This window comes from Rhinolophus ferrumequinum, chromosome X (genome assembly GCF_004115265.2).
Source record: "Rhinolophus ferrumequinum isolate MPI-CBG mRhiFer1 chromosome X, mRhiFer1_v1.p, whole genome shotgun sequence".
NCBI classification, from domain to species: domain Eukaryota; kingdom Metazoa; phylum Chordata; class Mammalia; order Chiroptera; family Rhinolophidae; genus Rhinolophus; species Rhinolophus ferrumequinum.
In genome coordinates, this window is record NC_046284.1 from 65,362,445 (window position 1) to 65,650,802 (window position 288,358).

The window sequence follows — 288,358 nt, forward strand, 5'->3', positions numbered from 1 at the left end:
AATAATTATACCCCATGACCTTTGAGATTAGTTTCTGAATGCAAGGATAGTTTCTGAACATACCAAAATCAATCAATGTAATACATAACATTAACAGAATAAAGGGGGGAAATGTGATCATTTCAATAGATCCAGGAAAATAATTTGGCAAAATTCAACACTGTCTCCTGATTAAAAAATAATAATAATAACACTGAACTAGGAATAGTAGGAAACTATGTCAATATAAAAAAAGGCCATATTAAAAGCCCACATCCAACATCATGCTCAAAAGTAACAAAAACTGAAAGTTTTCCACTAAGATCAGATACAAGACAAGAATGGTCACTCTTACCACTTCTAACCAACATAATATGAGAAGTCCTTACCAGAGAAATTAGGCAAAAAAAAAAAAAAAAATCCATATTAAAAGTAAGAAGTAAAGTTATCTCTGTTCACAGATGACGTAATTTTATATGTATAAAACCTGAAAGATGCCACTGTTATAATAAACAAATTCAGCAGAGTTACAGAATACCAGATCAACATGCCGAAATCAGTTGCATTATTATACCCCAAAAGTGAACATCTGAAAAGGAATTTAAGAAAACAATTCTACCCACAATAACATCAAAAGAATAAAATACTTTGGAATAAACTTAACCTAGGGGGTGACAGACTATTACACTGAAAACTACAAAACATTGCTGAAAGAAATTAAAGAAGATACCAATAAGTGGAAAGACATCTTGGGTTCATGGATTGGAAGACTTAATATTGTTAAGATGTTAATACTACCCATAGCTATCTACATATTTAATGCAATCCCTATCAAAATCCCAATGATGTTTCTGCAAAAAATATCCACTATAAATTTCAATTGGGACCTCAAGGGACCATGAATATTCAAAACAATCTTGTAAAAACAAAAAAATAGAGGTTTCACACTTCCTGATTTCAAAGCTTACTGCAAAGCTACACTAATCCAAACAGTGTGGCACTGGCATAAAGATAGATATGTAGACCAATGAAATAGAATAGGGAGCCCAGAAATAAATAAAGTCTCTCACTTACGGTGAATAATTTTTAACTTAGTTGCCAAAACCATTCAAAGGGGGAAAAAACGGTCTTTTCAATAAATTGTACTGGGAAAACTGGATATCTGTCCACACACAGAAGGATGAAGATGGACCCTTGCCTTATACCACATACACAAGTTAACTCATAATGGATTAAACACCTAAACATAAGAGCTAAATCTGTAAAACTCTTAGAAGAAAACATAAGGAAAAACCTTCATGACATTGGGCTGGGGAATGATTTCTTTTATATGATACCAAAAGCACAGTCAACAACAACAACAACAACAACAACACACTCACACACACACAAAAGATAATTTGGACTACATCAAAATTATTTAAAAAAACAAAAACAAAAACCATTCTGGTCACCAAAGAACACACTCAACAGAGTGAAAAGGCAATCTAATGAGTGGGAGAAAATATTTTCGTTTTTTCTTCCCCTTTCTTCCGCCTTGCCACCCCCTCCCCCCACCAACTCCGGTTCAAGCTGTTGTTGCTTCTGGCAGCTCATGGCAGCACCCTGCAGCAGCACACAGCAGCCCAGCTCCAGGGAGGGCCATTGTTCACAATCTTAGCTGTAAAGGGTGCAGCTCACTGGCCCATGTGGGAATCAACCGGCAACCTGGGCTTAAGAGCATGGTGCTCCAATCACCTGAGCCACCAGGAAGGACAGAGAAAATATTTTAAAATAATTGGTTTGATAAGGGGTTAAAAATTGAAAGTCTTGTGCACTGTTGGTAGGAATGCAAAATGGTGGAGCTGGGATGAAAAACAGTTTGACACTTCCTCAAAAAATTAAAAGTAAAATTGCCATATGATCCAGCAATCCCCCTTCTGGGAATATAGCCAAGTGATTTGAAGCCAGAGACTCACAAATATTTGTACACTCATGTTTATAACAACACTATTCATGATAGCCAAAAGGTAGAATCAATCCAAGCATCTACTGACAAATGAATGAATAAACAAAATGTAGTAAATACATACAATGGAATATTATTTGGTCTTAAAAATAAAGAAAATTCTGACACATGCTACAATGTGGTTGAATGTTGAAGACATTATGCTAAGTGAAACAAGTGAGGCATAAAAGGAGAACTACTGTGATTCTACTTATATGAGGTACCTAGAGTAGTCACATGAGGAATTATTTAATGGGTATAGAATTTCAGTTTTGCAAGATGAAAGGGTTCTGGACAAGGATAGTGGTGATGCTTGCTCAAAAAATGTGAATGCACTTAATGCCATTGATTTGTACACTTAAAAATCATTAAGATGGGAAATTTTGTTATGTTTAGTTTTAAAAGGGGTGGGGGGAGAAAAAGAAGAAATAAGAATCAGGAAATGTTGAAACGAAAAAACATGAAATATTTAATTTCAAAAGGCAGAAAAAGAACACCTCTGCAAAACCAAGGAAAGCAGAAGGAAAGAAACAATATAGATATAAACAGAAATTAATAAAAAACAGCTTTAATATTTCCTCAAAGGCCACTGATGTTGGTTGTTTATCTTGAACTCCTTTCTTTGAGCTACTAAATTCCCTGACATTTATAATGGTTTTATTATTATTAATTATTATTATTATTATTATTAGTGTTGTGCTCATTAATATTAATGTATGTCAAATTTATCAGTATTGTCAGTACATGTTTGTTCTATGTGCACATTGGTAAATATTGCTGTGTGGTCTTCCTGGCATTATTTGACCTGCAAAAGTGAGTAGGAAAAAAATGAAATAAGTCAGACAGAGAAAGATAAGTACCATATGATCTCACTTATTTGCGGATTCTAAAGAAAAGAATAAGTGAATGAACTAATCAGAAACAGTTTTGGAGACAAAGAGGAAAAACTGAGGGTTGCTAGATGGGCGGGAGGGGTGGGGGGGTGGGGGGGAGGGTGAGGGGATTGGAGGGCAGTTGGTGACCACAGGATGGCCACGGGTTTGAAAATTAATCTGAGGAACGTAATTTGGTGGTTACCAGAGGGTAAGGGGGTTGGGGGGTGGGGAATGAGGGTGAGGGGGATCAAATGTATGGTGATGGAAGGGGAGCTGACTCTGGGTGGTGAACACACAACGGGATTTACAGATGATGTAATACAGAATTGCACACCTGAAATCTATGTAATTTTACTAACAATTGTCACCCCAATAAATTTAAAAAAAAAAAAATGAATGTATTCATAGTAAGGCAAATGATAAACCAGATTATTTGTAATCCTGTATTCAGGAGTGCATATAAGGGGGTTGCTCAGCTCCCATTTCACCAGGAGCTTGGAAGTTTGGCATGATTTCCAACTTAGACCTGTGGGATGCACTTGAAGTCAGTTGACTCACCCGACTACCTAAACAGTCATGATTTCATCAGGTTTGGCTCTAAATTATGCCACTGAGTTAGTGTTTATCCTTGCATGTGGTCTTCTATCTCCCCCCACTACAAAAGTTATAGACACATGAAGCAAATAGATTATATCCACCTCTACTAAGCTCTTACCTGAACGGTCTTCATAAAAAAAAAAAAAAAAAAAAAAAAAAAAAAAAGATTTTACTTTCTTTTTTCTTTCTTTTCTCTTTTTTTTTTGATTTTACTTTCTTTCTTTTTTCTTTCTTTTCTCTTTTTTTTTTTTTTTGAATTTTTATAAGAGTTTATTTGAGCCAAACTGATGACATGCTGGGTAGCAAGATCTCAAATACTCCCCAAGCTTTTACTTTTCAGTGAGACCTTCTCGCTTCAATATATCCAGGAATGAAGCACCTTTTTTTCTTTTTATAATACTTGTATGAGTATATTTGTGTTAATTAGGGAGTTGAGAAAATAATGACTTAAGGGTTTTTATGCCGTTCACAGCCTGTAGTGCATCTTGAGAGCTCCATTAAAAGATTTTTCAATTGAAATAGAGAACTTCACTTCATCCTTCAAAGACTTCCTGAGTATTCCTGTATTTCTGGACATTTGAGCTCCTTAATGAAGTCCATTTGGGCACTTTATGGCTAGCCTTTCTCTAAATAGAAGGCGTTTCCTCTCCCTGGCATCCATATCTATTCTATATGCAGGAGAGAATAAGTGGATTCCAAAGCTTTATTTCCATCAACTCCCATTCCTTTCACTAAACTTAGTCTGCTCATCACATTTTGTTTTGAGACCAAAAAAAAGAAACCCTTATTTTTTGTTCCTGTTGCTGTTTTTGTTTTTAAGTGAGAAGACTTTGTTCTTTTAAATAATGAAACACATGAATGATAAAGCCCAGGAAAGTATTCTGATAAGACACAGAATCTTTTTCTTTTCCTGTGGATTACTTAAAAGGTAAAGAAAACTTTTTACAATTTCTTATTAAGAGCAGACCAATAATTTAATAAAACTTTGTTATGTTAACAAGAAAGAAAACTAAAGTTTTATATCAGCACACTACTGAGCTCATTAAAAAACAAAACAAAACAAAAAACTTATAAATAAATCCATTCAATCTTAGCCAGCTTTGACATACAACATAAAATTTCTTTCCCAGAAAACACTCTACACTTTTTTATATCAATTCAAGTTTTGTTGTCTTTCTCACTCTCAACCCGTTATTTTACTTAAAAAAAAAAAAAAAATTACTCTCCTTTTTCTCTTGAAGAAACATATTTTTTATCCTTCATACCTTTTATACTTTTATAAAAACACATCCTACTTTCCTTGCATACTTTGCATACAGAATTATTTCCCTTCACTCTTACAATTTCTAGTAATTTCATAAATATATTGATTATACTTTTCAACCCTTAGTAATCTTAATTTTCCAGAGGAAAAAAGAAAGAAGACAATCGTAAACTCTCTGTCATATGCAAGCACTCTGTAGTAGATTAACAAATTTATCATTTCACAATTTCTAGTACAATTTCTCGATATGGCAAAAACAACATGTTTTATTAGCGGACCCAAATATCTTTCATCTCTGTAAAAATAAGAAGCAAAAACTATATAAATGTAAACTTAATTTAAGTAATGAATATTTCAGCTTTTTATTTTGTTTACAAGTAATCTAGATATTCAACAAATATCTGTCATTTAACTCAGTTTTGTATAACTTTAAGGTTATAAGTTATCAAAAAGATTTTGGAAAGTACTTCTCAATAGATATATAAAACGTAATTATTGTTAAACTAAATTTGTCATAATGACTCATTTGATTAAAATCAAATCTGTAAATTTTATAATCTTAAACATTTAGTAGATATAAGATTAGCTTATTTGACTACTAGGCCAAAGTAGAAGAAAAATGTATGTATTATATTTAATGGTGACATACCTCTTTTATTAAAACAACAATATTAAACTAGTCTTACAAAGACTAGTTTTATCCAAATCATGGGATTTGAAAAGCATCTGGGTCAATTCCTATATTTCTGAGAATTTTAGGAAAATTTAATTTGTGTATTTATTTATTTTCTAAAGCAATTTAGAAGAGTACTTTGAAGGGATTTAATAAATTAATGTGTCAATATCATCAGAGCTAGGAAAATATCACACATATATATACAAATATATACCTTATACACGTGTATAAACATAAAAGACATGCAAACAGAGATCAAATAGATTTGTTCTATGATTTTAGCCATGAATCAGGTATAAACACAGAGAGAGAAGATAGTTCTGGGTGATAAAAGATTCATATTTCAAAGTGGGGAGAGAAAGGGTGCAAACTTTCTAAAGTAAGTGTTATAAAAGAGTTTAGGTTATATTTCCCTATTAGGTTTTGGCTAGGACAAACAGTAAATTCTCCTGGCAGCACTGAGCTTTGTCAAGCCGGCATTTTAAGGGGCCATTTAACACAAACATTATTTGTGTTGAGAGTCTGCAGTTCTTATAGGTCTAGGTTGAGACCTAATTAAAAAGAGGCCTGAGGAACTTGACTGAGGAAGCTGAGGCCTAGGGATTAGCAAACATTTGGTCCTGTCCAAAATGTCCCTCCACCCCACCCAGAGATATTTGGTTCAAGCCAAAAAAAAAATCTTGATATTTGGTCCAGTTCAAAGTGTCCATGGAGACATTTGATTCATGCCAACTCACCTACCTAACCCCGTGTGCCATGACCAGCTAGACTACCAAGATGAGAAGGGTAATCATTGGCAATACAGCTACAACACAACTATTGGACCAACAAAACAAAATAGTATTTTTGTATATTAATCCTGTATACCAAAATTACAAATAAACTTTATGGGTTATCTGAACCCTGGGATAGTTCCTAAGCATGGGCGTTTTGGACAGAATCAAATTTCAAGGACCTTTTGGTGTGGACCAAATGTCTCCATGGGCATTTTGAACAGGACAAAATGTCCTGCAAGGAGGCCTAGGGTAATTGCTATTTAAATTTTTCTTTTTGTTAAGTGTAGAATAGTCCCTTTCCCAATGTCCTGACTTTTCAAACTATCTGCAACATCTTGAGATGAATACGGGAGGCTTTGAGATTGGTAAACAGATGGGTAACTTTTGGGTTACTTCTAGAACCACATAACCACATTTCTGTTTTTATAAAGACTTAATTTGTAAAGCAAGGGTAGCTCTTTTATTTATTCATTCATTCATTCATTCATTCATTCATTTATTTATTTATATCAAACTATTGGGTGGCAGTCTCAATAGTAACATTAAAAGGCTGACTCACTCATCCAACTACATATTTTTTAAATCTTTATTAAAGTTTCTCTTAGCAAGAAAATAAATTATTTCCTGTGACCTTTGGCAAGTAATGTCAATGCTTTGTCATGATAGTGATGCAAAGCAACAATCATGAAATGCAAAGTCCAGTCATTAATCATGCCCAAGGTTAAAGTGAGAGTATTTGCGCTGTTCCCAAAAAGAGCCCTTTGATAGCCGGGAACATTGTCCCAATAATACAATGCCTTCACAAATTTTCTTAACTAAATTGTCAATTCTGAGCCTGAGCTACTGGGAGTTTTAAGGAAGGATTGAGTAGTACGACAAACTTGGATACTGGCAATAAATTTGAAGTGGAAGGAAAACCAATAGTGATAACATATAGATTCCGAACTCCATGTTTTATTTGAATATTGCAAGTTAACATCTGAAGTAAGCCTTTCCTTTCAGGCAGATGGAAAACATTGCCTCATATCAAACACTTCAAAAGGTCAAAATATCAAAACTGAAATTTGAATAAGTCAGTGTTTTCTTTTATTCATACAGAATTGGGGAAAACTCAACCACCTCTGTCACTTTTTTATCCAGAATCACCTTATTCTGAGGATCTTGCTAATGACCCTCCCGTATTTGACTACGTAGATGGACTTGCTTATGACTGGGAATAGTTGCTGACATCTTGAAAATCTGGTCGCTTCTGAATCATGTGGGCCTTAAGGTAAAATTGAAAAATGTGTTCAAATTGCTCAAAGATGATACCACTGGTCACGTTAACGTGACACTTATTGCCTAAACCCAATGAGTATAATTGTTGATATTTTTTATCTCATTGAGTGGGGTCTTTTTACAAAAAAGAACATGACTTATTGCCTTTCTAGGTGAAGATGATCAGTGGTAATTCAAGAATTGCTATATAGGAAACGGTTATGGAAGAGGGCTAGTGGATTCAGGTTGAAACTTTGTTTCATAACAAACAAATGATATTAATTTTGATTGTATTCTCATGCAGGGATAGAGGTAAAAGAAAATGTGGGAAGGTCCCTAAGCCTTTGATTATTCTCTTCCCGAGTTGCTGCTGGCTCCAACAAACAGACAAAAATGCTAAAATGCTGTACAGAAAATCAGCACCCAACCAGAGTACAAGGACTGTAGAAACTGCAATTCCTGGCTACAGCTCTAGACCACACAACACACCAAGTACTGGCAGCAAATCTCTTAACCCTTTTCTTCCTAGAAATACTTAGAACCAGAAAAGTTTTGCAAGCCCATTGACAGGTTTCATATAGTGTAATGACAAATTTTCCAATATGGGTCAAAAACTTGATGAGTTATTAATTTCATGAAGAACCTTCGAACATCACATTTCATCACATTTATATTGGCCAGTGTAGCAATTTCATCCAACTACATTTTATTAAATTTGCTTCTTTATATCAGAGAGATCCCCAACTAAGATGGAAATCAAAAGATTCCTTCATTTTGGGGATGCTGTGTTTAGAGCTGTGTGCCTTTAGAATTTTTTTATAAATTGTTTAACAAAGACTTTTTAGAATGTGTTTCTTTCCTTTGGGTATATAGTCCCACTTTACTCGAATTAACCTTCAAAGGGAAGGCTTCTACAATAGCTCCTTCAGGCCCTGAACAGTCTCCAACTGGGCCATTTTATGATCATTTGCAAGAGGGCTGGAAAGAGGGTCTGGACATTTGTTACCTTGGGGATGAGGATTTTCTCCAGGGGCCTGCCTGTCTTGTGTGACTATGCTATAATCATGGTTTGGAAGATTTATGGTGGGTATGGCTTTTAATTTTTGTTCTAAATCTTATTTCTGCTCTTTAATTTTATTGAGGGAGAGTTTAGGCTAGCCACAATGTTTTTTTTTTTTTGTTGTCCTTTCAATTTCATATTTCCATAGGTACAAGTAGAGTATTTGTTTAGGGTGAGAGCTCTCTAAAATTCTTTTAAAAATAAACGCTTTTCCAATTCAAGAGATATATCATCTGGCCATTGATGATTTAGGATCTCCAAAGGTGTACCTCTTAGCAAATATGACTCAAATCAATATGCCTTTTAATCACTTAACAATGGATGCAAAATGCATCCCCAAAAAGTGTACAGAAGATGTAGCCTTCATAATTGAAAATCACTCTCAAAGACAGCCAAAGAGATGAAACCAAAGACCCTTGTTGCCATAGGTGGTAAGAATGGTATTTGTGAAAACTCATGTCTCTGGTCTCCCATAAAAGTGAGATGCCTCCAATCATGAACCACCAATCTGTGACACTAGGCAGACGATACTGAGGTGGGACTTTTCAGCAAGAAGGGTCTGTCACTGGGATTAGCCACACTGTGCATCCACCACTCAGGAACTCTTTCTCCAGTTCTCAGGGCTGTAGATATTCTGCTCTTTAATCCAACACTGATACCATTTTGTTTTCTGGGGCCCACTGCTAACATTGGGAGGGTGAAGGGAGGAGAGCTCTGGAAGGGTGGGGGTAGGCCGCCAGGCTCTGTGGGTTTGTTTTTTGCCTGGTAGTGAGGGCTTTTGACCACCATTGTTGCACTTCTGTATTCGGTCTTTGCCCCGAGGTCTTGCCCTGATGACTGGGTTCAGCCGTATTATAGGTTGATCCCTCAGGCAGGACTGTGGGCCATGGAAATTGCACCTGCTGTCTCAATCTTCCCGTCTTCCTGGGACCACAGTGAGCTTTGGGCTTGCATCCTGCATCCTGCCGTCCTCGTCTCTGCACTTCCCTCTTCCCTTCTCCCCTGTTCATCACGATTTGCCAACCTTCAGATGTTTTGATGTGCTCAGATCACTCAGACACATTTGCATACTGTGTAAAGAATCCTTTGTTGAATTACAGTTGTTCAATTTGTAGTAACTTCTAGGGGAGATGTCAAGGAGCACCCCTCATGCTGCCATGTTTCTAGTATCACTTCCCATAAGTCCTTTTGCAATATGTTAATGTGATACTTGAAAGTCAATATGTAAAATTAGATGGAGTAGAAGTGATAGAAATGTGCAGTGAGACATCACAGAGTTCAGTTGCACCAATTTTCTTCAAGGTTCTCCGCTCCTCCCTGTAATAATGAAATCTTTGCAGAAGCCCCTGATAAAAAGTCCTTTGAATAAAGGCTCCTGGGCTAGGAATGCAGATATGAGTTAGAGCAGGGCTGGACAGAGGGGCTTAATCCTTGATGGCATTTCCCTTTAGAGATTGCAATATATTGGTTGTGTATCATGTCTGGTGTGAGGAGGGCGGCTCCTCTGTGAGCCCTGCCAGGTAAAGCCTCTATAATTGCCTATGGTCGGGCCTGAAAAATCACACACAGGTTTTTAACCAGGGGCTGGATTGCTTAGGCATGGCCGTGTTCTCTCTGAAGGCTGCAGGGAAAGGTTCTTGCCTTTCTAGCTTCTGGTGTTTGCTGACATTCCTTGGCATGCCTGGGCCTGTAGATGCATCACTCTAATCTTTGCCTCTATATTCACATTTTGTTCTTACTTCTGTGCCTCTGTGTACAAATTTTCCTTTTCTCATCAGGACACCAGTCACTGGATTAGAGCCCACTCTAATTATGTATGGCCTCATAATAACTTGATTATATCTGCAAAGACCCTATTTTCAGATAAGGTCACATTCATAGTTTCTGGATGGACATGAATTTTTTTGAGGGGGTTGGGACACTATTCAACTCAGCATGTTTTGTGACCCCAGGCTGAAATTACTGATGATTTATTTTCTTGGTCTGGGGGCTAAGGGCAGTTGCAGAGGTTTTAATTTACCTTTCGCCACTAACATAGTGTTTTAATTACCTCCTATTCACCCTATTGCCCTACGGTTATGGGGATGGTCAAACACACCCTCAACACTGGACTGATGAGATCAATAGCAGTTTATTAGTCACATATATTCACAGTCTGGGAGAGGAGGACACCACATGTTATGCAGGATTGCACTTGGGAACAGAGTGAATAGGCAGAGACTATGGAAGATAGGCCTTGTTGAGTCAAGAGAGTGAGGTGCCTCCTTGTTCCCAGGAGAAAATGTGTTAGCTTGTTGCAATAATTCCATGGCTTAGCAGGGAACTGAAGCCCATTGCTTGGGAGTTAGCAGAAACTGTACCTGGTTCATCGATAAGAAGGATTGTTTGACTATGGGACATTATCTAAAGGAGCAGATTGGGGAGGGGAACTTGTGTTTAGTCTATTCCAGGCCCTCCTGGTTTCCCCCCAGATATCAAGGCACACATGGGATTGCGATTTTATTTTAGGCTTTGCACCAAAACTAGCTCTTACTTCACAGGCCAAGAAGCCAATGGGGATGTTCTGCCAATTAGCAAATAGATTGATTCCAATTATATATTTGTGGATCAAGGAAATGGCCATGTGGTATATCCATGGACAATGAGTTCATTGTGACTCAGACTTAGGCCAGGACTCTATTTATTACCTGGCCTCTGTATGCCTTCACTAACCGTAGGACCATGTTGATACTTTAGGTCCTGAGGTATTAATACCAATTCAGACTCTAGGTCCAACTTTCCTTGAAATATCTGGGTATTATCCTTTCCTCGGTGTTTGTATGTTTGAAAACACTTGGGGATAGAATTGGGGGATCAGTAATACATACAATAGTTTCTGGGTCCTTCCTCCTGGGATCTCAGCCTTACCTTTAGTCAAGGAGTTCTGGGTTAGACAACCAACTCATATATGGAAAATGGAGAAGCGATTGTGACTTTTTATCAGGGAGTGGGGAGGCCTTCAGCTTCCTAATCATTCAACTTTGCTTACGTTTTGTTGTATAATTGAGTGATAAACTTGCCCACCTATCTTGCCCCTAGGGACACTGTGTTCTATCGCCATAGTTTTCAGTGAATGAGACCTCATGTCTGCCAGTCTCAACTTGCTGCTCGTTATCATAATTGCATACATCTTGCTTCTGACAGTGAACTGTCGCCACTTGGCCTCTATTATTTCAGGATCCTGTCATTTCATTGTTATCCAGCAGTCTAGATCTGTAACAATAGTCACCTGTGGCCTATAGAGCTGGAGTCCCAAACGTTTTCAGTAAAGGACCAGACGGTAAATATTTTAGTCCTCCAGAGCTACATGGTCTCTGTGGCAACTGCTCAACACTGCCTTTGTAGTGCAGAAGCAGCCATAGGAAATATATTAACATATGGAAATGACTATGTTCAAATAACATTTTATTTACAAAAAACACATGTAAGACCCTGGGCTGAATTTGGCCCATGACCCATTTGCTGGCCCCTGCTATATATACAAATTGAGTTTATGAACAATTCTGGTGTTTCACTTGTGAGTTCATTTTGTTATGTTCTTGGTACACAGAGTATAATTCAAGCCCTCCCACAGAGCATAGTCAGTCCCCAGTCGAATGCCTCAGTTGAGTTCTCAATTGACAGTCAGCTTCAATATGGCACCCATGTGAGTAGGCCATCTTGAAGTAAATCCTCTAGTCCCAGTCAAGCCACAACAGCTGATACCATATGAACAGAGAGAACAGACCAGCTATCCCTCACACTATACAAACTATTATGTTAATTAACAAAATAAATGATTGTTGTTTTAAGCTAATTTGGAGTGAGTTTTTTGCTCAACAACTGATAAGCAGAACTGAACGTGGAAGTGAGATATTACCATAAATTCTAAATCATGTGTCATTAGTTTTGAGGCCAGAAGGTAGGAGGGAATAAGAGAGACCTTGAGGAGTGTGGGGACAGAGTCCCAGAGAGCAGTTTCCAGGCTCTTGGCCTCACGTGGGAAGATGCTGGCTCCGGTAGTAGATGGCTGTCAGCTGTAACTAGTTGGCCGTCAGCTGTAACCGGTTAGCCATTGGCCACTGATATAACTGCTGTGCCTAAGTTAGCAAGGGGTTGGTTGGTTGGCTGGCTGGCAGGCAGGCAGGCAGGCAGAGAAGCGGAGAGCAGATTGCAGATAGTGAGGCTCCTGCTTCCTGTGTCTCCAACCCAGCTGCCAGCGAGACTATAGTGGTATGACTCCCCTATCTATGGCTCCACGGGTGTTCCTTTTTGGCCTCACCATATCCTGCGTTCTTATGTGGGGAGTGGGACCAGAGACCCTTGTCGCGCGGGGTGTCAGGATATGGGGGTGTCACGCAGGATATGGTGAGGCCAAAAAGGAACACCCGTGGAGCCATAGATAGGGGAGTCATACCACTATAGTCTCGCTGGCAGCTGGGTTGGAGACACAGGAAGCAGGAGCCACACTGTCCGCAACCCGCCATCCACTTCTCTCTGCCAACCGACCTCACTTGCTAACTGCAATCCACTCTTGCTAGCTCAGCCACCATCTTCTTACTAGCCCCCATTTACTGCCAGTGTAGCCACGGCAGTTATATTCGTGGCCAATGGCTCACTGGTTACAGCTGACGGCCATCTAGCCACAATTGATGGCCATCCAATCACAGTTGATGGCCATTTACTACCTGAGCCAGCACCTTTCCACGTGAGGTCGAGAGCCTGGAAACTGCACTCCTGGCTCTGTCCCCACACCCTGCATGACAAGGAGACTCAGTGAAAGCGGGAAAAGCTTCAAGGAGACTGTTGATGACAGCTTAACGTATATGATAAAATTATTATTTGATCCTAATAAAAAGACAGCCCCTATTATTTAGTGGCAGAAATTTTGGCAGCAGTGTTTCCTGTATTTAAATGGAAATCTAAACTATATCTAATAAATTTAGTGAGTTTGGCTGCAATAAAAACAATTCCAGCCAAAATGGGAGAAATGTTAACTTGTTTCTCTTTGCTGCTTATGATAAGATATCGATAGAGACAAATAAGCTAAAACAAAACAAACAAAAAGCAACAATTCAGTTTTAAAGTAAAGTTTAGAGAGAACATAAATGATCCAGGGTTTAAAAATAAATGGTTTTTCATTCCTATTTACTTTAGAAATAAAAAAATCTCTCAAATCAAGAAGTGACATCAGGACAAAGATCAAATATAGAGTGTAGCTATAAGATACTTTGTTATGACCGAAAAAAGACTTATGGTTACAATGTACTGAATTGAGGCAAGGTGGCAGATGTTTTGTACCAGTTCTTAGGTGTCCAAATCCCCAGGATGAATACATAACTTGAGGTGAATTGGCTTCACCCACTGACAGCAATGCCTACAGCGGGGATCAGCTGTGAGCAATCAGCATACAGCACACCGGCACAGACTGGGGTTGATGGTGGTTAAATGCCTCATTGCTGAGTGAGGGATGTACATGGTACACAATAGTAGCGTCTGCAATACTGGGCTATTAGGACAGGTCATCAGGACGTGATTAGCCTAAATAGGTTCTAAACTCCTCAAGAGAAGAAGTGATGAGGACTGCCGTGTTCCAGAACACTGGATTTGCACTCCTAATTAAATACAAAAAACTCTTACCCCTATTTGAGGACAGTGTCCTGAAATGGAACTTACCCTAAGTAGGAATAGTTGAGATTCCCTGTTGATTGGTTTACATCTGACAAGGTGTAACGCTGTCAAGTGTGACAGTGAGTGAGTGATATGAAGTGCTGTGTTCCTGGATTCAGAAGCTTTGGGCTTACTTTAAACTTGTGTTGTAGCAGAGAAATTAACCAACCAGGAGGGCAAGGAACAACTTCTTTGGGATAATATATTCAGATAATTTAAAATGTTTATACTTCAGTATTCTGGGCACTGCATCTTAGATTGGTTTACCTTTTCTGAATACAATTAATATCTTAAAATAACATTTGTCTAAAACAAAAGTCTAGGGAACCAAAAAAACACCAGGGATAATATTATTACTGTTATTGTTATTATAAAAATTATATAGGGGCAGCAAGTTTGCTCAGTGCGTGCTCATAACATCAAGGTCGACGGTTTAATTCCCACCTGGGCCAGTGAGCTGCGCCCTCCACAACTAGATTGAAAAACAAAAAACAAAAAACAATGACTTGACTTGAAGCTGAGCTGCACCCCCCCACAAATACATTGAAAAACAATGACTTGACATGGAGCTAATAGGTCCTGGAAGAACACACTGTTCCCCAATATTCCCCCTCCAAAAAAAAATTTAAATAAAATTGTATATGGTACTCTTCTGAACACTATACACATGTAAACTTATTTAACCATGGAAACAGCCCTCTATAATGGGTAAATACTAGAAAGACAGAATAATTGGTATCTTAGAATAGTTCAAATAGCTATGTAAAACAGTGTGAACCAAACAATCTTAGAATCTGCAAATTAATATGCCAGGATGTGAGGACAGAGCCCCAGAGAGCAGTTTCCAGGCTCTCGGCCTCACGTGGAAAGGTGCTGGCTCGGGTAGTAGATGGCCGTCAGCTGTGACTAGTTGGCCATCAGCTGTAGCTGGTTAGCCAATTGGCCACTGATATAACTGCCGCGGCTGCGCTGGTTGGAGAGTTGAGTGGAGTCGGTTGGTTGGCAGGCAGAAAAGGGGACAGCAGTTTGCACGTCATGTGAATCCAGCCTCCAGTGAGACTATAGTGGTATGGCTCCCCTACCTATGGCTCCATGGGTGTTCCTTTTTGGCCTAGCCACATCCTGCGTTCTTATGTGAGGAGCGGGAGATGAGACCCCGCAGGCCGCCCCGCACGACACAGAATAAAACAAAGTATATAGTAATTCATAACAATCAGAAGAAAAAGATGAAATGTAAAGCATGCTGCAAGTTTTATACTCTTGAGGGCACTTGTTTTCACAAACAGCAGATAAAGCACTCTGTGATCTCTGGTAGCATGAAGATGGGCAGAAATATGATGACTGGCAAAAAATATAGATAGATGAAGAGATTCCTTTTAACATTTATATGGCTATACCAGAAAAGCTTTTAAAAATCCCTAGCCATCTTTCTTTCTGATCATTCACATCTAAAAGAATTATAATTAGAAAACTAACATCACAGAAAGCCAAGACAGACATTTTTTCCCACTCCCTACTTCAGTTAGTTTCCATTATTCATTCTTCCTTTGATCTGTCCAAATATTGGAGACTCTTTTAAATGTTTCTATAAATTATAACAAACTATTTTTTAGCCTCAAAGAAATTTTCTATACCTAAGAAGAATAATATGGAGAAGCACCACACAGAATGCTCAACTACTACAATAAACAGTGAAGATAATTGGTCAAAAGATATGTTTTCAGTAAATCCACAAAGGGAAAAATAAGAAATACTGCTTTCATTCCATCATTGATTCATTTTGCTTTTTTCAATACAAATATTTTTTATATGAATAGAGTGAGCACATATAACACACACATATCACTCTTCTCTAAAAGATTTTTAAGCATTTGACAGCAATTATATGAGAGAAATAACATGAAAACTGTAAGCTTTTATGAATCTAATTAGACATATCACAGTATTGTAAAGTGAGATTCACTTGTAAATAGCAATGTAAAATAATGAATCCACACAAATACAAACATATTTTAAAATTATTTCATATGTGTGCCAACTTTATAGACCTAAGTTTTAATGTTTAGTGTGAAAATTAAAACATGTTCTTAATAAATCTGACATAGACACTAATTTCCAAGAAGCTAGATGTCAACTGAAAAGATAATTTTGAAATGAGAACAAGTGTGAAATCTCAGAGAGCTTGATTATATTCAATAAGGGCTATTGAATGATAAAACAAGGGCTTGTCAGGAAAGAATGATTTATTTTAAAATGGCATTAAATTAAAAATGAATATATGTGATATATATCCACTTTGAAATAAATATTAGTTGAAAATAAATATTAGAATGTATTTTAATTTAGATTAAGAATAAAAATAGTACTCAAATGCTTGACTATTGAAGAATAATTACCTGTTGTTTACTGTCACAAAATCATATGTTTTGAAGGTAGGATTTCCAGAATGGTGGAGTAAGGAGCTTTGAAAATCCACTCCTCCATAAAGCAGTGAGAACACTGGCAAACTCTGTCAAAATCAACTTTTACAAGACTCTGGAAATTATCCAAAAGTTTGCAACAATTTGAGAAGAATTTATTCAAGAAACAATGCTGAAACTTGTAAGGAACAACAAGTTTTATTGTATTGTAACTTGTCCTAGTCTCATGCCATTTTCCCAAGTTCTACAGCCCCTTGGAAAACCTATCGCCTTGCTACTGCAGTAGTTGTGAAAAGAGCACACTAGCAGCCAGCCAGTGGAGGAGCCATAATGGGTTTGGAGCTCATCAGAAAGCCTCATCCTCAAAGAATTGTCACTATTTGGTCTGTTTGGAAGTTCCCTGAAAAAGTTCCATTTAAACTAATTTAGAGCTCACTCAGTGGGAAAAGCCCTATTTCAGGGGCACTGGTCATAAAAAAAATCAGTAGCACTTGTTTAACAATGCAGCTGCTTAAGATGGTGATGCCATTTGAGGCAAACAAGAGTCTAGACAAAAAAAATGAGGAGGAATCATATATATGATTTTGAAAATCTGTGACATATTCATGGGCAAGCCTATGCACATGCCCAATAAATATCTGAGAAGATCCTAATTGCAGATAATCCTGCAATCCTCTTAATTGCAGATAATCTTGAGGCTTGATGCAACTGGGGAATTAACGATGTAGTGTTGTAAACTACCTAAGCTTTGAAAGCATAAACTACCTGAGCATTGAAAGCATTCACCAACACATATACAGAACCCCTTGACAAAAGGTGGGAGATATATCAGTCCATGGCGTTTCAGCAAATCTCTGCCCAGTCATTAGCAGAACATTAAGTTAACTGAATAGACTTTAGTGGTCATACATGATAGGTATCACAGGCTTTACAGAAATTGTCTAGGAAAGACATTCTACAAGTAGAAACTGTCCTTTAGGAAGTCTATATTCTAGACTTACTAGACAAGACTTAAAATCTGCTGTTATAAATATGTTCAAAATACTGCAGAGAATCATGTCCAAAGAATTAAAAGAATAAGCACACTAAAATGTGCACAACATTATTAGTCTTAGGGAAATGCAAATCAAAACCACAATGAGATATCACTTCACAATCAGTAGGAAGCCTATAATAAAATGACAGATAATAAGAAGTGTTGGTGAGGATATGCAGAAATAGGAACCCTCATACATCACTGGTGTGATTGTAAAATGTTGCAGCCACTTTAGAAAACAGTTTGCCAATTTCTGAAAATGTTAAACATTGAATTTTAATATGACCAAGTAATTCAACTTCTAGTCATGTATTCAAAAGAAATAAAAGCTTAGTCCACACAAAAAAATTGCACATAAATATTCGTAACAGTATTATTCCAACAGTCTAAAGTAGAAACAACCTGAATATCCATCAACTGATGAATGGATAAGCAAAATGTGGTATATCTATATAGTAAAATATTATTCAGCCATAAAAAGGAATGTAGTACTAATACATGCTGCAACATGAATGAATCTTGAAAACATTATGCTAAGTGAACTAAGTCAATTACAAAAGCCATACATTGTATGTTTCTATTTATATTAAATGTCCAGAATAGGCCAATCAAATTAGTGGTGACAGTTGCCCACATTTGTGAATATACTAAAAGCTAAAAGTGACTTGTCCACGTTACAAGGGTGAATTTTATAAGTGAATTATATTTTTAAAAAGCGGATAATAATAACAACAACAATAATAACAATAAGACTTATTTCAGAGGATTTGCAATGATGGATTCATCTACTTTTGGATCTCTTTTATTTAGATCATCTAGTGCATTTGTGTGGTTAAGTGCAAAGGAAGTGAAGAAGAGTTAGTAAAAAAATTGGTGAGGAAAAAAGCCAAGTGAATTGAAAATGTAAATTTTAGCAATTAATTAGGGAGAAATGTTAAAATTATTTCACATTTTAATGCATGTAAGCCATACAAAATGTAATGATTTCTCCATAGACATTCATGGCAGCCCAGCTCCAGAGAGAGCCGTTGTTCACAATCTTAGCTGTGGAGGGAGCATTTCACTGGCCCTTGTGGGAATCGAACCAGCAATCTCGGCATTAGAAGCGTGGCGCTCCAACCACCTGAGCTAGTGGGCGGGCTCTTCTTATTTTTTTAAAGTCAAAGAACATTGTGGTATGGTGGGAAAGAACAGCTTTTCATATCAGACAGTCCTGGGTTCAAATCTTAGCTCTGCCACTCATAAGCTATGTCAGTTTGGAAAACCTGATTAATCTTTCTGAGATTTAGTTTCTTCATCTGTAAAAAATAGAGACTAATACATCATAATCATGTAATAGTAACCAAGATTTATTAAGTATCCACTATGTTTCTGGTTCTGCGTTGGGTTCTTTACATTTAGGTATATGCAGTGTGACATTCAAAATATTTACCAGTAGGAGACTGGCAAAAATTGATTAAGATTGAGGCTGGCTATGGTGCTGTTGCAAGGTCCTAGACACGTCTGCCTTGGCAGACATCAGTTTATTTGATGCTGAATTGTGGAGAGGTAGAGGGTAGAGGTGCAAGGGTACATTTGTGAAATGATCAGGGGGCCAGAAGCAGCTATTCACCAGCTGTTACTCTTTTTGGAGTGTGTGTAAACCAATTGAATATTAGCCCTGCAGGTACTGTATCATTTAATCCTCACAAAAAAAAAAAACATCAAAAACCACAGGAGGGAATTATTATAGGAATTGTATATACAAGGAAACTAAAATTCAGAGAGATAATTTGTTACATGGCCAGTAAATGTAAAAGCCAGGATTTGAAATCAACATAAGATATACACAAAGCACTTAGCATAATGCTTGGCATTTAATAATAATTCAATAACTGTAACTAACAATGTTGTAATTAGCTATTCAATGTCTTTATGTACTTGGAATCTTGTTTTTACTGCATAACCAAATAGGCCTTTAAAACTTATTAAAATTTGAAATTGACCTCCTTATAATGGTTGATGACTTGGTCTACGCTATTTGAGGTCAAGGACTATGCCTAATTTATTTATCAATTTAAAAACATAGGGTGGGCATTGCATTTCAGAGAATAAAACTTGAATAACAAGTGACAATTAAAGAATAATAAAATAATCAAATGCAGTTGCTGAGGATGCTACTTTGAAGGCTGTGAAAGTTCTTGAAAAAACATTAAAAAATTAAAAAATTCTGTCAGTAGCTTTCAAGCGTTGTCAAAAAGCACCCAAAACTAATTAAAATGAACAAGAACACAAAGAATTAGTTACATGTGCTTAAAAGTAATTATTTTCTTTACCATGATCATTGAAGCTTACCTTCTCCTTACATTTATTTTTTTAAAAAAGAAACATTTATTTTTGAAAGTAAAATTCAGTCTATTTTTTTTATTTTTTTATTTTTGTAAAGATTTTTATGAAAAAATATGGCTCACATACAATATTATATTAGTTTCAGGGGTACACCATTGGTATCAACATTTATATACCTAAAGAAGTGATCACCATGGTAAGTCCAGCAACCATCTGACACCGTACTATCACAATATTATTGACTATATTCCCTATGCTGTCCATTACATCCCCATGACTTAGTTGTTTTATAGCTGGAATTTGGACCTCTTATTTCCCTTCACCATTCCCCCATTTTTAATTTTCCAGTTACAGTTGAAATTCAATATTATTTTATATTAATTTCAAGTACAGCATAGTGGTTAAACATTTGTATAATTTATGCTAGTTTAATTTTACCCCAAACTAGTCCAGTAACCACCATGGTTAGTACTATATCATTGACTATATCCCCTATGCTTTACTTTACATCCTCATGATTATTTTGTAGCTACCAATTGTACCTATTAATCCCTTCCCCTTTTTTTCCCACCCCATCCCCCCTTCCATCTGGCAGTCATCAAAATATTTTCTATATCTGTGAATTTGTTTCTGGTTTGTTTTGTTCTTTACATTCCACATATAAGAAAAATCACATTTTATCTGTCTTTCTGTCTGACACTCCACTTAGCGCAGTACCTTCTAAGTCCTTTCTATGCTGACGCAGATGGCAAGAACACATTCCCATCCATGGCCCAGCAATATTCCATTGTATATATGTACCACCTCCTCTTTATCCCTTCATCCATCAATGCCAGGCTGCCTCCACTACTTCACCATTGTAGACAATGCTTCAATGAGCATATGGATGCACACATTCCCCTCAAAGTATTGTTTGAGTTTCTTCGGACAAATATCCAGGAGTGGGATTACTGGGCCCTTCTTTGTCTCTTGTTATAGCCTTGTTTTAAAATCTATTTTGTCTGGTTTAAGTATTGCTCCCCCATCTTTTGTTGTTGTTGTTGTTGTTGTTGTTGTTTGTTTCTATTTTCATGAAGTAATTTTTCCATTCCTTTACTTTCCTTCTGAGTGTGTCTTACAATCTGAAGTTAGTCTCTTATAAGCAGCGTAGGTACGAATTTTGTTTTTTTATCCATTCAGCCCTATATGTTTTGATAGGAGCATTTAATACATTTACATTGAAAATAATTGTTGATAGGTATGTAGCTATTGTCATTTTAATATTCATAATTTTGGGGTTTTTTTCTCCATGTTAAAGAAGTCTCTCTAAGATTCCTTTTAATACTGGCTTAGTGGTGATGAACTCCTTTAGCATTTTCTTATCTGGAATCTCTTTAACTGTTCTTTGATTTTAAATAATAGCTTTGTTGGGTAGTGCACTCTTGTTTGTTGGTCCTTGCTTTTCATCACGTTGAGTATTTTGTGCCAATTCCTTCCGGCCTGCAAAGTTTCTGTTGAGAAATCAGCTGACAATCTTGTAGTGGCTCCCTTATAAATTACTAGTTGTCTTTCTCTTACTTCTTTTAGGATTCTCTTTTTCTTTAAACTTTGTTGTTTTAATTATAATGTCTCTTGGTGTGAGCCTGTTTGGGTTTATCTTGTTTGGGACTCTCTGTTCTTCTTGGACACGTATGTCTATTTCCTTCACCAGGTTAGGAAAGTTTTCAGTCATCATTTCTTCAAATAGGTTCTCAATAACTTGCTTTTTCTTCTTTTGGTACACCTATGAATGTGAATGTTGTTACACTTGATGTTGTCCCAGAGGTCTCTTAAACTATCTTGAACTTTTTGGATTATTTTTTTCTTTTTGCTTTTGCAATTGGGTGTTTTCTGCTACATTGTTTTGTAAGTTGTTGATTTGATCCTCTGCTTCATCTAGTCTGCTGATGATTCCTTCTAGTGCATTGTTCATTTCAGTTATTGCATTCTTCACTTCTGATTGGTTCTTTTTTATAGTTTCTATGCCCTTTTTTATGCTTGCTCTCTCTCTCTCTCTGTTGAAATTCTCACTAAGCTCCTTGAGCATCCTTATAACCATTGTTTTGAACTCTGTCTCTGGTAGGTTGCTTGCCTCCGTATCATTTAGTTCTTTTACTGGAGTTTTCTCCTGTGTTTTTCATTTCAGACATATTTCTTTGTTTCCTCATTTTGGCTGACTCTTTGTGTTTGTTTCTATGCATTACATAGATATTTTATGTCTTCTAGTCTTGGTCTAATGTGGTAGGTACCTTATGGGGCTCTGGCACAGTCTCCCTGGTTACCTGCTCTGTGTGCTCCAGGTGTGTTCCTTGTGTGGGTTGTATGTGCCCTCCTGTTACAGTGGAGCCTTGATTGCTATTGGCATGCCAGTGGGTGGCATTGACCCTCAAGCTGATGGGCTGCGGAGTTTGGCCATGTCCACAGCTTACAGGCTGCTGAATTAGGGTCATATCCCACTCACTTGAATTCACCCAAGCAGACTCTGGTGCCTATTGAGACCACCCTTTGGGTGTGCCACCTGTGGGGCTAATTATCTGGTGCTCTGCTGTGGTTTGAAGCCAATCTCCAAGTTTGTGGGTTTCTGGGCCTCTTACAAGGGGCTCCAGTACTGGCCCAGATCACTGCTGCCTGTGACTGGCCAGGGACTATCTGGTAGAAGATACAAAGTGATTCATGGTTGTTTGCTCCCTTTTCTAAAGTTGAAGGGATGTGGGAGGGGCCACACTGCAACCTGAGGATGGCTGTCATCAGTACTGGCCTGGAGGAGCTCTGCAAAAAGCCAGCATACCTCCAGGCCTGCTGCCACCTGCTGGCCTCCTTAAGGTTCAGCCACTGATAGAGCCTCTTGTGGTATGCAAGTTGGGTGAGCCAGCGTTTTAAAGTACTACTAGAGTGGGAAGCGTTGTGGTCACCAGGTTAATGTAGACTATGGTTTGGTGCCAGTGTTGAGCCTGGAGCAACTCAGCAAAAGTTTCAGAGCACTCCAAGGCCAGTTGCTACTCACTTGGGGCTCTTGGACTCTAATAGTTTTCCAAGAAAAAAGTGCAATGCAGGACAGGCTCACTGCTTGCAGAGAAAGTGCCTCCAGGGTTGGGGAAGTTGGGTGGAGCGAGGTCTCAGTGAGTCAGCAGGGTGGAGCTGCAGAGCTCACAAACTAATCAGATTCAGTTTTTGCTGTGGAGGGGGTAGGCTCAACATAGGGAAGATAGTGCCTGCCTGCTGGCTACATAGGATAAGGACCCCACACAGGGAAAACTTTGTCCTCCAGGCCTCTCTGAAGCCATACACCTCAGTCTGCCCCCTGTATACCTCCGACACTCCCTGAGTCACTGTCACTCTGCTGGAGCCCAAGGTGAGTGCCTGCAAGTGAGTGAGTCTGTGTGCGACTTACTCAAGAGGACATCTGGGCTTCCACAGTTTTCTGTCCCACGTGGATGGTCAGAATCCCCACTGTTTTTCACAGCCAGATGTTGTGGGGGCTCCTCTTCCCGGCATCAGTACTCTGGGTTGTAGAGGCCAGTGTGGGCTTGGGGTCTCTTGCTCTTCAGGGGGGGATCTCTGTGGCCAAAATATCCCTCTCGGTTCTCAAGTGTCACACAGAGGTTTGGGGCCAGCCCATTTCACATCTCCACCCCTCCTACAAGTCTTAATGTGGTTTCTTTTTTATATCCTTAGTTATAAAACTTTTGTTCAGCTAATCTTCAGATGGTTTTCCAGGATGATTTTTCTAGAATTTAGTTGTAATTTTGATGTGTTCAGGGAAGGAAGCAGGCACAGTGTTTATCTACTCGGCCATCTTAGATCTCTCAAATTCAGGCTGTTTAAACGTTACCAAATCAAATGCAAATATATGTTTACAAATATATCACTTCTATTTGCTGTATTCTTACTCGTGAATACTCAGCTAACTTCTGGAGAAAGAATACTCTGTGAGGCAGTATGTTATGTCTCCTTTACGAAAAAATTAATTAAAAAACAACAAAACACTTTTTATAGAAATCTAAGAAAAAAAGTTAGATTCTTCTCTGGGTAAAAAAATTTTGTATTTTAACAGATGAAACTTGGTTGTAGAAAGAAAAATAAATTAATAAAAATATTATATATCTTCTATATAAAAACAAATCAATAAATACATTGTACGTATTTAATATATATTTATATGTAAGTATATATATTATATACATAATAAGACTTTGACAGTCAATACAATGATAGTGCTGATAGTGACTCTAAAGACTATTGAAACAATTGATAATGATTCCTTCATATTTAAATATATTCTTATGAATCTACTTTTTACTATTTTGTTTTTTCTTGTATGATGCCATTAAAATGCTTCTTATTTTATTTATTTTTTAAACAATTTGTTTATTTTTCAATTACAGTTGACATACAATATTATTATATGTTAGTTTCAAGTGTATAACATAGTGATTAGACATTTATATAACTTAAAAAGTCACCACCCTGATAAGTCTGTTACCCATCTGACACCATACATAGTTAATACAATATTATTGACTATATTCCTTAAGCTATACTTTACATCTCCATAACTATTTTGTAACTACCAATTTGTTCTTCTTAATCCCTTCCCCTTTTTTACCCATTCCCCAAAACCCCCTCTCATCTGGCAACCACAATATTCTCTGTGTCTATGAGTTTGTTTCTGTTTTGTTTGTTCATTTCCTTTATTCTTTATATTCCACATACAAGTGAAATCATATGGCATTTTCCTTTTTATGTCTAACTTGCTCCACTCAGCACAATACACTCTAGGTCCATCCATGTTTTGTATATGGCTAAATTTCATTCATTTTTGTTTGTTTGTCTGAGTAATAGTCCATTTTTTGTATATATAGCACCTCTTCTTTATCCATTTATCCATTGATGGAATCCCAGGTTGCCTCCATATCTTGGCCATTGTAAATAATGCTGCAATGAACATATGGATGCACATATCCCTTTGAAGTAGTATTTTGGGTTTCTTTGGATATATACCCATAACTAGGATTACTGGGTCCTGCATTGTCTCTTCTTATAGTCTTTGTTTTAAAGTCTATTTTGTCTGATATAAGTATTGCTACCCCAGGGTTTAATTTTTTTTTTTCATTTTCATTTTCATGAAATATCTTTTTTCATCCCATTATTTTTAATCTGTGTGTGTCTTTCAAACTGAAATGAGTCTTTTGTAGACAGTATATGTCAGGGTCTTTTTTCTTATCAATTCAGCCACCCTATGTCTTTTGATTGGAGCATTTAATCCATTTATATTTAAAGTAATTGTTAATAGATATGTAGTTATTGCCATTTTATTGTTCATATTTATGGTCTTTCTTTTTTTCTTTCTTATCCTTCTTTGAAAAGTCCCTTTAACATTTATTTTAATACTGTTTCAAGGTGATGAAGTTTTTTTAGCTTTTTCTTTTCTGGGAAGCTCTTTATCTGTCCTTTGTTTCTAAATGGTAGTTTTGCTGGGTTGAGTACTCTTGGTTATAGGTCCTTTCTTTTCATTACTTATCACTTTGAATATTTCATGCCAATCCCTTCTGGCCTGCAAAGTTTCTGTTGAGAAATCATCTGAGTCTTATGGGAGCTCTGTTGTACGTAACTAACCACTTTGCTTTTGCTGCTTTTAAGATTCTCTCTTTCTCTTTACCTTTGACATTTTAACTATGATTTGTCTTGGTGTGGGTCTCTTTGGGTTCATCTTTTTTGAGAGTTTCTGTGCTTCCTTGGCTTTTATGTCTATTTTCTTCACCAGGTTAGGGACATTTATTCTTTTTCTGGAACTCTCTTCTGTTTTTTTTTCATTTGGGACGTTTCTTTGTATCCCCATTTTGCCTGCTTTGCTGTGTTTGTTCCTATGTATCAGGTAGAGTTCCTGCATTTACCAGTCTTTGTAGAGTGGCCTTATGTAGTAGGTGTCCTGTTGGGCCCAGTAGCACATCACCTTGGTCTCCAGAGCTGGGTGCTGCAGGTGTGTCCTTTGTGTGGGTGGTGTGTGTTCTCTTGTTGTAGTTGAGCCTTGGTTGATGCGTGCATGTCAATGGTAGGGATTGACCCTCAAACTGATTATTTGTGAGGACTGGCTATTAGTACAGTGGTGGAACTGTTGTGCAGTGGGTGAACCTATGGAGCAGGATTTTCTTTAGCAGGGCTCTGGTGCCTGCCCATTCTGCCCTTTGGGTCTGTCATCTGAAGATGTGGTTGGGTGATGCTCTGGCTTGGTTCAAAGCTGTCCACCACGTATGCCAACCGTGGGGTCTCCTGGCAGGGGATCCACTGCAGGCCAAGTTCAGTCACAGCCTGTGCCCTGACCTAGGCCACCTGGCATAAGCCACTAAGTAATCCACAGATGGCCGCCACCCACCATGGACTTGGGAGTGACTCGATAGGCCAAGCTGCTAACCAAGGCTGGCAGTTGCTAATACTGGACTTAGGGCTGCTTAGCCAGAGGTTTTGGGACACACTGAAGTCAAATGCTGATTATTTGGGTTTTGTGAACCTTTGAGAGATTTTAAGAAAGTCTGTAGTATGAGCCAAGATAGACCATTTGTATGGAAAAGCCACTGGAAGCAGCTTCGGTGTGCATAAATGTTGGGTTGAGTGGAGTCTTAGGGAATCACTAGAGTAGGGTGAACAGTGTTAGCCAGGTTGATGGAGACTCAGAAACAGCAGCCACCTGCATCTGCATGCTGGGAGGAGAGAAGTCTCAACAAAGGAACAATGGCTTCTCCCAGCACTTCTGTCTGGGAGAAAGCTGCCCCTTCAGCCTTCACCCTGCAGCCAGACAATTTAGTTCCTTTTTTTTATGTCCCAAGTGCCCTTTGAGCTGCTGCCCCAGTGTTGGAGGTCAGAGCCAGTGAGTCCGTCAACAGAAAGTCCATGTGCAGGCCCTTTAACAGGAATGCCTGGGACTCCAGCAGCCCTCTGTCTCAGCCACTATCTCTGCTTGTTTTCACAGCCAGAAGTTATGGGGATCAGCCTGTTCCATGTCTCCACCTCTTCTACCAATCTCGATGTGGCTTCTTCTGTATATCCTGTTATAGGAATTCTGTTCAGCTAGACTTCATGTGCTTCTCAATGATGGTTGTTCTGTAGTTTAGTTGTAATTTTCATGTGGTCATCAGAGGAGGCAAGCACAGTATTTAGCTACTCTGCCATTTTCACTGGAAAATTAAGATGCTTTTAAAAGTTGCCTTCCTGGAGATGGGGGACCTGATGTTTGCCAAAGGTCATTACTCTTTTTCATGTTTTTTTTTTTTTTTTTTTTTTTTTTTTTTTTAATTGGAAAAGTGATTTTTAACTTGGATTGTGTGGATTTGTATTATTTAATTTTCATGGCTTCCTTGAAGACCCCTGGTCTAACTGTTTTGAAGATGAAATCAATAAACCTTGTTTTTCTGTCTTTATTAACATTAACATAGGTTAGTCTTACATGCTATTTTCTAAACCTTAAAATGAATTCTAGGCACCTCTGTATGTTGGCTCAATCAAAATGAGAAAATGGAACATTAAAAATAAAACTCTGTTTATACTTATAGTTATATTTTTAAAAAGCATATTCTTTTAATTTCTAAACAGGAAAACCATATTATTTAGGAATATATAGATAGGTGGTAAAACAATAAAGAAGAACCTCCCAAAAAATAATCCAAAAAACAAGAGTAATATGTATTGAAAGATGGGATTTTGATTGGTGACAGGCACAGAAGGGCTTGTGAGGTGCTAGCATTATTGTATTTCTTCATCTGGGTGGTAGCTACATAGGTGTACATTTTGAAATTAATCATAAAACTGTATGTAACATTTAATAGGTAATAAATTAATAAAATTTTCTGTATGAGCTCTGTTTCACAATTCTTAAATGGAAACGATTCTACTATCACTCAGTCATCTAGATAAATATTGTGACTCCAGTCAGTTTAGGGAAGTGTACATGTAACATAATCATTATCCTTATTTTAAAACTCGACTTTTTGGGGCTTGGGGAATGTGGGAAAGGGAGGAAAATTTTCCCCCTGCATTAAATTTAAATATTTTTTTATTGTACAAAATGTTAAGCGTATACCTAAGGAGAGAGAGTGGTTTAATAGGACCCTATTATTAACTAGTTTCAAAATTTTTCAGTCATGATTAATCTTCTTTCATTCATACATCCCCCCCTTATTTTACTCCTTCCCATATTATTTTGAAGAAAATACCAAATATTGTACATATTTAAGTATGTACCTTTAAAAGGTGAGGACTCTTTTTATGTAACATAACCAAGTATTATTTTTGCACCTTAAAAATAAAATTAACAATTCCTTTATATTGTCAAATATACAGTCAACATAACATTTCCAATTTCTTCATAAGTATATATATATATATATATATATATATTTTTTTTTTTTTTTTTTTTTTTTTTTTTTTACTTTTTATTACTTTGGTTTAATCTGATTCCAAAAAAATTTCCATGCACTGGAGTTGGTTGATACGTATTTTAAACTTTAAGTTTTTCTCTTTGCAGTTTCTTTATAGAGACTGAGTTATTGGCCAAAGATACATTTTTAAAAAATAGTTTTATTGAAGTATAGAATAACCAACTTTAGGCATGGAATTCAAAGAATTTTGACAATCATGGAGTCATAATCACCACCACAATAATGATATACAGAATAATTTCATCACTCCTAAAATTTCCCTTGTGCTCTTTCACCATCAATCCCCACCTCCTAAATGCTGGCCCTTGGCATCCACTGATGTGCTTTTCATCATTATAGTTCTGTCCTTTCTAGAATTTCATACAAGTGAATTTTTATAGTATGTAGCCCTTTGTGTCTAGCTACATCAACTTGGCATAATGCTTTTGAGATTCATCCATGTTATTGAATGTCTCAATACTCATTATTTTTCATTGTTGAGAAGTATTCCATTATATATATATATATATATATATATATGCACACACACACACACATATATAGCTCATTTTTAACAGTAAAAGTTAGCTAATCAAAACTAGTATTTTTGCCAATATATATGTTTTTTCTTTTCCATATTTATAGACCATGGTAACCACCAATCTAAAGGAAATAAATGTCATCACCTGCTTCATAGAATTGTATTGTGATTTCTCATATTCAGGAAGAAGAGTCTGCAATTCTTTTCAATATGGCTTTTTAATTACAGCTATAACTAGGGTGCACAGAAGTAATGTTTCAAAGACACACTGAAGCACAACTTCAGAATGTTCTTTATGGTTGTGGAAATACGAGGTCGGACAATTAAGTTCGTGAACTCATCCTAGATAAAGTGCTGCATATCTCATTGCTGAATATCACTATGGTCACCTTCGAAGTACTCCCCTTGGGAAGCTATGTACCAATGCCAGCACCTAGTCCACCCTTCAAAGCAATTTTGGAACTCTTTTTCTGGAATGGCCATCAGAGCTGTTGCCATATTACCCTTGATGTCCTAATGTCATCAAAGTATCTTCCTTTCAATATTTCCTTTATCTTCGGGTAAAGAAAGAAGTCATTAAGGGCCAGATCAGATGAGTAGGGAGGGCGTTCCAGTGCAGTTATTTGTTTGCTGGCTAAAAGTTCCCTTACAGACTGCGGTGTGAGCTGGTGCATTGTGATGCAAGAGCCATGAATTGTTGGCAAAAAGTTCAGGTCTTCTAACTTTTTCACACAGCCCTTTTAGCACTTCCAAATGGTCAACTTGGTTAACAGTTTGTACAATTGGTACAAATTCATAATGAATAATCCCTCTGATATCAGAAAAGATTAAGCAACATTGTTGAAATAAGTTCACGAACCTAATTGGCAGACTTCATATAGGAATAAAAGTACTGTGATCAATTGGATAGTTCTTCCTAAGCAAAAGATTGCAGCAAGTAAATTGTGGAAAGAGATTCACAAACAGGGCCAGGTTCTGCTCAAAGTGGCTTAACTTGCAGACAAGATGTCATTCTATATTATAAGTATGCACAAATACAATCTTCTGTGCATAAAAAGCTGACTTTTCACTTACTGATGTCTTTTTATAAAATGTAGATTCAAAGGTTGTGATAGAACCAATCCACTAAAAGATTCTTAGAATATTAAAGTGAAAAAAATCATATACAGAAGATCAATGATTTGTCTTATAGGTTATCCATGTTTAGAATACTGATTGAAACAGACATTTTGTTCTATATTCACTATAAAATCAAATAGTACATATCTAACAGATGTTTATATTTTATATATAATTTTTTTGTTTCTTCAATATGTATAATTCATTTTTGTGTATTATTTTCAAATTAAACCTCTTACTTTCATGTTGTAGAAATGTTCCTGATTTAAGCTAATTTATGCATCATTAAAGGAGGAGCCAATTGTAATAAATCAAATATAATATGAACCCATCTTAAATTCATATAAATCTCAGAGAAATTATTCTACCGGTGATCAAAGAAAGATTAATAAAAAAACAAAAACAAAATAGTTCACCTACTTTCTGTTTACTTTCTTTAGATTTCTAAATACAAAATTTATAAGCTTTAAAAGAAGAGCTCAACTTTTGAATGCAAAAGAACAACAGTGGTTTAAAAGTAAGCATGAGGAAGGATAGGATGCAACCCTGGTGAATGATGAGGTGGACTGATAATGATGTTTTCTTACTCTTTCTTGAGCTGGTGTTGAAGGTCTTTAATTTCTTAGAGAAAGAAAGACAAAAAGAAAAAGTATGTTTTTTCACCAGTACTGACAAAAACAAGTAACCCTAATTAGACCTTTACTTCTCTGGATGAATATAAGAATGATTTGTTAAGGAAGGGAAATAATAGTGAGAAACTGTGAAGCCACAGTAGGTGGCCTCATTTTATTGTAGGAGGCAGTTTAAAAGACAGATTCAGACTTTGTATTATTACCCTTCATACTTTCAGTGGGTCAGGAATTTGTGAGCAGTTTGGGGACTCTCATGAGGTTGCAGGCTGTTGGCTGGGGTTGCAGTCATCTGACGGCTGAATTAGGCAAGAGCATCTGTTTCCAAGGTGGCTCACTTCCATAGCAGAAAAGTTGGTGCCAGCTGTTGGCAGGAGGCCTTAGTTCCTCTCCACATAAGTGGTTTCAGTGTCCTGAAGACCTGGTGGCTCGTTTCTCCCAGAGCAAACAATTCAAGATCAAGTTTTATCTTTTTACTTGTGGAAACTGAAAAAAAGCAAAGAAGCAAAAACAAACAAACAAAAAACTTCACTTTGATTTACAGTTGTGACTACATAGCATTTAAAATCTATTTGGAATGAAGTTTTCTGTTTTTCATATTTCCTGAAGGAAGGTTTTCATTTGTAGCCATACATTTAAAGCTGGAAGGGCATAGTCTCTCTCTATTTAAACTTCCCAATATTTAATGAGCACTAAGATTATCATACATTAGATCCTGCTTATGAATTCCTAAGCTACTCATTTAGGGAAGTGATTTCTTTATGTCAATAGCCAACAGTGGTAATACAGATATAATGTATAGCTGATATTTCCTGATTATAACATTTTGCTTTGCTCTTCTGTTGTCTGTCTAGTCTTCTAAGCTTGCATATTCTTTCAAAGCTATTACTCTCTCAATAGTTAAATTCTTTCTTTCAGCAGGAAATGTCTTTTATTTCATAGAGAACATAGATGTAATGAAAAATAGTGGAAATTCACTCAAAATATTGGCCTCCCACCAATAAGGATGGCTTTATCCAAATCTATTCTTACATTTTCCCATATTTCTGCAAATTAAATACCCTTTGTCTAGACTAAGGCTAATCTTTTCATTTTCTCAGAATCTGATCTTCTCCCTCAATCTCATGGACATGGCTCCATCAAGTATCCATTTTCTCTTCATATTTAAAATTTCTCCCTCTCTACTGAAGTATTCAGCATCTTCCCTCTGTGGGGTTAGGAAAAACAATCAAACAAACAAAAAGGAAAAAAAAATGACTTGTACTGACCTGTCATCATTCTATGTATTACTTTGGGCATCTCCCCATTAATACGCAAGTTTTAAGATAAAAATAGACTACTTTCACAGTTTCTATATCCCCTCCCTACTGTCAATTCAACGTATTGCAATCTGTGTTCTACATCCATCAGTCTAGTTTGTTATTTTGACCAATATTTACTGAGGACACTCTATGTGCCAGGGAATGTTCTCTGTTCTGGGGATAATCAGAAAATAAAACAGGCAATGATCCTGACCTTGTAGAGTTTGCATTCTAGTTGGGGCTTGGGGGTGGGGGGAGACAAATAAGTATAAATGAATAAGTATATAAGTAAATAAATCATATAGCACATTAGAGGGTGATAAGTATTATGGAAATAAAAGTTGAGCAGGAGAAGGGAGTTTGAGAGGGACAATGTGAGGGGCAGTTTGCAGTATGAAACCGGGTGATCAGGATGGGCCACATTGAGAAGATGAGACTTAAGCAAAGATTGACTATCAGAGAATGAGGCAAATACATCACTGGGAAAAGTAACTCTAGGCATACAGAAGAACTAGAATATATCTCTAAGGGAAGCGTGTGCCTGATATGCAATGAGGCCACTGTGGTAGCCGGAGCAAAGAGAACGAAGGGTGACTAATCTAAAAGAATGTAAAGATAATGGGTTACATTGTTATAGAGCCTTACAGTTTTTAATAAGCATTTATTTTTTGCTCTGAATAAAATGAAGGGACATTGGAGGGTTTTGAGCAGAGGAGGAACATGATTTGACTTATGGTTTTTAGAAGATACACTCTGGCTTTTTTGTTGAGACTACAGTGTTCACCCCTTATCCATAGGGTATACCTTCCAAGACCTCTAGCAAACTCCTGAAACCAGAGATAGTACCAACCCCTATATATACTATGTTTTTTTTTTCCCTGTACATACAATAATCCACCCTTATCCACAGTTTGATTTCCATGGTTTCTATTACCCGCTACTGCAGTCTGAAAATATTAAATTAAAAATTAAAGAAATAAATAATTTATAAGTTTTAATTGTGCCTCTTTTGGAGTAGTGTGAAAAAATCTCATGCCGTCCTGCTCCATCCTGTCCAGGATGTGAATCATCCCTTTGTCCAGTATATCCACACCGTACACCCTCCCTACCCATTACTCAGTAGTTGTCGCAGTTACCAGATGGACTCTCAGGGTATTGCAGTTCTTGTGTTCAAGTAACCTTTATTTTACATAATAGTAGCCCCAAAGCTCAAGGGTAGAAATGCTGGCAATTTGGATATGCCAAAGAGAAGCTGTAAAGTGCTTCCTTTAAGTGAAAAGGTGAAAGTTCTGGGGTGTCAAATTACTTTATTTGAAGGACTGGTACAAACAAAAGGATGTAACTAGGTGATTTGGTACAACTTATAGAAAGTTAAAGGTAACCCCAACATGCATGTATTGCTTTGGTGACCAGGAAAATCACCCCCATGGCTATTGGTAGCCAGCCAAAGGCTTAACTCTCATTGTCTCACAGGGTGTACTTGTCAAAGAGATACACTGCCATGACAGATTTGGGGGCCCCCACCTTGCACAAGTGGGTAACACGTCACCCGATTCTTTGATGGATTTCACTTGCTCATTCGGTAATGAGTCTTAATGACGTCACACAAATGTGTGTCATTTTTGTCAGTGGCCAGTTTGTGCAATTCCAGTAGTGCAGTAGTGACTGATTCACACTTTTTTCCAAGTGTAATGCACACTCCACTGCATTCAGCACATTCTCACAGTTGTCACTGTCAGGTTTCTTGATATCCTGAAGGAAGAGTCCACCACCTCGCTCGTTTTGCAGCTTCATCAGTTTCTCAGCATGCTCCCGCTCCTCATGAGATTGGTGAAGAAAATATTTGGTAAAGTTCTTCAAAGCCACATCATTTTGGTCAAAGAAGTAAGACATGGACAGGTGGATGGATTTGATGGTTGATGGCGGCATCCGAGTCCTGGTGGCAGTTCTGGCGCACCTGCGAAGAGGACGCGGTCATAGTAGTGGGTGGCTAGAGAGGTGGTGGTGGCTGCGTGGCACTAGAGAGGTGGCAGGGACCTTGGGGTGGTCCGACGGTGCTGTGAAGAGGTGGCAGAGGGCTGGATCTGAGCGGCCTGCCGGGATAGGAGATGAGCACCAGGTTTCGGCCGAGCCCCATTGAAGCAAGAAACCCTGGCAACTCTGGGCAGACTGAAAAGGTGAAAGTCCTTGACTTAATAAGGAAATAAAAATGTATGCTGAGATTACTAAGATCTACGGTAAGGATGAATCTTGTGTCCATGAAATTTTGTAGAAGGAAAAACAAATCTGTGCTAGCTTTGTTATCGCACCTCAAACTGCAGACATTGTGGTCACAGTACTTGATAAGTGCTTATTAGTTAAGATGGAAATGGCATTAAATTTGGGGGTGGAAGACATGAACAGATAATATTTTCCGATTGATGGCAACATGTTGTGCCAGGAAGCTTTGAGCCTGTATGAGAAAGGATCCCTTGAAATGAGTAAAACCAAGCCATTTACTGCAAGTTAGAGATGGTTACACAGATTCAGGAATGCTTTTGAACTAAAAAATACAAAAATTACTGGAGAGAGAGAGAGAAACTATATTCACGTAACTTTTATTACATGATATTGTTATAATTGTCCTATTTTATTATCACTGTTGTTAATCTCTTACTGTGCCTAATTAATAAATTAAACTATATCGTAGGTATGTAGGTACAGGATGAAACATAGTGTATGTAGGGTTTAGTACTACCTGTGGTTTCAGGCATCCACTGGGAGTCTTGGAACATATCTCCTGCAGACAAGAGGGTACTACTCTATATGCCTATGATAAAAGTGTAATTTATAAATCAGGCAGATAAGAGATTAACAACAATAATTGACAACAAAATAGAATGATTATAACAATATATTATAATAAAAGTTTTGTGAATGTGGTCTCTCATTTCAAAGGATCCCTTGCTGAAATTTCCGTATAGGCTCAATGCTTTTTGGCACAACATGCTGCTGTCAGTCAGAACAGATTTTCTGTTCATGTCTTCCACCCACAAATTTAATGCCTTTTCCATCTTAACTAAGCACTTATCAAGCACTGTTGCTGTAACTTTCGCAGTTGGAGCTCAATAGTAAAACTCGCACAGATTTCTTTTTCCTTCTTCAAAATTTCATGGATAGATAATTCGTCTTTACCATAAATCTTAGCAACTTCATCATACAATTTTTCAAAATTTCCTTATTAAGTACAGAATTGTTTTATCATTTCACTTAAAGGAAGCACTTTACAGTTTCTCTTTGGCATATCTGAATTGCCAGTATCACTGTTTTGGCACTTTGGGGTCATTACTAAATGAAATACGGGTCCTGAGCACAAGCACTTCGATACTTCAACAGTTGATCTGATAACCAAGATGGCTATTTAAGTGACTAATGGGTGGTGATATGTACAGATAGCATGGATATAGTGGACAAAGGGATGATTCACATCCTGGATGGTTTGGGACAGTGAGAGATTTTATCACGCTACTCAGAAAGGTTCATAATTTAAAACTTATGAATTGTTTATTTCTGGAATTTTACATTTAATATTATCAGACTGTGGTTGACCACAGGTAACTGAAAGCATGGAGAGCAAAACCACCGATAAGGGAGGACTACTGAAATTCTTTCGGAGAAAGGGAATTCTATTAGGAGACTATTGCAGTAATCCAGGTAAGAGATGAGGTGGTGATAAGTGGTTAGACTGTGGATATATTTTAAAAGTAGAGTCAAAAAGATCTACTGAGAAATTGGATGTGGGGTCGGAGGGGAAAAAATGAGTCAAAGATGATCCCAATTTTTTTAAACTTGAATAAGCTGAAGGATGGAACTAACATCAATTAAATGTTAAAAGCTTCCTGTGAAACAGGTTTTGGTGAATATCAGAAATTCAGTTTTAGATATGTTGAGTATATAAGTCAGGCTTCTCTGCAGAAACAGAACCAACTGAAAATTGACCCCTAGAATTTGAAATGAGAAGATCATTGGTGATCTTGACTAAAGCAGTTTTGATAGAGTGCTAAGGGCAAGTGCCTGATAGGATTGGAGTTAAGGCAGACTGGGAGAAGAGGAATAAAGACAGCAAATACTTTTTCTATTTTGATCATTTTTGCTAGGCAACTTTCTCTTCTTTTTTTTCTTTTCAAAGAACTGGCTTCTGGTTTTGTTGTCATTAAAATTCATCATTATCTTTTTCAAATGTTTCATATCTTTCTGTCTTCTTCCTTTGGTTCCAGGATGTTGTTTTCTAACTCAGTTAAGTGCTTACATTTCCATTAAAAATTAGATACACTTGAAGCTATAATTTACTTGTAAGTACCATTATGCTATATCTCACAAGTTTGATAGAGAGCTCTTTCACTGGCATCCATTTCTAGGTACTTAGTAATTTTCTGCATGATTTTTGACTTAATGCACACTATTTTGGAACATAGTTTTAGTCCACACCCCAATAATATGATATATGTGAGTATGTGTTTGTCTGTTCATCTCAGAACTTTCAAATTTGTATTGTGGCCAGACTATGTAATCTATGTTGTATTGAATCTTAAATTTGCTCTAATTTTTAAGTGACACTAGCTAATTATTGATTTCTGTCAACCAACAAAATGTACAAACATAAGTTGTAATAAATAATAAAAAGCATATTTGAGTAAAAGGATTGTAATCTGAGTGACACAGATTCAGGTAGCAACCCAAACTGTGCTCTGGGGAGAACAAAGAAAGGCGGGGTTTATAAAGGCATAAAGTACAAAATATAATTCTTTCACGCAAGTGAAGGATTGTTGGCTAGGTTAACAGGGATCCATTAGTTCCAGTATACAAACAAGGAAGGCAAAAACTACCAGGAGGAGTAAAGTCCATATGTATCCATGTAGCAGTTGTTGTTCCAGGATGGTTTTCACTCAGGCTTGAGCTGAGTTTAGCAACAGGTTTAGCCAACTTAATAACAGCTCTGAGAAATGAGGCATAAGATGTGCATAGGTTCACCTTCCCTATGAGCCTCCAGACTCTATTTTAAGTGACTCTGTTAGCAATGCTTATTGCATTTTATTTTTTTACATTGTCAATTTTTAATTAACTTCAGAACATCTAAGTTCTTCTAGGATCTATTTTTGTTGATTAAAAGTCTGCTTTCAGTATTAATTGTCCTTTTGCAGCTAGACTGTCTCTTTGTGCAGAAGCTGTGATTTTTTTTTAATCTCTTAATCATTGAGGTTGCAGTTTTATTATGATTCTAGGTATGAACTTTATTTATTTGTTCATTCCTTATTTTTATTCTTTTGGCCCCGTACTCAGAGTGCTTTTTAAATTTGAGGATTCATTAAGTTTCTACCATTATAAAAATTCTCAATTATTACCTCCTCATCTGGTGCTGCTTCAATGTCCCCTTTATTGTCTTCTTTTGGAATTACTGGTAGATGTATGCTAGAACCTCCTAACCACTCTTTATCAATTGCTCTTTTTTTTTTTTGTTTCACATTTGTGAACAACAGTCTTGTTAAACCTCGAAAAGATAAATTCCTATTTGCTAATTGTATTTATGATCTTTTAATCTACAGCTATTTCCTCTTTTAAGTATATATGTGTTCATATACACACGTGTTTAATGACATGACATTTTAAGATTTTTTACTTTTTTAAAGTAAACTTTAGATGTGTCCATTTATTTACATAAAATCATAAACATATGGAAATTGGACAATGATTTAGACAGCATCCAGTACATTCTTATCATTTCATAGATGAGAGGTGAAGAAAAGTTTGCCAAGGCTACAGTATCAGTGGCAGAACAATGGCCAGAGGACCCAAGGATTATTTTTTTCCTCTCTGCTGAATTAGTTCAGAACATTTAACACATATATACAGTAAGACTGAAGCCATAGAAAAGATAATGAACACATAAGAAAGATCATTTGCACAAAACCAAAAAAGTCAGTTGCTTTAAATCTTTGGGGTTACAGGTAATTTTTCTGGGGAAAATATCCTTTAAATTAATTATATTATCCAAAAAAGTGTAAAGTATATGTTGGTAACTTTAATGTCTCTATCTAGCAAACATTGTTTCTTGTTATTTTATTATATATGTAGAGAGACAGATTCAATATACCTATACATATGATTTCATAAAATATATTTGACTTTTACAAATGAGCTCTATGTTCAGTATGTTAGAATCTTCCTTTAATAAAATTGTCTTTTCAGATTTTATTTATGTGTGTATAATTGCTTTTCACCAAGTCACTATTGACACCTATTTATTGAGTACTTCCTGTGTCTTATATATCTTATATATAGTGCTTTGAAAATTGAGAGCTACAAAGAAAATAATAGTGACAATGATATGAAATAGAATACTCTTCCCTCAAATGTAAAATGTACTAAATAAGTAAAGGCAATTATTTTATGACTAGTGAGAAATTTTTACATGTAGTAAAATTTAGTAGTACACAAGAAAATAATTAAATCTCTGTTTTAGATACACAAGCATAAGTTTGACACTGATGTTACAAATTCAAATTAACTACCATCAAGTTTTATGACATTATTTCTCATTTTTATTCTAACAGATTATGATTAAAATCAGAAAGTAGTAAAATTTGGTCTTTGTAGACTTTTGTTTTCCCCATCCAAGCTTATTTTATGTATTTTATTACACACGCTAAAAAATTTCCACAAAGGTTTTTCTAAAATTAAAGACATGCTAGTAGCCAATCACTATAAAAACGGAGCAGGGTATACAAACACATAAGGGCATGTTTATAATAGTGAGTCAAATATTTTTAAAACCATAAAACTACCTTAACTATGTCCTTCCAAATAGGGGTGATCTTAGAAGTTAGGGCCTAAAAATTCAAATGTTCTTGTTGATCTTACTGCCAGCTACTGAAATTCTAAATAAACAGTAACAAAAGAGCAAGACCATGAAAATATTAGTTATGTGTATATTTTAATTACATCTATGTCATGGTCTCATGAAAGGAAGACTGCAGAATCTTCTCCATAGATCTCTGGGGAAGCTCTGAGGGCGCCTGCAGAAGTACTTAGTAAGCGAGAAGCTAGTTATCACATTGAGCAACACATACAGGGGGACTTTACAAAGCAACTAACAACTGTTCAGCAAAACCCAATCCAGAATTAATCTTGTAAAGCTTACATACATTGTTTTATATAGCATCAACTTATCTGACACTGAGACAGCTTAACAAAAAGACTGCATTTAGCGTGAGTGAAAGAATGATACTGTTTGCCTATATGGGGACAGAGTCCCAGAGAGCAGTTTCCAGGCTCTCGACCTCTCGTAGAAAGATGCTGCCTCGGTTATTAGATGGCCATCAGCTGTAATCAGATGGCCATCCATTGTGGCTGGGTGGCCGTCAGCTGTTACCGGTTAGCCATTAGCCACTAATATAACTGCCGTGGCTATACTAGGGGCTTGGTTGGCTGGCGGAGAATCGGATGGCAGATTGCAGCTAGCAAGTGGAATTAGTAAGCGCGGATGGCAGATTGTGGATCATGTGGGTCCTACTTCCTGTGTCTCGCCCAGCTGCTAGCGAGACTGGGGTGCAGGAAGATCCCTCATTGGGGTACTGGTGGATGTTTGCTTTAATATCTTGACCAGCCGCCAGTGAGAATATAGTGATGTGACTCCGCTATCTATGGCTCCGTTGTTGTTTCTTTTTGGCCTCGCCATATCCTGCGTTCTGGTGCGGGGAGCGGAACCAGAGACCCAGCATGACACATGGCGCAGCGAGCAGGGTACGGTGCCAGCCAAAGCTCTCCGAAGGATGGTGGAGCGGTTAGTGCATATGAACACTCAGTCTCAGGAAGCCCGTCAGGAGCGGTGCTGCGAGTAGGAAATGTGATCTGCCTGGGAGAAACATGACCCCTCGGTGAATTGGTGGTCCTCTCGAGCCTCTGGATGGCACGCCACCCTATTGGCCATTGAAAGCATCACGTGCTTTTTGGTGGTCTCGGATACTTTGCACCACAAGCAAGATTCCGACCAGGTAAGCATGATGTCTGACTCTGGGCGGGAGGATGTGTGGCCCCACACAGTGTGTGGTGCCTTGTGGTCGCTGTTCTCATGAACTGGACCCCTGTGGAGGGGTGGAAAGATGTGGATAGTTCTCCAGCCAGCATGGGCCGCAGAGAGTGGGGGTCGTTGCGGCTGTAGTGGGCTGGGGGTTGCTTGCTGGGGCGGCCCAGATGCAGGATTTGTAGTCCCAGGAGGAAACGCTTGCTGAGTCCTCGGTGGAGGATATGGGTGAGGTCAAGGTTGTCCCTCACCCCCAGGTAGGGGAGAACTTGGAACCCTCGCCCTGCAGAGAGGGCACACATTGTGAGGCCAATGCACAGCCCTGGCGAATGACTGTGGACTATGGGGAATGGCCTTACATCCCTGATTTGATGGACCGCTTGACTGTTTGCTTGGGAACGTACCACCATGTAGTGGAACTGGTGGATGTTTACTTCCTGTGTCTTGCCCCGCCACCAGCGAGACTGGTGCAGGAAGACCCCTTGTTGGGGTGCAGGCGGATGTTTGCTTTTGTGTCTCGACCAGCCACCATCGAGAATATAGTGATATGACTTCTCTATCTGTGGCTCTGTTGTTGTTTCTTTTTGGCCTCACCATATCCTGCGTTCTGGTGTAGAGAGCAGGACCAGAGACCCAGCATGGCAGCCTAGGTTAGGCAGTTATTTCTTTTATTATGAATAGCAAGGTTTTTAATTTGTAAAATATATTAGTGATGCAGAGTGACTCATTTAGAGGTCTTTATAGTTAAGGCCCCTTTGTATTTGTGAAAGTGTTCTAGAAACATTGTATTTCATCTCCTTAAAACTTTTCTAATGCATTGTCAATACCTCCAAATTTATAGTTCTGTTTTGTTTGTTTTTTTACATTAATGGACTTTATCACTGAAAAACAATTTCTCTGAAAGTGATTAATCATTTTCTACAGATGTTTGCCACTAAATGAAAGTTTAAGATTATACAAAGATGGTCAATCTTCTTTTATATTTCCCACCTGTGGGCACATGGCACTGAAAATACAGTTCCCATAATACACCTTCCTCAAGATGATGTTAGATAAATATTTTGACTCCACAACTCTGATAAGTAAGGATCTTTGAATAAACAAAACTGTGCACTGTACAATCTTGTGCCTGCATACCTTAAGTAGTTTTTCTCTTTGAAATACTCGATCATGTTTCTGGAGATAGTTGAATTTGATTGGACTAGAACTGTCCTTTCACCACACTCTATTTTTTCACAGGTAGAGTCACCAAAGTTTAGCAAATAAACCTTATTCTCAAGCTGCCTTTCATTATGGTTTTTTTCCTGTCTGTTTTTTCCTTATTGGTTTACATGGTGGGAAATTCCTGGCATCTCCAGAGGAAGAGGTACCTATATACAGATGAATTTGGACATTTTCCTTCAGTTTAAACTATTTTCATTCTGATTTCTGGAAGATTGGTCTGTTTTAATTAGCTTTGCTATTTAAGTAAAATCAAGCTGTACATTCAAAAATCTAAGGAAGAGTTTTTGAGATATTATTTCTGCATTCATTTTACATTAATTTAATTCACGACCATGATCACCCATGTATTCTTCACTAATATACATTTTTCTTTTACCAACACTTACCAGCTTGACATCTTTAACATCTGTGCATGTTGTCATGACAATTCCAGCAAGATATTTTCTATGTGCATGAGGAAAAAGAAAACGTCAATCAAATCATTGAATTCATCTAGAACCAAATGTGCAACAGCTTCCATTAAAAGTCATAGTTTCTTCATTTTCTATATCCACGGCAAACTTTTAAGGGTTTCTGGATTGGAAGAACTTGTTTCCATTGCTGAATTCCTTTTTATTATACTTTTAAAATTTTGACACAAATAACAAGGAAAAATCTCCTGTGCTGAAGTACAGAATCTAAATGATAGCACTTCTTCAGTGTTTTTCTTCAGTAACACCTTATGCTCTCAGTTCTAAGGTTGAAAGCCTTCACTCTCATGGGTTTGTTGTAAGATTAAATTAGTTAATCTATGTAAAGGACTTAATGCAGTTTGTGGCCTGGTGTAAATGCTCAAATATTACCTCTTAGTGATATGATGTAAATGATGACACCAGTAACAAAATAGTGATGAGAATGATGATAATACTGGCTTTAGCTATATCAGCGAGAACCAAATTTCTGGAGCTTTAAATTTCCCAGACCTACTCTCAAGTTGTAGCCATGGAGCAGAGACACTCCAGGATGCTCCTTCAGTGGCAGCTTCTGCTCCATTAATGCTTTGTGCGCCCTCAGCTGGTTGCTGTGCTGCACTATGGGGTACAGCTGTGTCCTCATGCAGGCCCGAAACCTCCTCACAGCGGATGCCTAATGACTGCCTCAGTTTCCTGAATGGTTCTTTTTCATGGCTATCTGTTCTTATTTTATATTTGCCCTTTTGTTTCCGGTGAATATCAGGATTGTTTATGTCTCATGAAATAAGCCACATAAAATCGAATACATTTGAAAACAGAAGTGTATCTCTGCTTACAAATATAGAGGAAAAATAAGTTGAAACTTTCATATATAGAGAATGAATTTTGTCATCAGTGAATTAAGACAGCAGGTTTATTTGATTCAAGATGCAAAGTGCTAAATATGAATGATGATAACATTGCTTCTGTACTTGTTTGTACAGTGGTACCTCAGTTTTCGAAATAATCCATTCCGGAAGACTACTCGAGTTCTGAAATGTTTGAAAACCGAGGCGCGGTTTCCCCATAGAAAGTAATGCAAAATGGATTAATCCGTTCCAGACCTTCAAAGTCAACCCCCAAAAATTGCAAATTTAGCATGAATTTTACTATCTAATGATACCATAGATCCATAAAATTTACAACGTTCGTAAATCAAAATATTCGTCAACGGAGTCATTCAAAAACCAAGGTACCACTGTGTTTCTCTATAAATTGCACAATGGAGAGTCAATGAAGAAAATGTGCACAATCTGTATGGGGTCAGACAGATTGGAGTCTGGTCCTGGCTTTTGCACCTTTTGGACAAGTGCTTCTTTAATTCATAGTTGCTCATCTGTAAAATGTAGAGGATAATATCTACCTCCAGAAGTTGAATAAGAGGATTAGAGACAATGTAAAATACCGTATTCCTTTTTAAATATTATGATTTTTGTTCCCATTTTTATTACTTTGGATGTATCTTAAGCATATTATTTTTAAACTTTCTCGATTTTATTATTGTGTTTTTTTGGGGGGGTCAATCATGTTCCTGTAGTTCATTTTGTTGTATATCTCATCCGGTATTATATTTCTTCATGTATTCTAGAATACTGGTGCTCAGGCTCACTTTGAGTGGGATAGTTTTCCATTTGTTTTGTTCTCTCTCTCTGTCTCTCTGTCTCCCTGTCTCCCTCTCTCTCCACTCACTCTCTGAACAGATTTATGGTTACATTCACTTTCACTTGTCCTCAGGGAAGCCAGTCTAGAATCAGATCTGATAATGGTGTCTTCAGGCTCCTCCAGTTCAGTGATATTGGGGTTTTCATAGAACTGGCTGCTGAGTCATTGAGGGACTTGACTCAATCCTGGCTATGATGATGTATATCTATCTTCCTGTCCCTTACGCACCTAGTTCAAAATAAATTGCAGTCCCAAGAAATTGTCAGTATCCTATATCTTTCAACCTTAATTCATGAGTTGGGGAGGTGCAACAAGTCATTAGTTTTAGGCAATGAACACAGATAAAATCATATGCTTTCTGTGGAACATTTTTAGTTCTCATTACCCAATAAAAATGTACTCCTAGCCTCCTCTTACTTTCTTCATATCCTAATCACAGAGGTCTCATGGCTTCAAGATGCTGCACATCAGTTTATATTTCTGTTTGGCCTCTTATCCATAAAGATATTCATTTATGAGGACTGCTATAGCTTTTAAATTTTTATCTATTAATACTTTATTTATCAGTGCTCTATTTTTAGAGCACTGCAGTGCTCAGAATAACATAAAACATGTTAAGATTTTCTACTATGATTTTTTAGATAGTCTCTATACTATGTAACTGTGGATAGTCCATCATTTTTAGAAAAATATCTTTTTTTCTCAATGACAATTCTAGCCATTACTTAAGCTACTGACTCTAAGAATCTGATTTCATTTCTTTGCATTGAATTCTGCTCAATGAAAGTATGAACAGCTCACCTTTTTTTTATACCTTTTTTTCTCTTAGTGGTAATCCTTACAATTCTATATATATACACATATATACATATATATGTATATATATACATATATATATTATATATGTATATATGTATATATATACATATATATATATTATATATATATATATATGTATATATATGAACTCTTTCACTAATAGATACCATGGACTACTATTTCTCAGCAGTTTATATAGACAACAATCGGTAACACCATGAGGATGAAAGTATGTTTCATTCATTTCCGGTTACCCAGCACTTAGCACAGGGCCCAGCAGATAGAAGGGATTTAATAAATTGCTGTCATTCCCAGCAGGCAGTTTCCTTCCAAATCCACTGTAGATCCCTATTGGGTCAAGTCTAATCCAGAGACAATGGCTTGCACACTTTGTAGCCTAAATTATTAGCATCCAGCAAGGGAACCAAAGCAGAATTGTTCTCACCTGGTCTTTATATGAAGAAGTAAAAAGAAGGATAGCAGTGTTCATGATTCTTCCTTCTTTATATTCCCCAATTCTAGGTCAGGTGGTCACATGCTCAAAATGCCCAAAGAGGTAAGGGGTCAGACTCAGTTTCGGAGGAAATAATATAGAGTAGTGAAGACTATGGAAAACTGGAGAGCATACACTAACCTTAAATGGTACAGTATTCCTCAAGTCCTGTTGATTGTTAGTAATTAAATAATGCAGGTTCATGGTTTCCAGATATTCTGATTTTTGCAGCTATTCAAGATTTTTATGTATAATATCCCACTTTTGAAATGTTGGCAGCTAATTTACATTTAAAATAGTGATCAGGCCAACATTGTATGGGTCAAACCAAATGATTCTGCTGACAGTCATTTTTATAAATAAATATAAATATTCTTGGCAACATTCTGAAATAGAAAAATAAAATCAAGAAATTACTATTTGATGGCATTTTAGATGGAGTTTGCACCTAAAAGGCAAGGTTTTAGATATATTATGAAATGATGCGATAGAATAACAAAGGCAAAAAAAAAAATCTAAATGCTGCATCTTCAAGATTAAGAATTAATGCTTCCCTGTACTCTTATATTGTATTCTAACTTTAGATGTAGCTACAATTAATCCATCCACAACAGTCTAACCATGGGCATGTCACTTATGTATTTGAAATCTGGTATATTTTCCTTAAAAAAATGAGATTATTTGACCTACCTACTCCACAGGGTTGTGGTGAAACAAGATTAGGAAACTAAAATTTGTCTTAAAGGATTTATGCTATATAAATATGGTAATTTATAGGTTGATACCAATTCAAAAGAAAGCTATTCAATTTAAGATGTATTCCAACTCTGGATACATAATAAGATAAAGCTGGTTCTACCAATTACTGTGAGGTCTAATGCAAGATGTCTTAATTAAACTGATTTTTAACTCTCTTTATCTACAGAAATGGTGTAATATGCCTATTGCACAAAGTAATTGTGAAAATTAAAAGCCGTAACCAGAATGTGTGGGGAAAAAAGAGTTTGTAAACCAAAAGACTAAGCAAGGAAGTCTAATTTTCTATATTGGTCAGCTCAAGGGACATGATTGTCAGGTATTTGAAGATTTAGATGAAATCCTGGTCGTATTTCCAAGATGTGAGCCCTTACCTCTGGTTGAAATGTTTCACTCACTCATGCAAAGATCTTATTCATGAAAAATTTATTGCAACTAGAGAATATCAGAAAGTCAGCTACCATTCAACAAAAGCCAGGCACACGATTCAATAAGACAGTATAAATGAGCACCACCAGGATAAACAGACATGCGCGCACACACACACACACACACACACACACACACACACACACACACCAGATAATGTAATCAGTAGACAGATTTTAAAACAACTGTTCTTATCCTGTTTAAATAGGTAATATGTACAGGGAATAGTAAATGATTAAGAAATGGGGAATAAAAGATACATGAAAGGAAACAGAACTTTAAGAAATCAAAAATTAAATTTGATATCGTTGCTATATTTGACTAAAAATTAAACACAGCAGAAAAGAAAACTAGTGACATGAATAGTAGCTATGAAGCAATTTTATAGAATGCAGTATGAATAGAGAAAAACAGAAAATCCAGAAAAAGGGCACAAACTATGTCAGATATAGTAATAAGGTTAATGGCATGTTTTAACAGAATTCTAGAATAGATGAGAAAAAAGAATAAGGCAGAAATAATAAATGAACTGTTAATTGCTGAGAATTAAAACAAAATTTTTAGAAATTATAAAGAAAACAAGCTATACACTCAAGATGCTTAGAGAGTGCCAAGAATACAAAAAAAAAAAAAAAATAAGCCCACACATAACAAATCTTAGTGAAAATGAAAAAAAAAAGAAACCCACAAAGGCAAAGAGAAAATCTTAAAGCATCCAGAAGAAAAGAAAGATTACTTTGAAAACAACAGCCCCTACACCAACAACTAGTTTTCTTTTTTTATTGTTTTAAGATTTTTATTAAAATACAGCTAACATACAATATTATATTAGTTTCAGGTGTACACCATAGTTATTCAACATTTATATACCTAAAGAAGTGATCACCATGATAAGTCCAACAACCATCTGACACCATACCATGCTATCACAATATTAACTATATTCCCTATGCTGTACATTACATCCCCATGACTTACTTGTTTTATACCTGGAAATTTGGACCTTTTACCCCCTTCACCTTTTCCCTCCTTTTTAAATATTTCAATTACAGTTGACATTCAATATTATTTTATATTAATTTCAGGTGGTTAGACATTTATATAACTTAAGAAGTGATCCCCTTTACTAATCTAGGACCCACTTGGCACTATATATAGTTATTACCATATTATTGACTGTATTCCCTATGCTGTACTTTCTATCCCCATGACTATTTTGTAACTACCAATTTGTATTTCTTAATCCCTTCACCTTTTTCACCCTACCCCAACCCCCTCCCATCTATTATACTGATAGCATAAGGAATATAGTCAATACCATGTTTCCCCGAAAATAAGACCTACCCTGAAAATAAACCCCAGTTAAGATCGTCAGCCAGATGGATGCATTTAGTACGTTATGACTATGTTCCAGAAGATGACATGATTGTATTTGAATAATGTAATTGTTGTACATGAAAAAATAAGACACTCCCTGAAAATACGCCCTAATGCATCTTTTGGAACAAAAATTAATATAAGACCCAGCCTTATTTTGGGGGAAACACGATAATATTGTAATAACTATGTATGGTGTCAGATGGGTACCAACAACTAGCTTTCAAATGCATCAATAATTATCATATGGTATATACCCAGTGCTTTGGAAGAAGTTAAATGACAACATAAGATTCTAAATAAACCTAATAAAAATAGCTTTCACAATGAGAGTAAACTAAAGATATTTTCAGACAAATGGCAGCTGAATTTTCCATTAGCAGAATGTCAATGTGGAAATTTTAATGACATATTTTAGGCAGAAGGAAAGTAGTCTCAAATGGAATGACTAAAATGCAAGAAATAAATGAGTAAATAAAGAGGTTAATATGCAGACAAATGTAAATGCATATTGATTGTATAAATAGCAACAATTATATATATTAGGGTTAACTGTAAAACAACAAAATTGTTTAAACCCCCACACTAAAATTTAATTTAGGAAAATTATAATACATTCTAAGGTCTTGTAATATCCTAGAACATGGTAAAGTATATTTTTATTAACGTTAAAGCTTGATAAATTAATTATTGCAGTAAGCAGAGTAATGGCATCCCGAAGAATGTTCATGTCCTAATCCTCAGAACCTGTGAATTTGTTATCTTACTTAGTAACATTCTGCACACAAGAAACAGTCTGATAGAACTATTCAGTTTCAAACACATCTGTGCTACCTTTCATGCAAAAGAAAGGATGACTCAGAAGGGAAAGTCACGAGCCCAGAGAGTGAAGCTATGAACCACAGAGGATTATTCCCAGACCTTGAAACCAAATGGAATTTGCCAGGCTAGGTTTTGAAATTGCTTGGGACCAGTGACTATTTTGCGTAGGTGGGGTCTGGGTGGGGTCTTAGGGAGTGAGGGCCGGGAGTGGGCTGGAGTGGAGGGAGGGATGTGGATTTTTCTCTTTGAGTTTTTATTTCTTTCTTCTTTTTTTCTTTCTTCTTCTTCTTTTTCTTTCTTTTTTTTCTTTCTCCTTTCTTTCTCTCTCTTTCTTCTCTCTTTCTTTCTCTCTTTCTTTCTCTCTTTCTTTCTCTCTTTCTTTCTCTCTTTCTCTCTCTCTTTCTCTCTCTCTCTCTCTCTCTCTCTCTCTCTCTCTCTCTTTCTTTCTTTCTTTCTTTTTTGAACAGGAATATCTATAACTGTTATCCTATGACTGTCCCACAACTGTATTTTGGGAGCAGATAACTAGTTTCTGTAGTTTTTCAGTCCATATAGATTCTCCATCTGGGAATTGTATCCCAGAATGGATCATACCCAGAGTCTCACCCACACCTGATTCAAATTATTTTAATGATAAGATTTTGGGATTTTTGAGCTGATGAGAGTTTGGATTTTGGGTTGATGCCATTGGGGGCTTTCGGAGACATTAGGATGGAATGAATATATTTTGCATGTGGGCAGACATAAACCTGTGAGCCAGAAGGCAGACTGTGGTAAGCTGAATAATGCCCCTCTCCCCCACAAACACATCAAGATTTGAATCCCCAGAACCTGTAAATGTTGCCTTACATGGCAAAATGGCCTTTCCAGTTGTAATTAAGGTAAAGAAACTTGAGAGAGAAGGATTATGCTGGATTATCCAAGTGAGCCCAATTTAATCACATGAGTCTTTAAGGTGGAACACCTTTCCCAGGTGTGATTAGAGAGAGAGGTCTGATGATTGAAGAAGGGTCACAGGAATGCAACATGAAAGGAACTCTAACTGTCCTTGCTAGATATGAAGATGGAAGAAGGGAACCATGAGTGAAGGGCCTCTATAAACTATGAAAGACAAGAAACTAGATTCTCCCCTGGGACCCCCTCCCCCAAAGGGAATGCAGCCCTGATGATAGCTTGGCTTTAGCCCAGTGAGACCCATGGTGGATTTATGATCTACCAGACTACCAGATAATAGGTTTGTGTTGCTTTAAGCCCCTAAATTAATTTGTTGCAGAAGCAATAGAAAATTAACACAATTATGCAGATTGTAATTTTGGAGGTAACCCATAAAATAATCCATGTATAACTTCAAAATTAGAAGAAGGAAAACAGGATTGGTAGAACAAGTTTAGCTGACAAAAAATAAAAACAAAATGGTGAGTAAAAGAAATAGAATGTACGAGTGTCGTGCGGGGTGTCAGGCGGGGTCTCCTGGTCCCACTCCCCACACAAGAACGCAGGATATGGCTAGGCCAAAAAGGAACACCCACAGAGCCATAAGTAGGGGAGTCACACCACTATACTCTCGCTGGTGGCTGGGTTGGAGACACAGGAACCAGGAGCAACACAATTCTCAACCCTCACTGTGCCGCTTGCAGACTCAGCCACCATCTTCTTGCTAGCTCCCCCCTTTTTCTGCTAGCCTAGCCAAGGCAGTTATATTAGTGCCCAATGGCTCACTGGTTACAGCTGACGGCCAACTAGCCACAGCTGATGGCCATTTGATCACAGTCGATGGCCATTTACTACCTGAGCCAGCACCTTTCCACGTGAGGCCGAGAGCCTGGAAACTGCTTTTTGGGGCTCTGTCCCCACAATGAGACAAATACAAAGAAAAAAATATTTGTATCTCTTACTTATACCATTAATTACATAAAATGAAAATGGATCATATCATCAAATTAAATGATAAAGATTGTTAGGCATGATTAAAACAATCACAGCAAAATGGTACAGAAAAATTGAATGATAAATGATTTAAATAAATATCCCATGAAAATACTAGTGACAAAGAAAGCTGGAGTAGCTATATTAATATTAAACAAAATATTATTTAGAACAAAAGTCATTAGGATTAAAGAGGATCTCTTTATAATGTTGAAATGTTCAATTCTCTAGGAACATATTAATTCTAAGCTTGAATTCACTTAATATAGTCTCAAAATAAAGATAAAAATGACAAAATTAATAAATTAAAAAAACAGAGTAGGAGATTTTAACACACTTTTCTCAACAATTGATAAAAAATGTAGTAAAGACACAGAAGATATAAATAAGAATTTAAAAAACTTTACCTAAATAACATACATCTAAGACTGACTTCAACAATAGCAGATTGCCTATTTTTTCAAGGGCACACAAATAGGTGAAGAAAATATAGATCTACCCATAAACAGACATTTGATTTATGGCTAATTTAGCACCCTAAATGAGTAGGGGACAGAACAATTTTGTCAATGAATTGTGCTGAACAATTTGGTTAAACATATGGAAGAAAATACAATTGTACCTCAATATTACACCAGGCACAAATATTGATTGCAATTTAAATAAAAAGCAATAGTGAAAAGCAAACTGTAAATCTTTGTAAGAGACAACAGGAGAATATTATAATGTATTAAGGGTAGGGAAGATGTTCTAAACAAAACATGTAAAGCATGAGCCATAAAGGAAAATATTGTTGAATCTGAATGCAGTAAAATGAAGAACCTCTGTTTATGAAAAGACATCAAAAAAAAGTTAAAAGAAAAACCACAGAGTTAATATATTTGAAAAAGTTAAAATTAAAAAGGAATAGTATCAAAAATATATAAATAACTTTTACAAATGTACCAGGGGTTGAGGGGTGGGAGAGAGAGAGAACCTAATAGGAAAATGGATTTTAAAAACTTGAGATAATTCATTAAAAATATTAAAATGAATAAAATTAAAACATGAAATTATTCTTAAAACCATTAGTACTCAGGGAAATACAACTTAAAAATGAGATGGCTCTGCACACCAATAAGATTAGCTAGCTAGCTAAATTTAAAAATATTAATAAAAACAAAAATAACTAAAAGTAACACTGTCATGTATTGTTGAGAAGGTAGAAAAACATGACTCCTTATAGACTACTGTAAGAATGTACATTTCTATGACCACTTAAGTTAAATTGAAGATATGTATATTCTGTTACCAATCCATATCATTCCAAGCTACATGGTTCAGTAAACTCATGCACACTTACATGAGGCTACATGTGCAAAAATGTTCATAGAAATATTATTTGTAATTATCAGAAACTGTAAGTAAAATAAATGTTATCGAGAGTAGCATTCTAAATTTCGATATCTTGAGCCTAAGGAATATTATACGGTGGTGAAAGTGGATGTACTACAGCTATGCACAGCAGCATCAAGAAATTTTACAAGCATAATATCAAGTGAAAAATCAAGACATGAAAGAATGCATGCAATTTTATTCCATTTATTTAAAGTTCAGTAACAGAAAAATCCAAAATTCTATTATATAGAAATGTAAATGTAATTGGAAAAAAAACTATGAAAAGAAATGATAAAAATCAGTACTATAAAAGCCAGGATTCTGGGAAAAAGCTGGATTTCCTCTGGGAAATGAAAGGTGTTTGCAGATGTTTATATTTTTGTTGTTGTTGTTAAATTCTTGATACACCTAAATTTTGTACACCTTTCCTCTAAGTATATGTTTTTCCAAAATTTATTTTTTCCCCATTTTCATGAATGAGGGACCAATGAACTGGGTCAAATGTTACTGACAGTACAGTGAGGACCCGGAACTGACAACGAGATTTGGTGATGTGGAAGTAACTCAATATATGTCTGTCTAATTTGAATTACTCCAACTAGTAATGACATTAAATATCATTTGAGAAAAGAGACCATACTTTTAATTTCTTTTATAATATTTTTGGTACCCACTCTGGAATAAGAGACCTATTCCAAATTCCAATCTCTGCTTCTTACCTTCTGAGTAATGTTGAATAAATTATTTAACCTTTCTGAGTCTCAGTTTATTTGCTTGTAAGATGGAAGCATAATATTTGTCTAACTGTGTTGTGAGAATTAAACTGATATAATCCAAATGATTAATAACTTCTGACATATAGAAGGCACTCAGCGAACATTTAATGATCTACAATAAGATCAGTAAATAGGTGAGCAATAAATATATGTTGATTTTTTACTTTTACTTGGTGGAAACTAAAAATTAAACTTAAAATTAATCTTGAAATTAAATTTTCACATGTGCTCTCCAGACTGAGATTAAGTACAGTTGCAGAACCAGTCATTTTTAATCAGATACTTCAATATCCAACTAATTATTTTATAAAATATCCATAAGATAACGGTAATTCCGTAATTGCCAGCTAGCAGACACAACTGGCCTAATCACATTTACAAGGACCAACCCTTTGCAGTTTTTCACTTGCAGTTTTTCATGGAGCTCCCACCCCATGCCATTCTTACTCCCTCAACCTTCCTATTAAATGTCCAGTCCCGTTAGATAAAATCTGAATGGAGCTCAGCCCTTTGTCCGCTGTCAGTAGTTACTGAATAAAACCTGTTTTCACTGCTTTAACTACTGTCCGGTTTTGTTTGACAACAATCACCATGGGAATTTTCAAATATATATTATCTGAGGAAAAAGTCTCAATCGCAGCGAATAACCCTAAATGTTTCATTTAGTAATAATACCTGTGAAAGGAAAGAAAACATCCATTATAAGTACTTGTCACTTATAATATGGATGCGGAGGAGATGCAGCAAGTACAGAGATGTGGTACCCTGCAGCAGAGGGGAAGTGAGGAAAGCCAAGAGGAAAAGTAACTCTTATGAGGTTATCTTGGACAAGGCAAAATGGACAAAGGAGTAAGTTCATGCTTTTGCTTGAAGCATGAATAAAATACAAATGCAACTCCAAACAGAAGTGTTTTTCCAGAAGTAGAATGTAACAAAAACAAAACCCAAAGTTGAGTAGGACAATTCAACAAAAATAATTATATGGAGGGGCTTCAATGTTTGTATCATTAAAATCTGTAACTACAAGTAAAAAAGAAAAAGTTTGAAGGTAGAGATGAACAAAATGTATAACCATACAGCTATAGGATAGGTAAAACCTTACGCTTTCCTCAAAATAACAGAGAAAGGGACCTCTTTTGATATTTAATATGCTGTGATTTTTTTAAATTTTAAAATTAGGGTAATAAACTTCTGCAATTCATTATCACAAAAGGAGAACAAGGAGGGGGAACTATAGCTAGATTAAAAAAAAGTTTAGATAAATTAAGAGATGACAGAGTCATGATAACTTTCTCTTAAAAATGTTTTTTTTAACTTTATTGAGGAATAATTGACAAATACAGTTGTATATGTTTAAAGTGTGCAATGTGATGATTTGACATACATGTAAATTATGGAATAATTACCAGGATAAAGATAACACATCCATCACCTCCCATAGTTAACTCGTGTGTGTGTGTGTATGTATGTGTGCGTGTGTGTGTGTGTGTGTTGAGAATGCTTAAGGTCTACTCAGCATTTTTCAAGTACACAACACCATACTATTAGCTATAATCACCATACTGTATGTTAGATCTTAAGAACTTCTTACAACTGAAAATATGTATCCTTTCACCTGTATCACCCTATTTCCCCCTCTCCCCATGATAACATTCTATAGGACATTTTTGAGGTTGACAACCTGATTTATTCTGCAGTACTAGAGAATGGCTATTGAACTTGAAAGATGATGTTTGATTAGCATGTCTGCTTACACACACACACACACACACACACACAAACACAAACACACACAATTGTCTTTAATTACTGTATTAGTCTGCTTGTGTGGCTGTTGCAACAAAGTGCCACAGACTAGGTAGTTTACACAACAGAAATATATTTCTCAGTTCTGGAGGCTAGAAGTGTAAAACCAGGTGTCTGCAGGGTTGGTTTCTTCTGAGGGCTGTGAGGGAAAGATCTGTTTCAAGCCTCTCTCCTTGGCTCATAGATGGCCACCTTCTCTCTGTCTCTCTGTCTCTCTGTCTCTCTGTCTCTCTCTCTCTCTCTCTCTCTCTCTTTTTAATTTTTTTTATTAGTTTCAGGTGTGCAGAGCAATGTAATAGAGATTTAAACTCCTCATAAAGTGATAACCCACCCCCCCAAGCTACTACACCTCTGACATCTTGTATAGCTGTTACAATACCATCAACTGCCTTCCCTATGTTGTACTCAACATCCTGTAACTATATATACCTATATATTTAGTTATAGTTGACATTAAATATTATTCTACTTCAGCTATTTCAGGTGTGTAGTGCATTGGTCAGGCATTTACCCAGTCTATGAAGTGATCCCCCTGACAAGTCCAGTGCCCATCTGGCAACTTCCATGATCTTTACAACATTGATTATATTCCCCATACTGTATTAACTACCAATTTGTATTTCTTAATACCTTCCCCTTTTTCACCCTGCCACCAACCCCATTCCCATCTATCAACCTGATAGATCTAGTACCTATCTGGCACCATACCTAGTTATTACAATATTATTGACTATATTCCTTATGCTATACTCTGCATCCCCATGACTACTATGTAACAACCAATTTGTACTTCTTAATCCCTTCCCCTTTCACTCATCCTTAACCTCCCTCTCATCTTAAAGAAGTCCCTCTAAGAGTCCTTGTAATACTGGTTTGGGGGTGATGAACTCCTTCAGGTTTTTCTTGTCTGGGAAGCTCCTTATCTGTCTTTCAATTCTAAATGATAGCTTTGCTGGGTAAAGTAATCTTGGTTGCATGTCATTGCTTTTTATCACTTGGAATACTTCCTGCCACTCCCTTCTTGCCTGCAAAGTTTCTTTTGAGAAATCAGCTGCCAGTCTTATGGGGCCTCCATTGTAGGTAACTAACTGTGTTTCTCTTGCTGCTTTTAAGATTTTCTCTTTGTTTTTAAACTTTGGCTTTTTAATTATGATGTGTCTTGGTGTTGGCCTCTTTGGGTTCATCTTGTTTGGGACTCTGTGTGTTACCTGGGCTTGTATTTCTATTTTCTTCACCAGGTTAGGGAAGTTTTCTGTCATTATTTCTTCATATAGGTTTTCAATTCCTTGCTCTCTCTCTTCTCCTTCTGGTACTCCATAATGTGAATGTTGGTATGCTTGATGTTGTCCAGGACGCCCCTTAAACTGTCCTGAATTTTTTAGATTCTTTTTTCTTTTTGCTGTTCTGGTTGGGTGTTTTCTGCTACCTTATCTTCTACATCGTTGGTTGGATCATCTGCTTCATCTAATCTACTGTTATTTTCCTGAAAAATAGTCTTCATTTCCATTATTGTACCCTTTATTTCTGACTAGATCTTTTTCATGGTTTCCGTCTCCATTTTTATGCTTCCTATCTCTCTGTTGAAGTTCCCCCTGAGATTACTGAGCATTCTTATAACCAGTGTTTGGAAATCAGCATCTGATAGATTGCTTATCTCTATTTCTCTTAGTTCTTTTTCTGGATCTTTGTTCTGTTCTTTTATTTGGGACATGTTTCTTTGTCTCCCCATATTGGCTACCTCCCTGTGTTTGTTTCTATGTGTTAGGTAGGGCTGCTATGTCTTCCAGTCTTAGTAGAGTGGCCTTATGTAGTAGGTGTGCTGTGGGGTTCAGTGGCACAGTCTTATTTGTCACCTGAGCCGCATGCTCCAGGTGTGTCCCTTGTGTGGGTTGTGTGTGCCCTCCTCTTGTAGTTGAGCCTTAGTTGATAACTGCACATCAATGGGAGGGACTGACCCTTGGGCTCACTTGTTGTGAGGACTGGCCTTGACTACAGTGGGAGAGTTGTTGAGCAGGGGCTGATCCTGTGGAGCAGGATCTGCCTCAGCAGGACTCGGGTGCCTGCCCAATCCACCCCTTGGGTGTGTTCTACTTGGAGGTGGCTGGGTGATGTTCCAGCTCATTTTGAAGCTGACCACTGGGGGGACCAGCCCCAGGACTGCCTTGGAGGGGATCCACTGCAGGTCAAGTTTAGCCACAGACGTTGACCCACCTGGGGCCACCTGGCAGAAGCCACAAAGAAATCCGCAGATGGCTGCCACCCGTGCTGTGCTTGAGAGGCTAAGCCATGAACCAAGAATGGCTGCTGCTAGTGCTGGCTTAGGGCTGCTCAGACAAAGGCACAGGACATGCTCTAGCCAGGTGCTGCTCGTCTGGGTTCCACGAATCTTTGAGTGACCCTAGGAAAGTCTGTAGCTTGAGCCAAGGCAGTCAGTCTGCATAAGAAAGCCACTGAAAGCAGCTTGGGTATGCCCAAAAGTTGGGCTGGGCCAGGTCTCAAATCGCCAGGGCATGGCGAACAAACAGCAGAGACTCAGAAATGGCAGCCACCTGTGTCTGCATGCTGGAAAGGGGGAGGGCTCAGCAAAGAAACAATAGCCTCTGCCTGCTCCCCTGTCCAGGAGAAAGCTGACTCCCCAGCCCCCGTCCCAAGCCAGACAACTCAGCTCCCCACCATATGTCCCTGCCGCCTCTCCAGCTGCTGCCCCAGCGCTGGAGCTCAGAGTAAGTGATTCTATTGGTGGGTAAGTGTGTGGGCGGTCCCTTTAAGAGGAGCATCTGGGACTCCAGCCATACTCTGTCTCCCTCAGTCACAATCTCCGCTGGTTTACACAACCAGGAATTATGGGGCCTTCTCTCCCCGGCACTGGAACCCTGGGCTGGAGTGCGACTGGGTCCTCTCGCTCCTCTGGGGGGTGAGGGGACCCCCACAGCTGAAATAGCCCTCCTGTTCTTTAATGGTCATATGCAGGCATGGGACCAGACCAAGCCGTGTTTCTGACCTTCTTATCAGTCTGGAGGTGGCTTCTTCTGTGCATCCTTATTTGAAAGGCTTCAGTTCAGTTTGATTTTAAGTGATTCTGATAATGGTTGTTTTGTAGATTATCTGTAATTTTGATGTGGTTGTGAGAAAAGGTAAGCACAGCATTTATCTACTGTGCCATCTTGGTATTCTCACCATAGAACTTTTTCTCTCTGTCTCTTCATTTCACCTTCTTTCTAATACATATCTTGATGTCTAAACTCCTTTTTATATGGACACCAGTCATATTGAAATAAGTACTACCCTAATAAACTCATTTAAACTTGACTACCTCTTTAAAGAACATATCTCCAAATAAGGTCACATTCTGAAGTACTGAGGTTTAGGACTTCAACAGAAAATATATTGGTGACAAATTTCAATTCATAGCACCCACCAATATAACTGTCATAATTTCAATAATTCGTTTGAATATTTTTTCATTAAATTGGAAAGCTGTATTTTTATTACCTTTCAAATTACAAGAATTGAAATAATGACAATATCCTTTTTATTATTTTTAAAATAGCGCTTTGGCTCTGGGTGGTGAACACACAATACAATATATAGATGATGTATTATAGAAATGTACACTTGAATCCTATTATAATTTTACTAACCAATGTCACCCCAATAAATTTAATAAGTAACAATAAATAAAACATTACTTTGGGGTATATGTGTGTAAGGGGTACAGAGAATAGATACCTTACTGCACTATACTCATGAGTGCCTTCAATGTTTCTTATTATTGCTGCTAATAATGCCACACCCGAATGCTACTATAACTTCCTTAGTGGGAATTCTGTTGTTTTCAGAATCAATAATAATTCTTTGAGATTTTCTCTACTCATTAGTTGAAACTTATTCTTGACACAAGACATTTTATCTTGATATTGTCATTTAGCACCCTGAATATATTTGCCTTTTACTGTTGTGTTTATATGTGATGCAGATTTTCAATTACAGAAAAGATAGTATTCTAGCTGACTCAATGTAAAAAAAAAAAAAAATGATGAAATACAGAGAACCTTTCAATAGTACTTAGTTTTTTGTTGTGTTTTTTTTCTGAATAATATGTGGCTTGTATTTTGAAGGAATTAATTTTATCTCCAGAAGTTCTATTCTCCTGAAGAGATATTAATACAACAGACAATTTTTCATTCAAACAGCTTTATTTAATATAGCAGGTGGCATTGTTACTGAAAATAAAACAAGTGCAAAAATAATACAGAGCATCACAGGCACTGATTTATTTCTTATAACTGACTTGAAGAAATAAATTAAAATTAAATTTACTTGATTATATTATACATCTGTAAATTCAGCCTTCTGTTCAGGGGATGGAATAAATGCTGCTATTAACAGTTAAAATTAATTGGGGAGAGTTAGCTAAAAACTGGTTTCCCAAAATTTAAGGGAGTGATGGTGGGGGGAGGTGACTTATGTGCATATTCAAAGATTATTCCAAGCCTGAAAAACTGTGCCACTTTAATTGTAGGAGTGCAATTCCTGTAGAATTATGTGCATATTCAATTCGTGTCTGATACTCTATTTTTGCTTTCAAACTAAGATAAAAGGCCTACTACTTCACAGGTGATGAAAGCCATTTATTTCCATTGTATACTAAGGGTTCTGACATTGGTATGTGCTCCAATGTCCTTCATGTCAGATAATTAGTCCCTCATTGATAAGTTCATCTGCAGAGTTTACTGCTGATTAAATTGCATAATTGAATAATAATTAATTTCAGTGTCATTTGAAATTAAAGGTGATGGTTGGGTTGACCTAGTATACTTTGTATGTGTTGCTTTAGAAAAGACCAGACTAAAGATGGCTAATATCCAGATGTCTGTCTGACCCACAGGTGTGGGGCAAAAAATAAAGGATGGTTTTAGTCATAGGTAAAAGTATGAGGTGCAGGACAGTGGGAAAATAAACAGGCCTAGGAACACATCATTAAAATTGTAAATAGGACTCTGAGCTTTTGGAGGATTTAGGTGTAGGTGGGTCTCCAAAGCTGGATTATTTATTTGCTTGGGAATAACTGCAAAATTTAAAACTAAATCTAGCTTTTAAGCTGAGTGCCTAGTCAAGTGTAAATAAGAAAAGGACAAGGAAATGTTTGTTCATTCCTGTGCCAGATATTTTGTGAGGTACCTTCTACAGGTTATCTTTTTTAGTCCTCTAAATATTTCTATTCAGCAAGTATTATCACCTCCATTTTACAGAAAATAACTCCCCATTTCAAGGAGATTAAATAATAGGCCCGAGACTTCATAATTAGTAAGTGGTGGTTAAAAGATTTAACTAGATAGGATTGTATATTAATTAAGATCCAAGTTCAGATCCCGTAACAAATACCAAAATATTCATCGCTTTAAGCAAGATGGAAGTCTATATCATGGTCTGAATGTAAACTGTACAGAGATATGTATGATTGTACCACTTAGGGATGCTTCTACCCTGATACTCTGCCAACCCCAAATGTATCCTAAATCCATTCCATAGTTTTGATTTCTCCTCTAGTCTATCCTTTCTGTGTGTATTCTAGCCAGACAGAAGGAAAAAGGGGAAGATGATGATAATCCCTTTTCTCTAAGAACATTACTTAGAAGTTGCACACGTCACTCACATTTATTTGTGCACATCTAGCTGCGATAGAAGTTCAAAAATGTAGTTTTAGCTGGTGGCCATGATGCAGTTAAAATTTGAGGACTGTGTTTCAAAAAGAAGAAAAGGAGAATGGATACTGGGGATTGCTGACAGATCCCAGAGCCTGTGGTCTTTTATTTTTTAAATGAAAAATGGCCTCACTAGTATTGAATGTAGCATTTTACCCTCTATCAGTACCATTATTGACCTTTCCCATTACTAAGTAGCATCTGTATCATAATTGGAGAAGTTAGCCCCAGGACTAGGTACAGTTTTTTTCTTCTTGGTTACTATGGGACTTTGTGAGTACTTCTAAAAGAAATTTGACATAACAGAGGAAAGTTCTCTGAAACCTTTTGGCTACAAACTTGAAACTCTGTATCTCAGTTGTCAAGGCTGATCTTCCTCAATGCAATTGGTTGGGGGCAGAATAAGAGTCCATTAACTTACTGACTTCAGAGTACCATGAAATTGTACCCTGAGAAAACTTTTAGGTAGGGGAGAAGTAACCACATATTATTTTGTACTTTCAATTCAGATGCTGGTTTCCCAACAATGTGCTCAATTATTTTGGAAGGAGAGGTACCAACAAATGGCTGTAAATCAGTTTTTGTCAAATTTTATTATTATTATTATTATTATTATTATTATTATTACTACTACTACCTCTTAAGAGAACTTTTTAGACATTTATTTTTCCTAACCACTCCTCTACTCCATCAAATTTCATTGCCACAGATTTATTTTATATCTCTTAAAGTACTGTAGCCCTTGGAGGACAACAAACCATTTTAATGTATAAACGTTTTTCATCTCCCAAGAACTAGTGTTCACCTCCTTGGTGTTAAAATCACTCCCTTTGGGAATACATGTGATAAAGCAAACTATAAGCCTTACCCGATGCAATTTTAAGCACTTTCCATCTCTCCTTAGGTACACATATTATATACATATACATATATATATGTATATGTATATAATATATGCATAAAATATGTATAAATGTATATAATCTATATAATAAATATATAATATATTATATCTTATAATATAATTGGTGGGATTATATATTATATATTATATAGTATATATAATTATAATTATTATATATTCTATATATTATATATATTGTATATATAATATGTATTATATAATATAATATATATTATATAATATATTATATATGTAAGTATATTATATATATTATAATGTAATATATAATATACTGTAAATATATTATATGTATTATAATTACTAGCATTTGTTAATATTACAATTTAAAATTAAATGTTACACTACTCTTTTAAATGTATCAAATGGAATATAAAGGCTACATTGATATGATACACATCATTATCCATTTGAAAAATATATGGACGACTTCATCTGTAACAGATGGATATTTTACATTTTTCATCTTTCTCCTTGAACTTGTATTTCCATTTCATTTCAGCCACAAAATTTACCTTAATATAATAAATTTTATGCTATGAGTCTTCTATAGATGACACTATCATATATTCTCTGGAACTAAAATATCTATATAAATTGGATTTTTAAAAAATTCCTGTAACAATAAGTCTCTAAGGGTTAAAATATTCTACTCTGACTTAAGTTATCATTATCATTATTAGTAGTAAATAGTTTATTAGACCAACATGAATATATTGTATATTTTTGCATGTAATATTAAATATCAAAGTAAATCTTTACTGGAAACACATTTCTTAATGACATAAATAAATTTATTTTCAATTAGTTCATGTTTCTATCAGTGAATATTGCTTATTGCAGGAATGAGACTGAGTTAAACATCTTTATTCCTAATTTTCATTTTTATAGATAGAAGCACTGAGGAATTACATTTATATAAAAAAGAAAGTTTTTGTATACAATGTCACTCTTAACAAATGTCAAAAATCTTATGGTAATGTGTTATCAAAATTCCTAATTTATATTTATATTTCTAATGTATATGCCTTTTCTTTTTAAGTAAAGAACTGAAAATAACCTGACCTATTAAATTGTTAACTCCTCATTAGAGTTATTTTATTCTAAACAGACAGTATATTTTGATTTGTCTCTTGTTTGGCTTTGTAGAGGTTTATCCACTGGAGGAGCAATGTACTATAGTAAGATATGAGAATGGTAAGATATGGGGGTGATGTCTATCTTTTATAAAATGGAAGGACAATTGTGAAATAGGGCGTCGGGAAGGGGAAATTCCATCTTCATTACAGATGCATTCTCAGGGAGGTCAACATTAGGAAAGAGTACATTCTTTTTTATTTTTTAAATTAGTTTCAGGTGTACAAAACAATGTAACAGACATTTACACCCTCACAAAGTGATAACCTCTCCCTCAATCTTCTTCCCCTCTAACATCATATATAGCTGTTACAATTCCATTGGCTCTATTCCCTATTTTGTACTCCACATCCTGTGACTATGTATGTATTAAATTATAGTTGACATTCATTATTATTCAGCTTCAGCTTCAGGTGTACCCTTCAGTGGTCAAGCTCCCTGAAGTGGACTCCCTAATAAGACAAGTGTCCATCGGATACCCTACAAAATCTTTACAACATTATTGATTATATCCAGCAAACTGTCGTACCCCGGGGCTATCTTGTGGTTACCAATTTATGCTTTCTAATCCCCTCACCTTCTCCCTCATCCCCACCCTCCCTCCCAATTACCAACCATCAGTTTTTTCTCTATATCTCTGAGACTATTTCTGTTTAGTTTGCTCATTTATTCAGTTCTTTAGATTCCACATGTAAGTGAGATCATATGGTATTTGTATTTCTCCATCTGACTTATTTTACTTAGCATAATGTTCTCTAGATCCATCCATATCATTGCAAATGGTAAGATTTCATTCTTCCTTATAGATGAGTAATACTCCATTGTATAAATATACCACAGTTTCTTAATCCAGCTGTCTACCGATGGGAATTTCAGTTGTTTCCAAGTCTTGGCTATTGTGAATAGTGCTGCAATAAACATAAGGGTGCATATATTTTTTCGAATTAGCATTTTGGATTTCTCTGGATAGATACCTAAGAGTGGCATTGCTGGGTCATAAGGTAGTTCCATTTCCAGTTTTTTAAGATACCTCCGTACTGATTTCCATAGTGGCTGCACCAATCTGCAATCCCACCAATAGTGCACAAGCGTTCCCTTTTCTCCACATCCGCGCCAGCACTTGTTTTTTGTTGATTTATTGATGACAGCCATTCTGACCGGAGTGACATGGTATCTCATTGTGGTTTTCATTTGCATTTCTCTAATGATTAGTGAGGTTGAACATTTTTTCATATGTCTCTTACCTATATGGTCATTTAATCTATGACAATGGAAGCAAGAATTTACATTGGGGTAAAGACAGTATTTAATAAATGGTGCTAGGAAAACTGGACTGACACATGAAAAAAAAAATGAAGCTGGACCATCTCCTTACACCATATACAAAAATAAATTCAAAATGGATTAAAGGTTTAAATGTAAGATCTGAAACCATAAAACTCCTAGAAGAAACTATAGGAAGTAAACTCGCAGACATTACCCTTAGTAATATTTTTACTGATATATCCCTCAGGCAAGGGAAGTAAGAGAAAAAATAAACATATGGGACTATATCAAACTAAAAAGTTTTTTCTCAGCAAAGGGAACCATCAATAAAACAAAAAGGCAACCTACTGAATGGGAGAAGATATTTGTCCATGATACACCTGATAAGGGGTTAATATCCAAAATTTATAAAGAACTCATTCAACTCAACACCAAAAAAACAAACTACCCAATTAAAAAATGCACAGAGGACATGAAGAGACATTTTTCTAAAGAGGACATACAGAAGAGTACATTCTTAATCTGTGATTCTGGAAACAGATCCATTGAAAACTTTCTGTGCATGTACGAAGTGTGATAATTAAGTTTGTGAACTTGTTGCAACGATGTTGCTAACCTTTTCTTGGTAACAGAGGGATTATTCACAATGAATTTGTACCAACTGGACAAACAGTTAACCAAGTTGACTATTTGAAAGTTCTGAAAAGGCTGTGTGAAAAAGTTAGATGACCTAAACTTTTTGCCAACAATTCATGGCTCTTGCATTAAGACCATGCACCAGCTCACATGGAACTGTCTGTGAGGGAGTTTTTAGCCAGTAAAAAAATAACTGTATTGGAACACCCTCCCTACTCACCTGATCTTGCCCCCAGTGACTTCTTTCTTTACCCAAAGATAAAGAAAATATCAAAAGGAAGACATTTTGATGACATCAAGGATAATACGATGACAGCTCTGATGGCCATTCCAGAAAGAGTTCCAAAATTGCCTTGAAGGGTGGGCTAGTCGCTGGTGTTGGTGCATAGCTTCCCAAGGGGAGTACTTCGAAAGTGACCATAGTGATACTCAGCAATGAGGTCTGTGGCACTTTTTCTAGGATGAGTTTGCGAACTTAATTGTCTGACCTCTTATACCTCTTAAAAAGCGTTCACTCCTGAGGTTTTCTATACAACAATTTATAAATCATGAGACTAGGTCATGGACTTGACTATGTTAAGGTTTGTGTTCCCACAGAAGTGTCCTCTTGATGGTGGTGGTTTTCAAAGCATACCAAGAAATGGTGTTATTTGAATCTTAGAGACAAACTTTCCAGAGAAAAGGAAGGACATGGTCAGTGGAATATTCTCTTTTACAAGCATATCAAGAAATGGTGTTATTCTGATTCCATTGAGGACTGCCAAGGAGAGATGAAATTAAGTAACAATTGTGGATCTTGTCAAAGCTTTCTGTTTAAGGGATGATTTGAATACTCATTCCTCAAAAGAAAAGACAGAGTCAGCAGTCTTAGTAGCCAATGGTATATCCTAGGACTGTGTTGAGGTGGGAATAAATGGCAGAGTCTGTATTACAAGGATTAAACTTAGTTGACAAGAAGATGGACCGAACTAATGAATGGTCAGTATTCAGGCATTGGAACACTACATCAGGTATTAATTGAAGGAAGACAGAAATTTAGTGGCTGAAAAAAGTAGAGTTACTGCACAGATGAAATGATACAAGTGAATAGAACTGGGATGCAAAGTCATATAAGGATGAAGTGACTAGCCAGTCTTGGTGCTGAATTATTGGCCTGGAGATTATTAGCATTTCCTGGCTTAGGGACACTATTAGAGTCCAAATTTATGTTTGTGGACTAAATAGCCAAAACTGAATGTTAGAGAGGACATGGGACCAGGGAGCCAGACAGATAATTTGCTTGTCTTAACCATCTTATAAATACTCATAAACATGTTTTTAAATCAAAGGCTGGGTTTTGAATTGTAACTCTTGTGTATTGTTGGCAAGAATGTAAAACAGTACAGCTACTATGGAGAACAATATGGCAGTTCCTCAAAAAAATTAAAAATTGAATCACCATATGATCCAGCAATTCTACTTCTGAGTATATACTCAAAAGAATTGAAAACAGAGACTCAAAAGAATATTTATACACCCATGTTCATAGCAGCATTATTCAAAATAGCCAAAAGGTGGAAGCAAGCCAATTGTCCATGGATGGATAAATAAATGAATAAACAAAATACGGTATACACATACAATAGAATATTATTCTGCCTTAAAAAGACAGGAAAATTTTGATATTTATTATAATGTAGGTGGACCTTGAAAACATTATACTAAGTGAATAAGCCAGTCATGAAAGGACAATTATTGTATAATTCTATTCATTATGAGGTACATAGAGTAGTCAGATTCATTCAAACAGAAATTAGAATGGTGGTTGCCAGGGACTGGGTGAAAGGGGAATGACAAGTAATTGTTTAGTGGATAGAATTTCAGTTTGGGAAGGTGAAAAACAGTTCTGGAGATGGATGGTGGGGATGGTTGCACAACAATGTAAATATGCTTAATGCCACTGAAACATATACTTAAAAAAGGTTAAAAGGGTCAATTTTATATTATGAATATATTTCCGCAATAAAAAAATAAATAAATTGGCATGGTTTTAGAAATGCTTGTCTTAGTACAGGATAGCTGCTTTAATAAGGGATGAAACCGTTCTTTACAATTACATGCAGTGTTTTGAATCTAAATATTCATTCTTAATAATGGCATCACCTTGTTAATGTCATAAAGTACATTCACTTTCTTCTAAGAGAAAAGTAGATGGGCTAAATCTCATGTAATACAAATCTCAATGGGACAAGTGGAACTGACAAAAGAATCCCCATCTGCTGTATCAATCTGCCAACTCTGACACATATGAACAGCTATTTACAGGGAATAAGGAGCCCAGTGATTGTGAACACACAATATATTCTGTTGGCCCCTTTCCTTACATGAAAATTATAAATCTGGCAGACTAACATGACACTGAAAGCAGAAGGTTGAGCACCATATGTGTATGAAGCCAAGTCACACTGTCACATTCCTAATTTGGACACTTTTAGAGGTAAAATGTAAAACAGCTTCTATGTGTAAACTTAACACTGAGAATAAAAGTATAAAGTTGATAAATTAACTTGGTAACCAGTGAAAGGAGGTTTGGACAATTATTTTTAGTAAAATGTGAGTGCATATAAAAATGCCATCAATTTGAAGCCAATCTACACCTCCAAGACTTCTATTGGTTCATAATAATAAAAGTCTCAGGAATATTTGAAAAAGAGCTCCAGACATACGTATATTATCTCTTGATACTGAAGTAATGATACTGTTTTTACTAGCATTATAGTTGTCGTGGAAGCAAATCTTTATATACTAAAAATGAAAGGCTCTATTAAAAGATGGTAACTATTACTTCAGTAAATGACATTGATTGAAACACTGAATTCCAGCCTGTTTTCCAGGTTTGTCGTGCATCTTCTTTTGAGTATTCTTTTTTTTTGTCTCTTTCTTCTCTGATATGCATATTTTTCATGCATCCTTGACTTTCTGGTATATATACAGAGGGAGCCCAAAAAATGTGTACACACTTTATGAAAGGAAAACTGTATTCAAATTGTAATACTCAATATATACCAATAACAAAAGATAAATACAAGTCATATTTGACTTCTGCAATTGCAAGAGGTGCTCAAAGTGGTTACCATTAGTGTAATTTTAATACAGTTTTTTTTCCTTTCTTAAAAGTGTATACATTTTTTGGGCACCCTCTGTATATACATAAAAGAAAATTTTAGATTTATATTTTTAATTGGAAGTATATAATGACCATTGATCATAATATAGTAACAACTAACTTCTTGTGTTTCATTTCTCTTGGGATAATGGACACAGATATAATAATAGGTTGTTATTCTAATAAATAGGTCATGCATTTTGTATGCTCAGATCTTTAAATTTAATTTCCCACACTGAAATAGAAATGACACTGTTATATAGGAAGATTAGGAATACTTGTCAAATGTAGGGAAATAAACCAAATATTCTTAAGGATAGCACTCCTGGGGTTTAATAATGTATAGACTAGATATTAATGTCCATGCTTACTAACTAATGAGCCTTTTGAAAGTGAATCCAATTTAATTATTGGTACACTTGAGGACATACTGATAACAATGAGAAATATTTGTTCAAATGTAGAAACTACCTGAAAAAAAGTTTCACATATGTTTAGGATATTTGAACTCTGTGTTTGTTTGTTTTTTGTGATTAGAGATTTGTATTTTCATTTTAGAATGTGTAAGATCACAACATATGTGCAAACTATTCTTTGTAAAAATAAGCATAGATCAAATATAGTCATTAAGCCTAAGTGTAGCATGCAATGTTAAGCATGATAGATTTTTATATCTTGATAATAATATGGCCTTGGATTTGCATAGTGTCTTTCTTGCAAAAATCACAAAGCATTTTCACATCAGTCACAGCTAGACAAGGTAGAGAGGTACAACAGTTATCTTTATTTTACAAATGGAAAAATATGAAATTCAGAAAGGTTCAATGACTTGTTTGAAGTTATAAAATAAAGCAAAGTTAGGAGCCAAGATGTAAATCCTAGTGGTATTGATTATTATTTTTTCTTTTTTTCCCATTCCTTGGTAAAATACTTATAACATAAAATTTATCATTTTAATGAGTTAAAAGTATGCAATTCAGTGCTAATGGGACTGATTTTGCATATATGTGGCTGAAAAGACTAGATTGGAATGTGAATGCTTTCTCACTTTAGCCTATTATGAAATTTGGATACTATTTGCATTGTTCATGTTGCAGTTCTGATATTTGGTTTCATTTTGTGTTTCTTATGGTAATACATCTTAAGTCAATGGATTGCATATGGTTTAGGGCTTTACAAGATTGTAATTTACCCACTTGTTTCATGATTATTACTTTCTAGTAATACTATGTTTCCCCGAAAATAAGACCGGGTCTCATATTAATTTTTGCTCCAAAAGATGCATTAGGGCTTATGTTCAGGGGATGTCATCCTGAAAAATCATGCTAGAGCTTATGTGGGGACAGAGCCAGGAGTGCAGTTTCCAGGCTCTCAGCTTCACGTGGAAAGGTGCTGGCTCAGGTAGTAAATGGCCATCAACTGTGATTGGATGGCCATCAGCTGTGGCTGGTTGGCCGTCAGCTGTAACCAGTGAGCCATTGGCCACTAATATAACTGCCGTGGCTATGCTAGCAACACATGGGGGCTAGTAAGAATATGGTGGCTGAGCCAGCAAGAGTGGATTGCAGTTAGCAGGTGAGGTTGGTTGGTTGGCAGAGAAGTGCATGGCAGGTTGCGGATCGTGTGGCTCCTGCTTCCTGTGTCTCCAACCCAGCCACCAGCGAGTATATAGTGGTATGACTCGCCTATCTATGGCTCCGTGGGTGGTCCTTTTTGACCTCACCATGTCCTGCATTCTTATGTGGAGAGCGGGACCAGAGACACTGTATGACACCCTGCATGACAGCTTATTTTCCAGTTAGGTCTTATTTTGGGGGAAACACGGTTGCTAGAACACAGTAGTTGTATTTCCTATTATCCTTGGGTTAACATCCTGTTCCTGGTAGGTTGAGCTGTCCTCGCTTCTTTCTATTTAGTTCTTCTCAATTCCCATTACTTGCCTTATATGCTGCTTATTTCATAAAGCTTCCCCTCACAATCTGCCCACTCTCATCAGTCTGAATTACATTTATGACACTCCATGTACTTCAATATATCAATAGGTATATTGTCCTATATTGCAGTATTTTCTTTACTTGCCTATACCACTGCTACAGCAGAATATAAACACCTTAACAGAAAGAACAGCATTTTATTAGTATTTACATCCCAAGCACCATATATAGTTCATATATATATATATACATATGCATATGTGTATATATACATATACGTATACATATACATATGCGTATATATATGCATATACATATATATATACACATATGTATATGTGTACATATATATACGTATATACGTATATATATATGCATATATACGTATATATATATATATATATATATATCAGCAAATATTTATGGAAAGGATGTATAAGTGAATGGATGAGGAATACTCCTTCACAACATCAATCATATTTCTACTTGTTGAATATCTTTTTTTTGTTGTTAAAAAAGGAGCAGGACCTCACACAGGGAAACTGGGGACTGTCCTCCACCCCTTGTAGCAAAGCCACACATCTCAGTCTGTCCCGCAGTATGCCTCTGACAACCCCCGAGTCACCATCCCTCCTCCGGAGCCCAAGGTGAGTGCCTGTGAGCAAGTGAGTCTGTGCACAGACCGTTTAAGAGGATGCCTGGGTTTCCCACAGCCTTCTGTCCCACCAGACAGTTTTTTTACAGCCAGATGTTGTGCGGGCTCCTCTTCCCAATACCAGGATAGGGAGCTGGTGTGGGGCTGGGGTCCTCACTTCTGTTGCAGGAATCTCCACAGCTGAGATATCCCTCCTGATTCTCAATGACCACACACACGGAGCTTTGGAGCCCATTCTGAGTCTCCACCCCTCCTACCAATCTCAATGTGACTTCCTCTTTATATCCTTAGTTATAAATAAAACTTCTGTTCAGTGAGACTCAGATGGTTCTCCAAGTTGATTGTTCTATAATTTAGCTGTAATTTTAATGTGTTCAAGGAAGGACACAGGCACAGTGTCTGTTTACTTTGCCGTCTTGGATCTCTCCCTCTGTGTCCTCTGACCATTTTTAAATTGGATATTCTTTTCTTTTGATGTTAAGTTATATGAGTTCTTTATACATTTTGGATATTAACCACTTAATGGATGTATTATTGGCAAATATCTTCTCCCAATCAATAGGTTGTCTTTTCATTTTGTCAATGTTTCCTTTGCTGTGCAAAACCCTTTTATTTTAATGTAGTCCTATTTGTTTATTTTTTGTTGTTTTTCCCTTGCCTGAGAATATATATCTACAGAAATATTACTAAGAGCAATGCCAGAGATTTTACTGCCTACATTTTTTTTTTCCCTAGGAGTTTTATGGTTTCAGATCTTATATTTAACTCTTTAATCCATTTTGAGTGTATTCTTGTATGTGGTATAAAAATTTTGTCTAGTTTCTTTTTTTGCATGCATCACTCTAGTTTTTCCAACATCATATATTGAAGAGACTGTCTTTACCCCATTGTATATTTTTGCCTCCTTTGTCATAGATAAATTGGACATATAGATGTGGGTTTATTTCTGGGCTCTCTATTCTGTTCCATTGATCTATGTGTCTGTTTTTGTGCCAGTACCATGCTGTTTTGATTACCATAGTCTTATAGTTTGATATCAGGTAGGATGACATCTCCAACTTCGTTCTTCTTTCTTAAGATTGCTTTGGCTCTTTGGGGTCTTTTGTGGTTTCACATACAGATTTTAAAATTCTTCTATTTCTGTGAAAAATGCCACTGGTGTTTTGATAGGGATTACATTGAATCTATAGATTGCTTTGGGTAGAATGTACATTTTAACAATGTTAATTCTTCCTATCCATGAACATGGTGTGTGCTTTTATTTATTTGTATGTTCTTCAATTTCTTTTACAATGTCTTGTAATTTTTTGAATATGTGTCTTTTATCTCCTTGGTTAAATTTATTCCAGGTGTTTTTTTTTTGTGTGTGTGTGATTATAAATGGGATAGTTTACTTAATTTTTCTTTCTCGTAGTTTGTTATTGGTGTATAAAACTGCAACCTATTTCTGTATAGACATATAAAAAGATGCTCAATGTGACTAATCATCAGAGAAATGAAAATTAAAACCACAATGAGATATCACCTCACACCTGTCAAAATACCTATCATCAATAAATCAAAAAACAAGTGTTGGTGAGGATGTGGAAAAAAGGGAACCCTCATACACTATTGGTGGGATTGCAGATTAAATTAAAAATAGAACTACCTTATGACTCAGGAATTCCACTTCTGGGTATTTACCTAAAGAAATTCCAAACATGAATTTGAAAAGATACATGTGTCTCTATGTTAATTTTGTTACTAAGATTTAGGTAAATATTTAAATTGCCTAATCTGAAAAAGTTTGAATTGGTCCCATTAAAATATTAGTCTTTCAATTGAGAATTTTTAAAAGAAATTTTATTAAATTTATTGGGATACTTGTTAGTAAAATTGTGTAGGTTTCAAGTATATATTGCTGTAATACATCATCTATATATTGCATTGTGTGTTCACCACCCAGTCAGTTCTCCTTCCATCACCATATATTTAACAATGAAAATTGATTGAGAAATTAGTGAATACTAAGCACTGAACAAGAAACATTATTTTATTTTAATGAGGATAAGATTACAAATCTCTTCATGGACTCCAGACTCTGTGATTTTGGGTGTTACGATGCCCTGACTCGGGCCTTTTCTCAGGATTCTGAGAGAGCCCATGGCTGTATTGTGAACATGAGCTGCCGTGGATGTACCTGTCCAGTATTTTCCATCTTAGGCTTGGGAGGGTGCATGCTTCCTATCCTTCTGAATGCTGTGATGAACATCTCTGAGCAAAGGATGCCATGGTTAGCACAGGGAGCAGAGAACGCACTGTACTCACATGAAAGAAAGCTTTGTGGTAACTCTGGGTTCCCTTTGAAACTGGCTTTTTTATGGGCTTGCTCCCACACACCTAAGGCTGTAGCTACCCTGTCCCCGAGACAAAGCTGCCACAGAGATGTTCACATGGTCCATGGGCTTCAGACACACTTCACTGACACACAAAAAAGCCAGAGAAATCTACCCAGGAGGAACCCCTGATCAGTGGCTCCCACTGCCAAGCTCCAAGTGAATGCTCAAGGTTGAAATTTAGGATTGGGAAGCTAACCAGTCATGCAGTTCCTGCCACCAGTCCAGGGAAACAGATAACCAGTCCCAGTCTAAATTTCTCATCCCACTGGACTTGGTCCCAAGGTGCCATAATTGGGCTGTTTTCTTTCTTTGTTACGATTTATTATCATAACAGTTTTTTTTAACTTTTTTTTAAACTTTTTTTTTTTTTTTAAGTTTTTTTAAACTTTTGACCCATTTCATCCATTTCTCCCAAGCCATACTACACCCTGCCTCCTCTGGAACAAACCAATATCTTTTCTGTATCTATGAGCTTCTATTTCTGTTTTGATTTTGGTTTTTGTATTCCATATATGAGAGAGATCATATGGTGTTTTTTTTTTCTATGTCTGACTTTGGAAGTTCATTTCATGGTATCATTTAATTATTTCATTAAACCCTCACAAAAGTCCTAAAAAGTCATATTGATGTGAAAACTGAGTCTCATGGTGGTTAAATTACTAGCACATTTATGTGGTAGAGATAAACACTGAGATCTAACTCTAAGTATCAAGATACATCAGTTCTAAAATTAACTTTTTGCTGCTAAGTTACCTCCCTAATGGCATAACAACTACAAATAACTGTTCTGTTTATTTCATTGTTTATTAAAGTACAATTGACACACAATGTTATATTAATTTCTGGTGTGCAACATATTGATTCCACACTTATATAACTTATGAAATGAACACCACAATAACTCTAGCAAACATCTGTCATCATACAAAGTTATTAAGATATTATTGACTATATTCCTTATACAGTGGCTTATTTATTTTAAAACTGGAAGATTGTAGTTCTTAATCTTCTCACTTTTCATCTATCCTAGAGACCCCTCCCCTCTGGCAACCATTAGTTCATTCTCTGGGTCTATGAATCTGTTTTGTTTCTTTGTTTTATTGTTTGGATTCTACATATAAGTGATATCATGCAGTATTTGTCTCTCTCTGTCTGCCTTATTTCACTTAGATAACACTGTCTAGGTCTATCCATGTTGTCCCAAATGGCAAGTTTTCATTCTATTTTATGACTGAATAATATATATATATGTATGTATGTATATATGTGTACATACACATATATACATACATATATATGTATGTATATATGTATATATACATATATATATATACACATACATATATATATGGTCGGACAATTAAGTTTGCGAACTTGTTACAACGATGTTGCTAACCTTTTTTTGATATCAGAGGGATTATTTATTATGAATTTATACCAATTGGACAAACAGTTAACCAAGTTGACTATTTGGAAGTGCTGAAAAGGGTGCGTGAAAAAGTTAGATGACCTGAACTTTTCATCAACAATTCATGGCTCTTGCATCACGACAATGCACCAGCTCACACGGCACAGTCTGTGAGGGAGGTTTTAGCCAGTAAACAAACAACTGTATTGGAACACCCTCCCTACTCACCTGATCTGGCCCCCAATGACTTCTTTCTTTACCCAAAGATAAAGGAAATATTGAAAGAAAGACATTTTGATGACATTCATGACATCAAGGGTAATATAATGACAGTTCAGATGGCCATTTCAGAAAAAGAATTCCAAAATTGCTTTGAAGGGTGGACTAGGCTCTGGCATTGGTGCATAGCTTCCCAAGGGGAGTACTTTGAAAGTTACCATAGTGATATTCAGCAATGAGGTATGTAGCACTTCTTCTAGAATGAGTTCATATATGTATGTGAAATATATATGATGTGATATATGTATATACATATGATGTGATATATATATACTATATATCACACCTATATATACTATATATCACGTCTTCTTTATCCATTCATTTATTGATGGATATTAAGTTTGCTTCCTAATTTGACTATTGTAAATAATGTTCCAATGAACATAGGGGTACATATATCTTTCTTATTAGTGTTTTTGTTTTCTTCAGATAAATACTCAGAAGAGGAATTGCTGGGTCATATAGTAGTTCCATTTTTAATTAAATTATTTGTTTTTTTCTTTTTTAATTAAAGTTTATTGGGGTGACAATTGTTAGTAAAGTTACATAGATTTCAGGTGTACAATTCTGTAATACATCATCTATATATATCACATTGTGTGTTCACCACCCAGAGTTAGTTTTGTTTTGTGGCATGAAGACTATATAGGTTAGCAAGGGAAAAGTCTATGACAAAATCTTGGAAGTGCACAATACAAAGATTGTGATGGAGAGGTTAGCCACCTAGGTGAAATGTGACATTCTCTGTTTAAAGTTAAAATATAATTAGTGTCTCTGGAGGAAAAATAATTGAAACATCATGTAGTTAGTCTTTGATGTCTCCCACTTTTATTATTCAACTGTTCTCTTTTATCTCTTGTCCTCCTTTTATTTTCCTTTTTTTAGTAGTAGCCATTCTGATGTGTGTGAAGTAGTATTTCATTATGGTTTTGACATGTATTTCCATAATGACTAGTAATGTTTGCATCTTTATATGTAATTTATGAACATATGTGCATTTTCTTCAGTTAAATTTATATTCGAGTCCTGTGCCCACTTTTGAATTTGGGCTGTTTGGTTTTGGTTGTTGAGATGTAGAAGTTGTTACTATAGTCTGACTATTAATCTCCTAACAGATATATGATCTGCAAATATCTTCTCTCTTTCTGTGGGTTATGTTTTTACTTTCTTTGTGGTGTTCTTTGATGGACAGCAGTTTTCAATTTTGATGCAGTCCAATTTATCTATTGTTTTTCTTTTGTTGCTTGTGCTTTTGGTGTAGTATATTGGGTATGATCATCAAATCCAGTGTTATGAGAATTTTTTTTCCTGATTTTTTCTAATTGCTTTATAGTTTTAGCTTTATGTTTAGCTATTTGATCCATTTTGAATTAATTTTTATGTAAGGTGTAAGAAAAGTGTCCATCTTTATTCTTTTGCATGTAGATATGTATACACATATGAATACACACACACACACACACACACACACACACACAGTTGGTTCCCTTTCTCTGGGGAACACTGAAAAATATAACAGTTTCCCAAGGATAAGTTTTTTGCTTCCTTGGTTAACTTTATTCCTAAGTACTTAAATTTTTTAATACCATTGTAAATGGAATTGTTTGCTTAATTTTTTTTTTGTTCATTGTTAGTGTATAGAAACATAAGTGATTTTTGCATTTTTGTAATGTATGCTGCAACTGTGGTGAACTCTTCTATTAGTTCTATTTTTTTTTTTTTTTTTTTTTTTTAGAATCAGTATTTTTCTGTGTATAAGCTTATATCCATGGAAAGAGATCATTTAACTTCTCCTTTTCCAGTTTTGATGCCTTCCTTTTCCTTACTTTTTTTTTTTTTTTTTTTTTTTTTTTTTTTTTTTTTTTATCTAATTGTTCTGGCTAGGACTTCCAATACTACATTGAATAAAGTGGTTAAAACAAGCATATGTGTGTTTTTTAATCTTAAAGGAAAAGCTATTTTCTTAATTTCTCTTGTGGTTTATTTTTTACCCATTTTTTTTAAAGAGTGTTTTGTTTGGTTTTCACATATTTGAGTTTTGTCCAGTTTTCCTTTTTCTGTAAATTTCTAGTTTCATTTCATTGTGATTTGGAAAAGAGACTTTGTGTGATTTCAATATTTTTAAATTTATTAAGACTTTTGTGGCCAAACATGTTCTACCTTAGAAAATATTCCATGTATACTTGAGAAAAATATGTATTCTTCTGTTGTTGGGTGGAATGTCCTGTATATGTCTGTTAAGTCTAATCTTTTAATAGGTTTTTCAAGTTCTCTATTTCCTTATTGATCTTCAATCTCATTGTTCTATCCATTATTGAATGTGGTGTATTTAAATGTACAACTCTTATTATAGAAATGTCTGTTTCTCCCTTCAAGTCTGTCAGCGGTTGCTTTATATATTTTGTAGCTCTGATATTTGGCACATATGTTTATAATTGTTATGTCTTCTCGGTAAATTGACACTTTTATGAACATATAGTGTCCTCCTTTGTCTCTTGTAACTGTTTTTGACTTAAAGTCTATTTTGTCTGATATTAGTATAACTACTCCAGCTCTTTTTTGGTCATTGTTTGCATGTAACATGTTTTTCCATCCTTTCACTTCAAACTGTCTGTGGCTTTAGATCTAAAGAAAACAACATGTAGTGAGAACATTTTTAAGATCCATTATGCAAATCTCTCTCTCTCTCTCACTCTCACTCTCTCTTTCTTTCTCTTTCTCTTAGTCTCTCTCCCCACACTTCGATTTTTTACATTAATTACTGATAAGGAAGCATTTACTCCTGCCACTTACTATTTGTTTTTTGTATATCTCATGGCTTTCTTTTTTTAATCTCTCATTTCCTCCATTACTGCCTTCTTTTGTATTTAGTTGACTTTTTCAGTGGCACATTGGATTCCCTCTCAACATCCTTTTGTGCACATGTTATAGTGTTTTTGTGGTTATCATGAGGTTTACATATAACTTACTAAAATTAAAGCTAAATAATTTGTTTAACATTAACTTCATTTAATCATATACCAGGGATGCCAAAAATATGTATACACATGATTTCTACTCATCTTTTTTATTGTGTATGTTGAGTATTACAATTTTAATACAGTTTTTTCCTTTCTTAAAATGTGTATACATTTTTTTTGGCACCTTCTGTATAAAAACTCTACTCCTATAAAGTTCTGTCCCCTTTTATGTTATAGATATCAAAAAGTATATTTTTATGCATTCTGTACACAGTAATATAGATGTATGATTATTTTTCATGTTTCTGTCTTTTAAATGCTGTAGAAAATAAAAACAGAGTTACAAACCCAAATTACAATAATACTGACTTCTATATTTGTCCGTGTATTTATCTTTACTGGAAATATTTATATCCTATATCTTGAAGTTACTATCCAGCAGCCTTTCATTTTACTTTGAAAGATTCCCTTTAGTATTTCTTGTAGGGCAGATCTAATGGTAATGAATTCCCTCCAGTTTTTTTGTATGTTTTTTAATCTGGGAATATCAGTATTTTAACTCCAGTTTTAAGGACAATTTTGCAATATAAAGAATTATCCGTTGAGAGTTTGTTTCCTTCCGCACTTTAAATATATCAACCCACTGTCTTCTGATCTCCAATGTTTCTGATAAGAAATCAGTTAACCTTATTAAGGATCCATTTTACATGACAATTTCCTTCTCCACTGATGCTTTCAAGATTCTTTTTTTTGTTTTTGTTCTTCAACAGTTTAGATAAAATGTGTTTTGGTGTTGGTGTAGAGTTGGTTGATCTTCTGCAATTTGTGCATTCACGTCTTTTCTCAAATTTGGTATGTTTTTAGCCAATATTTCTTCAAGTAATATTTCTGGCCCTTTCTTGTCTCTTATCTTTTTGGGATTCACAAGTGTGTCCCGCAAATTCCTTAGGTTCTATTCCATTTTCTTCATTTTCTTTTTTCATTCTGTTCCTCAAACTCAATAATCTCAATTATTCTGTAAGCAAATTCACTAATTCTTTCATCTCCCTATTTATTTGCTGTTGAAAACATCTATTTTTTTTTATTCTAGTTATTGTACTTTTCAGCTCTAGAATTTATTTTTGTTCTTATTAAATGTCTCTGTTGATATTCTCATTTTGTTCACATGTCACATTCCTCATTATTTTTGGTTTCTTTTCTGTGTTTTCCTTTAGCTGAGTATATTTAAGACAGTTTTTTAAATGTCTGTTTAGTAAGTCTGATGTCTGGTCTTCCATAGGGATGGTTTCTTCTTCTTCTTCTTCTTCTTCTTCTTCTTCTTCTTCTTCTTCTTCTTCTTCTTCTTCTTCTTCTTCTTCTTCTTCTCCTCCTCCTCCTCCTCCTCCTCCTCCTCCTCCTCCTCCTCCTCCTCCTCCTCCCCCCCCTCCTCCCCCTCCTCCCCCTCCTCCTCCTTTTTTTTTTGGACTTTTGAGTGAGCAATATTTTCCCATTTCTTTGTATTTCTTATCATTTTTATTGTTGTTGAAAATTGGGCAATTGATTAATATACTGTCATAACTGGAAAAGAGATTCTCCTTTTCCCCGGCTTTTGCTTTCTTATTGTTAAAAACCGTAGTAGTCCATGTGTTTTGAGACTCCCCCAAAGTGTTTTTGCAAAAAAGATTTTCTGTCATGTGGGCTCACTGAATTCTCTGGGTTTGTTTGTTTGTTTGTTTTGTTGTTGTCATTGTATTTTTTAGCTGATGGTCAGTTAATGTTTTGACAGAGATTTCCTTGAATGACAGGAACTGAAACAGACAGACAAACAAACAAACAAAACATCAAAATGAAAGAACCACCACCTCTTCCAGTCTTTGTATACCAGCTCTGTGTGGAAAAATTCCTTTAATGATTATCTAGGTTTCGTTTGAGACTATTGATCATTCCAAGGTGAAAGCTTAATGTCTCCTTAGGTCTTTTGTAAACATGCACCTTGTTTGGCAATATGCATGGCTTTCTAAATTTCTCTGTACACATGGCTCATTTTCAATGTTCTATCTTTTTAGAGTCATTCCCCTAGCTTTTCCTCCAGTCTTTAAATGGTTTATTGTATGCCTTCCACTGGACTTTCTTGTCCCAGGAATCTGGGTTTGTAGTACCATTCTAGTATTTGTAAGCGTTGCCCACACATTCCCTGCCTGCATTGAAAGTTATGTGTGACAGATGAATGGTCAGTTCTTCAGGTATCTCACAGACAGGTTAGAAAAGACTCATATAATAATTTGCAAATAATATCTACTCTGTTCTGTCTAGTTCAAGGTAAGGGCCTGGGAATCAGCTGTTCCGACTATCAACACACTGAGAAGAAGTTGTATAAGGGACAAGTAGAAATGTCTCAATACTTTTCTACTATTTTGAAGATTTTTTTTTTTTTTTTTTATCCCTTATGTGCATGTTTTCCTGGTTGCTGTAAACCTTTGATTGTTTTCAAGAGCTCCTACAAAGTTGCTTCAGACAACCTCTGATTGTTTTCTTGAAAATTATGTGGGGGAATGAGAGCTTTGAGCTTTTTAGTCTGCCATTTTGGTGATATCACTCCTTCAGACACACTTTTTGAGGTAAAAATCAGAAGACAATAAACTGTATGAGGCACAAAGTATTTTAAAGATTAATTCTATTGTCCAATCTCTTCATTTTACAGGAGAAGCTGAACCCAAACTATTATTTTTAGTTACATTTGCCTTTAAAGAGGTCACACACATGCATGCATACATACACAAACACACACACACACATACACACCTCTCTAAACATAAAATATTGTACTTCAATTTGTTCATGTTGCAGTTATTTTTAAAAGATACTTCTGAGATTTAGAAAAAAGAATGGAAATATTTTTGGCAGAGGGAAAACATAGATTATGATTTGGGAGTAAAGGATGAAATCTCATACTAGGAGTGACAAAGTGTCTTCTAACCTAATAAGGCTAAAATACCAAAGGGCTTCTGATTTCTAAAGAATTAAAATGTACATAGCTTCAGTCAGGGGTTATTGTTCATCTAGCCATGGATTTGCACAGCTACATCAAAGAATCTTTGCCTTAGAGACTTAGTTCCTGAACTACAAGGAAAGCCAAGAGACTTGTCTCTCTATCAGCCTCTGCACTCTTTTCATTTAATCTAAGAACTTTGTCTTTCAAGAAAGGGACACACAAAAAGTATTGTCACAAATGGTTTTATATAAAAATGTTCCTTTTTGGTTGATTTTTTTTTTTTTACTGTCATGAATGACTAATCTCCAGGGAATCACTATCTGTATTTGTGCTATTAGTTACCTTTGTGATCAAACTTGATTCAAGATGTATTTCTTTTGATGACATAGAAACAAGATTTTTCTTTTAAATCACATTTTTATGGTCTCAATGTATATTCCAATTTAATCACCTCATCATAAAAGGTTCAATGAAGGAGGTAGAACCTTAGATAGAAAAAAAAGGTATCACTTGAAACAGAGGAAAGATTATAAGCAAAAAGAGAGCTCAACCTTTTTATAAAACCCTTTGTTGACTCACCTAAGTAGATTTGATCATTATCTTTTTTATCTGCACTAAAGCCTATATACTTTTTTTTCCATTTCTTTCTCATAACATCTGTAACACTTAATTATACTTACTTATATTCTTGTCAGTCTTCTCCAAATACAGATCTGGTTGGTTTTGTTACCCTTGAGTATTATATATGAGTCATAGGAGGCATATTAAGAAAGTTTAAAGTGATGCCACAAAGAAATTTGCTCAAATAGAAATGGTAAACTTACATTAGAAAAATAATGCTTGAATACCTTGACGTTTTTCAGCATTTCTTTGACAATATATCTCTTTTTCCTTATAAAATGTAATCAGAGAAATTTCTCAGCTCAAGTTTTCAGCTAATGAATTATTTTTCAACTGTTTCCATTACATTATTTAATCCAACTACTAAAATCTATATTTTAACTATTACACATTATTTTGAAGACCTGCAGGACAATTTTTTTTAACTTTTTAGTGAAGTAAGACATATGTACAGTAAACTTAACTGCACAACATATATATATATATATATATATATATATATATATACACATATATATACACATATATATACATATATATATATGTGTATATATACAAAAAGATGTATATACATTTTAAGAAAGGAAAACTGTATTAAAATTATAATAATATATACCTATAACAAGATGAATGCAAGTCACATTTGACTACTGCAATTACAAGAGGTGCTCAAACTGGGTATCATCAGTGTCCAGATACTTCTGATTATGGTGAACTATTGCTTGAGCAACATTGACCAAAGTGTCTACTTGCATACATTTTTTGGCACCCCTGATGTGTGTGTGCATGCACGCGCGCAGGCGCGTCTGTGTATTCATCTATATAATCACAACCTATATCAAGGTGTGTACTATTTCCAGTAACCTAGAATTTTTCCTGATGCCCTTTCCTAATCAATACCCATCTCCCCAAAGATAAGCATATTACTTATCCTACCAATTTTTATGTATCTCTGAGAATATTAATAACATTTATTCTTTTTTGTTTTTTAATTAAAATTTATTGGGGTGACAATTGTTAGTAAAGTTACATAGCTTTCAGGTGTAAAATTCTGTAATACATCATCTATATCTCACATTATGTGTTCACCACCCAGAGTCAGTTTTCCTTCCATCACCATATATTTGAACCCGGTTACCCTCTTCTAGAAACCCCCTCCCCGCTTGCCGTCTGGTAACCACTAAACTATTGTCTATGTCTATGATTTTTATTTCTTCATTTGTTTGTCATGCTCCTTTGTTGTTTTCAGTTTTATATACCACATATCAGTGAAATCACATGGTTCTTGATTTTTTTCTTTGTGACTTATTTCATTCAGCATAATAATCTCAAGATCCATCCATGTTGTTGCAAACGGTACTATTTGATCTTTTCTTATGGCCGAATAGTATTCCATTGTGTATATATACCACAACTTCTTTATCCATTCATTTATTGAAGCACCCTTTGGTTGTTTCCATGTCTTGGCAACCATAAATAAACCTGCAATGAATATTGGAGCACATATGTCTTTATGGATAAATGTTTTCAGAATTTTTGGATAGATACCCATGAAAAGGATTGCTGGATCATATGGTAATTATGTTCTTAATTTTTTGAGGAACCTCCACACTGCCTTCTATAGAGGCTGCACCAGTCTGCATTCCCAACAACATTCTCCCACCAATTACTGCAACTCTTGTAATTGCAGTAGTCAAATGTGACTTGCATTCATCTTGTTATAGGTATGAGGATTTCCTTTTTCTCCACAGCCTCTCCAACACTTGTTAGTATTTGTCTTGTTAATGATAGCCATTCTAACTGGTATGAAGTGATATTTCATTGTGGTTTTTATTTGCATTTCTCTCATGATTAGTGATGCTGAACATTTTTTCATACGTGTATTTGCCATTTGTGTGTCCTTTTTGGAGAAATGTCTACTCAGGTTCTCTGCCCATTTTTTAATTGGATTGTGTGCTTTTTTAGTTGTTCAGTTGTATGAGTTCCTTATATATTTTGGATATTAGCCCCTTATCAAAGGCATTGTTTGCAAAAATCTCCCATTTGATTGGTTGCCTCTTTATTTTGTCGATGGTATCTTTTGCTGTACAGAAGCTTTTTAGTTTGATATAGTCCCATTCATTTATTTTAGCTTTTATTTCCCTTGCCTTTGGAGTCAAATTCATAAAATGCTGTTTGAACCCAATGTCCATAAATTTAGTACCTATGTTTTCTTCTATGCAGTTTAATTTTCCAGGACTTATGTTTAGGTCTTTGATCCATTTTGATTTAATTTTGGTACACGGTAAAAGATAGCAGTCTAGTTTCATTCTTTTGCACGTGGCTTTCCAATTCTCCCAGCACCATTTACTGAAGAGGCTGTCTTTTCTCCCCTGTATGTTTTAGGCTTCTTTGTCAAAAATGATGTCCATATTTACATGGGTTTGTTTCTGGGTTCTCACTTCTATTCCATTGGTCTGTGTGTCTGGTTTTCTACCAATACCATACTGTTTTGATTATTGTTGCCCTGCACTACAAGCTGAAGTCATGGAGTGTGATATCTCCATAATTGTTCTTTTTTCTTAGGATTAATTTTGCTATTTGGGGTCTTTTGTGGTTCTATACAAATCTGATGATTTGTTGTTCTATTTCTTTAAAAAGAGGTATTGGGATTTTGATGGGGATTGCATTAAATCTGTATATTGCTTTGGATAATACGGCCATTTTAACTATGTTGATTCTTCCAATCCATGAACATGGAATGTTTTTTCCATTTCTTTGAGTCTTCTTCAATTTTGTTTAAAAAAGTCTTAATGCTTTCAGTACATAGGTCTTTCAAATCCTTGGTTAAGTTTATTCCTAGGTATTTTATTCTTTTTGTTGCAATTGCAAAAGGAATTATTTTTTTTAATTTATTTTTCTGAGACTTCCTTGTTAGTATGTAGGAATTCATATGAAACTTCCATCTTTGTCTCTTGTTACCTTTTTTATCCTGAAGTCTGTTTCATCTGATATCAGTATGCTACAGCTGCTTTTCTCTGGATACCATTTGCTTGGAGTGTCAATTTCCAGCTTTTCACTTTGAGTCTGCATTTGTCCTTGTAGCTGAGATGTGTCTTTTGGAGGCAGCATGTGGTTGGGTTTAGTTTTTGACCCAGTCTCCTACTCTGTACCTTTTATTGGTGAGTTCAGTCCATTTGCATTTAGGGTGAATTTTGATATATGAGGATTTCCTATCATTCTATCTTTGGTTTTCTTGTAAGACTGTGTCTCCATTGTTTCTTTGCCTTTTTGTTGCTGTCTGTTATTTCAGTGTGGTGGTAGTCTATGTTTTTTCCCTCTGTTTCTTCTTTTATTATGTTATGTATTTCAGTTCTGGATTTTTTTTTGAGTGGCTACCATTAAGTTGTAAAAGAAAATTTCATATTTAAAGTATTCCATTTTCTTCATAATGCTTACTTTCTCCATTCCCATATTCTGGTTTAGGCATTTACTCTCCCCCCTTTTATGTTTTTGTTGTCACAAATTATCTCTATTTATGCTGGTCAAAAGCCTCCTTCAGTATTTCTTGTAGTGCAGGTCGTGTGTTAGAAAATTCTCTCAGCTTCTGTATGTCTGGAAAGGTCTTTATTCCTCCTTCATATCTAAAGGATATATTTGCTGGGTATATTATTCTTGGCTCATAATTTCTCTCTTTCAATAGTTTGAATATTTGAGTCCACTTCTTCCTGGATTGTAGAGTTTCTGCTGAAAATTCTGATGATAACCTAATGGGCTTTTCTTTGTAGGTTACCGTCTTCTTTTCTCTAGCTGCTTTGAGGATTCTTTCTTTGTCGTTAATTTTTACAGCTTGAATACAATGTGCCTTGGAGAACGCCTGTTGGAAGTGAGGTAATTCAGTGTTCTATGTGCCTCTTGGATTCAAGGATCCAGTTCTTTCCACATTTTGGGAAGTTCTTGTCAACTATTTGTTTGAATATACTCTCTGTTCCCTTCTCCCTTTCTTCTCCTTCTGGTATGCCCATTGTTCTTATATTACTCTTTCTGATGGAGTCAGAAAGTTCTTGTAGAGTTATTTCATTTCTTTTAACTTTCACGTCTCTCTCTTCTTTGATCTGTGTCATTTCCAGATTTCTATCATCGATGTAACTGGTTCTTTCCTCCTTCTGGTCAACTCTACTACCTAAGCTGGCTATTTCATTTTTCATTTCTTTTACTGTGTTCTTAATCTCCATAAATTCTATTTGGTTCTTTTAAAAAATTCAGTCTCTTTCATAAAATGTTTGTTTTGCTCTTTGATTGCTTTTCTGTTTTCATTCAACTTCCTGTCTGTGTTTTCTTTCATCTCTTGAGTTTTAGAACTGCAATCTTGAATTCTCTGTCATTTAAGTCACATATTTCCATGTATTTAGGTTCATTTTATGGAGACTTTTCATTTTCTTTCTGATCTGTCTTGTTATCTTGGTCATTCTTGGCAATTAATGAATATTATTTCTCTTCCTAGGCACCTGTGGGAGTGTGTTCTACAACAGGTTGATAGAAAGAGGTCTTACTTTTGTTTTCCTGTAGGTGTTGGTAGAATGTTTTATTTTCTCTTTGATTGCAGGCTTTTATTCTCTCTCATGCTGTAGTGTTATATTTTCTCTGCACTGTTCCAGCTTCTCACACAATTGGCGGATTCCCTGGAAGGTGGGCTTCTCCTCTGTGAACAGTTCGCTTTAGTCACAAGGGACTGCCTCTGTGGGGGAAAGTGGAGAGCTTCGGACGTTCGAAAGCTCTTCCTACACCAGATTCAGAGCCTGTGTTTTTCAGAGGCTCTGTTACTCCTGCAGGGAGCCACGCAGATAGGTGGGGACAGGGGCAGTCTTGGTTGTGAGAGGTGGCCCAGTGCAATGGTGGTGACCACCACCACAGTCAGTCCTGCACCCAAGGCTCCCTCCACTTTGCCAGAACTAGTTGGACTGTGAAAACGTGGCTGCAGGTCACCATTCTCAAAACTGCAAATATTCTGTTCTTTTGATCTGACACTGCTATGGTTCCACTTCTAGCACTGGGAGGGTGTAGGTAGGGAGAGCTCTGTGAGGGTTCGGAGGGGGCGGCTAGCCTCAGTGTCTAAGCCTTCTGTTCTCTGCTCGGCAGTGAGGCCTTAAACTGCCATTTTCACCCTTCTTCCCTCAGTCTTTGCTCCAAGGTCTCTGCCGTGAGCATTGGGTTCAGCCGTGTTATATGCTGATCCCTGAGGCGGGACTGTGAACCATAAGTGGAGCCCTAGCAGTCCAAAATCTTGCCTCTCCTGTGGCTGTGGTAGCTCCAGAATGCAGGGAGCTCAGAGCTCTGAGCTCCAGTCTGTGTCCTGTGCCCACGCTGTCTGCGTCTTCACACTTCTCGATTCCCTCCTGTCCTTCTTGCCCAATTTGCCCACCTTTAGGTGATTTCAGTCTTGCACCTCTTAGTCTTGCCTGTCTGCTGTGCAGTGAGTTTTTTGTGGAATTATAGTTGTTCAATTTGTTGCAAATTCCAGGGGAGATTTCAAGAGGCTCACCTCATGCGGCCATTTTTATGATATCTCCAATAACATTTATTCTTAATTTGATTGTATTTTCTTTATTGAGTCTCTTGACTCTATAAAACTTATTTTGATTTTTCCGTTACTTGAGTCTGATGCCTGTCTTGTAAAATAGTGTAAAATAGAAATTTTTGAGTGTTTGTGCAACTTTGTGTCTGAGAATCCTTTCTGCCTGCCTTTGAAAACTGTTGTTAGAGTATCATTTTGTAAAGAATAAATTGTAAACTCACAGTGAAGACAGGATAAAAGCAAGTATCATATTTCTGTGGTATTTTCTTAAATTCTGTTGATTTTTTTTATCCTCAGGTAATCCAACAAGTTGCATATTTGTGCTCAAAATGCTAATAACACACAGTTATTCATGAAGATTTTTTAAAATTTAAGGTTGATGGGCAAAAGGAAAATGATTTTTTTAAATTTAAGATTGAAAGGTGTTACAGAAAGCCTCTAGTAGAAATTTATACATTAATACAGAGAGAAAAAAAATTAAACCTAACATAATTTAAATTTTGTTCAAATCTGCACTATTCTTTAGCCCTAAAATCTGTTAGGAAGAATCTTAGAAAAGGTGTTAGCCAATAAGATTGGCTGGGTATGTGAAGTATAAAAAATCCTTTAGAAGATGTCCAACACATTTTATTAATTGTTTACTGCATGTAAAACATTATGTTGGATAATTGGGAACAGACCCAGCTTACATCCTTGAAACCCAATAGGGTTATTGGAAATGTTCCTGTGAAACAAAGAGCTGTAGGTATACTAATAACAAATACTAGAAATATTCAGAGGGAGAGATTGCATTCTTCTGAGGAATAGGCACCTGTATTTAAGTGGCTCATTAAAAAATATTGAATATAATGTTAATTATTAATGGAATAGGGAGAATGTTCTAGGTAGGAAAGAAATGAGGCAAATTTTTTTTACTGGGTAAAATAATCACTATTATTGCAGAAAATTGATAGTAATTTAATTGGATCTCAGTTCTTATAAAGAAGTATAAAAGACACTTTATATGAAACTTAAATAAATTTGAAAAGGTAGGTGGCAACAAGATATTGGAATGTCTTAAATACTAAACCAGGGCACTTTAGCTATATTCTTTAGGAGCAATGAGGAATCTTTGAGCAGAGGCTTAAAATGGTAAAAGAAGTGTTAAGAAAACACTCTGAATCACTACGCTATACACCTGAAACTAATATAAGATAGTATTGAATGTCAACTATAATTAAAAAATATATATATATAGATATGTATATATCTATATATATATAGTTATATAGTTATATAGTTGTGGAATGTAAAGTGCAGTATGGGGAATATAGTCAATGGTATAATAGCGATGTACGATGTCAGAGGGGTAGTAGACTTGTTGGGGTTATCTCTTCATGAGGTGTGTAAATGTCTAATTACTAAGCTGTTTTATACACCTGAAACTAATAATAATAATAATAATAATAATAATAATAATAATAATAGCATTCTAGAAGTAGTTTTCAGAAGTATTTGGATGAAATTAAGATGAGACAGAGAAACCAGTTAGGCTACTGTAATGAACTAGGAATGAGGCCAAAGTGTCCTAAACCAAAGTAGTAGCAGTAGGAATTAAAGAAAAGTACAAAGAATGGAAAAGATTCTTTGATATGAAAGAAATTTCTTACTATTTATTGAGCTTCTAAGATAGAGACTCTGTGCCACCTGGAGACTCTGTTCATTATTCATCATGTTTAAAATACAACTGGAAGAAGAAAGACATTTTTAAGGTCTCCTAACACTTGATATTAAAAAGAAAAGGTGAAATGATCTTTGTAAGTGTAAACAAATTTCAGTTGCTATTCAGCCACTCAAAGCATTTGCACTGCTGTTCTTTCAAAAACTCTAGAGTTTATAGAGGAATCATAAAAGAGGACTAATCTGCAGGCTCACAATCTGTACTCATTGTCTTTTTTCCAAGTTCTTTGTGGTATGCACATTAGAAAGAATGTTATATCATTATATTTTGTAAAACAAATCCTGGGTCTGTCAAAATATGAGCAATGTCTTTTCACTTGGGTTTATTCCCTAATCATCAATTAAGTAATTTGACTGTTTAAGGTTAATCTTTAGTGTTAGTAAATATTATAAAACTACATCAAACAACTTTCATGGCGTTTGCAGGCTGTGATGAAGAGTCCTCGGTGTATACTAGACTAGAGAATAAACCACTTCAAATTCTTCCGAGTTTCTAATTGAAACTGTTGGCAGGACATTAGGAAAAGGTTTTTGCAGAGGTTTTTACTTGGCTTGTGAATACTTGGATGCAATTTTAACTTTTTACCATTACTTTCAAGTACACTAAAAAGGATGATTTGTGGTAACTTTTCCTGTACTGTTGCAGTTACCAGAATCACTGCAGCTGATTTTGACAGTTAAAATTAGAGCCAAACTAAAAGCACATCCTCTAAGTCTGGAGCATCATTATTCTATCCTAAAAAAAGTTTAGGATTACAGTCCACTCTGTCATTTCCCTAGCTTCTTGTCTGTCTCTGTGTCTGCTGGAATCAGCAAATGTTGGAGTTCTTCCATGAGAAATGTGTTGTTTAATTACAACTTCAGTTACCTATTTTGGTGTAGCAAAACATCCCAAAACTTAGCAGCTTAAAACAACTAATTTGTGATTTTGTGTGATTCTATAGGTTGAAACAGCAGTTCTGCTTCATGAGGTATCACCTGGGATGGTGGCAGTTGTTTGGCATTCCAAAATGGCTGCAAGGTAGGTCTGTCAGCCAGAGACCTTGGTTCTCCTCCAAGTGGGCCTTTCCATGTAGTTACTAGGCTTTTTCACAGCATGTCACATGATTTTCAAAGACTGTTCCAAGAGGCAATGGTAGAAGCTGTAGAATTCTTAAGATATACTCAGAAGTTAAATAGAGTCAATTCAGAGGCATTTCTATTGCTCAAAACAGGCTAAGGGACCATCACAGATTCAAGGACAGGGGAAATTGACCCCAATCCTTGATGAGAAAGAGGCAAGATTACATTGTAAAACAAACAAACAACCCATATAAATGAGAGTCATATTTGGAAAAAAAATCTAAAACAAATCCACTTAAGGTTTATAGAATTTAATTTCACAATAATTAGGAACTGAAGAGTTTTGAGATTTTTTAAGCTTCTTAAAAAATAAGTTTATATAGTTGAATTTTGTTAATGGTTCTGTTTATCAACTGGCTTGTAAAATGCCTGAAAAATTAAAAATTGACTTTCAGGAACTGGTATGAGCTGAATACACTACCGTTTTTAATGTGTTCGCGATTTCGTGCTCATCTAGTCTGATGAGCATGGTATTGGACCAGAGTGATCTTGTGTAGAATGTCCCTATCATCAGGTTGCATTTGAACTATATTATTACAAAGATGTTCAGATGATCCAAGTCTCTTCAGATGACATTATGAGAAGGGCAAAAGAGTTAACATATTCCCAATTCAAGATTATGGATATATGCTCTAATTGGTTCCAAGTGAATGCAGGCTTTTTTTTTTTTTATCCTCCTTACTGACTGCAGTGGAAAAGAACACATTCACTAGATTAATGACCACAAACCACATATCCAAGTGCAAGTTTATCTACTGTAACAAAGATGTATGTGGCATCAGAGCTACAATTGGGACTACTGCTTGGTCAAGTGGGAGTCTGTCAGCACCCCCTAGAGTTTACCTGGCTTTTGTAGGGCAGAAGTGGTGAAATCAATTGGCATATGATAGGGACTACTACCCTTGTCCCTCCATCCTTTAGCTTTCTATGGGTAATGCTAATCTGTGCCAGTCTCACTGGGATAGAATATTGTTTTTGATTTAATATCTTGGCCAAGAGGGGAAGTATGTAGTTTCAGAGGCTTCCACTCGACTTTCCCATTATTTTAGCTCAAATCCTCCAGGCCAAGAAATGAAGGGAAAATGGGCCAATTCTGAAATTCCAAAATGCCCAGAAGCATGTGGGAAGTAAGTTTTTCAAGTACATTGAGCCAGATGTCTCTTATATTGTGTTATCACATTATTTTCCAGTTAGAGTCCTGGTCCTTTTTTCATAGACTCTCCTATATGGAGAGTTCAGCATTCTATTAAGGTCTCCTACTCTTGTAACTAATTTCTGGACCTGATTCTCAGTGGTTTCTGCCTTCAAGCTGCAGGAGGTCTTCATAGGTTGCCAAATATATATTCTGCCTTTCACTCTTAATATTCAGTTGTTTTTAAATTGCTATTACTCTTTCACTCTTTATGATGTTAATCATTTTTAAAATTAAACTTATTGAGGGTAGCATTGGTTAATAACATTATATATGCTTCATATGTAAAGTTTTATATATCATCTGTATGTTGCGTTGTGTGCTTATCATCCAACATCTAGTCTCCTTCTATCACCATAAATTTGACCCCTATTTCCCGCTTCATCTTCCCCACATCCCCCTTCCCCTCTGCTAACCACCGTGCTGTCACCTTTGTCTATGCGTTTCTTCGTTTGTTCATTTGTTTCTTAAATTTACAATTCAGTGGCATTAAGTATATTCACATTGGTCTATGATCATCGTCACTATCCTTTTTCAGAACATTTTCATCAGCCAAAAGGAAACTGTACTTATTACACAATAACTTCCACTTCCTGTCCTCTCTCCCCGCCTATTAATCACTATTTTATTTTCTGTCTCTATGAGTTGACCATTTTAGTTATCTCATATATGTGGAATAATACAATATTTGTCCATTTGTGTCTGGTTTATTTCACTTAGTATAATGTTTTCAAGGTTCATCCATGTTGTAACGTACGAGTCTATATATGTACTTCATTCTTTTTTTTAAGGTTGAATAATATCCTAATGTATATACCACATTTTGTTTATCCATTCACCTGTCCATGGAAATTTGGGTATTACCATCTTTGCCTATTGTGCATAATGCTGCTATGAACACTGGTGTACAAATATCACTGTGAGCCCTTGCTTTCAATATTTTGGTGTGTATACCTGGAAATGAAATTGCTGGATCACATGGTAATTCTATGTATAAGTTTTGAGGAACTACCATACTGTTTTCCACAGCAGCTGCATCATTTATAGCCCTACCAACAATGCACAAGTGTTTGGATTTCTCCACGTTCTCACCAATGCTTGTTATTTTATGCTTTTATTTAATTTTATTTATAATAGCCATCCTAATAGGTATGAAGTAGTATCTCATTTTGGTTTTGATTTATATTTCCCCAATGATTAGTGTTATGGACTGAATGTTTGTATCTCTCCAAAATTCATATGTTGAAGCTCTTACTTCCAGTGTGACTGTAGATAGAGATGGGGTCTTTGTGGGAGTAATTAAGGTTAAATGGAGTCATAACCATAAAGTCCTTATAAGAAGGAGAAGAGAGACACCATAGTTTTCTCTCCATCTTATGAGACACATGACATGGCAGTGGTCTCCAAGCCAGAAAGATAGTTCTCACCAGAAACCAAAATAGCTGATAACTTGATCTTGGACTTCCTAGCTTCTAGAATTGTGAAAAATTAGATTTCTGTTGTTTAAGATACCCAGTTTGTGGTATTTCTTTATGTCAGCCCAAGCTAATTAACACAATTAGTGATGTTAAGCATCTTTTCAGGTGCTTATTGGCCATTAGTGTATCTTCTTTGTGGAAAGATCTATTCAAGTCCTTTGCCCATTATTAATTAGGTTGTTTGTTTTATTGTTTAGCTGAAGAATTTCTTTATATATCCTGGAAATTAATCCTCTAATAGATATATACTTTGCAAATATTTTCTCCCATATTATGGGTTACCTTTTCACACTCTGTATAGTGTTCTTTGATGCACCAAAATTTTTAATTTTGATGAAGTCCAATTTACCTATTTTCTTCTTTTGTTGCCTGTGTTTTTGGTGTCATACCTAAGAAATCATTGCCAGTGTCATAAAGTTCTCCCTCTTTTTTGCTTCTAAATATTTTATAGTTTTATCTCTTACATTTAGGTCTTTGGTCCATTTTAAGCTAACTTTTGTACATGGTGTAAGGTAAGGGTCCAAATTATTTTGCATCTGGATATTCATTTTTCCCAGAGCACTTTATTACAAATATCTTCATTTCTCCATTGACTGGTTTTAGCAGCCTTATTGAAAATAGTTTGACTATATCTGTAATGATTACTTCTGGGTTTCTGTTCTACTTCATTGGTCTATATACCTGTTTTTATGCCAGTACCACATAAATTTCATTACATTTGGTTGTAGTGACTTTTGATATCAGGAAGTGTGAGTCTTCCAACTTTCTCTTTATTTTCAAGATTGTTTTGGCTATTTAGAATCCCTAGAGATTCCATATGAATCTTAGGATGTATGTTTCTATCATCCGTCATTGGGATTTTGATAAGGATTTTATTGAATCTGTAGAACATTTTGAATAATATTGACAATTCAAAAATATTAACTTTATTAATATTGACAATTCAACAATATTAACTTTATTTATGAACACAGGATGATGGTCACAGAATGTCTTTCTATTTGTTGGTGCCTTCTTTAATTTCTTTCAGAAATCTTTTTTTGTTTTCACTTTCTTGGTTAAGTTTATTCCTAAGCATTTTATTTGTTTTGATGCTATTGTAAATGGAATTGTTTCCTTAATTTCTTTCTCAGATTGTTCATTGTTGGTGTATAGAAACATAGCTGATTTTTTGCAGGTTGAATTTGTATCCTGCAACTTGAATGAATTTGTATATTAGTTCTAACATTTTTTGTGGAGTATCTGGATTTTCTACATATAAGGTCATGTAATGTGTGAATACAGATAATTTTACTTCTTCCTTTCCCATTGGATTCCTTTAATTCCTTTTCTTTTTTTTTTTTTTTTTGGTATAAGTTTTCTGCCTAGGGCTTCCAATACTGTGTTGAATTGTCTCTGGGTATATTCTACTTGGAGTTTGTTGAGCTTCTTGAAAATGTGGATTCATACCTTTAATTAAATTTGGGAAGTTTTTTTCCCCATCATTTCTTCAAATTATTTGTCTGCTCTTTTCTCTCTCTTCTCCTTAAACTTCCATGATGCATATATTGGGCTGCATGATTATGTTCCATAAGTTCACAAAAAAGGCTGTGTTCTTTTTTTCTTCTGCTCCACAGACTTGATAATTTCAAATGATCTATATTCAAAATCACTTATTTTTTTTGCCCGCTCAAATCTGATGCTGAACCCCTCTAATGAATTTATCAATACATTTATTGTATTTTTAGCTTCAGAATTTCTGTTGCATTCCTTTTATAATTTATATCTCTTTGTTTATATTATCATTTTCTTCATGTATCATCTTCCTGATTTATTTCAGCTCTTTGCCTGCATTTTCCTTTAGCTCATTGAGCATATTTAAGACAGTTCTTATAAAATTTTTATCAAATAAGTCTGCCTGTGCTTCCTCAGGGATGGTTTTTGCTAATTTCTTCCTCTATATTGGCCATGTCTTCCTATTTATTTGTTTATTTATTTATTTAGAAAGGTGGGCATTTGAAAAAACAATTGTCTTTGCCAGTGTTGGCAGGCTGGTTTTGGGCTGGGGTAGTTTTTTTTTGATCAACTGGGCGTTCTTTGAGCCTAGTATTTAGCCTGACATAAAACGTTATGGTATTCTCAGGTCTTTCCTCAGCATGCGTTTTGCCTGGGTCCACGCGCGACTTTCTCAGTTCTTCCATATATCCAGCTTTGAATGTCTTTATTTTTCCAAAAGTCTTACTTAACTTCTCCTTGGGGACTTAGATGGTCTTTTGTATGTCACCACCTATAAAATTTTGCCCTAGATGTCTGCAGGTCTGTAGTGTTGCAAGCTGTAGGTTTCACTAACTGTGGCTACCACTTTTCCCCATCTGAGGTCTGACTTAGGCAAGAAAAAAAGCCAGTCATTCAGGCAGCCACTAGAAAGGAGAGACTGTTGTAAATAAGGAGTGCTCTTCCCCTTCTGGTTCAGAAGAGGAAGTTTGGAACTGGTCTGCCACCTCCTCTATACCAAGATCAAGCGATGCTGGGAAGGCAGTGAGTTAAGAACAAGTAAAAGCACCATGAAATTTTCTACCATATTTAATGTGGCTTTTCTTTTCTTTTTTTTTTTTTTGACTGTCTGGTTGCTGTAAACTTTGACTGATTTGCAGAGCTCTTATAAATTTATTTCAGTCAGTTCCTGGTTGTTTTTAAATGTTTTCATGGGGGAAACAAAAGCTTGGTGCTTTGTAGTATGCCATATTGCTCTCATTATCTCTCAAAAAGCATCAATTTTACCTAGTAAAAGCCATACAATTTCATTGTCATCATAGAGTTAGATATAAATATAGATATATAGACATAGATATAGATATAGATAGTATATATATTATATATAGTATATACCAGGACTGGGGTGCCAAAAAATGTATACAAATGGACAGTTTGATCAACGTTGCACAAGCAGTAGTTCGTCGTAATCAGAAGTGTCTGGACGCTGATGGTAACCACTTTGAGTACCTCTTGTAATTGCAGAAGTCAAATGTGACTTGTGTTCATCTTTTGTTATCAGTATATATTGAATATTACAATTTTAATACCGTTTTCCTTTCTTAATATATGTACCCATTTTTTGGCACTCTGTGTACGTGTGTGTGTATAAATATAATTTTTCTCCCCACATTTCTCAAATATTTTATACGATTTATGTGTTTGTGCAGCTATATGTCCTTCCACCAGTATAGTACTCATATCAACCGTGGTGAAAGTTGTAACAATTTTTTTGCTACCTTATGTCAGCGGTTATCCATGCTCCACCTACAACTAATAATTCTTCATTTCCATTTATCTCAGGGGTCAACAAGCTATGATCCATGGACTGCTTTCATGTCTTGATAAATAAAGTTCAATTAGAACATAGCCTCTCCCATTCATTTATGTAGTGTCTATAACTGCTTTCAAACTACAATAGTTGAATGAGTACTTATTATTGTGACTATATGACCTGCAAAGCTATTTTTGCTACCTTTCCTCTTAAGAAAAAATGTTCTGTCCCTAGTTTAGCTGGTGGATAATTCAGCTCCAGCTTCTCATCTTAGCATCTGCTTTCTCAGACCAATTCTGGACTCATATGTTGCTGGCTGTGTTTCTTGGGAAGCAGACTTTGAAATGGAGATTAATATGCAGAAATGTATGAAGGAATGTTCTCAGATGTATCACTTGAGAGGAAAGAGGAAGGAAATAGGATTAGGAAGAGGGAAAAATTGAGCTGTGATAGAGTCACAACAAAAATCTCAAGTGATGCCATACAGAGCTCTGAATCTGGTATGGCCCAACAGAATTGTTCAAAGTTGGGGGGAGAAAAACAGTTTTTTTTACTCCCTCCCTGATCATCAGATGCAGACTTCCCTGGGAAGTGAGCAAGATCTTGGGGGAGATAATTTTGTAAGTCAAGAGCAATTCCTGGAAGAGAGCTAACAGCTGGCAGCACTGTTAGGACCTGGGGCGATGTCCTTTAATCCTGGAGGTGAAATCGGATGACACATCACAGAATCCACTACATATAGATTGTTAATATTTCAATGTATTGCTTTTTGTGATTTTTGTTCTCTGTGTAAACTTCATAAATTCGACTTTTATAAAATTTTAATTGAAACTAAATTATCACTTTATTAGTTAGTAAATAATTCTGGTTTTTCCAATAACTTAAATAGCAGCAGAAAATTTCCTTTTAATCATTCCATTATGTTTTGAGTGAAACTGTACGTTATGCTACATTACTGAACTATATTATTAAATAAAATAAAAGTTATTTAAGGCAAGAAATAATAGATAACTCTATATTATGATATGACTATGTTCGTAGTCCATATATTCGGGTTTAATATTATACTGAGTTATAAATTTATGTCATTGATTTAAAAAATATGACATTTTGTAATATCTTTCCACATTACAAAGCATAAAGGCATTATTTAAGTGGTTCTCTTGGAATTATATGTTTCAGCCAAAGATTCTGAAAGAGACAGGATAACTAACTTGAATCAACATGAAGTTGTATTGCTGTTGGTTTTCCATCCCATAATTTTGTTTCCCTAATGCAAATCATACCTGAATTCCATTTGAATAAGAGATATTAGTGTTTTCTTTCTTGTTCTAATTCATTCCACCTTTCTGGAGATTTCTTATATGCTAAATGCATAGGATTGGTGTTGCAAAACTCCTTACCATGATGGCATTCCTGTTATTATTGTCTTTGTGTCACATTTCTCCACTCTTTGAGCCTATTGTTTTAGAAAAGGGGTTTAGGCAGCACGTAAATGTATGTTTTATCTTTACCTCAAGAATGCCTTCAGCAGGTTGGAATATTTAAAGGTACTCTATCAAGTTCTCTAGTTGTTCTGTCTATATCTGCAGTTCAAAGATTCTAGGGCTAACTTGTTTCCTTTCCATTTGTTATGATACCTCAGGCACTTAAAGATACAGATATGACACTATCCACTCCAATTTTTCATACCAGATTTTTTTCTAGACTGTTTAAACCATCATGGGACAAGCATTTAGTGAAGTCCTGGTCAGAAATTTGAAGGGAAAATAGAGAATTTCTTAGTACATTAAGATATATAAACAGGCAGCTATGGAATTAAATAATGGCTACATGAAAGAATGTTTGTCAAAGACATTTTACACCCCCATGACTTCCATTTTATTCTTTTTTTTTTTTTAGATTTAAGTAAAGCTACAGATTTTTGTAGCTAAGTATTTTTTTCTTTTTTCACCTAAAATCAAAGCTTGCATGTGGATTTTTTGGTTTTACAGAATGGAAGAGCGTCTGTCTTATAAAATTAATAATCTGACTTTATATGGGTCAAGTACCATTGTTGATATAAAATGACACACTCATTGAGCAAGGTAAATTAGATTGCTATGATGTTCTAGCATCCAGCTTAACAATAAATGGTAGCCTAGCATTGTTGTTGTTTTCTATACCTCTTCTAAGAAATCATTTACTATTACCTCCTGATTATATTCATTCTCCAAATAATCACCATCACAAAAAATACTGTGTCGTGCGGGAGACCCTGCTCGATGCGCCATTTGTCGCGCGAGGCTGCCTGCGGGGTCTCTGATCCCGCTCCCCACAAAAGAACGTAGGATATGGCGAGGCCAAAAAGGAACACCCACAGAGCCATAGGTAGGGGAGTCATACCGCTATAGTCTCACTGGAGGCTGTTGTCACATGACCTGCAACCTGCTGTTCGCTCCTCTGCCTGCCAACCTACCAACTCACTCTCCATTCGACTCGACTCACCAGCGCAGCCGTGGCAGTTATATCAGTGACTAATTGGCAAACTGGTTACAGCTGAAGGTCAACAAGCCACAGTTGATGGCCATCTACTACCCGAGCCAGCACCTTTCCACGTGAGGCTGAGAGCCTGGAAACTGCTCTCTGGGACTCTGTCCCCTCACTCCACCCCTACAGGGTCTCGCCTCACAATTTACCCGACAAGCATCTTCCGCGAGGGTCACTGTCCTACAGGCACCTACGGATGGAAAGAAACAGTAGTCTTGGGAACCAACAATGGCAAATCCCTTCCATCAGGGAGGACACATGCTAGCTTTTGTCCTGGGAAAGGAGGGTCGCTGCCACTGGCACCTTTCCCGGTTTGTGGTGCCAGACCTTTATGGCATTGCTTGGGGTCCCTTGCATAGTTTCAACATGTAACAGAACAGGGGACCCCATAAGAGGCCATAGTGAGAGCACATAGGTTCCCCACAAAATCATCCCGGTTTCGGGACCTCCATATACTACAGTCACTTGCGGTGGCCACTCAGCCACCACCCCTGGCGTCACTTGCAAATCATGAGTCAAACCGGCCCCCCATGGGGCTATCAGGCCCAACCACTGACAGTGGGGGCTTTTGACCTGCCAGAGCCAAGTCCATTGCTGCCGTTCCCCTGCTTTCAAGCATGTGGGTGCTGGCAGCAAAATGTTTCCATTCCTGCCATAGCCTGGCTTTAACAGAGTCTCACTTGTGGTAACTTGTAACTGAAAGGGAGCGGCCGTTCGATGTAGCAGAGCTTCTACTGGTGTGGGCCCTCCCTTCCGTGGTCTCTCGGGATTCTCAGGACGTCCCATAGACGCGAAGCCCAGTCACGCATCGTGGGAGGGTGTTTTGACACCCGGAGGCCTTGCCTCAAAAGGCCGTTATAGCGTTCAATCATACCAGCTGCTTGTGGGTTATACAGGGTATGAAACAACCATTGCATGTTCATCCTGGCAGCCCAGCACTGGACTTCTTGCCCCTTAAAATGGGTACCCCTGTCACTTTCAATGACTTGGGGGTGCCCATAGAAGGCGCACAGCCGTGTAAGAGTGGCCACTGTATGCTGCTGATCCGCAGCAGGACACGGCCAAGCAAACATCAACCCCGTAGCAATGTCCACTGCTGTGAATGCATATATCGCATTGCGGGCCTTAGGCAGTGGTCCGATGTAATCCACTTGCCAGCGAGTGAGGGGCAGCCTCCCTCGCGTAATCTGCTGTGTCTCCCAGGGGAGCCTCCACCTTTGGGGACTGTCCTGGGCACAGACAGCACAATCACAGCAGGCATCTGCTATCTCCTGCCATTTCAAAGGCAGACCCCAGTGTCTGCTCACCTGCCACATGGTTTGGCTTCTGGCGTGCTGCGATTTCCTACGCAGCCAATGGGCCACATCAGTGGCAGGAGCCCGTTCTAACCATCAGACCCGTGCTAGGGCATCTGCTTCATCATTACCTGGGGACTCTAAGGGGGAGTGACCTGTGACATGCATTAGGGTCACCTCCTTTCTCTGCCCTAGGTCCCAGAGGTCCTGCCACATAGCTTGACCCCACAGTGGGCGGTGTCCTACCAACCAGTTTTGGTGTTTCCACTTAGGGAGCCACAACGTTAGGCCCTGGAACACCACCCAGCTGTCAGTACAAATAACTAGGGGTCCGGGCTCGTGACTGATTACCATCCACACAGCCCGTAATTCAGCCCACTGGCTACTCTGGCCCGTCCCAGTATCAAACCAAATGGTGTCTGTTTGGGGCTATACACCAATAGCCGTTCAAACGGCTGCAGCTCCTCGGCTAGAACCATCGGTAAACCAGGCATCCTCAGGTACTGGGGACTGTCCTTCTCTGTAGGGCAAGGGCTCCAAGTCCACCCCTCTAGGCAGAGTGCTTGGCTCAGCCTGGGCTACAAGCTCCACAGGCCCCAGCACCTGTTGTAGCTCTGTGCTCAAAGGGCTTGAACTAAGGGTGCTACTTTTCTCCAAGTAGGCACCCCACTTGGTGAGGGTGGTGGTCTGTGCCACCCCCGTTTTGGGTCCCTGGGTCCACGTATGGACCCACTCCAGGACGGGATAGGTTGTTCGAACCAACACCCGTGCCGTTCTTGTGATGGCTTCTGTGGCCTCTAGGGCTGCGTACACAGCAGCCAGCTGTTTCTCTATTAGAGAGCAGCGGACCTCTGCTCCTTTCCACAATTGGGACCAAAATCCCACTGGCAACCAGAGACGCTCCTGCCGTTGCCAGAGGCCCCAACTGTACCCCTCCTGGGTTACGTGAACATCAAGTTCAAGTGGGCGGCCAGGGTCCACTACTTGCAGAGCCTGTGCCTGCTGCACTGCCCGTTTTGTGGCAACGAAGGTTTGCTCTATAGACTCTGTCCAATCCCATGAGGCCACTTTTTTATCATGTTAATAAAGGGCCTTGCCATTTGTGCTAAATGGGGTGCAAATGCCCGCCGATATCCTAGCAGACCCAAATATGTCTGCAGTTGGGAGACCTCGGTCGGCCAGGCAAAGGCTTTTATTTTGTCAATAATCGCCTCAGGTATGACCTTTGTCTTACCGACCACACAACACCCAAAAATTTGACGGATAAGCCAGGCCTTGGACCTTTTCCTCATTCACCGCCTAGCCGCCTGACTTCAGGTGGCGGAGAAGAGAGGGAACTGCTTGCTCTAAATCTGAAAGAGAATCTGATGTTAATACAATATCATCAACATAATGAAACAAGGCCACAGAGGATGGGCGACTCCACTGTGCCAAATCCTGGGCCACGAGCCCATGGCAGATAGTGGGGCTGTGCAAGTATCCTTGTGGAAGGACTTGAAAAGTCCACTGCCGCCCGTCCCACGTAAAAGCAAACTGCTCTTGACACTCGGGTTCAATGTCAATGGAGAAAAAAGCATTGGCCAAGTCCACTACATACTGATATGTTCCCTGGAGGACAGTCAGACGATCCATCAAATCGTGTATTGAAGGCACTGCAGCATGCAAAGGTGGGGTCACCTTATTTAACTCCCTATAGTCCACAGTCATTCGCCAGGTCCCATCTGGCTTCTTGACAGGCCATACTGGGGAGTTAAAGGGACTGTGCGTTGGCCTCACAGTATGTGCCTTCTCCAATTCCAATATTATATGACCAATCTCCTCCTGCCCTCCTGGCAGGCGGTACTGTTGCACTGTAACCACGTGCCAGGGCTGTGGCAACACTTGAGGAGGGTGGAGAGCATGTCCGCGTATCACCGCTTTCACCACCCGGATCCGGAGACGGAACTCTCCTGCCGACGTCTGTAAGCTGAGGCCATGTAGCACGTCCACCGCTAGAATATACTCCAGAACGGGGGAGACATAAACCTTGTAGTTACGAGGGGGAAGCCTCCTTATACCTAGTGGTAAGGAAACAGGTTTTACAGTCACAGTCTTTCCCCTGTAGCCATCAATACAGATTGCTGGTCCGGGGAATAGTTCGGGGTTCCCATAAACAAGACTGCAGTCTGCGCCAGTGTCAACTAGGACTAACACCCTCTGCACATTAGAAGGGGACCAATGTATGGACAGTTCCACGTGGGGCCTCTGGTCCCTGCTTGTCCCCTCTGACCGGGTACCTTGGCCCTACCCCTAATCAAGCTGAAAAGAGTTGGCCTCAAGCGCCTGCATGAAGTGCTGGAGGGACACAGGTCATGCTTTCCCAGACTTCTCCTTTAGGCTTCTCCGGAATTGCTGTTCAAACGCAACTATTTCCAAAGTTCCAACAAGAGTGCGTAGGGTTGTTGGTCTATTTTCTTCCGATCGACCCCTGCTGCCACGAGATCACGCCACATCTGTGCGTGTTACTCTCTGAGGCCCGCGACCTCGCCCCTTTATTTTTTATTTAGGCTTCCAGGTCTGCACTGCTTGGACTTCCTGTCTTAACTTTTTCGCCTCTGGCTTTCAATATCCCCTAGAGTGGCCATGGAAGTTGTAACTTCATGGATCCGTCGCCCTACATAGGGTGTAAGAATGGCAACCAAGGATCCAAAAGCACTTGCAGGTGCAGTATCCAAAACCAGATCTCTCATGCTGGCTGTAAAAAGTTTGTCATCTGGCCCCTGCATATTAGGGTTGACAATAGCATGTCTCATACCCATTTCACGGATGATTTGAGTAAGTTCCGTATATGACTGCCATTGACTCACAGTGTCTGACAGCTTGCCAGCCTGTCCCCATACTGTGCATTCCTTAGCAGTGAGCCACTCCATTAGAGAGTGGTTGCCCTGGTCGTGGGCCAACCTATTGCAGTTCTGTAACCTTTGTCACAGGGACAGATGCACTGTCACGAAGGATAGCTTTTCCATCTCGCCTGGGGAGCAGAGAATGTTGTCTGCTCTCTCATCCCATAAAGGTAATAGCTAAGCCCCCTTGCTAACTGCAATCCACGTTTGCTAGTTAAGCCACAGCAGTTATATTAGTGGCTAATGGTTAAGCGGTAACTGCTGATGGCCAACCAGTTACAGCTGATGACCATCTACTACCCGAGCCAGCACCTTCCCACGTGAGGCCGAGAGCCTGGAAACTGCTCTCTGGGGCTCTGTCCCCACACACGTGGAATAGTAAGAACAGTATGCTACACAGTAAGTGTTCAATAAATATTAGCTATTATTTGAGAAGACAAGAAGATGGTGATTGAAATTGTAAGATCGTTAAGATGAATTGTGCTGAGAAGTTTTGAAAGAAAAAAATCATACTGACTACCCACCTATCTTTTCTCGCTATCAATATAGATATGTATTTTTCCTCTCAGAAAATATGTGGCCTGTCATGGACATAGCTTGGATATCCATGCTTTGCTTTCTCTTTAAGAGTCTCCATATGTCCTGTCCTGGGGAATGCTAAAGATGTAGGCATGAGTTTCATCATGGAAAAAAAAAAAATAGAATTAACACTCTCAGAGAAGTCCAGGGCTCACATTAGAGCCCCAAACATTTATAGTTCTACTTTTACAGGGTTAGTCTTTCACTGGTCGTACTCTCAAAACATTACGAAATCAGAACTTGGAGCTTATTTCTCATTAGATTTCCCCCCACCCCCTTCTTAATGTATACATGCTAGATGACTCTTGCTATTCCTCCTTGCGGTAGTTATTTACTATCCTCCCAGGCATTCTCTCTCACTCATTGAATAGTTCAACATCTGGCTCACCATGTTCTCTGTCAGTATCATACTCATGTGGTGATTCTTTGTGATTTTAACATTTATAGAAATGATTAATCCAATATTATCAATTGTGAATTTCTTTACTTTCTCCCCTAAAATGATTTTTCCCCCTCCATCCATTTTAGCCTCGTCTGTGTATGATCATAGCTTTGTCCTTACCAATAATTATCACCTCCAAAATCTCAGGTTCATACCTCTGACACATTTTTGAAACTGCTATTTTTTCAACTTGATCTTTATTATTCCATTCCTATAATTCTCCAAATCTGCTGGGACTTCTACTGACCTTACCAGCTCGTCACTATCCCTCACTCATGTCATATTTTTAAATCCTTCTTTACCCAGCATTCCTCCATAGCTCATCATTCTATTATAGTAACTCCTCTGTCCCTCTCAATCCTCTGATCCCTCATTTTATCTCTGAAAAAAACAACACTGATTGGATCCAATGTACCGTCCACTCCACACCTGTACCAAGCAGCTGAACAAGTCTGAACACACACACACACACACACACACACACACACACACACACACACACAAACTTGCCAAGTTATCTTACTGTAAATACTTGACCACCGATGTTAAGTGAGTCTTTAACACCTCCTGGTTAACTTCAGTGATCCTGCCTAGCCAATTTGCTCTCTCAATATTTAAAATAACTTTATATCTTCTCTATCTTAAAACTTTCAGTTTTCTTCTATATCCTCAATTTTAGCTGATGAAATTGCTTTTTATTACACTGAGAAAAAAATAGAAAATGTATTTTCCACCACAAAAACTACCAACTTATAAATAGCTGTAAAAAGATTCTATTCTTCCTCTTGCTATAGGGGAAGAATTATTCTTGCTTCTATTGTATAACCCCCATTCCACCTGTGCACTAGATCCCATCTCCTCAAGGATTCTGCTTGTATAATTATTTCTCTTTTTCTTGCGTCATTAATTTCTCAACTACTTTGGCTCATTTCCAAATGCAGACTTACTATACTATATTCATCAAATACAAAATTCTCACACAGCCACTCTCTATCATTCCATTTCTCTGTTCCTCTTTAGTGTAAAAAGATATATTCAGATAAATTGCTAAACTTAATGTCATTTTATATCACGATTTCACCTGGAACTACTTCAATCAGCCTTTTTGTTTGCCCACTCTTCTGAAACCAAAATTGCTAGTACGTCTCTTGACAAGGACTCCCAATGTTGCCAAATCCAATGGCCAAATCTCAGTCTTCATCTTACAAGGTGTGTCAGAAATACTGGACTTGAGTTAATTTCTCCTTGCCTTTTGGAAGCTCTTTTTTCACATTATGTTTATCTATTTGTCTTCTATCTCACCGTTGCAACAACAGACTTTTTCTTTTCCTGCTGACTTTTAAAATTAATTAATCTATTTAATTCTGTACAAGTCTACTTTTAAGAAATTCCCAGGGCTCAGTCCTGCTAAATCCTTAAGTGGCTGTATCTAGTCTCATGGCTATAAATACTAATCATATACTGAAGACTCCAAAATTGATATCTCCAGTTCAAACCTCCATTCTGAATCACATACTCAAATATCTAAGTGCTTACTTGTCATCTCTACTAGGATTTCCAACAGGCATCTCTATCTTAATACATGAAAAATTAAACTCCAGATTACCACTACTTCTGAAACTTGCTTTTTCCTAGGGCTTCCCCATCCCAAAAAATGGCATCCAGTTGCCTTAAGAGTCACCTTTGATCCCTTTCTTTTTCTCACACTTCATATCGGTCTATCAAGAATCCTATTCGTCCTGCTTTCAAAATGTACCCAAGGTATGACCCTTATGCAACGTCCATAGGTATGACTATAGGAAAAGCCACTCTTACGACTGGCTCCTAACTGATCTGTTTGCATCTGTTTTTGTCCTCCACAGTCTATATCCACATAACAGTCAGAGCAAAGTATTATTCAAGTATTTACTATTAGGTAACTTCTCCTTCCCTTTTATATTCACATCCAATCTTCTCTCACCCCTCAATGCCTGGCAACTAGTAATGTGCTCTACATTTCCATAATTTTGTCATTTAGAAAATATTAAATGGATATAATCATACAGTGTATAACTTTTTGTATTGGCTTTTTTCACTCAGTGTAATTCTTTGGAGATACATACAGGTTGTTGTGTGTATTAATAGTTCTTTTGTTTTTGTTGCTGAGAAGTATTCCATAGCATGGATATACCAAATTTGTTTCACCATTCATCCATTGAAACACATATGGGTTGTTTCCTGGTAATGTAAAGCACCTATAAACATTGTATATTGGTTATTGTGTTAATATAATTCTCCATTTTTCTGGGATAAATGCCCAGGAGTGCAAACCATCTGTCATATGATTATTATATGTATAGTATATATATTTTTAAGACAGGCCAAACTATTTTCCAGAATGTTTGAATCATTTTATATTTTCACTGACAATGTAGGACAAAGTCTATATCTTTACATCTTCATTGGCAATTGGTGTTACCACTATTTTTTATTTTAGCCATTATGATAGGTTTGTAGTGATAGCTCATTGTGGTTTTATATAGCATTCTCCTGATGTGTAATGATGTTGAGCGTCTTTTCATATGATTAATTTGCCATTTCTACAGCAAAATGTCTATCAAGTTTTTTTGCCAATTTTCTAATTAGTATATATAATGTATTTTACGGTTGCAATTTGAGATTATATATATATATATATATTATATATATATATATAATATATATATATATATATAATATAATATATATATATTATATACGTAATCTATATTTATATATTTATGTATTTACTGTTGCATTTGGAGTGTTCTTTATATATTCTAGACCATAGTCCTTTTTCAGATATGGGGTTTACAAACATTTTCTGTATTTAGCTTGTGTTTTCATTCTTTTTATAGGTTCTTTAAGATGTAAAAATTCTTTAATTTTGATGAGGTTCAATTTATCAACTTTGCTTTTTATGAATCACGTTTTTGTTGTAAAGTCTAAAAACTCTTTTTCTAGACTGGGTCCCAAAGATTTTCTCTTAGATATTTATTTTTTCAAATTGATTTTTATTGTAGTAAAATATAGAATTGACCATTTTAACAATCTTTAAGTGTATACAAGTTCTGACATTTAAATTCGCAAACTTGTTGCAACAATGTTGCTAACCATTTTTTGATATTGGAGAGATTATTCATTATGAATTTGTACCAACCGTTAACCAAGTTAACTATTTGGAAGTGCTGAAAAGGCTGCGTGAAAAAGTTAGACAACCTGAACTTTTCACCAACAATTCATGGCTCTTGCATCACGACAATGCACCAGCTCACACAGTACTGACTGTGAGGGAGTTTTTAGCCAGTAAACAAATAACTGTATTGGAACACCCTCCCTACTCACCTGATCTGGCCCCCAATGACTTCTTTTTTTACCCCAAGATAAAGGAAATATTGAAAGGAAGACATTTTGATGACTTTCAGGACATCCAGTATAATACAATGACAGCTCTGATGGCCATTCCAGAAAAAGAGTTCCAAAATTGCTTTGAAGGGTGGACTAGACACTGGCGTCAGTGCATAGCTTCCCAAGGGGAGTACTTCAAAGGTGACCGTAGTGATATTCAGCAATGAGGTAGGTAGCACTTTTTCTATTTGAATTTGCAAACTTAATTGTCTGACCTTGTAGTTCAGTGCCATTAAGTACAGTCGCATTTTTTGCAACCATCACTACCATTCATCTCCAGAACCTTTTTCATCTTTCCAAACTGAAACTCTATTGTTTAAATAATAACTCTCCAATCTGCATCCACCTAAGTCCTCGTAACTACAATTCTACTTTCTGTTTCTAAGAATTTGGCTATTCTAGTAGGTACCTCATATAAGTGGAATTATACAGTAATTGTCCTTTTCTGACCGACTTATTTTAGTTTGTATAATGTTTTCAGGTTCCATCATGTTGTAAAATGTGTCAGAATTTCTTTCCTTTTTAAGTTTGAACAATATTCCATTATATGTATATAGCACATCTTCTTTATCCATTCATTGTTGATGGACACTTAGGTTGCATCTCCTTTTTGGCTATTGTGAATAATACTGTTATGAACATGGGTATACAAATATCTCTTTGAGTCCCTGCTTTCAAATATTTTTGATTTATGCCCAGGAGTGAAATTTATGGATTACAGAGTAATTTTATTTTTAATTTTTTGAGAAACCATCCGACTGTTTCAAAGCAGTTATTTCATTTTACATTCCTACCAAGAGTGCACAAGGATTCCAATTTCTCTACATCCTCACCAACACTTATTATTTTCTGATTTTCTTATAGTAGCCATCATAATCTGTGTGTGATGGTTTCTAATTATGGTTTGGGTTTGCATTGCTCTAATGACCAGTTATGTGAGCATTCTTTCATGTACTTATTGGACATTTGTGTACCTTCTTTGGAGAAATGTTTATTCAAATCTTTTGCTCATTTTAAAAAAAATCGATTTTTTGTTGTTGTTGTTGTTTTAGAGTTGTAGGAGTACTTTATACATTCTGGATATTAACCTCTTATCAGATATATAATTTGCAAATAATTTCTTCCATTCTATACATTTGATTTTTCACTCTGTAGATTGTATCCTTTGATGCACAGTTTTAAATATTTTTGTAGTCCAATGTATCTATTTTTACTTTTATTGCTGTATTTGTTTTTGCTTTATGTATTTTCATCTTCTGTTTTTGGTACATACACATTTAGGGTTTTTGTCTTTCTGGTGGATTAACCACTTTATCACTATGTAATGACCATTTTTCTCTCTAGAAATTTCCTTTGATCTGAGGAGTAATTTTCTGATATCAATATAGCCACATCTTGCTCAGACCTGCTGAAATCCTAGGGTTTGGTTGCAGTTTTTCCTTTGATATGTTTATATGATAGGGTGTGCATTGCCAAAAATAAGTATTCTATTATTATACCACCTCGTTCTGTGTTGTATGGCTGTGGGGACAGGCTTTCCTTAGAGCTTCCCTTGTCTGAACCCATTGGTACTTCTGGGTTGGAGACTTTTGCAGTGCCCTACTGGGATATATATCTAGCAAGAAGGAAACACTTGGAAGTCAACACCATGTCTTTCCTTAAGTTCTGGGGTTTCCAGACTCTCGACCTTTTAGTGTCTCCCTATGCTTCTTTATTGTGTTCTCTCTAGGGTTTTCATTGTGATATGGAAAACCAGGGATGAACTGGGCCACTCCATCTTGGCAGAATCTAAAGTATTTCCATTTATGTTTTTAAAACATAAATGAGAGAAATTCACTATTATGTTTAAACTCAGCCAAGGGATTCCCAGCAGTATTAGAACAAAACCCAAAATCTTTATAATGGCCCATGAGGCATCCAATGGCCTTCAAAAACTGCACAATTTTATTGATTTATTTGTCTTCATGGCCCTAATTACTACCTGTGACTAATTATGTTTATTATTCCTCCCCTTCACTATAATTTAACCCCATGAGAGTAAAGACTGTGTTATATTCATAGCTATACTCATAGAATCAACAATATAATCAGCTTTAATAACTATGTTTAAATGAATGAATAAACCAGATTATTATTTTTATCTAATTACTATTGGTTCAACTGCTGTATCTTACTTTGAGAGATATGTTTAGTAATCAAATCTTTCTTCTGTTCTCTCTAATTTGTGCAAAATTCTCTTAGATTTCTTGCATATTGTGGGCCAAACAGTGATCACCAACCAAATAGTAAACACAGTCTATAAGATTTCTACTTCACATTTCTCTAATGAGAAAGGATATTACTCTTTTCTAGGGAAATTTCCAATACATTGGGAATGCAAAGGAACTATTTTTTCTTCCATTCCAATTTTCCAAGGTAACATAACATAATTTACTTTTTGTATAAATTCTTTTACATGTTTACACTCCAATACAAACATAGCACTGCTCTATAGCAGTGTTTTTTTCTCCTTTGGTTATTGTCTCTATTTTCATCAAGCTCATCTAATACCTCTGCATTCTTCCATGTTTTTAAGTTAGATATAGATAAGACTTTCTTGGAAGGAATACACAAGAGAAACTTCTGTAGGTAAATCCTAATTCTGTGTTGATATCATTCCAAAAATAGTGGTTGCCAACAGAGAGGAGAAACATAATCACCAGAGATATACGGCATTTTGTAAACACCTGCATGCTGCACATAGCTGATCTTTCAGAGTTATTGTATTATTGCTGTTTTTTGTAAAATACCTTAAAGTATTTGTAGGGATGGAGACTCACAGAGCAGTTTCCAGGCTCTTGACCTCACATGGAAAGGTGCTGGCTCAGGTAATAGATGGCCATCAGCTGTGATCAGATGGCCGTCAGCTGTAACCAGTTAGCCATTAGCCACTAATATAACTGCTATGGCTACACTAGCAAGCGTGGATTGCAGCTAGCAAATGCGGTTAGCAAGCAGATTGTGAATTGTGGATCGTGTTGATCCTACTTCCCGTGTCTTGCCGGGCCTCTAGCGAGACTGGGATGCAGGAAGACCCCTTGTTGGGGTACTGTCAGATGTTTGCTTTTGTGTCTCGACCTGCTGCCATCGAGAATATAGTGGTATGACTCCCCTATCTATGGCTCCGCAGTTGTTCCTTTTTGGCCTCACCATATACTGCGTTCTTGTGTGAGGAGCAGGAGCTGAGACCCTGCATTACAGTATGTGGTGACAGAGGCCAGAGAGCAGTTTCCAGGCTCTTGGCCTCACATGGAAAGGTGCTGGCTCGGGTAGTAGATGGCTGTCAGCTGTGGCTAATTGACCATCAGCTGTAACCAGTTAGCCAATTAGCCCCTGATATAACTGCCGCGGCTGCGCTGGAGAGTCCAGTCGAGTCAGTCGGTAGGTTGGCAGGCAGACAGGTGAACGGCAGATTGTGTGTCGTGTGACTCCAGCCTCCAGTGAGACTATAGTGCCGCCAGTGAGACTATATTGATATGACTCCCCCACCTATGGCTCCGTGGGTGTTCCTTTTTGGCCTCACCATGTCCTGCGTTCTTATGCTGGGAGCGGGAGCAGAGATCCCGCAGGCCGCCCCGCAAGACACATGACGCAGCGAGCAGGGTATGGTGCCGGCCAAAACTTACCAAAGGATGGTGGAGCGGTTTGTACATGTGAAAGCTCAGCTTTCGGGAGGCCTATGAGGAGTGACACCAGGAACGGGAGGCGCAGTCTGCCTGGGAGACTCAAGCCTCCAGATGGCTCACCACCCTCTTGGCCATGGAAGTCATTGCCCTCATTTTGGTACTGTGCTGCGGCCTTAGGCTCCGAGGGTTGTGGACAACTTACACCGAGGCCACCACTCACTCAGACACCTGGCACGGCGAGCAGGATTCCGGCCAGGTAGGAATGGAGTCTGACTCTGGGCAGGAGGACAGGTGGCCCCCACACAGTGTGTGGTGCCCGGTGGCCACTATTCTCAGGAGTTGGACCCCCAAGGAGGGGTGGGAGGACATGGACGGCTCTCCAGCCAGTGTGGAGAGGGCCCTGCAGGCTCTGGCTGAGCGGTTGCGGAGGAGAAAAAGGCTATAGCCGGCCATGTGGGCTGGATGTTCCTCACCGCCTTGAGTCTCAACACGGAAAGTGTGCTTAATGAAATGGCCCAGGTGCCGGACCAGGTGTCCCAGTTGGAAGCGCTGGAAGCTCGGGTCCGCCTGTTAGAAGAGGGGCCCCATAGTGGAGACTCTGAGGCAGAGGCGGAGGAAACAAGTGGAGACAATGTAGCTCCCAAACCCCACGCCCAGCCCATTATGAAGCAAAAGGTAAAACATGAGCAACCTTTGAGCCCTGGAGGCGTTGCTGCTGGCAACCCAGCTGTGACTGAGTTCACAACCTACACCCCTTACACTCCCACTGAGATGCAGGAGCTGGGGAGGCGGTACTGACAGCACCCTGGAAAGCCAGTCTCGGCTTGGCTATTACGTTTATAAGATGAGAGAGCAGACAACATTCTCTGCGCCCCAGGCGAGATGGAAAAGCTAGCCTTCGTGACAGTGCAGCCGTCCCTGCAACAAAGGTTACAGAACTGCCAAGACCAGGGCAACCACTCTCTAATGGAGTGGCTCACTGCTAAGGAATGCACAGTATGGGGACAGGCTGGCGAGCTGCCAGACACTGTGAGTCAATGGCAGTCATATACGGAACTTACTCAAATCATCCGTGAAATGGGTATGAGACATGCTATTGACAGCCCTAATATGCAGGGGCCGGATGACGAGCTTTTTACAGCCAGCATGACAGATCTGGTTTTGGATACTGCACCTGGGAGTGCTTTTGGATCCTTGGTTGCCATTCTTACACCCTATGTGGGGAGACGGATCCATGAAGTTACAACTGCCATGGCCACCCTAGGGAATGTTGAAAGCCAGAGGCGAAGGAAGTTAAGACAGGAGATCCGAGGAGTTGAGACCTGGAAGCTCAAATCAAAAGTAAAGGGGCGAGGTCGCGGGCCTCAGAGAGTAACACGCACAGAGATGTGGCGTGATCTCGTGGCAGCAGGGGTCGATCGGAAGAAAATAGACCAACAACCCTATGCACTCTTGTTGGAACTTTGGAAACAGTTGCGTCCCGAACAGCAATTCCGGAGAAGCCTAAAGGAGAAGTCTGAGAAAGCGTGACCCGTGTCCCTCCAGGACTTCATACGGCTGCTTGAGGCCAACTCCTTTCAGCTTGATTAGGGGTAGGGCCAAGGTACCCGGTCAGAGGGGACAAGCAGGGACCAGAGGCCCCACGTGGAACTGTCCATACATTGGTCCCCATCTAATGTGCAGAGTGTTTTAGATCTAGTTGACACTGGCGCAGACTGCAGTCTTGTTTATGGGAACCCAGAACTGTTCCCCGGACCAGCAATCTGTATTGATGGCTACGGGGGAAAGACTGTGACTGTGAAAGCCGTTTCCTTACCACTGGGTATAGGAAGGCTTCCCCCTCGTACCTACAAGGTTTATGTCTCCCCCGTTCCGGAGTATATTCTAGGGGTGGACGTGCTAAATGGCCTCAGCTTACAGACGACGGTAGGAGAGTTCCGTCTCCGGATCCGGGTGGTGAAAGCGGTGATACGCGGACATGCTCACCATCCTCCTCAAGTGTTGCCACAGCCCCGGCGCGTGGTTACAGTGCGACAGTACCGCCTGCCAGGAGGGCAGGAGGAGATTGGTCGTACAATATTGGAATTGGAGAAGGTACATACTGTGAGGCCAACGCACAGTCCCTTTAACTCCCCAGTATGGCCTGTCAAGAAGCCAGATGGGACCTGGCAAATGACTGTGGACTATAGGGAGTTAAATAAGGTGACCCCACCTTGGCACGCTGCAGTGCCTTCAATACACGATTTGATGGATCGTCTGACTGTCCTCCAGGGAACATATCAGTATGTAGTGGACTTGGCCAATGCTTTTTTCTCCATTGACATTGAACCCGTGTCAAGAGCAGTTTGCTTTTATGTGGGACGGGTGGCAGTGGACTTTTCAAGTCCTTCCACAAGGATACTTGCACAGCCCCACTATCTGCCATGGGCTCGTAGCCCAGGATTTGGCACAGTGGGATCGCCCATCCTCTGTGGCCTTGTTTCATTATGTCGATGATATTTTATTAACATCAGATTCTCTTTTAGATTTAGAGCAAGCAGCTCCCTCTCTTCTCCGCCACCTGAAGTCACGTGGCTGGGCGGTGAATGAGGAAAAGTTCCAAGGCCTGGCTTATCCGTCAAATTTTTGGGTGTTGTGTGGTTGTTAAGACAAAGGTCATACCTGAGGCGATTATTGACAAAATAAAAGCCTTTGCCTGGCCGACCGAGGTCTCCCAACTGCAGACATATTTGGGTCTGCTAGGATATCGGCGAGCATTTGTACCCCATTTAGCACAAATGGCAAGGCCCTTTATTAACATGATAAAAAAGGGGCCTCACGGGATTGGACAGAGGCTATAGAGCAAACCTTCGTTGCCACAAAACGGGCAGTGCAGCAGGCACAGGCTCTGCAAGTAGTGGACCCCAGCCGCCCATTTGAACTTGATGTTCACGTAACCCAGGAGGGGTACAGTTGGAGCCTCTGGCAACGGCAGGAGCGTCTCTGGTTGCCAGTAGGATTTTGGTCCCAATTGTGGAAAGGAGCAGAGGTCCGCTAATCTCTAATAGAGAAACAGCTGGCTGCTGCGTATGCAGCCCTAGTGGCCACAGAAGCCATCACAAGAATGGCACGGGTGTTGGTTCGAACAACCTATCCCGTCCAGGGGTGGGTCCGTACGTGGACCCAGGGACCCAAAACAGGGGTGGCACGGACCACCACACTCGCCAAGTGGGGTGCCTACTTGGAGAAAAGTAGCACCCTTAGTTCAAGCCCTTTGAGCACAGAGCTACAACAGGTCCTGGGGCCTGTGGAGCTTGTAGCCCAGGCTGAGCCAAGCGCTCTGCCTAGAGGGGAGGACTTGGAGCCCTCGCCCTATAAAGAAGGACAGTCCCCAGTACCTGAGGATGCCTGGTTTACTGATGGTTCTAGCCGAGGGGCTGCAGCTGTTTGGACGGCTTATTGGTGTACAGCCCAAAACAGACACTATTTGGTTTGATACTGGGACGGGCCAGAGTAGCCAGTTGGCTGAGCTACTGGCTGTGTGGATGGTAATCAGCCACGAGCCCGGGGCCCCTAGTTATTTTATTGACAGCGGAGCGGTATTCCGGGGCCTGACGTTGTGGCTCCCTACGTGGAAACACCAAAACTGGTTGGTAGGACATCGTTCACTGTGGGGTCAAGCCATGTGGCAGGACCTCTGGGACCTAGGGCAGAGAAAGGAGGTGACCCTAATTCATGTCACAGGTCACTCCTCCTTAGTGTCCCCAGGTAATGATGAAGCAGATGCCCTAGCACAGTTCTGATGGTTAGATCGGGCTCCTTCCACTGATGTGGCCCATTGGCTGCATAGGAAATTGCAGCACGCCGGAAGCCGAACCATGTGGCAGGTGAGCAGATGCTGGGGTCTGCCTTTGAAATGGCAGGAGATAGCAGATGCCTGCTGTGATTGTGCTGTCTGTGCCCAGGACAGTCCCCAAAGGTGGAGGCTTCCCTGGGAGACACAGCAGATTACGCGAGGGAGGCTGCCCCTCGCTCGTTGGCAAGTGGATTACACTGGACCCCTGCTGAAGGCCTGAAATGCGATATATGCATTCACAGCAGTGGACATTGCTACGGGGTTGATGTTTGCTTGCCCGTGTCCGGCTGCGGATCAGCGGCATACAGTGGTCACTCTTACACGGCTGTGCGCCTTCTATGGGCGCCCCCAAGTCATTGAAAGTGACAGGGGTACCCATTTTATGGGGCAAGAAGTGCAGCGCTGGGCTACCAGGATGAACATACAATGGTTGTTTCATGCACCGTATAACCCACAAGCAGCTGGCATGATTGAACGCTACAACGGCCTTTTGAGGCAAGGCCTTCGGGTGTCAAAACACCCTCCCACAATGCGTGACTGGGCTTCGCGTCTATGGGACGTCCTGAGAATCCCGAATGAGAGACCACGGAAGGGAGGGCCCACACCAGTAGAAGCTCTGCTACATCGAACGGCCGCTCCCATTCAGTTATGTTACCACAAGTGAGACTCTGTTAAAGCCAGGCTACGGCAGAAATGGAAACATTTTGCTGCCAGCACCCACATGCTTGAAAGCAGGGGAACGGCAGCAATGGACTTGACCCTGGCAGGTCAAAAGCCCCCACTGTCAGTGGTTGGGCCTGATAGCCCCATGGGGGGCCGGTTTGACTCATGATTTGCAAGTGATGCCAGGGGTGGTGGCTGAGTGGCCACCGCAAGTGACTGTAGTATATGGAGGTCCCGAAACCAGGATGATTTTGTGGGGAACCTATGTGCTCTCACTATGGCCTCTTATGGGGTCCCCTGTTCTGTTACATGTTGAAACTATGCAAGGGACCTCAAGCAATGCCATAAAGGTCTGGTACCACAAACCGGGAAAGGTGCCAGTGGCAGCGACACTCCTTTCCCAGGACAAAAGCTAGCATGTGTCCTCCCAGATGGAAGGGATTTGCCATTGTTGGTTCCCAAGACTACTGTTTCTTTCCGTCCGTAGGTGCCTGTAGGACAATATGACACAGGGACCCTCGCAGAAGATGCTTGTCAAGTAAATTGTGAGGCAAGACCCTGTAGGGGTGGAGTGTGGGGACAGAGTCCCAGAGAGCAGTTTCCAGGCTTTCGGACTCATGTGGAGAGCTGCTGGCTTTGGTAATGGATGGCCATCAACTGTGGCCGGTTGGCCAATTTGCCGCTGATGTAAAGGCCGCGGCTGCGTTGGTTAGTTGGTCGGTTGGCAGGCAGAGAAGCGGACAGCAGGTTGCAGATTGTGTGGATTCAGCCTCCAGTGATACTATAGTGCCACCAGTGAGACTATAGTGGTATGACTCCCTTGTCTATGGCTCTGTGGGTGTTCCTTTTTGGCCTCACCATATCCTGTGTTCTTATGTGGGGAGCTGGAGCAGAGACCCCGCAGGCCGCCTCACATGACAAGTGGTCCAGCGAGCAGGGTCTCTCGCACGACACACAGCCAGGGTTTCTCAGGGCACCACCAGTCCTTCTGGGCACAGCCAGACTTCCTGGGCTTCTTAGGGTACCACCAGTCTCCCCGGGCACAGTCAAGTCCTCTCAGGGCACTGCCACTCTCTCTAGGCACAGCCAGACTTCCTGGACTCAGCCACGGCCTCTCAGGGCACTGCCACTCTCTCTGAGCCTCTCAGGGTACCGTGCTGGAACAACAGCTACTCACAGTCAAAGTGCTTACATATTCTCGATGGCAGTGGTCAAGATACAAAAGCAAACATCCGCCAGTTCCACTACATGGTGGTACGTTCCCAAGCAAACAGTCAAGGGGCCCATTAAATTAGGGATAGAAGTCAATCGCCGATAGTCCATAGTCATTCGCTGGGGCTGTCCTGGGGGTAAGAGACGACCCTGACCTCACCCTGATCTTCCACAAAGGACTCAGCAAGCGTTTCCTCCTGTTACTACAAGTCCTGCATGTGGGCTGCTTCAGCAAGAACTTCCCAGCCCACAGGGCCGCAACAACCTTTTCTTTCTCCGGCCTCTGCTGGTTGGGGGACCGTCCACATCTTTCCACCCCTCCATGGGGGTGGAGCTCTGTGGCAGCTTCTCCTCCTGGTCTTCCTGAGACTGAGTGTTCATACACACAAACTGCTCCACTGCACTTCGTAGAGCTTTGGCCAGCACCATACCCTGCTCGCTGTGCCATTTGTCATGCAGTGTCTCTGCTCCCACTCCTCTGGAGGTGAGGCCAAAAAGGAATACCCACAGAACCATAGTTAAGGGAGTCATACCACTATATTCTTGGTGGTGGCTGGGTTGGAGATACAGGAAGCAGGAGCCACACTGTCTGCAACCTGCCGTCCACTTCTCTCTGCCAACCAACCTCACTTGCCAACTGCAATCTGCTCTTGCTAGCTCAGCCACCATCTGCTTGCTAGCCCCCATTTTCTGCCAGTGTAGCCTCAGCAGTTATATTAGTGGCCAGTGGCTCACTGGTTACAGCTGACGGCCAACTAGCCACAGCTGATGGCCATCCAATCACAGTGGATGGCCATTTACTACCTGAGCCAGCACCTTTCCGCGTGAGGCCGAGAGCCTCGAACACTAGAACATCTTTTGTTATAATATTTGATCTTTGATTCCGGTTCCTGACAGAATTCCTAAATCCCTTGCAATTTTCTGGGTCATAGGAACATCTTTTGTTCTAATAAGGTGACTCTTGATAGGCTCCTAGATACCTTCAGAATGAGGGCTAGTCACCAGAAAGACCAAGCCATGATTAGCAGTTTGGAACATTCAGCCACCCGCCCCCTCATTCTCCAGGAAGGGTAGAGGAGTCGGAGACTGAGTTAATGATTGATCACGCCTACTTGAGGAAGCCCCCATAAAATTCCCAAAAGTACGGGGCTTGGAGAGCTTCTATGTTGGTGAACACATCCGTGTGTCAGGATGGTGGCACACCTCGGCTCCATGAGGACAGAAGATCTGCACTTGGGACCCTTGGAGACCTTCCCTTATATATCTCTTCATCTGGCTGTTCATCAGTAGACTTTATTATATTCTTTTTTATATAATAAGCTGCTTATTATATAATAAACATAACTAAGAGTTTCCCAAGTTCTGTGAACCACTCTAGCAAATAATTGAATCTGAGGAGAAACTGTTGGAGCCTTATAGCTGGTCAGTTGAAAGCACAGGTAATAATCTGGACTTGCTACTGGTGTCTGAGGTTGTGGGGGTGGGGCACTGAGTGTTTAACTTGTGAGGTCTGTGATAACTCGAGTTTGTGTTAGAATTGACTTGAATTGTAGGACATCCAGCTGGTGTCACAGAGAATTGCTTGGTATGGAAAAAATAAAATAAAAACAAACACTGGTATCAGAAGTGAAGTTTTGTGAGTGTGCATAAAGAAAAACAGTGAGTTTTCTCTAGGCACTGTGCTAATTGTATTAACCCTGAGATGGCAAATTAATCATGCCAAGATTTTATCTGTTGGACTTTTTCAAGTCAAATATGCAATAGGATTTTGTATTAGCTGTTCCAGCCAGCCGCTCAGAGCAACGTGAAGGAAAGGTAATCCCAATGCCTCCGACGGAGTAGCTTATCTCTTTACCTGTCCTGCGAGAGATACTTATCTCTTTACCTAGCAATGGGAGGATACTATAATAAGCATTCAGGCTGTGTCATTAACCTAAGGTTATTATATGAGTAAATTGTGCCTTATTACTGAAAAATGATCTTTTAAGATGAAGATATTAAGAGTCCCGTCTCTCTGGCCTGACCCTAACCCACTGAACATTTCAAAATAATAATGATAATAACACTACTGGCATTGACCAACCAAAGCGTATTAGAATGTGTTAGGCATCGTTTACATTTCCTGCATTTCTTATTTAGTCCTTGCAACACACCTATTCTACAGATAAGGACATTAAGGCTTAGGTTAAATTACTTTTCCCAGTCACACAGGTGCTAATGTTAAGCTGTCTGATCACAAAGCTGTTGCTTTTAACTATTATGCTTTACAGATAGTACACTATAAAATGTCAGATGACATCAAAAAGAAGGTCTAACTACTAAGGGTGATGATAGAATCCATATTCAAAATTATTTTGGCATAGCAGAATATTAGCTCACACTGATCACACTGCAAGAAATGAAATTTAACTGGTAGGAATTAAGATCTGATTTTAAGATTTTAATTAATGTTAAAGAATGGAGGCTGTCTTACTTGGAAGCAATTAATGTGAAAAAATTTCTCAGGGGAAATGGTGGTGAACAAGTTTTCACTTGCCTATAAATAATATATTTATAAAACAAAGTAATGTAACTATTGTAAATGTGAATGAACTCTGTTACTACATCACTAGAAGTGATTATAGTCCCTGGTGACCTGTGACATTATGTTTAATCCCAGGCACTGAAATATCAAAGAGAATGGTCAAATTAAACTACTATTTAGAGCAGAGGTTGGCCAATCTATGGCCTGTAGGCCAAATCTAACACAGGACCTATTTTTGTAAATAAAGTTTTATTGGAACACAGCCACTAATATAAGTTTTGGAATTGTCTGTAGCTGCTTTTGCATAACAGTAGCAGAGTTAAAGAGTTGTGACACAGACCACATGGCCTATAAAATCTAAAATAATATGTGGCCCATTATAAAAATGTTTACCGACCTCTGCATTAGAGGAATGTCACCAGCATGATGAGATGATTTGGAAAACTGTGCTAAATGTCAACTAATTAAAGTAATTAGGGTTGAGTAGCCTTTAGAGAAGAAATATAAGGGAATGAGGAGAAAAAGATACCTTTAAACATTTAGAACATTTTTTTATGAGTAAGAGTGAATAGACATATTCTGTAGCTCCAGAAAACAAACATGACATGAATGGATTGAAGTTTTAGTGAGAAAAATTTGGCTGCATTATTAAAACTTTTCTTCCACTTAAAGCTGTATAACAACAGAAAAACAATGGTTGCTTAATAAAATAGTGTAATTTGTCACTAGAAATATTTAAGCAGAGGGTAATTCATATATTAAGAACACTAGAGAGAAATACTTTTCCATACTCTAGCCACTAAACAAACAAACATTGAGTTATACACTATAATTCCTTATTAACATTTAAGTTCAATATAGGGAGATGTATCAGAATAGTCAGTGGAAATTGTGGAAACTTTGAGAAATAAAGAAAGACTATGGAAGAAGATTGGCAATGATATCACAACAGAGAAAGCCATAGTCTCTACTCCTGAGATGACCCTCAGAGAACTTTTAAGCTTAGAATAGAGACACAAGAAAAGAATATTGGCTCAGAGATAATTAACACTGTGATTGATTGAGGAACTAAATTCAGAATAGCAGAAACATCTGCTACCAAGCAGCCACGTATAGTCTGTGTGAATGGCACTCCCTGCAGTTAGTGAACAATATGCACAGATGTGGTTGCCAGACCATATAGAGAGCGTAGCTAAAAGCAATGAATTTACCTTCCAGCTGAACCCAAAGAACCGTTGTTTTTTATTTTTTTAAAAAAAAAAAACTATTAAGTTTCCTGAAGTTTGAGAAAAAGTACATATTGATCTAACTCCACACCTCCACAATAAACTTGGAAGAATAATTAACAGACAAAAAGTAAAACAGGAAAAGCAACTATGCCCAGAATTGAAATACTCCAAGTGTTCCACTCCACAGTGAAAGCACTTCTTTAAGAATTGTGAGAATCCATCCCTGCTTGCCTGCTCTCTATCCATGTACCCATAGGAATACTCTGCCCACTTTGAAATACAACCCACAGGCAGAGGACTGTAGAAGAAAAAACTTACAGAATCTTCGGCGAACAACTTATTCTAAATGATATAGCACTATATTGGTGAATATGGGCACTCAGACAAAGAATAACATTTGATAAAAAATCAATAACACAGTAAAGGAATAAAGTACAGTTTCAATTGTTTTTAGTTTGTGCTCAGACACATTTGGGGAAAAAAGCAATTTCATCAGCTAAAACTGAGGATATAGAAGGGAATTGAAAGTTTTAAGACAGAGGAGAAGATATGAAGTTATTTCAAATATTGAGAGAGTAAATTGGCTAGGCAGGATTACTAAACTTAACCAGGATGTGTTGAAGACTCACTTAATATTGGTAGTCAAATATTTACAGTAAGACAACTTCAAACCATAAAAGATAAAAAGAAAATTATGAAAGCTTCTCTGAGAGAAAAAAAAAAAAGTATCTCCAAAGTTACAGGAATAGGCTTGTCCCTAGAATTCTCACAACCGGTGATGGATATTGGCAAACAGTAAGGCAATATCTATTTAGGGTAAGTTCTGAGGGGAAATATTTTCACCTATAATTCTATACCCACCAAAATTATCAATTAAATGTGAAGCCAGAATAAAGAAATTTTCAGACATTTTATACATTCCTTATCACAGAAAAAAAAACATTCAAGAAATTATTGTAACCAAATATAAAAAGACTATATGAAAGAGGATGATGTGTAATGCAAGAAATAGTAGTAGCTAAGTATAAACTAGAAAGAAATAATAGAAGCTAGACTTCAACATTAAATAATGCATCTAGCAATAGTAGTCAATCATTGCTTAAGTTAAAAGCTGATAGAAAACATCACAATGGATGTATTACACTGATAATAAACTCCCTGATGGATTAAGCATCAGAAAATTAGAAGAAACCAGATGCTATATGCCTCCTGATGGAATCGAATAGAAAGTTTATAACATGATGTGTGAAGCAGTCTTGCCAAAGCCTGAACTGGAATATTATTAAACCTCATGATTAAATTACAGTGTTACAGGAACCTAGGTATGAAGCAATGTGTTAAATGACATTAAAAGGGAGCAATCATCAGTCTACAAATGCAGAAAAATCTAGAAGACAAGATATGTGGTTTCTTCAGAAAATAAATATCAAAAAACAAAATAGGGACAGAAAAACCATTGAGTTTACAGACACTTCGAACAAATGTAATGTGTACATTTTGTTTATAGTTTAAAAAAAATCAATCATAAAATAAAAATGAGACAATTGAAGAAATGTGAATATTGGTTTTTTTAATTAAATTTATTGGGTTGATAATGGTTAGTAAAATTACATAGGTTTCCAGTGTACAATTCTATAATATAATACATCATCTATATATCACATTGTGTGTTCCCCATCCAGAGTCAATTCTCCTTCCATCACCATATATTTGACCCCCTTTTCCCTGTTCTACCATCCCCCATCCCCCCTTACCCTCTGTTAATGACTAAACTGTCATCTGTGTCTATGAGTTTTTGTTTTTGTCTTGTTCCTTTGTTGCTTTCAGTTTTTATATACCACCTATCAGTGAAATCACATGGTTCTCTACTTTTTCTGACTGACTTACTTCACTTAGCATAATCTCAAGATCCATCCATGTTGTTGCAAATGGCAGTATTGCATCTTTTCTTATGACAGAGTAGTATTCCATTGTGTATACATACCACATCTTCTTTATCCATTCATCTGTCGAAGGACACTATGGTTGTTTCCATGCCTTGGCCACTGTAAATAAAGCTGCAATGAATATCAGAGTACATATTATCTTTATGGATAAATGTTTTCAGATTTTTTTGGTAGATACCCAGGAGAGGGATTGCTGGGTCATATGGTAATGCTAGTCTTAATTTTTTGAGGAAGCTCCATACTATTTCCCATAGTGTCTGTACCAATTTACATTCCCACCAACAGTGTATAAGGGTTCCCTTTTCTCCATAGCCTCTCCAACACTTGTTATTATTTGTCTTGTTGATGATCATTTTTGAATTGGATTGTGTTTCCCCAAAAGATATTAAAGTTGTACCTGTCAGAACCTGTGAAAGTGGCCTTATTTGGAAATAGGGTCTTTGCAGATGATCAAATTATGATCAGGTCATTAAGGTAAGCCCTAATCCAATATGACTGGCTTTATAAAAAAGGGAAATTTGGACACAGAGACATGAATATAGGGAAAATGCCATGTAAAGATTGGAGTTATGCTGCCCCAAGCCAAGGAACTACCAGAAGCTAGGAGAGAGGCCTGGGACAGATTTTTCCTGAATATCTTTAGAGGAGTGTGGCCCTGTCAGCACCTTGACTTTTGAATTCTAGATTCCAGAACTATGAGACAATAAATTTCTGTTGTTAAAGCTACACAGTTCGTTATGGCAGTCCTAGGAAACTAACAGAACATTGCATGGATATTTGATGATTAATAAGTGATTGTTGTTAATTTTGGTTTTTATAATGGATTTCTGGTCAGGTAAACAAATGAAGTCTTTATCTTTTAGAGATACATCCTGGATTTATGGATGAAGTGGTATACTGACTAGGATATATTTTAAAATAATTCAGCAGAGTGGAGTGGGCAGGTCATGTGGTGATGATTTTTTAAGCTAAGTGATGGGCACGTGGAGTTTATTATACAGTCATCTCAACTTTTTTATGTTTTAACATTTTCATAAAAATATAAACAATATAAATTAGATTTTTATATCTCAAAGATACTCCTTAAGTAACAATGTTTAAATATATAATATTAAATATTTATTTCTGGTGGCATGTCCAACCTGCAACTTGTTTCTATTATACACCATAGTTACGTATATAATCATATGGTGCATATTAGTAATTGTGATTTTATTTTTAGAATCAGTCAATTAGATAAAGCATGTAAAACAATTATAATTATATAAAAGAATAAATATTATAGTCTTTGATCATGTAAAATAATATAACTAATGAAAATGAAGCTGGGGAAGATATATGGAAAGACGTTGTGTGTACTAATTTCTATAATTTTTATAGCATAATCAATGTTATGCTATAATACACATATATATGTTATGCTACATTACACATATAGCACTGTGTAAAAGAAAATAAACCAAGATATAGAGTTATAATAGATATTATTAGTGCTTACCAACATTTCCAGCTCTCCTCTTATTCTCAATTACACAGAAAACTCTGTACCCCTGCCTCCTTTTAGTTGTACATGACAAATGATATATGAATAGGAGTGACATGTGTCCGTGTTAGGTGGATGCATTTAAGAGTCAACGATAATTCTCCATGTTCTCTTTCCCGTGTACTACAAACCCTGAGGCTTTGTATTAAAATAGTGAAAACATAAAATTGAAAGCCTATGACAGAAGAGGTCCCTAAGTGACTGTGATGAACACAGCCTTTCTGTTGATCTCGAGTGACATGTACTGTGAGTGACAAATAAACATATGTTGGTTTTAGTCATTGAAGTTCTGTGGTTGTTTGTTACTGCAGTGTAACCTAGCCTATACTGGTTTGGTAAAAAGGATATAGGTATTTGGTTTAATATTATAATCAAGCCCACCAGAAGAACTAATTATGAAAATTATTAATGGTGGTCATCTCTACAGGGTGAAATTGTGGGTGAAGGTGGGGTTGGAAAGCAAGTATTTTATTTTTTATATCATGCTTTTCAATATTTTTGTAATTTTAGTGTGTATATACATTTATTTTATAATAAAATAATCAAATTTATTAGATATAATATATAGATAGATATTTATACAAGCATTCAGTGAAATAATACACAGATATTAAAATAAATGAGATAGACATCTATACTAAGATAATATCTTAAATAAATATTGTTGAAGGAAATAACATTGCAAAAGAAAATACATTATACCACTTGTATAAAAAGCATATAGATACATTGATACAAATATAAACATATATTAAAATATATAGTTAACTTTCTGTTCATTTGTTTATGCATTAAAACGTGGAAAGATACAAATCATACTTTATATTAGTAACTTCTGGGGAGTGGATTTGGAGGGAAAGAGGAGATCTTTTACGCACTTACTAAGTTATTTGCCTTTCTTTTATCTGAATTTTTCTTTTTGTAAAAAGCACGCATTGCATATGTATTAATCAAAACATTTAGAACTATTTAAACTAGTTCAATACATTATGAAATATTTTCATTAGACAATTACCTATATAAGTATGAAGGACACAGTACTAAAAGATGTCATTATATATTTTTTTGTTATTTTCAGAAAATTAAAGTATATTACAAAGATGTTTTATCTTTTCTACCTTCTCTCTTTTGTCTCTTCTTTTAATTCTTTGCTAGAACAACAGCAGTTCTTTTGTTTTAACATGATAGACAGATATAGACTAGTTCATTTGTATCACCTCCTCAGACAAATTGCCCTCAGACTCAAAGGAGTAGTAATTTGGGAAGGTCATGCATGTACTTAACAGAAGGCTAGAAACATTGTATAAAGGGTTGTTCACAGGAGAGATATTATGAATAAAAATGATAATTCTAATTTCCCTTTCCCCATTTTCATTATATTTGTTTCAAATCCTAAATGTTTTCCAGTTGTCAGTCACCTATGTCATGACCTAGACATTAAGAGAATGGAAGGCTGTAATAGCAAATAGAAGGCTTTGATAACTTCACCATTTACTTTGACAAGTCATTTAAACCCTCTGAACTTGGTTTATTTAACTTTATAATGGTTATTATACTATCATAATAAGAACCAAAAGAATGAAGTCTATTAAAGTCTCTTGCAGGAATATTATTCGTCATCAAAAAAAAAAGAAATTTTGCCATTTGTGACATGGATGGACCTAGAGGGTATCATGCTATGTGAAATGAGTCAGACAGAGAAAGACAGATATCACATAATTTCACTTATATATATTGAATCTAAAACAAACAAGCAAACAAAACAGAAACAAACTCATAGATACAGAGAACAAACTGATGGTTGCCACATGGGAGGGAAGTTTGTGGGCTGGGTGAGAAAGATGAAGGGATTAAGAAGTAACTATATATGGTGCCAGGTGGATACTATACTTATCAGAAGGATCACTTCATAAATTATATGAATGTCTACTATGCTGTATACCTGAAACTAATATAATATTAAATGTCAACTGTAATTGAAAAAAGTCTCTTGTAATCTTTAAAATGATAGCTACACTTAACTGGGAAAAAAACTGAAAGCTTTTCCTCCAATATCAGGAAAAATGCAAGGATGCCCACTTGTGTCACTTCTATTCAGCATAGTAAGAAAAGTGCTAGCCAGGGAAATTAGGAAAGAAAAATAAATAAAAGGTATCCAAATTGGAAAGAAAAGTAATATTCTCCTTGTTTGCAGATGTCATAATCCTATATATACAAAATGCGAAAAACTACAAAAAATAATTTGAACTAATAAACAAATACCTCGGTTTTCAAACGTCTCCCTTGACGAACATTTTGGTTTACGAACGCTGTAAATTTTATGGACCTATAGTGTCATTAGATAGTAAAACTCATGCTAAATTTGCAGTTTTAGGGGTTGATTTTAAAGGTCTGGAAAAGATTAATCCATTTTGCATTACTTTCTATGGGGAAACCATTCCTCAGTTTTCGAACATTTCAGAACTGGAAAAGTCTTCTGGAACGGATTATGTTTGGAAACTGAGGTACAACTGTACAGTAAAGATTCAGAAAAAGAATGAAACTAGACTGCTATTTGTCACCAGGTACCAAGATTAACTCAAAATGCATCAAAGACCTAAACATAAGACCTGAAAAAATAAACTGTATAGAAGAAAACATAGGTACTAAGCTCATGGACCTCGGGTTCAAAGAGGATTTTATGAATTTCACCTCAAAGGCAAGGGAAGTAAAGGCTATCAACCTAAAAAGCTTCTGCACAGCAAAAGAAACCATCGATAAAATAATAATAGGAGAAGATATTTGCAAACAACTCCTCCAATAAGGGAATGATATCCAAAATATACAAGGAACTCATGAAACTCAACAACAAAGAAACAAACAACCCAATTGAAAAATGGGCAGAGGACCTGAAGAGACATTTCTCCAAAGAGGACATACAAATGGCAAACAGACATATGAAAAACTGCTCAACATCACTAATCATCAGAGAAATGCAAATAAAAACCACAATGAGATATCAGCTCACCCCAGTTAGAATGGCTATCATCAACAAGACAAATAGTAACAAGTGTTGGAGAGGCTGTGGAGAAAAAGGAACCCTCATACACTGTTGGTGGGAATGCAGACTGGTGCAGCCATTATGGAAGGCAGTGTGGAGGTTCCTCAAAATATTAAGACTAGAATTACCATATGACCCAACACTATCCTGGGTATCTACCCCAAAAATCTGAAAACATTTACCCGTAAAGATATATGTGCTCCAATGTTCATTGTAGCATTATTTACGGTGGCCAAGACATGGAAACAACTGAAGTGCCCTTTGATAGATGATTGGATAAAGAAGATGTGGTATATATACACAATGGAATACTACTCTGCCATAAGAAAAGATGAAATAGTGCCATTTGCGACAACATGGATGGATCTTGTGTTTATATACATCAACAAACTATCAGAAAGAGAAATTAAGAAAATAATTCCATTTATATAATAGCATCAAAAAGATTACAATACTTAGGAATAAACAAGTAAGAAAGGAAAAAAGCTTATATACTACAGATTACAAACCATAGATAAAAGCTTCAGCACAGCAAATGAAACAATCAACAGAGTGTAAAGGTAACCTACAGAATGGGACAAAATATTTACAAACCAAATATTTGATAAGGGTGAAATATATATATATATATATGTATATATATATATATATATATACATATATATATATATATACATATATATATATATATATATGTATATATATATATATCCTACAACTCAATAGCAAAAACAAAAACAAACAAAAAAACTAAAACTGGATTAAAAATGTGCAAAGGACTTGAAGAGACATTTCTCCAAAGAAGACATATAAATGGCCAATGGATATATCAATAAAATTTTCAATGTCACTAATCATCTGGGGAAAACAAATCAAAACCACAATGAGATACACCTTACACCTATTAGGATGTCTATTATAAAAAAAGTCTTGGTTAGTATATGGAGAAATTAGAACACTTGCAGACTGTTGGTGGAAATGCAAATGGTGCAGCCACTATGGAAAACAATATAGAGGTTCCTCAAAAAACTGAAAATGGAACTACCATATGCATATGCATAACATGAACCTGCAATCCTACTTCTTGGCAATTATCCAAAATAATTGAAATCAAGATCTTGGAGATGTTAGTACTTCCACATTAACTACAGCACTATTCACAATAACCAAGATGTTGGAAACAACGTAAATGTCCTTCAACAGATAAATGGATAAAGAAAATATGGTATATACATATCATGTAATACTATTCGTCCTTTAAAAAAGAAGGAATCCTGCAGTATTGCCACAACATGGATGAAATTTGAGGACATCATGCTGGGTGAAATAAGCCAGTCACATTAAGACACATACTGCATGATTCCAGTAATATTAGATATTGAAAATAGTCAAACATATAGAAGAAAAGGGTATAGTGGTAGTTTCCTGGGGCAGGGTAGAGGGAAAAATGGAGTGTTGCTAACCGATGGCTATAAAGTTGCAATTATATTATGCAAGATGAAGAAGTTCTAGTGATCTGTTGTACAATATTGAACCTATAAAAAAAATCTTGCATTGTACATCTAAAAATCTGTTTAAAATGTAAATCCCATGTTGTGTTTTTACCACATAATAAAAACAAAGTAAAAAAAAAAGTATATTAATGTAATTACAAACCATTATTTAAATATTATCAACAATATATTTTCTGTGAAGCAAGACAGACATCTGCCCAATATTCTGAATTAGAGAATATCTCCAAATTCAAAAATAGGCTAAAAATAAAATAAAATAAAGTAACATAAAATAAAATAAAATAAAATAAAAATAAAAATAAAAAAAGAATCTCAAAAAAAAAAAGGCTAATTTCCAATTGCATTGCCAACATAATCCTTTCACAGCACTTGAATTTCCCAGCAGTACTAAAATTTTCTCTTGGGTTTAGTGTTGGTGTGTGCTGAAAATAAATATCAAGCATGTACAATTTCATTATCACATTAAGATAAGTAATCTCGGTAGTGCCAGAATTGTATGTTTTTAATGGTGAGGAAGTTACTTTAAAATTTAATACAAGTTTCCCCGTTACTTGACAGTAGAGCGGTCCTATAAAACCTTTTGTAAGCCACAATGGCATAAAGCTGGGAGTATCCTTCACTTTCAGAATGTTTGCATTATTTCCTTTTACAAAAGACCTGTATTAGTATGATAATGGCTGTTTTTGTAAAAGCAAAAATCCTGTTAGGATTTCTTTTAGTTAGTGAAAACAGATGTGTCTTTTGTAAAAGCAAAGTGGTACAACACAAGCTTTGAGAAAGTGGGATATACCTGTATAGGTGTATGTGTAATAGGAAACAAAGAAAGCATCAAAATTTTCTTAGACTATGGTCACCAGGTAAAATACAGGATGGCCAGTTCAAGTCGAATATCAGATAAACAAATCCTGTTAAATTCAAATTTAACAGGAAATGCTGTATATTTATCTGCTAAATCTGGCAACCCAGTGTAACATCAGTCTTCTGTGTCATATTTTATATCTATAAGAAAATTGAAATCTGCTCTGCTGTTCCCAACAATAAGTAATGCATTACTTTTGAAATTATGATCGTTCCCCCATCCCAAAACATACCCTTGCACACTCATCTCTCCAATGCAGCCAGAATAAAGCCAAGTAAAGGGAGTGTAAGTTGGGAAGAAACAACCTACAAATTTACCTCTAGGCTTTAGGCCTTAAGCATGAAGAAACTGTTTGTTTGTTTGTTTTACATTTAAATTAACCAACACCACCCATGAGACTAATTTACCTCTTGTTCTATTTTATAGTCAGTCTACAGTGGCATCCATTTGTTGTGTACTTCTCTGGGAAATATTTTAATTTGATATAAAATCTTAGGAGGCTGCTGGGCAGGTGAACCAAGTTGCCTCGTCCTCCATTGTGGAACGACATGGATAACAAAGAGTAAGAAGCAGCTGATTTAGGTTGTCTTACTAGGGTGCAGGATGTAGGCAATGCTTGATAATTGCTGCTGATCATTTTTTCTGCTTCTTTCAGAACCAACTGTATTGGATATTAGTATAATTACAAAGTTGTATAATTTGTGTAATTGCTATTTCTTAGGAACGAAGAATTCCTTAACTTATAAGGTTGTGCCCCCAAAGTAGAAGCCAGAACATGCTTTCCCAGCCTACCTTGCAACCATGTCAGAGGCATACAGCTTCAACTCTCCAGTCAATTTTCTGCAAGAAACTTTGATTGGGAAGATATGACATCAGTAAGCAGGCATGCATTCTGGTAAGGGTGTATTCAGTTTTCAGAGAAATAAATGGCAGAGTTTTAGTGCACACCATCAGAAGTACAAGCTGGAGTGTTTAACTCAGCAGTGACGGTGGTACGTACAGTCCCCCAAACGAGCACTTCAGTGAAGTTGCGCTTGTCCCTAACTATGCAACTTTCAGTCATTATTTTTGTGGCCTTATCACAAATGCAGTGAACTACTTAATATTTTAGAATATATTGTTTGATGCTTAACTAGTTAGAGAGGTTTTTTTGATAATTAAGAACATTAATTTATGTTTATATGATAGGAAAATGATTATATCTGCCAGTGCTAAGAATTTACAAAATCCAAGGAATTATGCTAGAACTTCTACATACATTAACTTGAATCTCTGCAATTAACTTAGAATGTGATTTTTTTTCTTACAAAACATTTTTTACTGAAGTACAATATATATACAGTGCCCATATAATAAGTGTAGACCTTAATGAATTTTTACAAACTGTATATACCAATCTACTCGCACCCAGATCAAGAAACAGAACATTAGCAGCACGCCAGAAGTCACCTTCCTGTGCTGGAACTTTAAATTCTAGAGTTTTGATCTTATCCCATAAACATTTTGGAATAGGGAATGAAATAATCAATGGGTTTTTTATGAATAGAATGAAGGTTTCTAAAAATACTTAACTCTGTATCAGAGACTATGATAAGCCTCATTTTTATCTTCCAGTTATTCTCTGTGTTAGATGGTGATATTTCCCCCATTTTACAGTTGTGGAAACAGATTTAGACAAGTTAAGTAATTTGTTCAGGAGTCCCAGTTGACAAATAGTAATAAAGATAGTAGTAATTCGCATATGTGATGGTAAAAACTTAGACTTAATATCTTTGCATATAATATTTGCATATAATTATTTGTTGAACAAACGGAATTGTTTGTTTGAAGCCATTTGAATCCTGTTTTCTTCTGGATACCAGAAGAGCCAAGGCAGTATTCGGCCCTGCTTTCTCTGTTCTCTTAGCACTTTTTATTTTATTTTATATTTTAGCATTTTTATTAAAAAATATAGCTAGCATATAACATTATATCAATTTCAGGGGTACATCATAGTTTTTCAACATTTATATACCTAAAGAAGTGATCACCAAGATAAGTCTAGAATTCATTTTGAGTTGATTTTTGTAAAGGGTATTAGGTCTGTGTCTACACTCCTTTTTTTTCCTTCTTTTTTTTTGCATGTGAATGTCCAGTTGTTCCAGTACTATTTGTTGAAGAGACTGTCTTTGATCTATTGTATTGCCTTTGTTCCTTTGTGAAAGGTAAGTTGACTATATTTATAGGGGTCTATTTCTGGCCTCTCTATTCTCTACCATTGATCTCTCTATTGTTTCACCAATAGCACAGTCTTGATGACTGTAAGTTTATCATAAGTTTTGAAGTTGAGTAGTGTCAGTCTTCCATCTTTGTTTCTTAACTTCCATATTTTGTTGGCTATTCTGGGTCTTTGTCTATCCACATAAAATTTAGAATTAGTTTGTTAAAATCAATAAAATAACTTGTTGGATTTTAGTTGGGATTCCATTGAATCTATAGATTAAATTTGAATGAATTGACATCTTGAAGAGTATAGAATATCTCTCCTTTTATTTAGTTCTTTGATTTTATTCATTAGAGTTTTGTAGTTTTTTCATATATGAGTAGATCTTACACATGTTTTTTGTATATTTATGCCTAAGTATTTTATTTGGGAGGCTGTTCTAATATAAGTGGCATTGTTTTTTAATTTCAAATTCTGCTTATTTATTGTTGGTACATAGGAAGGCAATTGAATTTTTTATATTAACCTTGTATCCTGCAACTTTGCTACAATCACTTATTAGTTCAGGGAGGCTTTTCTTGTTGTCATTGCGTTGCTGATTCTTTCAAATTTTCTATGTAGATAATCATGTTATCTGCAAACAAAGACTGCTTTATATCTTCCTTCCCAGTCTGTATAGGTTTTATCATTTCTTCTCTTGCCTTACTGCATTAGCAAAGGCTTCCAGTCTAACGCTCACAAGCTGTGGTGAGAGGAGACATCCTTGTGCCTGATCTCAGTGGGAAAGCTTTGAGTTTCTCACCATTAAGTATAACATAAGCTGTAGGTTTCTTGTAGATAGCCTTTATCAAGGTGAGAAAACTCTCTTCTATGTGTAGATTACTGAGAGTTTTCATCATGAAAGCGTGTTGGATTTTATCAAATGCTTTTTCTGCATCTCTTAATATGATCATGTAATGTTGCTTTTTCAGTCTGTTGACATATCTAGCACTCATTTTGAAAATAGCAGTGTTCACCTCTTGAGGCTCTGGGCATTCCTAACATGTTTTATTAACCAGAATGCTACTTAATTCTCTCTCTATCCCTTCGGCAAGTGAGTGGGTAAACCTGTGTGTGTGTGTGTGTGTGTGTGTGTGTGTGTGTGTTTTATCTTTTGAGTTCAAGGAAAGGCCCAGAATATCCTGCTTGGACCTTCCTCAAGGAGCTGATCTGTAATTTTTTTGTAAAGATTTCATTCTGTAAGTGATGAATTGTCAAATGAAAAATATTGGAAATATAGTCTAATCAGAAAGTGCTATAGTAGTCTAGTATCATCCAGCAATGCAATAATTCTGAAAAATTACTGAGTTATAGCCAATTATAATAAAAATCCATTTCTATAATTCCAACAATATCGACTACCAATTAAGTAGTTTGAGAAACACTTTAAAATATATAATGCAAAATAACAATAATAATAATATTGAATGAATCATATTTTTAAAAAGGTAGTAAATCACCTCTATAGAGAATTGTGTGATATCAAACAGAATTTGAATGGATTCAAAGGGTGATAGCCAGTAGAAATTTCCAGGAGTGAGATATTGCTTGTTTCCTCTCATATCTCTGCAAAATCAATCTGAAGTTTCCCTAGTTAGCCCAGAGGCTATTGGACCCTTGCCTGCCTGCCCACAAGCATGTTCTAACCAAGCCCTTCTCTATAAATTTTTATATTCTGTGAATAAATTATGAATAAAATTTCCAAATGTCACTAAGCAGACTATCAATATGTATCAATATCCTCAAGCTACTTTTTGGCAATAAATATCAGAAGAAATTTTTATGGGTTTTAAAGCTTATTTGTAATTTATAATGAGATTTTTGAAGGACCCATTATTTTATGAGTGAGAACAACTGTCAAATAAATGTATTTGTAATGTCAGGACTTTTATTACCACATGACTAGAGGCTAAAGTCTAGGTGCTAAGCTGCTCCTGGGTTATCTCTCAGATAACTTAAAATATGGGGTATTCCCTTACAACTTGTATTACTTTTTATTTACCCTTTTAAATTAATAATTTAACTTATATTTCTTAGTACCTTATTATCACTCATCTATTTCATTAAGGAATCATTGCAGCATCAGAGTTTATAGCTTTACAGGCAAGGGAAATATATCTATTAACCTGTAGCTTTGAGTTACGCAGCAGTAGCTGTAATTTGCAAGCTGAGCCTAAAGCAATGTGGATTTTACGTCATTAGAGATCTTTTCATCTTTCTGTATTTAAAACAGAAGGAAGGTTTTAATTCTTTCTCAGAATAATTTATATCCTGTAGATTTTTTTCTTATTCAGCAATGAGGCTATAATATTAAGATTGAATATATAAATAATCCTCATAATTCAAAAGAAGAGAACTATAACTACTTTGAGAATATTTTATTATGAATGGGATTCTGTCATAGCATTAAAAAGGGTACACTTAATACAAATTAAAGTCTTAGAAACTTATTCTTTAAGTACTTAATTTTGTATTTTATAAAATTCAACCAGTACAATGTTGTGGTTATCTAAAATATTGAAAAAACTAGTAAATATAGGATGAATAGTTTCCTTCCTGATGAGCTATTCTTAAATGTTTTTTGATATTACTGATCTGTGTAGGTAATGGAATTTATAATTCTATTATTCAAATTATAGGACAATTCTGTTTCTTTTTAATACAACATTATAGACCATCATAATATTTTCTAAATTCTATTTCACATTGAATTATTTTAGATGGCAAAACATGTGTTCTACATAGTTATCATTAAGGCGAATCTTAAAGATATTTGAAATGAGCATCATTGTTTCTAAACCAAATTATATTAATTATATAGATTAATGGTATTTATAAACCACAATTTCTTCCTCCACTCCCATCAACACACACACACACACACACACACACACACACACACACACACACAACTTCTATCTTTGATTTCTGATGGTACTGTCTTAATTAGTACTATTAATTCTGGTGAAAATTAGACTTATGAATTTCTTTGCATACATTCAAAAAGATAAAGCCATTTGAAGAACACAAAACATTAAATCTTGATAAACTCTACTGTAAGTTAAAATAAGTTCACAAATTGTATATCAGACTGTGTTCATGAAAACATCACAATGATTCATCATTATATGCCATAATTTTATAGGTCCATGTTGTAACTGAGTATATATGACATCAAATTTTAAAATAGCAAACCTAGTCCAAATATTTTGTTGCAGTGATTCATACCAGCTTGTTTTTTCCCCCATAAATTGTATAATTGCATTTGAGTTCTACAGAGCACTCAGTGCATAAAAGGTGGAATATTGAGACAACATTTAATGTGTTCCTGAATATACACCTAATTTCTGTCTTAATGTGAATAAATCTCATTTTTTAGACTAGCAATCAACTTAAGGTGAAAAGACAAAAACTACTTTTTTTTTTATAATGGGTGCCTGTTGATAAAGATTCTATAGCAAAGTAAATCAAGGGATATATATATATATATATATATATATATATATATATATATATATATATACATATACACACACACACACATATATATATATATACACACACATATATGTATATATGTATATGTGTGTATATATATATACATATATGCACACACACATATTAGTATGACGAATAAATAATGAGATATAGAAGAGATAATTTAGTCCGCATATAATCTAATCTTCTGGGCTGGCTTACTATTTTTTTCAGTAGGGAAATATCCACTTTAGTCTTTTGATATTCTTTTTCCATCTGCTTTATTGTTGAGTGGGTGGTTGCTAAAAAGTAGCAGAAAACCTAAGATTTTAATTTGAAACAAAATTATATTCAAATAAATGGTTTAGTCTCTGGTTTATATAATTAGGATACTATAGTTGCAATAATAATCACATTATTTCTAGGTATCAATTGGGACACTTACAAATTATTTGCCAATGACAGAGTCAGAGCTTTAGTTGGATTCTTTGTCATTATCACCTGAAGAAAATAAGCAGTACTTTAAAAATGAAGTCATGTTTCTTTTCTTTCAACCTTCTTAATTTCCCCTACTTTATGCTATTATTTGGGATGTTGCCTTAAGACTACATCACTGCTAAAGAAGACTGGGAAAGACTTGGCTAGAAGACTGTCAGTCCTGTTCCTAATTGGCTATAGAAATCAATAAATCAGGCCCTTGCTCACCTGAGGGTTTAATACATTCCTTTTGCAGAATATGTAGTCCCCTATGATCAGAAAGTTGGATAGCAGGCTTGGTAATCAGATAGTATTAAGTATTTTCATTATAAATAAAAGTACTTTAAGATCTCCTAAAAATTGGAAGAGAGAAAGAAGCTTGTCCAATATACATGTGCAAAATGTTCATAGCTCAAAATTTAAAAGCATGTTTCTGATTAAAATATCTCCATTCAAAAACATAATTTGAAAAAATAAACATCGATGGATAGTATATTGTGTGGTGTCTATAATTCATCTAACAAAGACTTCGAAGCAGTCTTTATAAATATGTTTAAAGAACTAAATGAAACCATAAATAAAGAAGAAAAGGAAGGTATAATGTATCACCAAATAAATAATATAAAGAGAGAAATTATTGTAAAAGTAGAAATTCTGGCATTGAAAAGTACATTAAGTGAAATAAAAATTTTAAAAGGAGGCTTAAAAGTAGATTTGAACTGCCACAGAGAGTTAGCAAACTTGAAGACAGATTGATAGAGATTATGTGTTCCCAAAATCAGAGGGAAAAACATGAGTAGAGAGAACCTCAAAGACATGTGGGACAGCAATAAGCACAAGATACGTGTAATGGTAGTATCAGAGAGAAAGGGGTAGAAATAATGTTTAAATTAATAGCTAAAAATTTCCAAATTTAATTAAAAACATTAAACAAGAAGTTCAATGAAGCCAAATGGGATAAAGCAAGGAAATCTACACCCAGACAAATCATAGTAAAAATACTGAAAGCCAAAGATTAAAAAAAAAAAAAAAAAAAAAAAAAATTGTAAAGCAGCAAAAGAAAATGACTGAGGTAGAAGGAACTCCAATAAAATAAACCTTGTCATCAGAAAAAATGAAAGCCAGAAAGCATTAGGATGACATATTCCTCTGTTCATTTTTTCTTCTTTTATTCACTTGTAAATCCAGTCTAATCAGCTTTTGTTTCTACCACTCTACCCAAACAGCTCTTGACACTATCATGTTTGGCCTCCACATTGCTAAACACCACATTAAATTCTCAGTTCCTAACTTATCTGACTTCTCATCTGAAATCTTGAAATACTATCTTCACTTCGTTTCCATGACATCAAATGCTGATAATAGTCTCCCTGCTCAACTATCTGTTGACTCTTTTCCTTTAATGTTCATTTTCTACTGGATTCATTTATCTTACCTTTTATTCTCCAGCCATTTTCATTTCCATGGTGGTTTCACATAGTTACTTGGCTTCAAAAAGTATTCATATGTTGATGACTTCAGAATTTATATCTCTGGGCCATATATTACCCCTAAGTATTCAGCCGGAATACTTGACTGCCTACTCCACTTTCCTATTTAGATATAAAAAGACATTGTAACATGCCTTAATCTGAACTCATTAGGTTCACCTGATTCAAGCCTATGAAAATTAATACTCTTTTTTTATCTCATTTAATTATTCCAGGTTATCAGATAAAAATATTTGATTTTCTTGACTCTTCTCTTTGTTTTATAACTCATATCATAATGATTAGAACATCCTATTAACTTTCCTTTTAAGAAATACCCAGGATCTGACTATTTCTCACCATCTCCACTACCTCTACCTAGTCTTGACATCATTGTGTCTCATTTGGATTATTGTAGTAGACTTCTATCTGGTTTTCATGCTTCTACTCTTGTCTAATTTTGTTTCAACAGCCCGTGCAAACCTTTGCAAAAACATAAAGTCTATGTCACTACTTTGCTCAAAACCATCCAATATCTCCTTATCTCTCAGAACAAAAGTCTAAATCTACTGTGGCTTACAAGACTATATGATCTATGATCTGCCCCTTCTTCTGCCTTATCCCTCTGACCTCAGTGTCTCCTACTTTGCATTACTCTCTCCTCCTTCTCACACTGGCCTTCTATCTGTTTCTAGCACCTGCCGTTCTTTTCCAAGGCTATGCCCCACCCATTTCCCCTCTTGTAACACTCTTTCCCACATATCTGCATTGCTCACTACTCATCTACTTCCAATTTTTGGTCTGACTTAATCTTGTGGATAAAATCTACACTGACCTTTTACCTGATCTCTTTTACCTGATCTCTTTTACCTCTTGGGATTTTCCCATATTACTCACTGCATTTTAACATATTATATAATTGCTTAATATATACATTGTTCATTGATTCCTTCCTTTTACCAGAATATGCACTTCACAGGTTCATTGTTTTTGCTTGTTTATTTACTGATGTGTCTCTATTACTTAGAATAGCCTCTGCAATAGTAAATTCTCAATAAATAATTAGGTAATTAAGGAATGAATAAAATATTTGATATCCAAAAAATGTTTACATGAGATCAGATTTAGATGCTTTTATTTGGTAAGTGTCCTCCCAAGCGCTTCACAACCTAGTAGATGGATCTCATGAAGGAGACTAAATTGGTTATAGAAATACGGGAGCCAATAACGTCCCATTTCCTTTGTATATCAGAATAACTTTTATATGTATGTGTGTAAATTTTGACTATATAAAATGTCAGTGCTTGTCCAGTATTCCTAAGAATGCATGTGCAAAGTACAACTTTGTTATAGGTTGATTATATACCTAAACTAGAATATAAAGTCATCTTGAGACCAGAACTTGCAAAAAAAATGTTTGCGGAAATTGATTTATTACAGTCAATATAAGGAAAAGGAAGGGCTTGAAAGTCTACTTCCCTTGCCTGGACAATGAATTTTTCAGAGAAGAGAATCTAATTTTAGGGTTAGTAACTCAGGCACAGTGTGTAATGGACTGGGACAAATCTCAAGAGCATTTATTTTGAGGAAGAGACTAGTTGCTTCAGTGAAGCATAAAAGAGAACTCAGTAATATAGAAACTAAGGTTATCTTGGCAAATCTCAGGAAGGCAGAGAATGGATGCACACTGGTTTTAGGAGAGAAAACTGAGTGCACATAATTTTCCTTTTTAATATACATGCAGAGATCAGACTGAACAATGATTATTTCAAGAAAGAGAGAGATTGGAGTTGATGCCTAATCCACTTTCTGTTGACTTTACTCACTTTACTAAGAGACATCTTCCCATATCATAATGATGTCAAACCACCAAAACATAATTCTAGGGCAATTTCAGTTTTGCCTGTTGATATGGTTTAACTATGTGGACTATCCATGTGGCTAACAGAAGGAAGTTAAGCCTATAAGAAATGAAAACCTCCAATGGAAAGAGTTACAATTTTCAGTCAGTACCCTGGATGCTGAATAAAAATGGAAGAACATAGGGACAAGTAAAAGATAAAGAAAGTAGATTTTTGGAACCAGAGGTACCAAGATGATGCTGAATTCTCTATGGAAACACAAATGCTTATTTGGGAAGCAAATATTAATGATAATGATTTTGGATTTTCCCTTATCATGAAGCTGGTTTTTGTCTTTCCTCCCTTTCCACCTTTAAGTTCTCCAGGGAAGGGAATTGAAAAAAATGCCACCTCTGAATGGAGGAAGATAGTATATGTGAGAATTATCTGCTAGATAGAGAAAAGAACCATGATTCCCCAAAAATAAGACCGAGTCTTTTATTAATTTTTGCTCCAAAAGACACATTAAGGCTTATGTTCAGGGGATGTCATCCTGAAAAATCATGCTAGGGCTTATTTTCTGGTTAGGTCTTATTTTCGGGGAGACACAGTAAAATCCAGCTTTACTCCCCAGTTGGAGTTGTGGGGAGCAGAAGAAAGGGGGGTAGGCAAAGCAGGTCATCATGAGTGCATGTGTCCTGAGTTCTCCTCTCTTGACCAACTCCCAGAGAAGCAGGGATATTAAGTTGAAAGAAACTTTAAGAGCAGTGTTGCACTGATTCCTGTTTTGATCCCTGGGGTGAGATAGAGACACCACCATGTAAGATGGCCTTCTGCCAAAATAGGAAGTGAGGTAACATATCTGAAGTAGATATGGAAAACTATTAGTAGATATGTGATTCTGTATACATTTAGACAAACTTCCTCTAACTTTCCTACCTCTTACCAGCAAGAAATATCTGAGACTCAGAAATAAGTAATTTGTTTAAGGTCTTATGGTTCATTAATGGCATAAATGGTAACAAACTCCAGAATCCAAGTCCATGATTGTCCAACTTCTCTAGAATTATTTTATTAAGCCCTTCTTATCTCAGCCATTTTTATATAACCCATGAGTAACTATGCATCTTTAGGTCTTGCTAAAATACAATTTCAATCCATGTCACATCACCTCCAAATACATAATGATCTAATACACATACTAAACCTTTCTAAGATAATCTGCATCTATAGAACAAGGACAATAAAAATCTACTCTCTAAAACATTATCTCCAAAAGCAATAACTCCTAGAAAATAATCAGAACTTCTCTATTTGTCAAAGTGAGTGCCATAACTGTCCCAAAGTAGTCCTCAAAACAAAATATTAGGTAAATACTATGCCTACGGCCTTCCAGGATCACATCAAAATTACAAATAAAGAACAATCAACCTCAAGAATCATCTGAAGACTAGCTGAACAGAAGCCCTATAACTGGATCTGGAGAAGAGGCCATATTGAGAATATTGGGAACTGTGGAGATGTGAAACAGGCTGACTACAAACCCACAGATAGTGGTTGAACACCAGGAGGGACACCTCATGGATGGAGTTTCCCCCAAAGGGGAGAAAAGTCCCAGCCCCACAATGGGCTTCCCAGCCCAGGGATTTTGTGCCAGGAAGAGGAATTCCCAAAACATCTGGCAGTGAAAATCAACAAGGACTCTGTCCAGCCCAGGGAGACGGAAGGTGCCTAGAAAGCAAGACACCCTTTTAAAGGGCCTGCACACAGATTCAATTGTTGCAAACACTCACCTGGTCTCCAGTGGAGGGATGACAGCTCGAGAGGTGCCAGAGACATACCGGGAAAGACTGATTTGCAGGGCAAGGGCTGGAGAGACAGGAGCCATTGTCCTTGTGTGGAGCCTGCCTCACGTGTAGCCTACAGGAGGTCACTATCTTTTCTATGTTGAACCCTCCCACAAAGGACCAAATCTGAGATCACATTGGGCTGGTAAAATCTGCATGTGCTCACCACATTGGTAATGCCCTGGGTCCCCACCCTACACAGCCAGGACTGCATTGCCAGGGGTTCTCTCGGCTCCTAGACTGCTGGCCCTGCCCCACAAGCTGCAGAAGACTTTTAAAGCAGCAGACAGCCTGCAGCTGCCCAGAGAACTTTTGGTGATAAACAGTGAGGCACGATAAACAGCAGCCTGTCTTGGGCAACTCTCAGGGAACTGTAGGGTAGAGGTGAGTGGTGGCAGGCTATGGTATTCTCAGGGTGTTTTGTGAAGTGGTCACAGTCCAGGCATTGGTGCAAGAACTGAATCTTCATTAACCTTGTAAAAACCATCAGCCATGCCTTGTGGACTCTCTGGGACCCTGCTCTGCAGAGTTAGTACTACATTGCAGGAGGCATTCTCAATACTGGGTCGACCAATCTGGCTCATGAACCTAAGGAGGCTCTTTCAACGGCTAAGCCACATGGGCAGCCAGCGGGTGGCAACAGGCCTTGGAGGTCCTGCGCCTTTTGCTAAGCTGCCTTGGGCCCCATACTGGTGGTAGCCAGCCTCAGTTCATAGCATGATCACCCCCACATGACTCTAGGTCCAGCAAATGCATCAACCAACTACATATAGCTTTGTGGCTCCTACCAAGTAGCCCCAGTCCGGTCATAGGTAAGGCTGAAATTGGCCTGCACAGGAGCCCCTCCCAAGAGATACCAGAAACAACACACACAGAGGCCAGCTTCAGACCACACCAGAGAACTACCTGGTTAGCCCCACAAGTGGCACATACATAGGGCAGCCTCAAAAGACACAAGAGCCCACCGGGGTGAATCCCTCTCTGAAGGGTGAGCCTCCACATTGCAATTCATACACTGAGGGCATAGACAACCCTCACAGTCAGTCAACATGGGAGTCAGATCCACTCACTGGCACACCAAAAGCAATCAAGGCTCAAATGCAACAGGAGAATACACAGAAAACACTCAAGGGACACTCCTGCAAACATGCACAGGAGACCAGAGAGACTGTGCCATTGGAACACACAGGACACATACTACATAAGTCTACCCAGCAAAGACATAGAGGCATAGGAGATTAACCTAATACATAGAAGCAAACACAGAGAGGCAGCCAGAATGAGGAAACAAAGAAACATGTCCCAAATAAAAGAATAAGAGAAACCTCCAGAAATAGAACTAAATGAAGTGGAGGCAACCAACCTATAAGAGACAGATTTTAAAACACTGGTTATACGAATGCTTAAGGAACTTAGTGAGAATTTCAACAGGGAGTAAGCATAAAGGACATAAAAACTATTTTTAAAAAGTCAGAAATAAAGAATACAATAACTGAAATGAAGAATACACTAGAAGAAATCAACAACAGCTTACATGAAGCAGAAAACTGATTCAGCGATTTAGAAGACAAAGTAGCAGAAAACATCCAATTGGAACAACAAAAAGAGAAAAGAAAAAAAAAAAAAAGAATGAAGATACTTTAAGAGACCACTGGGAAAACATCAAGCATAATAATATTCACACCATAGGACTACCAGAAAGAAAACAGAGAAAGCAAAGAATTGAGAACTTATTTGAAGAAAAAAATGACTGAAAATTTCCCTAACCTAACAAAGGAAATGGACATACAAGCCCAGGAAGTGCAGAGTCCAAAACAAAATGAACCCAAAGAGGCCCATACATTATAATTAGAATGGGAAAGGTTAAAAACAAAGAGAGAATCCTAAAAGCAGCAAGAGAAAGACTAGTTACTCACAAGGGAGCTCCCATGAGATGATCAGCTAATTTCTCAACAGAAATGTTGCAGGTTTTGAAGGAGTGGCAGGAAATATTCAAAGTATTGAAAAACAAGGGCTTAAAACTAAGACTACTTTAACCAGCAAAGCTATCATGTCAAATTGAAAGAGAGATGAAGAGCTTCCCAGACAAGAAAAAGCTAAAGGAATTCATCACCACCTAGCCAGTATTACAAAAAATATTTTTTAAAAAAATTCTTTAATCAGAAGAAAGGAGAAAACAAACAAACAAATGAAGATCAAACATATGAATAATAAATGGCAATAACTATGTACCTATCAATAATCACTTTAAATGTACAGGGGTAAAATGCTCCAATCAAACAACATAGGGTAGCTGAAAGGATAAGAAAACAAGATGCATGCTATGCTGTCTAAAGAGACCCATCTCAGATCGAAAGACACACATAGACTGAAAGGAAAGAGATGGGAAAAGATATTTCACACAAATGGAAATGAGAAATAAGCTTCAAGAACTATATTTATATCAAACAAAATAGACTTTAAAATGAAGAATATAATAAGAGACAAAGAAATGCATTACATAATAATAATATTATAATAATCAAATAAGAAGACGTAACTCTGGTAAACATTTATGCACCCAACAGAGTGCACTTAAATATACAAAACAAATATTGACCAACATAAAGGCAGAGATCAACAATAAGACAATCATGGTAGGGAACTTTAACACCCCACTGACAGCAATCAACAGATCTTCCAGTCAGAAAATTAATATGGATGATGTCATAGAAATGGCAGCATGAGGTTAGCCTCCTGAAATCTCTCCTGGAATTTACAACAAATTGAACAACTATAATTCCACAAAGGACTCCCTGTGCAAGATAGGCAAGACTAAGAGAGGGACAACTGAAATCATCTAAAGGTGGGCAAGTTGGGTGAGTAGAGGACGAGGGAAGAAGTAAGTGGGCAGACACGGGCCACGAGAGTGCAGGACACAGACTTAGCTCAGAGCTCAGAGCTCGCTGCATTCCAGAGCTGCCTCAGAGATGGTGTGGGGACAGAGCCAGGAGTGCAGTTTCCAGGCTCTTGCCCTCACGTGGAATAGTGCTCACTCAGGTAGTAAATGGCCATCAACTGTGATTGGATGGCCATCAGCTGTGGCTAGTTGGCCATCAGCTCTAACCAGTGAGCCATTGGCCACTAATATAACTGCTGTGGCTATGCTAGCAGAAAATGGGGGCTAGCAAGAAGATGGTGGCTGAGCTAGCAGGTGGATTGCAGAGTGTGGCGGATTCTGTGGCTCCTGCTTCCTGTGTCTCCAATCCAGCCGCCAGCGAGAATATAGTGGTATGACTCCCCTACCTATGGCTCTGTGGGTGTTCCTTTTTGGCCACACCCTATCCTGCGTTCTTATGTGGGGAGCCGGACAGGAGACCCCGCATGACACCCTGCATGACCTATGGGAGAGGGAAGAATTCGGACTGCTTGTAGCCCACGGTCCCACCTGAGGGATCAGCATATAATACGGCTGAACCCAAGGCTCACGGCAGAGACCTTGGAACAAAGACTGAGGGAAAAAAGGTGAAAATGGAGGTTTAAGCCCTCACTGCTGAGCAGAGGATGGATGGCTTAGTCACGGAGCACAGATGACCACACCCCACATTACCAGAGCTTGTTCCACCCCCACCCTCTCAGTGCTAGAAGTGGAACAGTAGCAGTGTCAAATCAAAAGAACAGAGTATTCACAGTTCGGAGAACTATGGACACAGCCACAGACACACAGTCCAAATAGTTCCAGTGAAGGGGAGAGAGCCTAGGGTGCCGACTGGCTGTGGTGGTGGTCACCACCATTGCTCTGGGCCACCTCTCACAAAACGCCCCGCTCCTGTCCCCACCTATCTGGGCAGATCCCTGCAGGAGTAAACAGCGCTGTTGAAACACAAAGGCTCTGAAACTAGTACAGGAAGAGCTTTGGAAATTGAGAAGCTCTCCACATCCCTCCAACGAGGCGGTGCCCTGTGACCCAGGAGACATGTTCACACAGGAGTAACCCGACTTCCAGGGAATCCCGCCATTGTGTGAGAAGCCAGAACAGTGAAGAGAAAATATAACACTACAATGTGAGAGAGAATAAAAAGTTGCAGTCAGAGAGAAAATAAAGCATTCTACCAACGCCTACTGGAAAACAAAAGAAAGAGCTCTTCCTATCAACCTGTCGCAGAACCACTCCTTTAGATGAAAGAGAAATAACGATTCACTAATTGCCAAGAATGACCAAGGTAACAAGACAGCTCAGAGAGAAAACAAAAAGCCTCCAGAAAATGAACTTAAAGACATGGAAATATGTGACTTAAATGACAGAGAATTCAAGATTGCAGTCCTGAAAAAACTCAACGAGATGCAAGAAAACACAGACAGGCAGTTCAGTGAACTCAGAAACATAATCAAAGAACAAAATGAATATTTTACCAAAGAGACTGAAATTTTTAAAAAGAACCAAATAGAATTTCTGTAGCTTAAAAACTCAATAAAAGAAATGAGGAATGAAATAGCCAGCTTAGGTAATAGAGCTGACCAGATGGAAGAAAGAATCAGTGACATTGAAGATAGAAATCTGGAAATGACACAGATCAAAAAAACAGAGAGACTTGAGAGTTAAAAGAAATGAAAGATCTTTACAAGAACTTTCTGACTCCATCAGAAAGAGCAATATCAAATTAACAGTCATACCAGAAGGGAAAGATACGGAGAAGAGAACAGAGAGTATATTCAAACAAATGGTGAATGAGAACTTCCCAAACTTGGGGAAAGAACTGGATCCTTGAATCCAAGAAGCATATAGAACACCTAATTACCTCAACCCCAACAGGCCTTCTCCAAGGCACATCGTATTTAAGCTGTCAAAAATTAACGACAAAGAAAGAATCTCCAAGGCAGCCAGGGAAAAGAAGATGGTAACCTACAAAGGAAAGCACATTAGGTTGTCATCGGATTTTTCAACAGAAACTCTACAAGCCAGGAGGGAGTGGATGCAAACATTCAAACTATTGAAAGAAAGAAACTATGAGCCAAGAATAATATATCCAGCAAAGATATCCTTTAGACAAGAAGGAGGAATAAAGACCTTTCCAGACATACAGATGCTGAGGGAATTTTCTAACACATGACCTGCACTACAATAAATACTGAAGGAGACTATTCGCCAGCATAAATAGGGATAATTTGTGACAACAAAAACTTAAAAGGAGAGAGAGTAAAGGTCTGAACTGGTGTAAGGGAATGGAGAAAGTAAGCATGCTGAAGAAAATGGAATACTCTAAATATGAAACTTTCCTTTACATAAACTTAATGGTAACCAAAAAAAAAAAAAAAACACAAAAAACAAAAAAAAAATCCAGAACTGAAATATGTAACATAATAAAAGAAGAAACGGGAAAAATGCCATACAATACTACCGCACTGAAATAATAGAGAGCAACGAAAAGGCAAAGAAACAATAGAGACATACTCCTACCATAAAACCACAGATAGAATGATAGGAAATCCTCATATATCAATATTCACCCTAAATGTAAATGGACCGAACTCACCAATAAAAAGGCACACAGTAGCAGATTGGATCAAAAAACTAAACCAAGCCACACGCTGCCTCCAAGAGACACATGTCAGCTGCAAGGACAAAGGTAGACTCAAAGTGAAAGGTTGGAAATTGACACTCCAAGCAAATGGTATCCAGAGAAAAGCAGCTGTAGACTTACTGATATCAGATGAAACAAATTTCAGGATAAAAAGGGTAATAAGAGACACAGATGGAAATTTCATAATGACAAAGGGGGCTATACAACAAGAAGACATAACAGTCATCAACATTTATGCCCCCAATCAGGGAGCACTGAAATATACCAAGCAACTACTAACAGAACTAAAGGGAGAATTTGACCAAATCACAATTATAGCAGGGGACCTAAATACATCATTGACAGCTATGGATAGATCATCCAGACAGAAAATAAATAATGAAATAGCAGCCCTAAATGACACATTAGATGAAATGGACATAATTGACATTAATAGAGCACTTCATCCTTGATCATCAGACTATACATCCTTTTTTTTAAATTTATTTATTTTTAATTAAAGTTTATTGGGGTGACAATTATTAGTAAAGTTACATAGATTTCAGGTGTAAAATTCTGTATTACATCATTTGTAAATCCCATTGTGTGTTCACCACCCAGAGTCAGTTCTCCTTCCGTCACCATATATTTGATCCCCTTTACCCTCATCTACCATCCTCTTTCCCCCTTAACCTCTGGTAACCACTAAACTATTTGCTGTGTCTATGAGTTTTTGTTTCTCATTTGTTTGTCTTGTTCTTTTGTTGTTTTCAGTTTATACACTACATATCAGTGAAATCATATGGTTCTCTGCTTTTTCTGTCTGACTTATTTTGCTAAGCATTATAATCTCAAGATTCAACCATGTTGTAACAAATGGTCCTATTTTATCTTTTCTTACCACTGAACAGTATTCCATTGTGTATATATACCACAACTTCTTTATCCATTCATCTATCAAATGATATTTTGGTTGTTTCCATGTCTTGGCCACTGTAAATAAAGCTGCAATGAACATTGGAGCACACGTGTCTTTATGGATAAATGTTTTCAGATTTTTCAGGTACATAACAGGAGAGGGATTGCCGGGTCATATGGTAATTCTATTCGTAATATTTTGAGGAACCTACACACTGCCTTCCACAGCGGCTGCACCAGTCTGCATTCAACAGACCAACAGTGTATGAGGGTTCCTTTTTCTCCACAGCCTCTCCAACACTTGTTACTATTTGTCTTGTTGATGATAGCCATTCTGACTGGGTTGAGGTGATATTTCATTGTGGCTTTTATTTGCATTTCTCTGATGATTAGTAATGTTGAGCATTTTTTCACGTCTATTTGCCATTTGTGTGTCCTCTTCGGAGAAATGTCTCCTCAGATACTCTGCCCATTTTTCAATCGGGTTGTTTGTTTTTTTGTTGTTGAGTTTTATGAGTTCCTTGTATATTTTGGATATTAACCCCTTATCGGAGGCACTGTTTGCAAAAATCTTCTCCCATTCAGTTGGTTGCCTCTTTATTTTGTCGATGGTTTCTTTTGCTGTGCAGAAGGTTTTAAGTTTCATATAGTCCCATTCATTTGTTTTAGCTTTTATTTCCCTTGCCGTTGGAGTCAAATTCATAAAATGCTCTTTCAACCCAAGGTCCATAAGTTTTCTTCTATGTTTTCTTCTATGCAGTTTATTTTGAATTAATTTTGGTACACATTGAAAGTTAGCAATCCAGTTTCATTCTTTTGCACTTGGCTATCCATTTCTCCCAGCACCATTTATTGAAGAGGCTGTCTTTTCTCCATTCTATGTTTTTGGATTCTTTGTCAAAAATTATCTGTCCATATTTATGTGGATTTATTTCTGTGTTCTCTGTTCTATTCCATTAGTCTATGTGTCTGTTTTTCTGTGAATACCATGCTGTTTTGATTATTGTTGCCCTGTAGTACAAGCTAAAGTCAGGGAGTGTGATACCTCCAGCAATGTTCTTTTTTCTTAAGATAGCTTTGGCTATTCGGGGTCTTTTGTGGTTCCAAACAAATCTGATGATTTTTTGTTCTATTTCTTTAAAAATGTTATTGGGATTTTGATGGGAATTGCATTAAATCTGTATATTGCTTTGGGTAATATGGCCATTTTAACTGTTGATTCTTCCAATCCATGAGCATGGAATGTCTTTCCATTTCTTTGTGTCTTCTTCAATTTCTTTTAAAAATATCATAGTTTTCAGCATATAGGTCTTTCAAATCCTTGGTTAAGTTTTTTCCTAGGTATTTTATTAGTTTTGCTGCAATTGCAAAAGGAATTGTGGTTTTTTTAAATTTCTTTTTCTGAGATTTCATTGTTAGTATATAGGAATGCAATGGAATTTTGTACGTTGATTTTGTAGCCAGCAACTTTACTGTATTCATTGATTGTTTCTAATAGCTTTTTGTTGGAGTCTTTAGGGTTTTCTATATATAGCATCATGTCATCTGCAAAGAGTGACAATTTAACTTCTTCATTCCCAATTTGGATGCTTTTTATTTCTTTCTCTTGCCTGATTGCTCTGGCAAGAACTTCCAAAACTATGTTGAAATACAGAGGTGATAGGGGACAGCCCTGTTGTATTCCTGAATGTCGAGTAAAGGGCTTCAGTTTTTCACCGTTAATTATGAGATTAGCTGAGGGTTTGTCATATGTGGCATTTATTATGTTAAGGTATTCTCCTTCTATATCGATTTTATCAAGTGTTTTAATCATAAATGGATGTTGTATCTTGTCAAATGCTTTTTCTGCATCTATTGATATACTCATGATTTTTGTCCTTTACTTTGTGTGATGTATCACATTGATGGATTTGCGTATGTTGAACCATTCTTGTGCCTCTGGGATGAATCCCACTTGGTCGTGATGAATAATCTTTTTAATGTATTGTTGCATTCAATTTGCTAGAATTTTGTTTAGGATTTTTGCATCTGTATTCATCAGAGATATTGGTCTGTAGTTTTATTTTTTTGTATTGTCCTTACCAGGTTTTGGTATCAGGGTAATGTTGGTCTCATAAAATGAGTTGGGGTGTACTGTCTCTTCTTCAATTTTTTGGAAGAGTTTGAGCAGGATTGGTATTAGATCCTCTTTGAAGGTTTGGTAGAATTCACTAGTGAAACCATCTGGTCCAGGACTTTTGCTTTTGGGAAGGTTTTGGATGACTGATTCAATGTCGTTACTGGTGATCGGCCTTTTTAGATTTTCGGATTCTTCATGGTTCAGCCTAGGAAGGCTATATGTTTCTCAGAAGTTGTCCATTTCTTTTAGGTTATTGAATTTGGTGGCATATATTCCTTCATAGTATTCTTGGATGATCCTTTGTATTACTGTGGCATCCATTATAACTTCCCCTTTTTCATTTCTGATTTTGTTTATTAGTGTCTTCTCTCTTTTTATCTTAGTGAGCCTAGCCAAGGGTTTGTCAATTTTGTTAATCTTTTCAAAGAGCCAGAGCCAGCTCTTTGTCACATTAATTTTTTCTATTGTCTTTTTTGTTTTCTACTTCATTTATTTGTGCTCTGATTTTTATTATTTCCTTTCTTCTACTACTCTGTGCCTTTTTATTGGTGAGTTCAGTCCATTTACATTTAGGGTGATTATAGATACTTTTTATTGGTGAGTTCAGTCCATTTACATTTAGGGTGATTATAGATATGTGAGGATTTCTCATCAATCTATCTTTTGTCTTCTGGTAAGCCTGTGTCTCCGTTGTTTCTTTGCGTTTTTGTTGTTGTCTATTATTTCTGTGTGGTGGTGTTCCATGATTTTTCCCTCTGTTTCTTCTTTTAGTATATATTTCAGTTCTAGATTTTTTTTTGAGTGTGTACCATTAAATTTATGTAAAAGAAAGTTTGATATTTAGAGTATTCCATTTTTTTAAGCCCACTTACTTTTTCCATTCCCATATTCCGGTTTAGGCCTTTACTCTCTCCCTTTTTATGTTTCGGTTGCCACAAATTGTCCCTGTTGATTGTGGTCGAATAGCCTCCTTTAGTATTTCTGGTAGTGCAGGTCGTGTATTAGAAAATTCCCTCAGCTTCTGTATGTCTGGAAAGGTCTTTATTCCTCCTTCATATCTAAAGGATATCTTTGCTTGGTGTATTATTCTTGGGTCATAATTTCTCTCTTTCAATAGTTTGAATATTTGGTTCCACCTCCTCCTGGCTTGTAGAGATTCTGCTGAAAAATCTGTTGATAATCTAATGGGCTTTCCTTTGTAGGTCACCGTCTTCTTTTCCCTGGCTGCCTTGTGGATTCTTTCGTTGTCATTAATTTTTGACAGCTTCAATACAATGTGCCTTGCAGAAGGCCTATTTGGGTTGAGGTAACTAGGTGTTCTATTTGCTTCTTGTATTCGAGGGTCCAGTTCTTTCCACAAGTTTGGGAAGCACTCATTGACTATTTGTTTGAATATACTCTCTGTTACCTTCTCTCCTGCTTATCCTTCTGGTATGCCCGTTATTCTTATATTGCTCTTTCTGATGGAGTCAGAAAGTTCTTGTAGAGTTCTTTCATTTCTTTTAAGTCTCAAGTCTCTTTCTTCTTCCATCTGTGTCATTTCCAGGTTTCTGTCTTCGATGTCACTGATTCCTTCCTCCATCTGGTCAAGTCTACTACCTAAGCTGGCTATTTCATTCTTCATTTCTTCTATTGAGTTCTTAATCTCCAGAAGTTCTACTTGGTTCTTTTTCCTTTCTGTGTTTTCTTGCATCTTGTTGAGTTTTTTCAGAACTGCAATCTTGAATTCTCTGTCATTTAAGTCACATATTTCCATATCTTTAAGTTCATTTTTTGGAGAATTTTCTCTTTCTCTCTGAGCTGTCTTGTTGCCTTGGTTATTCATGGCAATTAATGATTTATTATTTCTCTCCCTAGACATCTACAGGAGTGAGTTCTGCAGCAGATTGATAGGAAGAGGTCTTTCTTTTGTTTTCCAGTGCGTGTTGGTAGAATGTTTTATTTACTGTCCGACTGCAGCCTTGTTTTCTCTCTCACACTGTAGTATTATGTTTTCTCTGCACTATTCCAGCTTCTCACACAATGGGGGGATTCCCTGGAAGGCGGGCTTCTCCTCTGTTAACAGTTCACCTTTGTCATAGGGCGCTGCGTCCCTGTGGGGATGTGGAGAGGTTTTGAAGTTCCAAAGCTCTTCCTGCACCAGATTCAGAGCCCGTGTGTTTCAGCAGTGCTATTTACTCCTGCAGGGATCTGCCCAGTTAGGTGGGGACAGGGGCGGTGTGGGTTGTGAGAGGTGGCCCAGAGTAATGGCTGTGACCACCACCACAGCCAGTCCTGCTTTCACAGCTCCTTCCCCTTTGCTGGAGCTAGTTGGGCTGTGAATCTGTGTCTGCGGAATACAGTTTTCAGAACTGGAAATATGCTGTTCTTTTGATGTGACACTGCTGCTGTTCCGCTTCTAGCACTGGGCAGTTGGGGGCGGGGCGAGCTCTGGGATGGTAGGGAGGAGCATCTAGTCTCACTGCCTAAGGCTTCCATTCTCTGTGGCAGTGACGGCTTAAACCAGCGTTTTCAGCCTTCTTCCCTCAGTCTTTGCTCCGAGGTCTCTGCTGTGAACATGGGGTTCAGCCGTGTTACATGTTGTCCCCTCAACCCTGTGGGCCATAAGCGGAGCCCTAGCAGTCCGAGTTCTTCCCTCTCCCTCAGCTATGGTAGTTCCGTGATGCAGTGAGCTTGGAGCACTGAGCTACGTCTGCGTCCTGTGCCCCGCAGCCCTGTCTCCGCATTTCTCCCTACCCTCCTCCCCTGCTCACGCAATTCAACCACCTTTAGGTGAATTCAGTAGTAAGCCTCTTTGTCTTGTCTGACTGCTGTGCAGGGAGTCCTTTGTCTATATATTCTCTTCTAGTGTACATGGAACATTCTCAAGGATAGACCATATATTGGGAAATAAAACTAGCCTCAGCAAATTTTGAAAGACTGAAATCATACAAAGCATATTCTCTGACCAAAAGGCTTTGAAATTGGATATCAACTGCAAAAAGATAGGAGGAAAAAACACTAATATGTGGAAATTGAACAACATGCTTTTAAAGAACAACTGGGTCAAAGAGGAGAGACAGAAAGAGGAGAGATCAAAAGATACATAGAAACAACTGACAATGAAAATACATCCTACCGAATTTTTGGGATGCAACGAAAGCAGTTTTAAGAGATAAATTTATATCATTACAGGCCTATTTCAAGAAACAAGAAAAATCCCAGCTAAAAAAAACCTCACGTTACACCTTGAAGAACTAGAAAAAGAAGAACAAATGAAACCTAAAGTCAGCAAAAGAAAGGAAATAGTAAAAATCAGAGCAGAATAAATGAAATAGAGAACAAAAAGACAATAGAAAAAATTAATGCAACCAAGAGCTGGTTCTTTGGAAAGATTAATAAAATTGACTAGACTCACTAAGGTAAAAAAAGAAAAGACACAAATAAACAAAATCAGAAATAAAACGGGCAGTTATCATGGATGCCACAAAAATACAGAGGATCATCCAAGAATACTATGAAGGACTATATGACACCAAATTCAATAACCTATTAGAAATGGACAAGTTCTTAGAATCCTATCCTTCCCATACTGAATCCTGAAGAATTGGAAAATCTAAATAGACTGATCACCAGCAAGGAAATTGAATCAGTCATCTGAAACCTTCCCAAAAGCAAAAGTCCGGGACCAGATGGCTTCACTAGTGAATTCTACCAAACGTTCACAGGGGATCTAATACCTGTCTAACTTAAACTCTTCCAAAAAATTGAAGAAGAGACAATACTCTAACTCATTTTATGAGGCCAATATTATCCTGATACCAAAACCTGGTAAGAAAAACACAAAAAAAGGAAAATTAGAGACAAATATCTCTGAAGAATACAGATTCAGAAATCCTATACAAAATTCTAGCACATTGAATACAACAATGCATTAACAAGATTATACATCATGAACAAGTAGGGTTCATCTCAAGGGCACAAGGACAGTTCAACATATGCAAATCCATCAATGCGATACATCACATAAACAAAATAAAGGACAAAAGTCATATGATTATATTAATAGACGCAGAAAAAGCGTTTGACAAAATACAACATCAATTTATGTTTAAAACACTTAATAAAATAGGTATAGAAGGAAAATACCCTAACATGATACAGGCCATATATATATATGACAAACCCTCAACTAATATCATAATTAACAGTGAAAAATGGAAGCCCTTTGCTCTACATTCAGGAACATGACAGGGCTGTCCCCTTATCACCTCTGCTTTTCAACATAGTATTGGAAGTCCTAGCTAGAGCAATCAGAGAAGACAAAGAAATGAAAGGCATCCCAGTTGTGCATGGAGAAGTTAAATTGTCACTGTTTGCAGATGACATGATGTTATATGTAGAAAACCCTAAATACTCCACCAAAAAGCTATTAGAAACAATAAACAAGTATTGTCGTTGCCTGCTACAAAATCAACGTACAAAAGTCCATTGCATTCCTATATATTAACAATGAAATCTCAGAAAAAGAAAAGAAAACAAAAAACATTCCCTTTGCAATTGCAAGAAAAAGAATAAAACACCTAGGAAAAAACTTAATCAAGGATGTGAAAGACCTATATACTGAAAACTATAAGACATTTTTAAAAGAAATTGGAAAAGACAGAAAGAAATGAAAAGACATTCCATGTTCATGGATCGGGGGAATCAACATAATTAAAATGGCTATATTACTGAAAGCAATAGACAGATTTAATGCAATCCCCATCAAAATCCCAATGCCACTGTTTAAAGAAATAGAACGAAAAATCATCAGATTTGTAGGGAGCAACAAAAGACCCTGAATAGCCAAAGCAATCCTAAGAAAAAAGAACAATGCTGGAGGTATCATACTTCCTGACTTCAGCTTGTACTACAGGACAACAATAATCAAAACAGTGTGGTATTGGCAGAAAAACAGACACACAGACCAATGGAATAGAATTGAGAACCCAGAAATAAACCCACATAAATATGGATGGATAATTTTTGACAAAGAAGCCAAAAACATAGAATGGAGAAAAGACAGCCTCTTCAATAAATGGTCCTGGGAGTATTGGAAAGCCACATGCAGAAGAATGAAACTAGAGTGCTGTCACCGTGCACCAAAATTAACTCAAAATGGTTCGAAGACCTAAACATAAGCCCTAAAACAATAAACTGCATAGAAGAAAACATAGGCACTAAACTTATGGACCTTGGGTCTAAGAGCGTTTTATGAATTTGACTCCAAAGGCAAGGGAGGTAAAAGCTAAAATAAATGAATGGGACTATATCAAACTTAAAAGCTTCTGCACAGCTAAGGAAACCATCTACAAAATAAAGAGGCAACAAACTGAATGGGAGAAGATTTTTGTAAACAATGCCTCTGATAAGGGGCTAATGTCCAAAATATATAAGGAACACATACAACTCAACAACAAAAACACAAGCAATCCAATTAAAAAATGGGCAGAGCACCTGAAGAGACATTTCTACAAAGAGGACATACAAATTGCCAATAGACATATGAAAAAATGCTCAACATCAGTAATCATCACAGAAATGCAAATAAAAACCACAATGAGATATCACCTTACCCCAGTTAGAATGGCTATCATCAACAAGACAAATACTAACAAGTGTTGGAGAGGCTGTGGAGATAAAGGAAACCCTCATACACTGTTGGTGGGAATGCAGATTGGTGCAGCTGCTATGGAAAGCAGTGTGGAGGTTCCTCAAAAAATTAAGAATAGAATTACCATATGACCCAGCAATCCCTCTCCTGGATATTTACCCAAAAAAATCTGAAAACATTTATCCATAAAGACATGTGTGCTCCCATGTTGATTACAGCTTTATTTGTGGTGGCCAAGATAGGGAAACAACCAGAGTGTCCCTCGATAGGTGAATGGATAAAGAAGTTGCGGTATACATACACAATGGAATACTTTTCAGCCATAAGGAAAGATGAAACAGTACCATTTGTGAGAACATGGATGGATCTCGAGATTGTATTGCTAAGCGCAGTAATTCAAACAGAAAAAGTAGAGAACCATATGATTTCACTGATATGTGGTATATAAAACTGAAAACAACAAAAGAACAAGACAAACAAAGGAAGAAACAAAAACTCAGACACAGACAATAGTTTAGTGGTTACCAGAGGGTAAGGGGGGAGGGGTCTGGTTGTTCAGGGTAAAGGGGATCAAATATATGGTGATGGAAAGAGATCTGACTCTGGGTGGTGAACACACAACGTGATGTATATAGGTGATGTATTACAGGATTGTACACCTGAAATCTATGTAACTTTACTAACAATTGTCACCCCGATAAACTTTAATTAAAATAGAATTGAAAATGAATAAACAAATGTGAAACCTGTAGGTAAATCTAAAAATAAAAAAAAAATAAAAACATTATAAAAGAATGATAAATTAGTGATTTTTTAAAGGTGATAGTGAAGAAGGTGATTTCTTCTATAGTTTTTTAAAGAATTTTGCATGATTTGCGGCAGGCAGTTAATTTTATACTTTAAGAATGCATAGTAAAACTTCAAAAGTAACCATTCATATCAGACATATTTTAATGACATAAAAAGACAAGGTATCTAACGGAATATACTATTGGGACAAATTCAACTAAGCAAAAACTCAATCACAAAAAATAGTGTTTGAACATACATTTGGAAATGAAATTCCTATTTCTATATTACTCATAAATTGAAGTCATAAAAATTTAAAATATTTATATCTGAAACACATGGCAATGTTGTGAATAAATATAGATGTAGCAAAAACAGTATTTGAAGTAAAACTGTTTGTCTTAAATGCTTATATAATGAAACAGGAATCAGCAAATTCTTTCCTTTAAGGGCCAGGTATATAAGTATTTTTGGTTTTGTAGGCCAAAAGATCTCTATCACAATTGTTCAATTCTGCTTCATCTCAAGGAGCCATATACAATACGCAAACACACAAGCATGGGTTTTAAAAGAAAACTTTATGGACATTGAAATTTGAATTTTGTACCGTTTTCATGGGTTACAAAATGCTATTCTTATTGTTTCAACCATTTATATGATGTTGTTAATCAATATTACCTCAATAAAAATAAATTAATAAAATAAATACATAAATAAAAATAAGAAAATAAAATTTAAATTTATAAAACAGGAGCTTTCTACATCCTAATCTGATTCTATTCTTCTTTTCCCATTCCCTTTCAAACTGCATCTTCTTCCATACATGCAACTTTTTATATTTGTGACTATAAGACTCTATTAGGGTTTTATATATATAAATGGTCCTGGGAGTATTGGAAAGCCACATGCAGAAGAATGAAACTAGAGTGCTGTCACCGTGCACCAAAATTAACTCAAAATGGTTCGAAGACCTAAACATAAGCCCTAAAACAATAAACTGCATAGAAGAAAACATAGGCACTAAACTTATATATATATATAAACTATATATATATCAGATCACCGGGAGGTGATAGTATTCTAAGATTTGGCTACAAGGAAATCATTTTCCCATGCAGTCCTCAAACTTAAATAGCGTGCACCAAGCAAGCTTTGTCTTTTCTGCTTATTGAATATATTTAGCACAGAACCAGCTAATAATAAAGCTGTACTTTAATTATAATTTTGTTATTTTCCCTTGGTTTTAGAGCTCTATTTAGACCTTTATATTAAGGAGGGGTGGTTGGTTAGGACAAGATTTGGACTATTTATTTTATTCCAGCCAAATTAATAAAACATTTTCAAAACCTCACCATGAATTCTAATATCTGGCATTTATGTCCAGATAGCTGGTAGTTATTAAAGTTTTTGATTAGGGATATTTGTATTTCTAAAAATAATTTCACACCTCGATCCTATGAAATGAAAGCAAGTCTCAAGCTAAAATCTGCCACATATACAGATATCTGTTAGCAAACAGACCCCAAATGTAAGATAAATTAATCTCAAATATTTTTTCCTTTTAGATGCTTTTATTTCATCTTGCATGAAGCAATTCATTTTTGTCTCTCCAGAGTATGGTAACCAAGAGTCCTCAAAAGTCAGTACCTAAACCCAGAACCACTTAGAAATCAAACCTAAGGGGTCATCTTTAATGCTCTAGACCACTGAGGTCACTAAATGTTTATACCTGTGCATGGAAGTATGATAATAACCTTAAAATACTTCTACACAATGCACGTATTTTGAACTGCAGAAATTTCACCAATGAAATTTTATTTATAACAGCACTATGCTATTTAACAAAGTGTCTACATGGCCCATGCATGGATGGGTGTATCAGACACTGCTTACTCCCCAGCTCATATCCTCTCAGCTCAACTTTTATCCCATCTACTACTTAGGCAACCAGCTTCATGTAGGTGTAAACTGACAGCTTCAGATTTTGGCTGAACAATGCATCTCTCACATTCTGCTCCAGGGCTTCACTAAATCTGTGGAAAGGATGCTTTCAGGAGCCTGCTCAGCACTTTGCTCGTGCTCAAACCTGGAAGAGGATGAAATGCAGAGGAAAAGTACTCCTCTCTTCCATCCCTAAGGTGGACATTTCCCAGGCACAATCAGCCCAGTTTCTCAAAGGGCTCCAGCCTAATTGACCCCTAGTTCCCCACACCAGATATCGGCTCAGTAATGCACCCTGCCATTGGATCTCTCTCCTTCCCTAATTCACTCTGCCTTATTTTCCACTTCAATTTCCTGGGGTCATTTTCAAGAATAATCAACCTGGACACAAATTGTTAGGCTTTGATTTCTGTGGAAACCCAAGGTAAGACAGTGATACTGACTCTAAAATATATCTAGCCAATCCAGATATCAGGAATATTCTGAATTTCTCCAATGAATATCCATTTGTTACATTCAGTATGCTAATTTACAAAACCCTCTGTGTTGATCAGAGATAATGATCATGGAGGCAGTAACAGTAGCTACCTCTACAGTGTGGTCTTTTATGAAAATGCTAGCTAACCACTCCTGGAGTGTCCATTCATGAATAGGATGATTGGGTCACCCAAGGGTGCTGTTTAAAATTAATGTACAGAAGTATAACATGAATGCTAAAATAAATGAAAAAATTATATATCAGAGAGCCTATATTTGATTTGCTTTAATTTTCCATAGTACTCCTTCATATTATTTGGGGAAATAATTCAAGAACATTTAATTTTCTTTTCTAAAAGGAGCTGAAAGTTCTGAGATTCCGTTTTATTGTTATATCTGTATAAAAAAAAACAAAAGTTGATCAAACTTGATTAATTAAACTTTGGGAACTTTCCTTGGGACTAAATGGGTTTAAAGGTTAAGATAATTGAGAGACGAGGTTACATTTGGCAAAGATAAAAGAAATGACAGGAAACAAAGTAAGACAGATGTATATACACTTATAAGTAGGATGCAAAGTCTGTATGAGTACATTACTCAGATGATCAATATCAGAATGATCTAGGGCATTATAAAAAATGTGCAGATTCCTAGTCTATACACCAGACATATTGAATCAGAATCTCACAGGGTGGAGGCCAGAAATTGCTATATTTAACAAGCTGCACAAATGTTGAATGTACACCTAAGTTTAAGAACCATAATAATAAAAGGCAGTCACATCTTGAAAATTAGCCCTTGGTTTTAAATTTTCTCCTTTCCTTCTTTTCGCTGTGGCTTCCTTTTTGTCTCATCTTTAATGGATCCTTGACTTAGGAGGGTTATCACTCTGGTTCATTATAACCACAGTGGTCAAGGAAGATTTGTGACAGCCCTTTATCTCCATCAGCCTTAAGTTTGGGGAATGCCACATACCCCCATTATGGAAAAATGCACTACTGTCCCACCAGCCAAAGCCTCTGCTGGAAGCTGCAAATCTATTAGACTGATTCCTTAAGGACATCCTGGTGCTTGCATTTTGATTGGGTTAAGTTATGGTATTGCATCAGAGTTAATTTATTTGGTAACATCTCATTGCTGAGTTTCAGAGAGAAGGCACCTGAGGGTGTGAGGAACAAATAAATTTTGATGGGAGACTAACAGAAGAAAGGTGAGGTCTAAAACATAGTATCACTTCATATGGAAAGCCAGAGGAACCGTGAGGTCACACGACATCTATGTATGGTTATATTTGTGGTAAGGGAAGAAGTACCAAAAAGCCGAGGAAATATGCAAGTTGGACCCATCAAAAGAGGATGAAAATGAAACAAATTTGCATAATGCAAAGTTGTGATATATTACTAAGAGACCACCATACTCATTCAAAATGGAAACTCAGCCTCATGTAGCCCTACATTTTGTTTTCATTTGGAAGCTAAAAAAGCTCTCTAGCTATTTTTAAGTGTTTTCAATAGTTCAGTGTATTTGTAACTTAAAACTGACAGTTTCAAACGTGAGGTTGTAAAAGGGAACAAATATGATGTACAAAAAGAATCGCTTATGTTCAGGGCCATATAAAATTATTCAAATTAAACTTTGTAAATGCGGACCATTACTGTTTTAAATTAGATTAGATTGTGTTTATGGGATAGTTCAATTGGATGGCAGGTAAAATTAGGCATTAAGTTTTGTATACTGTTGCAATTTGTTATTTTTGAGATGTTTAGAGACGTTGCACATTTCTCTCTTTATGGGGAAAATATCAAACTTATTTAAAGAGACATTGAGAACTATCATTTGTACATTTCCAGCCATAAATGTAATATGCTTCTTGCTGATAAAATTTCTAAAATGGCTGCTAAAAGTACTATATCCTCCTGGAAATCTCAGCTTATGCACACATGTACATCCTTCTTTAACTTCCTCAAAGTTATGTATCAGAGTTTAGGAGCACTGATAAGGAAAAGTATCTGGCTTAGGTACATTATGCTTCCATATTTGATAATTTATCTACTTCATGGTGCTAAAAAAGTATTGATTAATATTTTTTTTGTGCCTAGCCCTTTGCTATATACTTGTAACAACTGAAGGAACATTTGGAGTGGAAGCTGGAGCCTAGGACTAAAGAACCATAAGATTATCTCACTGCCATTGATGAGCTTACAATCTAGGCGAAAAGAGCCAAGCAAGCATAAATCCAAGAGAAGAAAACAGATAATATGATCAGGAGTCATTTTTTATAGTATGCTTAAGCACTATAGGAGGTCAGAGAAGGGGCCAAGTAGGCTGGAGTAGTCATAGGAAGCTTTACAGAAGATGGGAGGCTTGAGTCTAACCTTGAAGAATGGGTGGAATTTGAACAGAAGAAAAGGAAAGAGATAACATGCAGGACAAGAACAGCATGAACAAAATTGTAGAAGAAAGATAAGTATGCAATATTGTTCTGAGAAGCAATAGGGAGGTAAAGTGGCATTATTCAGTAGTGAAGAACTTTATAATTTCCTTTTGTTTCTCACATCTGACAAAATCAGTATCATTGTTACTATAATCGCAGAGTATAATTAATTTTTAGTAAATGTGGATTTAGCACAGAAACATTGAAAAAATTAGAGAAAGACAGACAGACAGAAACAGTCTAAAAGTCCTATTACCACTCACTTGAAAAGGGCAGCTACAAAAGAAACTTGGTTAAGGAATATTGATAATGCCAAAATGTCATGACATTATTAGAATTAGAAATTTGGCTTGGACCACATGAACAAGACATTCCAAATTGTTGAAAATTTCAGACATTTTGAATTCTTACCTAATTACTCTGCAGCAGAATTAATTTGCCTGAGAAAAAAATTTCCAGTTATTTCTCAGTATGAAGTTATTCAATATTTCTCCTTCATTCTTTCAGTAATAATATAAATTTATTAAAGCATTTTACTTTATATATATACATATATATATATGCATATATATACATAGTATATATTTTGTCTTCCTACATTGATTCTCAAACCACTGTAACCTACATTTGGTTCACACCAAAATAGTGACTATCTCTTAATTGGGTTCATGAATACATCCTGTCAAACGTAATGACATTTTCATGTACTAATCTAAACTGTTTTGACACTGACAGAAATATGACATTCTTGACCACTTCATCATTCTTAAAACTATCTCCTTGTTTGGCTGTTATAATGTATACCTTGTTTATCTTCCACTGTTCTTTATCAGGTCATTCATTACCTTTATTTTTCAGCCTGCCTTTATGTGTTGGTATCATCTTATATTTTCAATCTATTCTTTGGGCAGTCTCATCATTTAAAAAAATAATAATGTCAAATATATCAACATATCATCCCCTCCGCAACAACTTCCAAACTTGTTCTACCTTCCATATTCCCCATTTTAATAGATTACATAACATTTACTTATGTGCCCAAGCAAGAATTCCTAAAATTAACCTAACCCTTTTAATTAAGTCATTATGAAGTTCAATAAGTTCTCACTCTCAAATGCTTCTCAAATCTACCCTCTCATCCCTCCAGAGACCCATGTTCTCATGCCATCTGTCCTAAATTAGCCAATGAACTCTTCACTGATCCTTGTCCTCAATTTCTTTGCTTTTCTTTTATATCCTCCTTAGTGCCCCCATAATTAACTCTGATCACATCATTTCCTTGATTATTGTGGTTCAACCTCCACTGACTACAGAGTGATTTTCAAATTTCTTAGCATGGCTTTCATGGTTCTTCTCCTATCATCCTGTCAGTATCTATGAATTTATTAATCTCTTCTCCTCAAAATACATTTTGTATTTAGCTGAAAAAAAAAAAAAAAGAAAGAAAAGAAAACACACACGAAAATCCCAAAATACCATCTAGTGGTTTCCTCTCATCTTATCAGCAAATTCCTCACTAAAAAAGGTTAACTTATGACTGTTTAAGATGTGAGAGCTCCTAGGAAGATCAGCATTTCAATAGGACATTTTTGAACATGAAACTATTTTCAAATTTCACTCTCTCCAGTGAGTACATTTCAGGTACCATATTAAATGATGAAACGTTATGTTCACATCAAGAATTCTGAGTTTCTGTGAATAAGAAGAAATCATATTTATTGATCAGCTACTATGAATTACGCACTGTAGCAAATGGTTAATATATGTTAGCCTACCTAATCCTCACAAAACAAGTATTTTATTTAATCTCGTCTTAGTGAGCTTTTACAGCTTATGTTCTTATATTAAAATATACTGGATTTTTCTTTCTAAAACTAGGTCAATCTTAGTTTGTCCAAGAATTATCCCCAAATCTTTTAGAAGACTGCTACTATTTTACAATAATTAACCCAGCTTTTAAATAAGTTGTAAAATATAAATACTGCTTATTGGCATGATGACTGATACTCCAGATTTGCACACAATCCAATTATGAATGCATATTACAATCTATAATGAGTGTGATACTTGAATTCACTTTTTAATTAATTAAAACCTTGTAGATGTTACATAAATTACAATGAGCAATAAAATGTCTAATACTTATAAGCAACAGTTTTAGAACAAATTGCTACCCTATAGAGAGAAATTAGTATGTTTTCTCCATCTTACAGTGAGAAAAGTTAAATTTCAGAGTGTTTGTAAGTTGCTAAAATTGCACAGCTAGTTAGTTGCAGAGTAGGATTCTAATTTAGGACCACATGAACCCAAAACCTAGTCTTGATCTATTCTACTACACTATCACGGCACAGGAATTGCCACATTAGCCTCATTGCCTGGAGGTTGTCAATTTGAATCTTGCATAGGACGAAATACTTACACTGAACAGAGAGGACTTTAAAATAATCTGTCTATCTCTCTGTCTGCTCATTCAACCATCCATCTATCCATCCGTCTGTCCATCCGTCCGTCCGTCCATCCATCCATCCATCCATCCATCCATCCATCCATCCATCCATCCATCCATTCATGTGTCCTTCTTTCTATTTGTCCATTTATTTCATAGGCATAGTATGCTCCAGTGTGGAGATTTCAATTTATTTTGTTTGGCTATGAAAACCTTTGGTCAAAAAAACTATTCAAAATGTTTAAGATAATATACATTAAAAACAGAATGCAACTAGTTAACATTGAGGTTTGAATTGTTGAAAATTATTTATTCAATATAGTTATAAGTACATGTCAAAGTTTTATTTCAAACTTACAAGGAAAGAGACTAAAGCAGGTTAAGTCAAAGAACACCTCCTGGTAAGTACATTTTATACAAAAAGAAAAATAGTTACATATTAATGTTAAACTGGATACAGGGAAGAGAATGACTCACATTAAGCTGATAGTCATCCAGGTGAGGCAGGAACCAGAAAACTTACCTATAACATTAGCAGGGACTGAGGCAAGAGTATACATGGAGGTCCACATACCATAGGTCTGAATATTTAAAATTTATTAACCAATCTAACAAACTGTTTAACAAAATATATTCTCCTTGACAAAAAAACCTTTCATAAAGACCTGGAAGGTCAGATTCTAAGTCACAATAATCAGACTCCTTGGCTATCTTTACCAAAATGTGGCAATTCCAGGAGAGCTGGTCCATAATCTATATCTTATCTTTTCCCACCCCTGACTTCTCTGAATTGTTTCTCAAGGAGGCTTTCTTGTAGATGTGTGGACACCCCAGCTTGCAAGTGTAAGCATTGTCCACACCTCCACACTAGCCTTCAGCTACCTCAGACCTAGACATGTGCAAACCAGAAGACCGTCTACCTTAGTTGGATGGGCCCAGGGAAAAATGTCATCATAGCCTTGGAAGCAGGCTCAGAGCCATTGGGGCAGAGAATATTCTATATTCTAGTAGATATAGCATAGCTTAGAGAGGAGGTGGTGGCTAGGTGCCTAGGTGGGCATGTACTCTTTGTCTGTGGACTCCTCACATTGTGGAGAGTGGCATGGCCCTATGAGGGAGGGGCAGAGTGGGACCCTCTAAAGCACAGAGGTCCAGGGCACGGGCCCTTTCTTGCTGGAGTCTAAAGCAGGTACCTGGTAACTAGTTTCTCAGAAGAGTTCTTAGTCATGTCAAAGTTTATCTAAAAATTGCTTAAGAATTTTATATAAAAAATTCTTTTTTTCAGAATTTATATCACACAAACATGTTTTGTTATATACTAAGTTTGTGATAATCTTATTTATTAGGAGTAGTAGCTACCATCATCTGCTCTCCCTCAAAACACACACACACACACACACACACACAGAATTATAAATATAACTAGTAGGTTTCATCAGAGTTTCCAAGAAGCATAACACAAATTTCTGGTCTACTGAATTCAAATATCGTTTGGCCCTTGCCTTTTTGTGTAAACTTGAACAAGTTAACATCTCTGAACTCAATTTCCTATTTACAACATAGGGAGTTTTAAAAATGTTTTTTCAACAAGCCGGGGGTGGGGGGAAGCATGTCTAAATGTACCTTTAGTTACCAGACATCCACTTCCTGAGGTCAAGTTATTACAAGTTACAAAGCATGGTGATTTGGAGACATTTTAAGGAGATTCTACAGAGAAAAACAACCTCTATGAATCAAAATGTGAAGAGTGGTCTCCAGTGTATATATCAGACTTTCTCAGTCTGACTTATTTTACTTAGCATAATATTCTCTAGGTCCACACACGTTGTTGCAAATGGTAAGATTTCATTCTTTTTTATGGCAGAGTAATACTCCATTGTATAAATGTACCAAAATTTCTTTATCCATTTGTCAATAAACAAATTCGATAGATATTTTTGTTGTTTCCATATCTTGGCTATTGTGAATAGCACTGCAGTAAACATAGGAGTACATACATTTTTTTGAATTAGTGTTTTGAGTTTTTTTGGGTGCAGTAAATACCCAAGAGTGGAATTACTGTGTCATAAAGCCGTTCTATTTTTAATTTTTTGAGGAACCTCAATACTGTTTTCCATAGTGGCTGAACCAATTTGCAATTCCATCAACAGTGCACAAGGGATCCCTTTTCTCCATAGCCTCACCAGCATTTGTTGTTTGTTGATTTATTGATGATAGCTATTCTGACAGAACTGAAGTGATAGCTGATTCTGGCTTGTATTGGCATTTTTTTCTAATGATTAGTGACATTAAACATATTTTCATATATCTATTGGCCATCTGTATGTCCGCTTTGGAGAAAGAGGTCATCTATTCAGGTCGTCTTCCCAGTTTTTAATCGAATTGTTTGTTTTTTTTTGGTGCTGACTTGTATGAGTTTTTAAATAAATTTTGTATATTAACCCCTTATCAGATGTATCACTGGCAATTGTCTTCTCCCATTCACAAGGCTGTCTTTTCGTTTTGTTGATTGTTTCCTTTGCAGTGCAAAAACTTTTCAGTTTGATGCCCTCCCATTTGTTTTTCTTTCTCCCCCCTTACCCAAGGGGATATACCAGTTAAAATATTTTTAAGGGTAATGTCTGCTAGTTTCCTTCCTATATTTTCTTCTACCATGCTTCCCCGAAAATAAGACCTAACAGGAAAATAAGCCCTAGCATGATTTTTCAGGATGACATCCCCTGATCATAAGCCCTAATGCGTCTTTTGGAGCACAACTTAATATAAGACCGGGTCTTATTTTCAGGGAAACACAGTAGGAGTTTTGTGGTTTCGGGCCTTACATACAAGTCTTTAATTGCTTTTGAGTTTATTCTTTTATATGACTTAAGAAAGTGGTCCAGTTTTGTTCTTTTTTTTTTTTTTTTTTGCATGTGTCTGCCATCTGCCAGTTTTTTCCATCACAATTTATTGAATAGACGGTCTTTGCCCCAATGTAAATTCTTGCTTCCTTTGTCGTAGGTTAAATGACCACATAGACATGGATTTACTTCTGGGCTCTCCATCCTGTTCCATTGATCTATGTGTCTGTTTTTTATATCAATACCATGTTTTAAATTTAATTTGATATCAGGTAGCTTGATACCTCCACCTTTGTTCTTTTTTCTCAGGATCGCTGCAGTTATTCAAGGTCTATTATGGTTCCATATAAATTTTAGTGTTATTTGAGCTAGTTCTGTAAAAAAATGTCACTGGTATTTTGACAGGGATTGCATTGAATCTGTAGATTGTTTTGGGTAGTATGGAAATTTGAACTATATTAATTCTTTCTATGCATGAGCATGGTATATGTTTCCATTTATTTGTATCTTCTTTAATTTCTCTCTTCAGTGTTATAATTTTCTTAGTACAGGTCATTCACTTGGTTAAATTTATTCCTAAGTTGTTTGTTTTGTTCTGTTTTTGGTGTGTTTTTTTATGCAGTTGTAAATGGGGTTGTTTTCTCAATTTTTCTTTCTAATAGTTTATTATTGGTGTATAAAAATGCAACTGATTTCTGAATATTTTTATCTTCCTACTTTATTAAATTCATTTTTGAGTTCCAATAGTTTTTTGGTAGAATCTTTGGGGTTCTCTATATATAGTATCATGTCATCTGCAAATAATGACAATTTTACTTCTTCCTTTCACATTTGGATGCCTTTTATTTCTTTTGCTTATCTCATTGCTATGACTAGGACTTCCAGGACCATATTGAATAAAAGTGATGAAAGCGGGCATCCCTGTTTTGTTCTTGCTGGTAAGGGGAATGTTTTTAGCTTTTCCCCATTGAGTATGATACTAGCTGTGAATTTGTCATATATGGCCTTTATTATGTTGAGATACATTCCCTCTATTCTCACTTTGCTGAGAGTTTTTATCAAAAATAATGCTTGATTTTGTCAAAAGCATTTTCTGCATCTATTGATGTAACCATATAATTTTTAATTTTCATTTTGTGTGGTGTATCATATTAACTGATTTCTGGATGTTGAACCAATCTTGCATACCAGGAAGGAATCCCACTTGATCGTGGTATATAATCTTTTTAATATATTGCTGAATTTGGTTTGCTAATATTTTCTTGAGGATTTTAGCATCTATGTTCATTATAGGGATATCAGCCTATAGTTTTCTTTTTTGTAATGTCTTTGTCTGGTTTTGGAATCAGGTAACGGTGGCCTTGTAAAATGAGCTTGGGAGCTATCCCTCCTCTTGGAATCTTTTGGAATAGTTTGAGGAGAATAGGTGTTATTCTTTTATGAATGTTTGGTAAAATTCACCTGTGAAGCTATCTGGTCCAGCACTTTCATTTTTTGGAAGCTTGTTGATTATTGATTCAATTTTATTAGTAGTAATTGGTCTGTTCAGATTTTCTGTTTCTTCTTCATTCAGGCTTGGAAGATTGTATGCTTCTAGGAATTTATGCATTTCTTCCAGATTATCTAGTTTGTTGGCTTATAGTTGCACATAGTATTTTCTTTAAATTTTTTTGTATTTCTGTGGTGTCCATTATCACTTCTCCTCTTTCATTTCTGATTTATTTATTTGGGTTTTGTCTCTTTTTTCCTTGATAAGCCAGATAAAAATTTTGACAGTTTGTTTATCTTTTCAGGAAAGTAGCTATAGGTTTCATTGATTTTTTTAAATTGTTTTTTAGACCCTATTTTATTTATTTGCCCTCTGATCTTTATTATTTCCTTCCTTGTATGCACTTTGGATTGTTTGCTATTCTTTTTCCAGTTTCTTTTAGTATAAAGTTAGATTATTTATTTGAGATTTTTCTTGTTTCTTTAGGTCCTGCACTGCAATGAATTTCACCCTTAGGATTGCTTTTCTTGTGTCCCGTAGGTTTTGGGACATTGAATTTTCATTTGGGTTTGTCTCAAGATATCTTCTGATTTTTTCCTTTATCTTATTGTTGACCCTTTTATTATTTAGTAGCACGTTATTTAGCCTCCATGTGTTTGTGTGTTTTTCAGTTTTTTTCTTTTAATTGATTTTTAGTTTCATACCATTGTGGTGAAGGAGACACCTGATTTGATTTCAGTCATTTTAAGTTTATTGAGAATTGTTTTGAGTCCTAACATGTGGTCTGTCATGGAAAATATTTCATGTGCACATAAAAAGAATGCATATTCTGCTGCTTTGGGGTGAATTACTCCAAAAATATCAATTAAATCTATCTGGTCTACTGTGTCATTTAAGGCCACTTAATTTCTTTTTTTCTTATTTTCTTTTTTAATTAAAGTTTATTGGAGTGACAATTGTTAGTAAAGTTACATAGATTTCAGGTGTACAGTTATGTAATACATCATCTATAGATCACACTGTGTGTTCACCACCCAGAGTCAGTTCTCTTTCCAAAACCAGATATTTGATCCCCTTTACCCTCGTACCACACCCCTCCCTCTTTACCCTCTGGTAACCACTAAACTATTGTCTGTGTCTATGAGCTTTTGTTTCTTCATTTGTTTGTCTTGTTCTTTTGTTGTTTTCAGTTTTATATACCACATATCAGTGAAATCATATGGTTCTCTACTTTTTCTGTCTGAGCTATTTCACTTAGCATTATAATCTCGAAATCCACCCATGTTGTTTCAAATGGTATTATTTCAACTTTTCTTATGGCAGAATAGTATTCCATTGTGTATATATAACACAACTTCTTTATCCATTCATTTATTGAAGCACACTTTGGTTGTTTCCTGTCTTGGCCACCATAGATAAAGCTGCAATGAACATTGGAGCACATATGTCTTTATGGATAAATGTTTTCAGATTTTTTATGTAGATATCCAGGACAGGGATTGCTGGATCATATGGTAATTCTATTCTTAATTTTTTGAGGAACCTCCATACTGCCTTCCATAGTGGCTGCACCAATCTGCATTCCCACCAACAATATATGAGGGTTCCTTTTTCTCCACAACCTCTCCAACACTTGTTACTGTTTGTCTTGTTGATGATAGCCATTCTGACTGGGGTGCGGTGATGTCTCATTGTGGTTTTTATTTGCATTTCTGTGATGATGAGTGATGTTCAACATTTTTTCATATGTCTATTGGCCATTTGTATGTCCTCTTTGTAAAAATATCTCTTCAGGTGCTCTGCCCTTTTTTTAATTGGATTGTTTGCTTTTCTGTTCTTAAGTTGTATGAGTTCCTTATATATTTTGGATATTTGCCCGTTATCAGAGGCATTGTTTGCAAATATCTCCCGTTTGATTGGTTGCCTCTTTATTTTGTCATTGGTTTCTTTTGCTGTGCAGAAGCTTTTTAGTTTGATATAATCTCATTCATTTATTTTACGTTTTAGTTCCCTTGCCATTGGAGTCAAATTCATAGAACCCTAGTTGAACCCAAGGTCCATAAGTTTAGTACCTATTTTTCCTTCTACGCAGTTTATTGTTTCAGGTCTTATGTTTAGGTCTTTGATGCATTTTGAATTAATTATGGTACACAGTGAAAGATAGCAGTCTAGTTTCATTCTTTTGCATGTGGCTTTCCAATTCTCCCAGCACCATATATTGAAGAGGCTGTCTTTTCCCAATCGTGTTTTTTGCTTCTGTATGTCTGTTTTTTGGCCAATACCATACTGTTTTAATTATTGTTGCTCTGTAGTGCAAGCTGAAGTCAGGGAGTGTGATACCTCCAGCATTGTTCTTTTTTCTCAGGATTGCTTTGGCTATTTGTGGTCTTTTGTGGTTCCATACAAATCTAATGATTTTTTTGTTCTATTTCTTTAAAAAGTGGCATTGAGATTTTCATGGGGATTGCATTAAATCTGTATATTGCTTTGGACTATATGGCCATTTTAACTATGTTGATTCTTCCAATCCGTGAACATGGAACATCTTTCCATTTCTTTGTGTCTTCTTCAGTTTCTTTTAAAAATGTCTTATAGTTTTCAGTACATAAGTTTTTCACATCCTTGGTTAAGCTTATTCCTAGGAATTTTATTTTTTTTTGTTGCCATTGCAAAAGGAATTGTTTTTTTGTGTTTTTTTTTTAATTTATTTTTCTGAGATTTCATTGTTAGTATATAGGAATGCAGCGAACTTTTGTACGATGATTTTGTAACTGGCAACTTGACTGTATTCGTTGATTGTTTCTAATAGCTTTTTGGTGGATTCTTTTGGGTTTTCTATATATGGCATCATGTAATCTGCAAAGAGTGACAATTTAACTTCTTTATGCCCAATTGGGATGTCTTTTATTTCTTTGTCTTGCCTGATTGCTCTAGCTAGGACTTCCAATACTATGTTGAAAAGCAAAGGTGATAGGGGACAGCCCTGTCGTGTTCCTCATCGTACAGCAACAGGCTTCAGTTTTTCACCATTAATTATGATATTAGCTGAAGATTTGTCATATATGGCCTGTATCAAGTTAAGGTATTTTCCTTCTATACCTATTTTATTAAGTGTTTTAAACATAAATGAATGTTGTATTTTGTCAAAGGCTTTTTCTGCATCTATTGATATAATCATATGATTTTTGTCCTTTATTTTGTTTACGTGATGTATCACATTGATGGATTTGCATATGTTGATCGAAACTTTTGCCCCTGGGATGAATCCCACTTGGTCATGATGTATAATCTCTTGAATGCATTGTTGCATTCGATGTGCTAGGATTTTGTTTAGGATTTCTGAATATATAGTCAGATATAGTGGTCTGTAATTTTCTTTTTTGTGTTTTATCCTTACCAGGTTTTCATATTGAGGTAATGCTGACCTCATAAAATGAGTTGGAGATTATTGTCTCTCCTTCAATTTTTTTGGAAGAGTTTGAGTTGGAAAGGTATTAGATCTTCCTTGAATGTTTGGTAGATTTCACTAGTGAAGCCATCTGGTCCCGGACTTTTGCTTTGGGGAAGGTTTCACATGACTGGTTCAATTTCCTTACTGGTGATTGGTCTATTTAGATTTTCAAATTCTTTGTGATTCAGTCTAGGAGAATTTATGTTTCTAAGAACTTGTCCATTTCTTCTAGGTTATTCAACTTGTTGTCATATAGTCCTTCATAGTATTCTTGGATACTATGTATTCTTGGATACATAGTATTCTCGGAGTGCTAGCAGTCTGAATTCTTCCCTCTCCCATGGCTGCAGTGGCTCCGGAATGCAGGGAGCTCGCAGTTCTGAGCTAGGTCTGCATCCTTCTTCCACACGACCCTCGTCTCCGCACTTCCTTTTTCCCTCCTCCCCCACTCGCCCAATTTGCCCACCTTTAGATGATTTCAGTTGCACGTCTCTTTGTCTTACCTGTGTGCTGCGCAGGGGAGTACTTTGTGGAATTATAGTTGTTCAATTTGTTCTAAATTCCAGGGAAGATTTCAAGAGGCTCACCTCATGCCGCCATTTCTATGACCTCATTTTCAAATTTTTATATTGATAAATTTGTTTTGCATTTCATACCTAAAAAAATGGAAGTTATAATTTCCTTCTTCTTGAATTATATTATTTAGAACTTACTTTAGTGGAGGTTTTGCTGGTGGTAAAATATTTTCTTGTTTATACAAAATTATAGTTAACTATTCTATTTGAAATAAAATTTTTAGAATACTCAATTCTAGTTTTAAAGCTATTTTTTAAAGCTATTTTTCTGTCAGCATTTTATATTATTGGATTTTCCCTCCCTTTGGCTTCTATTGTTGCTGTTGAGAACTCTGTTATCAATCAAATGGTAACAGAGGAGGTAACAAAACTGAATATTTAGAGGTACCTATTGCAAAGCTTATATATAACCTTTAACTTATGCCTATAACATGGAACCCAGAGGCTTGCTTTGTTTATTAGCTTGTTTTATTTTTGCCCATCAAAAAGAAGATGCTATTAAGTTCTCAATGGGAAAATTATCCAAAATTATCCTTCTTAGTAGTAATATGTGGTATTCATTTGGCCCTGTGTTATGACTTTGTTAAATTAACATTTGTTCAGTGGAGGACATGGTGCCAGATTGTGAGTCACAGTTCGACAACAGATCAGAAGAAAAATTTAGATAGAGAAGATATTACTCTCAGGTCCTAGGGGAAATATATGGCATGCCACCAGGGGCCACATGGGGAGGTCAAGGCAGAGTACAGACAGAAAGAGCAATAGAACCCAGGGCACATACCTTTATTAAGGTCTGTGGGTAGAGTGCTTTGGGGTTCCCGAGCTAAGGCTGCATTGGTCAATTCAAAACAGAAGAGTGGTGTTCTGGTAAGCTCCACAGGAGTCTTATCTAAAGGGCACACAAGGGAAAGACCCTGAGGCAGAAGAGAATGTTGATCACCAGGGCTGTTGATGAAGTCATGTCAGGAAATTATATTTTCTTGTGACTCCGAGGGCTTTTATCTAGGGCATGTGCTTGCATGAGAGGGCTAGTGTCAGTTTAAGGTTCCTGCAGACCCGTTGGCCAAACAAAATGGATGCTGAAGCAGCAATATCATGGGAAGTTTAGCTAAACTCTCAACACCCATAATTTTTATAGTTAAGAGTTATTCATCTTTACCAGGTACTCTGGCTGAGGAAAAATGCAAACAAATAAATTACATGACTGGCAATGAACATTTCCAGCTTAATCTTCCAGTGAATTTCCAAATTAAGCTCCTAACTCCCTAAGACCCTCAAGCACCTGCTGCTCTTTAAATTTCTTTTATTTCTTCCCTGCCCCTACCCCCGATACACTCAGACTATCACTGGATATTAACTCCAAAATGAACTATATTTGAAACATGTTTCTTTCTAAATACCAATGGTTATGAAATATCCAGAGCATTAAAACATCCTAGCAGGCAGGAATACTGTAAGAGCAGGTAGCTTTGTTTTCATCTTCTGTGCTGGGTATGTTTGTGAAAAATCCAATTCTTTTTCCTCTAGGGTACTTTCATTGGGACAGTTAATCTAATTTCTTGCTGCTTTATACTTTTGTCCTATCATTTTTTTCCTCTGACTGCAAAGATTACAGGACTTCAAAAAATATTTTATGCTGCTGACTATAGATAGATTTATTGAGGAAGTTACACTGCCTAAATTCTCATCATATCCCTGTTCTCCTCCACATCAAAGGGTGAGGCAAAGGAATGCTCTTGCTAAAAATCCTCTTTAGTTTATCCAACTGCTAAATTATTTACCGCTTTGGTTTCTGTATAAAATCTTTTGATAGAAATGAAAGCCTCAGCAATAAAGTGTGATTACTTTTTATAGGTCAAATGATCACTGCTCAGAGATGCAGTATGAGGATGATTTTGTGTAAATCACTTTTTGAAGAAAAAATATATGGCGTATTAAGAATTCTGTTCAACATGGCTTTATGTGACATACATTCAAGTATACCGTGGGTCATATGACCTCTAACAATTTACTAGTCATGGTGAAATATAATAGAATATAGCTGGTTTCTTCCTTCAACATCAACATTAGAAATAATTCTGTTACACTTTCTAATATGAGATGGCATAAGGCACTTATAAACAATATGGCATTAACTGCTCATTCATAGTCAGACTCTGTCTCTACATACTCTTATCTGTTTTCTTTTGACTATGATTTATTAGTTGTTTTAGCTGTACTGTCAATGAAGTCCTGATCACAGAACTAAAAACAGAATTTTTGAGACTCAGTTTTTGCTTTCTTTTTCTTTGAAACACAGTATGGGGAATATAATCAATGATGTTGTAAAGATTGTGTCGGGTGCCAGATGGGTACTGGACTTAGCATCATTAATTTTTGTAGAAGAGTGAAAAGAAGAGCAAAGAAGACCCGAAGAACCTGATTTCTAAGTGTAGCTCTGCCACCAAACAAAGTCAGTTATTTTGTTTTTCTGGATGTCAGTGTCTTCAACTGAATGCTGTAAATGTTGAATCACTCTAGTTCTTTAATAATTCCTGAATATTCACAATTATCATTATTTGGTATTCAACAGTATAAATGTGAAGTAGAAATAGTTCTTATTGAAATAAATATAAGTAAAAATGAATGGCAATTAGTATTAAAATATGTAGAAAATAGCACTGTGTATGAGTAAATTTGAGGAAAGAAGCATAGCTTTTGGAAGCAGGATTGCCTAAGGTTTAAAAGCATAAGCTTTGGTCTCAAGCACAACTGGATTTATATATGTAAATTGTCATGAGATCACGTAAGTAGAAATCATGTAAGATATTATAATTAATATAAAGATTTTGACTTTTTCTTTGAGTGAGATGGGAAAGCACTGGAGGATTTTCAGCATAGTAATAACCTGATTTGAGCTATAATTTTTAAAGACAACCCTGGCTGCAGTGTCTAGAATAGACTTGGTGTAGCAGGCAAAAGCAGAAATAGATAGACCATTTTGGAGGTCCTGTTTATTTTGAGAGGCTACTGAATTTTATAATGAACTGAATATATAGTGTGAATGAGAATAATCAATGATGATGCCAGGCTTTTGGCCTGAACACCTGGATGGTCGCTGGTACAGTATTAATGATACAGAGAACAATATGCAAAGGATAATTGTGGAGAGAAACAGCATATGGTTGATATACATAATTAACTCCACACGTATTTTAGACCTTCAAATAATGATGAGATTAGGCAATTAGATATATGAGTCTAGAGATAAAAAGAGAAGTCCAGGTTAAAGATACAGTTGTGGGAGTCACCAGTAGTATATCGAAGGTATTTATGTACATTGGACTGGTTGAAATCACAAAGAGAATTAGTACAGACAGAAAATGGAAAGGGTCCTAAGATGAGATGTGATTAAACAACATGGTGGATATTTAAATAAAAACAATTTTATTACAGTAAAAGACCCATTGCTATCAACACCCCTCAAAATACTGCCTCTCGCTTCAAACACACTTACCCCATCATTCTTGCCACTTTCTGAAGCAGTTTTAGAATTCCTCTTTCATGAACGTCTTCAGTTGTGCTGTCATGGCTGCCTCAATGTCCTGAATCATTTTGACTTTGGGGAAGAGCCAGAAGTTGCATGGTGCCAGATCTGGTGAATAAGGTGGATGAGGACACACCATAATGTTTTTACTTGATAGAAATTGCGTATACCAGAAGTGATGTGTTACACGGAGCATTGTCATGATGGAGGATGATTTACAGCACACTTTAAAACACACCTCTCAACCATAGCTAATACCCGACTGAGTGCACCGAACAAGTTGAAACTTGTCACACACTGTCACTAAGGTTTGATGCGCTGCTTCCCATATTGAAGATCCCTGCCTTTCTGTTGGATGACACTCAGCAGCAGCATTCACCGTATTTTATGATCACAACAGAAAGGCTCTGGGTCACATAACACTTCTGATATGGCAATATCTATCAAATAAACACATTATGGTGTACCACAACTTCTTTATCCAATCATCTATCAAAGGAAACTTATTGTTTCCATGTCTTGGCCACCGTAAATAAAGCTGCAATGAACATTGGAGCACATATATCTTTACGGATAAATGTTTTCAGATTTTTTGGGTAGATACCCCGGAGAGGGATTGCTGAGTCATATGGTAATTCTATTTTTAATTTTTTGAGGAACCTCCACACTGCCTTCCACAGCGGTTGCACCAGTCTGCATTCCCACCAACAGTGTATGAGGGTTCCTTTTTCTCCACAGCCTCTCCAACACTTGTTACTATTTGTCTTGTTGATGATAGCCATTCTGACTGGGGTGAGGTGATATCTCATTGTGGTTTTTATTTGCATTTTACTGATGATTAGTGATGTTGAACATTTTTTCATATGTCTATTGGCCATTTGTATATCCTCTTTGGAGAAATGTCTATTCAGGTCCTCTGCCCATTTTTCAACTGGATTGTTTGTTTTTTTTGTTGTTGTTGTTGTTGAGTTGTATGAGTTCCTTATATATTTTGGATATTAGCCCATTATCGGAGGCGTTGTTTGCAAAAATCTTCTCCCATTCGGTTGGTTGCCTTTTTATTTTGTTGATTGTTTCTTTTGCTGTGCAGAAGCTTTTTAGTTTGATACAGTCCCGTTCATTTATTTCAGCTTTTACTTCTCTTGCCTTTGGGCTCAAATTCATAAAATGTTCTTTGAACCCAAGATCCATAAGTTTAGTGCCTATGTTTTCTTCTATTCATTTTGTTGTTTCAGGTCTTACATTTAGGTCTTTGATCCATTTTGAATTAATTTTGGTACCCAGTGTAAGGTAGCAGTCTAGTTTCATTCTTTTGCATGTGGCTTTCCAATTCTCCCAGCACCATATATTGAAGATGCTGTCTTTTCCCAATTGTATGCTTTTTACTTCTTTGTCAAAAATTATGTCCATATTTACAGGGGTTTATTTCTGGGTTCTCAATTCTATTCCATTGGTCTGTGTGTCTGTTTTTCTGCCAATACCATACTGTTTTGATTATTGTTGCCCTGTAGTACAAGCTGAAGTCAGGGAGTGTGATACCTCCAGCACACAATGGAGTACTATTCAGCCATAAGAAAATATGAAATAGTACCATTTGCGACAACATGGATGGATGTTGAGATTATTATGCTGAGCGAAATGAGTCAGACAGAAAAAGTCAAGAACCTTATGATTTCACTGATATGTGGTATATAAAACTGAAAACAAAAGAACAAGACAAATAAATGAAGAAACAAAAACTCATAGACACAGACAATAGTTTAGTGGTTACCAGAGGGTAAGTGGGGAGGGGGGTGGGAGATGAGGGTAAAGGGGATCAAATATATAGTGATGGAAAGAGAACTGACTCTGGGTAGTGAACACTCAATGTGATATATATAGATGATGTAATACAGAATTGTATACCTGAAATCTATGTAGCTTTACTAACAATTGTTACCCCAATAAACTTTAATTTAAAAAACATAACAAAACAAAAAAAAAAACATTATGGTGTGTCGTCATCCACCTTATTCACTAGGTCTGGCACCATGCAACTTCTCGCTTTTCCCCAAAGTCAAAATGACCATGAAATATAAACGTTTTAAATTGATTCAGGACATTGAGGCAGCCATGACAGCGCAACTAACGACACTCACGAAAGAGAACTTCCAGAACTGCTTCAGAAAGTGGCAAGAAGGATGGGATAAGTGTGTTCAAGGCAAGGGGGAGTATTTTGAGTGGCATCAATGGTAATGTGTCTTTTACTGTAATAAATTTGTTTTATTTAAACGTTCACTATATTCTTTGATCACACCTCATATATATTCCAAGAATAACTAATGTTGTTGGTGCCCTGCCCATATCTCTTGGCACTGACATTTTTGTGCAAACCAATCCAAGTTCCAAGCGTCAGCACTGATGTATCTGTTTTTTCTGGGGGGGGGGGGGGTTGTTTTTCTTTTTTAGGATTATCTTTTAACATAAAGTCCACTCTGTCATTAAATACAGAAAACTGATAGTTTTTGGGTATTTAATGCCACTCACCCAGGAGTAGATGCCAACATAAGTTAAGAGTTGATAGACAAATGTGTTAATTTTTTTCATCCCTTATGGAACAAGTACAATGTGTGTGCTATACACTGCCTCTCATAGTTTCCCAGTAGAATTAAGCTTCTCTAGCACAGAATGAAAACTTGCTTGATAACCAACCTTACATTTTCCTCTTTCCTTGTTTTATTTCTCCGTTACCTTTACTGATGATATTTACACAGGGTTTCGGGTGGGGGAGGTAATGAGATTGAAATATTGTAATATTTGGATGTTGAGCAGATAAAAAGAGAAAAATATCAAGGTGGCTCAAAATAAGTGGGTAGTGAGATAAGAGGAGAATACTTTATCACCTGTGTTAGATGCTACTGATAGACCAGGTAAGGTGAACGCTGAGAATGGCTATTGGATTTATCATTATACAAGTGATTGATGACCTCGGAAAGAGTGGTGTGGGCAAAGATTTGTTTAAAATGAGTTGAAGAGAATGAAATAAGAAAATTTGAAGAGAATAAGTTATCGACGACTTGCTCAAGAAGGTTTGCTCTAAGGGGAGTGGGTAGAGAAATGCATGGTAGCTACAGGTTGATTGTGGGGACAGAGCCAGGAGTGCAGTTTCCAGGCTCTTGGCCTCACGTGGAAAAGTACTCACTCGGGTATTAAATGGCCATCAACTGTGATCAGATGCCCATCAGCTGTGGCTATTTGACCGTCAGCTGTAACCAGTGAGCCATTGGCCACTAATATAACTGCCATGGCTACTCTATCAGTGGATGGTGGCTGGCAAGTGCAGATTGCAGTTAGCAAGTTGGTTGGTTGGCAGAGAAGCGGACGGCAGGTTGCAGATCATGTGGCTCCTGCTTCCTGTGTCTCCAACCCAGCCGCCAGCGAGACTATAGTGGTGTGACTCCCCTACCTATGGCTCCGTGGGTGTTTCTTTTTGGCCTCACCATGTCCTGCGTTCCTATGTGGGGAGCGGGAGCTGAGACCCCACATAACACCCTGTGTAACAATGATATAAGATAAAAAATATGTACTTTATTTTGTTTTTAGATTAAAAAACTAACAATGCTTTCATTCTAATGGAAATGATCCAGTAGAGAGGGGAATTTTGATCATTAAGGAAAGTGAGGAAACAGTTAGAGTGATATGCTTGGGTCGTGCAGTGTGGCTGGGCCAGAGTGCACAGAATAGTTGGCCTTACGTAGAAGGGACCACAGAAAAGTCGCTCAGCAATGTAAGGAAAATCAGAGTATACAGAGAGGTTGTGTGGTGAGACAAGCAGGAATATCTAAAAATTATCCGCAGAGTACAAGATGGGTTGCCTGGACAATGATACAGCTGGTTCTGGTGAACAATTTCATCTCCCAACAGGATGAGCTGTACCTGAACACAGCTTCATAGGTGACTGTGGCTCTCTGTCCTGTTCTCCATCCAAGAAGGGGAGTTTTCATCTTCACTCAGGTCTTCAAGATGCCAGGCAGTTCACTTTCCAAGATACCTCTTCCAAATTGTTGTCACCTAAGTTCAGACATCCTGACACCCAGTAGTTTAATTATCCTCTTATGTGTGCTGCTGCATAACGAATTACCACTAACTAATCAGTTTAAAACCACACTATATAATATAGTTCTGTAAGTTGAAAGTCTGTGTGGGCTCAGATGGGTTCTCGGCTTAGGCCAAAATCAATGTGTCAGTTTGACTAGATATGTATCTGGAGGCCTGGGGAAGAATTTCCTTCCAAGCTTATTCATTCAGGTTGTTGAAATAATTCAGTTACTTTTAGCTGTAGGACAGAGATCCTTCTTTTCTTGCTGGCTGTCAACTGGGGCTGTGCTCAGCTCATAGATGTTGTTCTCAGATACGTTCTGTGTGACCCTTTCCATCTTCCATGCTAGCAATAGAATATCTTTCTCGAGTTGAATCATTCTCAGCTTCTCCCAAGTTGTCTACCTTCTCTTCGCTTTTGAATTGTCCAGAAATCTCTCTACTTTCAAAGGGCTCATGTGATTAAGCTACCCCACCCCCAGCCCCAGACACTCTCCCTTTCTTAAAGTCAAATGATTAGTAAATTTAATTACATCTTCAAAGTTCTTTTTGCTATGTAATATAACATAATCATGGGACTGACATCAGGGAACAAAGGTCATTTCACCTATCATGGTTTAGCTTCTGGTTCTTATGATTTATGTCTCTTTTACGTACAAAATATATTTGAACCATCCTAAATTATCCAGATTTTCATCTCATTTTAATATCAGCTCAAGTACAAAATCTTATTTAAATATGCCTTATTATCTTATTAGGCGAAGTTAAAAATCTCATTTAGATTTTCTCAGCTATGAAGGATAGCAGAATATAGTGCCCCAAAATATGCCACTTTGTCATAAGGATTATTTTACCTGAGGCAATTGAGAAGAAGCAAATACAAAAAAAGCACCCTGCCCACCTCCTATTTACCTAAAGCAGGACATAAATTTACAAAGGTGTCCCCTCTCTACCAGGAAGGACAAAGGTAAATAAATGCCCAGAGACAACTTTAAACCTTTATCAGTGAAGAAGACACATAATTAAATCTGCCTAATGAACCTTACTCTTATTTACCTTGATTTTCCTGGTAACGTCCCCATAACTGGCCTCCCCACACCACTTTTTTCTTTAGCTGAAGATGATATTTCAGCTGAAGTGCTAAGTCACCTCTTTGAGTTACCCTTTGTTTCCCTGGGTATCTCCATGAAGTATATGTGTTCATAAACATCTGTTTGTTTTTCTTTTGTTAATCTGTCATTTATTATAGGAGTTTCAGCCAATAACTCAGAAGGGTAGAGGGAAAATAATTTTTTTCTCCCCTACAGCTCAAAGCTCAAAATCTCATCATTTAATCAAGCGTTCAGGTTAGGATGAGGCTCCTGGGTATGAAAATTCCTAGGGTACAATTTCTCTACATCTCTCCTAAGCTATCTGCCCCCATTACTCCCAACATACCATGATGATATAAGCATAGGGAAACATTTATAGACATTATGTTTCAAAAAGTGGAAAATGGAAGGTATAAAAGTGTCATGGCTCTAAACAGTTTGGGAAATCAGCCTGGAAATGTAGGTTTTTCTTAATTGGGTTTCAGGTCTTAGCAATAATTCCCTTTAGCTTTTGGTTTTCCCTTGTGAGATGTTTTTTAGAATCTTTGGGCTATTTGTTCTGTCCTCTGGGCTCTTTCTTTTTTTCATGAATGGTAGCATGTTTATGTATCTCAGTAGTTCTATTAACCCACTACCTGCCATTAGAATTTTGAGGGCCAGGCAGACTTCTCTTATTTTATACTTTCTTTATCTCTCTCAGTTCCAGCTAGCATTGTTTCTGCTGATATAATTTATTCCAAGAACCTTGTGGGCTATGCATATATTGCACTGGTTTTCACTCCATTAGACAAAAGGCTGGTCCATATATATTTCTGAGACAGTTTCTTCTTTAATTTTAGCTTTTACCTAAATGCCTGAGGGACAATACTCTTAAGCTTCATAGAGGACCTCTGGTTTGCTTGAGAGAACATATGAATCACATGCGTAATCACTTCCAAAAGCCTTTGTATGGCTGATACTTTGATCCTTTCATCTTCCTGAGGTTTTAGTAAAAGGATATAGAGACACACACTCAGTTTTTCTTCTATGCCATACTTTTAGCAGCCATTTCTTGCTCTTAGCATTTTTTTTGTCATCTTGAGAGGCTGATAATCTTCAAAATTGTCAGATGCTGGTTTATTTTTATTTAACAGGTCTTCCATCAACTTATCTCCTACTTTTCTCATGTTTGCAAGTAGCCAAAAGAAACCAGGCAGCACCTTCAGCACTTTGCACAGAAATCTCCTTAGCTATATATCCAGGTTCATCATTCATAAGTTGTGCTTTCTACATAACTGCAGGACACATTTTTTTTTTTTCCTAAACATGCTGATTCTACATAACAGGCATCTACTTTCCTCCAGTCTCTAATAGTACATTCCTCATTTCCTTTTGAGCCTTTACCAGCAGTCTTTAACAACACATTTGTATTAACAGTGTGTCTACAGCAATATAGACTTAATCTCATGCCCTTGAAAATTCTTCTGGTATTTCTCCATGTCCCAATTTCCAAATAACTTTCACATTTTTAGGTATTTGTTATGGCAGCAGCCTACTTCCAAATACCAGCATTTGTGTTAGTGTACTACTGCTGTGTAATGAATGACTACAAACTTAGTAGCTTAAAGCACTACCAATTTGATATCTCCTAGTTTCTGTAAATCAGAAGTAAGAGCACAGGATGGCTGGATTTTCTGATCAGGGCATCTCCAGACTAAAATCAAGCTGTTTGTCTGGATATGGTTCTCATCTGGGGCCTGGTGACTTCTTCCAATCTCACTGTTGCTAGAATTCATTTTCGTGTGATTATAGGACTGTGGACCCATTTTTCTGCTATTTGTTTTTCAGGGTCCATTCTCTGCTTCTAGAGGTTTCTTGCAGTTCCTTGCCATGGGAACCCATAGGCAGTTCACAATATGGATACTTGTTTTCTTGCAGGCCAGTTGGAGAATGCCTCTCTGACTTCCTTTTTTGTGAATAGCCAGACAGAACTTACGGTTTTCAAGGGCTCACTTCCTTAAGTTAGGTACACATAGCATTATCTCAATATATGACATACTCACAGGGAGGCTGTCTCATCATATTCACAGATTTTATCCATACTAGAAGTGGAGGGGTTTATATAAAGGTGGGGGTTATTTTAGAATTCTGCCTACCATGCCCTATAACACTGTAAAACAACTGTGGGATAGGGTAACTACACTGGAATATAAATCCACTGCATATCTAACAGATTATTGGGATTCAGCATACCTATCTAGGAGGTGACAAAAGAACAGGGCAGATCATATGCTTCTTCTAATATACTTCTTGCTGAACATCACTTTTAAATTTTATCAATAAAGTCTATTTCTTAATTTGCTTTGTGTGATATTGTGGATTTTTCAAAATTTTAATAACATTTTTTAACATAATACTCATATATCCATGACATTAGTATTTCAACATGAAATCAATGAAAGCAATTATTAATGAGATATTTTATGTTCTGGTCTTCTTACTCAGTCTTTGAAATTCAGTGCATATTTTGGGCTTACTGCACATCTCAATTTGAAATAGCCACATTTAAAAAAAACGTAATTTTCCAACTTTATGGAGATATAATTGGCATATAATATTGTGTAAGTTGAAGATGTACAGTGCAATGAATATATGTATCTATATCTATATCTATACCTATACCTATATATATATCTATATCTGCATATATCTATATGTATATATATAGCAGGGTCAGTTAATACCTCCATTACCTCACTAAATTACCATGTTTTGTGTAAGTTTGTATGTGATGAAACCATTTGAGATTTATTCTTTTAGAAACTTTCAAGTATATAATATATCACTGTTAACTATAGTTACCATGCTGTTCATCCGATCCCCAGAACTTACTCATTTTTTTAACTGGAAATGTATAAGCTTTGACCAACATCTTCCCATTTCTCCCAACCACCACCATTTGTGGCAATCACCACTCTACTCTCTGTTTTTGTGACTGACTTTTTTTAGATTCTACATTTAACTAAGATCAAGAGTATTTGTCTGACTTATTTTACTTAGCATAATGCCCTCAAGGTCCATCCATGTTGTTACAAATGGCAGAATTTCCTTCTTTTCATGGCAGAATAATATTCCGTTGTATATGTATACCACATCACCTTCATCCATTCATTTATCCGTGGACACTCAGGTGATTTCCATGTCTTGGATATTGTAAATCATGCTGCGATGAACATGGGGATGCAGGTATCACATCATGATAGTGATTTTATTTCTTTTGGGTATATACCCAGAAGTGGGAGTGGTAGATTATATGATATGATGAATTTTTTGAGGAACCTGCATACTATTTTCCCTAATGGCTGTACCAATTTACATCTCCACCAACAGTGCACAAGTGTTCCCTTTTCTTCACATGGTCACCAACATTTACCTCTTGACTTTTTGGTAATAGGCATCTTAATTGGTGTCAGGTTATATTGTGGTTTTGATTTGCATTTCCATGATGATTAGTGATGTTGAGCACCTTTTAATTACCTGTTGATCATCTATCTGTATTTCTTCTTGGGAAAAATGTCTATTCACCTTCTTGGCCTATATTTTAATCACGCTGTTTGTCTTGTTCCTATTGAATTGCATGACTTCCTTATATACTTTGGGTATTAATACCTTGTCAGAGAGATGGTTTGCAAATATTTTCTCCCACTACATAGGTTGCCTATTTTTTTGATCATTGCTTTAGTTTGATACAGTCCCACCTGTTTATTTTTGCTTTTGTTGCTTGTGCTTTTGGTGTTACATCTGGGCTTTTGATGTTTATATCGGTTAAAGAGCCCGTGTTTGCTTCTAGGAATATTACAGTTTCAGGTTTTACATTAACTTTTTAATCTGTTTTGAGTTAATTTTTGTGAGTAGTGTAAGATAGGTGTCTAATTTTGTTCTTGCATATGATTATCCAGTTCTCCCAATGTCATTTATTGAAGCGAATATTATTTTCTCATTGAATATTGTTGGTTCCGTTGTCAAATAGTAGTTGATCCCATATGCATGGGTTTTTTATGGGCTTTTGATTTTCTTCAGTTGATGTATGTATCTATTTTTGTGCCAGTACCATACTGTTTTAATTAGTACAGTTTTGTAATATAGTTGAAATCGGGAAGTGAAATGCCTCCAGCTATATTCTTCTTTCTCAGGATTGCTTTAGTTATGTGGTGTCATACAAATTGTGGACTGTTTTTTCTATTTCAGTAAAAAAAATGCCATTGGAATTTTCATAAGAATTTCATTGAGTCTATGCATGGCACAGAGTAGTACAGACATTTTAACAATATTAATCTTTCAAATCCATGAACATGAGGTATCTTTCCATTCACTTATGTATTTTCAATTTCTTTCACCAACGTCTTATAGTTTTCAGTGTACAAATCTTTCACTACATTGGTAAAATTTATGCCTAAGTATTCTTATTGTTTTTGATGCTATTGTGAATGGGATAATTTTCCTTATTTGTTATCTTTTGTTTTCATTTGTTCAACAATTTTTATTTCTCTTTTGATTTCTTCTTTGACCCATTGGTTTTTCAGGAGTCTGTTGTTTAGATTCCACATATTTATACAATTTTCAATTTTCCTCCTGTTTTGTATTTCTAGTTTCATACCATTATGATTGTAAAAGACACTTGGTATGATTTAAATTTGTTATATTTGCTAACACTTCTTTTGTGTGTTCTAATATATTACTTATCCCAGAGAATGATCTGTGTATGATTGAGAAGAATGTGTTTGTTGCTGTTTGATGGAATGTTTTTATGTCTTAGGTTTGTATGGTCTAAACTATAGTTCAAGTGCAAAGTTTGCAAAGTTTTTTTATTGACTTTCTGTCTGGATGATCTATCCATTTTTGAAAGTGCAGTATTAAAGTCCCCTACTATTATTGTATTATTGTCTGTTTTTTCCCTTAGGTATATTAGTGTTTGTTTAATATATTTATATGCTCCAATGTGTCAGGGATATGTGTGGGGGGTGTGTGTGTGTGTGTGTGTGTGTGTGTGTGTGTATGACTGATACATCTTTTTGATGAACTGACCATTTTATTATTATATAATAACTTTTTTTCCCTTTATTAGAGCTTTTGAGTTAAAGTCTATTTTGTCAGATATAAGCATAGCTATTCCTGCTCTCTTTTGGTTTCCATTTGCATTACATAATTTTTCTATCCTTTCACTTTTAACTAATGTGTGTCCTGAAATATTAATTGAGTCTCTTTTAGGCAGCTTACAGTTGGGTGTTGCTTTTTTTAAAAATCCATTCTGCCAATTTATCTCTTCTTATTTGAGAATTTAATTCAGTGATATTTAATTATTGATAGGTAAGGACTTACTAATGTCATCTTATTAATTTTATTTTTCTGGATCTTTGTAGTTCTCTTATTCCTTGTTGTTTTCCTTTGTGAGTTGATAATGTTTTTGTAATGGTGTGCTTGATTCCCACTCTTTATCTTGTTTGTATCTATTGTAGGTTCTTGCTTTGTGGATACCCTGTGGCTTATGTAAATCATCTTATAACTACAATAGTCTATTTTATGTTTAAAACACCTTATCACACCAAAAAAACTCTACTTTTTTAAAAATTAAACTTATTGGGGTGACACTGGTTAGTAAAATTACATAGGTTTCAAGTGTACCTTTCTATGATATCATCTATATGTCACATTGTATGCTCACCACCCAGAGTCAATTCTCCTTCCATCACCATATATTTGACCCCCTTTACCTTCTTCTACCACCCCCCTTCCCCCTTACCCTCTGGTAACCACTTCTTCTCACCTTTAATGTCTTTGATGTCTTAGTGTCACAATTTACCTCATTTTATATTATGTGTCCATTAGCAAGTTATTATAGCTATAGCTACAATATTTTTAATACTGTGTTAACATATATACTAGAGATAATTGATTAACACACCACCATATTACAGTATTAATGTATTCTGCACTTGACTATATACTTCCTTTTCCAGTGTATTGCATATTTTCATGTTTTTGTGTTAATCATTAGCTTCTTTTCATTTAAGCCATGAAGATCTCCTTTCGGCATTTCTTTTAAGGCAAGCCTAGTTTTGATGAACTCCCACAGCTTTTGTTTGTTTTGGAATGTCTTTCTCTGCTTCATTTCTGAAGGATAACTTTTCTGAGTAAAATATTCTTGATTGGAGGGTTGTTGTTTTTTTTCTTTCAACATTCTAAATATATTATCCCACATTCCTGATCTGCAAAGTTTCTGCTGAGAAACCCACTGATAGCCTTCCCTTGTATGAGAGATTTTTTTTCTCCTGCTGATTTAAAATTTCTCTCTTTGTCTTTGATTTTAGACAGCGTTATTCTAATGTTTCTTAGAAAAGATAATTTTAGATTGAAAGTTGGGTGAGATCTACTAGATAAATAAGTCTACATGCCCAAATCTTTCTGTAGATTTGGGAAGTTCTCAACCATTATTTATTTAAAAAGCTCTCTGCTCCCTTCTCCCTCTCTTCTCCTTCTGGGGCTTCAATAAGCAAAGATTTTTTTTTCTCTTAACCCATATTCACATAGGCTTTCTTTACTCTTTTTCATTCTTTTGTTGTTGTTCTCCTCTGATTGGATCCTTTCAAAGGTCCTATCTTCTAATTCACTGATTCTTCTGCTTGATCTATTCTCCTGTTGATATTCTCTGTTGCATTTTTCATTTCATTCATTGTATTCTTTAGCTCCAGAATTCCCATTTTAAAGATTTCTATTTCTCTGTTAAACTTCTCATTTTAGTCATGTATTTCTTCCCTTACTTCATTTAGTTGTTGTTTTGTCTTTTCTTGTAAAACTCATTGAACTTCCCTAAAATAGTTATTTTGAATTCTTTATTGGACAAATCACACATTTTAATTTTGGGTGTCAGATACAGCAAAATTATTATTTTCATTTGGTGGCATTATGTTTCCTTGATTTTTCATGTTTCTTGAAGTCTTGTGTTGCTGCCTAAACATTGAAATAGGAGTCACCTACTCCAGTATTTACTTCCTCTCTTCAGGAGAGAAAAACCTTCTGTTAGCCCTACTATGGATTCTGAGGCTGTCTCAGACCTTTTTTATGAGTATGTCTACTTCACACTTCTTGCTCTCTTTTGTGGCAGAATTCTTAAGCTTGCATGCCTTCTCTTGATTCTGTAAAGTCAGGCTAGGTGCTCATAGCCTCCCTTTTGCTTTCTATAGGGTGGTGATAAATGCTCAAGTTTGTAGTTTCTCCCAGGCCTGCAGATTCAGGCCAACATTTTGCACATGCTCGTTAGCCATCTGCTCTCTTTGCCACTGTTGAGAGTACACATAGGGGAGGGTGCATGGGGTGGGAGTGTGTGTGGATTGAAGTATGTGGTGCACTGGGGATGCCTGTTAGTCAGTTGGGGAAATCTGCAGGTGAGGCATCCCCAGAAGCTCATGTGTGAGCCTACCAAGAGAGCCTGTGTCACAGTTAATAGGATACACATCCCTTTGATGTATTCCATCCTTAACCCTGGCTACTGTTCTCCCAGAAGCTCACAACTCAGTACTCTGGATGGTTCAAGAAAAATGGGCCTCATCATCAGCATTTTTCCAGAGCTTGGGATGTGGGGAAGTTGGGTACTCACTCTCATGTTCTTACTTTTCCCAACCAGAGAAATCACAGGCCAGGAAAAGCTCTCTTGGCACTGAGCTGTGCTGCCAAGCACGTCTTGGGGAAGAGGTGATATGTGTGAAGTCAAATGGTTCCTCCCACCCTTCCTCAATGCCTCCGATTTCAGTTTTTTTGGTTTTTTTTCTCCAACAGTTTCTGGAACTTCTCTGCTACACTCCAGGACTTCCATACTTGGCTCTTTCATCCATGGGTAGTTGTCAAAAATCAGTGTTCTTTGGAGGTAGGATAATAGAAAACTCTTATTCTGACTTTTTGATGGCACCACACTCTGATATTGTTGGATTAATTCTGAGCCCATGAGTGGCAACATTGAAAAGTTGCAGATCAGTTTGATAGATATGATGGAAGGGGCTTGAAGATCTCTTCCTTTTTTTAAATTGAATTATAATTGACATATAACATATTAATTTCAGGTGTATAACATAATGATTCAATATTTACATATATTGCATAATGATCACCACGATAAATCCAGTTAACTAACATCCATCACCACAATAGAATCTGATAAACTAAGAAGGAGGGTTGGCTGTCGTAAACTTTATTTTCTCTCTTAAAGATTAAAGTTCCAGGTGTGTCAAAAAAATGTATACACATGATTTGTATTCATCTTTTGTTATTGGTGTTATTGGTTAATTTTTTTTCTTGTGATGAAAATTTTTAAGATTTACTTTATTATGAACTTTCAAATATACAATGAGAGATTATGAACTATAGTCACCATGGTGAACATTATATATCTATGGCTTATTAACCTCATACCTAAAAATTTTTACCTTTTGCCCATCCTTCTCCTCTGCCCCCTGGACATTTTATTCTAATTGCTTCTATTTTCTATTGACAGAAGGGGCAAGAGAATTAACTGAGAGTGAGAATGAGGTGAGATGTTAAAAATCTGAGGTGAGAGAAGAAAAGTGCAATAGTCCCTAGCAAATAGGAGAGAGTATGGGCCTGAAAAATGTAATAATATTACTGGGCAGTTAAAAGCACACACGAAGTTGCCTGTGGTCATGTATTTAAAGGGAGTCCAGTCATATCAGTGTGTCTAACCTCACACTGGGCCAGCCAGGAAATAAGGACATTCATGCCGTTGATCTCCTGAATAGTTACTGATATGATAATGCTTTGCTGTGTCTTCCCATAGCTGTTAGAATGAGGAAAAATTCCATAATGTAACCCACAAAAGCCTTCATGTTGCAACTCCTGCTCACTGCTCTAGCCTTATCTCATACCGCACTGAAGCTTTGCTCTTATAAGCTGTAGGAATGTGGAGATTATTTTTTGGTCTTCAAACTTAGTATACTGTATCCCTGCTCAGAAGCTTTGCATTTTTTTTTCTCCCTGGAATGTTCATACCTCTACTCTTTGCCTAATAAATGCATAGTCATCCTTCAAAACAGCTTGCTCTCTAAACGCTTTTCTGATTTTCTCCAGGCTAGATAAAGGCTTCTTGTTATTGCTTTTTATGGTATATTGTTTCAGAATGCCAGCTCAAAGTAGTCAGGGATCCTGCCAGCCACATTCCTATACTAGATACTTAATAAGAACTTTGTGAATGAATTCTTTTTTCTTACTTCTGTTTCATGTATAATATGTTATCAAAAAGACTAACAATGTTTTGTGACAACTTTTTTAAATTGCAAATACATTCAATCTTAACCACAGAGATTTTAAAAAGAAAAAAAAAAGAGAGAGTTTTCATTTGGAACAGACTATCTACAATCTGGAGTGAGTGGGTGTTGGAAAAAGAAAATAAATATATACTGTATTTGGGAGGTTAAGATGTAAAATTATTCCAAATAATAAAGCTGTTTTTAGTTAAATTAGGAACATAAGGAAAGCATATTTGGGGTTTTGCAAAGCACTGTGAATTATACTTTAACATCTGGATAATCAGAAAATGTCATATCCATTCATTTTAAACCTAAGAATAAATACAAATATTGATCATTTTGCATATATTTATACTCTTTCTTTTTTAGGGTATAGAAATTTAATTTAATTGTCTCTAAATTTGCATGAATTTACTGACATTATATGACCTTGCATACTTTACTGTCATATTAAGTCAACTAGAATTGTAAGGTTCTGTCTCCTGGTCTCAGACAAGATCAGTTTATAATCATAATCACATATTAGTTTAATATTTTATCCAGAGGAATACATGCTATGAATAAAGAATTTTAAGTACATGGAAAAATATGTGCATCATTTCTGGATGATTATACATTCCTTTATGCAATAGAAACTGATAAACTAAGAAGGAGGGTTGGCTGTCGTAAACTTTATTTTCTGTCTTAAAGATTAAAGTACCAGGTGTGTCAAAAAATATATACACGTGATTTGTATTCATCTTTTGTTATTGGTATATATTGAGTATTACAATTTTAATACAGTTTTTTTTTTCCTTTCTTAAAATGTGTATACATTTTTTGGCACCCTCTGTATATAAAACACAATTCTAATTCATATTGTTAACTTTAAAATAACTTCAAATGGGCACAAGAATATTCATTCACCCTCTCACTATTATTGAAGTGTTGGGAGTTGGAAAGGAAATATTTGCTGATGGAAATAAATTTTAAAAGATAGGGGGTGACACTCTTTAAAGGGATACTAGGGTCAATAGTGTTCACGGGAGAATTCTCTTTCTATCACTGATTTATCCATATGTTACTTCCACTAAACTGTGAGCTGCTCCAGGATTTCTCTGCATATGGCAATCCTTGACATATAGTAGGTTTCAACTATTTTTTGCACTGACCTTTCCCAAGTTTTCATAAAACCAGAAACATAGATTATTTTGTTTCCTCCCCCCTTTATAGCTTGTAGATCAAAATTCTTATACCCCTTTCTTTAGCTACTAGGAACCTTTCTTCACAAAATTTCTGGGGCTCACTAGTGTGCTTTTTAGCATTCTAATTATACAAACAGGCTATGTTTTGTTTTAATAAGATTTACATATGTTTTATAGTAATGGTCTCAGTAATATTATGTTCTAAATAAATTCTTGTATTTGTCTTGGTTTTCATTATTTTTGATGTACTTTTACATTATAATAATATCTGAACTTCACAATAACCCTTTGAGATAAAATGAGAGCATATTTTATCTTTATCCCCCATTTATAGATAATAAAACTAAGCCTCAGAATGATTAAGTGATTTGTGAAATCCTGCATTTCCCCTTCCCCACTGCATGTCCCAGTAAGTAGAAGAGGTGAAACTTGATCCCATGTTCTATCCACTTAGTTCAATGCTCTTTCTCTGCACTCATTTATAGTAAGTAATGGAGTTTTTCCCAACATAATTTTTACATGAAAAGAAAACAATTCAAAATTAGCTTCTGTTGTGGCTTCAAATGATAACCAGTCCAAATATGTGATTCTGTTGTCTTTAACTTTAGGTCATACAAATATCCTATTCACCCAACTTTTATTTACTGAATATTTCCAAAAATTATATTGCAGACATTTTTTTAGGCACTGATGATATATTAATAATAAATGGGATCATCATGATCTTCTCCTTCATGAAATTTAAAGTCCAGTGGAAATTATAAGGAATTGTGTAAGTCTTTAAAATAAATTGAGTTAAGCAGGCAATGAGAGAGAAGGTATAAGGTGCTAGGGGAGTACAGAGGAGAGTCATCTAACACAGATACAGTGGAGCAAGAATGCCTTCTTAGCTAATGTGCTTTAAAACTGAGACCAAAGTTTAAATAGGTGAAGGAAAGCAGTTTTTGAAGATATTCCAAGTTGTCCATATGCTCTAGAAGCACATGCATAATCTGCAGATTATACTTACCAATGTCTTATGGTGCCTGTCATTGTAGCAATGGCACCATATTGATGATGTTAGTTTGGGTGTGCAAAGAAGTCTGGCACTCAATTAATTTCTATTAGTGCAGCAATGAGCTGTTCACTAGTCAATTCATTGCTTTTATAAGCTTCGTTGAAAAAGCCTTTTTCTTTTTTTTTTCTTAGATCCCTAGTAAGTATTATCTTGAACAATATCCTCAGTTGTTAGGAGTTTCCATCTTCATTGTTAATCTAAATTGTAGTATGAAAGTGACATTTATATAACTGTTAACCGCCATGTTATTTCAAGAAAAGGAGAACCCTAGAAAAATTAAGGACTAAATGAATATCTATTGTATTAATTTATGCCAATAACTTTATATATGTTACTTAATAAAATATAATCCTAAAACTACTAGGAGTTAGATGATATTATTCTCATTTTAGAGAGAAAAACTGAGGATCAAATCAGTTAAAAACTGGTTTAAGGTGATTTCTAATAAGACATAGGGTCAGGAATAAAACCTGGATTTGTTAGAAGTCTTTTTTTCACCACAGAGAACTGGAAGAATCTTTTAAAATTCAGAGAGTCATCAACCATATTTCATTGATATGGAAACTGAGATACAAATTAAGTAACTTGCCTAAAGGAATACGTCATAGAGGAATGATAAAGATAAAAAGATAAAAATACAGTGGTTTATTTTCATAATGAATCACCTTTCAAATATGAAGTAAAACTCAGGGGAAAAAAATTTTACCATGAGTCTCTGAACACATGCATCTTGAGCTTATGATTTTACTGTATTAAATAACATATGTGTTTTATATTCCTATAACAAGCACATTGGGGGTTGACTAAACATTCGCATTTGAAGTTCCAGTGAAGACTGTTATTTGATTCCTGCCTGAGGTCCGTGCTGTGGAAAATATGCAGGAGATAGGCTTTGCCCATTGGGACCATTAAGGATAGTAATGTGCCACATAACATTTTGGTCAAAGATGGATCACGTATATGACGGTGGTCCCATAAAATTATAATGGAGCAGAAAAACTTCTGCTGCTTTGTGATGTCCTAGCTGCCATAGTGTTATAATGCAATGCATTACTCACGTGTTTGTGGTGATGCTGGTATAAGCAAACCTAGTGTGCCACCAGTCAGAAAGTATAGCACATGTGATTACAGTAGTAGGCTGTACCATCTAGGTTTGTGTAAGTACACTCTATGATCCCACAATGACAAAATCACCTAACGACACATTAGGCAGGAGTATCCCTATTGTTAAGTGACACGTGACTGTAGAAAAACTTTGAAACGTCTTAATAAAAGAAAAAAATATATATAGGCATACCTTGTTTTATTGCACTTCACAGATGTTGCATTTTTTTACAAAATGAAGGTTTATGGCAACCCTGCATCTAGCAAGTCTATCAGCACAATTTTTTGCAACATCATATGCTCATTTCATCTCTCTGTCCCATTTTGGTAATTCTCTCAATATTTCAAACTTTTTCATTATTATTATAATTTTTATGGTGATCTGTGATCTTTGAGATTACTATTGCAATTGTATTGGGGTGCCACATTGGCCATGTAAGATGACAAACTTAATTGATAAATATCGTGTGAATTCTGACTGCTCCACCACCAAGCCATTCCTATGTCTCTCTCCCTCTCCTCAGGCCTTCTCTGATACACAACAATATTGAAATTAGGCCAATTAATAAACCTACAGTAGCTTCCAAGTGTTCAAGTAAAAGGAAGAGTCATATGTCTCTCACTTTAAATCAAAAACTAAAAGTGATTAAGCTTAGTGAGAAAGGCATGTCTAAAGCCAAGACAGGCCAAAAGCTAGGCCTCTTGAACCAGATACCCAATTTGTGAATTCAAAGGAAAAGTTCTTGAAGGAAATTAAAACTGTTACTCCAGTGAATGCACAAATGATAAGAAATGAAACAGCCTTATTGCTGATATGGAGAAAGTTTCCGTGGTCCAGATAGAAGATCAAACCAAGCACAACATTCCATGAAGCCAAAGCTTAATCCAGAGCAAGTCCCTGATTTTATTTATATTAGTTTCAGGGGTACACCATAGTTATTGAACATTTATATACCTAAAGAATTGACCACCGTGATAAGTCCAGCAACCATCTGACACTGTGCTATAGTATCACAATAGTATTGACTATATTCCCTATGCTGTACATTACATCACCATGATTTATTTGTTTAATACCTAGAAATTTGGACCTCTTATTCCCCTTCACATTTTCAACCTTTTTTAAATTTTTTCAATTACAATTGATAATCAATATTATTTTATATTAGTTTCAGGCATATAGCATAGTGGTTAGACATTTATATAATTTAAGACATGATCCCCCTGACTAATCTAGTACCCACCTGGCACTATGCATAGTTATTACTATATTATTGACTATATGTTTTATGCTATACCCTACATCCCCGTGACTACTTTGTAATAAGCAATTGGTACTTCTTAATCCCTTCCCCTTTTTTACCCACCCTAATCCTCCTCCCATCTGGCAACCACCAAAATGTTCTCTGTATCAATGTGTTTGTTTCTGTTTTGTTTGCTTATTTATTTAGATTTTTAGATCCCATATATGAGAGAAATCACATTGCATCTGTTTTTCTCTGGCATACGGGGTGTGATCAAAAGATGCGGTGAACGTTTAAATAAAAAAAAAAATTATTACAGTAAAAGATTCAGGGCCACTAATCTCCCTCAAATTGCTCCCCCTCGCTTTGAACACACTTATCCCATCATTCTTGCCATTTTCTGAAGCGGTTCTGGAAGTCATCTTTCATAAGTGTCTTTACTTCATCCTCCATCATAGCAATGCTCCATGTCACACATCGCTTCTGGTACGGCAATTTCTGTCAAATAAAAACATTATGGTTTGTCTTCATCTACCTTATTCACTGGATCTGGCACTGTGTGACTTTTGGCTCTTCCCCAAAGTCAAAATGACCATGAAAGGAAAGCATTTTGAATTGATTCATGACTTCGAGGTAGCCATGACAATGCAACTAAAGATACTCACGAAAGAGGACTTCCAGAACTGCTTCAGAAAGTGGCAAGAATGATGGGATAAATGTGTTTGAAGCGAGAGGGCGTATTTTGAGAGGGATTAATGGCAATCTGTTTTTTACTGTAATAATTTTTTTAAATTAAACATTCACCGTATTTTTTGATTACACCTCATACTCCACTCAACACAATACTTTCCAGGTCCATTCATGCTGTTGCAGATGGCAAGATCCCATTCTCTTCCATGTCCAAGCAATATTCCATTGTATATATGTACCATCTACTCTTTATCCATTCATTCATTCATGGAAGGAAACCCAGACTGTCTCCACGTCTTGGCCGTTGTAAACAATGCTGCAATGAACATATGGATGCACATGTGCCCTTGAAATAGCATTTTGGGTATCTTAGAAAAAATACTCCAAAGTGGGATCACTGGATCATTCTTTATCCCTTGTTATAGCCTTTGTATAAGTGTTGCTATCCAACTTGTTTGTTTGTTTCCATTTTCATAACACATCTTTTTCCCATCCCTTTACTTATAGTCTGTTTGTGTCTTTTGATCTGAAGTGAGTCTCTTGTAGGAAGCTTATGTAAGGGTCTTGTTTTCTTAATCATTCAGCCACCTTACCTTTTGATTGGAGAATTGATCCATTTACATTGAAAGTAATTATTGATAGATATGTAGTTCTTGCCATTTTATTATTCATATTTTTTATGTCTTTCTTAAAGGAGTCCCTCTAAGATTCCTTGTAATTCTGTTTTGGTGTTAATGAACTCCTTTACCTTTTTCTTGTCTGGGAAGCTCTTTATCTGTTCTTCAATTCTAAATAACAGCTTTTCTGGGTAGAGTAGTCTTAGTTGTAGGTCCTTGCTTTTCCTTACTTTGAATATTTCCTGCCAGTTGCTTCTGGCCTATAAAGTTTCTGTTGACAAATCAGCTGATAATCTTAGGGGTTCTCCCTTGTAGATAACTAACTGCTTTTCACTGGATGCAGTTTTAAGATTGTCTCTTTGTCTTTAACTTTTGGCATTTTAGTTATGTCATGTCTTGTTGTGGGCATGTTTGGGTTCATCTTATTTAGGACTCTGTGCTTCCTGGGCTTATATGTCTATTTCCTTTGCCAGATTAGGGAAGAATTATGTCATTATTACTTAAAATAGGTTTGCAATTCCTTGCTTTCTCTTTTCTCCTTCTGGTACTGCTATGATGCAAGTGTTGTTATGCTTGATGTTATCTCAGAGGCCCCTTAAACTACCCTAACTTTTTTGGATTATTTTTTCCTTTTGCTGTTTTCTGCCACTTTGTCTTCCAAATTGCTGGTTCTGTCCTCTGCTTCATCTAACCTATTGTTGATTCCCTGTAACGTATTCTTCATTTCCATTATTGTATTCTTTATTTCTGACTAGTTCTTCTTCATGTTTTCTATCTCCATTTTAAGGTTTCCTACTCTTTGTTGAAGTTCTCACTGAGATCATTGAGCATCCTTATTACCAGTGTTAGGAACTCTGCGTCTGGTAGATTGCTTGCCTTCATTTTATTTAGTTCTTTTTCTGGAAGCTTTGTTCTGTTCTTTCATTTGGGATATGTTTCTTTCTCTCCCCATTTTGGCTGCCTCACTGTGTTTGTTTCTATGTATTAGGTAGAGCTGCTATGTCTCCAGGTCTTTGTCAAGTGGCCTTATGTAGTAGGTGTGCTGTTGGGCTCAGTGGCACAGTCTTCCTGGTTACCTGAATTGGGAGTTCCAGATGTGTCCCTGTGTGTGTTGTATGTGCTCTCCTGTTATAGTTGAGCCTTGGTTGCTGTTTACATATCAATGGGAGAGATGGATCCTCGGGCTGATTGGTTGTGAGGACTAGCCCTGACTTCAGTGGAGGAGCTGTTGTGCAGGGGCTGACTCTATGGAGCAGGATTTGCTTCAGCAGGAGTCTGTTGCCTTCCCAGTGTGTTCTTTAGGTGTTTTGGCTCTGGAGGTGGCCGGGTGATGCTCTGGCTGGGTCTGAAGCTGGCCACCAGAGGTGCGAGCCCTGGGACATACTGGGAGGGCCCCCACCACAGGCCAAATTCAGCCCAAGTTCATCCAGAGCCTGTACCCTGTCTAGGGCCACCTGACATGAGCCACAAAGTAATCTGTAAATGGCTGTCACCCACACTGGACTTGCAGGTGCCTGGCAAGGCCAAGCCACAAACTGAGGCCAGCTGTCACTTGTGCCGAGTTTAGGGCAGCTTAGCCAGAAGTATGGGACACACTGAAGCCATATGCTACTTGTTTGTGTTTTGTAAACCTTTGAGAGATTTTAGGAAAGTCCACAGCATGAGCCAAAGCAGGCCATTCATACGGAAAAGCTACTGGAAGCAGATTTGGTGGGCCCAAAATTTGGGTGAGGTGGGATCTCAGAGAATCAGGGCAAATGAACGATGTTAGCCAAATTGATGGAGGCTCAAATATGGTGGCCGCCTGCATCTGCATGCTGAGAAGGGTGAGGGCTCAGCAAAGAAACAATGGCTTCCACTATCTCCTCCATCCAGGAGAAAGCTACCCTTCTAGCTCTAGCCTTGAAACCAGACAATTCACTTCTTCCCTCTGTGTCCCTGGTGCCTTTTGAGCTGCTGCCCCAGCACTGGAGCTCAGAGCAAGTGAGTCCATCAGCAAGTAAGTCAATGCCTTGGCCCTTTAAGAGGGGCACCTGGGACTGCAGCTACCCTCTGTTTCACTCAGATACAATTTCTACTGGTTTTCACAGCCAGAAGTTATAGGGGCTTTTCTCCCTAGCACTGAAACCCTGGGCTGGGGAGCCTGGTGTGGGGCTGGGACCCCTCATTCCTCAGGTGTGGGGGACTATCACAGCCACCCACAATATCCCTGCTGATTTTTAATGGTCACACGTGGGTGTGGAACCAGCCTGTTCCACATTTCCACCCCTCCTACCAGTCTCAAGGTGGCTTCTTCTGTATGTCCTTAGTTGTGGGGCTTTGGTTCAGGTAGAATTAAGGTGATTCTCAATGATGGCTGTTCTGTAGTTTATTTGTAATTTTCATAGAGTGACGAGAGGAGGCAAGCACAATGTTTAACTACTCTGCCATCTTGACTGGATCTCTTGGCCCTGACTTTCTTTAATTTTATGAATGCTGAGAGTGGTAAGCAAGCTTCAGAAGAAAACCCTGAAGCTAGCTGATGTTGGTTCATGAGTTTTAAGGAAAGAAGCCATCTCTATAACATAAAAGACAAAGGTGAAGCAGAAAGGGATGATGTAGAAGCTGCAGTAAGTTTTTCAGAATATTTCACTAAGATAATTAATGAAAATGGCTACATGAAACAACAGGTTTTCAATGGAGGTAAAACAGCCTTATTTTGGAAAAAGATGCCATCAAGACTTTTCATAGCTAGAGAAGAGAAGTCAATGTCTGGCTTCAAAACTTCAAAGGACAGGCTGACTCTAAATGTAGCTGGTGACTTTAAATTGAAGCCAATGCTCATTTACCATTCCAAAAAATCCTAGAGCCCTTAAGAATTTTGCTAAATCTAATCTGCCTGTACTCTATAAATGAAACAACAAAGCTTGGGAACAGCACATGTGTTTACAACACATTTGATTAAATGTTTAAGCCTACTGTTGAGACCTAATGCTCAGAATACACACACACGCACACACATGCAGACACACACACACACACACACACACACACACACACACACACACACACACACAAGGTCTGACAATTAAGTTCACGAACATGTAGCAACAATGTTGCTAACCTTTTTGATATTAGAAGGATTATTTATTTTGAATTTTTACCAACTGGACAAACAGTTAACCAAGTTTACTATTTGGAAGTGCTGAAAAGGATGCGTGAAAAAGTTAGATGACCTGACCGTTTCACCAACAATTCATGGCTCTTGCATCACGACTATGCACCAGCTCACACGGCATTGTCTGTGAGGGAGTTTTTAGCCAGTAAATAAATAACTGTATTGGAAAACCCTCCCTACTCACCTGATCTGGCCCCTGATGACTTCTTTCTTGACCTAAAGATAAAGGAAATATTGAAAGGAAGACATTTTGATGAAATTCAGGACATCAAGGGTAATACGATGACAGCTCTGATGGCCATTCCAGGAGAAGAGTTCCAAAATTGCTTTGAAGGGTGGACTAGGCGCTGGCATCAGTGCATATCTTCCCAAGGGGAGTACTTCACAGATGACCATAGTGATATTCAGTAATGAGGTATGTAGCATTTTTTTGTAGGATAAGTTCACGATCTTAATTGTCAGAATATATATATATATATATATATATATATATATATATATATATATATATATACACACACACACACACATACATATATATATATATTTTATTACTGGGACTGACAAAAAATGCATACAAATGGACACTTTGGTCAACGTTGCTCAAGCTGTAGTTCACTGTAATCAGAAGTGTCTGGACACTGATGGCAACTACTTTGAGAACGTATTGTAAGTGCAGAATTCAAACGTGGCTTGTATTCATCTTTTGTTATTGGTATATATTAATACAGTTTTTTTCCTTTCTTAAAATGTGTGTAGATAGATAGATAGATAGACAGATAGATAGATATAATTTGAAAATATTGCTGTTTTTTGATAATGCAGCTCCTCGTCACCTAAGAGCTCTGATGGAGATGTACAATAAAATTAATGTTGCTTTCATACCTGCTAACACAACATTCATTCTGCAGCCCATGGATCAAAAAGTAATTTTTACTTTCAAGTCTTATTATTAAAGAAATATATTTCGTAAGGCTATAGCTGCCATAGGTAGTGATTATTCTAATGGATCTGGGCAAGGTCAATTGAAAAACTTGTGGAAAGGATTCACCATTCTAATGCCATTAAGAACATTTGTGATTGATGGGAACACATAAAAATATCAACATTAACAGGCATTTGGAAGAAGTTGATTCCAACCCTCATGGATAACTTTGAGAGGCTCAAGACATCAGTCGAGAATGTAATTGTAGATGTGGTGGAAATAGTAGATGTGGTGGAAATAGCAAGAGAACTAGAATTAGAAGTGGAGTCTGAAGATGTGATTAAATTATTGCAATCTCATGAGAAAAAAAATTAATGGATAAGTAGTTGCTTCTTCTGGATGTGAAACAAACAAACAAACAAAAAAAACAAGACAGTGGTTTCTTAAGATGTAGTCCACTTCTGGTGAAAATGCTGTAAAGATTGTTGAAACGACACGAAAGGATTATATAAACTTACATAAACTATTACATAAACTTATTTGATAAAGCAGCAACAGGTTTTGAGAGGATTGACTCCAATTTTTAAAGTTCTACTGTGAGTAAAATGCTAACAAACAGCATTGCATGCTACAGAGAAATCACTTGTGGTGGAGTCTATCAATGCAGCAAACTCCTTTGTTGTTTTAAGAAATTGCCACAGTCATCCCAATCCTCAGCAACCAGCACCCTGATCAGTGAGCCACTGTCAACATCAAGGCAAGACCCCACCAGTGAAAAGATTATTACTCACTGAAGATTCAAGCAGATGGTTAGCATTTTTAGCAATAGAGTATTTTTTAAGATATGTACAGTACATTGTTTTTGTTTAAACATAATTATGTTGCACACTAAATAGACTACAGCATAGTTTAAACATAACTTTTATATGCACTGGGAAAGTGAAAAAATATATAGATGAAAGTAACTAGATTATGAAAGTCCTTACTGTATAATTCCAAGTAACAACTCACATTACTAAGTGTATAATGTTGCAGACCCATCTCATATTTATAGACACATAAAGATGAAATGTAACAATGAAAAAGAGTATATAAGAAAGTAGTTGCCAGGTGGAAGAGGTGTAATTATGCTAATAGGAAGGGAAAGGATGCTGATATATTCATTGAAAAGCATTAATTCTTTTCCCACCAGCATTATACATTATCATGATACACCCTCTTTGTAAGTAAGAATATTTTTGCCCTTCTGTTTCCCTTCAGCTCTTCTTTCCTGTTTTCATTGTCTCACTAGTAATTTGTATTTTAAATTTAATGCTGTCTTGTCTATAATTGTAATATATTTTTACTCTGTGTATGAATTATTTTAATTGTTGAAAAGCTACAGTGTTTATATTACTGTGGCCCTATAAATATGCTACAGAGCCATTGTTAACTAGAAATTGTTGTTTTAAAGGATATTCCACAATTACTATTTTGATTTAATATTTGTTCAAAGTGCTTTTCAGGTGAGAAAAGGACTAATGTTCTGTTTCCACATTTTTTTTTACTTATTTGTTTCATTTTTGATATTTTTTGTAGTTATAGTGTTTGGTGATCATAAAATATATTTTTTCTAATTCTTTCTACTTTTTGGAATTTTGTTCAGATATTAATAACATAATATCCAGTCAATTATTATATATGTTTAATAGAGGTATGAAAATAAATTGTTATATGATTATAGGATGTGGAGTTCTAAATACATCTATTAGAAAAAGCATATTACTGTATCACCCAAAACTTTATAGACAATTATTAGTCTACTGTATCAGGTAACAACTGAGAGTAAGTTAGAGTTTTCTACTCTTATTATTGTTTTTCTTTTTAAATTTCTTGAATTTCCACCAAATTAATTCTTATATAATATTTATCAAGCAGCCTTAGAGTAACATTCAATAAATGCCGGTTATTGTAATTATATATTGGATGCATTATATTTTTTACATATAGAATCTTGATTTTATATCATTATGAATTATACACATCATCATTAAAAAGCAACCTACTTTTTTTATTTTAAAATACCTTTGTTTGTGAATTCAACATTTTCTGGTATTTGTCTTTTGATTTTTTTTTTTAATTTTTATTAGAGAATATTGGGGAACAGTGTGTTTTTCCAGGACCCATCAGCTCCAAGTCAAGTTGTTGTTTTCAATCTAGTTGTAGAGGATACAGTTCACTAGCCCATGTGGGAATCTAACCACCGACCTTGGTGTTATGAGCACTGCGCTCTAACCAACTGAGCCAACTGGCCGCCCTGATATTAGTCTTTCAACTCCTTTTTTTGCATTTAAAATTCAAACTTTCAGAAGCACATTGTTTTATTCATGTCTTTTGTAAATATCAAAAAACAACTTTGTTTTTAATATGATACTGAGCGCTTTTCTTTTAATAATTGTAATTTACTCTAAAGTAATTGTTATGATGCTCACAGCCTTACTTTTCTCAACTTATTATATATGTATTTAAATTCCCTTTTTTTTCTATATTCTAGTATAATTCTGCTTCTCCTCCCCATAATTTTGAAGCTATATATTCTATTTTCATTTCAATTAGTAATAGAGTTTACCACTCAGGTTTATACTTGCATTGTATTTTATCAACTTCTGGAACAAAATGGTAACTATAGTTTTCCTGCTTATGAGATATATGAAAATTAATTTGCACCAATTTCCTCCTGTCTGTACTCACATATCTACTTTTTACATCTAGTCTTAACCCATTTTAGTTATCTGTTTTGCTATTATTTTTTATTCTGTAGCTCTTCTTTCATGACTGGTGAAACTGTCTGTTTTTAAAGTATAATTGACACAGTTACTTAGACTTATTTTTAATTTTAAAGTATTGTTTTCTTTCTGCAAGTCCTTTTATATAATGGGTCATTTGTTAACATTTTTATTTTTATTTTTTGATGTTTGACAGTTTCAATAATTAAGTAAGATTCTTGATCTTTCTAGACTGATGTCAATTCTAACATATACAAGTTTAACAAAACATTAGTAACTGGTATCCCTGGAATTTTTTGAATATATGCATATTTACATTTTCTGGGAAGAGTCACTAGCTAATATAAAATTATCAAATTACTATATTTGAATAATTTTTTAAATTTATGGCCCAGGACAAACTAGGAGGGCTGGAGTTTAGAAAGTATACTCAAATCTATATGAACATATGTATATTAAAAGTACAAGTATTGCCGCTAATAATCTTTAATATTTTTGGTGTAAAGGAAAGTTCTTATATTGGAAAGGTTATAATTTGCTTTTTTTTTCCTTTCAGAATGGTACACTTGAAATCTATATAATTTACTTTTTAATTTCAGCATTATTGAAGCAAAATTGACCAACAATATTGTGATATATTTCAAGTGTACAACATGATTAACTGATATACATTGTGAAAGGATTCTCCCCATCAAGTTAATTAACACATTCATCACCTCACATATTTAATTTTCTTTTGTGTATGTGTTAGAACTTTTAAGGTTCACTGTCTTAGAAAATTTCAATTATACAATACAGTAGTATCAACTATAGCCATCATGTTATAGATTAGATCTTCAGACCTTATTTATCTTATAACCAAAAGTTTCTATGCTTTTAAAAATTCTCCCTATTTTCCCCACCACTCAGCTCTTGGCAACCACTTTTCTGCACTTTGTTTCTATGAAAAAAAAAATAAATTTTATATATATATATATATATATATATATATATATATATATATATATATATATATATATATATATAAAATTCCACATATGAGCGATAGATCCATGGAGTATTTGTCTTTGTCTGGCTGATTTATCTTACTTAGCAGTATGCCCTCCAGGCTCATCATCTTGTCACAAATGTCAGACTTTCCTTCATTTTTATATCTGAATAATACTTGAATATATTCAGAGGATGCCAAAAAAATATATATACACATTTTAAGAAAGGATAAAACTATTAAAATTATGCTGATGTTAACCACTTTGAGCACCTCTTGTAATTGCAGAAGTCAAACGTGACTTGTATTCATCTTTTGCTATCAGTATATATTGAGTATTACAATTTTAATCCTTTTTTCCTTTCTTAAAATGTGTGTACATTTTTTGTGTATATATATATATATATATATATATATATATATATATATATATATATATATATATATACACACACACATTTCTTCATCCATTCGTCTATGGAAGATCACTTAGGTTGTTTCCTAACCTTGTCTATTGTGAATAATGCCACAATGAACATAGGAGTACAAATATCTCTTCAACATAATGGTTTCATTCCCTTTGGTTATATACCCAGAAGTGCGATCACTGGATTATATGGTAGTTCTACTTCTAATTACTTGAGGAAACTCCATACTGTTTCTCACAGTGGCTATACCAGTTTGCATTTCTACCAATAGTGTAGTGTGTGAGTTTTGCCTTTTCTCTATATTTTCTTGTAGTTTTCAGTGTGCAGAATTTTATCTTTGTGGTTAAATTTATTTCTAAGTATTTTTGATGTTATTATAATGGGATCATTTTTTAAAATTTCTCTTTCTGACAGTTTCTTGTATAGAAACAGAACTATATTTTTGTAACTGATTTTGTATCTTGCAACTATACCGAATTCTTTTTTTTTTTTAAAGTTTATTGGGGTGACAATTGTTAGTAAAATTACATAGATTTCAGGTATACAATTCTGTATTGCATCATCTATAAATCCCATTGTGTGTTCACCACCCTGAGTCAGTTCTCCGTCCATCACCATATATTTGATCCCCCTTACCCTCATCTCCCACCCCCCACCCCCCTTACCTTCTGGTAACCACTAAACTATTGTCTGTATCTATGAGTTTTTGTTCCTCATTTGTTTGTTGTGTTCTTTTGTTGTTTTTGGTTTATATACCACATATCAGTGAAATCATATGGTTCTCTGCTTTTTCTGTCTGACTTATTTCACGTAGCATCATACTCTCAAGATCCATCCATGTTATCACAAATGTTATATCATCTTTTCTTACGGCCGAATAGTATTCCATTGTGTATATATACCACAAATTCTTTATCCATTCATCTATCGAAGGACATTGTGGTTCTTTCCATGTCTTGGCCACCATAAACAAAGCTGCAATGAACATTGGAGCACACGTGTCTTTATGTATAAATGTTTTCAGATTTTTTGGGTAGATACCCAGGAGAGGGATTGTTGGGTCATATGGTAATTCTATTTTTAATTTTTTGAGGCACCTCCACACTGCCTTCCATAGCAGCTGCACCAGTCTGCATTCCCACCAACAGTGTATGAGGGTTCCTTTTTCTCCACAGCCTCTCCAACACTTGTTACTATTTGTCTTGTTGATGATAGCCATTCTGACTGGGGTGAGGTGATATCTCATTGTGGCTTTTATTTGCATTTCTCTGATGATTAGTGATGTTGAGCATTTTTTCACGTCTATTTGCCATTTGTATGTCCTCTTTGGAAAAATGTCTCTTCAGGTTGTCTGCCCATTTTTCAATTGGGTTGTTTGTTTTTTTGTTGTTGAGTTGTATGACTTCTTTGTATATTTTGGATATTAGCCCCTTATCGGAGGCACTGTTTGCAAAAATCTTCTCCCATTCAGTTGGTTGCCTCTTTATTTTGTCGATGGTTTCTTCTGCTGTGCAGAAGTTTTTAAGTTTCAAATAGTACCATTCATTTATTTTAGCTTTTACTTCCCTTGCCTTTGGAGTCAAATTCAAAAAATGCTCTTTGAACCCAAGGTCCATAAGTTTAGTACCTATGTTTTTTTCTATGCAGTTTATTGTTTCAAGTCTTATGCTTAAGTCTTCCATCCATTTTGAATTAATTTTGATACATGGTGACAGATAGCAGTCCAGTTTCATTCTTTTTGCACGTGGCTATCCAATACTGCCAGCACCATTTATTGAAGAGGCTGTCTTTTCTCCATTGTATGTTTTTGGCTTCTTTGTCAAAAATTATCTGTCCATATTTATGTGGTTTTATTTATGGGTTCTCAATTCTATTCCATTGGTCTGTGTGTCTGTTTTTCTGCCAATACCATGCTGTCTTGATTACTGTAGCCCTGTAGTGCAAGCTAAAGTCAGGGAGTGTGATACCTCTAGTATTGTTCTTTTTTCTTAAGATTGCTTTGGCTATTCGGGGTCTTTTGTGGTTCCAAAAACTCTGATGATTTTTTTTGTTCTATTTCTTCAAAAAATGCCATTGGGATTTTGATGGGGATTGCATTAAATCTGTATATTGCTTTGGGTAATATGGCCATTTTTACTATGTTGATTCTTCCAATCCATGAGCACGGAATATCTTTCCATTTCTTTGTGTCTTCTTCAATTTTTTTCAAAAATGTCTTATAGTTTTCAGCATATAGGTCCTTCACATCCTTGGTTAAGTTTAGTCCTAGGTATTTTATTCTTTTTGCTGCAATTGCAAAAGGAATTATTTTTTGTATTTCTTTTTCTGAGATTTCATTGTTAGTATGTAGGAATGCAATGGACTTTTGCATGTTGATTTTGTAGCCGGCCACTTTAATGTATTCATTGATTGTTTCTAATAACTTTTTGGTGGAGTCTTTAGGGTTTTCTATATATAGCATCATGTCATCTGCAAAGAGAGACAGTTTAACTTCTTAATTCCCACCTTGGATGCCTTTTATTTCTTTCTCTTGCCTGATTGCTGTGGCGAGGACTTCCAACACTATGTTAAAAAGCAGAGGTGATAGGGGACAGCCCTGTCGTGTTACTGAACATAGAGCAAAGGGCTTTAGTTTTTCACCGTTAATTATGAGATTAGCTGAGGGTTTGTCATATATAGCCTTTGTTAGGTTAAGGTATTTTCCTTCTATACCGATTTCATCAAGTGTTTTAATCATAAATGGATGTTGTATCTTGTCAAATGCTTTTTCTGCATCTATTGATATAATCATATGATTTTTGTCCTTTATTTTGTTTATGTGATGTATCACATTGATGGATTTGCAGATGTTGAACCATCCTTTTGCCCCAAGGATGAACCCCACTTGGTCGTGATGAATAATCTTTTTAATGCATTGTTGTATTCGATATTCTAGAATTTTTTTAGGATTTCTGCATCTGTATTCATCAGAGATATTGGTCTGTAGTTTTCTCTTTTTGTGTTGTCCCTGCCAGGTTTTGGTATCAGGGTAATGTTGGTCTCATAAAATGAGTTAGGGAGTACTGTCTATTTCTGGAAGAGTTTAAGCAGGATTGGTATTAGATCCTCTTTGAAGGTTTGGTGGAATTTACTAGTGAAGCCATCTGGTCCCGGACTTTTGCTTTTGGGAAGGTTTTGGATGACTCATTCAATTTCGTTACTGGTGATCGGTCTGTTTAGATTTTCCAGTTCTTCATGGTTCAGCCTAGGAAGGCTATATATTTCTAAGAACTTGTCCATTTCTTCTTGGTTATTAAATTTGGTGGCATATAGTCCTTCATAGTGTTCTTGGATGATCCTTTGTATTTCTGTGGCATCCCTGATAACTTTCCCTTTTCTGTTTCTGATTTTGTTAATTAGTGTCTTCTCTCTGTTTATCTCAGTTTGTTTAGCCAAGAGTTGGTCAATTTTGTTAATCTTTTCAAAGAACCAGCTGTTTGTCACATTAATTTTTTCTATTGTCTTTTTGTTCTCTATTTCATTTAGTTCTGCTATGATTTTTGTTATTTCCTTTCTTCTGCTGACCTTGGGTTTCATTTGTTCTTCTTTTTCTAGTTCTTTAAGGTGTAACGTGGGGTTACTTAGTTGAGATTTTTCTTGTTTCTTGAGATAGGCCTGTAGTGATATAAATTTCCATCTTAAAACTGCTTTCGCTGCATCCCAAAAATTTTGGCAAGATGTGTTTTCATTCTCACTTGTTTCTATGTACCTTTTGATCTCTCCTCTAATTTCTTCTTTGACCCGGTCATTCTTTAAAAGTATGTTGTTCAATCTCCATGTATTTGTGTTTTTTCCTGCTTTCTTTTTGCAGTTGATATCCAATTTCAAAGTCTTGTGATCAGAGAATATGCTTGGTATGATTTCAATCTTCTTAAATATGCTGAGGATGATTTTATGTCCCCTATATGGTCTATTCTTGAGAAACTTCCATGTACACTAGGAAAAAATGTGTAATCTGATGTTTTAGAATGAAGTGCTCTATATATGTCAATTATGTCTATTTCATCTAATGTGTCATTTAGGGCTGGTATTTCGTTATTTATTTTCTGTTTGAATGATCTATCTATAGCTGTCAGTGATGTATTTAAGTCCCCTAGTATAATTGTGTTTTGGTCAATTTCTCCCTTTAGTTCTGTTAGAAGTTGCTTGGTATATTTCGGTGCCCCCTAATTGGGGGCATAAATATTGATGACTGTTATGTCTTCTTGTTGTATAGTCCCCTTTACCATTATGAAATGTCCATCTTTGTCTCTTGTTACCTTTTTCACCCTGAAGTCTGTTTCATCTGATATCCTTATGGCTACACCTGATTTTCTCTGGATACCATTTGCTTGGAGTGTCAATTTCCACCCTTTCACTTTGAGTCTATGCTTGTCCTTGTAGCAGAGATGTGTCTCTTGGAGACAGCATATAGTTGGTTTTAGTTTTTTGATCCAATCTGCTACTCTGTGCCTTTTTATTGGTGAGTTCAGTCCATTTTCATTTAGTGTGATTATTGATATGTGAGGATTTCTTGTCATTCTATCTTTAGTTTTCTGGTAAGGCTGTGTCTCCATTGTTTCTTTGCCTTTTTGTTGTTGTCTATTATTTCTGTGTGGTGGTATTCTATGATGTTTCCCTCTGTTTCTTCTTTTATTACAGTATATATTTCAGTTCTGGATTTTTTTTTGAGTGGTTACCCTTAAGTTTATGTAAAAGAAAGTTTGGTATTTAGAGTATTCCATTTTCTTCAGCACGCTTACTTTCTCCATTCCCATATTCCGCTTCAGGCCTTTACTTTCCCCCTTTTTATGTTTTGGTTGCCACAAATTGTCCCTGTTGATGGTGGTCGAATAGCCTCCTTTAGTATTTCTTGTAGTGCCGGTCGTGTATTAGAAAATTCCCTCAGCTTCTTTATGTCTGGAAATGTCTTTATTCCTCCTTCATATCTAAAGGATATCTTTGCTGGATATATTATTCTTGGCTCATAATTTCTCTCTTTCAATAGTTTGAATATTTGGTTCCACTCCCTCCTGGCTTGCAGAGTTTCTGCTGAAAAATCTGATGATAATCTAAAGGGCATTCCTTTTTAGGTTACCGTCTTTTTTTCCCTGGCTGCCTTGAGGATTCTTTCTTTGTCATTGATTTTATACAGCTTCAGTACTATGTGCCTTGGAGAAGGCCTGTTGGGATTGAGGCAATTAGGTGTTCTATTTGTTTCTTGGATTCGAGGATCCAGTTCTTTCCATAAGTTTAGGAAGTTCTCATTGATGATTTGTTTGAATATACTCTCCGTTCCCTTCTCTCCTTCTTCTCCTTCTTGTATGCCCATTATTCTTATATTGCTCTTTCTGATGGAGTCAGAAAGTTCTTGTAGAGTTCTTTCATTTCTTTTAATTCTCAAGTCTGTTTCTTCTTCCATCCTTGTCATTTCCAGGTTTGTATCTTTGATGTCACTGATTCTTTCCTCCATCTGGTCAACTCTACTACCTAAGCTGGCTATTTCATTCTTAATTTCTTCTATTGAGTTCTTAATCTCCAGAAATTCTATTTGGTTCTTTTTTAAAATTTCAATCTCTTTCGTAAAATGCTCATGTTGTTCTTTGATTGTGTTTCTGAGTTAATTAAACTGCCTTTCTGTGTTTTCTTGCATTTCGTTGAGTTTTTTCAGAACTGCAATCTTAAATTCTCTGTCATTTAAGTCACATATTTCCATATCTTTAAGTTTCTTTTCTGGATACTTTTCACTTTCTTTCTGAGCTGTCTTGTTGCCTTGGTTATTCATGGCAATTACTGATTTATTATTTCTCTTCTTAGACCTCTCTACGAGTGGTTTCTGCAATAGGTTGATAGGAAGAGGTCTTTCTTTTGTTTTCCAGTAGTTGCTGGTATAATGGTTTTTGGTTTTTTTTGAAAGATTTTTATTGGGGATGGAAACAGGACTTTATTGGGGAACAGTGTGTACTTCCAGGACGTTTTTCCAAATCAAGTTGTTGTCCTTTCAATCTTAGTTGTGGAGGGTGCTGTTCAGCTTCAAATTGTCCTTTCAGTCTTAGCTGTGGAGGGCACAGCTCACCTCCAGGTCCAGTTGCCATTGCTAGTTGCAGGGGGCACAGCCCACCATCCCTTGCGGGAGTCGAACCAGCAACCTTGTGGTTGAGAGGACGAGCTCCAACCAACTAAGCCATCCAGGTGCTCAGCTGCAGCTCAGCTCAAGGTGCCGTGTTCAATTTTAGTTGCACTGGGCGCTTCCCACCATCCCTTGTGGGACTCGAGGAATGGAACTGGCAACCTTGTGGTTGCGAGCCCACTGGCCCATGTGGGAATCAAACCGGAAGCCTTCGGCATTAGGAGCATGGAGCTCTAACCGCCTGAGCCACCAGGCTGGCCCCTGGTAGAATGTTTTGTTTTCTCTCTGACTGCAGCCTTTTTTTCTCTCACACACTGTAGTCCTGTTGTCTTTGCCCTATTCCAGCTTCTCACACAATGGGGGGATTCCCTGGGAGACGGGCTTCTCCTCTGTTAACAGTTCGCCTGGGTCTTAGGGTGCAGTGTCCCTGTGGGTATGGGGAGAGCTTTTGAAGTTCCAAAGCTCTTCCTGCACCAGATTCAGAGCCCGTATGTTTCAGCAGTTCTGTTTACTCCTGCAGGGATCCCCCCCAGATAGTTGAGGCCAGGGTCGGGGTGAGTTGTGAGAGGTGGCCCAGAGCAATGGCGGCGACCACCACCACAGCGGGTCCTGCTTCCACAACTCCCTCCCCTCTGCCAGAACTAGTTGGGCTCCGAATCTGTGTCTGGGGTCCACAGTTCTCAGAATAGCAAATATTCTGTTCTTTTCTTCTGACACTGTTACTTTTCCGCTTCTAGCACCGGTCAGGTGGGGGCGGGGCGAAGTCTGGGAGGGTAGGGAGGGGGCGGCTAGTTTCAGTGCCTAAGGCTTCTGTTCTCTGCTCGGCAATGAGGGCTTAAACCACCATTTTCAGACTTCTTCTTTCAGTCTTTGCTCCGAGGTCTCTGCCGTGAGCGTTGGGTTCAGCCGTGTTATATGGTTTCCCCTCAGCCCTGTGGGCCATAAGCGGAGCCCTAGCAGTCCGAGTTCTTCCCTCTCCCGCAGCTGTGGTAGTTCCGGGATGCAGCGAGCTCGGAGCACTGAGCTAGGTCTGTGTCCTGTGCTCACGCGGCTCCATCTCTGCACTTGTCCCTTTCCTCCTCCCCTGCTTGCGTGATTCGCCCACCTTTAGGTGAATTCAGTAGTGGGCCTCTTCATCTTGGCCTGTCTGCTGTGCAGGGAGTCCTTTGTGGATTTATAGTTGTTTGATTTGTTGTAAATTCCAGGGGAGATTTCCAGAGGCTCCCCTCATGCCGCCGTTTTGATGACTATACTGAATTCTTTTATTAGTTCTAACAGTTTTTTGGTGGAGTCTTTAGGGTATTCTATATATAATATCATGCCATTCACAAATAGAGAACACTTTATTGTTATTTCATGACCTGTGTGCTTTTTATTTCTTTGTCTTGCCTAACTGCTCTGACTAGGACTTCCAGTACTGTGATTAATAAAAGTGTCAAGAGTAGATATTTTTATCTTGCTCCTGATCTTAGAGGGAAAAAAATTTTTTCCCCAAAAACGAAAACTGTTATCTGTGTAAAACTTGTTCCAATTTTTAGACTACAAAGTCAAACACTTTTAAAATTCACGTGGAAATAAAAACCTCCCAGGTTTTCTAAAATAGCATACTAAATATGAAATAGCCTATTAAATAGCATTCTACTGCCTGTAATTTAAAAAACAAAACAACTAAAAAGTTCTGAATCAAGGTGGTGGCATAAATAATAGAAGCATGTCTTTCCAGAGTCACTTTTTGGGATTTAAGATGAATAGGGGTTACATATCAATATTATTCATCTTTGCTTTTAGAACTTGAAAAATCTTGTGCCACTTACTTTTGGCTTCCATGGTTTCTGATGAGGTATTGGCTGTCTTTTTTTTCCTCTGGTTGCTTTCAAGATTTTTAACTGGTCCCTTAGTTTTCAGAATTGAATTATGATGTGTCATGGAATGGATTTCTTTGTATTTATCCTGTCTGTGATTCTCTTAGCTTCTGGGATTTGTAAGTGTATGTCTGTTGCCAAATTTGGGGAGTTTTCAGCCATTATTTTGGCTCACGTTTTGTCAGCCTCACCCTTTCTCTTCTTCCAGGACTCCAATGATACAATGTTAGATCTTTGGTCCCACAGGTCCCTGCGGCTCAGTTCATTGTCATTCAGTCTATTTTCAATCTGTATTTCAGATTGGAAAATGTTTATTTTTTTCTATCTTCCAGGTCATGCGTCCCTTCTCCTCTTCCCTCCATTCACCTGTTGAGTCCATCCACTGAACCTTTTATTTTGGTTATTGACTTTTTAAGTTCAAAATTTTCCATTTGGTTCTTCTTTAAATATATATTTTGCTGAGACTCTCTCTGTTTTTCATTTAAGTGTGTTCATGATTGTTCGTTGAAGAAGTCTTATAATGGCTGCTTTACAATCTTTGTCAGATAACTCTAACATCTCTGTCATCTCAGAGTTGGCAACTACTGATTACCTTTTATGATTCAGTTTGAGACCTTCCTGGTTCTTGTATAATGAGTAATTTTTTTTAATTTTTTTTTTATTGAAACTTGGACATTTTCATACTATGCTGTGGGATTCTGGATTTTTCATAAACATTCCAGTTTAGCTGGCTCCCTCTGACGCCATCCCGGAGGGGCTGAGGGGGCTAAGGTAAGCATTGCCTCTTTCCTGACAGGTGGAGACAGAAGCCCAAGTTGCTCACAGTGTCACCAGCACCATAAAGTGAGAGGACTCACTATCACCTGGCAGGGATGAGAGTGCGTCTCCCTCCTCAGTCTCCTCTGATACCACTATGAACGTCTGGCTTCTTCAGCTCCAAATCTGGGATAAATGTGACAAAAAGAAAACCCAGGGACTCACCACTGTGTCATTCTTTGGATCTCAAGGTCCCTGGCCAGGCTGCCTTTTTCTCTCCACTTTTAAGAGTCTTATGTTTTTGTATATGATGTTCAAAGTTTTTAGCTGTAATTAGTGGGAAGACTGGGGAAAAGTACATCTGCTCCATCTTCCCAGAAGTAGAAGTCCTGATGTGCTATTCTTCATCTCTAAATAGACTTTTAATGATATCAAAGTCGAAAGAGATGAGTTCCTAAAGAGATGTTTTAAGGACACATATGATTAATGCCACAGATCAATATTTACTTACCATGCACTCACTGGCCTAATTTAACTCCAATATAGGTCTCATGACAATAATATTTTACACTGATTTTATCATTCAGAGTCAATACACTGTTAAGAAAATAAAACAGCTAATTTCAGCCACTCCAGATTTTTCCGATCGCTTTCAACAATTTCATTCAGCAAAAACTTAGCTTAAAAAGTACTGTGGAGTAAAGTGCTAAATTCTATGGAGAATATAAAAATGGAAAACCCAATTTTCTCTCTAGGAGTTTGTAAATCAAAGGAAAGACAAACGAGTAACAAAAATAGATAAAAGTCAGAATACAATAAGGAACATCAGGTTACTTTGTAGCACAGTCTGGAAGAAGGAGGAATTCTTCCTCTGCTATAATGACCAAGGACTGCTTCACAAAATAAGTGACATTGAAAGATGGGATAAAATTGAAGATGTACTTCTCCAGGAGAGGGGATATTCCCAGAGAAAGAGACTATAAATGAAGGTAAGAATAGAGGGAAGACAGACATATGTAATGAATTAACAAATACAGGCACACCTCCGAGATATTGCAGGTTCAGTTCCAGACCACCGTAATAAAGCAAATATCGCAATAAAGCAAATCACTCTAATTTTTGGTTCCCCAGTGAATAAAAGGTATGTTTATACTATACTCTAGTCTATTCAGTGTACAGTAGCATTTTGCGTAAAAAACAATGTACATACCTTAATTTAAAAAAATACTTTATTGCTGATTCTCTCTCTTTACTTCCTCCATCCCTTTCCCACTTTGTTTATTTCTCACTCTCCTCCGTTGTTCTGTTCTTTCTCTCCTGCTTCTTCCACTTGTCTGTTTCTCACTGTCTCTGTCTTTTCTCCTCCTCCTCGTCCTGCCTCCTTTCTGCTACCTCTCTATCTCTGTTCTCCCTCTGCCTTTCTCATCCCCTGAATCTTTATATAAGCTCTCTGTTTTTCACTCCCTTTCTCTTTGTCTCTGGATCTGCCTTTCCCACTGTCACATTCTTTTGCTTTCTCACTGTCTCTATTTCTCCATGATTCTAAACCTTTCATGCTCAGTTTTTTTTCCTTGTTTCTCTTTCTCTCCTTTGGGACCCACCCCCATGCTGCCCTGCCCCTTCTCCCTTTCCCCTCCTCTCTTCTCATTCCCTTGGTCCCTCTCTCTCCCCAGTAATTACCAGCTCCGGCTGGGTCACCACAGCCTGTTTGAGAATGAAGACACAGCACCGTTGGTCCAGGTCAGTAAGAGTTTCCCACACCCTCAACTCAACCTGAGCCTCCTGAAGAACCACGCCACCTATGCAGAAGAAGACTACAGCTATGATCTCATGCTGCTCCACCTGGCAGAGCCCACCCAGCTAAGAGATACTGTGAGGGTCCTGGACCTGCCCATCCGGGAACCCTAACAGGGGAGCACCTGCTATGTCTCTGGCTGGAGCAGCATCACACTAGATCCATTTGTAGTTGAGTACCCAGATAAACTCCAGTGTGTGGACCTCAAACTCCTGCCCAACAATGTGTGTGCCAAAGCCCAGCCCCAGAAGGTGACAGACGTCATGCTGTGTGCTGGACACTTGCAGGGTGGCCAGGACACCTGTGTAGGTGACTCAGGGGGCCCGCTGATCTGTGATGGTGTGTTTCAAGGAATCACATCCTAGGGACACACCCCGTGTGGCCGACCCAATATGCCTGGTATCTTCACCAAACTTCTGCCCTTCCTGGACTGGATCAAGGAGATCTGGACTGAATCAGCCAACCCCTGAATGCCCCCACCCTGTCCCTGACCCCCAGTAAAATCAGATAAGCATCAAAATTAAAAAAAAAAAATACTTTATTGCTAAAAATGCTAACCATCATCTGAGTTTTCAATGAGTTGTGAGTTTTTTGCTGGTGGAGGGTCTGGCCTGGATGTTGATGAAAACACAGTATCTGAGATGTCCCAAATGGAGATTTTGAAGGAGCGCCACTGCTTCAGGTGCCCACCGTGCTGACTGTCAGTGAAACACCGCTCCATGTACCTCTGCAGCAAGAATGTCTTTCCTATGCTCATGTCCCCCCAAAGCACAATCTTCCCGTCAGGCATCCTTATCTTCCTGCAAGAAGGCCCCCTGCTATTCCCCGTACTTATCCGACCTTTTTGGCTGGGAGCAACTGGCCACTGCTCCTGAGACCGCTCGAACCCAAGACCACTCTGACCTAAGACTGCTTGGACTGGGGATTCATGGAGATCTGAACTCACAGTGTCCCAGACTCTGGGGGATCCCAAATTTGTGGGGATCCACCAGGACCTTCTAGTCGAGACACCTTGGATTCTGTTAAGAAGTATGTGTCCGTGTTGGGCAACAACTGAGGAAAACCTTTCAGCTTTTAACTACTGAGTATGTTAGCTGTGGGCTGGTCATATGTGGATTTTATTATGTTGAGGTACCTTCTTTCTGTACCCAATTTGTTCACATAAATTATAATGAAAAGATGAATTTTGTCAAAAGTTTTTATGCATGAATCAATATGATTATATGATTTTTATTGTTCATTTTGTTAACGTGGCATATCACATTGACTGACTTGTGGATATTGAGCCATCCTTGTGTCCTTGCAATAAATTCCACTTGATCATGGTGTATGATCCTTTTAATATAATATTGAATTTGGTTTCCTACTATTTTGTTGAGGATTTTTGCATATATATTTATTTGGAATACTGGCCTATAGTTTTCTTTTCTTAGTGTTCTTATCTGGCATTGGTATCAGAGTAATGCTAGACTCAAAAACTTAGTTTGGAAGAGTTCCTCCTCTTTTTGGGGGGGAAAGTTTGAGAAGGATTGGTGTTAATTGATCTTTAAGTATTTGGTAGAATTCACCAGTGAAGCCATCTGGTCCTGGAGTTTTCTTTGTTGTGAGGAGTTTGATTATTAATTCAGTCTCCTTACTACTAGTAATTGGTCTGCTCAGATTTTTCCATTTTCTTTATAGATTCAGTCTTGTTATGTTGTATGTTCTTAGTATTTTATCAATTTCTTCTACGTTGTCCAATTCATTGGCATATAATTGTTCATAGAAGTTTCTTATGATCTTTTATGTTTCCCTTTATCGTTTGTATATCTACTATAGGTTTTTGCTTTGTGGATACAATGAAGCTTTCATAAAACATCTTACAGCAGGTTATATTAACTTGATAATAACTTAACTTCAAACACATAACAAAGCTCTACATTTTGCATTGCCCTCCCATATTTTATATTTCTATGCCACAATTTACATCTTTTTATGTTGTGTATCCATTAACAAATTAGTTATACTAACTTGTAATACTTTTATATTTTAATATTCATACTGGAGTTATAAATGATTTGCCTACCATCATTATATTATTCTGAATTAAACTTGATTTACTTACCAGTTAGTTTTATACTTTTATATGTTTTCATATTACTGATTAGCATTATTTTGTTTCAGTTGAAGATCTCCCTTTAACATTTCTTGGAAGACTGGTTTAGTGGTGAGTAACATCCTCTTTTTGTTTGTTTATTTGTCTGAGAAAATCTGTATCTCTCCTTCAATCTGAAGGACAATTTTGCCAGGTATTCTTGGTTGACTATTTTTATTTTTCAGCCGTTTAATTATACTATTCCATTCAATTCTGGCCTGAAAGTTTCTGTTGAAAAGTATGCTAATTATGTTATGGGGATTCCTTTGTATTGTAGCAAGTTGGTTTTCTGCTCATTAGATAATACAGCCACCTCTCCCAATCTTGACATGGTTTTAAGTAGAAGATGAACTTCATCATTTGTCCAGCCTAAGCTCCTGGTTGTCTCAAAATTTTTGTGATTGTCCAAGCTTCTTCCTTCCTTCCTTCCTTCTTTCCTTCCTTCCTTCCTTCTTCCCCACCCCCTCCCCCCATCAGGAGCTCCTGGTAGCTGAGGATGTGCCAAGACCTGTCAGTGTCCCAAAGGGGTTGATCGGTTAGCTCCTAGGTGCAAATTAATCAGAAACTGAATCCTCAGGCAGCATCTGGAAAAGTATGTAGACAAGCCCCTTCCAGGGAAAAACTGGGAGATGGGCAGTATTGCCTGCTCCTTCTGTGCTGAGTACAAGTGTATAGCTGCTGGGGGAGGCTCCTGCACCTGTTTAAAAATTGCTTCTTTCTTTGCTGTAGTTCTGTGGTATTCATGAATGCAAGCCGTATTGATAACAGGGCAAAATGATTTGGGGGCCTGTCAACAACCACAAAAGCTGGGGCACCTGACAAGTATATAAGCTTCTTCCAAGGAGGTACTAGTGATTTTGTTTTGCTGTTGTTGCCAAAGGGAGAAGGTAGGGAAAGTATCCACTGACTTCCCCATTCTCTGGGGAGGAATGCAGCCAGCACCTAGATGTTTGCTAAATCAGACCAGGCCCTCAGGCAGCTGCTTATAAAGTATGCAGTTAGAACACTTTTCAGGGAAAGAATGAGAAATGGGCATTTTTGCCTGCTCCTTCTGTGCTGAACCCTTGGGAGACAGCTGTGGTGAATGCTTGCGTGTTCACACCCATTAATAACTGCTTCTTTGGTTTCCACAGTCCTGTGGAACTTACCAATTCAAGCCCCATTGTCTACCTGAGCCAGGCCATCTGGGGGACTGTAGCTAGAGTGGCAGCTGTGAAAGCTGGGGAGCCCAATATGTATATAAGCTCCTTCCAGGAAGACGCTGGTGATTTGGTTTTATTGTTGTAGCAGGCCAGAGGCAGAAGATCGGGGAAGTGTCCACCAGCTTTCCCAGCCTCTAGGGGAGGTTTGCTGCCATCCCCTAGATATATTCTGAATTAAAAATCAGATTCCCAGGCCACATTTAGTAAAATATGCAGTTAAACCCCTTTCAGAGAAAGGCTGGGAGATGGGTATTTTTGCCTGCTCCCTGTGCACTGAGCCTTGGAGGGTTAGCTGTGGCCAGTGTTTGTATGTCTCTAAAGAGCTGCTTCTTTTTTGGCTATAATCTTGTGGGTCTTGTGGATACAAGCACTGTTGGCTTTCAGACGTAGGTGTTGGGAGGCCTGTCCCTTGAATAGGAGTCTTAAATTTTGGGACACTGGATGTGTGGTCCAAAAACTCAACTCCTCAGGGAATCTCTGGGAGTAGGATCTTCCCTTCCAATTGTATGGTGCTGTGCCAGGGGTGGGGTTTGTGATGAGAGTGAGTCTCAGTGTTTTCTACTTGTTTCAATGTGGGTATTTTCTTATTAACTTGAGCACAAATCACTCACCTAGCGTTTGGATTTTTTAACAGGGTATTTATTGCTCCTTGTGTAGCAGTATATTCAATGCATTCACGGGAGGAGGGATGTTCAGGAGCCTATTATTTTGCCATCTTGGTTGACTCTCTATAATCTGCTTTATTAGTAAGCTCCATTGCAAAGCAGTCATCTGGATTTCATTTGCTGGTTAAATATAATATATTAAATACATATTTGTCATCATATGTTTATCAATTAAGATAAGTTATTTACTCAACACGTATGCAATGAATCTCATTTTTTCTTGTAAATCTCTATTTCTACTGTTTCTCTATTTTTACTGTTCCTAAAATTCTCATAATCACCTACCTCTTTTTGCATTCCATTTCTTCCCATATCGCATCAGGTATACAAGTCACCAAGTCATGCTTTTTGTCCTTCCCTTTTCCCTTCTTTTTTTCTCCCCTTCCCTCCCTCTTTCTTTTCCTTCCTTCCTTCCTTCCTTCCTCCCTTCCTTCCTTCCTTCCTTCCTTCCTTCCTTCCTTCCTTCCTTCCTTTCTTTTGTTGCTCCCTTCCTTCCTTTTGTCCTTCTACCCTGCCTGTCTGCTTGTCTAAAACAAATATCTGACAGGCTCTATCCCCAGAACTGGGAATACTGCTGTAAACAAAAATTTGAGCAAGAAACGGACAAATTGGAACAGACTATAGCAAAGCCATTTACAAAAACACACTCAAGCCCTAATGGAATCACAGAGTAATCTAAAGTTGTGATGTCTCAAAAGTTCTTTGAAAAGAAGGCCTATCAAAAGCAAGATTGAAAGCTGAAAAGTGAAAGAGGCTGACCAGTTAAGATGTATACACTAGAGCAGATATAGAAACAAATTTCTTGTCATTGAAGACTGTCAAACAGACAGAAATAAGACATAGCACTTGGTATACTCAAAAACATAAGCAAAACTAATACCTAAGTAGGCAATATGCATCCTAGAAATGTATAACTGAACCAAGAAACCCAAGAAAACATATAAATTAATGTGTTGGAGTTTAGGCGAATGAAGCATATTGAAAGAATATTACTAAGGACATTTTAAAAACCACAAATAGCTATGGTTTTGATTACCCACTTCATCTATATAATATGAATTACATACTTGACCAAGGTCATTGTCTCATCTGATAGAGGACTCATTATTTTCTTGACTTTATTTCACCTGGGGAAAATATAAAAACAATTAAAACCCAGCTGGTTTCAAGGCAAGGAAATAAAGAAGTCTAATGCCAGCTACATTTGTTCTTTCTATGTGGATAAATACTATAACCACATTCTGCTTTGCATAGATGTGGGGAATAAATAAGAGGAAAAGTTTAAAGTAATGGAATAAATAGAGGGGACCCTGTTTCCCTGGAGAGTTCTTTATTAAGGAATTCCTAATGAAAGATTGGTCCAGTGAATGGGAAGTTCATTTTCTGTCATTTTTCAACTGGCAACACTTTAATTTTATGAGATAAAATCAAAATGACTCCTCTCTTCCCTACCTGTCCTCATACTCTCATTTCAGTTAAATAAATTTTTTTCTTAATTTATTCATTTTGCTGCTGTATCAATCCATACCTGACAGAATTTGCATACACACATTTGTAGGCATCATTTCCAATAATAAAATATTATTAAAATATGACTTCAATTTTTATATAAGAGAAATATTAGCTAAAACAAAGGGAATAATAATAAGCTAAGGTTTTCATGTGGATAAATTGCAGTTTGCAATCTTTGAGCATGACTGCTTCAAGTGAATACATAAAATTAACATTAACATAAGTGCCTAATTTCAAGAAAAAATTAAATTATGCCAAATATTAACATGATAATTTTTCATAGCATAATTTTTTTGCTATGGAACTGAGGAAGATAGCAGGACATTAATAAGTCTCCCTACAGGAATCTCTTTTAATAGGGAATAGCAGAAAATGAGAAAATGAAGAACGTAAACTGGTTTCTCTCTACCTTCAACCAATGCTGGTTGTAAGTTTGGCATAAATGGGACTTGAAGATGTAGTAAATTGATTTCTATACAGACTTAATATCAAAAAACAGTAAGAATACTGTACAGTCTCACAATATCTGAGGCAGCTTTTCCCCAGCTACTGGTCAGCAATGTTTTTCACTGATATCTGGGAGTCAGTGCTTCTCCTTTAATTAAGGAAGGTGCAGTAGCAGACTTTCTAGAAGCAAGCAACAATGTCAGATTTTATCCTACTTCCCAAATGTTTTATCAGCATTATTTTTAGGATTGGTCTATATTTAAGATATTGTTTGATCCACCAATCATTTCATCTTGATCCCACACCTTATTCTGAGAGAGCCTACCCCTATGCACATTTCAGAAAGCCTGTGTTTGCAGCCCTTGCTGAGAGGGTAGTGGTACACATTGTCCCAATCTCCTGATATAAAACAGACCAGTCAGAAATTGATCATTGAAAAGTGGAACTTAGGGACTCCAGGCATTCTTTGTTGGGTGCTCAGTGGCAGCCATGTTTGACCAATACACATCACAAATCAATAAAACCTAGTGTCTTAACCTAGTGTGTTAGGGCTGCCACAACGAAATGCTACAAACTGGTAGCTTATAAACAACATAAATTTACATCCCACATTTCCAGAGGCTGTAAGCCTAAGGTCAGGGAGCCAGCATGGTTTGGTGATGGCCCTCATCCCTGTCTCAGACTTCTCATTGTATCCTCTCATGTCAGAGGGGGTTAGGGAGCTCTGTGGGACCTCATTCATAAGGGCACTAATCCCAACTATGTGAGCTCTGCCCTAATCACTTAATTATCTCTTAAAGGACCCACCTCCTAATATCTTCAGAATTAGGGTTTCAACATATAAATTTCAGGGAAAAACAAATATTCAGACCATAACATCCCAATTCTGGCCCCTAAAATTCATGTTATTGTTACATGCAAAATATATTCATTCTATCTTAATATCCCCAAATGTTTTAATTCATTTCATCATCAACTCAAAATTCTGAAGTCTCATCTAAATCAGATACAGGTGAGAATCAAGTATGATTCATTATAAGGCAAGTTGCTTTCCGGCAGTGAACTTGTAAAATCAAACATGTTACATGCTTCCAAAATACAATGTTGGGACAAGCATAAGATACACATTACCATTTTAAAATGGAGAAATAAAAAGGGTGGGGGGAAGGAGTAACAGGTCCAATGTAAGTCAAAACCTAATAGAGCAAACAACAGTTTTCCAGAATAATCCTCCTTGTCTCATTGCCCCACCTTCTGAGACTACTGCGGTGGGGATTGGGCCCTCGAGGTTCAAGGAGGCCCTATTTTCACGGCTGTGCTGGGCACAGACATGCCACAACTCTCACGGGTTAAAATTTTGCCTGCAGTTATTCGGGGCTGAAATTTCATGTCCGTGGCTCTACGGCTCTGAAGTCATGGAGGTGACCCTGCTCCTGGGGCTCTGCTGTACAGTACCTTGGTAGGGCCTCACCCCTACAATGGCTTTCTGCCTTGGTTGTATACTCATGGCTCCCTGTTGCTCCATCCTATAAAATCTCAGTGGGGGCAGCCATGCCCCACTCCAACAACCATCTTTGCTGGATGTAACACTGGCTGCACAGGAGTGTGCTGGAGCCAGATCTGAGGTAGACAGAAAATGTGGTGCAGGAATTCAGGGAGAGGAGGCTGCATTGTGAGGAGGCACGTGCAGCAGTGGCTCTTCCTTTGTAATTAGTTGGCACTCCAGACTCTTGCATGTTGGACCTGTGTTGAGAGGCGCAGCCAGATGACCTCCAACATACCTTTGGGATCATTCTTCTCTTGTCTTGAACAATAGGTCCTGGTTTCTTATTAGATGGTTAACTAATCCTCCCATTTTATTGATGCACAGCTCCTAGATTCTCTTGAGGAAGCTAATCCATAATATCCTTGTCAAATTTTGCTACACCTTTCGTGTTCTCTCTTGAACAAACTTTTTCATTCCTTTCAATATGGATAGGCGGTGAATTTTCTAAATCTTTCATTTGTCTTCCTTTTTGACTAACACTTCTCACACTTTACTACTAGCATTCAGGAGGAAACAGGCCACTTGTTCAACACCTCGCTTAGGTATTTCCCAGCCAAGTATCAAATTTCATTGCTCACAAGTGCAGCTCCCCACAAAACATTAGGACAGGAACATAATTCAACCAAGCTCTTTGACACTTTATAACAAAGTTCACCTTTCTTACAGTTTCCAATAACTTGTTCTTCATTTCTGTCTGAGATCTCATCAGAATGGACTTTCCTATCCATATTTCTACCAACATTCTGTTCACAACCCCTTAGGTATTTTTTAAGCAAATTAATATTTCCTCTATACCTCTCCTCATTGTGAGCTCTCACCGAATTTATTTTTAATGGTCCGTTCATGGCAATGCTGGCTTTTACTAGCACGCACCTTAAAACTCTTCCAGTCTCTATTTACTACCCAATTCTAAAACTTCTTCCACATTGGGTTTGTTAGGGCATAGACCCAACTTCTCAGCATGAATTTTCTGTCTTAGTCTATTTGAATTACTATAAAAAATACCATAGCCTTGGTAGATTCTTAAAACAAACAAACAAACAAAAAAACCCAAAAACAAAAAAACAAACAAACAAAACCAAAACCCCATAAATTTATTTCTCACAATTCTGGAGGCTAGACGGCCTTCCTCTGGATCACAGATTTCTCATTATATCTTCACAGGGCAGAAGGGGCCAGAGAGTCCTGTAGGGCTTCTTTCATAATGGCACTAATTTCAGCCATGAGGGCTCCACACTCATAACCTAATTTCCTCCCAAGGCCCTACCTCCTAATATTACCTCTTTGAGTATGAAGATATCAACATATAAATTTCAGAGGGATACAAACATTCAGACCATAGCACCTAGTCTGTAGAGATAGAGATGATACATGATAGATAGATAGATAGATAGATAGATAGATAGATAGATAGATAGATAATAAACTTCTGCATAAAGGGTCAGAATTGAGACCCAGTATGCCTCCAGCAACATGTAGGTTTCTCTAATTTCCAACTTCAAGATCCAGCCCTCTGTTAGGCTTAGCCATACTTCCCATTACTGATTTCTTGGAATACCTCTGTATACCTAAATATACATACACATAATATTTAGTTCACAAGTGTTCTGTTACTTGCATCTAAATTATGTCCACTGAAGTCATGATCCATGATCAAATGTACTTGCCATCAGACTAAGGCTGGCAATAAAACCAGAACTAATACTGCACATGTATTAGACACTTAGTAAATATTTATTGGTGTGAATTGAACAGATTTTTTAAAAGCTACTTACCCAGTCAGAAATCATCCATGCTGATCCTTACAAGCAGTTATTTTCTTTTAAAAAATATAAATTGGGGGAGAAGGAAAGCCATAAGATTTATGGCTATCTACCAAAGGGTTATTTTAAAGAAAGGGAGCCTAATCTTGTTAAATGAGTATTTATAGATCATTAGGTACTTTACAGAGAATTTGGATGGAGAGGAAGTGTAGTGAAGCCCAAGTCAATGGTGACTGAAGGTTAATTGGAAAGAAACTTAAAACAATTCATTGGAAAGCTAGAGTTACTGAAATGACGTCAACTTTTCTATAGTTCCTAGTTAGATATTATTGTCTGCTCAGGTTAATTCTCTGCAAAATGGCCATACCACATACAACTATAATTTTAATTATAGGTCGTTTTATAAACCTTTAATAAAGGTCGTTTGGACCAGGGATGGACACATGACCCAAGGTCGACTCATCAACTGACCTGTAATCAAGCAGATACTCTCTTCCAAAAATTTGAGCATAGAATCTTGTCAGTTTGTAATATGTTAAAGCAAAAAGATCATGGAGAAACTGCACTAGGAGTGGCTTTATGGTATATCAAAGCCATATTCAAATAGAGATTATTAAAGAAAAAGCTAAGGAATAATGAGAACAATTCAGATGGCAAAAAGAATGACCACTTCAGAGTAAATACAGACAGACAATATGTGGTCTTGCCAACAGAGAACCACCGAAAGTAGCTGTCTTCCCTTCCAGTTCGCAGCTCTTAACTTTGCATGGCTAAGTTGTAATTCTTGATGTTGGATTTTGTGAGATTATTTACTTCTTGGCCTAGTTTGAGTTTCTAAACTATCAAATAAAAGAAAAGCAGACTAGAACCTTAGCACAATCTTTATTATATATAATCATTCAATTGCAAGACACATTTCTGAGACTTTATAATAGTAGGTATGCTAAGAAAAGAGCAATTTTGCTTCACTAACTTCTCAGGTCACCTATCCATCTGTTTATAAACACCCTCCACTGCATTATACACAAATATACACCAGCAATCTTCTAACCCTTTATACCTTGACCAAAAGAGAGCTATCAGCATCGTAATAGACACTGCTAGTTGCAAACCCAGGATCCATTATGCTTTCTTTCTTCCCTATCAGGAGCTAGCTCCCTTCCCCCATACATCAATTTATCTCAAAGGAAGCCACACCCATTAGGTTCAAGATTGGCTCTAGTTGATTTAAAGGTAATCCATTCTGTTTCCAGTTTTTGATTCAGGTCCATATATGTGATACAATCTGGCTAAAGAAATATGACAGCCTTCTGTCTTGCTTCTGAAGAAAAATTATCTTTCCCAAGAAAGAGAGAGTAAAAATTTGGTCTTTAATTCCACTTCATATGTGTGTGATGTATACAGTTTCAGGAGCTATCACACTCAGAACAGTTCTGTACTTGTTTTAATGCTCTGCTGTAGCTACTTGAATTTTTTACTAATGTTTGAACAAGGGGCCCTGTGTTTCAATTTTGCACTTGGGCCCCCTAAATTATGTAGCCAGTACTCTCTGCATATTTTCATGATCTAGATTAAAAGCATGTTTTGATATTCTCGAAAATTTGTTTCCACTGCTGTGTAAAATGAAAAGACTAGCTAAAGACATCCTGTTATCTGCCTCAAGAGGTGATTATCATCTAGAATGGCAGACTTGTAAAAAAACAGAAAAACAAAAACAAACAGTTTGTTTCCTTGAAGGTATCATTGAATTAATAAATCAATCTACTCTATGGTCTTAATCTACCTCTGGACTCTAGATTTTCTCTTTTATGAGAAAATAAATATTCTTGTATTTAAAGCCAGTTTGAACCAGACCTTCTGTCCCTTAAAGATGAAAACACCTTAATTGATACAATAATAATAAAAACAATAAATAACCATCAATTATTTTTGTGCATCAACAATCCAATCAGGTAGCAAGATCTTAAGAGGTTGGAGTGCAGGAGGTATATATGGGGTAACACGAAGTTTATCTTAACATCCTAGTAGAGAATCATGAAAAATTACAGGAGTACTGGGCATCTGGCAATAGACTACATATAAACAGGAATTGGCACAGAAAATGGTTGGCAAGCATGATGGTTAAATTCATATTTTGACTTGGCTAGACTATGGTGCCCAGTTTTTTGGTCAAACACCAGTCTAGATGTTGCTATGAAGGTTTTTGTTTTTTGTTTTTTTCTTGGATGTTATTAACATTTAAATCAGTAGACTTCAATTAAATCAATTACTCTTCATAATGTGGGTGGAGGTCATACAATCAATTAAAGGCCTTAAAAGCAAAGACTGAGCTTTCTCAAACAAGAAGGAAATCTCCTCAAGAATACAACATAGCAAACCTTACAGAGTTTCTAGCTTGCTGCCCTGCAGAATTTGGCCTCAAAACTACATCGACTTATAATAATTTCCAGTCTGCCAGCCATTCTTAAGAATTTCAGATGTCCCAGCCCCAAAAATCACATACTTCAACTCCGTAAAGCAATTCCCACCCCCCACCCCCCACCTCTCTTACTCTTTCCCTCCTTTCCTGTTTCTCTGGAGAACTCTGATTTGATACCAAAGAGTGATTCTAGAGAAACAGAATCTTAAGGATAAATTTTCTGAATTGGTTCTGGGGATTCTGAATTTGGCTCTCTACTCTCTAATCTGATTAGATTTGAAGGCACTAGTAACTGTTTCCCATAGTAAAATGAGCATGGATAGTCTGTGGTGTGATGTGGCAATAGAGATATTCAAAATATTACCATTGCATACTCGTAACAAATACTTGTAAGAGATGAAGTTCTGTGTAAACATGTATTTGATACGTTAGAACATTTTTGTCAAACTGATAAGTGTAATGAGATTGGCTGAATCTTCTTGCTCTGGACAAAGTGGAAAAAGAAAAGGATAAGCTCAGGGATTCAAATTCCCAGATCAAGTGCTGAATAAGTTATCTGAAATTTTCCATGTCTGCCATGAAAGAAAACCTTATATCCTATGGCTGCAGAGATAAAATTGCAAAACAAAAAACAAACAAATCCAGAGTTTGTGAGTGGCTGAATTACAATACAAGTTGAATTCCCAATGTTGCATGTTGTTAAAGTGAGAACACTGATTGGGAAGAAATGGAACTCTGAAAATTGGAATGGGGATATACGCACCAATGAAGCTGGGAATATTGAACTCATAAATTCTGCTGTGTCTTCTTTGCCAGTTGAAGGAGCCATTCCACCTTCATCGGAGATTGACCCTGCTTTGCCCGAGGAAACTCTAATGATCTCCACTTAGGTAGTTGCCAGGTAAGACACTTCTGATTCTCCTCAAAGCTAACCCAACCACCCCTATTTGCATCTACACCTATAACTAGACTCAAGTTCCAGCCCAACCTGAAAGGTACGGTACAATGTGTGACCCACGAGGAGATGTGCTACAATTCAAAAGAGCTACTTGATTTTTCCAATTTATACAAACAAAAATCTGGGGAATGGATATTAAGGGTGTGAAATAAAGGTGGAAGAAAGATAAAGTTGAATCAGGCCAAATTTATTAATATGAACCCACTAAGTAAAGACTCAGGATTTACTATTATAGCGTGGGGGGTTACAAAGAGCTCTATAAGTTTTGTTTGTTGGCTAAAACATGGACCAAAAAGTCACCTTCACTACACTAAGTTGAAATGCAGACCTGTCTTGATATATTGTACAGAAAAGGATTCAAAGGCTTAGGGAGAATGTTAAAGTGGATTTATAATTTAATATTTACTTGTACACCCTGGCACGGTCCAGAGGATATGTCTTTCACAACTGGGAGAAATAAATTTGTGAGAGGAGTCCCAGCATCTTTGAAGAGTTCTGGTTGCTCTTCTTTTTCAGTCAAAAATTACAGAGGAAACTGGTGCCATTACATTGGGAAACCTAAATGCAATGAGGATAATTGAATCCCAAGATAGTCAGAGCCAAGTGGTAGCACTTTCACTGCTCAGGGCAAGGTGGGCATGGTTACTGTGATGGACAGCAGAGTCAAAACAATAATCAGAATAGTCTGACTCATAGAGACCTATGATATCGGATAATTGATCATGGTGTCCCTAGAAATTCAATAAATGGGAAGTGTAATAAATTCTTATTTGATTTGTATAAGCAGAAGAGTTCTTGGTCAAGTGAACAAAATTCCAAATTGAATCTTTAAAAAGAGATAGTCATGGCTCCTCAATTAATTCCAAGACTTTAGCTAGTTTAGAAATCTGGAACCCCATTGAATGAAGGGGAGACTGGGTTCCCCTTGAGTAAACAACCATTTACACAGACAAAAACTAATACTGTTACTAGAAAACTAACAGTCTTCCACAAAAGGATCTATGGCCTTTCATCAGGGACTGTTCATTAGGGAAAATAAAATAATCAGGTATTGCAGGGATTACTGGACACTGGCTCTAAACATTAATTCCAAGAGAGCAGAAATACCACTGTGGTTCACCAGTCTTATTGAGGTCAGGTGATCAATGGAATGTTAGCTCAGGTCTACCTCAGTGGATCCATTGCATGTATAAACCCGTCCTGTGATTATTTACCAGTTCTGGAATGCATAATCCAAATAAACATACTCAGAAACTGGCAGAATCATCACAGTGGTTCCCCAACCTGTGAAATGTGGGTTACTATGGTAGGAAAAGTCAAGTGAAAGCCACTGGAGATGTCATAGTCTACCTAGGAAAATAGTAATAATAAACCAAAAGCAATATCACATACCTGCAAAGATTACTGCTACCATCAAGGACTTGAAGGTACCAATTCCCACAGCATCCTCCATTTAACTTACCTATTTAGTCTATGCAGAAAACACATTCCTGAAAATGACAGTGGATTATCATAAGCTTAACCATGTTGTGACTTCTGTTCTAGTTGCTGTACCAGATGTGGTTTCATTGCTTGAGAAAATTAACATATCCCTTGTTACCTGATACACAAATACTGCTTTGTAAAATGTTTTTATTCTCCACACCTGTGAATGATAAATACCAGAAGCAGTTCGCTTTCAACTAGCAAGGCTAGCAATATACTTTCACTGTCTTAACTCATGGATATATCAACTTTCAAGTCCTATATTATAATTTAGTATGCAGGAAACTTGACAACCTTTCCTTTCCACAGACATCACACTGGTACATTGCATTGATGATATTATGCTGATGGGAATCTGGTGAGAAAGAAATTGAAATTACTCCAGACTTATTGGTAAGACATTTGTATGACAGAAAGTGGGAAATAAATCAAGCAAAAATGCAGGGCCATTCTATCTCAGAGAAATTTCTAAGGTCCAGTGGTGTTGATTATATTGATATATCCCTTCTAAGGATAGAAGAATAAGTGATTGGATCTGGCCCCTTCTACATCCAAAAAAGAAGCCCAATACCTAGTGAGCCCTCTTGGGATTTTAAGGGCAACGCATTCCTCATTTAGGTATGCTATTCTGTCCCAGTTACCAAGTGACCTAAGAAGCTGCTAGTTTTGAGTCAGGCCCAGAAGAATAGGCTCTAAAACAAGAACAAGCTCTCATGGAAGCTTCTCTGATACTTGGGCCATATGACTCAGTAGATTCAGTGGTGTTTGAAGTGTCAGAGGCACACAGACATCCCCTACAGGTGCATCACAGCATAGATCCTTAAGATTTTGGAGCAAAGCCTAGCAATCCTCTGTAAACAACTATTCTTTTAAGAAGCAGCTTTTGACTTGCTGTCGGGCCTTAGTGGAGACTGATTGCTTAACCAAGGGCGCCTGAGTTTCTATACAACCTGAGCTGACATCATGAACTAGATATTATCCAAACCACCAAGCCATAAAGTTACGCATGCACAGCAGCCTTTCATTATTACATGGAAATAGTATATGCGAGATTGGGCTTGAGCAGACCGTGAAGGTACAAGTAAGGTACCTGAGCAAGTGGCCCAATGCGCATGGTCCCCACTCTTACTGTGTTGCCTTCCCATTCCCAATCCACGCCTATATCCTCATAAGGCCTATATCCTCATAAGGAATCACTATGATAAGTTGACTGAGAAAGAGAACACTAGGGTTGGTTTATAGATGGTTCTGTGTGATATGCAGGCATCACCTGAAAATGGACAGTGATAGTACTACCGCCCCTTTCTGTGACACCTTTGAAAGACATTCGTGAAAGAAAATCCTCAGAGTGGGCAGTACTCTGAGCAGTGGTTGTTTATTTTATTTGAAAGGAGAAATGGCCAGTTGTGTCATTATATATTGATTCATGGGCTGTGGCCAATAGATTGGCTGAATGGGTAGGAACTTGGCAGCAACATGATTGGAAAATTGGTGACAAGAAGATATGAGGAACAGGTATGTGGATAGATGTATGTAAATGAATAAAAAGGGTGAAGATATTTGTCTCTCATCTTAATGCTCATCAAATGTGATCTCAGCAGAGAAAAATTGTAATAATCAAGTTAGCAGGACAACCCAGTCTGTGGATACCATCAGACTCTTTCTCCAGCCACCCTGTTATCATCCAATAAACTTGTTTAAAAAGTGTCCATGGTGTCAAGGAAGGAGATTATGCATGGACTCAGTAACGTGAACTTCCAGTCACCAAAGCTGACCTGCGTGTGGCCACTGCTGAATGTCAAATCTACCAGCAGCAGAGACTAACATTGAGTCCCCAGCATGGCATCATTCTCCAGAGTGATCATCCATCTACTTGGAATCAACCTGGAAGCAGGTTGATTACATTGTACTATTTCCATCATAAAAGAGGCACTATTTGGTTCTTACTGTAATAGACAATTTCTTAGGATACAGAGTTGTCTTCCTTGTAGGCAATCCTTCTGTTAAAACTACCATCCGTGGACTTATAAAACATCTTATCCACCATCATGGGGCTACACCACACAGTATTGCTTCTGATCAAGGAACTCAATTCACAACAAATGACATATGTCACTGGGCCCATGCTCATGGAATTCACTGGTCTTACCATTTTCCCCACCATCCTGAAGCAGCTGGCTTAATAGAATGGTAGAATGTCATTTTGAAGATTCATGTACAGTGCCAGTTAGGTAATAGGCAATACCTCCTAGGGCTGGGGCAAGGTTCCCTAAGTGGGTGTATATTCTCTCCAGCAGCATCCAACATATGATGCTGTTTTTCCCATAGACAGGATGCATGGATCCAGTAATCAAAGGGTAGAAATAGGGATGGCACTGCCCACTATTACTCCTAGAGCTCCACTAGTAAATGTTTTGCTTCCTGTTCCCATGACATTGTGCTCTTCTGGTCTGGAGGTGTTAGTTCTAAAGGGAGGAATGTTTCCACCGGAAGACTCAACAATGGCTAATTTGAATTAAAAGTTAACAGGGTCAACTGGTCACTTTAGGCTCCTCATGCCTCTAAATCAACAGGCAAATAATATAATTACTACACTTGCTATGTGATTGACCTGACTGACAAAGGGAAATTGAACTGATGCTGCATAATGGAGGGAAGGAACAGTATGTGTGGAATACAGGAGATCCCTTAGAGCATCTCTGAGTACTATCAAGCGCTGTAGTTAAAGGCAACGGGAAACGGTAGCAACCCAATTCAGGCAGGACTATTAATGACACAGACCTTCATGAATGGAGTTTGGGTTACCACCCCACCTGGTGAAGAACCACAACTGAGCTGAGGTGCTTGCTGAAGGCAAAGGAAATATGTTGTGGATAGTAGATAAAGGTAGTTATAAATACCAGCTATGATTGCATTATCAGTGTGGAAATGATCGCTGTCATTTTTATGAATTTTCTTTCTTTATAAATGTGTGTGTGTGTGTGTGTGTGTGTGTGTGTAGTATGTGTAGGTTGTCTGTGCATTGTGTATAATCTTTGTTTTCTTCCTCCTCTTATCCCCTTATATAAGTTATATTATCTTATCTAAACATATATTTTATTTACAGTATTTAAGTTACATGATTATAAAGGAGAAATGTGACGATTATCCAAGAACTTTGTATTTTCTTCTGGGGAAAGAGTATGTTTTGATTGTGTGTAGGGGGTAACCATATCATGTTAGACGGGAGTATAACTGTTATCATGTTTATTTGGAGATTAAATATGGTTTAGTGAGATGTGTACGGGTGCAAAGTTGACAAGGTATGGCTTTGTGATAGTTAATTTTATATGTCTATTTGGCTAGGTTAGAGTACCCAGATAGTTGGTCAAACAGTATTCTATAGAAATACCTATTCTATACCTATAGAAATACTCTATAGGTATTTCTTAGATGGTATTAATATTTAAATCACTAGCCATCGAGTAAAGCAGATAAGCCTCGTAATATTGGTTAGACCTCTTCCACTCAGTTGAAAGCCTTAAGAGCAGATTCAGTTTTCCAAATAAGAAAAAAATTCTTATCCTTAAAACTGAAGAAAATCTTATCCTTAAGACTGCAACACAGAAACCCTGCCTGAGGATCCAGACTGCTGCCCTGTTGAATTTATATTCAAGACTACAGATCATGTCTTTCAGGAATTTCCAGTTGCCATCCTGCCCTAAAAAATGTGAGACTTTCTAGCCCCCACAATTACATGAGCCAATTTCTTAAAATAAATTTAAACCTACATCTCTAATCTTTCTTTCTCCCTCTTATTTACTTGGGTATAAAATAGGATATAAAATCATATCCTATTGTTTGGTTCTCTGGACAACCCTGACTAATACAGCAAGACAACCAACTTAACATTGTCCAGAACAACCTTAGCCTTGATCTTGACCTTGGTGTGAAAAGCATATTCTTCTGTTATAATTTTCAGGTTTGTACAATTGTCCAATTTCATTTATTCTCATATCCTTTACCTAGAATTTGGAATTCCTTTCTCTTCACCTTGCTGCATAAAGCCTATATTTCAGTTCAGTGTCTGTTTAAATATTTTGCCCATTTTTGTAATCAGGCTGTTTCATTAATATTGAGTTTTCAGAACTGGTCAGGTTAAATTAATATGTCTTTTTCTTTTGGTTTTCTGTTCATCCAATCTGTTATTTGTTTTCTTTCTCTTATTCTGTCTTCTTTTGCACTGAGTATCATCTTTTTAATTCCATCAAATTTTCTTTTTTTATTATTAATTTCAGGTGTACATAACGTACAAAACAACATAGTGAGTAAACATTTGCACACCTTACAAAGTGATAACCCAAACAAGTCTACTACCTATCTGACACCATACCATTGACTGACTATATTCCCTATGCTGTACTTTACATTCCGTCACTATATATATATATATATATATATATATATATATATATATATATCCATTCAGTATTATTTTATATTAGTTTATATTATTTTATATTATTAGTTTATATTATGAGGTGTACAGCACAGTGGTTAGGCATTTATATAATTTACAAATTGATCCCCCTGATAAGTCTAGTATCCGTCTGACACCATACATAGATTTTGCATTATTGACTATTCCCTATACTGTACTTCACATTCCTGTGACTATTTTATGACTACCAATTTGTACTTCCGAATCCCTTCAACTTTCTCACCCATCCCTCCAGCCCCCTCCCATCTAGCAACCATCAGCCTGTTCTCTGCATCTATGAGTCTATTTCAATTTTGTTTGTTCATTTATTCTGTTCTTTAGATTCCACATATAAATGAGATCATATGGTATTTGTCTTTCTCAGTCTGACTTATTTCACTTAACATAATATCCTCTAGGTCCATCATGTTGTTGCAAATGATAAAATTTCATTATTTTTTATGGCAGAGTAATTCTCCACTGTATAAATGTACCAAAATTTCTTTATCCAATCTTCTTTTGATGGCATTTCAGTTGTTTTCATATCGTTGCTATTGTGAATAGCTCTGCAGTAAACACTATATTTTTTCCAATTAGTGTTTTGGATTTCTTTGGATAAATACCAAGAAGTGGAATTGCTGGGTCATAAGGTAGTTCTATTTTTAAATTTTTGAGGAACCTCCATACTGTTTTCCATTGTGGCTGCACCAATTTGCAGTGCCACCAACAATGCACAATGGTTCCCTTTTCTCCAGGTCTTCAACTACACTTGTTGTTTGTTGACTTATTGATAGCCATTCTGAGAGGTGAGGTAATATCTCATCATGGTTTTCATTTGCATTTCTCTGATGGTTAGCATTGAGCATCTTTTTTTATGTCTATTGGCTGTCTGTATGTCCTGTTTGGAGAAATGTCTATTCAGGTGATCTGCCCATTTTTTAAATTGGATTGTTTGGGGGTTTTTTGGTGTTGAGTTGTATGAGTTTTTTTTTTAAAATTTTGGACTTTAACCCCTTATCATATGTATGATTGGAGAATATCTTCTCCCATTCAGTAGGATGTCTTTTCGTTTTGTTGATGATTTCCTTTCCTGTGCAAAAACATTTTAGTTTGATGTATTCCCATTTGTTTATTTTTTCTTTTGTTTCCCCAGTCTGAGGAGATGTGTCAGTTAAAATATTACTAAGGGTAATGTCGATAGTTTACTTCCTATATTTTCTTCTAGGAGTTTTACGGTTTCGGGTCATACATATTAGTCTTTAATCCATTTTGAGTTTATTCTTGTATATGGTATAAGAAGGTTATCCAGTTTTGTTTTGTTTTGTTTTGTTTTTGCATGTATCAGCCCAGTTTTCCCAGCACCATTTATTGAATAGACTGTCTTTACCCCACCGTAAATTCTTGCTTCCATTGTCATAGATTAAATGGCCATATAGGCATGACTTTATTTCTGAGCTCTCTATTCTGTTCCATTGATCTATGTGTCTGTTTTTATGCCAGTACCATGCTGTTTTGATTAGTATGGCCTTGGAGTATAATATGATATCAGGTAGCATGATATTAATACCTCCAGCTTTGTTTTTCTTTCTCAGGATTACCATAGCTATTTGGGTTATTTTATGGTTCCATAAAAAATTTAGTATCGTTTGTACTAGTTCTGTGAAAAAATGCCATTGGTGTTTTGGCAGGGATTGCATTGAATCTGTAGATTGCTTTGAGTAGTATGGACATGTGAACTATGTTTATTCTTCCTATTCATGAGCATGGTATATACAGAGGGTGCAAAAAAATGTATACATTTTTAGAAAGGAAACTGTATTAAAATTGTAATACTCGTGCTCGCTTTGGCAGCACATATACTAAAATTGTAATACTCAATATATACTCAGTATATACCAATAACAAAAGATGAATACAAGTCATGTGTATACATATTTTTGGCACCCCCGGTATTTCCATTTATTTGTATCTTCTTTAATTTGTTTCTTTAGAGTTTTATAATTTTCTGAGTACAGGTCTTTTCCTTCTTTGGTTAAATTTATTCCTAAGTATTTTATTTTAGTTTTTTGATGTAATTGTAAATGGGATTGTTTCCTTAAGTTCTCTTTCTAATAATGTCTTATTGGTGCATAAAAATGCAACCAATTTCAGAATATTAATTTTTTATTCTTCTTTACTAAATTCATGTGTGAGTTCTAATGGCTTTTTTGGTGGAATCGTTGGATTTTCTATATATGGTATCATGTCATGTGTAAATAATGAGTTTTACTTCTTCTTTTCCCATTTGAATGCATTTTATTTCTTTTTCTTGTCTGATTGCTATGGCTAGGACTGCCAGTACTATGTTGAATAAAAGTGATGGAAGTGGGTATCCTTGTCTTGTCCTTGGTCTTAAGGGGAATCCTTTTAGCTTTTCCTCATTGAGTATGATACTAGCTGTGGGTTTGTCATATGTGGACTTTATTATGTTGAGATATGTTCCCTCTATCCCACTTTGCTGAGAAATTTTATCAAAAATTATGCTTGATTTTGTCAAATGCTTTTTCTGCATCTATTGCTCCGACCATATAATTTTTAGTTTTTATTTTGTTTAAGTGGCATCTCACATTAATTAATTTGTGGATGTTGAACCAATCTTGCATACCAGGAACCAATGCTTCTCGATTGTGCTGTATGATCTTTTTACTGTATTGCTGAATTTGGTTTGCTAATATTTTGTTGAGGAGTTTTGCACTTATGTTCATTAGGGATATTGGCCTATAGTTTTCTTTTGTTGTGATGTCTTTGTCTGGTTTTTGGAATCAGTGTAATGGTGGCCTTGTAAAATGAGCTTGGGAACCATCCCTTCTTTTGAGATTTTTTGGAATAGTTATAGAATAATAGTTGTTATTCTGTTTTGAATGTTTGGTAAAATTCACTTGTGGAGCCATCTAGTCCAGGACTTTTGTTTGTTGGGAGCTTGGTGCTTATCAATTCGATTTTGTTAGTAGTAATCAGTCTGTTCAGATTTTCTGTTTCTACTTGACTCAGCCTTGGAAGATTGTCTGCTTCTAGGAATTTATGCGTTTCTTCCTGGTTGTCCAGTTTGTTGGCTTCTAGTTGCTCATAGTATTTTCTTTAATTTTTTTTTTTTTTGTATTTCTGTGGTGTCTGTTGTCACTTCTCCTTTTTCATTTCTGATTTTGTTTATTTGGGTCCTGTCTCTTTTTTTCTTGATGAGTCAGGTTAAATATTTGACAATTTGTATATCTTTTCAGGAAAGCAGCTCTTGGTTTCATTGATCTTTTCTATTGTTTCTTTAGACTTTATTTCATTTATTTGCACTCTGATCTTTTTTATTTTCTTTCTTGTATTCACTTTGAGCTTTGTATGCTATTCTTTTTCCAGTTCCCTTTGGTGTAAAGTTAGACTGTTTATTTGAGATTTTTCTTGATTGTTTGGGTAGGCCTGCATTGTTATGAATTTCACTCTTAGGACTGCTTTCATTATGTCCAATCGATTGGGGCTCATTATGTTTTCATTTTCGTTTGTCTCAAGATATCTTTTGATTTCTTCCTTGATCTCATTGTTGACCCATTCATTGTTTAGTAGCATGTTATTTAGCCTCCATGTTTGTGTGTTTTTAAGTTGTTTTTTTTCTTGTGATTGATTTCTAGTTTCATACTATTGTGGTCAGAGAAGACACTTGATATGATTTCAATCTTCTTAAGTTTATTGAAACGTGTTTTGTGGCCTAACATGTGGTCTATCTTGGAAAATATTCCACGTGCACTGGAAAAGAATGTATATTCTGCTGCTTTGGAGTGAAATGCTCTAAAAATATCAATTAAATCCATCTGGTCTAGTGTGTTATTTAAGGCCACTGTTTCTGTGTTGATTTTTTTTTTTTTTTGGAAGATCTGTCCATTGTTATCAGTAGGGTGTTAAAATTCCCTACTATGATTGTGCTACTGTTGATCTCTGACTTTATGTCAATCAATATTTATTTTACATATTTAGATGCACTATGTTTGGTGCATAAAAGTTTACTAGGGTTATGTCCTCTTGTTGGATTAATCCGTTTATTATTATGTACTGTCCTTCTTTGTCTTTAATTATAGTCTTCGTTTTGAAGTCTATTTTGTTTGATATAAGGAGATCCGACATCTGGCAGTTAAAATCAGCGAGATGGAAGGTGGTTGGAAACACAGATGTCCTCTTAAAGGGCCTACACACAGACTCACTCGTTTGCAAACACTCACCTGGTCTCTGTTGGAGGGTGTTGAGAGTGCCTCCGGCAATGCAGCACTAATTCTGCAGGGTGGGGGTCCCAGGGAGTCACAAGGTGTGGCCAGTGGTTTTTATAAGATTAATGTAGATTCAGTTCTTGTGCCAGTGTCTGTGCTTGACCACTTCACAAAACACCGTGAGAATATTGCAGACAGCCACCTTCGGGTAGTGCCTGGCCTGTGACCACTTTGCAAAATGCCAAGAAAGCACTGCAGCCAGCCACCGCTCACCTCAGGGCTGCAGATCCCTGAGAGCTGCCCAAGATAGGCTACAGCACATGTTGTGACTCACTGCCTACCACCAAAAGTTACCTGAGCAGCCATGGGCCATCTGCTGCTGTAAAAGGCTTCTGCAGCTTATGGGGTGGGGCCAGTGATCCAGGAGCTGAATGTGCCCCTTACGATGAAGTACTAGCTGTGCTGGGCAGGTACCCAGGGTATCATCAACGTGATGAGCACACGCAGATTTGACCAGACCAATGTGATCTCAGATTTAGGCCTTTGTGAGAGGTTCAACATAGAAAAGATGGCACCCTCCTGTTGGCTACATGTGAGGCAGGCTCCACACAGAGACAATGGTTCCTGTCTCTCTAGCCCTTGCCCCAAAACAACACAATTCAGTCTTTTCCAGTACATCTGTGGCACCTCTCAAATTTCTGCTCCTCCACCAGAGACCAGGTGAGTGTTTGCAAATGAGTGAGTCTGTGAGTAAGCCTTTTAAGAGGACATCTCTGTTTCCAACCACCTTCCATCTCACTGATTTTCACTGCCAGATGTGGGATCTCCTCTTCTCAGCACAGGATCCCTGTGCTGGGAAACCCCATGTGGAGCTGGGACCCCTCCCTACTCTGGGAGAACCTCTACCTATGAGGTGCCCCTCCCAGTGTTGAACCGCTATCTGTAGGTTTGAGGTCAGCCTGTTTTGTGTTTCCATCCCTTCTACCAGTCTCAATGTGGCCTCTTCTTTACATCTTTAGTTATAGAGGTTCTGTTCAGCTAGTCTTCAGATGATTCTTGAGGTTGATTGTTCTATAATTTATTTGTAATTTTGGTGTGATCCTGGGAGGCAGTAGGCATAGCATTTATCTATTCCGCCACCTTGGACCTCCCCGTAGGAGCTACTTTAAATGTTAAGTGGGAATAATGGTAAATAAAAAATAACTCAGCTCAGTATTTGGTCCAAAAAAGATTTTCAATAAATATTAGTTCTCCTGCCCCTTCATATGTCAAGCTAAACCATATAAGATTCCTTTCAATTACAGAATTCTGTAGCTGAAATATTTATGCATTTATTGAATCAGACCAGTTATCAAGCAACAGGTATCAGTAGATTGAAACAACATGTTGTTTTAGGTTTGTTGTTTTATTGGTAAGATCTGAGAAGGAAGAGATTGAAAATGATAAAGCTGGTTTGGCTGAGTGGACTTTGGTCAACAAACAGTTCTTGGTGGCTGAAATGTACTTGTGACCTAAAGAACGGGGGGGAAAGAAACAGAAGGGTGTGTGTAGAGGGGTAGTAAATGAAAAAATTAACTTTAGAAACACCATTACTATGAATCAACTATATTTTAAAAGGAAGAGAAAGGGCATAAAAGACAAACTTACCTATAATCAAATATATTCTTTTATAGCCCTTCAACCAGCCCTTCTTGCTAATTTATAATACAAGGAAGTTTTAACATATAATGATTCATCTACATTGTATTGGACCTTTAAAACAAAATATTTCACTAAAAAGCACTTTAGAAATCACAGTCCAAACCACTTGACTATCTTATAGTTATAGTGTGTTAATTTATTTCTTACTTTGTCCAGCAATTTATCATGTGTAATATACTTGCATACATACATTATCTCTTTTGAACCTTAAACTAACCCTATAAATTAGAGATTGTAAGAGTCTTATTATATTAATGTGACATAAATGTCTAATGCTTCAGAGACAACTATTCCTTTTCATGTCAAAATACACTAGATCAAGCTATCTTGTTTGTCTTCAAGAGTTTTATTTTGTTTGCTGTTTGTTTTACTAGATTGCCTTCCATAAATATTTATGGGCTTTTCCATAAAAATTTTACATGGTCTACAAATCCATTTGTGGTGTCCCTTACCACCAGCCTCTAAACTTGTGTAGGACATACTTATCTATTAAAAGCTGGTTTCCACAAACTGCTATGGCCTTTTTTCATACATCTTCATGCTAAACATGGGCTGACACTCTCCCCTCAATTCCCCACAGCAAACAACAAGATTCAACTGTAATCTTTAATAAGATTTTACTTAAGTCTTTGTTGTAAGGAAATGGAATTACCACATAGAAAAACTTCAACTGAATGAAGCTTTTCTTTGAATCTACAGATCTAACAACCTTAACTAGCTCACCTTTATCCCTTGGGAACACTATTGAGTATACCTCCTCTCCCGAAGTCTTGTTCCCCACAACTCTAAATTCCAAAGAAAGTTAACTTAATTTGAAAAACTGTAACATAATTGTGCAAGGTAATTTAGGCTTATTTTCCATTTCATATTAGAATCTAGATTTACTTTGGCATAAACAAAAGACTCATTAAGTGATTTCTCCATTACAAGTGACAAGTCTTTCCTCATGAGGAAGTTAAACCCTTATATTTAGAAAAACAAAATTTGCAGGCATTTTTTTAAATGGCAGTTTTTCCTCCCTGCTAGCAGTTAACATTTAAAAAAAAATGTGGGGTTCAATTTTAACTAGAGCACCTTACAATACTACATTACAGTCACTTTATAGATAAAGAAATTGAGACAAAAAAACCAAAACGGTGACCTAATTCAGTTCAACAATAATTTATTGAACACCGAAATCATGCAATTAACACATGGTAAATCTAAAAACAAAAATTAGATCTTCTGACTCCTTATCCAAATCTCTTTCTACTCTTGTCACATGACTTGACAGAGTTAACACATATCAACTTCAAACAGAGCAAAATACAATTTTATTTAAGCAAAAATGAGTTTATTCAGGAATAGTAGAGGAATTACAATTTGGGACAAACAAATTATGGCAAACCATAAGCAAGTCCAAGGAGACAGAAGGGTGGCCAGCTTTTATTATGTACTGTGAGGAAATTAGGGGTGTAATTTTTTACAAAAGTAGTTTCTTATTGGCTGTAAGTGGCAGACAGTTTGCTCTTACTGAGGTATGCAGAAATCTTCCTTCTTCCTGCTGGTTATGCAAACTGAGATGAGTGGTATATGAGAACTCACCTTTCATTGCTTCTTGGCTTTTGAATCAGGTTTTCTTATCCATTTTTTACAAATAGAAGCACCTTTTCCAAAGTGCTAACCCAATAAAGAGCCCATTTGATTATACCAAGTGATCTATGTTACCAACCAAGTTATATTTTTGTGTTTTTTTCAAACCTTGTTAAAGAATTAAATTATTGTGTAGGACTTCCAGTCTGGACAAGATTGTGTAGATTCCTCTTTCTCTGCTTCTCCCTGCTGAGTACAACTATAAACCCTGGACATAACAGAAGAGAAAACTGAAGGAGAACTCTGAAAGGTAGTAAGAGAAAGGTGTACTGGTTTGGGACCCAAGGAATGAAGGAACAACACAGGGGCAGAGCATCTTATGTCCTCTCCACATTCAACCAACAGAAGAAAGCCACCCAGACCAGCATTTCCCAAGCCCTAACCAAGTAATAGTTGACAGACCAGGTAGCCTCATGACTCTCCTTTATGAACAAGAGTCCTGACAACAAGAAGCCGACCTGCAGCACCATAAGGAGGACCAGGAAGGACCCCACTGATAATAGTGGCCAGGGAAAACACCCCCTTCTCTGGTCATCAGCATTATACTTGAGATTCCCTACTCCCGCCAGCCACTGAAACTGGCAAAGAGAATGCTGCCTCAATAAGCAGCCCTGCGCAGTAGCACTTTCAGTCCCACACAGGCGGAAGCAATCCCCAAACAACCAATGCCCAGCTTGGGAAGCACTTTTCACCATGTGAGCGGGAGGCTCTCTTTCCTCACCTAGAAGGTACCAGAATGCCCTGCCTGGCAGAGACCAGTGGGAGCCTCGGCAACACCAGACAATCCAAGCAGAACAAAGTAACACCACAACAGCTCCAAAAATTAAACGACCAATAAAACCAAAACTCACAAAAGTAAGACAAACCTTTCAGTTACAACATGGGCAAATGACATAGATATTTCAGTGAAGAGAATACACAGAAGATGAGAAAGCATGTGAAAAGATGTTCAATGTATAATAATTAGCCATCAGGAACATGCAAATTAAAAGCACAATAAAATATTACTACACACCTATCGGAATGGCTAAAATACAGTGACAACACCCAATGTAGGTGAGGATATGGTGAAACTAGATAACTTCAACATTCGCTAGTGGGAATATAAAAACAACATTGAAAATAGTTTGACAGATTCTTATACAACTAAACAGATGACTGCCATACAACCCAGTAGTTGTACTCCTGGGCATTTATCACAGAGAAATACAAACTTAAGTCCACACAAAAAACTGCACATGCATTTTTATAGCAGCTTTATTCATAATAGTCAAAAATTAGTTGAAAACTGGCTAAAAAAAAAAGATTAAAAAATCAGTGGTACATCCATACTATGGGATAATACTCAGCAATAAAAACTACCAATTGAGCCATGCAACAGCTGGATGACTGTCCAGGGATTAAGCTCTGTGGGAAAAAAAACAAAAAACAAAAAAAACACCAAAATGTTACATATTGTATGATGCCATTTCTACAACATTCTTTAAGGGACAAAACTTTAGAACTGGAAAATGGATTAGTAATTGAAAGGAGTTAGAGACAGATAAGAAGGGAAATGGGTGTGGTGATAAAAGGATGACAGGAGGGATTCTTGTGGTGATGGAAATATTCTGTATGTTGAATATATGATGTTAGTTTTCTGGTTGTAATTTTACTTACTATATGAAAACAGAGGCCAAATGAGTCCAGGGAGCGTGCCGCCTGCCCCACTCAGCCATTACACCGACACAGGAGAGATGGGTCATAGAATAAGCGTTTATTATCAGAGCACCAGTGGTCTGAGAAGGCAGCAGGTGAACACCTCCAAAAACTGCCTTCACATTCTCAGACCAGCTTGGGGTTTTTAAGGGAAAATCTGGCCTTTCCTCCAGAGGGGTCCAGGGGTCTGCAGGGAGCCTTCCCTGTAGCCATGTGATTCTATCGTGGAGTCAGCAACCCAGAACAATGATGGGATTAGCCTGGTAGACCACTGAGATTGTGATAAAAAAGCTGAAGGGTATTAATCATAAGTTTCAGGGTAATTTTCTAAAACAGGGAACTGGGTGGGACAGGGGACATTATAGGCTTAAGCCACAGGGGGATGATCTACTGTTAAACTATAGGTAGGTCAAGAAAAAGTGAGGCCAGGGACGTGGAGAGGCCTCCACTATGGGGGTGCCAGCCGAGCCCTGTTTCAGTATTGCAAGATGTTTTCACTGGGGAGACTTGGTAAAGGGTACATGAAACCTTAGCGTTATTTCTTATGTGTTTGTGAATCCCAGTTGTCTCAAAATAAAATATGAAGTTAAAAATGCTATACGATCTTTTGAATTAGTAAAATGTTAAAGCTAATTTAGATAAGTAATACTTAAAATTCTAAGGAATAAGACTTATTTAGAGCATTTAGTTTTTATTTCAGTCTTCATTAGTATCATAGTATTCCTGAGACTAGTACCTCCTTTCAAATTTATAATGGATTTTCACTAAACATATCTTAAGAAATATAGTTCTGGTAACGTTTTCCTTGATACATGTTGTGGACCAAAAAGGGGCCACATACTAAATCTGACGAGCTTAGGGGATGCCAGCATGGCAGGCCCTACAAACTCAGAGACCAAAATCAACCACATAAGATGGTCTGAACATAAAAATTCCTAACTAAATTAGGAATGGGTCAGGGCTGACAGTCACATCCTTGGCGTGTAGCTTCCTTCACAAAGGTCAGTCTTTACCTTAAGAGAGCCTGTCTATTGTCTTTTTGCATCTAAGATAACATGTCTTTGGAATGTCAGAGTAATCCCTTTTTTCGGATCCCTTGCGGCACATCCTGCCACACCAGAGCAAGAGACCACAGAATCCCTCATTGTTATTCTTATCCCCTAACTACCATCTCTATGTGCTGTAAAATGCTATTAACTATCCTGTACCCACCAGTGTAAAAGAAGTGTGTGTCTCTCCAATTTAATTTTATCCAATCCCAGAGATTTCTCCTCTTTGCTTTTTCCCACCCCCTTAATCTGCCATCAATGGATTTCATGCAATCTTCCTCCTTTGATTCTAATGTATAAAAGTTGCAAAACCACCATATTCCACAGCATTTTCTCAGTCCTTTGAGATTTTGCTTCCCAGCAATTGTCATCAGTTTGGCTCAAATTGAGACAGGTTAGCTAGCATGATCCTAGGTAGACAGGGAGGTTCCTGGTGGAATAAACAAAGACAGCCATATCCTGAAACTCCAAGTTTTGAAATCACTCCTTTGCTCCAGGACAAAATGTAAAAATACCTTGAGGTTAATCATAAAATTCCTTTTGGCCTGACAAACGGTGCAGATCTGATAGATAAGAGTGGGTTATTTTGCTAATTCCTTCAGGATGGGCAAGCAGAACAAATCTGGTAGACGAATTTCATTAGAAGGCGCCAGTTCCCTTCTTCAAACAGCTCCCCTTCCCCAAGCAGGCAGGAAGGTATAAAATTAAGAGCTTTTGCCTCAGTCAGGGGGCACCCCCATTCGGGACCCCCTCCCGCTCGGGAGCTCTGACCCTTTGCTTTCAATAAACTGTCCTCTATTTAAAACTCTTTGCCTCTCCTGGGTCTGTGTTTCCATTCTTCGGTCTCAAGAGACACGATCCCGGCCCACACTCACTCACTCCAAAGTCCCCTACATCATTTGGGGACTCACAGAGACATATTCCTCCTTCATTTGGGGGCTCACAGAGACGTATTCCTACTTCAAAATGAACTCATTAAACTTCTCTACAGGTTTGGACTTTTCTTACATCAACAATGGCCATACACGTATATTACTTTCATCGCGATCCTTTTCTTCTTTGTCTTTCTATTGTGCACCAATTTGTGAACCTGTGTTTCTTGTTATTGTATTTTGGTCAAGTTTAAATCCTGTTTGGGGAAGTCCATAACTGACGTAGTCCCATGGATTACCATCTCCTTTGAATAGCTAAAATTTTAATTATACTCTATCTTGTCATATGTTAATACAATCTCCCTTGTCCTTAAAAACATTCATTTATCTAGAGCAATGATTCTCACCTGTAGGTGATTTTGCTCCCCATTACAACCTCCAGGAGATATTTAGCAATGTCTGGAGACATTTTTGGTTATCACAACTTGGGAGCCAGTACTATAGGCATCTAGTGGATTAAGGCCAAGAATGCTGCTAAATGTCCCACAGTGCTCCTAGAACAAACAATTACTTGGCCCAATATTTTAATAGTGCTGAGCTTGAAAAGCCCTACTCTAGTTGCTAGCAAAATACTTCTCCACTGTTGGTCAGAAACAAACAAAACAAGCAAACAACTTGTTTTCTATGACAAACAAAAACTATTTAATTTGACCTTCTGGACATCCCCATTTTGTTTCCAATTTTTTCAAACTAATTATGTGAAAAACAAAAATCATTAATTTCTCCCCCATGCTTTATGTATTAGTAATACAATTAATTTTATCATCATCTCCTTAGTTTTGTAAATTAAACATTGGAGGATCCAATTTAAAATCTTCTCATTCCCGAAAGTACCACATTGAATGAGCTAATAAAATCAGTCACAATCTGATGCAAACATAATGAACTTTTCATTGCCCTTTGAACTTCTTGCCCTTAAATATCTAAGGCCTTTCCACATATACTGTCTTTTTCCGTGATTTTATTACCCCTGTTTTATTTTTAACCCACCATATATATATTTTTTTAACCTGAAAAGTTCCCACTTCTTCAAGATCCAACTCCAGACCACGTGTGGACCTTTCTTTGACACACGTTCTGAGCTTTCACAGAATTTTTATAGCACTTATTTGTCTTTTATTCTCACATCTCCCATCTTAATAAGGACAAATTATTATTCATCTGTCTATCTGTAGCACCCAGTACAGTACCTGGCATATTGCAGAAACCCAGAATAAGGATGCTGACTGACTGACTTAATTAACAGGTAGATAATTGGATAAATGTATGAATATAAAACAAGTTAACACAATTCAGACGAGAGTTTATAGAGATTTTTTTTGTCAATACCAAAGGAAAAAAATGCCTTATGAATTTCATGTAATATCACCAGTAATACACAAAATATTATTTAAAAATAGATTTCAGAAAGTTAACATTTTCCAATATATTAAAATTTCCATTAAAGTAAAAATAAAAGCTTCATGAATTATGATCTGTTAAATATGCTCTAAGATCTCTCTTTAATTTTGTATGAGCAAACACTCTACTATATAGGCCACTCACAATAACATTCACCAATTAATGAATATTTAATATTTTTAAATTCTTGTTCATAAAATTTAACTCAAGCAGAGGTAGTCATGCTAGTCCAGTTGGAATAAACTAATATTAATAATTTCTGTTACCAAAAATTTGTTAATTGTGTTTTTCTTATATATAAATTGAAGATGACTTTTGCTTTTAAGCTAAAATTATTTCAGATTCTTGAAAAGTCAATTGAAACATTTTTACATAATATACATTTTCTATATTTTCCTCTAAAATTATATTAAGGTAAAGTAGCCGAGTAATTTTCTACTTTATTAATGCTTGCACTTTAAACTTTCATATGAGAACTTATTTTTCCATATCTACATGTTTGATATTGCATTGAGGAAAAGAAGAAAATGTCCATAACTACTCACAGACCACGCACTTCTTATGATATTAGTCATAGTCACTTGCAATCTAGTTCCTAGAAAACCTCACATTCTCCTAAACTAAAGAGAGATAATTTGAGCTATAATTGTATCTGTATCCCAACTTGATTTTATCTATCTATCTATAGATATATCTATAGATATATGTATAGATATATATACCAAGGGTGCCAAAAAAATGTATACACGTGACTTGTATTCATCTTTTGTTATTGGTATATATTGAGTATTAGAATTTTAATACAGTTTTTTCCTTTCTTAAAATGAATATACATTTTTTGGCACTTTCTGTATATTATAATCAAGGCATTTTCAGATTATAAGAGGTAGCGGATAGTGGTCTATGGTTGCCAGCCCTTAGGACATTACTCATTCATTCTCCATTGGAAGGTAGATAGGAAAAAGCAAAGGACTGGAAATTCAAACTAGCCATCTTTCTTTGTTAGTAACCTGCTAAAGGGTTTCTGGGAGAAGATATCAATTTATTTGAATAAAATGAGGTTTAGATTACAAATCAAGTTCAGTTATTCCTATGCCCTAAACTATTTTTCATCGAATTGAGTAGAATGATAACTTACTTTAAAATAACTTTTCAGAGTAAAGTTTCCAATTCAAACTTTAAAGAAAATGAAATAATTAGAAACATCTATCATTCAATGCAAATATTACTAATTTAAAATTACAGGGCAAGCAGTGTCTTAAATGAGTAGCTAATCATGGTACTGATTAATACAACTCTGCCTTATTTATAAAAAAATTCTTATATAACTTATTATGAATGTGAATGTATTAATTTATTCATTCATTATTTCTATATGAATTAAATATTATATGTAACATTGTGTTTGACACTGGAATTATAAAGATGGTTGGTACGCAGGCTTTTCCTCAAGAAACTCATGGAGTAGGAAAAGTGACATATATGTATAAGAAATATTTGCATAGGGAAAAATGACATCTCTGTATTTCTATACTCTAATTAATATTAAGCCAGATATATTAACTAATCTATTTTAGAAACTTTTTCAGAAAATCTTTTGTGCACTGAAAAAATTAAATACAGGATGCATGAGAAAGAAGAGTTTTAATTATGACAACAAAGGGAAAGAGACCATGATGAGTTTAAGAATCATGTATTTCTAAAGGTGATAAGCCATAGTAATCCCCTTTAAGACATTATTAACATTAAGTGTGCTCAATAATTTTTAACCTAGTAAGTGATTAATACTTGATTTGAAATCAACTAAAAATTTAATCTAGGGATTTTGTAATTTCCCTACATGAGAATTAAGTTGGACATTTATGGACTAGTAGCCAATGTCATTATCTTTCACATGTAAGACACAGAAATAAAGAAGATTGCACACACATACACATACACACCAAAGAGTTTTTTAAAAATTGCTTTCAATTTTCTCCCATATTCTGTCCTGGAGCCAAAAGAAAATAAATTCTGATTGCTCTTCCGCTATATGCACCAGCTGGAGCTCTTTCACGCCATCTCAAAGCTAGCGGAACTAAACTCTTCTTGGCCGGTGAACTAAGAACTGTTTTGCATGCAGCAGAATGGCTGGCAACTTAGTCTCCAGACACACTTTCTTTAGGGTCCAGTGTGTTTAGGATTATGTATGAGTAGTGATCTAACATAAATTCTCTCTGTCTGAGATTTGTAGGGGCTACAAGCATTCCATCATGACTTCATAACAAACTACTTCCAGCATCCCACTCTGTGGGGAGAGAAAACAAGAAATTGGATGCAAAACTAACTTTTGCAGATGATTCAACACAATCTTGTTGTTGGGATTTAAAATATCTATCAGTAACCTATCATTTTTTTGCATGTGTTTGTTCAGTTTTGCCCAAACCATTTATTGAGTAGACTGTCTTTACCTTAGTGTATATTCTTGCCCCCTTTGTCATAGATTAAATGACCATACAGGCATGGGTTGATTTCTTGACTCTCTAGTCTGTTTAATTGATGTGTGTGTCTGTTTTTATACCAGGACCGTGCTATTTTGATTACTATGGCCTTGTAGTATAGTTTGATATCAAGTTGCATGATACGTCCAGCTTTGTTCTTCTTTTTCAAGATTGCCATGGCTATACAGGGTCTTTTATGGTTTCATATAAATTTTAGCGTTATTTATTGTAGTTTTGTGAAAGATGCCATTGGTAATTTGATAGGGATTGTATTGAATCTATAGATTGCTAATTCTTCTTATCCACGAGTGTGGAATATGCTTCCATTTATTTGTATCTTCTTCAATTTCTTTTTCTAAAATGTCTTACAATTTTCCAAGTACAGGTCTTTTACTTCATTGGTTAAATTTATTTCTAGGTTATGTTTTTGATGTGATTGTAATCATGATTGTTTTAATAATTTCTCTTTCTGATAGTTTATTACTGGCGTATAGAAATGCAACCAATTTCTGAATATTAAGTTTGTATTCTGCTACTGTTCTGAATTCATTTATCAGTTCTAATAGTTTTTTGGTGGAATCTTTGGGGTATAGCTTTGTTTTAAAATTTTTAACTTTACACAGTGCTATAATATACATTGAGTTCCAAAAAAGTAATATATGAGTCTTTTCCCCTTGCATATATGTACTATATTTGAAAACATTTATTTTTTATTTTTGTAAAATTATTATACTTGCCACTCATGAAAAACTATCCCTGAATTTTAATTCTGGTTGTGACTATTATAAATTTTCAAAATTTCTAGGCCTCTAATATCAAGTACTCAATTTTAGGGGTGGAGGTAACCAGAAATTATTTAATTAAGTATCCCTATTTTAAAGATGAATTTGAAGTCCAAAGGCTTAAGTACTACCCTGATAATTTGTATATACATAATAGTAGAATAAGGACTAGAAACCAGATTTGTTTACTACTCATTTATTATTTTCCATCATTGGCTTCCTGCAAACTAGAAGAAAAGAACAAAAACCTAACAGAAATGAATATGACTATTGTATATGTATTTTATACATTTTTCTGGGCTGTTAAATGACAGCCCACTCCTATCTCCACTAATGTGAGTTTTTATCCCCTTTTAAACATTTATAAATTCAAGGTGGAGAAGCTTTACAATAGAAGTTCACCAAAAATTGTCCATGTCTTCTTAATTTCCAATCTTTCAGATATATATATATATATATATATATATATATATATATATATATATATATATATATATATATATATATATGTATATATATATATGTATATACTATATATACTTGATGTGATTGTAATCAGGATCATTTTCATAATTTCTCTTTCTGATAGTTTATTTTTGGCATATAGAAATGCAACCATTATCATTCAGTAGCATACAATACATTGTGACCAGAAGACATGGATAAGGTAGCTGGGGGTAATTAATAAAAGTAAGAATCAAATGAAAATAAAATATAAAATACAATGTGAAGAAACGAAAGGGAAACATAGTCATGAATAGAGAATAGGAAATTTTATGGATTCAGCGAATTGGTCAGAACGTATTTAATTCTCACTTTTTCACTATTCTGTCACACTGATATTGTAGAGGAAAAATGAAACAGTCACTAAATGTATTAACTTTTCAGCCACTTCTGTTGATTCCATGTATCCTATGCAATCCCTTCTTAATCCTGAGGAAAAGTCCAAATTGCTTTTTAGCTAACTTGAGATTGAAGAATAGTGGATATCTCTTTAGTTGGACATGATACAAATGTAGTTAAGGCAGCTTTGGGACAACTTTCACTCAATTGAGGCTCAAGTGCGTTTAGTTAGGTTTTTAAAAAACAACAAATATGACAGGAGAAAATGCCCTTAAAAGCATCGTTTGCTCATTATCTCAAATTGATTAAAGAATTCATTAACATTAATATAAAGATTAAAATACACATGAGTGGTTATCTTATCTTTCTGTAGTCCAATGTAGCAACTTACCACCAAAAGATTAGACAAACAAATAGAACCAAGTGAACCTCCTGAGTGTTTCTGTTCAGCTCGCCAGATGCCTAAATGTGCTGTCTGTTTGACAGAGTATGTTTTCTTCCTTGACATATAATTGATAATTAGAAACATTGAACAGTATTCAGTGAAAGAGGTTTTTTGGTTATTTTTTGTGGGGGGCGGAGGGGCACAGCAGAACTATAGGCTGATATTCCTTGGAAATGGATTAGCTAAAAGACAATGATCATATTTAGATGTTTGATTCAAACTGAAAAAAGTACTTGTAATGAAAATTTGAGAAAAAAATATTGTGTCTTAATATACGATAATAAAAAATGTGGCCTATTAGAAGAAAACCACTCACATAGCACACCTGCTAAGATCTCTAAATTCCTGTCAGAATTTGTAATTAATTAGATTGCTGTGTTATCTCATGTAGTTTTAAATCAATGCAGTAATTAACTATTTAACACAGAGGTGTGTGTGTCACCATTTGCAGATGTACTTTTATCAATAGATGCAAAGAAGATACATTTCTTTTTTTTTTTTTTTTTAGATTTTATTGGGGAAGGGGAACAGGACTTTATCGGGGAACAGTGTGTACTTCCAGGACTTTTTTTTTTCCAAGTCAAGTCGTTGTCCTTTCAATCTTAGTTGTGGAGGGCACAGCTCAGCTCTAGGTCCAGTTGCCGTTGCTAGTTGCAGGGGGTGCAGCCCACCACCCCTTGCAAGACTCGAGGAATTGAACTGGCAACCTTGTGGTTGAGAGCCCACTGGCCCATGTGGGAATCGAACCAGCAGCCTTCGGAGTTAGGAGCATGGAGCTCTAACCGCCTGAGCCACCGGGCGGGCCCAGCAGATACATTTCTGGTTGGTAATAGGTAAAACTGCTTTTGGGGAACCTTTTATTAGTTTTTCTGTTTCCTCATTGGTGGATAGGTTCCATAGTACCTTTTTATTTTTTACTTATAAATATCACATGTAGCTATAAGGGAGAATGATTTTAAAAGCATTTAATGAGGTGTTATTTCACTAATATAAAAATAGTTATCTAATTTATTAATTATTAGCTGAATTTTAAGTGAGAAATGGTTGGTTTTTTCCTTGTAAAAGCAATAATATAGCTTTGGAAAATATATGATTTCTGTTTCTGTATAAAATAAAAAAATTGAGTTCTAATTCATGATTGAATAAAGTAATGCAGATTCCGCTTTTGCTAAAAAAAAAACAACAAAGAAATAGGCTATAATAAATATATTTTACAAAATTAATAGCTATACTGAAAAGAAATAAAAAATACCCAAGTTCTAGAAACAAAGCAGAAACTCAATGCCAGGAGAGAAAATTAAGGTGAATATTTCAGTTGGCCTGGTGGCTATTAGACCTAGGGCTGAGAGCTTGGATTTTAATATCTAGAAAGATGGAAGATACATGGCATTAAGCCTGCACAAAGTGGAATGCTGGTCCTAAGAACTTGAATAAAACCAAGATCTTTGATTTATCATTCAATCTTTGAAGGAGGACTAGAAAATGTCTGCCTATATTCATTGCTTGGGTTTCTAGATAGGAAACAAAAACACTTTATAAGAAGTTGAAATCACAAGGCTATGCTAATCATAGGCACAAGCTCCAAATTTATGCGACCTATTTAGTGCAAGAATTCCAAGCTTATAAATCAACAATGGCAAAAAGAAAAACTGGTATCATATTTGTGAAACCACTGGAAACATAACAACAACCTTCTCTAAGAAAAGTACTGTAATAGATAGGTCCTTTTATGGCTGGAGGGGGCAGGGAAAGAGTTACTTTCTTTGAAGAAGAGCTCACAAATAATGTTACAAATCCCTGAGGAAATAAATCATAAGGAAGGAAATTCCGCAAAAGCAAAAACAGGAGAATTTGTCTCCCAGTTATTAAAAAAAAAAAAAAAAAAAAGAGGAGTATGAAAGAGACCATGGAGTTAGTATATCTATAATGAATTATAAGTAAGAAAGCTCAAAAAAGAAAAAAATGCAAAAGAAGAAGAGGACTTTATGGCAATAAGATATATTATTTACAATTAATTAATCAGATAATTATTACCTGTTAGAAGACAAAACAGAGATTCTCAGATTGAATTTAATTTAAAAACGGACTTCTGGTCCTGTATATGAGAGAATAACTTGTATTAGAATAATCCTCCTATGAAAAGCAAGTAGGAAATCTGGAAAAAAGGACTTAGTAAAACAACCGTTTAAAGTCAAAGGAGGGCACAAATGCAGGCAGAATTTGAAGCATTTTCCTTGAGGAAAATGAATCTCATGAGACAATCTCTGTATTCACACTGAATTTTTCATTGAGAGCATTTTCCAATTTGTTACTAGAGGAAGAATTCAAGTCAAAAGTGGCAGTATTACTGAATTGAGAAGAGACAATGGAGTGCAGACGTGTCAGTGTGGCTGGAATTTGAGGGCAAAATCTCAAAGGGGAGAAAATTACATAGAAATGGGGGCAAAAATATGTCTACAAACTCCCCTGTTAATGATGGTCTCTTAGGCTATACACGTGTAGGACAAGACTCCAAGAGATACGGCAGAAACTGTAGCAGGAAGACTAGAGAGATTAACAGAGGTTTCAGCAGGCACTCAGTACTGGGGAAACAGAGGTCAAAATTCAAACCCCATCATAGTTTGGTTGAAGCTCTGACAAAACTCAAAATTCCTTTTAGCTAAGATAACATAAGAGGCTACTCTAAGAGAAATAACCATAACTCCACACTTAAGACCATATTTTAGGAGCAGGAATCATTCACTAAGACTAAGAGCAAAACAAAAGTAAACTAACCATAATAAATCCCAAGACCAATCCTTGACTAGATGAAGATTATCAGCTGATTTTCTATATGCTTATCAAAAGAAAATTTAACTCTCTTTGAAAGAAGATAGTATTATCAAGATGCTCTACAATTTTATTCTATAATGTCCAGCATCTAATCAAAAATTGTAATGCGTGCTAAAAAACCAGGGTCAAGTGAATGAAAACCCAAAGGAAAAAAAACAATCAGTAGAAGTTGAATCACAGTTGATTAAGATATTTGAATTATTAAAGGGGAAACTTTAAAATAACTATAATTAATATATTAAAAAATAGAGAAAAAGATGGATAATTCATGACATATATGATATCTTGTAAAATAATAGAAAGTATATATATATATATATATATATATATATATATATATATATATATATATGTATATGTGTGTGTGTGTGTGTGTGTGTGTGTGTGTGTGTGTGTATATATCTGTCTCTGGTTCCTGACACAAAGCTCCTAAAAACTTTGTAATACTCTAAGTGATAAGAGCTCTAAGAACATCTTTTGTTTTAATATTTGGTCTTTGGCCCTTGTTCCTGATACAGAGTTTTTAAATCCCTTGGAAGTTCCTGCTTGATAGCAGTGTCTTTTGTTCTGATGAGGTTATACTTAATGGGCTCCTAGATAGGGGCCGTTTACCAGAAAGAAGAAGTCATGATTAGAAGCTTAGAAATTTAGCCTCACCTCCCCATTCTCCAGAGAGGTGAGAGGTGCTGGAAGTTGAGTTAATGATTGATCATTGTTACATGATGAAGCCTCCCCAAAAATCTCAAAAGTACAGGGTATGGAGAGCTTCCAGATTGGTGAACACAACTACGTACCAGGAGGGTGACACACCCCAACTGCATGGTGACAGAAACTTCTGAACTTCAGATGCTCTCGGACCTCATCCTATGTATCTCTTCATCCAGCTGTTCATTTGTATCCTTTATCATATCCTTTATTATATGATAAACTGGTAAGTGCAGGTAAGTGCTTCCATGAGTTCTGTGAGCTCTTCTAGCAAATAATCAAATCCAAAGGGGAGACGATCATGGGAACCTTGACTTGCAGCCAAGTCAGACAGAAATTATTGGTAACCTGGGGAGCTGCTACTTGTGATTGGCATCTGAAGTGTAACACAGTCTTATGGGACTAAGCCCTTAATCTGTAGGAACTAGGTATCTCCATGTAGATAGTGTCAGAATTGAGTTAAATTGTAAGACACTAGGCTGGTGTTATAGAGAATTGCTTGCTATGAGACAAACCTCCACACATCTGGTGTCAAAACTGTTGTGAATATGGTAGTAATGTGAAAGCAAAGGATAGATATACAAGAGTAGTGTAGGTTTTATAACCCAAATTGATCAAATCAGAATTAATTGAAATTTTGAGAACTGAAAATACTATAAAGAAAATGAAAAAATCAATAGATGTATTAAATTGCAGACTAGTAGAACACACATTCGTTGATCAACTGATAGACACGTCAGTAAAAATATTCAGATTGCTAAAAGAAAGAGTAAACAATGGAAAATGCAGAATGGAGGTGTAAAAAAATGAAATATGATTAAAGCTTTACTATATGCATAATTTGAGTGTCAGAGAGAAGCAAGAGTAAATGGAACAGAATAAATATCTGAAGAAATACTTGCTGAAAAATTTTCAAAACTGATAAAGGACATATCACAGATTCAAAAATCTCTATGTACCTTAAGAAAAATATTTTCAAAGAAAATCACAAATGGGTATATCATAACAAAATTGCTTAAAAACATAGAAAAAACAAAATCTTAAAAGTTGGCAGGGAACTGTACATCTGAAGCTGAAGCTGAACTATATATATATATATATATATATACACACACACACACACACACACATACATACAAGAAGCAGAGCACAGCATTAGGAATAGAGACAGTGGAAATGTAATGGCTGTGTGCGATGTCAGAGGGGTAGTGGATGGGGGAGGGGGGTTGTCACTGTGTGAGGGCTGTAAATGATAAATGTCTATTACATTGTTTTATGCACCTGAAACTAATTTAAAAAATGATAAAAAAAAAAAAAAGTTGGCAGGGAAATAATATATTATTATCTACAAAGAAACAATTAGATATAGTTGAGTTTTTAGTAGAAACAATATAAGCTGGAAGACAATGGAGTGACATATTTGAAGTGCTAAAGAAAAATAAACTGCCAGTCTAGATGTTTCCTCCCAAAGACTAATCTTTCAAATGTGAGAGCAAAGATAGTTTAAAAAGAAAGCGAAGAGAATTTCTCAGAAATATACCTGCACAAAAACAAAAATAAATAAATAATGGGTTCTTTGTGCTGAAGGAAAAAAGTTTCCACACAGAAACAAAGAAAGATTGAAGAAAGCAGAAATAATAAGAATGTGGGTAAATATAAATAAATTCTAACTGTATAAAACTACAATAAAAACATGTGAGATTTAAAACGTATCTAGAAGTATACTACATGACAACAAATGCACAAAAGTTTGAAGGAGATAAATGAAGTTAACATGTAGTAAGGTTTGGACAATTGGGGGACATGGTAAAAGTTCAAATTTAAGAGAAACTGTACTATCTGAGGGATACATATTGTAATCTCTAAGGTAACCACCAAAAGAATAGCATAGTATGTACCTAAAAGCTAATATAAAAGATAAATGAGAAATATAAATGTTGATCAATTCTAAAGAAAGGAAAAATGAATGGATGAATAAACAAAAAAAAACACATTGAGATAACAGAAAATAATAGCAAAATGGTAGACTTAACCCAAAACATCAGAAACTAATTATAAATGGACTAAGCACTAAAATTAAAAGAAAAAATTCAGCCTGGGTGAAAAATAAAACCCAACTATATACAGCTTACAGTAACCATGATTTAAATATAATGATACAGTAAATTTTAAAGTGAAAAAAATGGAAAGGTATACCATGCAAACACTAAGCAAAAAAACAATTGTATAGCTATATTAACATTGGACCAAGCTGACTTGAGGCAAAAAATATTAATGGATATATAGAGGAATATGTCATAATGGTAACAGAGTCCATTAAGGAGGATGATAAAACAATCCTAAATGTGTATGCATCTCATAACACAACAAAAAAAAGGGTAAATCTTTGTCAAAAGTAGAAAAAAGAGTGATGTCCTAAACATGGCAGCGTGAGGGGTGTGCCTTGAAATCTCCCTTTGAAGTTACAAGTTGAATGGCTATAATTTAAGAAAACATTCCCTACACAGCAAACAAACAAGTCTAAGAGATCCGCGCAGCAAAACAGCTCAGGTGGTGACTCAAGGTGAACAGGGGAGGAGGGAAGGGAGAAGTACAGAGATGTGGGTCACACGACACAGCTCAGAGCTCACTGAGGTCTTGGGAGAGGGGAGGCTTGAGACTGCAGGTGCACTCTCGGTGGCCCACAGTCCTGCCTGAGGGAGCAGCATATAATATGCCTGAAACCAGAAACTGGGTCAGAGACCTCGGGACAAAGACTCAATACAGAAATGCAACAACTGTGGTCTAACAGCCCTCAATGCCAGGCAGAAAACAGTGACGGAGCCTGGCTGCCTCCCCACACCCTCCCATTGCTCAACTTCCCCACACCCGCCCAGTGCTAGCAGCAGTCCCCAGGGAAAAAAAAAAGGTAGCAGTGTCAGATTAAAGAGCAGAATATCTATGAGAACTGAGAATGGGAGAGACAGTTCCTGAGTAGCAGGTGCACATTGTGGCCAATTCCAGTGACAAGGGAGGAGTTATAGGGGCAACACAGCTGTGTGCTAGAAGTCACCATTAGTGAGAGAACAAAGCCATGAACACACCTGCCACCTCTCCCAGCCCACCTTTCTGGCTGATCCCAGTGGGGTCAAGCAGGGCTGCTGAGGTGCACAGCTCTGCATCTGGATGCAGAGGCAGCACTGGGATTTCAGGGGCTCAGAACCCCATCGCGTGGTGCCTTGAGACTGCGGTGACCTGGTCACAGAGGGGAAGTCCACCTCCCTAGGAAATTTCCCACCGTGTGAGAATCTGGAACAGGCCAAGAGAAAATAAAATGCTCTAGTACTACCTTCTGGAAAGCAAAAGAAGGACCTCTTCATATCAACCTAGTGCAGAATTTACTTCTGTAGATGCCCAAGAAGAGAAATAATCCAGTAATTGCCACGAATAACCAAGGTTATATGGCAGCTCAGAAAAAATTTAAAATCTCCAAAAAATGGACTTAAAGACATGGAAATATGTGACTTAAACGACAGAGAATTCAAGATTGCAGTTCTGAAAAACTCAAAAAGATGCAAGAAAATTCAGATAAGAAGTTTAATGAACTCAGAAATAAACTCGATCAACAAAATGCTTTACCAAAGAGATTGAAATTTAGAACCAAACAAGAACCCTGGAGCTGAAAAACTCAATAAAAAAGATGAAGAATGAAAGAGTCAACTTAGGAAATAGAGCTGACCAAATGAAGGAAAGAATTAGTGATATCGAAGATAAAAATCTGGAAATGATGCAGATGGAAGAAGAGAGAGACTTGAGAGTTAAAAGAAATGAATGAGGCTTCTGCTTGGTGAACTCTTGGAGGCTGAGGGAGGGTGGTGTGTTGGAGGAAGAGGGGTGGAAGCTCCCTGCCCTTTCTCCACACCTTGCTGTAGCCATCTGTTCCACCTAGCTGTTCTTGAGTTATATGCTATAATAATAATAAATTGGTAATCAGTAAATAAAATGTTTCTCTGAGTTCTGTGAGCTACTCTAGCAAATTAATCAAACACTAGGAGTAGGTTGTTGGAACCTCCAATCTACAGCTGGTTGGTCCAGAAGTACAGGTGACAACATGGACTTGTGACTGGAGTCTGAAGTGGGGGTGGCAGTCTTACAGGAATGTGGAACCTGATGTTATCCCCAGAGACTCCTCATATTGAAATCACAACCGCAGGTGGCTATCATAAGGCTGTCCTCGATTTAAAGATTTTATAAGAAAAGCCAGTGGGCTCCCAGACAAAGTTAAAAAGTTGAAGGTGACCCCCCTAAACTTCTGTATCTTCTGTATTCTGGGCAGTGGTCATGGCCAATGCCTGCTCAAGATACCCAGCAAAACAGAAAAGTGAGTAGACTTTGTATGTCAGCGTGATCTAGAACTGTCCCTAGCTCTTACTTGGGGCTTCATAAATGCTCACTGAACGAACGAGTCTGTAGGTAGGCCCCAGGCTTTGGGATCATAAAAAGTTGAGACTGAGAGAGTAAACTACTGTTACATGCTACCATATAAATGAATCTTAAATGAATCTTACTATAAGTAAAAGAAACAAGACACAAACGTGTTAATACCATATGATTCTATTTATGTAAGGTTCATGAATAGGCAAAACTATGAGTGTATGTTTATTTGTATTGTTTCTTTGTTGCTTTCAATTTTATAGCCACATATGAATTAAATCATATGGTTTTCAACTTTTTCTGTCTGACTTAATTCCCTTAGGATGATAATCTCAAGGACCATCAATGTTGTCAATATATAGATGATGTATTATAAAAATGTACACTTGAAACCTACATAATTTTATTAACTAATGTCACCCCAATAAATTTAATTTTAAAAAGTTTCCACATAGCAAAGAGAGAGAGAACTCCAGAAGCAAAAAAAAACCCGTGATTTTCAGCTTAGCTTTTATTAAATATTTACTCATTCAAAAAAAAAAAATAGGCAAAACTACTTTATAGTGCTAGAAGTCAAAATTGAGGGGGTTATTGACTGGGAAGAGCCATGAGGGAGGCTTTGGTTCAGATTGAAATATTATATATATATAATTAAATTTATTGGGGTGACAATGGTTAGTAAAATTACATAAGCTTCAAGTGTACATTTCTGTAATACCTCATCTGTATATCACATTGTGCGTTCACTATCTAGGGTCAGTTCTCCTTCCATCACCATATATTTGGCCCACTTTTCATTCTTCTACCCCCCTCCTTCACCCTCTGGTAAACACTAAACTGTTGTCTATGTCTATGAGTTTTTGTTTCTTTCTTTGTTTGTCTTGTTCTTTTGTTGCTTTCAGTTTTATATCCTACATATGAGTGAAGTCATATTGTTCTTGACTTTTTCTGTGTGACTTATTTTGCTTAGCATGATAATCTCAAGATGCATCCATGTTGTCACAAATAGCAGCATTTCATCTTTTCTTATGGCCGAGTAATATTTCATTGTATATATGTACCACAGTCTTTATCCAATCATTGATCAAAGGGCACTTTGGTTGTTTCCATGTCTTGGCCACCATGAATAATCCTGCAAAAAAAATAGGGTACGTATCTCTTTACGGAGAAATGTTTTCAGATTTTTGGGGTAGATATCCAGAAGAGGGATTGCTGAGTGTATGGTAATTCTATTCCTAAATTTTTAAGGAAACTCCATACTGTTTGCCATAGCGGCTGTACCAATTTGCATTCTCACCAACAGTGTATGAGGGTTCCTTTTTCTCCACAGCCTCTCCAGCACTTGTTATTACTTGTCTTGTTGATGATAGCCATTCTAACTGAGGTGATGTGATATCTCATTGTAGTTTTGATTTGCATTTCCCTAATAGCTAATGAAGTTGAGCATTTTGTCATATATCTGTTGGCCGTTTGTATGTCTTCTTGGGAGAACTGTCTGTTCAGGTCCTCTGCCCATTTTTTAATTGCATTGTTTGTTTTTTTGTTGTCGAGTTGTATGAATCCCTTATATATTATGGATATTAGTCCCTTATAGGAGGCATTGTTTGCAAATATCTTTTCCCATTCCATTGGTTGCCTCTTTGTTTTGTTGATGGCTTCTTTTGCTGTGCACAGGCTTTTTAGTTTGGTATAGTCCTATTTATTTTAACTTTTACTTCCCTTGCCTTTGAGGTCAAATTCATAACATCCTCTCTGAACCAACGGTCCATTAGTTTAGTATCTGTACTTTCTTTTATGCAGTTTATTGTTTCAGGTCTTATGTTTAGGTCTTTGATCCATTTTGAGTTAATTTTGGTGCATGGTGACAGATAGCAGTCCGGTTTCATTCTTTTGCACGTGGCTTTCCAATTTTCCCAGCACCATTTATTGAAGAGGCTTTCTTTTCTCCATTGTATGTTTTTGGCTCCTTTGTAAAAAATTATCCCCCCATGTATGTGGGTTTATTTCTGAGTTCTCAATTCTATTCTATTGGTCTGTGTGTCTGTTTTTCTGCCATATCGTGCTCTTTTGATAATTGTCATTTTGCAGTACAAATAGAAGTCAGAGAGCATGATACCTTCAGCCTTGTTCTTTTTTCTTATGAAGTAGTCCATATATTGATCCAGGTGGTAGTAATATGTTTATGCAAATACGTAAATATTACTTGACCTGTATTCTTAAGAGTATCAGACTTTTCTCTGAGATCAACTTGAAAATCAGAAAAAAAAAAGTTTAAAAATAGTCATTTGAAGTCATTTGAGTGCTACCAAGACAGAATTATCAACTGTAATTTCAATGATGAAGAATAGCCAGAAAAGAGAGATTGGGATTTGTGGACAATTTCCTAAAAGAGGTTGCTAAGTGATTGAGAAGCTGAACAGACTTTCAAAGTCTTTCAGATCTAGGGAGACAAAAATTGCAACTGGAGTTTAGTACCTGCCAAGGAATAAATGCCCTGGTAAATCCACCAAGATTTGAATTATACTGTTGAAGGCTTACCTCCTGGATACCAATGTGAACCAGAAACAGATCAGTATAACAAGGTCTGAAGTTTGGTTTCAAATCACCCACTTCCTAAAATTAGGTTAAGGTCATCTGAAATTGTTATTATGTTAAGCCACTTACCAAAAGAAATCATAAATGCTGCCCAGATGAAGATAAAATCATACAAGGCCTAAAATTATTTTGACAATTATTTATGTAAGGTCTTTAGTATTGAATACAGTAATTAGACACATAAGAAGAAAAGAACAAAAAAGAAAAACACAGTAGATAATGAGACAGAGTAAAATAGGGAAGAAAGGGGTAACAAACATACGATAATAGCGAGAATGTCTAACAAATTGAATTTTACTCCACAAAATATAGAAGATAGAGGATGGTGCAGAATCAATATTTGACAAAACAATGGCTGCCAATTTTCTAAAACTGGTAAAAGACATCAAAGCCACAAATTTAAGAAGTCCTGCAAACACCAAAGAGGATAAACAAATAATAAAAATAATAAATCAGAGAACAGCTTTAGGAATAGAGACAGTGGAAATGTAATGGCTCTGTGCGATGTCAGAGGGATAGTGGATGGGGAGAAGGGGGTTCACACAGTGTGAGGGATATAAATGATAAACGTCTAAGTATTACTTTGTCTTGTGCACCTGAAACTAATAAAAAAAAAATGAGTACATGCAAAGAAAAAGTCTGAAATGATAAACATTAAAACTTTTGATAGTGATTATCTCTGAGAAAAAAAAAAGAGAGAAAATATTAAACGTATATAGGTTTTTAAAGAAGGCAAATTACCTTTAAAGAAACATAATATAACTGATACATACTATTGTGTTATAAAATAATGTTCCATTGGTGGATAATGTATTACCGTGTTTTCCCAAAGATAAGACCAACCCCGAAAATAAGCCCCAGTTAAGACCATCAGCCAGACGGACGCATTTAGTATGTTATGACAATGTTCCAGAAGAAGATGACATGACTGTATTTGAATAAATGTAGATTGTTGTACATGAAAAAATAAGACATCCCCTGAAAATAAGCCCTAATGCGTCTTTTAGAGCAAAAATTAATATAAGACCCAGTATTATTTTCGGGGAAGTGTGGTAAGTACTGGAAAGATTTACATAAAAAATATCTAAATACAACTCTTGGCCTCAAAACAGTTATATGGACAAAACTCAATTTCCTTACTTATGAATGGAAGCCGAGTATTTTATCTATTTAAAATATGCAAATATAAAATGAGAAAGACACTGCTGGACAGTAATTTACTTTTGTGTGATGGCAAAGGGCAACTAGAAACTTGAGTTGATATTAATAAATGTAGAAATGTGTAGAAGTAACACAAAACATTATTAAACATAGAAAGTATGATGTGGCTACTAAATAAACTCATAAAATATTAGACTTCATTAAAAGAAATAATGATCAAATAAAAGGAGGTGGTAGTCTTAATCTATTTCTCTTGGTTTGGGCACTCAGACACGTCTAGTTCTGAGCACTACATATTAATAAGGACATTGGGGTGTATTTTGTCAGGAGCAGCATACAGTGGGGGTTTTTTTAAACATAAATTAGGAATTAAGGCAACTTGAATTTTTACGTTGGAGAAAAATGTATTTGAGTCGGACATGTGTTTGGGAGGATACAATTACTATTTATAAGGATTTGACAACCTTTCAAATGAAGATGAAGTCCATAATAATTCTGTATTTTTTCAGAAGGAAGAATAAAATGCAAGCTCTAAGATGGCAAATGACTGCAGGTAGCTTGAGTTCAAAGCTAAGCTCCCTAACTTACTTACTGTGTGAGCTGAGATATATTAACTAGGGTTCTCCATAGATAGAATCAATAGGATATGTTATGTTTATTTTATTATATTATATTATATTAATACCATATATATAATATGATATATTTATGGAGAGAGAGATGGAAAGAAAGAGAAGGAGGAAGAGAGAGATTTATTAAAAGAAATTATCTCATGAGATTATGGAGGCTGACAAGTCCAAAATTTGCAAAGCTGATGCCTCAGTTCAAGTCCAAAGGCTGAAAGTTGCTGTAGAACCAGGAAGAGCCAATGTTTCAGTTTGAAGACTCTGAGGCAGAAAAATTTTCTCACGCTCAGGGGACAGTCATCCTTTTGTTCTTTTCAGGTCTGTAGTTGATTAGATGAGACCCATCAACGTGATGGAGAGCACGCTGATTACGAAATCTACCAATTTAAATGTCAATCTCATCCAAAATCACCCTCACAGAAACACCCAGAATATATCTGAGCACTCTCATAGCCCAGTCAAATTGACACATGATATTAATCATCACGAGGCAAGTTAATTAACTTCTCTGTCTGTGCCTTTGTTTCCTCTTCTATAAAATGGAGCTAATAATAGTACCTACCTTACTGGGTGATTGAATGAGAAAAATATATAAAATGGCACTTCACAAAGTCCCTGGAATGTAGTAATTCTCAATAAATATCAGGTAGTATTGTTTTTAATGCTCAATATACAAAGCTCTCAAATAAATATCATAATTTGATATATGATAAAAGACTGAGTCAAAGAGCAGCTGCACTTTGATTCATCTTCAAAGTCTAAGAGCAGAAAACCAAAGGTTATACTGACTCTTTATAATATCTAGCATATAACAACCTAACCATTTTTAAGTGATTAATAATTGGGATAATTATACAAATTATTTTAGTATTTTATTAAGTGTTTGATAAAGTTATAAAAAGACTTGTTTTCATTTTACTACATAGCAAACAAAATTAGGTTATCGTAGTGAAAATTATATGTAAACAAAGACAAAGCTATTTTGAATCAGTGAGAAATTGAATTTTAGAATAATTTAAAATAAATGTATTTTTTATCACATCGAAGTGTAGAGAGTAATGCTAAATAACTAAAGCATCATCAAACAAGAATCCTGTAGGGTTTCCCAGAATGAAGAATAAAAGCCATTTGTAATTACCAGTAGACCTTTTGCTATAAATAATTAAGATGCTAAATTCTTGAAGAACAGCTAATTTTTTTCAATAAGTTAAATACTTTCCCTTGATATTTTCTCAAATTTGCTTAGCACAACTTTTCTTCATAACAAGTAAAAAAATAAAATTCATCCTGGCCAAGTGTGATGTAGTATTTTTAATCAGTAAAGTACATTAAGGATAGTTTAATGTATGAAAGAACAAAACAGAGTTAAATATGGGATTTTAAAGAAAATGATGTTTTTGTACTTAAAGGCTGATTCTTCTATGTGTATTACCCAGAGTGAAAATTCGCAACAGGTTTGCTTCATTTAGTTTTCTTTTTTCATTTAAAAGGTCTACTTTCATGTTAATATTTTATTGCACTGATTGTGACTTTTTAATGTATACTATATGAACATCATCTCAGGAAATAAAAACACTGAATGAATTAGATGCAGAAGAAGGCCTCATTCTGTCTAAATTGAGGCATATCACAAGTTGTCAAACCTAATTTACTACTAGATTTATGTCAGCATCTCACCTGATACCTGATACCAAATACTTTAGAAATTCTAGGAAATACAGCCACATTCTACTTTGAGAATATTTCTTGACTTACCACCAATAAATATGTAAATCTAAGATTCTCTTCCTTAGTAAAGCAAATATAGAAAGCTATGCACACCTACTTTCTCATAATTACTTGCTCTCAAGAGAAATCAGGCTGGAAAGAAACATAAAACCTTTAATAACCAATCTGGAAACTGCAAGATTGTGTCTTGCTTCTTTTCTGTTATCATGTATCACACATATGTAAGAAAGCAGTGGTCCAAGTCTTTCCTGAAAGTTTGGGCCTCTGAAATGTAAGAGTCACTGTAGCTCCTAGGCTGCTATAAACTCACATTAATTTGAAGGATATTATGACAGACCTGTAAAACACCTAGTTTACATCTAACCACCGGCAGGGAAACCTCAGTGTTTTCAAACTACAAAGACTACCACAGAGTACTGAGGTTCTTTATAGCTATCCCAGGGGCTTCTGGGTGGAAAGGAGGGAGTTTTCCTCCCTTTGTCCTACTCTCAATGTAACTTGAATCATATTTATTATGCTCCCCCCATGTCTATATATCATGCTTCTCAATGAGATTTTATCTGAAGTGTGAAAAGTTGACATAAGTGGAGCCTCTTAAAAATTAAGCCAGAGTAGTTATTCCAGAGGAACTGCTTTCCACATCTTGGTCCTTGAACCTTTGGAATGTTTGAACTGGGCAAAATAAACTTTGGACTTGGCCAAACCTTTATCTTATAAACAACTGTTTGCAGAGCTCATAAGAAAGCAGACATCCTGACCACAAGGACTGGTGATTATGAGCTCTATTTCTAAAGATAGTATCAGCTGGCGAGTACCTCAGCTTGTTAGCACAAATAGAAATGTATTTTTTCTACTCATGAAATTATTTCCCTTCCTTTTCACGTAAAAAACCCTCGCCTTCACCCTGTTTCTGTTTGATTCTGTGCTTCCACAGTTGCAATTCTTTTTGATCCCAAATAAATGCCTGTTGCCTCTCATTTTGGCTTTTCATTTTTAGGTCAGCATACTTAGCGTCAGAAGTGCAACCTGAAGTGACCTCACCTTCTGTAGACCAGTATCCCCTGTAACTGGGTGCAGTACCCACAGAGCGCTTTATGTTCACTACTTCCTCAGACTGCCTCTCCTTCTTACTGTGAGTGTTCTCAGTCTCAGATCTTCTTCCATTTGATTGAGGTTATTGGCTTTTGGGAGGATTAGCAGGGTTTTTCCTCAGGGGGTGACTGCCCCCCACCCCAGGCTACTGCCGCAAGAACTGCTACCAAAGAAGGGTTTCCCTCACAAGGGGTTTCCCTCATGACTCTCACACTTGTAAGAAGTTCCCTAGGAGGTAAGCGATTTTCAGAGGGTTCCCTGGTTGGTGAGTACTCATTATAGTTTGTGCACTCCCCTTTTTTTTGTCTGTCTTTTGTGTCTTTTTCAATAAGAGAGCTTGGTTTTGTGACCAGTGACAATACTCTCTTTGGTCTCTTCCACCTGGAAGGTGCATGTACCAGAGTGCATTTGGCAGTCAGTCAAATAGACGGGGGGATTCAAGGCAGCTGTAGCCAGTTGGTCAAAACCACAGGTAACAACCTGGGGCTTACAACTGGCATCTCTTTGTCTAGCCATGCCAAATTTCACGGAGAATTGTCTTTCTATTATCTGTTGTGTCATTTGGCATGAGGAGGAAAACCATCCTTTTTTGAAAGTTCCCAAGAAGTCCCCCGCTCCGAAACTCCAGCTGTTTTCAGGTTTACGAACTGCAATCTTTCATCTAGTAAATTTTTGTTCTGGTGAATCAAAAGTACTAAAGATAATTTAAAATTATAATGGCCACTCTGGGGCTCTTTTGACCTTCCAAAACTTGTATTTTTGTGTACTAAATTTGAATACCTTGGATTTAAAACCAAACAGAATGAGATGCATATTTTAATTGGTATTTAGAAGCATCCAAATGATGAGAGGAATCTAAACCTGCCTCTTTACAGAATACTTTCTCAAGATTGACTGAGAAAAATTCTAAATTAGAAAAGGGTCATGAGTCTGTTCCTACCACATATCCTCCTCAGTCCTTTTCTACTAACCAACACACAGTCATTGCTTCTGTTTCTGCCACCCTGCCTCCTTTTTCTGCAGCTTCTCATCCCTCTTCTCCTCATCTCTATTTTCCTCTTGTTCAGCTTCTCTTCTACCCCCCAGTAGCCTAAAGTTTCTCCTGACTCTCCTTCAAAACCATCACCTTTAGCCCTGTCATGCGGGGCGGCCTGCAGGGCCTCTGGTCCCACTCCCCACATAAGAACGCAGGATATGGCGAGGCCAAAAAGGACACCCACAGAGCCATAGATAGGGGAGTCATACCACTATAGTCTCTCTGGCAGCCAGCGAGACACACGCAATAGTAGCCACATGATCCGCAGTCTGCCATTCACTTCTCTGCCTGCCAACCAACCGACCAATCAACGCTGCCCCGTAGTTACATCAGTAGCCAACTCTACTTACAGCTGATGGCCAATCAATCACAGTTGATGGTCATTCACTCCCCGAGCCAGCACCTCCCCATGCGAGGCCGAGAGCCTGGAAACTGCTCTCTGGGACTCTGTCCCCACAGGATTCTTCATTATGTCTTCTTATAGCCTTTGTTTTAATGTTTATTTTGTCTGGTATGAGTATTGCTACCCCAGTTTTTTTTTTATTTTTATTTCCATTTTCACAAAATATCTTTTTCCATCCCTTTACTTTCTGTATGTGTGTGTCTTTCAATCGGAAGACTCTTGTAGGTAGCATATGAAGGTCTGACAATTAAGTTCATGTACTCATCTTAGAAAAAGTGCTATATAACTCATTGCTGAGCCCGAGTTGTGTCCAGGGGGTCTGCCTGTGCCCAGAGAGAGTGGCAGTACCCTGAGAGCCCTGGCTGAGTCCAGGAAGTCTGGCTGTGCCCAGAGAGAGTGGCAGTGCCTGAGAAACCCTGGCTGTGTCCAGGGAGACTGGCCGTGTCTAGGATATTGCATTCACCTCCAGGTTCCTCACACAGGGCCCCTCGCGGAAGATGATTGTCATGTAGATTGTGAGGCGAGACCCTGTAGGGATGGAGTGTGGGGACAGAGCCAGGAGTGCAGTTTCCAGGTTCTCGGCCTCACGTGGAAAGGTGCTGGCTCAGGTAGTAAATGGCCATCACCTGTGATTGGATGGTCATCAGCTGTGGCTAGTTGGCCACCAGCTGTAACCAGTGAGCCATTGGTTACTAACATAACTGCTATCGCTATGCTAGCAGTAAATGGGGGCTAGCAAGAAGATGGTGGCTGAGCTAGCAAGCGCGGATTGCAGCTAGCGAGGGGAGTCGGTCTGTTGGCAGAAAAGCGGACAGCAGGTCACATGTCGTGTGAATCCAGCCTCCAGTGAGACTATAGTGGTGTGACTCCCCTACCTATGGCTCCGTGAGTGTTCCTTTTTGGCCTCACCATATCCTGTGTTCTTATGTGGGGAGCAAGCCGCCTCGCATGACAAGCACCTATCTCTGTATTCCCTTTTATGTTCCAACCCAGTGTTAATGGTATTCATGTTATTGCCACCTATACACCCTGGACAAAAGCTGAATTAAGAGCGGTAGCTAAAGATTTTCCTAAGGTCTTAGAGAATCCCTACCAGTTCGCCGAGGAATTTAATACTGTCATCCAAACTTACCACGCTGGCTTCTTCAACTTTTATTAGTTAATTCAACTCTTAGGACATGGAGGCCAAGCCTAACACTGGATGGCTAAGGCAGGATGGGATAACCCTATGGAAATTTTTAACCAAGTCCTACCAGGGAACAGGGACCCTGCCTGTCAACTTGCAAGAAAGATTACATAATGCAATTCTGTAAGTCTTCCCTAAATCAGTTGACTGGAACAAGATCCAGGCTTGTACTCAAAAACCTGGTGAACCTATTCATGATTACTGTAATAAGCTCCAGTTTTGTTTTGTTTCTTTAAAGAAAAATCCAGGCTTCCTTTATATGTAGACTCCACTAGAGTTGTCTTCAATTCTATGTTTGTAAATGGCCTGAACCATGACATCTCCCTTCTTGTAAAAAGAACTAGGATGTATGGGAAATGTCTTCCTCCCCTGATGTTGTCAACCTAGCTAACCAATTAGCTCAAACACTCAAAGATGCATCTAAAAAGAAGGCAACTAAAATTATGAATTTACCACTTCAGCAATTGTGTGCCTCTTCCAATTAGCCATGGTAATCCACATTCAGATCCATTAATAATCACTTGTCATTTTGGCAAAAATCCTGGCCATTGGGAAAAGGACTGCCCTAAACTAAAATGCCCCGAGGCACCCCTCAATCTCTCAGCTCTCAGCCTTTTTCATGAGCAGGTTTCTCTGAGAATAAACAAGGGATTTTTCTGATCTTGCATCTTAGCTATTTAGGACAAATCTTCATAATGATCAGAAATGAGGTCCTTAATATTTTAATTGACACTGGAGCACCTATTTCTGTGTTCAACCCCACCCGACCTCAAATAACCCCTCTTCAGAGTACTGAAAGGATTCAAATGGTGGGTGTCTCTGATAAACCCCTAACAGCCAATATGTGGCTTCCCTTGCCCTTTCAGCTGGGCCCTCTTGAGAACAACCACTCTTTTTCATTTGTTCGCTCAGCTCCTATTCATTTGCTAAAGAAAGGTTTCTTAGAAAAATATGATGCTGCCATCTTTTCTCAAAAGGGGGAAATAATTCTTGAGGTTGATTTAGCCTCCATTTCATTCAGCAGCACTGAAGATTTCTCAACACCCCTAACTCTTTCTGCACTTAAATCAACTAATAGGGAATCTAAAAGTTCAGTCCTCCTGGAGCAAATTCCCAAGATGCTCTGGGCAAAATCCACAGTAAACACTGGACAGATCCATTCAACTCCCCTAGTAAAAAATTAGATTGATCCAAGCAAACTTCTCTCTAATATTAGATAGTGCCTTTTAAATTCCAAAGCCCTTGCAGGAATTAGACCAACTATAAAAGAATATAGGGCTCAAGGCCTTTTAATTCCCTGCACTAGACCCTGTGATTTGCCCATGCTTCCCATAAGGAAGCATCATGGATGAGGATGGAGATTTGTACAGGACTTCAAAGCCATAAACAATATTGTCATTCCCAACACCCAGTTGTTCCTAAGCCCTACACCATCCTAACCACGGTCCCTATGGAGAACAAATCATTTACTGTCAGTGATCTTTGCAGTGCTTCCTTAAGTATAACGGTAGATCCTGAAAGTCAGATTTCATTTGCCTTTTCTTGGGAAGTCCAACAAGTGACTTGAACTGCTATGCCTTAAGATTATACTGAAAGTTCTTCCAACTTCTCACACTTAACGGATGTAACCTTTTCCAAGTGAATCTACTCTCCTACTCCTACAGTATGTCAGTTACCTTCTCCTCTGCTCTTCTTCCAAGGAAGCATGTGAAGAAGACAGTGTTCAGCTTCTCAAACTATTACCGTGTTTCCCCGAAAATAAGACCTAGCCGGACCGTCAGCTCTAATGCGTCTTTTGGAGCAAATAATTAATATAATTAATTATTAGATTATATTTATGTCATATTATATTATATAAGACCAGGTATAATATAATATAATATAATACCGGGTCTTATATTATATTAAAATAAAACTGGTTCTTGTATTAATTTTTTCTCCTAAAGGTACATTAGAGCTGATGGTTCAGCTCAATCTTATTTTCGGGGAAACACTGTAGCAGCCAAAGGCCACAAGGCATCTAAAGTGAAACTGCAATTTGTTCAGACTCAAGTCAGATCCCATATTTTCTAACTGTCCTGGACCAACCATTGTAACTCCAGTTTTTCTCACAAGCTATTATTCTAGTATAACTGGAATGTATACGAATGTGATTGTTTGTAACATTACTGAAGCACAAAATGATAAACCCTTTGTATTGTGTAGCTCCTTAAATGACAGCAGTTATCAAAAAAAAAAAAAAAATGTGACAGTGTTCCCAAAAAAACCCTTTTAGGAAACATAAAAAGCTTGCTTCGTTTTAGGAATGTGTTACTGATCCATCCTGAAACTCTATTTAGGAATTCAGACGTTTAACGTCAACATTGTTTTCAGCATAATTGTTCAATCACTAAATACATGTCAATTTTAGTGTTGTCTGTGTTGGATTCAAAGTTACAGAAATGCTAACTTCGATCTATTATTTTTGTCATTGTAAACTTTGGTGTTGCAGGGTTTCCATTTTTGTATTTGAAATGATATGCACAAACTGGATTATAGCATACTAAAGAAGATGGCTTTGGAAATATAACAGCAGGTTGCTGGATAAAGCTCAGCCATTAGAAAATCTATTTTTGGAAAGAAAAGAGAACATTATATTGTGCTATGACATAAAAATCCATAACTGTATTTTACTTGTACATCTGAGACAAGTTATATACTTATATTGCTTTTTTTATTTGGAATTTCACTGTTTAAGTTTACAGGCACCAACATTTAATTTGATGATGTTCTTTTGATGTAAAATTCTTAACGCTTTAAAACACTGAAAATAAACTGAGTGCTGAAGTGTTAAAAAGCTGCCCTGGATTCAAATACAGGAGTTTGAAATCATTCCCTAAAATATAATTGAATGCTGCTATTTCTAAAATGGAAATATTTCAGTGTATAAACAATATATTAAATTAGAGCAGCTTTATTTTGGTCTATAATTAAGATATTGAGACATTTTAGGGCAATTTAACATTTCTTCAGAATCAGAATTTAAATATGCATACATTCATCACATGGAACAATTCTCCAGGTAAAGTTATACTCTAAACCTAACTATTGTCAGCTAAGATTAGTTTAGAATCTTCTGTTTTATGCACTCTCTATCTCAATTATAATGATAAGATGCTATGTTAAATTAAAATAATATAGACTAGGAATTGAAAACAAAATATTACCTTTAAGATAAATCTTAGCATTGTTGGAAGGCTGACCTTACAACGTTACTGAGGTCACTAAAAGCCCCAGGTCTATTTCCCATAATGGCCTGCCACAACACCCAAAATTCCCACTCTTGAAAAATTTTTCATTTTAGGGAATAAAGTTTAAATTAATATGTTAATATTTTTGATATCACATTAAGGTAAATTAGTTTATTTGATTGGCTGGCCAAAAATAGGCCATAAGTTGAAAGCCCTTGTTGAAGACCTATAGTTGGGGCTTAGAAGCTTCCAGTACTAAAGAAGAGGCTCATAGACATCTATCTGTGGGTGTCAGTCAATATAAAAGATCAACAAGAAATTAGAAACCCACTCCCACTCGTTTCTCGTATTAACGGAGGTTGGACTTTGTGCTTCTCAGGGTGAAGCGCTATATAGTGCTGAATTCCTGCTGCTGCTGAGGTTTTAGTCCTTTGTCACCTCGGAGTCTCTTGTTTGGTGCTTTGTCCTCTTTTACCTCAATCCTGCAGCCTTTACCATTCTTGATTTCCAGGTGTACTCAGGTGGATGAGAAAGGCTGAGAGCAAGGGGTTTGTGTTTTCAAGGCTGTCATGGAATAAAATGACAAAACATTTTTCTAACAGTTACAATGAATTTACCAACACTTTAAAATTATATTATCATTACATTGTCTATGATTTGGGGCAAAGAATGTGTTTGTGTGTGTGTGTGTGTGTGTGTGTGTGTGTGTGTGTGTATTTATTTAATCTATAGGGAATATCTCTCTCACTTGTGACTCCCTGTGAGTTCACAGCTCAGAGGTTGTACCCCTCTGTGGATCAACTCCTTTAGGGTACATCTGGCCCATTTCAAAAGTCAGGTTTACACATTCAGGGTATGTCTAGATGGCATAGGAACAAAAAACAAAACAAAACATTTTTAATGCAACAAAACCATACATTGATCATTGAGATCAGGTATCTTAATTTACTAAATTATTTACTTAAAATGATCATCAGGACAATATGGCAAACTTTTTTTTTAATATTAGTTCCTGAGGAAGGTAGAACACATACACGCATACACACAGCCTTAAATCCAATATTAATTTTTGTATCAATGTGGCAGCACAGATAAATTCTCATTTCTACAGTATATATATGTATATGTATGTATATATATATATATATTTATATATGTATGTATATATATATATATATTTATATATATATATATATATAAATCTTAAGTTATATGTATAATCTTAAATCATTTATATCTGAAAATAAATAAATGATACATACACACACACAAACACATACATACCCATACATACCCAGTAACCATTTCTTCAGGTTACTCTTAATATGAATGGGGAGCAAATTTGTTTTCCTGTATGTCTAAGGCCTTTAATCATCTACTGTTTTCTCAACAGAGAAGAAACATATTTATAATTATTGGAAGATAATGCAATTTGATTAATGAATTTCAGTGAGAGCTCTCATTTGTCTAAAAACAGTAGCAGAATGACACAATGAAATTCACTGGAAACTCATGACTCTTCAATTTATATCAATAGATGATTTGAATATTTCTGCAAGGTTGCTCTCTAAGATACATAAATATTTGGAATCCATATGATGTTAACTTATCATTATACAGACAATCTTAATTGATGACAAGTGTGAAATGAATTTGGGGTCACCGACTATTGAAATGCATGGGTTAACCTCTATTCTAATTACTTTTTCAATTTTAATTAAAAATCCAAATGAAAGATTGTATATTTTTAGATTTCCTAGAAGACAATTGAATTTAACAGAAATACAGAAACCTTTCTCATTAAAATATTGTTTGTATCAAAATATATACTATTCACATATATTGAAATAGAATTTCTATAGTATGTTAAAATACATGAGAGAGAAGAAAGATTTCTTTTTGGGGTCACAGTGCACTTAAAACTTTCCTTGTATAGTTGTTCTCAATTATATATTCAAACAAAAAGATAATCAGATAGTTAATATTATGTTAAGGATTAATATTAACTTAAAAATCTTTGAAATGTGTCATAAATGTCTTATAGCTTAATGAACTTTATGGTGATTTTGGAAATTATGAGGAGAATTATGAACATCTCTACGAAATTCTTTAATTAGGGCACTGTTATGTAGCCTTTAATTAAAACATCAAAGACAAGTTTCCTACTCTACACCATTTAACTCCTATGATCTAGTTTATTCAACATACTTTACTAAGGTACAGGATTTTAAATCAGAAAACTGAGATGCCATCATTTTAAAATATATATTCTCTTAAATATCAACAAGGACAAAAAGGTATATTATCACAAACACCACAGCTGTTAACACATTATATGATGATATAATTTACACCATTTGGTGAATCTATTAGAAAATTTTCAGGAAATGGAAAAAATTTATAGAAAATATTAATTATCAAATTTTACCTAAGAAAAAATAGAAAACATGAGCAAATCAATAACCATGGAAGAAATGGGAAAAGTTATCAATGAATTACTTCATTGAAAGTGCCCAAATCAGGAAAGTTTGTACATAAATTCTTTCAAAGAACAAATTATTTTCATTCTGTGAAACAGTTTCATAGAATGAAAAAATATGGAGACTTTCCAGTTCCTTTTATACAACTGGAATATCCATATAAAAGCATTCCAAACACAGTACAAAAAGAACAGATTAATTGACATATGATGAAATATAGCAAATTCTAAATCAAAGTATTACAAAACAAAATTTAAAAAGGCATTATAAGAATAATACCATGACCAAGAAGCGATGCTGTTAAGAATTTTAGCATGATTTAACGTTAGGAAATCTATCACAATAATATATCTTATCAATATGTGAAACATATCAAAATCAGCTTATGCACAGTAGGTATTTCATGAAGTTCAACAAGCACACTTTCATGATAAATGCATATAAATCAGGCATTGATGGATGTTTCAACATAAATCAGATCATGTCTCTTCCCTGCTCAAAACCCTCATTGACTTCCCACGACACTAATTAAAAACTTAAAGTTCTTACAATTTCTTACAAATTACTCTATGACCTGCTCTTTTTTATCTACTACTGCCCCACTTCTTAATCTCTGCTACAGCTATATTAGCATCCTTGCTTTTTCTAGAACATGCCAGGTATGCTCCTACCTTAAGGTCTTTGCACTTGCTGTTTTTTTTCTGCCCAGAATGATTTTCCTTCAGATATGCACATGACTCATTCCCTTATTTCTATCAGATATTCAAATATCACCATTTCACTAAGGTCTTTCTTATCAGCTTTAACAAAAATTTCAACGCCCTCCCACCATTTCATAAACCTCTTTATTGCTTTGATTTTTCTCTTTAACATTTATCATTTACTCTCTGTCTCTCTTTTTACCTTTCAATTTTATGTCTTCCTTAATCAAATGTAAGCCTCAGGAGGTCAAGAATTTTTGTTTCTCCTGTACCAATAGATATCTGGAAGAATGCCTCGCACATAGTAGGAGATCTATATATCTATTCTTATATCTAGATATATCTATATCTATATAAATATGTCTATATTTAGACATATAATATAGACATATATGATAAAGACTGTATTAACTTGATACCTATATATTTAAAACTTACAGCTAGTATTACGCCTAATAGTGAAAGGTTATAGAAGTGTTTACCAAAGCACGTTCAGCATTTTTCAGAGTGTAAAACTCCTATAGAAGGGGACACATCTTTCCTTTGCTAGACATCATCATGTTAACATGTGATGTCTGGATCTTCTACAGCTATTTTGCAACCACAAGTGGAGATAACGTTAGCATACTGAAGGTAGCAGAGCAAACTATGTGGAAAAAGCCTGGTTCTTGACAACATTCTTGAGCTGCTAATTTAATGAAATTTAGTACCATTTGCTTTTGACTTCTTATGTAAGCTAAAAAATCCTTTAATATTTACATTACTTTTAATGGGACTTCTTTTATTTCTATCTGATAGTATGCTATTAGAAACATACAGGCAGAACTTGTTTTGTGCTTCACAGATGTTGTGTTTTTTACAAATTGAAGTCAAGATTCTCCACCCGCAAAAAGATTGTGACTCACTTTATTTCTATACTCGCTTTATTGCAGTGGTCTGTATCAGAAACCTGAAATATCTCTGAGGTATGCCTTTATCAGTATCAAATTAACACTCATAGAAACCCTGAGAAGTAGTTATTAATGCCACAGCACCAATAGTAAATTTAGTATTTGAGGAAATACTAACTTGCCTCAAGCCAAATAGCTCCTAATTTCTCTAACCAGGATTCAAACTCAGACCTTTTTAGTTTTAAATTCTATGACCTCAACCATTATAACAGTCTGTCTTCTGTTTTTTAATGATGAGTATAATACTATATAGTCATAGTTTATTTAACTCATGCACTCTTGTTTGATATTTAGATTTTTTATAAATAATATAGTGATGAATGTTATTAATAAATACTTTTATTATAGCTAATATTTTCCTTAGAAATAACTACTAGAAATAGGATCAATAGGTTATTGTTTATGAGTACTCTAAAAGTGATAATATTTTGAAGTAACTCCTTTTTTTTGTTCTTCAACTGCTAAAATAAATTTTCCTCCTTCGTCTTATCTGCCACTAAAGCAAAGGTTGGGGTCAGAAAGGAGGAAGTGGGAGAGAAGCGATGCCTCCGCCACACAGGTGAGAGTAAAGTCCTTACTTTCTAGCACAGTGCATTATGGGAACAAGAAATACCAGAAAGATTAAGTAAGGTAGTTCCTGAAATCATCAGAGAAGCGTTTTCCTTGTTCTTCTTTCAGGACTCTTTCCAAGTTCCCTTTCATAGGGGTAACTGCATTTGTATAAAAAATGACAGGGGAAAGAGCCTGGATTTACATTCTCAAACTGTCTTTAACTTTGTGTAACTGGAGAGAGACACAGAAACTCCTGCCTGCTCAAAGGCTGAGCATCTGTTTGTGAGCTAGAGGACATCACTGTGGTGGCAACAATGAAGTGAGTTGAAAATCTGAGCTGCAAACTAAATGGGAGGCAGCAGCAGACCAATAGAGATTCACAAAACCCACCAGAGTCAAGGTAAGACCAAGTCAGGAGGAAGGACTACAGGGTTCTGCCTAAGTCAACGGAGACATGAGTTATACTAGCAAGATAATCCAGCTTCAGATCACATCAGAATGCCCAGCAACAGAACCAGGCGATCCACACCTTAACGAATAACCATTAGTACACACGAAATGCCAACCATAAAACTAAAAGTTCTCTGCACCAAAATGCCACTAGGTCACATAAGGTTTCCACATTGGTTACCATCTTGAAGCGAAGCAGAAGTGGTAAGAAATCTGAAAGGTTGGGTTATCCAGAAGTCTAATTACTTAAAGAGATTTTTTAAATTTGGGATTAAATTGAGTATACCATATCAAAACAAATTGAGTTTTTATTCTTATTCCTAGTTAGTGGAGGTGAAGTTGATATGAGTGCCTAATAAAGAAGACCAGAAGAAGCAAAACAAATAAATTATATAAAAAATATAGGCTAACTAAATGTATAAACTCACTGTAATTTATTTAAAACTCTGAATACATGTTGCTAAACAATCATCCAGGAAAAAAGATCCAATTTATATTAACACTTACAGTGTCTAAGTATACACTTTCTTGAACTCTGGCAACCCTAGGTATCATTCTTATGAAAAATTGTTACTTTTAAAATTTTAACAATGTGATAAATTAAGTGTTATTTTAATTTGTTTTTCTTTTACTACTGATAATGAAATGTGTTCATATGACCTGCTCTCACACCCTTTTAACAATTTCTTTAATTATTGCCCCACCTCTCATTCTCTGCTACAGCTATACTGGCATCTTTGCTGTTTCTAGAATATTCCAGGTATGCTTCTGTCTTAAGGTCTTTGCGTTCTTTGCTTAATTGCCTCTTCGTAACATTTCACTTATTTCTTGTTTTCAAGTGTTTTTCTGAAAAATGTTCTATATTTTTGGTTAGGTTCACTCATTACATTTTTTTTTTCTGTTATGAATTACATCAATCATTTCCATGTTTATTTTTCCCTAAGTTACTGTTGCTTATATATAAATAACTAGTTCATTGGTTTTAATGAAGTGTAGAGTACAAGCAGTAAAGTACATAAAGTGCACAATTTTAAGTGGATAGATTGATACACTTATACATATGAATATATGGCTGCATACCATTCATATCAAGATGTAGAACGTTTCTTGTATCCAAAAGGTTCCTTCGGGTCCCCTCTCAGTCACTTTCTCCCAATGGCAACCAATATTCTGACTTCTCCACTAATTAGTTTTGCTTTTTCTTGAATTTCATATACATGGAATCATACTGTTATGTATTCTCTTGCATCTAAGCCAATGATTTTTATATTTTTATTATGTATTTGGAGATGTTCCTGAATACTGTTTTCACAGTAGTGTGCCATGTTCTAGAAATGGCAAGGATTCCAGTATAGCTATAGCAAAAAGAATGAGTGGGGAAAACCTTTGGTAAACGTTCTATAGGAGACTCCCCCTAAGGTCCCAGTGAACAAAATTGGGTTATGGTACTCATGGTTAAACCAAAATCTGGCAAGAGAAATAGATTGTCATGATTGTGTTTTACTTATTTAATTGATTCTCTGGAACTGGAGAGTGAAACACTTTCCCTGAACATATAGCTATGCAGAGAGTGGATGCATAAGCAAAATTTGGGTATTTCCAGTGAGAAAGAGAGCATAAGAGAAGGGGGATGTGACTCTGGTAACCAATATCATCTAGCACAGTTTTAAAACAATTTAGTAATAGCGCCGGACTCACAGTAAAAACTAAATAAAACTAAAAAGAAAAAAAAAAACACTGCAATTACTTATAATTCAAATAAAATAAAGTTTTAGAAGACTAATGACATAGGGAGATTTATTTTGTTAAAAACGAATTCATAAACTATATGATTACAATCTTGTTTTAAAGATAAATGGATAAATATACAAACATATACTACCATATTTCCTTGAAAATAAGACCTAGCCAGACCATCAGTTCTAATGCATCTTTTGGAGCAAAAATTAATATAAGACCCGGGTCTTATTTTACTATAAAATAAGACCCGGTCTTTATAACATAATATAATGTAATATAATATAATACCGGGTCTTATACTAATTTTTGCTCCAAAAGACGCATTAGAGCTGATGGTCCAGCTAGGTCTTATTTTTGGGGAAACACGGTATGTACAAGAGAGGAAAGGAAGGATGGAGACAGAGATGCACACACACTGGAATTATAAAGAACAAAGAGTAACAATGGATATCTTTGATTATTGGAATTTGAGCTGAATTTTATGAACATTACAAATTAACCAGTTCTTTTATGAAAAACAGTTATTTAACTATAACAATACATATTGAAAAGTTGAAAGGTAATTTTGTCCAATTATGTTTTTGCTTATATTAATTATGCTCTATATTGTCATTGAATAAGGTCATTAATTCATTAAGGTGTCATTGAGCATTTGGAGGTTAATTAACTGTTGCCAACTTTGTCATTAATGAATTGCTTCTCTGGGAGAAGTCAGCTGTACTTTGTAAATATTTTATTTATAATTCACTCTATTTACCTATGATTTGGGGCTATGATAATGCCCCCTCCCCAATAAATGTCCATGTCCTAATCCCTGGAATCTCTCAGTAATTTACCTCATGTAACAAAGGGTCTTTGCAGATGTGATAAAGTTAACTACTCTGAAATAATAGAAAAAAAATTACATATATATGTAATATATATATATAATATATATATTATATTATATATTATATATATATGACTCTGCCCCCAGGTTTCGGCACAAAGCTTCTAAAACCTTTGTAATTTCCTCAGAACACTAGGAGCATCTTTCATTCTAATGTTTGGTCTTTGACCCTGGTTCTTGACACAAAGCTCTTAAATCTTTCGGAATTTCCTGGGTGATCTGAGCAGTGTCTTTTGTTCTAATGAGGCAATGCTTGGTGGGCTCTTGGCGGGGGCAGGTCACCAGAAAGACCAAGCCATGATTAGAAACTTGGAACTTTCAGCCCCATTCCCTATCCTTCAGGAAAGGAAGAAGGGCTGGAAATTGAGTTAATTATCAATCATACCTACATGAGGAAGCCTCCGTAAAAATCCCCACAATACAGGTTTCAGAGAGCATCCAGGTTGGTGAACACATCCACCTGCCAGGAGGGTGATGCACCCAACTCCATGGGACAGGAGCTCCTGAGCCTGAAACCCTCCCAGACCTCACCCTGTGAATCTCTTCATCAGGCTGTTTATTTGTAGCCTTTACCATATCCTTTATCGTATAATAAACTGGTAAGCATAAGCCAGTGTTTCACTGAGTTCTGTGAGCTATTCTAGCAAATAATCTAATTCAAGGGAAGAAGATCATTGGAACCTCTGATTTGTAGCCAAGTCGGACAGAAGTTGTGGGAACCTCGGGACCTACAACTTGCAGTTGGCATCTGAAGTTTCTGTGGGAGGGGTGCAGTCACATGGGATTGAGCCTTTTAGCTGTGGGATCTGATGCTGTCTCCAGGTAAGTGTCAGAATTAAGTTGTTGGACACCCAGTTGGTGTCACAGAGAACTGCTTTGTATGGGAAAACACACACACACACACACACTCACACACATTTGGTGATCAGAGGTGTTCTGTGTGAGTAGTAAAAGAGAGACGCACTGGAGAAAGGTTTTCCTACTCAAGTACATTGAGGTGAGGAGATTAGCCTGGATTATTACTCAGGTGGGCCCAATGTAATCAATCCCATAATCCTTATAAGAGGGCAGCAGGAGGGTCAGTGTCAGAGGAGATGTGACAACAGAAGCAGAAGTCAGAGTGATGCAGTGACAAAGCAAAGAATGTGGGCAACTTCTAGAAGCTGGAAAAGAAGAGGAACAGATTCTCACCACCACCCTCACGCACCTAAGCCCACAGCCTCCAAAAGGAACACCTTGGTTTAATCCTGCAAAACCCATTTCAAACTTCAGATCTCCAGAACTGTAAGATAATACCTTTGTGTTGTTTTAAACCACTACATTTGTGGTAATTTGTTATGCCAGCAATAGGATAATAATATATTTTTACATTTTGGTGCATTTTGTTTTTTTCCAAGTTTGTAGGAGATGGTAAAGTATTTTTATGTCTCTCTACCTCACACAGATAATGAAATAATATATGTGTTTTCTTCTTATAATACCCTTTTCTTATCTTGATTGCTAAATCATTTTCTCTCCTGATGGTCCCAATTTAGAAAGTGCTAGCCTTGGTGAAGTGAGTGAACATTATTTGAACAGTGTTCAAATCAGTTTCTAAGTATGAGTCTGTTCTATTTCTCATGTGAGAATTTTTTTTCTTAAGACATGTTACCATAGGTATACAAAAGAACATGGACTAGAAGCAGCATTATTTTTCTAAAAATAATTAATTCAACTCCTAAGAAATGTATAATTATGAATAGCTAAAATTCCAGGCTATCCAAAGCATCATCTCTGGGATATGAATTAGTAAGGAAGTTTACCATCTGCCCCCTCCCCAAATCTATTGGTCAATATGTTTTTGGCAATTGCTCCAAAACATACAGAACTACTGGGGAGTAGGGGAAGATTGTATAATGTTAACCTTCATTGTAATATGCCTATTTAATTGTTATGCAGCTCATCTATTTATTAACATATTTCTATAACCTCAAATAAAAATGCTTATGAAATGTGTGTTTCTGTATGTGCTCATCATGTGCGCACAAGCAGAAAGTATATTAGCTATGTAGTAGAGTAGGTATATCCAGAACTACTGAGAGGGACTGTAATAGTAGAAGAGGTGATTATGATTCTAAACTAGTGATCTAATCACAAGTGAATATGTGACTATAGAAAGAGTTACACATATGATAAAAATGTTTTGATGTACTAATTTATTATCTGATATTAAGATAATTGTGTGTGTATATGAACCTTTACCTGAAATAACTTATTAGAAGGAATAACTTTATCTTATTAATAAGTTAGCATAAATGTCCCTTTGGAGTTCAAGAAAAGGTATAAATTACTTCTTTTCTGTTTTCCTTGGGTCGTCTTTAGCCCACAACACATAAGTTTCTCCTGGACTTGCAGAAATCCCCCATCTCTTGGTTTCCCTCTAACCATCTTTGCCTGCTCTTCTGTTCTCCCACCCATGATTCTTGCTCCATCAACCCGCTGCTCTTTCCATCCAAGGGAGTTTCTACACAAAGAGCACCTATAAGAAAAAAATCTTGCCAATATTGATCTCTTCTCATAGAGTAGCTTATGATAAATAACCCCTTTTCTATCAGTGATGAGCTTGAGCAACATGGATAACTGATCAGATAACACCACAATCACTACCACTGATTCCTCAGCTAGTAGAATATTTTGTTGTGTTAATATTATTAACCTCAAAGGGATCAATCTTTAACCCTTAATTAATTTGCAGTAATACACACACATAGAGTCCTTTCAAATCTCTGATAAGATGATAATTGGCCCCTTGTATTTTGAAAATATGTAAATCATGTTTGTTTGTTTTTTCCTTCACATGCGATATTAGGTGCTCAAAAGCCTTATTCTACAATGAGCATATTCTCCAAAAATGATATCAGGTGGCTTTTGCTTTTCAGAATTATTTTTTTTATCACATGACTTCTATTAAATTCTTGTCTTTAAAAGACCTCGGCATTAGTTGCCTCTGGGATATAGCCAGGTTACTGAAATGCTATTTTCTAAAAATCCAGCTTTCAAGAGAGGATGATGACATTGTGTGTTGGAAAGTGAAAGGCAGTGCAGCAAAGTTAACATTAACACAATGGGGTATATGAAACTGGTGTTTGGCAACTGGACTAAGTACACAAAGGCTTAACATTGTCACCCATGCCAAAATCTGTATTTATGAGTATGTATTGTTCAGATAATCTTGTTCGTGATTGCAATTAAAAATAGAACATTGGAAAGACTCCTAACATAACTTAATCTTCCAAAAAAGAAAAAAAATCCTTTCTCTTTTTTCGTCCCTCTTTTTCTCCTTTCTTTTCTCCCTTCCTCCTTCCCTCTCTTTTTTTCCCTTTCTTTACCCTACCCTCTTCCCCATCCATACACATATATGTTTAATATCTTTCATAAAGCATGTAGAAATTAAAGGAGTTGCCATAATCATTGCCAATAATTGAATGTGTGTATCTAAATGTATGTGTTGTAATTGTCAAAATATAAGCATTGAAGCTATAAGCATTCTGCCTGTTATGTCAAAATGTACACGTGTTACAAAGTTATTTATTGTAAAGAATCGTAACATATGGTTAGACATAATTCAACAGTTCATCAATAAAGTCAGCCTCTGCTACTGCCAGCTCAAATGGAGACAGGTGTTGAAAAGAAACTAGCTTAAGTAAAACTGAACTATTATTTTTAAAAATAATACATTTAGACAGGCCTTAATCTCCTGTTACTGCCATTGCCTCTGGATGTTTTTTAATGAAACTAAAATACATCAACTCAAACCATCTAATCTGAATGAGATTTTGAATGGTTACACTTCTGCTTTAAGAGATACAGACTCCAGCTATAAATTAGTCAACAGCTGGTTAGAAAGCAGGTAAGACAGAATCACTTAGGTGGAGCTTCTTAATTACCAAGCAGGAACACTGATTCATTCACCTCCAGATAAAAATGGTTCGAACTGATCACAGTTTCACTTTGTCTAATTAATAAATGGGCCTGTTAAGACCCTGGAATTGATTTTATTGTGTTTGCCTTTCTGGTTCCTGCCTCGGGGCATATTCCTTAGATTACACACCCTGACTTGATGGGCTTTCTATGGAAAAGGTTTAACATGACTTGTTAAACAAGTAGATTGAATGCAGATAATGCCATTATTTTGAAGACTTGTATGGCAAAAAAAAAAAAAAAAAGACTTAAAATTCCATAAAAAGAACCTACTTATTTCTAGAAATAATAAGAAGCTTGTACTTCAACAGCCAAGACAATTGTGTTTATTTTAAAGGTTCATATTTTCTTTTTCTTAAGGCCTTTATTAAAAATATAGCTAACATACAGTATTATACCAGTTTCAGTATTATACTAGTATACCATAGTTATTCAACATTTATACAACTAAAGAAGTGATCACCGTGATAAGTCCAGCAACCATCTGATACTGTACCACGTTATCACAATATGATTGACTATATTCCCTATGCTGTACATTACATCCCCATGACATATTTGTTTTATACCGGGAAATTTCGAACTCTTATTCCCTTTCACATTTCCCCCTTTTTATACTTTTTAGTTACAGTTGACATTCAATACGATTTTACACTAATTTTAGGTGTATAGCCTAGTGGTTAGACATTCATGTAATTTAAGAAGTGATCCCCCTAATGAGTGTAGTACCCACCTGGCACTATATATCGTTATTACCATATTATTGACTATATTCCCTATGCTTTACTTCACATCCCCATGACGATTTTGTAACTAACAATATGTACTTCTTAATCCCTTCACCTTTTTCACCCTGCTCGCAACCACCCTCCCATCTATCTCCCCTATAAATCTAGTACCCATCTGACACCATACATGGTTATTACAAAATTATTGACTATATTCCTTATGCTATGCCCTACATTCCCATGACTATGGTGTAACACCCAATTTGCACTTCTTAATCCCTTCTCTTTTTCATCCCCCCTCCAACCTCCCTCCCATACGGCAACCATCAAAATGTTCTCTGTATCTATGAGTTTGTTTCTGTTCTGCTTGCTTATTTTGTTCTTTAAATTCCACATATAAGTGAAATGATATTGCATCTGTCTTTCTAAGTCTGACATACTCCACTCAGCATAATACCCTTCAGGTCCATCCGTGCTGCCACAGATGGCAAGAACCCATTCTCTTCCACGGCCAAGCAATATTCCACTGTATATGTGTACCACCTCCTCTTTATCCATTCATCAATTGACACTCAGGCTGCCTCCAAATCTTGGCCGTTGTAAACAATGCTGCAACAAACATATGGATGCACTTGTCCCCTTGAAGTAGCATTTTGGGTTTCTTTGGATAAATGCCCTGAAATGGGATTCCTGGGTCCTTCTTTGTCTCTTATTATAGCCTTTGTTTTAAAGTCTGTTTTGTCTGATATAAGTATTGCTGCCCCATCTGTTTTTTTTTTTTCATGAAATATCTTTTTCCATCCCTTTACTTTCAGTCTGTCTGTCTCTTTCAATCTAACGTGAGTCTCTTTTACGCAGCATACGAGGTCTGAACTTGCCACCATGCGCTTACATTGGAAGCAATGTACAAATAGCTCAGTAAGGTTTCATAATCTTGGTATATCAGTGTCTCACAGCTGTGTTCATGTCAACATGTGGCGGTGTCTTGACATGACATGAGTGGCGTTCATTATTGTTCTTGCGTGTTTTTGTGCGCCATCACGAGAATGTCTGGACTTGAATCAGAACAACGAACAAACATTAAATTTCTTATTAAACTTGGCAAGAGTGGAAGTGAAATCAGGGACTGTTAGTCCAAGTTTATGGGGATAATGCCATGAAAAAAACAGCAGTGTACAAATGAATTAAACATTTTTCTGAAGGTAGAGAACGCATCACTGATAAAGAAAGGTCAGGGCAGCCAGTAACGAGCAGAACTGATGAAAACATTGCAAAAATTTGTCGAATTGTGCGCCAAAATTGTCAGCTGACTGTGAGAAGCATAGCAGACCAAGTAAACATCAATAGAGAAACAGGAAAATCTTAACTGAAAATCTTGGTGTGAGAAAGGTGTGTGCAAAGAACGGTCCCGAAGGAACTCACTGATGAACAAAAGCAAAGGGAGTCTTTAGCCAGTAGACAAATAACTGTATTGGAACACCCTACCTACTCACCCGATCTGGCCCCCAATGACTTTTTTCTTGACCCAAAGATAAAGGAAATATTGAAAGGAAGACATTTTGATGACATTCAGAACATCAAGGGTAATACAACGACAGCTCTGATGGCCATTCCAGAAAAAGTTCCAAAACTGCTTTGAAGGGTGGACTAGTCACTGGCATCGGTGCATAGCTTCCCAAGGGGAGTACTTCGAAGGTGACCATAGTGATATTCAGAAATAAGGTATGTAGCACTTTTTCTAGGATGAGTTCGTGAACTTAATTGTCATGACTCGTATGTAAGGGTCTTGTTTTCTTATCTATTCATCCCTCCTCTGTCTTTTGATTAGAGCATTTAATCTATTTACATTGAAACTAATTGTTAATAGATATGTAGCCATTGCCACTTTATTATTCATATTTTTGATCTTTTTTTTTTTTTTTTTGTCTTAAATAAGTCCCACTAACATTTCCTTTAACACTGGTTTGGTGCTGATGAACTCATTTAGCTTTTTCTTGTCAGGGAAGCTCTTTATCTGTCCTTAGATTTGAAATGTTAGCCTTGCTGGGTAGAGTATTCTGGGTCGTAGGCCCTTACTTTTCATCACTTTGAGTATTTCATGATATCCTTTCTGGCCTACAAAGTTTCTGTTGAGAAATCAACTGACAATCTTATGGGAACTCCCTTATAAGTTACTAATTGCCTTTTTCTGCTGCTTTTAGGATTCTCTCTTTGTCTTTAACCATTGCCATTTTATTATAATGTGTGTATTCATCTTGTTTGGGACTCTGCACTTCCTGGGCTTCTATGTCTATTTCCTTCCCCAGGTTAGGATAGTTTTCAGTCATTATTTCTTCAAGTAAGTTTTCAATCCCTTGCTTTCTCTCTTCTCCGTCTCATATCCCTATGACATGAATGTTGATATGCTTGATGTTATCCCAGAGTCTCTTAAACTATCCTCATTTTTTAAATTATTTTTTTTTCTTTTTGCTATTCTGATTGAGTGTGTTCTCCTACCTTGCCTTCCAAATTGTTGATTCAATCCTCTGCTTCATCTAGTTTGCTGGTGATTCCTTCTAGTGCATTCCTCATTTTAGTTATTGTAGTATTCACTTCTGACTGGTTCCTTTTATATGGTTTCTATGTAATTTTTTTATGCTTGCTATCTCTTTGTTGAAGTTCTCACTAAGTTCCTTGGGCATCCTTATAGCCATTGTTTTGAACTCTGTTTCTGGTAGGTTGCTTGCCTCCATTTCAATTAGTACATTTTCTGGAGCTTTCTCCTATTCTTTCATTTGGTATGAATTTCTTTGTTTCCTCATTTGGCTGTGTCTCTGTGTTTATTTCTATGTATTAGGTAAATTTTCTATGTCTACTAGTCTTGGCCCAGCAACCTTATGTAGTAAGGGCCCTGTGTAGCCCTGGCATATTCTCCCTGGTCTCCTGTGCCAGGTACTCCAGGAGTGTCCCTTGTGTGGACTGTATGTGTCCTCCTGTTATAGTTGAAACTTGATTGCTATCAGTACATCAGTGGGTGAGATTGACCCTCAGCTTGATTGGCTATAGGGTTTGGCCATGTCCACAGTTTATGGGCTGCTGTGCGGGGACTTAACCCACTGAGTGAGTTTCATCCTAGTGGACTCTGGTGCCTGGTGAAACTGCCTTTTGTGTATGTCACTTGTGGGGCTAATTGGGTGGTGTTCTGCTGTGGTCTGAAGCCAAGATCTAATTATGTTTGTTCTGGGATCTCTTGGAAGAGGCTCTGGTGCAGGCCCAGGTCACTGACTGCCTGTGACTGGCTGGGGGCTTCCTTGTAGGAGCTACCAAGTAATCTGCAGTTGTTAGCTGCCCGTGTTAAACCTGAAGGTGCATGGGAGAGGCCACACTGAACTGAAGGCATCTGCCACCAGTACCAGACCTGAGGTAACTCCACAAAAAACCAGGACACCCTGAGGCCTGCTGAACCCTGCCAGCTCCCTTAAGGTTCAGCCACCGAGAAAGCCTCGTGCAGTATGAAAATTGGGTGAGGCACGGTCTCAGGGAGTCACTAGAGTGGGAAGAGTTGTGGTCACCACGTTAATGGGGATTTTGGTTTAGTGCTAATGCTGAGCCTGGCAGGACACAGCAAAAGTCTCAGAGCACACGTGGTCTGTTGCTGCCTCCCTGGGGCCTGTCAACTGATAGTTTTTCAAGAAAGAGTGAAATGTGGGTGCAATTGGCTGTTTATCTAGAAAGTGCCTCCAGCATTGGGGAAGTTGGGTATGCAGGGTCCTAGGGAATCAGTAGGGTGGAGTAGCAGAGCTCATCAGAGCAATTCAGGTTCAGATTTGGTCATGTAGGGAAGGCAACACAGGAAAGATAGTACTCACCAATTGGCTGCATGGGAGCAGGACCCTGCACAGGGAAAATGACAACTTGTCCCTCCAGTTCTTGCCCCACAGCCACACTACTCAATCTCTCCCCATATGTCTCAGATGGCCCCTGGGTCACTGTCCTTCCACTGGAGCCCTGCAAGTGACCTGAGCAGTTTTATACTAAAGTACTATACATATCAGAAAATATTGTTGATGTAAGAAATGTCCAAACCTGCAGAGAATTTTTATAAGATTTATTTGAGTCAAACAGAGGATATGCCTGGAAGCAATATCTCAACAAAGAAAAATTCTTTCAAGAAATGACAGTTTTCAGCTTCTTTTATGCATTTGGAATTAAGCAGGAAACTTAAGGAAGATTACATGAAATGGTGGAAAAAGCAAGGTGGGTATTGGAGTATAGTATAGTTAAGGAGATTATGTGCTCTCTTGAGGGTAGTCACCCTTTAGATGGAGAGGTCTGAAAAGAGGCATTTCAAAAAGCATTAACCTAGATGCACAGGGCTTGCTTAAGGCAAAGATGAGCCTTTTACTAAAGAAGTTATTTGCCTGAGGCATAACTACCCACCATGACCTGACCATTTAGGAACTTCTGATCAGATCATCCTGTGAGGTTACTTTCCATAGAACCCTTGTTTTCATCCACAGTACATAAAATAATCAAAGATCATCAGTATCATTATCTGCAACTATGGTTTGCTTGATTGCGTATGTATACAGTTAGAATAAATAAAATGTATTCAAGCATTTTTATAAAGTACAAATTGTAATTTTACTAAGCCTAAACCATTAAAAAACCAAACTCAAACAAAAACTACTCTTAATTCCAATTATTAGAGACATTATATTTAAATTCCCACATGGGGATTCATTAGCTTTTTTTCATGTTAATATTTTCTAGAGAATGCTTTCCCTTAAAGTAATAGAAATATTGTGCTCCCGAATTTTGATAAGTCTGCCCATGTGGAAAATATTTTGAAGAATTTTGTCTCTCCTTCCTTGAATTTGGATCATTTCACATACACAATATTTTTATTTCTATAATTTTGGAGAAAACATCAAGAACAATGTAATAATCAAGGAAGGGTATTTAAAAAGTTAATTTTAGGTAAATAACCCTCTTGAACATGATTTTAAAATAATTTATTTTTCCAGTTGGCAGTTATAGTTTACTAAATTGACAGTGAGAGAATAAGAATGGGAAGAAAAGGAGCTTCATCATAAGCCTATTAGACAATGGAATATTTTCTTAAAATGCCGAAAAATAGCCCAAATAAATAACCATAGTTTCATTCAGTTCTGTGTTAATAGGCTTTTCTACAATTCTTTGATCAGCAAGATACTTTTATGAAACTATCTGTTTATAGGCTAAAATAGACCTGGAAATCCCCGATTTTAACTCCTCAATAACAGATTATTTTCTCCTTGTGGCAGTACCTCTCTAAGGGGTTGTGTAACAATTAGTGTTTCTTCTAGTACCTTAGCTACCGTAAGAGTTCCTAGTATATTTTGTACACTGAATCCCCGAAACTGTCCTTTTTCAATTATTTGAGAAGACTCAATCTCTATTCTGTAGCTTAAAATATAAGCCTGCAGAGAAAACATGAAGAAAACCACCTACTGAAGGGAAGACTAAATGTTTTGTGCTAGTTATTACAATTACTGAAAGTACCAAATTGGAGAAGAGTGAAATACTCAATAGCAGTATAATACATGGGTGAATGGGACTACCATTAATAAAAATTTAGTGATTACTTTGAAGGGATTTCATGTAATGTTTATATTAAATATGTTTCTTTCAATTACATTTATTCTTTTTGATGCTCAGATTGTTGCATCTTACATATTTCTTGCTCCAGCCCTGAATCAGCTATTCTTTAAAAGAGCCCTGGTTCCTTCTGCTGGAGTTCAGGAGACACTACTTTAATGTATGGCACATTTTCTGATATTCCTTCAGCTTAAACAATTAAAGGAGCCAAAGTACCATATTTTGAGGTAGTCAGTCCTATACCCATCAATTGAAGTAACTCTGTCACTGTAAGTCTTGTCATTAATAATGCATTGTGAGGTATATTTGTTTTAATTTTACAGGAAATTTATTTTTAATTAATTTTACTTTGAATATGCATAACATTTATTTGTATCCAAAAGTCAATACTATATAAAGTAAATACATTCATAGAAATTTTTCATCCATATTTTCCTTCCAATCTGTTCCTTCCAACTTTCTATAGCAAAGCACTTTTATTTTTTATTTATCTTTCCAGTTGTTATAAATTTCTTATGTTAAATTTATATCCTGTTAAAATTTAGTAAATTATCTTCTTTTTAATTTTTAAGAATGTTTCAATAACAGTTGACATTCAATATTATATGAGTTTCAGGTGTACAGCATTGTGGTCAGACATTGATAAACCTTACAAAGTAATTCCCCGATAAGTCTAGTACCCTGTTGTCACCCTACATAGTTATAATATTATTGACTATATTCCCTATGTTGTACTTTACATCCTTATGAATATTTTGTCACTGCCAATTTGTACTTCTTAATCTCTTCACCTTTTTCATGCAGCCGCCCAAACCCCTCCCACCTGGCAAACATCAGTTTGTTTGCTGGATCTATGAGTTTCAGTTTGTCTGTTGATTTTGTTTTTTAGATTTCACATATAATAAAATCATATGGTATTTGTCTTTCTCTATCATATTTCACTTAGCATAATACCCTCTAGGTCCATCCATGTTGCTGCAAATGGTAAAATTTTATTCTTTTTTTATGACTGAATAATATTCCATTGTACATATGTACTCCATCATCTTTATCTAATTGTCCATCAATGGACAGATGGGTCTTGTTTTCTTATCCATTCAGCCACCCTATATCTTTTGACTGGAACATTTAATCCATTTATGTTTTAAGTAATTATTAACAAGTATGTAGTTATTGCCATTTTATTATTCATATTTTGATTTTTTTTTCTTCTTCTTAAAGAAGACCCTTTAACATTTCTTGTAATACTGGTTTGG

General features: G+C 36.7%; 2 pseudogenes; one reads left to right on the top strand and one right to left on the bottom strand.

The window, feature by feature from the left end:
- Positions 1-33,529: 33,529 nt before the first annotated feature.
- On the bottom strand, positions 33,530-33,940 carry LOC117012837 (ferritin heavy chain-like; annotated as a pseudogene).
- An 18,956-nt stretch (positions 33,941-52,896) lies between these two features.
- On the top strand, positions 52,897-212,717 carry LOC117012900 (kallikrein-1-like; annotated as a pseudogene).
- The last annotated feature ends 75,641 nt before the right edge of the window (positions 212,718-288,358 follow it).